Raw genomic sequence first — 270,368 nt, forward strand, 5'->3', positions numbered from 1 at the left:
CCTATGTCTGGGGACCTCTGTGGCACAAGCTCCATTCCCTTGACACTTTTATGAAACAGTCTTAATTTCACAAAAGTGTGTTTTATCAGCAAGATGGACTTCTTTTCAGTGGGAAATGTACCTTTGCTTGCTCTTAAGCTCAGACCAGGGGTGGACTGACCATTTGAAAACTCGGGCACTGCCCGAGGGTCCGGGGTCAGTAGGGGACCCCATGAGATGCCCCTGGTACCTTTTTCATAGGCTTTTTTGAGTTTGAGCAAGGATACAGGGGCCCCATGATCCCCTATTGCCCGGGGGCCACATGAGTTGTCAGTCCGACCCTGGCTCAGACACATATGCAATTTCACTGCTAGGTAAATACAAGTATAGGCAAAATGGCCATGAAAATCAGCATCCCTACTTGTTTAAACCATGAAAATACACTACCATAGGGATCTCCAAAACCTTCTAGACTTTTAAAAGGATTCAACCCGTCATCAACAATACTTCTAGCCCTGGCTTGTAGTCAATATACTGTGCCTCTTTCCTGTCTGCTTGGGTTTTAGTGGAAAGAGGACTGATTGATATACAGCACTGACTGTCACACTCAGGACGTATATTTACCAGGAGGGCTTTTTTTCTCACAAAAAAAGGTGCGGGAACTCCCCCTTTCTGAGTCACTTCTTGTCTCTGCCCCCATACTCACCTACCATTACCGTTCCTTTTAGAGAATACAGAGCTAAGTATCATTTTGTGGTGCTAAATAATTTGTATGGAATTTGCTAATGTTAACAAAACAAAATACCAACAAGAATTGACAACAGACCACTCCCTCAACAGTAGATCCCTTCCAGCAACAATTGACCCCCATCAACAAAAGATCCCCACCAGCAACAATAGGTTTCTCAAACACAGACCAGACACAGGCAACAGTCATAAAAAGTGCAACAAGAGGTATTTACTTTTAGAGCCCATCCTGATCCAGCCATCCATCAACAGCCAGAGAGGGGAGTTCCTTAATGCTGATATCTACACCCGTCCATCCCTTAAAGGGACCTCTGGTCTAGCTGGATCCTGTACTACCTCCGGAATTACTGACAGCACCACCATACCTAGAGGGAGGATTATTCTGTGGCAGGACCTGATCCATATTCTAAAGGAGACCTCTACACATATATATATAATGCATATTTATGTTACGCATCTGGTGAGCGCGTAATTCTACCATATCTTTTCGGAGCACCTGTGTTTACTACCCTGATCTGCACAGAGGAATATTTTAGATATGTTTTATACATTTGTGGACATTTATTATCAATACTTTCATAGCGCTGCACCTCTTATTAAGTGTTCTTGCATGGCAAGACCACTTACTGTTATCTCACATATATATTCTTATTATTATAGCCAAATTTACCACCCTAACTCCTTCCACAGTTTTTACACTACATAGACAGTAATATACCAAAACGTGCGGATTGTTCCCGATTGGTGTGCTATTACTTGTGGAACGTTTCGCCGAATGGTTCACGAAATATCGGCGTTTTTGTGGTGAAATTGGTCCCATAGGAATGAATGGCGGAATGTTCAAAACTAGAGTGGGAGCTGACAAAAGCTAGAGTGTGAGCTGAAAAATCAGGACATGATTTCTAAACTGCCGTCACTTCCTCATTTTCAAGCCCACCTACACAAATCTTATATCAAAACGTTCAGCTATCCCTGCTGCCACTAAAAATGTCCACGGCTAAGCCATAGTCCTGATAGTTTTCACAATATGACCATTTGTTTGCAACTCACGCCGCCCATTGACATTCATTGAAACTCCACTCTAGCCACCTCAAATTTGAAGGGCAATTTCTAAACTGCGACTGTGCCTTCATTTTTTATATTTCAGAGACATCACAATGTAGGTCTGGGTCTTGTGATTCTCACAATATAAAGCTCTTCGGTGTAGGATTTATAATTTTTAAACCACAACCGTTTGAAGATGGCAACCACCAGTGAAGTGAGCAAGTTGGAGCAGTTTGTTATTAACTGCTCTTCTCTGCCCTTGCTGTAGAGTGAGTTGCCATAGGAACCCAGGTGTGTGAGCAGGCAGCAGAGTGACAAGCCACTCCACCCAGTTACTCCGCCCACTCCAGTTGTAGACTACTGGTGGAGGCAAGAACATTTCACACAATTTCCCCAGAAATTGTAGCTTTTCTAGTTTATATTGTACTCTGAAAGTTTTTATTGGTTGCCTTGGTGTTACGGCTGCTGTTTTAAGAGCGCTCACTTTTTTCATTTTTAGTTTAGCAACAATAGACCATTACACAAAATTAGATCCCCTTCAGTGACAATTGATCCCCAAGCAGCCAGCACCAATAGATCCTCCAGTACACCCCAGCAGCCCTTGCCATTACATACATTCAGTGCTGGAGGTGCCGGAACTGCATTCCCCTGTGTTCTCGTTGAAAAAAGCCCATCGTAATGACGTCTTCAGGAGTTTGTGTATTTACAGATATAAAATATATTTTTTGTACATAATCCACTATAGGAGCACTGTATATTGTGAGTAATATTGGTATAAGCATATGGTTGTGTGAAATACAGCCGCTGGAGTGTGGGGAATGGGTTTTAGCACAGGTGTAAATGGTTGGAGGAAACACCCTATCCAAGTTTTCTGTTTCCTCTATCATCTTAGTCAGTCTATTTTTAGATATTCTATTAACTCTTTTTATGTGTTCTTCTTTTTGACCTTACCGCTACTCTGAGATGCTTAGGGATATGTAACATTTAATTGATCAAAATGTTAGTTATGATTTCTATTAAAAAATGTGAGTCTCTTTTTGACTCAGTAAACTCAGGGATATATCATTGTGGCAGACAACTTCTGAAAATAACTTTTTAATCATTCCTTGGTTGTGGCTTTTGACACAGGCCATGCTTAAGGCCAAACTGAGAACGTGTCAACAACCACCAAAACATAATCATAGGATTCACATTCTGGCAGTTGAAAATAATCTATCTGGGGTCGCAAAAGGGAAACTCAGGCCTTGGGGAGTGTCTCAAAGGGACAGTCACAGTTTTTTCTAAATTGTATTCAGCAGTGGTCAAGTAAGATGCTTAAAATTGGACAGCAAAGGTAGGAAACCCTGGGACTATCCATAGCTTACCTATGCAGTTAGCTATTGCCTCCATGGAACAATGCCCTGATCTATAGGCCAGTTGCGTTGCCTTGGAGAAAAGAGCTCTGGGGAGACATCCTCAGGTCACACAAGTTCACAGGCCTTTCTCCACAGTAACTTTTCCTTACCAGATGCCTGGGTCTGTAGACAGACTAAGGTGTTCTCACCCCACAATATCTACTGCTCTATTAACATCTGCCTTTATCTTACCTGTTGTGGTGTGTGTCAAAATGGCAACTGGAAGGGGCTTAAAAAAGTTTTAAACAACTCTTCTATTTTGGCTTGCATGCTTGACTAGCTCCCCGACACGTCAGGCAGCTCTTCTTGCCTTCCAGATAGGACCCAAAATTGTGTACAATCCCAAAAGCATATTTGCAGTCTGTACAAACATTTCCTTTTAACCATATACAGTACAGTACAAGCTGCTTCATGCTTCATGATTAAACATCCTATGCTGACAGTTGTGCTGATAAAAACTTACAGTTGCAAGAAAAAGTATGTGAACTCCGTGGGATTACGTGGAGTTTTGCATGAATTGGGCATAAAATGTGCTCTGAACGTCATCTAAGTCACAACAATAGAAGAACACAGTCTGCTGAACATACTACACAAACATTAGATGTTGCCATGGTTTAATTGCACATAACATGTAAACATTCACAGTGCAGGGAGGAAAAAGTATGTGAGGCCCTAGCTTAATGACTTCTCCCAGAGCTAATTGGAGCCAGGAGTGAACCAACCTTGACTCCAATCAGTGTGATGATGTTGGATGTGTTGCTGACAGCTGTCCTGCCCTTAAAAAACACACACATGTTTTGGGTTTACTGGTTTCAAGAAGCACTGTCTGATGTGAACCATGCCTCGCAGAAAAGAGCTCTCAGAAGACCTACGATCAAGAATTGTTGACTTGCATGAAGCTGGAAAGGGTTACAAAAGTATCTCCAAAAGCTTTGATGTTCATGTGTCTACGGTAAGACAGACTGTCTACAAATGGAGAAAGTTTAGCACTGTTGCTACTCTCCCTAGGCACGGTCATCCTGGAAAAATGACTGCAAGAGCACAGCGCAGAATGCTGCATGAGGTAAAGAAGAATCCCAGAGTGTCAGCTAAAGACCTACAGAAATCTCTGGCACATGCTAACATTTTTTTTGACACATCTACAATAAGGAAGACATTAAACAAGAATGGAGTACATGGGAGGACACCACGGAGGAAGCCATTGCTGTCCAAAAAGAATATTGCAGCACGTTTGAAGTTTGCAAAAGAGCACCTGGATGTTCCACAGCACTACTGGCAAAATATACTGTGGACAGATGAAACCAAGATTGAGTTGTTTGGGAAGAACACACAACACTATGTGTGGAGAAAAAAAGGCACAGCACACCAACATCAAAACCTCATCCCTACTGTAAAACATGGCGGAGGGAGCATCATGGTTTGGGCTGCTTTGCTGCCTCAGGGCCTGGACGGATTGTTGTCATTGATGGGAAAATGAATTCCAGAGTTTATCAAGACATTTTGCAGGAAAACGTACGACCATCTGTCCGCCAACTGAAGCTCCGCAGAGGATGGGTGATGCAACAGGACAATGACCCAAAGCATACAAGTAATTCAACAAAACAATGGCTGCAACAGCACAGAATACGCCTTCTAGAGTGGCCCAGTCAGATACCTGACCTCAACCCGATTGAAATGCTGTGGCATGACCTTAAGAGAGCGATTCACACCAGACATCCCAGGAATATTGCTACACTGAAACTGTTTTGTGAAGAGGAGTGGTCCAAAATTACTCCAGATCGTTGTGCAGGTCTGATCTGCAACTATAGGAAACGTTTGGTTGAGGTTATTGCTGCCAAAGGAGGGTCAACCAGTTATTAAGTCCAAAGGTTCACATACGTTTTCCTCCCTGCACTGTGAATGTTTACATGTTATGTGCAATTAAACCATGGCAACATCTAATGTTTGTGTAGTATTATGTTCAGCAGACTGTGTTCTTCTATTGTTGTGACTTAGATGACGTTCAGAGCACATTTTATGCTCAATTCATGCAAAACTCCACGTAATCCCACAGGGTTCACATACTTTTTCTTCCAACTGTAAGTATGTCTTTATCAAATGTTAACACAAGTTCAGCATGTGGAATCCCATCAGTAGCATAATATTGGGATCCATCATATTAAAAAGAGTGTATATACAGTATATTGCCTCTTTTGATATCTTAAACATCAGAGATCAGTTCCATGGTAAGCAGGCTCACAAGTGGTGCACAATGTTGTGTTGGATGAGGAATTCATAGATCTACAAGTTGAAGAACACTATCGACTTTTGATGCACACTAATTTTGGGAGATTAAAGGACTGGTCATTTGCATGATATTATCACTGTCCATTCAGTATTAAAATGATAAAAAGTGTGTTATTAATTTATATTAATGTAGCACTACCCTCTTAGGAGTTGCTGAATTATTTTCGGGTTCCCTATTGCTCTTGACCCCACTCTAAAAGCCCAACCCCTGCTGACACCACTGTACACTTCTAGCCAGAGTAAACCTTCTGAATATTACCAGAAAATAGACTCATGCACAGTTTAGAGTGAATTACTGTTTTGTTTATATTGGAAGTGAATGTAAGCATAGTAAGCAACATAGAGTAATAGGTGTGCAAATAAAAACAGTTATCACTCTTAGTAATTTTTAAGCAGCAGTCAATACAGACAGCAAAAATCTCAATCAGCTTTAGATGTCCTGCAATTCAGGATTTGACCCAAAAGACCTCAGTTCTAAGATGTCTCCTTCCCCAGTGAGAATAAAGAACTACCAAAGAGTAAGGCTAACTCACTTTGGGCCCCCAGAAGCTGGTGACCAGATTCAATTCTGAAAGAAAGAAAGAGCTCTTTAAAACAGGAAATTAATGTTCCTTTGACTGCAGTGTAGGGTCTTCTGCGCGCTTGTTGGGGCCCAGGTTGGTGCACTACAAGAATTCAGTTCTCCTTGAATGCAATAGGTGGAAGTTCCTTAAATGATTAATGCAAGAACAGGCACTACCCCTTGAAGCAATATTCATCATGGGCAGTACCCCTTTAATACACAACCTGAGCTGAAGATTTGAAATAAAAGGTTTGAGGAGTGGACAGAAGCACTTGTTGGTAAAGGTTGATCCCTCTCTAGGCCAAGGTTGCAAATGTCAACAATGGAAAGTGTCTCTTGATGAATATGGGCCAAATGCAAGAGAAGCAGTAGTGTGGCTTGGCCCGCAGTGTGTGGACACTGCAGTAGATTCTGATGACTGGATTATGCTGAAGATGTGTTTGCTAATAGGCCGGGTGAACTAGGTCTCAACATGTGTAACTTGTGAACAATGTCAGTAACTAGATAAAGAATAGCTGATTTATTAGAATGTCAGTGACAACTCAATTGACTGGAGAATGGGACTCTCTCATCCATCATTTGGGTCACTGGCGGTTTCTCTGTAGATGGGAGCTCCCAGCGGTCCTGCGCTTCCTCCTGTAGGGTTTGTTTGTAACAGCAGCACTCCAGGTCACCGGTCGACAGGGTAGTTCTCCAGACTCTTTGGCGATTTCAGAGATCAGCTATTCCTCCCTTTTCCTCCATTCACTCACTCTGTAGCCTGGGCTGGTCCTCTGGCATTCCGCAAAGTAAAACAAAAAGCGCACTAACCTTGCGCATTACCTGAATAAACTGTGATTTTATTAAAATGAGATATATACTCAAAAAGAAGTAAAACAAGCGTATAAGATCCTCAAGGGCCCATTGAAGTACAAAACCAGTGTGAGTCACATCAAGAGGGGAGACTCTCAAAGTTCAGCTGACAAGTTTTGAAGGAGGTCCCTTCTTCCTCAGAGTTTTGGTTAGCTCTGAGGAAGAAGGGACCCCCTTCAAAACATGTCAGCAGAACTTTGAGAGTCTCCGCTCTTGATGTGACTCGCACTGGTTTTGTACTTCAATGTTCCCTTGAGGATCTTATACACTTGTTTTACTTCTTTGTTTGTGAGTATATATCTCATTTTAATAAAATCACAGTTTATTGAGGCAATGCACAAGGTTGGTGCGCTCTCTTTTTGTTTTACTTTGCAGTACTGGTTGGGCTTCCCCAGCCTTGTTAAGAGCTGCACAACCTTTGATCCTTTGGTGGAAGTACTTCCACAAGTGTTTTTCCCACCCATCCACCCTTGATCTGGGTCCCTGGCTTTCCACACAAATTTCTCTCCCCAGCTTCCTTCCAATTCTCTCCCAGCTCACTTCCTGTTCCTGTTTTTACATATATATATGCAGCCAATCACATAACAGCAACTCAATGCATTTAGGCATCTAGACGTGGTGAAGACGACTTGCTGAAGTTCAAACCGAGCATCAGAATGGGGAAAAAAGGGGATTTAAGTGACTTTGAGCATGGCATGGCTGCTGGTGCCAGATGGACTGGTCTGAGTATTTCAAAAACTGCTGATCTACTGGGATTTTCATGCACAACCATCTCTAGGGTTTACAGAGAATGATCCGAAAAAGAGAAAATATCCAGTGAGCAGCAGTGTGGATGAAAATGCCTTGTTGATGTCAGAGGACAGAGGAGACTGGGCAGACTGGTTGCTGCGACATTCAGATGCTAGGGTCAGAATTTGGTGAAAGCAAGGATTCCTCCTGCCTTGTATCAATGGTTCAGGCTGGTGGTGGTGGTGGTGTAATAGTATAGGGTATATTGTCTTGGCACTAGCAAGCTCTACCTATTAAAGTGGTCTGTGAGTGTATTTGACTGTTCATGTGATTTCATTGTACCTCGAGCTTTAGTTTGCAAAAACTGTTCATTAATGTAAATGTTTCCTGGCTCTGCTTCATTAAATCATACTGATGAGTCAGCCCCATCCAGGAGAACCCAGGAGTAGATTACTAAATTATAAATTTCCTAGAGCCTGCTCAATAGAGCACTGTCAAAACAAGTATAAAAAAAACTCAGATTCATAATGAATGAACATGATCCAAGAAATAACTTCACATCAGAAGTCCCCCATCACATCAGAAATCCCCCATCACATTAGACGTCCTTCCCCTTCACATCAGAGCCTCCCTTTCACATCAGAGCCTCCCCTTCACATCAGAGATTACAAATGGTGAAAAAAAAATCTAACATAGACTATAACCCTCCCTTGCTCTATCCAAAATAATAAAAAAAAAATTTTGCCCATAGTTCTACATTAATGTGCAGTCCATGATGTGAAAGTAATAAACAAAATCACAGTAATTGAAATGCTTATAGTTATATCTAATAATAAGTTAGTGCAGCGCTAAAAAACATTGAATAAATAATAAAAATATTCTAATAAATAAATCATGCAATTATCACACACAACACAATAATTTGTGATAAGTTCAATAAAGATCTACTGTAAATGGTGTACACACTAACTAAAGTGCTCAAAAAAGTGCATACTGAGGTCATCTCTATGGCCTCTATAAAGTGCAATCAATAACACACAAATAAATAAGTGTAAATAAACCCCTCAACACCTCCTACTAACGTAGGTATATCAAGAATCCCCTAAAAATGGGGAAATAACACACAAAGTGACTTGTGCAAAATAAATAAATACCATACGGTGACCAAGGTAATAATTAAATATAAAAAAGCAATCATATATAAAAATGGTAAATAAATATATATGTAACAGATAAAGTCTCTAATAGTCCATAAATCTTCAAATCAATTGTGCTTCAAAAACAACCTTCCATGCAGAGTGAAAACTTTGTGAAATTTGTGATCATGTCAGCACACATATCCTCAGTGGCTAAATTGCCCCCTCACCTCCTTTGAGTGATCCACTGGGCCACCTCGCTTTCAGGATCACTCCAGGATCCTTATCTGGCAATAGCTGGTATTAGTAGAACTCCACCCTTGGTCCCCCTCTCTGGTGGTTAGCACGGTACTCCCGGCCTCTCACGATATGTACATCTGCTATATAACATACTCTCCCACATAAACCATGGTGAGAGACAAAAGATCCTCCATAGTGTAGTAGAGTAATAAAGCCTTTATTTTAAATAACAAATGCCCACTCACTTGTATAACATGACAAAATTGCATATAAACCTCATGCTTGGGTGTACTGCATGGGTTAGGAATATTGGGTGTCCTAAGATGGCATCCACGCCGGATGTGCGTCACCGCGTACCGGAAGCTGCGTCACCACGTACCAATACGTTGCGTCACTGAAATCATGTGACTTCCTCAGTGACCCATTGGCATACCCCTGAGGACGTGCTCTCACACAAAACACGTTGGGTGGAGCCACATTGCTGGTGTCACGCCGTCGACTCCTGGGCAAGGAGCGCCAGCCATTTTGATTCTTGTTTTATTTCTCCACGTGGAATACTGATTTTATGCTGATTTGTGTTACTTACCATGGATTACTAATAAATACTACACTATATGAGAAATCCCTTTGGCTCCTGTGGTTGAGCAAATCTTCCCCAGATTTAAAGAGGCACGCACCATTGGTTCTGAGAGGATGCTGGATTAACCCCCACTACCCCTGCTCCCAGATGTGACAGAATTTGTAACCAATGCCTGTATACATCAGAGTTCTGGTGAGTGTGCACCCATAAGAAGTGGTGGATATTCTTAAAGGCACATGCACTACTGCACTTTGACACAGGATTTATTGTTTCAAATGGACAATTCTTTCTGATATCCCTGTTTATTTGTTTATACTCTCCTTGGAGTATATATATTGATAACAAACTTTTTACCTTCACTTATGGCACTTTAAGAATTGAATGATATATGCTATATTAATTTTTATATGGATTGATTGATTGACAACATATGGAGATTGATGTTTTTCATTTATTTATTTGCTATTGATTAGATATTGCACAGTCTTTTGCACATATAGCAATTTATATTTATTGTGCACCATTTACATTTATGAATTGAAATAGCGCTGCACTTTATTATTATATGATTACTCATCCGCTTTACTGTCCTGAATCTTGGAGTGTTCCCACATCCTCTAGTAAATCCCTCTACAATCATCGAGCAGACATGTCCCCGGTTGATCTACGGGTGTTATTATGGGGCTAAAGTACTACCTATCACACCATGTCTTCAATTTCACCTTTGACATTAACCTCACTTCCACTTTGGTACCGTCGTCGGGACTCATACTCCCTATTAACTGACCCAAGCCCATTCACTCCTTTATTTGGCAATCCAGCCTTGCCAGAGAGCAGAGGAGTCTCAATCTATGGCTCTTATGACCGACTATCTTGGCCCATGGCACGTTCTTTTTTACACCCTACACTAGGATCCTTTCTGCTACCTGATGACAGAGTCTTTGGATTAATGGACTGGTTGACGACTCTATGCATATCTATGTATTGTAAAACTCTATATGACTCAAAATAGATACAAAGGCCTTTGACAGACTTTGAAAAACTCTGCCTTCGTACTGAGCCAATCCGTCACTCACTGTCACAGCTATATAAAATGATTCTAAACCACACTCACCAGGTTTTACCCACTTATGCTAGACTCTAGTCGAGGGATCTGGAGTTGAGATTTCCCCTGAAGACTGGCAAATGGTTTTCTTATTTACCCACAAATCTTCAGTTTCTGCATATGCTCAAGAGAAACACTTTAAATTGATCTCTAGGTGGTATCGGGATCCGGTATCCATTCAAAGAATCTTCCCCTCCTCTACCGAAATCTGCTGGTACTGTCACGGTAAGAGAGGGACATGGCTCCATATTTGGTAAGACTGTGATTGAATCAGCCCATTTTGGACTCAGGTATTTCAGGTTTATAATGAGATGTATAATGAGTTTCTACCCTTTTTCTCGCAAAATAGCTCTACTATCTATTCTACCAGGTGTCTATCAAATCTCAAAAGTCCTGCCTGCTGGGATTTCTTTTGTCAGCAGCAAGACAGCTTATCTAGAAATTATGGGAAACCATGAACGCCTGCCACTTTGGTATCAATGGGAGGAATAGTGTCCCATTGTCCGTGGCAGTGGCAGAAACTATACCCCATTGTTGATGACAGTGGAGGGAATAATGCCCCAAGGGCTGCATATAAGCAAGCAAAGGGCCACATCCAGCCCCCCGGGCCACAGTTTGGAGACCACTGGTTTATATGGTTACACTACTCTTCCTTGGAACAGCTCCACAATCGACTTCCCCACTCATAAGGCCTGAGCTGAATATCATAACATTATAAGTTACTCCCCAGGCCACCCCATTCTCACTTTTTCTAACTCGCAGATTTTTTTGTTCATTGGTATTACTACCCCTTACCCTTCTGACTGGGAGTCCTCGTGTCAACCTTTGTCACCCTTTTCTCTCCCCCCCACCTCCTTTTTTTCTTTCCCCCTCTTTTTTCTCCTTCAAGTATCTCAACATTTGAATTTCATGGTTGTATTCTCTGCCTCCACCCGTGGTGCAGAGGATATACTTATCTAATAGTTGAAAGGTATTTGCTGCAACCATTCTCTTGATTTTATATTGTTATTACTTATTCATGCTTATGTATAACAGCAGCTGCCTTGTACTTGATGAAAGATACTTCATGTTTTCTCATCTTCTGTTCCCCTCCCCCTTTTTATTTTTCTGTATCCAAATTCTTATGTCTCAATAAATATATTATTCAACCTGTTTTCTCATGCCCTACATTTTCCCAGAAATTTTTGGGATCCCCTTTGTCCAAATACAAGATTAAATCTATATGAAGACTTTTATGGCTTACTGTATGTAGCCTTGGACACAATATAATTATACCTCCCTTTTTTCTCTTCCTTATCTTTTGAAGGAATATATATCCTCTGTCTCCTATTTAAATTCACACATCATATAAGGTGTTTTTGACATTCATTCTGGATGGTGGTTGCAGTTTTTGCTCCTTTCTTGTTCAGACTGTGATTAAGAATCTATGACAGGTAACTATCAATGCTACCATTTGGATATATGTATAATTATGTGAATATATTTGCCTGCCTTTGTGTATACTTTGTTGGCATTGATTCTGCATTTTTTCTGATTTTGTACTTTGCTTATAATCTATAGAACTCTGTATTAACTCTCCCTGAAGAAGTGGGCTTTGCCCCTGCGAAATGCGTTGAAGTTATCTGCATGAATATGACTATTTGGCATCATGCCCACCTACAAAGTACCTACTACAATCATCACAGTCTTTGTGTGACATCAACGTTGTTTTAATGTGATGTTTTTAAATACCTTTTAAAGTTTTTTGTACAATAAACATGTATATGTTTTATTTTATATATCATTTTTGGTGTGGTTCCTTTAGAGTCCCAGTAGGTTTCTTTTGCTGGGGTTTTTTGGTTTATTTCAGTAGATCTACAGACTGTTTTAAGGTACATTGCCAAACAGGAAATCGGGATATACTGTAAGTGCAGGGATTTCTTATTATGTGGCAATGTATGCACAGAATCTGCCTAACTACTAATATTATAACCATTCACAGTAAATATACTCGTACCTGTATGTCGAGGCTTTCTTCCAAGTTTGGGTCACACATGTGCCTGCCCCCTGCCAATCCATGCTGTGATTGGACACAGCACAAGTTTGGCAGCAGATTTCAGCCAATGATTTAGGCTGAAATCAGCTGTGTCCAATCACACACAGAGTTCTGTGTTTAGAAACACACAGAACTCTCTGTGCAAAGGAACAGTGATCTGGCTGTTTCTTCTCTCTGGAAAGCAGGGAGAAGAAACAGCCAGACAGTAAAGTAAAAGCAGCACACATTCCACATGGTTAGGGCACAAAGTTAAAGCGGTTGTAAAGGCTCAAGGTTTTTTACCTTCATGAATTCTATGCATGAAGGCAAAAAACCTTCTGTGTGCAGCAGTGCCCCCCAGCCCCCGAATACTTACCTGAGCCCCATCAAGATCCAGCGATGTGCAGGACAGCTGTCTCACCCAATGAGGAGGCAGAGAAATGTGGCTGTTTCTTCTGTCTGAAAAGCAGGGAGAAAAAACAGCTATATAGTATTATTTATTATAGGTACTTACATAGTGCTGTCAATTTACACAGCACTTTACATATATATTGTACATTCACATCAGTCCCTAACCCTCAAGGGGTGTACAATCTAAAGTCCCTAACCTACATTCATACATACTAGGCTCAATTTAGACAGGATCCAATTAACCTACCAGCATATTTTTGGAGTGTGGGAGGAAACCGGAGTACCCGGAGGAAACCCACGCAGGGGCAGGGAGAACATGCAAACTCCAGGCAGGTGATGCCATGGTTGGGATTTGAACCAGCGACCCTAGTACTGCCAGGCGGAAGTGCTAACCATTTAGCCACTGTGCTGCCCATGTAAAGTAGTAAAAGATAGTAAAGTAAAAGCAGCACACATTGCACATGGTTAGGCACACAGTTAAAGCGGTTGTAAAGGCACAAGGGTTTTTACCATCTTGCATTCTATGCATGCATGACGGCAAAAAACCTTCTGTGTGCTTCAGTGCCCCCCAGCCCCCTCAATACGTACCTGAGCCCCATCAAGATCCAGCGATGTGCACGACCGTTTCGGCTGTCCTGAGTCTGTCTCCTCATTGGGTGAGACAGCAAGCTGTCAATCACAGCCAGTCAGCCAATGAGGAGAGAGAGGGGACGGGGCCAAGCTGTGGCTCTGTGTTGTGTGTGAATGGACACATGGAGCAGCGGGTGCCCCCACAGCAAGCTGCTTGCTGTGGGGGCACCCGGGCAGAAAAGAGGAGCCAGGAGAGCCTGTGAGGGACCTGAGAAGAGGAGGATCAAGGCTCCTCTGTGGAAAACCACTACACACAGAAGGTAAGTATAACATGTGTTATTTAATTAAAAAAAAAAGAAAAGAGCCCCTTGATTGCCCCTAGATGTTAACCCCTTCTCAGCCAGTGTCCTCAGTACAGTGTCAGTGTATAGTATTATCACTGTTTTAGTGTAACTAGCGATGTCAGTGTCAGTTAGTGACCCTTCCAGACAGTGCCTCTTTTGCCCGCCACCCTATCACAGTCCCACCATATGTTGTTGATCACTGCCATTATAGTATAGAGTCTATAGCTGTCTATATTCCAGTACATATATCATAGTTTGTAGATGTCATAACGTTCGTACAAACTAATTAACATACACGTATTGGGATTTTTTTTTTATCAAAGACATCCAGCAGAATACATTTTGGCCTAAATTTATGAAATTTTTATTTTTGAAAATTTTTTTAATTGGATATGTTTTATAAAAAATTTGCTAATATTTTTTTTTTTCAAATTGTTTGGTCTTTTGTCAATTACTTAACAAAAAAAACAAAACAAAAACCCAGTGGTGATCAAGCACCACATAAAAGCTCTATTTGTGTAAAAAAATGATTTACATTTCATTTTCGTACAGCGTTGCATGACCATGCAGTTGCCAATTAAAGTAGCACAGTGCTGAATAGCACAAAAAAAGCCCTGGTCATGAAGGGGGTAAAACCTTCTGGAGGTCAAGTGGTTAACTGTTAACCTAAAAAGAAATTAAACAGATTTCCTGTAAATAGTGTATATACAGCAACATTTTTGTTAAAACTGATACATTTCAATGACAGAGGGGGGCAATCATAGGGCTTCCGATTTAGAATGCCGGTCTTTTTTTAACCACGAGCTGATTTCCAATCAGGCACTTGCAGGGCAGCCCTGAATGGAGGGGCCATCTGCCCTCTCTTCCGTAGGTACTTCCTGAAGTGCTCAATCTAGCTTGTGCGCTACGACGTTAGCTATTTCATTCGAGTGACATGTGAACGAGCCAATGGAATTTCGTATAGGGCGGGACTTGACGGCGAACTTGCTCAACCATTGAGCGGGGCTGGGATGACGTAATGCGTAATGGTGTGAGGCTGAGCTGCACCGCGCTGCACGTCCATGCTCGGCATAGCCGGGACCAGCTCATAAAGGGTCAACAGCGGCCGAGACCCGGACAGCGTGACGTCACAGGTGAGACGGGGGCGTTGACGTCACGGAGTGGGGTCACAGGTGAGACGTGGGGGAGGGGGGTATGACCCAGACAGAAATCACTTGTATGTATATACCCACCTACACGTCCGTATCGCAAGGCTGCGGGTAGATTAGATCGGCACGGATGGGCTAATGTATCGTATAGGAGGGCGGATGGACATGAAAGGGGGGTGGAATGGGACTGGAGCGTCATTTTGTCACCGAACACCGGCGGAGCTCTTAGTCGCCATTCACACAGCGTCCTCTGTGTGTCCCAGTCGGGGATAGCACCCAGATCTCCGTGTGATCGCCGGCTCTGTACGGCTTTGTCTGGAATAGCAGAAGCTGTCATTTCTGTGCTTCTTGTGTGGGAGCTGTAGACATCAGGCAGCAGTGTTCCCCCTTACCCTGCTGTGTGTGCCTAATGTACTGCTAAATCATGGCTACATTGAAGCATCACTAAAACGATATATTTGTCAAATAACAAACATATTACTTTGTACAATACATACAACCTCCTCTCCTGGAATCCCCTGTCAGCGCTCTCCCCTCCTTTATTCCATCTTCTTCCATAGCAAGTGGCTCTCTATGGGGGCAGGTGCTGCGGGCTCACTCCCAAGTTGGGCTGTGTGTGTCTATAGACACACACAGCTTGGCTCAGCCCCGCCCACAAGCCCTCAATGGCTTTGATTGACAGGAACCAATAGCTCCCGCCACTGCCTCCGCTTCCAGTGATGGAGAGGGACACTGCTCTTGGGCACAACGCTGGATCGGGATTGGGCTAAGGTAAGTAATTGGGGGGTGGCAGCAACATTTGAAACCTTTTTGTACCTTTTAGGTGCCATGTACACTAGTTGTGTGTTTTTTTTTTTTTCTTTTCTCTTTATATCAGCCAAAAAAGGCTGAGAATAGCGTTTTGGTTCCTGCTCGTAGTGTTTTTAGGAACATTTGCGTTACAAAGTGGACTTTTCCTCTTTAAAAGTTGTACATACAGGTAAGCCTATAATAAGACTTACCTGCAGGTACAGGGAATATCTCCCAAACTTGCATCATTTAGGATGGCCTTTCACAACCAAGGGTGCCTTGAGGTTTCTGCAGGGGTGTCTTGGCAAAATGTCTAAAAATTGCCCAAAACTTGCATACAAGTGGGTGGAGCAAGCCTTCCCTATAGTTACACAAAGCCATGGGTTTTCATTACGACTTTCTAGCCGCTGGCATCCTGACAACCAATGACATCATCAGTTGATAAAGAGGATGTCAGCTGCCTGCATAAGTGATGTAGTGCTTCTATATAATAGCTACAAAAAAATGAAAAAGTGACAACTGAATAAAATGTTCATGGACTCATTATGGATGTTTTATTCATTTATGTCACTTTTTAATTTTTTGTAGCTATTTTATAGCAGCGCTACGTCACTTGATAAGGAGGATGTCAGCTGCCTGCATAAGTGACATAGCCAGGGGTGTATTTAAGTTTCGTGCTGCCCTAGGCAACACAACCCCCATGAAGAGACCCTGACACCAGCCAACACCCCCCCCTTCCCCACGAAGAGAGCCTGAAACTAACCAACAACAGTCCAGTCCCCAGCCCACCCCCACCTGAGAGAGCCTTACCCTACCACCGCCCCCCATACACTGGCAAACCCCCACCCTGGCAAGAGATAAGACACCCACCTTCATAGCTCCCTGGGAACAAGAGTCATGCTCTGCATACACCATCAAGCAGCCCGCAGCCTCTCTCAGATCCCACTTGGTCCCCGTGCTGCGCGCGTCAATTCTTCCTTTCCTTCTTTCAGGGGATGGCACTGCCCCCCTGAAAAATGCTGCTGCCCTCCTGAAAAATGCTGCTGCCCCCCTGAAAAATGCCACCCTAGGCAGCTGTCTTGTTTGCCTTGTGGTAAATACAGCCCTGGACGTAGCGCTGCTATATAATCGCTACAAAAATTTAAAAAAGTGACATAACTGAATAAAACGTCCATAATGAGTCAATGGACGTTTTACAGTATTCAGTTATGTCACTTTTTTATTTTTTTGTAGCTATTATATAGCCGCGCTACATCACTTATTTATTTTGAATTTGCTCTACTATTGTGGGAACACAATTTGTTGTTAGCAGTAGCCACAATCATCGCATCCTTTTTTTTTTTTTTTTTTTTTTTTTTTTTTTTTTCTGCTTGTGTGTTGTTTTTTTCTTTCTCCCTCTCTCATTATTGAGGTAGGGCAGGGGTTTCACTCCTATATTCAGTTGCCTGCACAGCATCCTAGTTTGACCCTCCCCTGCCCCTGTCTATCAGTGCTGGGATCACATTAGCTCAGTGATGGAGAAAAACTAAGGGAGGTGAGAAACATTGGCATACTAGTCAGTACCAGTGTGCAAAAGTGTATTTGCTTTGGAAGAATAAATCACCTCTAATGTTGGGTGTCCTATGTGTGTGGATGTTGCTGCGTTATGTAAAACTATTCGAATAGTTTTTCTCATGTTAGAATGGGTGCCTTGGGACTGTCCATAATTTTGAAAGGGTGCCTTGATGGGAAAAAAGGTTGAGAAACACTGGTTTAGGAGATATTCACACGGTGTGCAGCCAACTCTGTTACTGGCACATGAGCTCTGAAGGGACAGCACAGCATGCCGAAACATCTGAGCTCTGTGCCGCAACCAACAGTTTCTACGCGCATGCGTGGGAGTGACATAATTGCAGTTTCAGCCATTCATACTGCCAGAGTCCACGAACCCGGAAGGAAGACCAGGTGAAGATAGAAGCACTGGGGAGCTGTGACAGTGCGGTGCTGGAGGGCTCTGTGTACAGGCAAGTCTGTCATAATATACAGTGGATATAAAAAGTCTACACACCCCTGTTAAAATGTCAGGTTTCTGTGATGTAAAAAAATGTGGCAGATAAATAATTTCAGAACTTTTTCCACCTTTTAATGTAACCTATAAACTGTACAACTCAGTTGAACAACAAACTGAAATCTTTTAGGTGGAGGGAAGTAAAAATATAAAACTAAAATAATATGGTTGCATAAGTGAGCACACCCTTAAACTAATACTTTGTTGAAGCACCTTTTGATTTTATTACAGCACTCAGTACATTTGAGTCTATCAGCATGGCACATCTTGACTTGGCAATATTTGCCCACTCTTCCTTGCAAAAACACTCCAAATCTGTCAGATTGCGAGGACATCTCCTGTGCGCAGTCCTCTTCAGATCACCCCACAGATTTTCGATCAGATTCAGGTCTGGGTTCTGGTTGAGCTGTTCCAAAACTTTAATCTTCTTCTGGTGAAGCCATTCCTTTGTTGATTTGGATGTATGCTTTGCGTCGTTGTCATGCTGAAAGATGAAGTTCCTCTTCATGTTCAGCTTTCTAACAGAAGCCTGAAGGTTTTGTGCCAATATTGACTGGTATTTGGAACTGTTCATAATTCTCTCTACCTTGACTAAGTCCCCAGTTCCAGCTGAAGAAAAACAGCCCCAAAGCATGATGCTGTCACCACCATGCTTCACTGTGGGTGTGGTGCTCTTTTGGTGATGTGAAGTGTTGTTTTTGCACCAAAAATATCTTTTGGAATTATGGCCAAAAAGTTCAACCTTGGTTTTATCAGACCATAACACATTTTCCCACATGCTTCTGGGAGACTTCAGATGTGTTTTTGCAAAATGTAGCTGGGCTTGGATGTTTTTCTTCATAAGAAAAGGCTTCCGTCTTGCCACTCTACCCCATAACCCAGACATATGAAGAATACGGGAGATTGTTGTCACATGTACCATACAGCCAGTACTTGCCAGATATTCCTGCAGCTCCTTTAACTGCATTCCTGCCACTGTATAGCAGATATACTGCTATAGGGTGGCAGGGGTTCGCAAACTTGCGTGTGTATGTGGTTTTTGCATTTCCTCCATTTGCTGCTGTCAAATGGGAGGAAGGAGAACTGTTTGTAAACAAAACAGTTTTTCTACCTGTCCGCTCACACACACTGCTTTATATGGCTGTGCATAGCACAGCCATGCAAGACAGTGTGCTTCCAGAGAAGCACAAACACACAGCCCCTAGTAAAACAGCACATGGTTAACCCTTTGCTGGCCCCCCAATTTTAACCCCTTCCCGCCCAGTACTCCCGCCCTAAAAGATTTCAGTTTGTGTTTCAATTGAGTTGCACAGTTTATAGGTCACATTAAAGGTGGAAAAAGTTCTGAAATGATTTATCTTTGTCTCATTTTTTTACATCACAGAATCCTGACATTTTAACAGCGGTGTGTAGACTTTTTATATCCACTGTTACTAGTATGTGGTGCATACTAGTATATTATGACCTAAACCTGCAGGGGGCCCATTATTTAGTTTGTTTGGGTGGTTTACTACTGCTTTAACAGTAATGAAAGAAAAAACGCTAAAAAAAAGCCGTTAGTCTGTTAGCATTTTAGTCGCGTTTAGGAGTGTTCAGCGGTTTCTGCCAACAATTTTTTTTTTTTTTGTTCTGCTCCTAGACTCTGAAGCTTGAAACCGCTTCTAGCATAAAATAGTGTGCATGGAGACATGGGATGATAACACTGTTAGCTTCTCGGAGCAGAACAAAATGCTCATAAAGCTTCTAGGAGCTTAAAAAAAATGCCATTGTGTATGGAGCCTTATGCAGAGACTGTATTAAGGTATAAAAAAAAACCTAGACTTCAGAACCACTTTAAGGTCTCATTCACAGAGTTGTGGCAAAACATGAGGCTGAACCACAGTTTTATCACCCCATAAATTGATACTGAACACACTGTTTAAGTTACATGATCCCTTCTCTTGCTGTATATGGATGATGGCACTGTAATTTTTGTAATTAGAAAAAAATTATCTAAAGTACCTTTTTTCTAATTGATCTACAGCTGTCACATGACCCAGATCTTTCCAAGTCTGTCTGCAGGGAAACCGTGGCAGGAGCAGCTTCTAGTCCTTTGCTGCTGGTCACATGGTCAAAAAGGAACAAAAAAAACCGCAAACAATACAGATACAGAGTAAAAATAATAATTACCGATAAACGGTATTAAATTGCCATACATATATATATTTGAAATCAAATCTTTATTATTTCCACAAAATAATATAGTGTGGGTGGATTTCTGCCATTCACAGGCCACATCGCTCTAGCCTGTGTCTTAGAATAACAGGGAGGTGAAGCTTCCAGTCTATGGCTCCTGCTGCTGCCTCAGCCAAGCAGGAGTGAGAGTCCCTGGAGAACCAAGGCTCTCGTGGACATTGCTGGCTCGAGATGGGGCTCAGGTAAGCGTTAAGGGGTGTTGCTACACTCAGAAGGTTTTTTACCTTCATGCTTAGAATGTATGAAGGTAAAAAACCCTGAGCCTTTAGAACCACTTTAATACATTCCCTGCGTTAAGTACTCGGAGCAGCATTGTGCCTGTCTGTAGCAGATCTGTCTTCTCTCCCAGTTCTCGGTCTTTGCTGAAGTGGTGGTAGCCATTGGCTGCCACAGCTGTCAGTCGAATCCTGTTTCAAGGGGGCGGTGTAGAGCTGTGCTGTCTGTCCATGGATGCACACAGCCCAGCTCTGGATCAAGCCTGTATGAGTGTCCCCATAGCAATCAGTTTGCTATGGGGGCATTCCGAAGGGAGGAGGGACCAGGAGCTCCAGCGGGGGACCTGAGAAATAGGGACTGATCTGTTTAGTACTATTCCACAGAGCAGGTATGTAAAACATGTTTTTCATTAAAAAAAAACAAACAAAAAACTTTACAGTCACATTAACCAAACTCATCAGTCGTAAGGTATTCTAGGTCCAGATGCTGTGCGACCGCAGTAAGAATTACACCTGCTGATTCATTTGTTGGGCAGTACTGCCACCAAACGCAACCTGTTGTAGTGAATGGGGCCCCATTGCAACCGAGTGTAGTTCACATGGCTGCGGGGGTTAACAGGGTAAAAATAGTTGTTAAAGATGTGACATAATGCCGCAAAGCCTGGGGGCCTAAAGTTATCCTGTGACTACAGGGTGTAAAAAACAAATCGCAATACCTGCAGGAAGAAGAGCCTCGATACTTGCCTTTCCTGCGTCTAGAAAATCTTCCATAATACTGCTTTCCAGCTGCCACAAGTATTCTGCACTTACAGGTGCGTGAATTCCCGCCAACTCCACTGCATGCAACAGGAGGAATTCTGTTCATCCAATTAGTGGAACACTTGCGGCGGCTGGGGAGGAGCATCACAGAGGTGTTCCAAGATAAGACGCTGGAAAGAGAAGTGTATATATAGTCTTTTTCCCATGAGCATATTGGTGTGTGTTGTTTGACCTGGTAGTAATAGGGTCACTTTAAAGAAAATCTGTTACTATGTCCATTCAGGGGGCAAAGTGACAGGTTTACATGGCTGGCTACTTTCCCACCCACTGATACTCTCCTTTGCTGTGGTTACCTGCTGCTCTGTATCTGCAGGAGTACTGAGGAATACCCAGCATGTGTGAGTATGTGGGTGCATGTGACCATCTCCCTTTATATCCAGGGTGCAGTGCTGAGGGGTGACCTGTCAACAGGACTTTGCCCTGCATATCCATCATATGTACCACTGCTTGAGAATCTGTGCTGTAATGTTTGCTCAGTGTTGAGGTAGATAAGTTGTGAGGTTAAATTCTATTCTCTTCCTTAAAGTGGGACTCTGAGCTGACTCAAGTTAATAAATGCCCCCCTCCCTTTCCAAAATGTAATGCTCATTTTGTCTAGGGGGATCAAATATAAAGGACCACTTACCTTAAGGACAGATATAGAAGCAACACAAGGAGCCACTCTATTGTACTACGGTGCTTATGTGCTCACATTTGGTCACAAAGATAGGAGTGAGGAGCACTGTTGCAGTTTGCTGCTTCTCTCTTCACTGTCCATTCAGAGGCAGGGGCAGGATAAGACCCGTAATTGTTACTTAACAGCAGCAGAGAAAAATAAAGTCTCCTGCTCAGTCAGACAGAGCTCTGCTATGTAAATATCAGGTTTTGGATGGACAGAAAGACAAACTCTTGATCAGATAAAACTACTGTTATATATGTATTTTATATGTGTATTTTTAGTGTTTATCTGGAATTGGGTTTCATGTAGAGGGGGGGAAATTTAGAAACCCCATGAGCATTTTTTTTCTGTCTGTGTCCATGTTGGAGATTTTTACTTGTGGGACAACAGTCAGTGGTACGGGCAGTGAGGAGGGGGAATGAGGCCCAATTCCCAATGAGACCTCAGGTAAAAAAAACTGAGAGGTTCTTGCCTTTGCTAGATCTACACACAAGTTTTGTCTGACCCCAAAAAATTTTCTTGGTGTCTATTGATTTGTCAAATAATTAAAAGCATTGTGTTATGCAGGAAAATGTCCTGTCATAAATCCATTGAGCTATCTTTTTTTGCACTCACTGCATCACTGAAATCTCAGTGTTATCAGCCCTTCCAAGTTCACCTTCGTGGACTACAGAACATCTCCCCCTATGTTACGGAGATGAGGAGGAAGGAATGTAGTCTGTAGCTCTCCCACACTTCCTATCCTGGGTGACAATGGTGCCCCTCCATAGATCAGTACAGTGAGTGAGCCTTGTCAACCTCGGACCGAGAGATTGTTACCGGCAGGATCATCACATGTTGGTAATGCAGCTACCACATAGGCCTGGTAAGCTGGTAAACATTAGGATTCCCTATAACAGAGGTCCTCACCCAGTGGCATGTGCACTTAACAGGATCATTTCCACAAGGTTTTCAGCAAGGAAGTTTGTGTAACATGTTGATAAAGAAAAGCCATATCACACTAGCAGTGATTTGTAATGGTTACACATATCCCTCCTTTTTTTTTTTTTTTCCTCTGATGATTTGTAGCTAGTTACAGAGTTGCTTCTGTACCTGGATACAATGTTTGTCTATGTAGCTACAAATTGCTGGTTTGCCATGATCACAGTCAGCTGCACTGGATAAAATGTGTAGCTACTAAAGCTGGCCATTCCATCACTAGCTCCAAGTGCTAAGCCAATTGCACAAATCATGTGAAATTTCTGCAACCTAGACCTTTTAATTACTGAAATGTATTTATTTAAAAAAAAAAAAAAAAGGAAGGAGAGTGATTCTGTGGCTGCTATAAAATCTAGGTGCATGCACCCGGATTTTGTTGCCTTGGCATCCAACAGGTGGGTTACCAGTACACATCGCTTTCGTTATGTTCTGGCTGGGTTGTGGATGAAGAAGAGCAACCAGGGAATGTGTTTTTCTGGCAGTGCTTCTACCGCTGGAGAGCAGTCTAATTGTGGGCTGAACATTGAAAGCCAATGGCCAACTACACAGTGAACAGTGCATTCATTGTTCTCCTGAACCCCATGTCCAACCACCAAGACTCCATACATTCATCAGTCCTGACATTGGGGGCATTTGGAGGCTATCGGAAGCCCTTTCCAAGCACTCCTGTTTTAGAGCCCCTCAGAACAGGGCCTAGGTTTGCTCTACATTCCTTAGAGCTTAGAAAGTCTCATTGAAAACACATCGGTGTGTGTGTGTGTGTATGTATATGTATATGTGTGTGTGTGTGTGTGTGTGTGTATATATGTGTATATATATATATATATATATATATATATATATATATATATATATATATATATATATATATATATATATATATATTTTTTTTTTTATTTAAAGCATTCAACTGCTCTTTTAAACCCACCACCAGAATCCGATTGCCTAAAAAGGGGTTTCAAAAGTAGTGGTTAAAGAGGAACTAAAGTGAAAAAACAACCTTGTGACTAGGCAGGCCTTTTAATTAAAAAAAAAAAAACAAACCACAACATTGCCCTTAATATAACTTTTAAAGTCTACAGATCCTCACCTCTGCTCCAGAGATGATGAGATGACAGTGGGCTCCCTGACCAGTGCCATCTACTTCCAGGCTTCTTCCAAGTGAGGGATCTTTGGCAGTCTTGACTGGTCACCGTGGGATGACTTTACTCCCATACATGGGTACAGGAGTTAATTCATCCCAACCTCAAGGTGTGCTGAGAATGTACATTGAGCGGTGGGTGCAGAGCTCAGTGTAGAATTTTAAAGGTCATTTTTTTTATTAAAATGACCTGCCTGTTTACAATTTTTTTTTAGAATTCTACACTGTGCTGTGCACCCACCGCTCAATGTACATTCTCAGCACACCTTGAAGCTCCTTGCCTGCTCTGTGTTATGGTTTTATACAGAACAGCCCTGATCCTCCTCGCCGCTGCTCCTGACCCCTCCCTCCTACCGAGTGTCCCCAGAGCACGCAACATGCTATGGGGAAACTCCAACAGGCTCACTCCCAAGCCACTGCTCTGCATATCCATTCACACACACAGCGGCTGCTTGGCTCCACCCTCTCTATCTGTTCATTGGCTCACTGGCTGTGAGTGGCGGATGCCAATGGCTCCCGTTACTGTCTCAGCCAATGAGGAGGAAGAGTCCCCAGGGACCAACGGTTCCGGTGCACAAAGCTGGATTGCGATGGAGCTTAGGTGAGTATTGGGGGGACTGCTTCACACAAGGCTTTTTTTTACTTTCATACATAGAATGCATGAAGTTAAAAAACCTGGAGCCTTTACAAACACTTTAAAGGTACTTGAACATAGTGCTGATGTATGAACATCGAATTCCTGGAAGAAAATTCCTGAGGGGACGGACTGCATAGTAAATATACGTACATAAATTCTTTTATCTTTTCTGTGTCAATATTTTTATTAGGAAAGTTTTGTTTTTAATTCTTTTATCTGTTCATGGGGCGTGTCATACGTGTGTATTTGTGCATACGTGTGTAACATTATATATATATTTTTTTTTTTTACTGGTCTATACACAGCACAAGTATATGTGGCAATATGTACAGGCCCATTAAAACAATGGTCTGCCTTTTAGATCAGTAAAAAAAAAAAATTCCGAAAAATGTGGCTATTTTAGGCATATGTGTGCAAGACGCCTAATTCCCTTTTAAGAAAAATGGCTTATCTTAGTCCTGGCTTTCAACATTTCTTGAGGGTACAGGTGAACTCTGTGTGCCTCTTGAGAGATGGCTTTGGGCTCATATTTGTATGGGAATGTTCCTCAGTACACAGGGGCACATTTTTTGTGGTTTTCCAAGCACCCAGCTGTCTTAGGAGGCAGCAGTAAGGCACTGTGACATCAACTGCGCCACTCATAAGCTAGGCATGATGTCATTTTCTTTTTTTCTAAAAGGCCCTTGTAGGTGATTTGATTTTGAGGTGTGTGAGTTTTCCATAGAGCAAGCCTTTGATTTTCATGGAACATACGGCTGTGCACTAAAGTGCGTTGTGGTATGCTGCCAGGAAAGGTACATGTCTGTTTTCGGGTACGGTGAGGTGCCATGGCAGTATGACATGTACATTAACCCCTTGGTGCCAGTGCCTCCTGGCCCTTTAAGGGGTTTGTGATGCCAGGGGGCGGGTTTAGGATCATGTGACCAGTGTTACTAGCTGTCACATGATTGGAAAGGTCCCGATCACAAGTTGCAATAGGGACCTTTCCATGCCAGTAAATGTGCCAGGGGTGCACTCTCTCGACACGTGTTTTTTTTGGGGTACGTGAATATGTGGCCTCTCAGCGTCATGGACCATCTGCTGAGAGGCTGCATATTTGCATACGATCGGCGCCAACAGGTTAAAGTGTGTGTTCGCAAAGTGTGAACTTAGGCATTTCAAGTAACTTCCTGGTTCATCCAAGGGACAGGAATTGAAGAAAAATCTCCACAATTGGACATGGAAGCAAAAATAAAGTGGCAGGGGGTTTACCCCATCTCTACTCTATCCACAACTACTCTGTATAGAATTTAAAGGATACATTCACCTTTCTTAAAAAAAATTAATAAATGCACATCTTTTTACAGGTAAAAAAAAGTGCATTTTATTTATTTTTCACTTGGAGCCTAGAAAGCATTGCACCCACAATCGGCAGATCACAGGTGCCATGCAGGACTCCTGCAGACTTGTTAGTGTATTTGTCTGCTCATACCTCATATGGGCAGGAGAGACAACTGCCTAGAGTGCTCCACAGCGCCGTGGTAGCTCATTGAGAACTACAAGCCTACAGCTGCTAAGACTATCAGAACTTGTAGTTTTCCATTCACAGAACTCTGTAAATCAGGCATCAATAACTAAATGGCAGACCGCGGTCCGGATGTGGACCTAGCCACTGTTTATCCAGACCTGGTCACGCCATATAGGAGCCACTTCTCTCCAACCATCCTCTGCCACTGTTATAACAGCAGAGCGGATAGCAGGAGCCAGTGTGGAATAACAGCACAGTATTGAACAGATCGCGGGAGCTGTCCTGACATTTCTGGATCGGATGAGGAAGCACAGCATTGAATAGAGAGCGGGAGCTGCTGGGGTTAACTTTTTAAGTTAACCAACTGCTGATTGGAAGCAGGGCATCCTAGCTGCCAATCACCTGCTGGTTAATAGAACATTAACCCCCGCAGCTCCTGTGCTGTTTGGGAGAGATTTGTGGGGGGTGCAATGCTGTGGGGAGGGAGATGTAAAGGGGGGCAGTGTTATGGGGGGATGTGAAGGGGGAAGAGGACAGTACTATGGGGGAGACATGTGAAGGGGGCAGTGGACAGTAGTGTGGGGCGGGGGGGCTCATTTGAAGGGGGGTTGAGGACTGCTGAAAATAATGGGGGTGTACTGTAAAGGGGTCAGTGGGGTTGATGTGTAGGGGGGCTGAGCACACTACTGTGAAGGTTAATCTGATGTGAAGTGGGGGACTGAGAACACTGAAGTATAGGGATTGTGATCTACAGTAGGAGGGGGCTGGAAAAATAAAGGGTGGTTTGGACCTCTGTTGGAAGAAAATTTTTACAGGTCGGACCTCCATGAGTTTCAATACAGTACCCCTGCTGTAAATGAATGACCCTGCACAGCCATGGTTTTATTTATTTTAAAGACAGCTAGCGGGGGAGAAGATCTAGATGCAGTGGCTCTGGGAGTGGGAATATGTTACGTGTTCCACCCTAAAAGCAGAAGCATGTATCATGTTTCCGAAGGTGAACTTCTTGAAGAACCAACATTGGGGCCATTTTGGTAAAGTATTACTAAAGGCAAGACATTTTAGTTTTGGATAGAGTGAAGAGGGATTAGAACCTCTGTCAGTTTGTATTGCTGTGTCCCCATTAGGGAGATTCACCCTCTCTATTTGTCCTGGTTACCATTATTATATTACCATGAGCTCTTACTATTCCCCCCAGCCCGTGCCCCCTCCCCTGACGTCTCCATCCAGATCAATAACACAATCATCAGTCCCTCCCCTCATGCCAGGGTACTAAGTGTAATCCTAGACTCCCATCTGTCCTTTCAGTCCCAAATCCAATCACTGGCCGAATCTTGTAGACTTCACCTCCCCAACATCTCCAAGATACTCCCGTTCCTAACCACGGAAACCACTAAGCAACTTATTCACTCCCTTGTTATATCTCGCCTTGACTATTGTAACTCCCTCCTCATTGGCCTACCTCATCGCAGGCTATCCCCTCTTCCGTCTATCATGAATGCTGCTGCCAGACTCATCCACCTTACTAACCGTTCTGTATCTGCCACCCCTCTCTGCCAATCCCTCCACTGGCTTCTCATTGCCCAACGGATAAAATTCAAAACACTAATAATAACGTATAAAGCCATTTATAACTCTGCACCAAATTACATCACCGATCTTGTCTCTAAACATCACCCAAACCGTACTCTCCACTCCCCGCACGACCTCCTACTCTCTAGCTCCCTTGTCTCCTCCTCCCATGTTGGTCTCCAGGATTTCTCCAGAGCTTCCCCATCCTCTGGAACTCTCTACCCCAATTTATCAGACTATCGCCTACTCTGCTTACTTTTAGGCGATCTCTGAAAACCTATCTCTTCAGGGAAGCCTATCCTGCTCTCAGCTAATACTGGAATCTTCTACTCTTCCAACCAGTCCATTCCCCACAATTATTACCTTCTGTACCACTAGCCCCTCCCTTCTAGATTGTAAGCTCCAAGGAGCAGGGCCCTCCTTCCCTCTTGTATTGAACTGTATTGTTCCTGTATTGTCTCCCGTTATATTGTGAAGTGCTGAGCCAACTGTTGGCGCTATATAAAGCCTGTATTATAATAATAATTATCATTAAAAGTGAAAGCAAAAGAAAATCCCACATTTTGGGTTGTCCCCAGAAAAGTAATAGAGGGGAAATCTTCCAGTGGGGACACTAGTTCTGGGGGGGGGGGGGGGCCACAAGGATTTCCCTTTGCAGGGATTTCCTCTCACTTCCTGTTTTGGCTATGGGACAGGAAGTGAAGGGAAATCTCACACAGACAGAAAAAAAACCTCCTTTGTTCTATCTAAAATGGGCAAAAAAAGTTTTTCCTATAGTTGTCCTTTAATGGTGGCTTCTATGAAGAGCTCGGGGTACACCGTTCTGGTGGAAGGGAGCAGCCTAGGCTCAGCTTTTCTGTTTCTGGGGGTTCTGCCCAATTGTCCCCCAGTCCTCATGTATTCCATGCAATGTCGGTTGCTATGTATTTACTGTGTGCCAACACACTGGAGGTCACAGGCTATCACGGTCTCCGGTAACCCCTCAGTATTAGGCCCAGAGCCCCTGGTGCCTCGGTCAGCCGGATAATGCACAGCGGCGGTCCGGAGCCCAGCGCTCCAGGTTTTAAGATCCCGTCGCCTGTTTTTCTCCGGCTTTCATTCATTCTCCGGCGCCGGGGTCTGTGTAATCGAGGCTGGCTTTGCTCTTGCCTTGGAAACCGCTAGGCCTCACTGTGGTGGGCGGGGCGGTCCTCTCAACCTAGCTTTGTTCTTTGGGTGCCGGACGTGATTGACTATGCATCGAGCCATTGACTCGGAAAAGCGGCGGCACGAGCGGCGTGGGCGGAGCCTGGGCTGGGCTAGGTTGCACCGTGTGTATCTGTATGGGGAGGAGAGAGCTCAGTGTGCAGCAGCATGTGTGTGACCAGGGGACTGCTGCATGTGTATACTTGGGGAGTTTGTAAACATCACATCTGGAGGGCAAGTAAGTGCACGAGGGGCCGACGATTCCTATCACAGCGGGGGTGCATGTGTGCCTGTTCATACAGGGGCACTCATGGGAATATGTAGTGATCAGAGGCACTAATGCATGTCTATACTGAATGAGGGAAGGAGATTGAGCACAAACCGGTCCTTACTGGCTGATCAAGCAATAGTGTATATATATACATAGACTGGAATACATCACCCTACCTTCCACATATGATCATAACCACATATAGGGGAATAGACCTGCTTTACAGCATGATTAGGTACAAGGTAAGGTGCTGGCCACATGCGAGTGTCTATACTATAAAATGTATGTGTATAGATCACCTGGGTGTTACATCAGGAAGTGCTGCCGATATGGACATAGCCAATAATGTGATTGCTGGAGAGAGCATGGCACAGAACAATCAATTGAAACCACTTGTGTGGGGATCATGGGGGGACCTGGCTAGTGTCACCCAGGTGTAGAGGGTACCCACCACTTCTACAGAATAGCAGCTTCTAAATGGAGCTATCGGTAACATTCAGGTCATGTTTTGTCAGCTCTGTTTACTGTGATATTTGTTGTGCGTTCTGTTTTTACTCAGAGGTAGCAATCTTTATAAATATCCATTGTTGAAGGATACAGCTCTTGTGCAGCTATCTGGTCTGATGTCTTTAACCTTCTACACTTTGTAGTGTCTTTCATATAGAGCTATGGTAGCAAAATGTTTTTTTTGCTTTTTTTTTGTTTTTTTGTCTTGTGTTTTTTTTTTTTTTTTGTGCTAAAAATGTTTTTTACATTGAGGCTAGGTTCTCACTAATACGGTACGATACATCGCATGTAATTTGCACAGGAACCGCACAGCATTCCTGTGCAAATCACATGCGATTTGTGTGCGGTGTGATTGGAGCCATAGATTTTGTATGGCTCTAATCGGAACGCACCAAAAATGTGCAGGACCCTTTTTTGGGTCCGCACTAGAATCAGATTGCACGGGTATTCACACTTGTGCGATCCAATTCTGCACATCGTGGACCGATTTCAGAGTGTTGTTAACTTAACATACACACTCGCATCGGTTCACATGAACGGGGTGCGATTATGATGTGGTGCGGAATTTGCACAGAAAACGTGGCAAATTCTGCACCGCATCGTTGTGAACCCAGCCTAATGCATTCTCCGCAGTAAGGTTAAAAGAAAAACCCAAAACACTATGGGGTTTATTTACTAAAGCTGGAGATTCCAAAATCAGACTCCCTTCTGCATAGAAACCAGTCAGCTTCCAGGTTTCATTGTCAAAGCTTCATTGAACAAGCTGAGGTTAGAAGCTGATTGGTTTCTATGCAGAAGGGAGTCTGATTTTGGACTCTCCAGCTTTAGTAAATAAACCCCTATCTGTCCTAACTTCCCCTTCCCTGCCCTTTCCCAAAACGAAAACACTTACCTGTTACCAGCCAAGGAGGCACGTGGTGGGGACTTTTAGAAGAGGAGGTAAAGGACCTTTCTGTGCAGTAACATTGCACAGAGCAGGTAAGTATAACATTGTTTGTTTTTTTATTTTAACAAAAAAAAAAAATTCCTTTCCGATCACTTTAAGGCTACGTTCACACTAGCGTTGTGTGCAGGAGGCAGAGAGGCGTTTGGGAAGCATTTTTACCGCTTCCCAAACGCCTCTGCCAATTCTGCACATTACAGCACATGGTGCTGTTCTAACGGGAGCATTTGCGTCGCGGCAAAACGGACGCCTCTGGTCAAGTCAGGAGGCATTAAAGCCTCCTATTCTAGTCTATGGTGCCGCTCCGCAATCGCCCGGCCGGCATTTGCGGTGCCGTTGTGACGCGTTTGCGGAGCAGTAACACCATTCAAACTGCATTATAGGCGTTTGTGGGGCGTTTTTAATGCTCGGCAAACGCCTAGCAACCGCCGCTAAACCGCGCATGCGGCGTTTGCCGCATCGTTAAACGCTCCGCAAACGCCGGACCAACGCTTGCCAAACGCTATAGGGGCGTTTGGCAAGCGTTGGTAAACAGCCAAGTGTGAACGAGACCTAAAGGATGAGTTCACGTTTGGAACATGTTGCATTTTCCACCCGTTTTTAGGGTGAAACACTTACCTGCAAGGAGGCACCTGACAGACTTTAAGAATAGGAGATAAAGAACCTTTCTGTGCAGTAACATTGCACAGAGCAGGTAAGTATAGCCTCTTCTTTCCGTTTTTTTTTTTTTTTTAAACAAAACTTTCCTATCACTTTAAAGGCTAAGTTCACCTTTGCAACATGTTACATTTTTCACCTGTTTTTAGGTTGAAACATGTAACATGTTCCAGCATCTGTAGCCTCCCCCCACCCCATGACAACAGGCAGGGGACCCTTTCCAAGCACCCAATGTCACAATTTGAAAATCATTTCCCGTGAATGGATAAACTACAAGTGCCATCAGCCATTGCGGCTGATGGCTTGTAGTTCTCAATGAACTACAAGGGTGCTGGTGAGCTCTCTCATAATGTAAAACTGAATACTTACCTTTCCGTAATCTTCCTTTCCTGGTGCCTATGCATGGCAGAATTCATATGGTAGTTTCTGCAACCCTGGACAACCCACAAGATCAATGTAGCTCTATAAAACAAAAAAAAAAAGAAAAACGCTGCCCCATTCTCGTAATTAGACTCCACTAGCCACAAGGATAAGAATGAGGGATGGAAAAAATATGCTGCCATGGATAGGCACCAGGAAAGGAAAATTATGGAAAGGTAAGTATTCAGTTTGCCATTTCCTGGTGCCTTCAAGGCCGCATACATATGGTAAATAACTCACTGCTAGGGAGGGAAATGCTGTTTATATCAAAGAGTTTAATTGATTATTATGAAACAGAAAATTTTAAGGTCTTCCTCCCAAAATATCTGGAGATGAGACAAGCTGTAATAGGGCATAAACGTAGAGAACAAAAACTAGCTTGCTGCCCTGCAGATCATCTTCGGGGAAACCCTTGCCAGGACTGCCCATGACTATGACATCCCTCTTGTCAAGTGTGCATTCACTTCCTGAGGAACAGGATGCCTAGTAGGCTGTGCGAATGATCGGCACAATCCAGCTCGCTATTGTGCGGTTTGATGCTGCCTGCCTGATTTTAGAGCTCTTGCCACATCCAGATCATGCGACTTTGAATCATGCCGGCAGGACCCGTTCCTGGCTGAAGTGGTATTTAGATGGAACTTTAGGTATGAATTTATGGATAGGCTGAAGGGCTACTCTGTCTGGATAGAACACGACATAGGTTGCTCTAGGCTCTCGAGATCCCTTTCTCAACCTTTTCAACGTAGAGGAACCCTTGACATAACTTTCCAGTCTCCGGGAACCCCTGCTAAAAATGACTTTATCTACAATTTATGATACATTAGTATGATAGTCAGAGGTAAGAATGCTCCTTACACTTCTGGTCATTGGGAAGAATTACCCCTTTACAGATAGCTAAAAGATCAATGTCAGTGGGAACTTACCTGAGAGGCAAAAATTGCTCAAGGAACCCCTGGCAACCTCTGGAGGAACCCTAGGGTTTCACGGAACCGTGGTTGAGAAACCCTGGCCTAGAGCATGAGTTTCTGAGACTCAGCACCCCGAAGTAACGACCACTAAGAAGGCTGCATTCACTGTGAACTCCTCCAGAGAGCAGCAGCTTCCTGTTGGTGCGGAGGGGAGCCGCGAGAAAGTTTAGCACTAACAGCAAGTCCCATTTGGGGTACAAATTTCTTTTTTTTTTTTTTTTTTTTTTTTAATATATTCTGTTGTCTGGGGGCAGAGCAATTGCCACATGTAGGCTGCCATGAAGGCACCAGGGAAATGCATTAATTTTCCGGCTCTAAAGTAACTGCCTTGTCCGTACGAGGTACAGGCAGACTGCTGTCCTGAGAGTCTGCAGGAGCCTGAGATTGCACCCACAGGTGTAATACTCTGCACAGTCTAATAGAAGATGTGAACTACATGTAAAATGTGGAGCGAAATTGCACTGCACCTGGGCTACACCCAAACTGCTGTGCACCTGTGTGTAAAATAAGGTTGGGATAAAGTAAAGTATAGCACTGTATGTTCTATAACGTGTACGATCGCCTATATGATGTACCTCAAAATATGTGCAAACTTATCCCTTGTGCAAAAATGCTGAATAAATAAATCTAAGGACAAAAATTCATGCAAAATTTAAATAAAAAACATTCAATATTAAAGTGCAACTTCTTAAAGTTCATCCTGTGTATCAAAATTCATGGATAAAGTGAAATAAAATTTCACTTAAATTTTTTTTATTCGAACAGCCTACAGATGATTAGAAAACTGAAAGAAATTTTCCACTATGGTTATTCATTTTTGATCTTAAAATAGTAATCGACTGACGCAGTAACCACGCAAACTGTGCGAAAATAGAACTATCGGTCTAGCGACTCCTTGCTTTTGTTTGATTTCCTATCCATGTATGATCAGCTTGATCTGTTAAAAAATCTAACAGATTCCTGGATCCATGCGACAGAGCACAGATGAATGAATCTGTAATGCCGGCCAGCTATTTTATTATGACAGCCAGCATCAGTGATCAAGACTGCATCTGATTGGATGCAACCACTGTTCAGCCACCAATTTTTTTTTTTTTTTCAGTCTGACATCCTTTGATTAATTGAAGGATCCAAACAGGAGGGAGCTGACAGGGCCACCTACTATGCGGTTTATTTGGAACTAGCTGAAATTCAATGTCCAACTTTTCTTTTCTCAAGCCTATCCAGAACTTTAAATAAAAAAGTTTTGGCAGGAGTTGGGCTTTAGTTAAATATTTAATTTCAGACCAAAGAACACTGGGACTTAAAGCGGTAGTAAAGGAGAAGTAAGGCCAAAGCTCTTTTGGTTTTACTTCTGTGGATCACAGGAGTGCACTTAGTTCTGCACTCCTGTGACCCATTTTCAGCAAACAGCAGGCTGTTGGCTGACATCACTAAGCCAGTCCATGCTCTGGAGAGATCCTGACTTTAATGTCAGGATCCACCCAGATGCCTGAAGCCAGCCACTCCCTTCCCCTCCACATCCCGGCATTCCAGTCAGTCACTGACTCTCTGCTCACTGAAAACTGAGTGATCATTGATTCCTCAGTTCACGGTCTTAGAGCCGTCAGGGAACAGATGTAGCAGCGGACCGATGCTGCATCCACCTAGGTGAGTATGTCTGTCTGTTTTTTTTCTTTTCCAGTACTTCTCTTTTAAAACCAAAAGCAAGCATTTATTATATTGCAGCTTACCAGTTCTTGGATTTGATCGCTGCATTAAACAAACTCTCTTCCAAAAGTATAACTTACAGGGTGAGACAAACCATTCAATGCAGACGGGTGCCCACAACGATGAACTTTTCTTTATGTAACCCTTTTATCTCATAAGGAAAATAAACTGTTGCTGTAACTGCTTATAAAGCATTAGGCCCCTTTCACATTTGTGGACTGTTCATTTCATCAGTTCAGTCAGGTTCTTTTCAAAGAAAAAATGGATCAGTTTTTTCCATCCACTTAACCACTTGAGTCCCAGAGCCATTTTTTTTTTAGGCCTGAAGGATACTTAAAACCCCCAACATATTTTCTGAAAGCAGACACCCTAGAAAATAAATTTGTGGTAGCTCCAATTTTCTTTGTCCCATGATCCCAGCACAACGGTTTATAAAGTGCAAAATTTCGGTAAAAAATACATTCAAGTTAATTTTAGGGCACACAAACACAATTTACCCAATTTTTTTGTAAAATATAAAAGATAAAGTTGCACCGAGTAAATAGATACCCAACATATCAAGCTTTAAAATTGCGTGCACCCTTGAAACCGTGAAAAAATGTAAATAGCCCATATTCTCCTTAGGTTATGCTTTAAAGGCCCCTACAGGTTTAGTGTTATCCATGAGCTCTGGTGCTAAAATTATTGATCTCACCAGGGGTTTGGAAATTTTGTTTTTAAAAAAACTGCTTGTGCAGGAACTAAATCAGTGTCCCAATCTGCTTCTCCTGATCAAAAAAAAAAAAATCCATTTTAACCCAAACCATATTTAAATCTGAGGTGCTGTTAGGAATGTCTGGGACTTTTAAAATGAAAAGAGGCTTTATGGTGACTTAAACGTTTAATTTTTTGAACATTATCCGTTTTACCTCCTCACCTCCCTGCCTGTCTCCAGCACCGCACCCGGTAGCAAGCAGGGAGGAGAGAGACCTTGCAGTGTAATGAGCACTGATTGGGTGCTTGTCAGTAAAGGGGAGTGTCGGGCTTATCCTTGATCACTTTTGCTGCCAGAGCTATTTTTGCGTTTTTTTGCACACGTTTAAAAAATCATTTTAGGCTTGAATATTATACAAAATCCCCAAACATGATATATTTTCTGAAATCGGAGAACCTAGAGAATAAAATAGTGGTAGTTCCGATTTTTTTTTTTTATGTCGTTTGATATCGCAAAGGCTCAAAATTTCAGTAAAAAATACACAAAATTAACTTTAGGGCACAAAAAGCAATAAATTACCCATTTTTTTCGTAAAATATAAACTATGAGGTTCCACTGAGTAAATAGATATCCAACATGTCAAACCTTAAATTTGCGTGCGCTGGTGAAATGGCGACAAACTTCAGTACCATATATATATATATATATATATATATATATATATATATATATATATATATATATATATATATATATAATTTTAAAGACCTTTTTTATAGGTCATCCGTTTAGGGTTGCGGAGGAGATCTGGTGCTAGAATTATTGCTCTCATTCTGGCGTGCGCGTTGATGAGTATCGCAATCGACAGTTTCATGCATAGGTTCCCTGGCGTGTGCTTTTACTTTTGTACATGTGTATATGTGGGGGGGGGGGGGGGGCTCCAATTTTTTTTTTTTTTTTTTTTTTTTTTCCTTTTGAGGGGATGTTATGTGCTTGGGTGCACCTTTTGATTTTTTTTTTTTTTTTTTTTTTACTATTACTCAAAAAAAATTCTACTTAACTTTTTTGTCTTTTTTTATCACATAGAGGACAAAAAGTCCCCTATGTGATGATTTTTTTGGTGACAGATTCGCTTTAATGAGACATGCAGGGTCTTAGACCCTGCATGTCTCCCCTATGCTCCCCGTAATGTAATGCAGTATACATCACACTGCATTGCATTTTTTTCTGGGATTCTGTGAATGGGGACCTGGAGGTTTGACATCACTTGCGTGTCAGGACAAGAAGGGAAGGGGAATGGGCCTGTTTACTCTCCTCCCTCCCCTCTAGATGCCGGCGCACACTGAGCCAGTCCTGGGCCTGCAGATGGGCACAGATGGGCAAGCGGAGCCCAGGGGACTTGGCGAGCGGTGAAGGGGGGGGGGTGGCAGAGGCTGGCACTGTGGACTGTGTGAAAGCAATCGGTCGGCAGCACTGCCGCCTGAATGCTTCCACCTGACAGGTTTGCCCTGGGCTAAGGGTTGAAAAAAGCTACCTGCCCAACGCCCGAAATGACATGTCTTGGGCGTCGGGTGATAGAAATTCAGCATCCCTGTCTCACTCTCATGTGCGTGGTGATATGTAGCATGTGTAGCACAATTACCACCCAACAGTTGCATTTTTTAAGTATGCCTGAGTATGTAGGTATGGGGAGGCTCACTTTTTTTGAGGTTTTTTTTTTTAGTTTTGTGTCCTTATTAAAAAAAAAAATATTTTTTTTAAACTTCTGATTTTATTGTTATCACATAGGGGACCAATAGTCTCCTATGTGATCGCATATACAGTGGGGCAAAAAAGTATTTAGTCAGCCACCAATTGTTCAAGTTCTCCCACTTAAAAAGATGAGAGAGGCCTGTAATTGGCATCATAGGTAGACCTCAACTATGAGAGACAAAATGAGAAAACAAATCCAGACAATCACATTGGCTGATTTGGAAAGAATTTATTTGCAAATTATGGTGGAAAATAAGTATTTGATCAATATCAAAAGTTCATCTCAGTACTTTGTTATATATCCTTTGTTGGCAATGACAGAGGTCAAACGTTTCCTGTAAGTCTTCACAAGGTTGGCACACACTGTTGCTGGTATGTTGGCCCATTCCTCCATGCAGATCTCCTCTAGAGCAGTGATGTTTTGGGGCTGTCGCTGGGCAACGCGGACTTTCACCTCCCTCCAAAGGTTTTCTATGGGGTTGAGATCTGGAGACTGGCTAGGCCACTCCAGGACCTTGGAATGCTTCTTACGAAGCCACTCCTTCGTTGCCCGGGCGGTATGTTTGGGATCATTGTCATGTTGGAAGACCCAGTCACGTTTCATCTTCAATGCCCTTGCTGATGGAAGGAGGTTTGCACTCAAAATCTCATGATACATGGCCTCATTCATTCTGTCCTGTACATGGATCAGTGGTCCTGGTCCCTTTGTGGAGAAACAGCCCCAAAGCATGATGTTGCCACCCCCATGCTTCACAGTAGGTATGGTGTTCTTTGGATGCAACTCAGCATTCTCTCTCCTCCAACATGACGAGTTGTGTTTCTACCAAACAGTTCTATTTTGGTTTCATCTGACCATATGACATTCTCCCAATCCTCTTCTGGATCATCCAAATGCTCTCTAGCAAACTTCAGACGGGCCCAGACATGTACTGGCTTAAGCAGGGGGACACGTCTGGCACTGCAGGATCTGAGTCCCTGGCAGCGTAGTGTGTTACTGATGGTAGCCTTTGTTACGTTGGTCCCAGCTCTCTGCAGGTCATTCACTAGGTCCACCCCGTGTGGTCCTTGGATTTTTGCTCACCGTTCTTGTGATCATTTTAACCCCTGGGGGTGAGATCTTGCGTAGAACCCAGATCGAGGGAGATTATCAGTGGTCTTGTATGTCTTCCATTTTCTGATTATTGCTCCCACAGTTGATTTGTTCACACCAAGCTGCTTGCCTATTGCAGATTCAGTCTTCCCAGCCTGGTGCAGGTCTACAATTTTGTTTCTGGTGTCCTTCGACAGCTCTTTGGTCTTCACCATAGTGGAGTTTGGAGTGTGACTGTTTGAGGTTGTGGACAGGTGTCTTTTATACTGATAACAAGTTCAAACAGGTGCCATTGATACAGGTAATGAGTGCATGACAGAGGAGCCTCTTAAAGAAGAAGGTACAGGTCTGTGAGAGCCAGAAATCTTGCTTGTTTGTAGGTGACCAAATACTTATTTTCCACCATAATTTGCAAATAAATTCTTTCCAAATCAGCCAATGTGATTGTCTGGATTTTTTTTTTCTCATTTTGTCTCTCATAGTTGAGGTCTACCTATGATGCCAATTACAGGCCTCTCTCATCTTTTTAAGTGGGAGAGCTTGCACAATTGGTGGCTGACTAAATACTTTTTTGCCCCACTGTAAGTGACAGGTCCTCTTTGTGAGGGTGAGGAGGGGCTTAGTGTTTGCAGGAAGAGGAGAGGGACAATGTATACAGTGAGGAAGCCGAGAAGTCATTTGCCCTGCCACTAAAGTAAATAAAGGGGTGGGATCACCCAGCGACACCACCCCTCTGTTTACTTTAGTGGCGACTTCAGCGCTATAAAGTAAATGGGGAGGGGGGGGGAGCCAGAAATTACATTTAAAACCAGCATTGACAGTGCAAGTGAGGGAGTCTGTCTGTGTACACTGCTCCCTCACTGTATACACTGTTCCTCTCATTTCCTGCCTTTCTCTGCACCCCCCCCCCCACCTTGTCTGTAGTACACACAGCCTCCCCACCCTCGTTCAGTCTGTTTTCTTCTTTTTTTTTTTTTAGTAGAGATGAGTCACTGGTTGTTAGGACGCCAGTGGGTGCCAGCTCCTGACAACCTTTGCAAAAATAGACCGTTTGCGTGTTTACATCTGTTTTTCATCCTTTCCTTTTTTTTTTTTTTTTAAAGGAGCAAAAAGACTTTAATCAGTTAATTAAAAAAAAATAAATAAAAGGATGCTAGCAAAGTGGACATAAATGGATGTAAACGGATGGTCATCCGTTTTTACATAGGGATGCATTGATGTCTGGTTTTTTTTTTTTTTTTTTTTTTTTTCCATCCATTAATGGGTGGATGAAAAAAGACAAACGGTTTGCAAGTATGAAAAGGGCCTTAGTTGGAGTTTGGCTTCAATTTGTTAGGTGTACTAGCAGATTTAGATACACTAATCCCGCCAGACTGACAATGCTGCTGTCCAAAAGTGCCCCCTATGCTTCTTCCAGACTGAAGGCACTCTTTTATACATGAGGTGTGTTACTGGCCAGATCACCAGGTGGGAAAAAACAACTAATGCAGCCACCACATCTAATGATTGGTAAGCTGCAGTATATTACATTCTTGGTTTCGGGTTTAATACCACTTCTATTTAAAATAAATAAATAGCTGTTATTTAGAACAAAATATTAAATTGTCACATTTGGATAATTTTTTTCTCTCAAACAAATAAATTCAATCCCTTTTATAAATGCACTGGATCAACTATGTCTTGCACCAATTGTACACATAGCCGTATTTAAATAATTTAAATACTTTTATTTCTTCTGTGCTCTGTATCAAATGCTACGTTTGTAATGGGCCTCTCTTATAAGGAACTGTAGGTTGATACGTTTTAGCTGCTACACAGAAAGTATATGTGAAACAATAAAAAAAAAACTGGAGAAATGGAAAGTTTTTAGAGTAATGTTGTAGCAGAGTATTTAAATTGGTTAAGAGTCAATGTAAAGTGCTTGTAAACCCTTATGCATACCCAGTGAAGTGACCAACCTCTGTTGATACAAAAATGAAACCAATCCTCCTACATAAGTTGTAGCGGTCTATCTGCAGTTTTCTCTTCTCTGTCTGTTCAAAGTCCAAAATTTATAAAGCTTGTCTGAGAGTTCAGAAAAAAGGGGGTAGAGAGCTGAAGTTACACACTGCAGAGCTAAGTAAGGAGAGCTCTGAGAGCTGATTGGAGGGAAGACGCACACCCCCTCCACACATGGAAAGAGCTGAGGCTGTCATTCTGCTGGAGGTCCCTCCCCGTCATATTTATTTATTTATTTTTTGGTGTCATGAAAATTTGTCAGAAGTGATTCATGCTGATAGCAGAGGAACGAAGCAGCAGAGAGAAGTGACTTAGTGTTCTTAATTGAGCCAAGTGCACACTAAAGAGGGATATGGTTTGTTCCTATTCCATGTCTGAGGTGTACACCGACTTTGAAGTAGAAATGTTACTGCTGCCGTAGTCTTCCATGGCTGAATATTTTTGGAGAATTGGGATATCGCTTAGTGTCACTTTCAGGTGAGACTTTTGGTTTGCATATTACTTGGGAAGGTATGCTGTGGTATCTAGCACCAAGTCATCGGTGGCAGCTCCTTTCCAACAGTCCCTGGCCAGTGCTGATATCCTCTCCTCTGTACTGGTTTTCGGCCATCTTCATTGGTTGGGGAAGGATGACGACACTCTTGCGCATGTGCAGGAGCTAGTTATTCCCACACAAGGGGATTGGGCCGGCTGCTGTAAGCTGAACTGTGCATGCACAGCTCCATTTACGTTTCAGAGATCACTGAGCAGGCAGGTATGTGTAGTTTGTTGAGGGCGAGACGTTGCAAGTAAATGTGTGGGGATCTTCAGGAAGTATGTTTTACAAACCAAGATCATTGAGATTAATAGAAATTATTATTATTATAGGTACTTGTATAGCGCCGTCCATTTACGCAGCGCTTCACATATATATTGTACATTCACATCCGTCCCTAACCCTCAAGGGGCGTACCATCTAAGGTCCCTAACTCACATTCATACATACACATACTAGGGCCAATTTCAACAGGATCCAAATAACCTACCAGCATGTCTTTGGAGTGTGGGAGGAAACCGGAGTACCTGGAGGAAACCCACGCAGGCAGAGGGAGAACATGCAAACTCCAGGCAGGTGGTGCCGTGGCTGGGATTCGAACCAATGACCCTAGTACTGCCAGACAGAAGTGCTAACCACTTAGCCACTGTGCTGCCCAGAAATTGACAAGAACTAATTGAAATACAATATGCAATAAATATGATTTTAGTTTTTGAACATAGATGTACTTTAAATTCCTGTTGTAGGGAATGTCTCCAAAAAAAAAAAAAATTATGTATGTAAAACCTTTATCAAAAGTGTTAATATGTTTTCTTTTTCTTTTTTTAGACTGCTATCCTGGCTTTGTTCATTGTTTCATCGTCCCGTGACATTGAGTGACTAAGGTCCCTTCTTCTTTGCTCTGTGTCCCAAGGGGAAGGCTGTTAGCCTTCCCCGCCATCTTTTTGTTTTTTAAAGACGCCAAATATGGCTGACCCGATAATGGACCTGTTTGATGACCCTAACCTATTTGGGTTGGATTCTCTAACTAGTGACTCATTTACCAGAGATGGACCAGATACTATTGATGAAGCTCTTGGCTTAGGCAATGTCCTAGAGCCTCTAGAACAGCTTGCAACAGATAGAGGACCTGGGCATGCAATTTCAGTTGTAAATGAGCGAATACAGCCTCAGGTGCTGTCAGGAAATGTTGTTCCTATTCTCCCACCAGAACCGGTGCTTCCCTCTCAACCAATCATCAACCAGGAACCTCTGAACCAAGGAAACCCCTTTATGGGCACACCATTGACTGTAACTACAGCAGCACAACAGCCGCATACAACAGCCACACCTACAGCTCCAAAAATTATGATTCTAAAAGCCCCACCAGGAATGACTGTTAGTGGTGTCCCTGTGACACAAATTCAAACTCTTACTCCTGGACAGACAGCTAACGGAGGCAAAGTAACCATTGCTAAGGTGCTTACAGGAACCCAACTGAGACCTGGAGTATCCATTGTATCTGGGAATACAGTACTGGCCAAAGTTCCAAGTCCAGCAGGACAGCCTGGTACAGTGAGACCTGTTCGACAGTTATTGCTACAACCAGTGCGCACATCAGCAACTTCAGTTGGTAGTGATGGCAATGCAAGCGTCAAACCGGCAGTCACGTTGACGTCCACTCCTCAGCAGGTAGAATAAATGTTCATACACTTTACTATATATATCTCTGGTGTGTTTCCTATTTTAGGTGCCTCTGTTTGTTTTTCTTTTGGTGTCTTTACTTGTCGATCTGTCTGGATTTTTTTTTTTTTTTTTTTCTACATCCTTTAAGAAACCAAGATGTCCAGCAATAATGTCAATTAGAGGGTTGAGACAAACAAACCATTTAACACTGACAGAGGTGCTTACAATGTTCAGCTTTAAGTTATGTAAAACCTTTCTCCAAAAAAAAAAGGGGGGGGGGGGGGGGGAAACCCCTATTTCTGCTCAACACCTCCCGCCCAGGGGTGGACTGACCATTTGGAAACTCGGGCACTGCCCGAGGGCCCGGGGTCAGTAGGGGGCCCCATGAGATGCCCCTGGTACCTTTTTCATAGGCTTTTTTGAGTTTGGGCAAGGACACGGGCCCCATGTTCCCCTATTGCCCGGGGGCCCCATGAGTTGTCAGTCTGCCCCTGCTCCCGCCCGCCATATAGTAATATGATGTCCTCCCATTCTAACCGCACATGCGCGGCTCCCGGAGCGATCGGCGGTGCGCTGTGTCCCTCGGGCACAGCAGATCACCGATCCACGGAAAGAGCCAAAGATGTCGGCTCAGTCATATGATCAGCTGTGTCCAATCACAGCTGATCACATGTAAACAGGGAAATGCCAGTTATCGGCATTTCTCTCCTCTCGAGCTGTCATGCTGACAGCTCGAGAGGAGAGGCGGTAATCTGCATTCCGCAGAGGGGACATGTACACTGATCATCAGAGCACTGATGATCAGTGTAGCCCCAGCAGTGCCAGCTGTCAGTGCCACGTGCCAGTGCCCATCAATGCCACATATCAGTGCCTACCAGTGCACATCAATGCCACATATCAGTGCCCATCTGAGCTAGCTGCCTTTCAGTGCCACCTAACAGTGCCAGTCAGTGCTGCCTGTCAATGCCCATCAGTGCCACCTACCAGTGCCTCCTCATCAGTGTCCATCAGTGCAGCCTATCGGTGCCCATCACTGCAGCCTCATTAGCGCACATCAGTGAAGGAGAAAAATCACTTATTTACAAAATTTTGTAACAAAAACTAAGAAAAAAACGTTTGTTTTCAAAATTTTCAGTGGTTTTTGGTTTAAGAAAAAATAAACCCAGAGGTGATTAAATACCACCAAAATAAAGCTCTATCTGTCACAAAAAAAAAATAAACATTTCATATGGGTACAGTGTTGCATGACTGCGCAATTGTCATTCAAAGTGCAACAGCGATGAAAGCTGGAAATTGACCTGGGCAGGAAGGAGGTATAAGTGCCCGGTAGGCTTGTGGTTAAAGAATATGTAAACACAACATTTCATTATCCTGATGTGCTTGCGGTACAATATACTTGTATGGGAAAAAAAGTATCTTGTTCTGTTTGCATTGCTTCCTTTGTCTGAAATCACCGGTATTCCTTCCCTCTGCTTTCCTATTAAAAAGTGACCACACTAGGCATGAGAGCACAGAGTGATCAGTTCTCTAGCTGTACTAGAAGCTTGGCCTGCTCTCCTCCAGTGTTCAGACTTATACTGACATGCACCCCTCCCTCCCCTTCACAGCCATCCACTGGGAAGATCACTGTGCTGATGTTTCTCCACTCTCATCTCTATGCAGCTGAGGTTTCAGTTTTTAGCATTATCACATTTTGAGTGTCATTTACTCTGTCCTGCAACACTGCACCTATATGAAATTTTTTTTTTTATTTTTTTTTTTTTTAGACCGCTTTCTTTTGGTGGTATTTGATCACCACTGTTTGGTTTTTTTTTTTTTAGCTATAAATAAAAAATACTGAAAAGTTTAGAAAAAAAATGTTTTGCTCAGTTTGTTAAATTATTTATTTGCAAAATTTTATTTCTTCATAAATTTAGGCCAAAATGTATTCTGCTACATTTTTGGGGTAAAAAAACCAAAAAACAAAATTAGTGCATATTTCATTTGTGTGAAAACAATAGTCTACAAACTATGGGACATATATTTGAAAATTGATGAATTGAGACCCTAACATGCCGAACGCTGGTATGTGGCATGGCAGTGATCAGGACACTGGTATGGGGTATGACTGTCATCAGGTATAGTGGTGATCAGGACACTGGTATAGGAGTAATCAGGATGCTGATATCGGGGTGATCAGAACATTGATATGGGGCATGGTGGCGGTCAGGACACTGGTATGGGGGTATGGTGGCGGTCAGGATGCTGATATAGGGTATGGTGGCAGTAATCAGGACGCTGGTATGGCGGTAATTGGGATGCTGGTGTATGGGGTATGGCAGTGATCAGGGTGTGGGTATGGTGGTGATCAGGACATTGGTGTGATGTATGGGGATGATTTTTTGCTCACTGTGACAGGAGCTGGCTGCATTTATTTATTATAGATATTCTGGGGCAGTGATCAGGGGCCCTAAACTGACACTGGGGTGGCCGGCGCTGTGGTGTGTGTGTGTGTATACAAGCAGCCTGACAGGCTGCTGTACACTTGCAGGCTGCAGGATCACTTCTCTCTGCTCCTCAGTGACAGCAAAGAGAAGCGATCTTTACTTTCACTTTCCAGTGTTTACAATATGAGTGCTGTGATTGGTCACAGCAGTCACATGGTAAAACACCATGTGATTGCCCAGAAACAGCGGTAATGCTGTCTGCTTTGTCCAGGCGATATAGTGATTGCCGGGATCCCGGGTGCGCACTCTGTGAGCCGCGCAGGAGCAGCCTATGCGGGCTGATGTAAAGGTACATTGGCCCACATCGGCAAAGCTTCCTGTCCACTGTGTACAGGGGTGTTGAAATTTTTGTAAAAACTAATTGTCCAGGGACTAAATTGGAGTTCCAATCCACTTGTCCCTCATGACAATCTAGTTGTCCAGATAGAAAAAAAAAAACATGAACCAAAACCCTTGTTAACTGCCTCCCGCCTGCCATATAAGGTAATGACGGGCGCAAGGCAGTTCTCTCGTTCTGGGAGGACGTCATATGACATCCTCCCACTCTAACAGCACATGTGCTGCTCCGAGAGCGTGCTGCGTTGCGATCGGTGGTGCGCTGTGTCCCTCGGACACAGCGGATCACCGAGCAACAGAAAGACCCAAAGATGTCGGCTCGGTCATGTGATCAGCTGTGTCCAATCACAGCTGCTCACATGTAAATAGGGAAATGCCGGTTATCGGCATTTCTCTCTTCACGAGCTGTCATGCTAACAGCTCGAGAGGAGAGCTGGTGATTGGCATTCCTCGGAGGGGACATGTACACAGATCATCAGGGCACTGATGATCAGTTTGCCCTGATGATCAGTGTAGCTGTAGCCCCAGCAGTGCCAGCTGTCATTGTCCATCAATGCCACATATCAGTACCTACCAGTGCACATCAATGTCACATATTAGTGCCTACCAGTGCACATCAATGCTACATCAGTGCCCATCTGAGCTGCCTTTCAGTGCCGCCTGTCTGTGCCGCCTATCAGTGCCATATATATGAGTGCTGCCTTTCAGTGCCCATCAGTGATGCCTGTCAATGCCCGTCGGTGCCACCTACTAGTGCCTCCTCATCAGTACCCATCACTGCAGCCTCATTAGCGCACATCAGTGAAGGAAAAAAATCACTTATTTACAAAATTTTATACCAAAAACAAACGAAAAAAATTTTTTTTTCAAAATTTTCAGTTTTTGGTTTGTTTATCAAAAAATAAAAAACCCCGAGGTGATTAAATACCACCAAAAGAAAGCTCTCTGTGTAAAAAAAAAAAAATTATAAAAATTTCATATGGGTACAGTGTTGCATGACTGTGCAATTGTCATTCAAAGTGCGACAGCGCTGAAAATTGGCCTGGGCAGGAAGGGGGTATAAGTGCCCTGTAGGCAAGTGCTTAAATCTGAGGTGCTTTATGGAATGTCTGGGGCTTTTAAAAACAAAAGGGGCTTTATGACGACTTAAACGTTTAATATTTTAAACACTGCGCTGTTTATCTCCTCTTCCCTGCCTGTCTCCAGCACTGCACCCAAGGACTAGCAGGGAGGGGAGAGACCTTGCAGTGTGATGAGCACTGATTGGGTGCTTGTGAGGAAAGGGGAGTGTCAGGCTTATCCTTTTATCCCCTTCGCTGCCAGAACCGTTTTTGTGGTTTTTGCACACGTTTAAAAAATCATTTTAGGCCTGAAGAACACACAAAACTCCCAAACATTATATATTTTCTGAAAGCACATGCCCTAGAGAATAAAATAGTGGTAGTTAAAAATGTTTATGTTGCATGATATTACTGCAAAATTTCAGTAAAAAATGCACTTAATTTTAAAGCACAAAAAAGCAATAAATTACCCTTTTTTTTTTTTTTTTTGTAAAATAAAGATGATGTTTCAGCGAGTAAATAGATATCCAGTATGTCAAACTTTTAAACTGTTAAATTTGCGCAAGCTCGTGAAATGGCGACTAACTTCAGTACCCTATATTTTCTATATACATAAATAAAAAGTGCGGCGCTAGTAAATTAAAGATCTAAAAAACACATATCTCAGATGATCTGAGAAACACACTGTGATATGTAGCACAAAAAGAGGTGATGGCTGATACATCAGGTGATATTATATGTCCAGACAAGTTGTCGCAGGATCCTGCGTAAAAGCTTGATATGACCTTACTTTTGGGTCAGTTACACTTTGCATTTCATTCCATTGTTTTAAGTGTTTCTACACTGTTTTACCTGCATAATTTTATGACATCTATTTTTGAAATAAATTCCTTGATTTTACCTACTACACTCTGAGGCACTTTTTTGGCTCCTATTGGAGCTAATAACTTCCAGGATATCCTATTACCCACCATTGCCACCGGAGGGAGTTCTATATCCATAGGAAAAGTCTACCCAGTCTTAAGGGGATTTCTGGACCTGGAAGCTGCCTACCACATACCACTAAGAGGGAACATCAGGACCATCTGCTCCCAGATGGATACCTACCTTCCCCACTAGATGAGAGATTTCCAGTGGATATATATCAAATGCGCATATCTATAGCGCGTCCGGTGAGTGCGCATTTTTACTATTTGATCCTGGTATATCAAGCTTTTACGCAGGATCCTGCGACAATTTGTCTGGACATATAATATCACCTGATGTATCAGCCATCACCTTTTTGTGCTACATATCACAGTGTGTTTCTCAGATCATCTGAGATATGTGTTTTTTAGATCTTTAATTTACTAGCGCCGCACTTTTTATTTATGTATATTTTGGAAGGTCTTGCTGAGATTGCCTTCGGTGCATTGCCTGCTGACCGGAGAGCGCTCACTTTTTATTCTTTTCTTCCTTGTATATATTTTCTATAGGCGACACTTTTACAGCCCCTTTTATAAGTCTTCAGTATAGTGTTACAGAGGAGTTTTGGTACTAGAATTATCGCTCTCATTCTGGCGTGCGTGGCGAAATGTAATGTATTTCTCAATCTACGTTTTCATGCATAGGGCCCCAATGTGTGCTTTTGCATTTGTATGTGCGTATATGAGGGGGGTGCCTAAAATTTTATTTTATGAATTTTTTTTTTTTTTTTTATTATACAATTATAAAAAAAAAAGGACCTTTTTTTTTTTTTTTTTTTTTTTTTTTTTTTCCATCACGTAGGGGAAAAAAAGTCCCCTACGTGATGATTTTTCCTGACTCTTTGAGACATGTTCTGTTTGAGACATTACATTCTTTCCCGGCCATCAAGGAAATCTCTCAACGGGGACCCGGAAGTGACACAACGTCACTTCCTGGTCAGGACAAGAAGGGGAAGGGAGCAGATGAACTGGGCCTGCAGATGGGCAGGCTGAGCCCGGGAGACAGTGGGCAGGGGGAGGTTCACACAAGGGGAGGGGGAGCAGAGACCAGAACTGTGGGCTGTATGAAATAGAAAGTAATAACCTGACAGGTGAGCTCTGCTGCGGCCAAGGGTTGAAAAAAAAACTACCTGCCCGGTGCCCGGAACTACATGTCCTGGGCGTCAGGCGATATGAATTAAAAATTCCTGGCCTATGTGCAATGGGTGAATGGGAAGTGGTTAAAAAGTGAGGAAGCTGTTTATAATTTTGTATGTGTGTACAAATACAAAAATACAAAATACAAATCTTTTTGCCTTTTCATTTCTATTTTTACATCTGCTTAAAAATGTTTTAGCTGGAGTCTGGCTGTAAGGCTGAAGTTTAGTGACCCCCCCCCCCCCCCCCCAGCTCCCGCCCTTTTTTTTTTCCGTTTTTGACCAGGGACACTTCTTTACAGCATTGAAGTGTGTTCTATGTGTTTGGTGGCTGTCTTTTGTTGGTGGCTGTCTACAGTAGAAATTCTCATTCCTCTGTCCCTGATACCCCTTTGGCTGTGGGAATTGAAATCAATGGCTGCCCCAGTGACAGACACTTGTCAAAAGGGTCAACTACAGTGAAGAAAATAAGTATTTGATCCCCTGCTGATATTGAATGTTTGCCCACTCACAAAGAAATGATCAGTCTAAAAATCGAATGGTAGGTGTATTGTAACACTGAGACAGAATAGCAACAAAAAATTCAAAAGAAATGCATGTCTGTCAAATTATGCACTGATTTGCATGTTCATGAGGGAAATAAGTATTTGATCCCCTTCACAAAACATGACTTAGTACTTGGTGGCAAATCCCTTGTTTGCAATCACAGAGGTCAAGCGTTTCATGTAGTTGGCCACCAGGTTTGCACACATCTCAGGAGGGATTTTGGCCCACTCCTCTTGGCAGAGCCTCTCCAAGTCATTAAGGTTTGGCTACTTGAACTTTCAGCTCCCTCCACAGATTTTCAGTTGGATTAAGGTCTGGAGACTGGCTAGGCCACTCCAGGACCTCAGTGTGCTTCTTTGTTGCCTTGGCCGTGTGTTTTGGGTCATTGTCATGCTGGAACACCCATCCACGACCCATTTTCAATGCACTGGCTGAGGGAAGAAGGTTCTCGCCCAAGATTTGACAGTTGTCCTGTCCCCTTAGCAGAAAAACAACCCCAAAGCAGAATGTTTCCACCACCATGTTTGATAGTTGGGGATGGTGTTCTTGAGGTCATAGGCCGCATTCCTCCTCCTCCGAAAACAGCGAGTTGAGTTGATGCCAAAGAGCTCGATTGTTGTCTCATGTGACCACAACACTCAACCAGTCCTCTGCATCATTCACATGTTCAGTGGCAAACTTCAGACGGGCCTGAACATGTGCTTTCTTGAGCAGAGGGACCTTGCAGGCACTGCAGGATTTCAATCCTTGTTGGCGTAGTGTGTTACCAATTGTTTTCTTGGTGACTGTTCCCAGCTGCCTGGAGATCATTGACAAATCCTAACGTGTAGTTCTGGAATGATTCCTTACTATTCTTATGATCATTCTCACTCCACGAGGTGAGATCTTGCATGGTGCACCAGACCTAGGGAGACTGACAGTTGTTTTGTGTTTCTTCCATTTGCGAATGATTGCACCAACTGTTGTCACCTTCTCACCAAGCTGCTTGGTGATAGTTTGTAGACCTACACAAGGCTGAACTGGGCTACCAATCTTGTCCCTGATATCCTTGGGCAGCTCTTTGGTCTTTGCCATGGTGGAGAGTTTGGAATCTGATTGTTTGATTGCTCCTGTGGACAGGTGTCTTTTTTATACAGGTAACAAAATGAGATTAGCAGCACTCCCTTTTAAGAGACTGCTTCTAATCTCAGCTTGTTACCTGTATGAAAGACACCTGGTAGCCAGAAATCCTGCTGAATGATAGGGGATCAAATACTTATTTCCCTCATGAACATGCAAATCAGTGCATAATTTGTTAGACATGCATTTCTTTTGAATTTTTTGTTGCTATTCTGTCTCAGTGTTACAATACACCTACCATTCAATTTTTAGACTGATCATTGCTTTGCGAGTGGGCAAACATTCAAAATAAGCAGGGGATCAAATACTTCCTTCACCTGTAATTTTCTTCACCTGTATCTCACGTATAGAAAACACGAGGTACGGTAACACAAAATCCCAATTTCTCCCATCTTTGTCCACCACCTTTTTTAACATATATTCTTGAGCGTCTTGTTAAATCTCTCCACAAGACCATCGGTTTGGAGGTGGTACCGAGGTACAGAGATGGGAGATTTTGACCAACTTACACAATTCTTTTGTGACTCTGGACATAAATGGCGTGCCTTGATCCATTAATATCTCTTTTAGAATACCCACATGACCAAATACCTGGACAAGCTCTCTGGCAATAGTCTTAGCAGAGGTATTACACAAGGGAATGGCTTCAGGAGACCGTGTGGCATAATCCAGTATAACCAGTATGTGCTGATGGCCCCGGGCAGACTTTACTACTGGTCCCACCAGATCCATTCCCACTCTTTCAAAAGGCACTTCAGTTATTGGTCCTTCACTGTATTTCCACCTTTTGTGGTCCTGTACTCCATTCATAGCATCTGTGCTATAGGTTACCACAGTGCAAAGCATTCCGTGATTAGCGGACTGGAGCGAAAGGCTAGTCGGTTTTCTCCCGTCAAAAAAAGTTTGTACATATGTTTTACATGGCACACAGGGCGGAAAAGGTAGGCATAGTTGGAACTTTTGATGAATGCCTTTCACAGGCACAGCCACTGATAATAAAGTGTTACTAAACCCAGGACCCTGCATTCACTATATTTGGTCTCCCACAGTACCCAAAACATGGAAGTGCAATTATTTTAGTAAATATAAACTGCTAAATACCTTTTTCATCAGCAGTTAGAGCAGTCATGTGACTTTTATCAGTGTCAAGCCGAGCACATGTTAAAGCCTGTAGGAGTTGTCGTTTTGCATTAGGAGGATTCAGAACCCCGGACCTATGACTGGACAGTGCTGATTGGCCCTGTGCTGATCACATGCCCTCTCCCAAGAAAAAAAAAAATACCTCCTAGCAATACACACCAAACTGAGCATGTGCAGAGTGACTCCACATGATATGTCTTATCAGGAGATAAGAGGAGGACACTGGAAGAAAGGGAGGATCAGAGAAGTTAGGACCAAACTGTGGTTTTACACAGTGCGGAGGATTAACCCCTTAGGTTCCACAGTGAGTATAACAAGCATGCTTTACTGCATATAAAGACTGATTTTACTGTTGTGGGTTTAGTAACACTTTAACCACTGCACCACCAGAAGATCACCCTTGGTAGCCAGGGGCAGAGAACTGAGGATTGCTACGGTCAACAGACACCCCTAGCACGTGGGACACACTTCATTGCTGCTAAGTTACATCCCTGGTACTGTTTAACCCGTTACCGCCAACTGTACACAAATATTTACGGCCTTGCGGTAGTAGGTCTTTATCTGTGGCGCCGCATAAGTGCATACTTATTTTTGTGCTGGGGGCACACTGCACAGTGCCCTTCCAGCATGAAGCTTGAGCTGTAACTGAGAGCCTTGTACTATAAACCCCAAACCAGAAGACCTGATACCCAAGTTCCTGACTTCTGTGATAGCCTCTCTTTTGGCTATCACAGTGAGCAGTCACTGCCCTGCCCTCCCCTATTTTTTTTTTTTTTTCTCCTCCTCTTGAATGGAGAAAATTATACATTACATTTTTCTCTTCTAGCAAGAAGAGAGAAATGCAAACAAAGGTGTGTGTGTGTGTGTGTGTGTGTGTGTAAAAATACATAATTACAAATATATATATATATATATATATATATATATATATATATATATATATATATATATATATATATATATATATATATATATAAAAAGCTAAGTTAGGGTCAGAGGTCATGGTTTGTTGTTTTTTTTTCCCCTTGGCCCTACTACAGGTAGAAATAACAAATATACACATGTATGATCACTGCGATCATCAGGCCCATTTTTATTTTGGGTTGTTTTTTGCCAGGAATAGTAATATCTTTTTAGCCTACCTAAAATATGCTGGCCCTTATCATAAGACTAGGTTCACATATTGCAGAATTGCAGTGAGATTTTAAATTCCAATGCAATTTAATTCAGGTGTGATTCCAGTGCGAATTGTTAAAGCGTTTGAGATTGGAAATTGCACAGGACTCTTTTTCAAATCGTACTGCAGCCGGCCCACACATGTGAACGGGCTCCACAGAAAAGCCTTTTCGTTCACATGTCATGCGAATCAGTACAGTTCAAAACGTATCCGAATTCACATATATGTGAACCAAGGCTTAGTGTAAGTGTGATGTAGGTAGGACAAAAGAAAGAAAGATGTGCACTATTTTTCCTGGGCTTTACTACAGGTACAAACAACAAATATATACACATTTAGGATCGCTGCAATCAGGAGCAGTTTACATTTTTGGGTTGTGGGTTTTTTTTTTTTTTTTTTTTTGGCAGTAGGTTATGGTAATACTAAGGAATATACAGTTACATAAATTTTTTATTTTTACTTTTTTTTTTTTTGTGCCAGATTTCCTTTTGATGGCAATGATCATAACAATAGTAAAAAAAATTGTCCTGGAAAAAACAAGGTATAATTTACCTATACACACTAAGTAGTTGCGATGATATGCACCCTCCATATTTATTCATTTTCTTTTAGTAAACTTTAGCTTTAGTTTTGTTAGTCAAGTCCATTCAAATTTGGTAGTGCATCTGAGATCTGGCTCACACCTATGCGGTTTTTGGTGCTTTTTGCAGAAATGCCCTACAGTCTATTCAACATGGTTTTCTGTGGGACATGCCTTTTTCAGCCTCTGTATTTTTGGACTTTTTTTTTTATGCAAAATGGTGCATTTTTGGTTCAATAGACTTCAAAAGAGACACTGCAGAAATGGCATGTAGTGCATTTTTTATGCATTTTTAATCTGCTCAACAACAAATTGGCCAAAAAAAGCAGAAAAAAAACAAAGCAATACAGAAACCACTAAAAAGCAAAGTGCATAGGTGTGAATCGAGCCCCCCCCCCCCAAAAAAAAAAGAAACCAATGCATTCTGTATTTAAGGACTGATAAGCTGCATATGTTTATATATAATCTTTGGTCTTCATTCTACATTCCAGGACAGAGTTAATTCTTAGACCATTGGGTTATGCTACGCCTCCAGGTCATTGGACACTGGCAAATGGCGAAACTTGACCCAGCCCTGCATAACCTCTCCCACTTCTAACATTGCTTCATTTGTCAACTAGTGTCTAAAGTTGATAGGACCTCTCTCTCCGCTGAGAGAATTTTCTTCTGAAATGCATGGAAGAAGTGCTTATAAACCTCCTGCCTGGGACTGTACCCAAACCTCAATGGTAAGAACAAGGAAGGCATAGTGCTGCCTTACCTTTGCCTAGTTCCAAAACCTCTTCTCCCAAACCATAAACCTGACACCCTATTTGTTTTGCCTTGGGTCTTTCTGGATTGTGGGCTTTTTAGCATCAAACCTTTATTTCCCAGCTCTTTAAGGCTGCCACCTTCTGCACACTCATTTGCCATGTTTTTACAGGTGGGTGAACTCTGCCCTGGTTGGAAAGTCCTCCAAGCGGCCCTTTAACCACTTGCCCTCCAGAGGATTTACCCCCCCCCCCCCCTCCTTTCCAGGCCATTTTTTGCTGTTTGGCACTGCGTTTTTTCAACTGGTAATTGTGCGGTCGTGCAACACTGTACCCTAACTAAATTTATGTCCTTTTTTTCACACAAATAGAGCTTTCGTTTGGTGGTATTTGATCACCTCTGCGGTTTTTAATTTTTGCGCTATAAACAAAAAGACTGCAAATTTTGAAAAAAAATATATTTATCACTTTTTGGTTATAAAAAATATCCAATAAACCCAGCTATTCATAAATGTAGGCTAAAATATATTCTGCTACATGTCTTTGGTAACAAAAAATCTCTATACATGTATATTAATTGGTTTGTGTGAAAGTTATAGTGTCTACAAACTATGGTGTGGGTATGTATGTGTGTGTGTGTGTATGTATGTATATGTATGTGTGTATATGTATATGTATATATATATATATATATATATATATACACGTAGCTTTTACTTTCTGACTGCCTATCACATTTCTTGAGGTTCTAAAATGCTAGGACAGTACAACCCCCCCCCCCCCCCCACAAGTGACCCCTTTTGGAAAGTAGACACCCCAAGGATTTTGCAGAGAGGCATGTTGAGTCCATGGAACATTTTATTTTGTACCACAAATTTTTATATTTAGTACATATATTTTTTTTTCCACATAGTTGTCACTTTAATGATATATTGCTCATGCATGTATATGTGGAATAACACCCCAAAGCACATTCTTCTACTTCTTCCGAGTATGGGGATACCACATGAGAGACATTTTGGCAGCCTAGCTACATACAAGCCCCCAAAATCCAATGACCACTTTCAGGCTTTCAAAGGGCATATTTCCTCATATCACTTCCCCACCACCTATCATCGTTTCGGAGGCTCTAAAATGCCAGGATAGTACAAACTCCCCTTTTTTGGAAAGTAGACACCCCAAGGAATTTGATAAGAGGCATGGTGAGCATTTTACAGGTATAATTTTTGTCACAGGGTTTTGAAAAAGAATTAAAAGACATTTTTTGTTTTCTTTCTTCGTTTTTCATAAATGTGGCAACAAATGAGATCTGCAAAACACTCACCAGGCCACTTGGCAAATACCTTGGAGTGTTTTCCAAAAAGGGGTCATTTGGGGGGGGGGGTGCTTCTACTATCCTGGCTTTTCAGGGCCAACATTAGTAGCTTATGCCACACATCACCCACTCTTTTCTGACACTTTTTGTTAACATGAAAAAAGTTTTTTTTGCTAGAAAAATACACTTTTTAGAATTTGAATTCACAAAAACAAAATATATTGTCCAATTGTTTGATAAAAGATGATGTTACGCTGAGTAAATAGATACCAAACATGACATGCTTTAAAATTGCGCATGCCCATGCAATGGCAACAAAACACACACATTTTTATTATTGATAGGCGACGCTTTAAAAGCCTATTACAGGTCACAAATTTATATTTACACAGGAGGTCTAGTTGCTAGAATTATTGCCCTTGATCTGACATTCGCTGCTATACCTCACATGCATGGTGCAATCACTGTTTACATACCAGCATGGGGTCAACGTTTGTACGTGCAGGGAGGCAAGGGTGCTTTTAGTTTTGACTTTTTATTTTTGATATATCCTTACACTGTCCGTTTTTTTTCCTTTTATATATAACTTTTAATGCTATCGCAGAGAATGCAAATATCCCCTATAACTTCAATGGGCATTGTCATATCTTCTTTTTTTGAGAAATCTGGGGTCTATCATACTCTAGATATCTCCTCTGCCCTTACGTCTCACCAGAATCGGTGTGATCAGATGGTTTCCCAATTTAAAAACGGCACTGTTTTATATCTTGAGAAACCTGAAGAGATTAAATGCTTGTAGCTTCCGGTCTCCTAGACTATAGAGATGATTGGAGCCATTCTGGTCTTTGGGACAGGAGAGCCCAAGAAAACTGTGGAAGGCAGCAGGAGGGGGGGCGGGGGCGATGTCCCTTCCCGCTGCTCGTAAAAACAATTCAGCCGCTAATTGGCCACTAGGATTGCTTTTACATGACAACCAACCGCTAGCTGAAAAATAACTATGCCAGGATGATACCTGTAGCTGCAGGCATCCCGTATAGCTATCACATGATCACCGGGTCTCGTTCACCAGGATCTTCATTACGCAGTTGTGAGGGTGAGAGCGCTGCACCCCCTGTGTTAGTACAGCCAGAGTGACGTATGGGTACGTCTCTTTGCCTGTAGTTGCCACTGTACATTGCGGGTGGAAAGTGGTTAAGGGCCTTTTCGGTTACTCTTGTTAAGAGGGTTTTTTTTTTTTTTTTTTTTGGGTGACCTGTAAACCAATGTATGCTGTTGCGTGCCCCTCATGGGATTGCTTTTTGATGTCTCTATAGTGTAAGTATTAGCTGTCCTGTGATGTGCAATTAAGTCTAAACTCTCCTGAACTTGCCCAATCTTCAGTTCCTGCAGGCTCCTTTTGCGCTTCTAGATTGGTCCCTGCTGCCTCTTCTGCAGCATGATCTGGCAGTCTAAGTCCCCTGATGTCATTGGGACCAATGCAGAGTCCATAGCCTTGCACTGGATGTGAGGATGTCAAAAGGACAATCCATTGCCAAAGGACAGGGCAGCACTGTCTGCTGGGGGAGTGGAGGACAAGTTAAGAAAGTGGTTCTCACTGTTCCTAGACAGAAACAAGACATTAATCCTTGCAGTGAGTGCTCTGCCTGACTGCAAGGGAGGAGTTTTGAGTTTCATCAAGTTTTGGCTTTAAGAAAATGTTTTTTGAGTTTTGAATACTGCTTTAACCATTCCATATTCTATCCACAAGGGGAAAAGAGTTTTGGCTTTCACTGTATTTTATAGCCCAACTGATCCCTTGATTTAAATCAAGTTAATTACATTCTAGGTATATCTAAACAAAGGGTGTGCAAAATCATGTAGTCCATTATTTTTTTTTATTTTTTTTATTTTTTAAGAAAGCAGCTACAGCCTGAGTAGAAAAGCCTGTCTCCTGCCAGCATACAGTCAAGAAGGAACCTTGCTGTGTGTCTGAAAGCAGTGGTTTTTCTTTGCAGACATCCAGCACACCGTTTGCTATAGCTCTACAATCAGAAAAATCCCATGCTCCTTGCCTTTTTGGAGAGCTCTAGCTTTGACTTAGCAAGGGATGTGTTGGAACCCTGCAGAGACCACTGCTTTTATAGAGATGGAGAGGATCCCTTCATCATGATGCATGCACGCTTTTTAGCTTTTTTTTTTCCTTTCTTTTTTTTTCCCCGTACATGCGCAGGGTTTTTTTGCTCGAGCTGTGGCTTCCTTCCAAAGAATCGGCAATGCTATCTAAATATTGTATAAAGGCTGACACAGTGTATTATTGAAAATTGCTCACAATAAAGAAAACTTTTTTTTTTTCTTTATTCTTAAACCCTTGGGTTATACTGCCACGTACAAGAAGTGTACAAGAAAATTGGAGAGTGCAAATTAAATTGTAGGCAAGGTCAGGATAACCCCTTTTTCTAATTTCAGCATGCCTCAGATTTTTGGAGGTTGAAAGACTTTTCTTCGGTTCTGCTGTGTTTGAAGACTAACCGATTTTAGATAGCACATATTATTTATTTTTCTGTTAGTTTTTATTCTTCAGTCAAGAATATTCTCTATATCACTGCAGGAGCTTTGCCTCTTCCATTGCAGCTATCCAGCCTGGTCATCTTTTAGGAGTCCAGATACACTGGGTTCTGCATGGTGCTCCGTCTAGACTTTTATTCTAGTTAGTTGTTATCTGGGACTGCTTTCCAGGTCTAGAGTTGGGGGGGATGGACCATCTTGTCCTACTATACAGATGTCTTAAGCTCACCATCTTCTAACAAGCTGCTTGCTTGGATGGTTTGAGGTCTACAGCCTAGAGTTATATTGTCCTTTTGCTTTTAGAGTCTGTTCCTTCTCCTTTAGCTTTGTCATGTGTGGCTGGGGGAAGGATGTGCCTGCTTTCAATGACCCAACTTATAAGTGGTTGAAAGCCATTGCTAGAGCTCTGTACTCTCTCTGGTGTATCCTGGCTGTATCTTTGGTCAAAAGCGATCTAACCATTGCTGCAGTTGATTTCTTGCTCATTTACCACACAGGAGATTGCTGAAGCATTAAACCTCAGTTATAAAAGTTTGCAGGAAGCTTCTCATCTCCTTTCTCACATGTCTCATGTCCATAAATATACATAAAGAACTATGGCTAAAGTGCTGGACTGCATAATAATTTGTTGTGGGTGCACTCCAATCAATGCCACATCCCTATTTCATGAACAAAATAGACTAGTGATCCCCCAATGGGACTTATGTCCCATTGGGGGATCAGTAGTCTAAAGTGCTGGACTGCAGAACCTTTGTGCAAGAAGTGTTGCCACATGGGCTTCGTTGGACAACATCTTTTCTGAATGGCTCTTGAAAATATTATCAAGGATGTTTCTAGTGGAAGGAGCACCCATCCTCCTCAGTGGAAGAACACAAAGAAAAAAAACAAGAACTCTCCCCATTCTCTGCTCAGTGTTTCCTGTTAATCCACTCTCTTGACCTCCATGTTAAGACTCCCCGCCCCATTCTCCAGTCCACCTACATGTCCTGACACTCAGTCTATCAAATTTTTAGACCATCCTTCATCAGCATGATAGCACGCCTCCACTCTCCAGGGGGTGGGAAGGTTTGGTAACCTTTTATGGATGTTTGGACAACTTGCATTTGGTGCTGAAGTCTCGCTCCTTGCTCCCTTTTCAGTTTCCTACCTCTGACCTTCCTGTGCCACCACAGAGATTACCAGATCTCCGTGAAACCGTCTCATGTTTTCTGGATCAAGGTGTCATTGCCCCATTCTGGGGCAGTATGGTTTCAAGGATTTTACTCTGACCTGTTTATTGTTCCTAAAACCAAAGAGGGCATCTGCCCCGTCTTGGATCTCAAAGCTCCTAAAAGTGTTACTAAACCCAGGACCCTGCTTTCACAATATCTGGTCTCCCACAGAACATGGAAATGCAATTATTTTAGTAGATATAAACTGCTAAATACCCTTTTCACATCAGCAGTATATAGCAGTCTTGTAACTTCTATCAGTGTTCCGCCAAGCACTGGTTAATCTTGTGGGAGGAATTTTCATTCTCCTCTGGTTGTCCGAGGCTACATGACCCTTGACCCTATGTCCAGACAGTGCTGGGTCTCTAGCAATACACCCCAAACTGAGCATGTGCCGCCTAGGGCTCTGTACTATTTGCAGATGGATTGGGGAAGTAAAAGGGGAGCATTAGAGAAGACATGATCAAACAGCCTTTTTACACAATGCAGAGGATTAACCCCTTAGGTTCCACAGTGCGTATAACAAGTATGCTTTACTACATATACAAACTGATTTTACTGTTGTGGGTTTAGTAACACTTTAACCACTTGCATACTGGGCACTTTTACCCCCTTTGTGCCCAGGCCAATTTTCAGCTTTCAGTGCTATCGCACTTTGAATGACATTGTACCCATATGAATTTTTTATAATTTTTTTTTTCACACAAATAGCTTTCAGTTGGTGGTATTTAATCGCCACTGGAGGTTTTATTTTTGCTCTATAAAAAAAAAAACGAACAATTTTTTTTTTTCTATTATGAAATTTTGCAAACAGGTAATTTTTCTCCTTCACTGATGTGCGTTGAAGAGGCTGCACTGATAGGCGGCGCTGATGAGGTGACACTGGTGGGAATTGATGAGGAGGCGCTGATAATACTGCACTGATATGCAGTAATGATGGGTGGCACTGATCATCAGTGCCCTGATCACCAGTGCTGGTGTCGTTTGCCAGTTATTGGCAGTACTTTCCTCACGCTGTGACAGTGTGAGGAAAGTGCAGCTGATAACTGGCAATTGTATTTACTTGGTGATCTGCTGTGTGATTGACATAGCTGATCACGTGGTAAAAGGCGGTTGTGATTGGCGCTTTACTTCATCATGTGATCAGTCACGGAGAGTGCTGGGTGCGCGCCGCTGGGGGCCTGCAGGAGGATGCGCTCTGAGATGTCCTATGACTCCTTCCCAGAACTGGACAACCGCGCTGTAGCCGTCATTCGGCTATAGCGCGGTTGGCAAATGGTTAAAGTGTTAATAATCCCAGGACCCTACATTAACTCTTTCTGGTCTTCCACACTACACACAACATGGAAATGCAATTATTTTAGTAAATATAAACTGCTAAATACCTTTTTTTTCTCATCAGCAGTTAGAGCAGTCTAGTGATTTCTATCAGTGTCCAGCAGAGCACATTTTAAAATTTGTAGGAGGAGCTTTCTTTCTGCTTTTGGAGGATTCAAAACCCCTGACCTCTGTCTGGACAGTGCTGATTGGCCTTGTGCTGAACACTTTAAACTGAGCATGTGCAGAGTGTCTCTCACATGATGTCTTATCAGGAGATAAGAGTGAGACACTGGAAGAATGGAAGGATCAGAAAAGTAAGGATCAAACAGCATTTTTAAATAATGCAGAAGATTAACCCCTTAGGTTCTACAGCGAGTATAACCAGCCTGATATTACTGTTGTGGGTTTAGTAACACTTTATTATCTGCATTCAGGGCTAGGAGGAAGATGATAAACATCCTTGAAGCCAGACCAACAAATCTGCCACAAGGGAGACGTTCTGGAGACTTCTCAGGACGTGAAGCTGCCTGACTCTTATAACGCTATCAGTAGTGAGCTGAGTCGGCACTCCTACCCTTGCTTTGGAATTGCCATTGTCTCATCGCCTGTAGCAGTGTGTCTTTCTCCAACTCCACCCCCCCCCCCCCCCCCACGCACCTCTGGCAAATACCAATGGTCTGGGTGCGGAATTGGCTATGCTGCACTTTCATTAAATCTTTGTTGTGGGTCACTTATATGACCTTCTGTTGAGTCAGTGCAGACTCTGTTGGACAAAAAGTCTTTACTGTCCAGAACATTTAGCAATCCTTGCTGGAACCAACTCATGGTTTGGAGAATCTGGGTCTAGTCCTAGATGGTGTTTTTTTTCTTTTTTTTTCCAGACTGTGTGGCTGTTTGAATTTGAACTATCCAAGTCTTGGAGTCGCTTGACTCTCTGCTTTTTGCATGAAAGTCCAAGGCCTGACTCTAGCGAGCCAGTTCATTTGCCCAGCTTCTGCAACACAGCATTCAGTCATTGTAGGACAAGTCAATCCAGTCTATGGACAGACCATCATTTGTCACCAAGGACCAAGTTGTCCCTGGCTTGGTGGTGTCTCGGGGATCTGGATTGTCTTTGTATTTTGGCAAGCACTATTGATACTTTAAGGCCTAATGCATTTAGCCCTGGTGAATGGGACTCTGGCATTTTAGCTGCAGATGGATGGCATGGTTTCCCATCCAGCTGCACTGTCAGCAGACTATCAAACTCTGACAGGCTGACAACTGCTGCAGCTGGTCAGTACACTTAGCAGTACGTACGTTTTAGGGCTGTATGTGGTCAGGGTCAAAATGCCTGGAACGCAAGAAGTCTCTTGTTTTTAATGCACCTAAAATGTATTTAGCTGGTTTAAACTAAAAATTAACGTTGACTTTAAGGCCTTCTTCTCACTGCCCTCCTGCATTTAGCTTTTCTAAGTGTCAGAGAAGTGTTTTTGGAAGTAGAAAGAACGTTTGTGCTGAGATCACTTTTTCCAGTGTTTGGATGTTCCTGCCTGTTTGATGTTCAGGTTTTGCCATGTTTAGGTGCACTTAGATGCATTTACATACGTTTAGCTGCATTTAGAGTTTCTAATTGGATCATGGACGCCCAGAATTTAATTTTTTCTGAACTCCACTAAATTGACCACACCTAAACTCCAAGTTCAAATTATGAAATGCATTGGGAGCTTGCCTCCCACCTACAGAGATGTTTGTTTTGTATACTGCACAAAACTCAGGTTTAAAAACGTCTTTGGAGTGTGCTAGATCCACATTTTAGGAAGAAGGCAGTAGGTAACAGCACAGGTGCACATAGGTGCCCTTACAGATACACATACAGTAGTAAGTCTATAAACGTGCCCCTAGGCTCCATAAAAATGCCAGTTCTCTTGGCAGAAAGGAAAGCTGATGTAGAGCATTTTTGTACACCGTTTAGTAGGAGAGTTTAGCATTTTTTTTTTTATTTTTTTTTTCTGCCTGAAGGCTCCAATCAAAATGCAAACCAGAAGGGTTTTTTTCCCCCTTACCTCTAAACAATGAGCTTAAAGCGGTAGTAAACACCAGCTTAAAAAAAAAAAAAAAAAAAAAATCCCCTGCAAGGTAATGTACTAGTATCCATCGCATACTAGTACATTATGAAGGACTTGCTTTAAAACAAATCCCTCCAGCGGCGTGCTGTCACCACTGCAGAGGCTTCCATCTTCACCCGGTTTTCCTTCTGGGTTTGCAAACTCCAGCCATCTGACTGGTCGATCCACAATGATGTCACTCCTGCACATGCGCGGGAGTCCCAGGCCATGGGACAGGTATGCCGTTCCTTTAGAGTGCATGCGTCGGCTCTCAAAAAGCGCTAATATCTCCTAAACAGAGCACGTTTAGGAGATATTAATTTTATCTACAGGTAAGCATTGTTAATATTTCAACCTGTAGGTAAAAGTATTAAAAAAAAGTTTAATACCACTTTAAAAAATGCCTTCTAATGTGCATGGACACACAGCTGCTTCTACAGACAAAACACAAAACTCCTGTAGAAACAGCTGTTTAAGCTAGTGTGCATGGACCCTTCTAGCTGAGGAGTAAATGACGTGCCTGTTGTTAATCAGTGCATCTCAGGCTGTATGGAGATGTGGAAATGCATCTTTGTAGCCCATATCTCAAAAAAGGAAAGACTAATGCAGGCCATAAACGGTTCGTTTATCGGCCGAATTTTCGTCCGAAATAATAATCGGCCGACTTTCACACCGTTAGTGAGGCATTGTCATCGGCCGATTTTCGCTGTTCCTCCTCATTTCTTTTATCGGTCATGCAGGAAAATTTGCGAAAAACTGCCAATTTTTGAAATCATTGGTGGCAACAGAACGACCGATTTTTTTTTTTTTCGTTTTTCGGCCGAAAATCGGCTGATAAACGAACAGTCTATGGCCTGCATTAGGCACAATTGTCAGTTTTCAAGGACTTTCAAGTTCAAGGACTCGAAAACTCTGCTATTATGGACCTGTTCCTTGAGCCATTAAAGATGATTTAAACACAACATTTTATATTCCTGATATGTGCCTGCTGTACCATGTACTTGTATGAAAAAGTCCTGCTGTCTTTGTATTGCTTCCTTTTGTGTGAAATCCCAGGGGATCGTTCCTCTGGTTTCCTAATAAAAACTGATCACACTAGGCAGGAGAACACAGCATGGTCAGTTCTCTAGCTTTTCTGGAAGATAATCCAATGTTCAGGCTTTTGCGCCAACCCCCCCCCCCCCCCATCTACTTGTTCTTCATTACAATCTACTTGTCCAGGTAATAAAAAAAGTAATCAAAACCTTATTTGAATCGGTGGTGATTTTAGCAATGTCTGGGGCTTTTTAAAACAAAAGGGGCTTTATGGCAACTTAAACGTGTAATAATTTTAACATTGCACGGTTTATCTCCTACTCCCCTCCCTGCGTGTCTCCAGCACTGCACCCGGGGACTAGCAGGGAGGAGAGAGAGACCTTGCAGTGTAATGAGCACCGATTGGCTGCTCGTCAGGAAGGGGTGGGTCAAGGCTTATCCTTTATCCATTTTCGCTGTCAGAACTGTTTTTGCGGTTTTTTTGCACACGTTTAAATAAATCATTTTAGGCCTGAAGATTACATAAAACCCCCCAAACATTATATATTTTCTGAAAGCAGAGACCCTAGAGAATAAAACAGTGGTACAGTGGTACCTCGGCTTCCCCAGGATGCATTGCGCCTCGTTTATAGCGTCACCCCCGCGCATGCTGGAGTCTGTGGGTAGCACGTGGCGTTGAGTGTGGAGGTGTTGGAACGTTTTTTTTATCGAGTTTTGGAGCCATTCTGGAATTTTTTAATCATATCCCTGTACAGTATTTATGCCTTTTTAAAGAGCATTTTATAAAGACTTTTGAACAGATGAAAAAAAAAAACAAACTTTTTTTTTTCTTGCCTCTGGAACGGATTCATTGGTTTTCAATGCATTCCTATGAGAAACCGCGCTTTGGTTTACAAATTTCTCGCAATACAAAACGTCCCGGAAAATGCATTAAATTAGTAAACCGAGGTACCACTGTAGCTCCAATTTTTTATGTTGCATGATATTACCGCAAACTTCAGTAAAAAACACAAGTATGTTAATTTTAAGGCACAAAAAAGCAATAAATTGCCTTATTTTTTGTAAAATATAAAAGATGAGGTTGCCGAGAGTAAATAGATATCAACTTGTCAAACCTTTAAATTTTTGTGCGCTCGTAAAATGGCAACAAACTTCAGTACCCTATATTTGCTATAGGTCAACACTTTTTAAAGCTCCTTATAGGTCACCAGTTTAGCGTTACGGATAAGGTCTGGTGCTACAATTATTGCGGGGGTGGGGGGGCCTCTATTTTTTTTGGGGGGGGGGGGGATGGTATGTGCTTGGCTGTAACTTAAATGTTTATTTTTTTTTTTAATTAAAATAAATATATATTTAAAAAAAAGTGTGTGTCTGTGTGTATATTTTTTATATTTATATATATATATAATTTTACATCACATAGGGGACAAAGTCCCCTATATGATTTTTGGTGACAGGTTCTCTTTGAGACCCTGGATGTCTCCTCTTTGCTCCACTGGGGATTGCTCTTTCCCGGGGATTGCATTACAATCTCTCAATGGGAATCCGGAAATTACATCATCACGTCACTTCTGGGTCCGCACAAGAAGGGGTGGGGAACGGACTTGTCCGCTCTTCTCCCTCCCCTCTAGCCGACGGCGAGCTGGGCCTGCAGATGGGCAAGCAGAGCCCGAAAGACCTAAAGACCTCATGCCGGGGGCGCGGAGAGGCTGGCACTGTGTGGAAGCAATCGGCAGCAGGACTAAAGGTAGAAAGAAGCTATCTGCCCAGCGCCTGGATCTACATGTCCCGGGTGTTGGGCGATAGGACTCCAACCCTGTGTGTAATATAATAAGTGTGTTTGTGTCCACCTCTGACTCTTAAATGAGCACAGCAAGAAAGGCTACTGCTATGCGACTAAACAATTTGTATGGAAGGAAAACATGCACCACCTTTTTTTATTTTTTTTTTTGACAGTTGGGAATGGTTAAAATATCTGTCTGACTTTTTTTATTGTTGCCTTCTCATAAGGCAGGTTTATCTAGTGAAATGGCGGTAACACAAACTTTCCACCCAATTTTGACCGCAGGTTAAAAGACCTCTGTTACCTACCACGGCACACTTGGGCACTGAAATGGCTCTGTTTTCTCCCCAGCTGGCTCCCTTCTTCCCTCAGTTTAACTCCTCTCCCACCCCACTGCTCTCTACTCCTCATTTCCCCCTCCTCTTGCTGTCATTCCATCTTTACACTTTGATACTGTTACTCCAAATGAAAATCGCAAAGCCCTCAGTGCCTCACTTGTTTTACCACCCCTCCATTTACACTATTGACTACTACAGTTTCATATTTGTTCCTTTTGTCAACATATCGTGTACATGGAAGCCTGAGAACTGTATTTCACTTCTGCCATGTTCATCTTTTTTTAAACTTTTCTAAAAAGTTATTGAACAAGAAATGAGGGTAATTCCCACCTTTTGACAGTTGTCATCTTTTATCAACTATTTTAGATTTCAACATATTTCCTATTCCAATGACATTGGACATAAGGACCATTGGTGGGGGTAAATCTTCCCAAAAAGGGTATCTGAGAGTTTTAATGCTTTTCTACTCTAAACAAAACTCCCAAAAATTTGGTTGGTGTTCCAGTTTAAATAAACCTCAAAAAATGCTTACCTACTGCTTTATTATTTCTTATTTATGTATGTCTAGAAATATTAAAATAGAAGTCATATAAATATTTAAATATGTTCTACATTTTTCTTCAGGGGGATTCAAAACGCATCACGCTTGTGCTTCAACAGCCTAACCAGGCAGCCACAGGAACGCCACAAGGCCAGCGTCATGTGGTACTGGGTGGTTTGCCAGGGAAAATTGTTCTTCAAGGAAACCAACTGGCTGCTTTGACACAGGCCAAGACTCAACAGGGACAACCTAAGGTAGTGACTATACAGCTTCAGGTACAACAGCAGCCAGGGGCAGCAGCACACACTCCGCAGAAGTTTCAAATTGTACAGCAGACACCAGCTGGTCTGACTCTTGCTCCTGGCACACAGCAAACACATGTCATAGGTCACCAAGGAGGCCAGAGGCTTTCAGTACCTCTCAAAGTTGTCTTACAACCACAGGTGAGTACAGGAACAAAAAGACGTGTGTGTGTGTGTGTGTGTGTGTGTGTATATAAAGTTTATCATGTATTAAAGTGCATTTCTCTATGTACTATTGTGTACATAAGTAGTGTTTTTCTTATGGTATGCATATGTATTTTGTAATGTACAGTATCTCACAGAAGTGAGTACACCCCTCACATTTTTGTAAATATTTTATTCTATCTTTTCATGCGACAACACTGAAGAAATGACACTTTGCTACAATGTAAAGGTTTGAGTGTACAGCTTGTATAACAGTGTAAATTTGCTGTCCCCTCAAAATAACTCAATACACAGCCATTAGTGTCTAAACCGCTGGCAACTAAAGTGAGTACACCCCTAAGTGAAAATGTCCAAATTGGGCCCAAAGTGTCAATATTTTGTGTGGCCACCATTATTTTAGTACTGCCTTAACCCTCTTGGGCATGGAGTTCACCAGAGCTTCACAGGTTGCCACTGGAGTCCTCTTCCACTCCTCCATGATGACATCAAGAAGCTGGTGGATACTAGAGACCTTGCGCTTCGCGCTTCTCCACCTTCAATTTGAGGATGCCCCACAGATGCTCAATAGGGTTTAGGTCTGGAGACATGCTTGGCCAGTCCATCACCTTTATCCTCAGCTTCTTTAGCAAGGCAGTGGTCATCTTGGAGGTGTGTTTGGGGTTGTTATCATGGTGGAATACTGCCCTGCAGCCCAGTCTCCAAAGGGAGGGGAATCATGCTCTGCTTCAGTATGTCACATTAAATGTTGGCATTCATGGTTCCCTCAGTGAATTGTAGCTCCCCATTGCCGGCAGCACTCATGCAGCCCCAGACCATGACACTCCCACCACCATGCTTGACTGTAGGCAAGACACACTTGTCTTTGTACTCCTTACCTGGTTGCCGCCACACACGCTTCACACCACCTGAACCAATTATGTTTATCTTGGTCTCATCAGATCACAGGACATGGTTCCAGTAATCCATGTCCTTAGTCTGCTTGTCTTCAGCAAACGGTTTGCGGGTTTTCTTGTGCATCATCTTTAGAAGAAGCTTCCTTCTGGGACGACAGCCATGCAGACCAATTTGATGCAGTGTGTGGAGTATGGTCTGAGCACTGACAGGCTGACCCCCCACCCCTTCAACCTCTGCAACAATGCTGGCAGCACTCATACGTCTATTTCCCAAAGACAACCTTTTGGATATGACGCTGAGCACGTGCACTCAACTTTTTTGGTCGACTATGGCAAGGCCTGTTCTGAGTGTAACCTGTCCTGTTAAACCACTGTATGGTCTTGGCCACCGTGCTGCAGCTCAGTTTCAGTGTCTTGGCAATCGTCTTATAGCCTAGGCCATCTTTATGTAGAGCAACAATTCTTTTTTTCAGATCCTCAGAGAGTTCTTTGTCATGAGGTTCCATGTTGAACTTCCAGTGACCAGTATGAGAGAGTGAGAGTGATAACACCAAATTTAACACACCTGGTCCCTATTCACACCTGAGACCTTGTAACACTAACGGGTCACATGACATCAGGGAGGGAAAATGGCTAATTGGGCCCAATTTGGACATTTTCACTTAGGGGTGTACTTACTTTTGTTGCCAGCCGTTTAGACATTAATGTCTGTATGTTGAGTTATTTTGAGGGGTCAGCAAATTTACAGTTATACAAGCTGTATGCTCACTACTTTACATTTGTTGCAAAGTGTCATTTCTTCAGTGTTGTCACATGAAAAGATAGAATAAAATATTTACAAAAATGTGAGGTGTACTCACTTCTGGGAGATACTGTATGTAGCTCTGACGCATTTAAGTTTTACAGGCTGTGTCTGTCATTGACATCAGATCCTGCTAAGCAACGAACACTCTTATGCAGACACATACAGTTGGGCACATTTGGTCGGAACTGAATAATCTATTATGTTTTTGGATTGCGGAAGGAATTCTGAAAGAGTTGTTATATTCCTGTCTTACCATCTGTTCCATCTTTGGTGTCAGCTCTGCTTCAATGAAATTAACATGGATTTCCTGATGAGGTTGTGTACAGAGACAAGCGAGTAGTTTGGAGACATTCTTAATGCTGCTTGATGAATTGATGCTGTCCTACTTCTGGTATTAGCTGTGGCCAGAGTGGAGGAGTTTTCCACCAGAGGACTTGCTGGTGTTTTTAGCAGGGGTGTGTGTGTGTTTTGTAAGAAAATTGAAAGTGCTACAGCATTCAGTTTGATGTACACATACACTTGCTGCTGCTCAGTTCATTTGAAAATGAATCTAATAAAGCATATTAAATACGTTTATCCAATCCTAACCCTTTTCAACATATTACATAAACCATAAATCAACTCAAATAATCAAACCTTCAGATATAAAGTGCTACACAGTCCCATATGAAATGCAAGCACCATAAAAGTGCCAAAACGTGTGTTATAAATCTTCTTAAAGTGCAACAATCTGTGCCAGTATTCCTCAAAACCTCTTCACTTTGTGTATAGTGCCCCATGCCCTTCTGGGACTGAACTCTCCAAATGGTGTTGAACTACCTGAGCTTAAACCAAGGTACGTCAAGTGCTGGATCACAGCTGTGCTGCTGTGTGTGACAATTTTCCTAGGATTGGTATACATAATGTATCTAGTGCCTACACAGAAGAGGAATCGAGCAGAAAAAAATCTTCATGGTATAATACTGTTTTATTAAAACTATCATTTAAAGCAAAAAAGGATCTTACAATACTTAGTGCCCCACCTGGCAACCCGAAATCTTCTTCCAAAGCTCTATAGTTAATTGCCACCAATCTAATCAGCATGGGAGGCGGCGTGCATCCCACAAGGCAGGAGTGGCACGTGAACCGGAAGTTCCTACCCCTATGCGTTTCGCTACATCGGGGACGCATGTGTATGTGTTTATGTTTAATAAGGTACAGATTTTTGAATAAACTCTTTGCTTCTCTTGGGGAGCAGAGATTGTGACATCGTCCGCCTGCCTCCCCACATTAGTCAGCCTTGTTTTTATTCAGAAAATACAAAGCCTCCTGTGAATAGCTGAGCAATGCTCAGCCTGACTTTTTTTTTTTTTTTTTTTTTTCCCCCCCGGGCGTGCGACAGGAAATCCCCATTCCCCTGTAGGAACACAGTGCTGTATACTGTATGGAGCTGATGCTACATTTATACAGTGCTAACAGCAGGTGAATATGTTGGTGAAGGTAGTAGTTCATTTGGACCATCTTGGTCCAAACAAGCTATTTTAAAGTTACAGAAAGCTGAAAGTGTTCTGCAAAATTTCACTCAACTCTTTCAGCAGTCTCCCTGCGAACGCCTGGCTGCAGGACATGCCTGTTTCATAAATTGGGACTAGAGAGTTGTGTTATATACAAAATAAAATCCCCCCCCCCCCACCTCGTTGATTTCTGTACTAGTATCTCATGTATGGTTTTTTGTGGGCCATGGAAAAAGTAATTGGGGTTTTCGCTGTCAAAACAGAAGGACTTTGGGAGGTGAGACAGGTGGTTGTCTGTGAATCTTACAGTGAATGTTTTTTTTTTTTTTTTTGGTTTCAGATAGAGTAGCTTAAACCCTTTGTCAGGTTTTTATTGCAGTCTGCCCCATTCTAATTCACCCTCTCTGATTGTCCTGATGGACATTGTTACCAAGAGCAAATGTGATGGGAAATCCAAAATGTTGTAGTTACTAGAATAATGCAGGCCAAGACGGGTCGTTTATCGGCTGAATTTTCATCCGCATGAAAAATCGGCCGATAACACGCTGTTAGTGGGGCCAGCCCATCGGCTGTTTTTTGCAGATCTCCTCATTTATTTTTTATCGGTCATGCTGGGAAAATCCACGAAAAACAGCCATTTTTCGTAGACATTGGTGGCAGCATCGGCAACGGGGCCGACCGATTTTTCGTTTATCAGCCGGCAATTCGTCTCATCTATGGCCCGCCCAACAGGTTATGGAAAGTTTTCCAGTGATGACACCTGTTCTTCTGACTACTGTCTAAGAGGGCGTTTCACTCCCCCTGAAGATATGTCCTTTCATTCCCTGTTGTGTCTCCAGGACAGAAGTGAAGGGAAATCTAATGTCACCACTCCTCCTCTCCACTTCATCCAGTCAGAGAACGCCTTTATATTAATTTAAAAAAAAAAAATACAAGGCATTTTACGGATGGCTGCTGTGCCAACCAATGAAACCCCCCCCCCCCCCCCCCCCCATAGTGATCGGTGTGCAGAAGGAAAGACACTTGTAGAGGACCCAAAGGGTAGTTGGTATTACTGAACCAATACTGTACCACTGCTAATATTGTGACAGTACCGATCACTAGGGTGATTTTCAGCTTCCCCGGCTGCCCATCAAGTATGAGGTATGCATATTTATATTGTGCTAAGGCAGTGGTCGGCAAGCCGTGGCTCGCGAGCCACATGCGGCTCTTTACACACTTCAATGCGGCTCTTCTGTGTGCCGGGCGCCCGCTCCCCTCCCTCCTCTCGGGCGGTCGCCCCAAAAGTCAGGACTCTGCAGCTAGCCCAGCAATGGGCAAACTACGGCCCGGTGGACCTTTTAATCCGGCCCGCGGAGTGTGGCAAACATTGGCTGTCAGGGTAGGTGGGGCAGCGTGACGAACTCCTCTCCTCTCACAGTCCGCCCTGAAGACCGGAACGGCGCGGGAACACGGCGAGAGGAACACGCGGAGCAAAGGTAAGTGAATTGACACAATATGGGGAATGAATTACTATAGGGGGAATGAATTACTATATGGGGGATGAATTACTATAGGGGGAATGAATTACTATAGGGGGAATGAATTACTATAGGGGGAATGAATTACTATATGGGGGAGGTATTTTCAGTTTTAAAAATGTGGCTCTCAAAATAAATTTCAATCGTGGTTTTGGCGAGATTTGGCTCAGTTGAAAAAAAAAAGGTTGCCCACCACTGTGCTAAGGGGAACGAATGGTAATATGCTAGACAGCCAATTCCTTTGAAACGAAACTAAAGTCCGCAATACTTAACCTTTGCTTTAATGACTTGAAACGTGAGGTCACCTTCTCCATTCTTCTGAATGTCGATCTTTTGGCTGTCTTGATTTTCTGACACGAGGTAATGTAACTTCTGCGCATGTACAATGAGTTCAGCCATAGTGGCACAGCAGCACTGTAAAGCAATGTAAACTGAACTGCACCTGTGCAAGTACTGTAAATGATTTCTATTGTAGCACTGGGGTCTCTGGTTTGACATGATCCAAGGTACCATTTGTATGGAGCGCTTATATTTTCACTGTGTTTATATCTGTTTTCTTTTAGGTGCTTTATTCTGTGAATATGATAGACATTATTTTTTTGAAGTGGATAGTTCACTGTCAAAAGTAAAGAGTTGCAAAATGTATTGGTACAAATATTGATGCAAATGATTCTTTACTGAACTCTGTTACCTGTGTGTGTGATTTTCTGCCAGGCGGGCTCCTCACAAGGCACCACACAAAGTCTGTCAGTGGTAAAAGTGTTGAACGCCAGTGAAGTCGCGGGTCTCACAGCTAACCAAACTTTGGTGAAAGTTGGAGGTATGTTTTGTAAGGATTGTGGTTTTCGTTTAATATGGTATTTAAAAATTTAAATGAGTGATTTTTGTTAACTTTCGTAATCTACAACTAAGATTATTTAGTGCCTGCTCTCAGAATAAATTAAGCAGCATTGCAAGCCACTGATCGAACAAGGTTTTCCAGCAGTGCCCTTCTAATGAGGGTTACATATAGATTGAAATTCATCCAGTTCTGTTGAACTGCCCAAATTTTGATCTATGTGTACCCAGCTTGTTAACATGTCAATAAGGCAGCTTTTTTGCCATGTTCGTTGGCCAGATCAAGCAATAATTTAATATCTGCGGCACTGCAGGCACCAACAGGGCCTAGTGAGACAAAAGTAAGAAAACCCTATGTAGTAGTTGGGTGTTTGAGGTGGTGGTGTGTTTTATCAAAAAAAAAAAAAAATGTCAAGGGTTCTCTGCCTTGTTACTTCACCAACTTGCATACTAGGCCTAAAAATGAACACTCCACCTATGCAACTGTTTTTGTTCAGATATGCTTGAGTGCCTTTTGAGATCATGCTTGAATGTCCATCTGTCTTTTAAAGTCTGTTGTCAACTTGAGGCTGATGTCAGGTCAGTGATATGGCAGTTGGCACTTCTCTTAAGGCCTCGTTCACAAGATATGTGCAGATAGAAACTGATGCGCAGCTTTCACTTGCAGAGACACAAGCTTACATCAGTTTTCATGTGCACATCAGTGAGTTTTATAGAAGTTACAGATTCTTGAGCAGAAAAAAAATCTGCACATGATACTATTGTTGTGGTGTGAACAGGGCACATAGAGAACTATTGATTTCGTTATGCCCGTGCAGAAAAACTGACGGCTCTGCACTATGGTGTGAACAAGGCCTAAAGGAAACTTGAACTGAGTGAAATTGGGGGGCTGCCATTGCTAAACCTGCTTCAGAAAATACTGGTTACCTGACTGTCAGGATTCAGTACTTTTTTTTAAACCCTAATTTACAAAAAATATTGAAAAAACTGTTTATTTGCAACTTCTTTCAGGTCAGTGACTCAGAGTACAAAACCATTAGATCAGCATGCACCCGGGGAACTGGGGTTTTCATATGAGAAGAGGGACCACAATAACAGCCTTCACAGTTCTTGATGCGTGTTTTCTTTAAAGCAGTGCTGTTGCTATAGTAAAGTTCTTCTGGGAAAGCTTACCTGTGAAATAATTTTAAATGCTAACCTTTCTGACTGCCTGCGCCTCTGAATACCGATGTAGTAGAAATCATCCCCTGCAGGCCACTGTAGTGAGGTGAATGTGTAAGAGAGTCATCAGTTTTTAAAATGTGTTCTGCTGTCATTTTCTGCTTTTAAGCTACTAGACCCCATTTACGTTGCAGTGCAAAACTACAATACAATGGCACCAGGGCCTTCTTTAATCTGCTGTAAAGTTTTGTGTTTTTTTTTGTTTTTTTAGCTTTTATCTACTGACAAAGTGAAAGTTTTATGCACTGTGTTCTTCAAGACACATTTCATGCTTTGGGATGCAGGTAGCATTTTTATTTACCTAACCTCACTGCCTTCTATGCTTTCTAGCAGGGGAATCTCGTAAGCTGGATAGTCAAAAGAAACAGGAAAAGGCAAATCGAATTGTGGCTGAGGCCATTGCTAGGGCCAGAGCAAGAGGGGAGCAGAATATTCCCCGCGTTCTAAATGAGGATGAGCTTCCAAGTGTCAATGCTGAGGATGATGATGCAAGTAGGAAGAAGAAGAAGAAAAAGAAAGGTGATTCGGGTGATGGCTTAAGCACTGATAAGTCTAAAAAATCCAAAGGGAGTAGCAGTTCAAGATCTAAGAGCAAATCGAAGCCCAGGTGAGCAGAAGTGTGTGTTTGTACAGTATATTGTATTCTTAAAGTTTGGGGCAATGTCGTTTATGGTGATGTCATTTTACACCTGGTTCACATTTATGCGGGTGCAGGAATCGCAGGCTGTTTGATACGTGCAGCTGTTTGAAAATACATGGAGCTGTCATTTATTCTGCATCACATTTACAGGTACGGGAACTGCAGGGAAATCGCACGGTGCATAAGTATGGTGCGATTTCCCAGCTACTACATCTTTAGAATGATGCAGGAATCTTTTTTTTTTTTCTGCTGGAAACAGGCACATCAGCCCATTCAAATGAATGAACTGCCGTGTTCGTGCAAACACGGGCCACAGATCCGCATAGATGTGAACCAGGCCTTAGTCATTAAAGTGTTATTAAACTCTGGACCCTGCATTCACTATATCTGGTCTCCTACAGAACATAGAAGTGCAATTATTTTAGTGAATATAAACTACTAAATACCTTTTCTCATTCGCAATTAGAGCAGTCTTGTGACTTCTATCAGTATCCAGCAGAGCACTGGTTAAAACTTGGAGGAGTTTTAATTCTGCTCTAGGAGGATGCAGGACCCTTGACTCTGTCTGAACAGTGCTGATTTTCCCTGTGTTGATCACATGTACTCCCCAAAAAAAGAAAAAAAAAAGCTCTAGCAATACACACCAATTTGAGCATGTGCAGAGTAACTCCACATGATATGTCTTATCAGGAGATAGGAGGGGGGCACTGGAAGAAGGGGAGAATAAGAAGTCAGGATCAAACAGCCTTTTTACATAATGCAGAGGATTAACCCTTTAGGTTCCACAGTAAGTATAACAAGCATTCTTTAATTGCATATAAAAACTGATTTTACTGTTGTGGGTTTAGTAGCACTTTAAGAGGACTGAAAACATAATACACAATTAAAGGATCTGTTTACCTTTTTTGTAAAGTTAGCTTTTTTTTTTCTAATTGAGGCTCCATGTATTGCAAAATAGATTACATTATGGCTCACTTGAAATTGCAGAAACATTAATATGTTTAGTTTTGGAGGGAGAGAGGTATTGGAACACCTGTCAGGTTTTATTGGTGTCTGAACCCGTCAGTGAGATTCATTCTCTCAATTTGTCCTGTTTACTGTTATCAAAAGTTAAAGTAAAAGAAAATCCTTTTTTTGTCTTCCTATGGGAACACTAGCCCTGATGACCCTGGTGATAGCCAGGGACTCGTTCAATTTGGATAGATTTCCTCTCGCTTCCTGTTTTGACTATGGGACAGAAAGTAAAAAGAAATCTCCCAAATGGGACATAGATTTGGGGAGGGGGGGGGAGAAATAACCCAACAGGGGTTGTAACCCTCCTTTTTACTCTGTTCAAAATGGTAAAAAAAGGTTTGCTACTTTCCTACTTTAGTTCTATGAGATTCAGAAAAGTCCTACTACAGAGCTCCTAATCCCACGTGCTTGTTCTGGATTAAAGAATTCGATAATGGCCATGAGATCTGCAGAAAAGCCAAGTAAAAAGTATATTTAAAAGTCAGCTGTAGCTGGACAGGGTTTCTAGCCCATCATCACACAATGCAAACAAGCTTAAGGTTTGCCAAGAGTTCCAAATGAAACTGTGTTCTCTAGTCTTTAAATTATCATCATCTAACCAGGGATATCAGTTAAAAGCATATTGTTTGGCTGGCTATTTTAAGAACTATTTTATGAAGGATGATTGTGTTTTACTATTCCACAAATCAATTGCAACTTGGTTATCTTTCTTGTTTTTTAGTACCATTACTCCCATTGTTGGGAAGAAGAGAAAGCGGAACCCATCATCTGATAATTCTGATGCAGAAGTTTTACCCTCTCAGGCTTCTCCAGTAGAAGATGAAGATAGCGTTCAGGTACTTGAATTCCCATCTCACCCAGCCTGGAGAGCTTGCTTATTCATATCTTGGTCAGCCTGGAGGGTTTTCACATTTGTACTTTAGTCAAATTGAAGTGTTTTAGTATTAGTAATCGCAAAGTTTGTTTTGTGCTATCTCCTCTCATTATTTTGTTAAGTCAGTGTACACATCATTCTTCTTCTTTTTTTTTATTTTTTTTTTTTCTCTTTTCTTTAGAAGAGACGATCCAACCGACAAGTGAAACGTAAGAAGTACACTGAGGATCTAGACATTAAAATTACTGATGATGAAGATGATGAGGAAGTTGATGTTACTGGGCCAGTGAAGAGTGAACCAGTCCTGTTGCCTGAGCCTCTCCCAATGCCTGACGAGTTGGTTCCCTCCATGCAGTTCTTTGTGGTAAGAAAATCTTGTGTGATATAGCTTTTGTGGAAAGCAGTCTTGATGTGTATATCTTATGTTTATGTTCTTACAGCAAACCCTGCTTGGTAGGCCACCAGGTGGTGCCTTAATTTTTATTTTCCCCTTAGTTTGAGCATTGTTGGAACCTCAGGAAAACCCCCAATTTTGAGGTGTGTGTTTTTTTTTTTTGTTTTTATTTTTTGTTTTTTTGTTTTGTTTTGTCAGTAGGTTTGTGGCCTATGTTTATTGATGACTGCTATGTCTTATAGTGGAAAGGCATAGCCGTAATCACAAAACATTCCAGCTCAAACCTACTCACCAGATGGGAGACTCCTGCAAGCTGCTGAATGTAAAATGGGGCTTACCTGTGCGTTATGTGGCAGGAAGTTCAACATAAATATCTTGATCTTTCAAAACAGGACAGAGGCAGAGTATTCATAGACCATGGGTTACTGGATTGCATCTGCAGGTGATTGGATGCAGACAAGGTTTCGAAGATCTTCCCAAAAGGCTCCAATCCAATAATCCTACCCCACTCTGTGTCCTCCATGGGCAGGCTGTAATGTTGCTCCAAGCCCTGGATCCTGTATGGGCGCTCACCCTTGCACTTGGTGTAAGGAGTATAGTCAGCCCCAGGATGCTATACATGTCCAGGGCCGTAGGCCCTCTTTATGGTACCCAGTCTCTGAAGACCTTTTTGTGGCTACTGCCATGGAGAGGGGCAAGCTTGGACTTTATATTGTATACAGTCCAGCATCGTGGACAGGTAGGATATGGTCACCCTGTGTGCTTCTGATCATGACCATTAAATACCAGGGTGATATTTGAATTGTATTCACTACTGTGTTAACTTTTCAAACTTGGCACTAAAACTCACTCCGAGCTTAGTATCAGGTGGATGACCAGGTGTGACATTACACCAAAAATTGCACATTATACTGCCACTTCCTTCTAGAGCTACTGGGTATGCAGACACTTCTTCCTGCCCTTTCCCCATGAGGAAAGGGACCATCTACACCTGGGGTGTTTTATTCATCTTCTGGATACACTTACACTTTATTCTCCACTCCATAAGTCCCTCACAGCTAATACCTTCACACAGAGCTATGAGGTAAACAAGGCGAAAGGGAACCATTGCAGAACAGTAGGCAAACATTAGCTCTGCTAAAGGCCCATGCAACCCTCAGTTTCAAAGTGATGATGTGCCCCTTGCCCTGGAGCAGCAACCTGCTCTAACACCAGTCTCTGCATTCAGTTTTACTTCCATATTAGCATGGGGCAAGTGGCCTATTTTACAAAAGCAGAATTTTCTGCATCCATGTCACAATTCCTCGGATAATATAGTACAACCACCTTTGGCCAGGACTTAGAAATGCCATGCCTATTCTACTCCAGTTTTTTACCTGAGATGGATGCTGACATGCCTGCCTTAGACAAGACATACTCAGAAGGGAATGAAGAGGGCATTAAGGCCGTTTTGGAGCTGCAGAAGATTTTTCTTCCCCAGATTGCCACTATATTGAAAAGAGAGCTTCACGCAAAATCTTTTGAGACTTTCACTGTTCATGAACAGATAGAATGTGTAATTTGTGTTGATTTGGTTAACTCCAGGACAAATTTGAACTTTCCAAAAATCTTTGCTGAACTCTATCAAGTGGAAAAAAATGTATATTCATGTGATCCTGCTTTTTGAGTCTTAAACATCTCACTGTACCTTTTTTTTGTAAATGTTCCTTCTTTCAAATATTCTACAGATAGAAAGTTTTTAGATACTCTTGCAGGCCTGACCCTGCAACCAGCTCTCACTGCAATTTCATTATGTCAAACGCCAGCTAACAGCCATCTTGACCCTGTTTTCAGGATCATGCTTTTAAAGGAGCAATTACAGCAACTACCTTCTGCTCTGCTTTTTGTGTGGGTTCCCTAGAACGTCATGACACAAATTTCCAAAATGGTTGTAATTCCATTCACATGCGCAGACTCTTGAGGCTAAACGCATGGACCACTGAAGTGTCCCACGTATGGTTTTTCAAGGAAGACCTCTGTTTGTGAGGCACGTCAAAGATGACCCTGGAGGGAAGATTTTACTTTCATAGCGAAAGATCTCATAAACCCCACCCTCAGGAGCCTCTACCTCCTCAAAAGTAGTGCACCAAACCACTGTATCCAGATTTTAACTTATAAAACCTAAGTTTAGCCCCCTATTTGCACAGAAGACTTGGGCCTCAAAACTCAGCAATTTTTCCCAATGAAGGTTTGGCTTCACTACAAAGTGTGGGGGATGTCTTTTAGTTTGCCTCTCTCTGAATCATAGATGGTCATAGACCTGTGAGTTCAAAACTCTGCCCCCTCAACACTTTCCTCTCCCAAATCAACCAAAAACTGCCTAAGGACAGTCAGATTAGCAGAGGCCTTGAACCACAAAGTAGGTTCCAAGGAATTTATTCAAACTGTTGATGGTACCAAAGCCCAACGGGGTATCCTTCCTATTTTGGACTTAAAAATCCATCCCTCAGATCACAAAACTTTTGTACGGAATCCACAAAGTCAGTAAATGAAACTGAGACAAGAGACAGAATGCCTATTTGCACATTCCCATTTATCCCCCTTATCAGTGCTTTCTGCACTTCGCAGTGGGAACCAATCACTTTCAATTTGTTGCACTGCCCTTTGACCTATTTTTTGCTTCCAGAATATTCACAAATGTCCTAGCACCTCTTCTACCCTTCTCAGAACTCTGGAAATCCAGGTCACAATATGCCCAGATGACCTTCTCTTGAAGGACTCCTCTCCCTTTCAGCTGTCTGCAAATGTTTCAGGACAATTCATATGCTCCAGGCTTTCAGTTGGATGATCGATTTTAAAAAAACAAAACGAAAAAAAAAACTGCTCTCTTGATTTCTCTTCGCCTGGAATGCTTGAGTCTGGTCCTGAACACACCCTAGCCTCTAGATTCCACCATAAACTACCACTGTAGCCAGGAAATGTTGGCACAGTTCTCTTTCGCCTACTAGTTATTGCCCACCCTTCTCATTCATTGCTTGGGGATGTCCCAGGGTCTGTGAATACTTTGCCTGTGTCCTGTACTGTATGCTTTGAGATAAGCGGAAGACTTGCCTGTAAATTCCATATCTTGGAGTATTGGACACAGGCCACCTTCCTTTCCTTGGTTACTCTACATTGCTTGCTATGAAACGGAGGACTCTGTGGTGTAGGGTTATAGGTTCTCAAAGGCTTGCCAATGTCCATACCCCAAAGTTTATAAATATTTTGCCTGTATCCTGTACCTAGTTCCAAATTGAGGTATCAGAGAAACGTTTTAGAATTGCCGCCTTTAGTGTATTTAGGCTAGAAGTATGTGTCGACATTGTATCAAGTTTTATTTAAAAGGTCGCATACATCATAAACAAAACAGAACAAAAAATAATCCCTTGCATTCCAGGCAGTAACTAAACAGAGGAGATTCCTATCTCACAGGTGAAGGGCTTCTCCCTGTCACCAACAAAACAAAGCTGTGTGCAAACCTTTTCCTTTCTTGTACAAAGCAATCTTTCATCCACAGCTCTCAGGTGTGGCTCTCTGAGTCCCAGGCCAGGAGCAACTTCTTGCTGGAGTCCTGCTTTATTTATACCACCTGCTGGGGGTCGTTAGTGGACTGCAAAATCCAGTCCGGAACCAACTTTGCCAAAGTGTCCTGGAAAACCCAGACTGGACTCCACCTTAGTCTCCCAGATATGAATGTATGCGAGGTGGCACATTGGCGTCCATCAATCACCTCGCCTTTCATAATGTTACATATCCCCCCCTCTGCTTAAGCCACTGCAGCTGAGCAACTGTCCCAACCAAGCAATGGACATGGGAAAGGGCATCTATGTTATCCTGACGTTTCCCAGCTCTTTGCTCCACTGTGAATTTAAATGCTTGTAGTGCAAGAAACCACCTTGTCACTTGACTATTTTTCTCCTTGTTATCACACATCCAATTGAGAGGGCCATGATCAATAACCAATTTGAATTGTCACCACAACAGTTAATATTTCAGGGCCTCCAAAGCCCATTTGATAGCCAAACATTCTTTCTCAAAATTGCATAGTTTTATTGTTTAAGCCAGTGGTTCTTAACCTTGTTGGAGGTACTGAACCCCACCAGTTTCATATGCGCATTCACCGAACCCTTCTTAATTGGAAAAATAAAATATGATTTTTAAAATTCAAAACATAGGTATATATTTATACATAGGTGCACAAAATGAACAAAACCGTTAAGAACAAAGAACAAAACCATTAAAACATGATTTTCACACAAAAACAAAAACATAATAATGAATATTTACTGCACAAATCATATGAGTCGGGTGTGGGTCTTCACCTCCGCCGAACCCGCGAGACGGACTCGCCGAACCCCTGGGGTTCGATCGAACCCAGGTTAAGAACCACTGGTTTAAGCTTTGTGCTCAGGAAAACCACAGGGTGTTCCTCCCCATCTCTGATTTGGACAGTACAGCACCAAGTCCCACATCAGAAGCATCTACTGTACCACAAAGTCTTTTGTGAAATCTGGTGTCAGGAGCACAGGTTGGGCACAGAGAGCTTGTTTCAACATTTGAAATGCTGTCTTCTCCTCAGGATTCCACTTAATCGTAACCGACCCCCCCCCCCCCCCTACCTTTTGTCAGATCTGTCTGTGGGGCGGCAATGGTGGCAAATTGGGTATAAAACGCCTATAGTAGCCAGTGATATCAAGAAATGCCTGGATTTGCAATAATGTAGCCAAGGTATTTGGCCTCCTCCCAAGCCTATCACACACTTTTTGGGGTTGGCGGTAAGACCTGCTTTCCTAAGCGAATTTACTACTGACTGCATCCGGGGCAAATGAGACTCCCAATCTGGGCTGTGGATGACCACATCGTTCAAATGGGTAGCTGCGTTTTGGCGATATGGTCTTAACGTTCTATCCATCAGTCTCTGGAATGAGGCAGGAGCACCATGCAAACCAAACTGCATCCGCTTATATTGGAAGGACCCCTCGGGGGTAGAGAATGCTGTCTTTTTTCTTTTGCATATTCCTGTAGGGGTATCTGCCAATAGCCTCTAACATGTTCTTTATTTCGTTTGCCACTGCTTCCCGCCTGGCCTCGGGTATTCTATAGGGCTTTACATTTACACGGACACCCGGCTGTGAAACTGTCGTGCTGTATTATTGTGGTCAGTCCGGGTAGGTGAGAGTCTCCATTCTTTCTCACAAACTCCTTAACATGTTCTTTTGGGGGGTTGGTATTGCCAGTAAATTCTCTCTGTCCTTCCAAGGTTTAAAGAGATTAATGTGATAGATTTGTTCCTTTTTCCTTTTCCCTGGCTGGTAAACCTTTATAGTTTACTTCACCTACTTTCTCCATAATTTCAAAGGGACCTTGCCACTTTGCTAGGAATTTACTGTCCACTGTGGGCAATAGTACCAGCGCTCCTTCCCCAGGGTTGAAGGTACGGATCTTGGCACCCCGGTTATAAACCCTTCTCTGGGCCTCCTGGGCTTGCTCCATATGTTCCCATACAAGCGGCATGATGGCTGCAATTCTATCCTTCATCTGTGAGATATGCTTGTTGACGCTTCTATAGGGTGTGGTCTCTCCCTCCCATGTGTTGGTTTTTTTTTTTTTTTTTTTTTTTTTTGGGACATCTAGCAACCCCCTGGAATGTTTACCGTACAGTAGTTCAAAAGGCGAGTACCCTGTAGATGCCTGAGGTACAGTGAAGGAAATAAGTATTCGATCCCCTGCTGGTTTTGAATGTTTGCCCACTTTACAAAGAAATGATCAGTCTAAAAACTACAGAAACGTCTGACTTCTGTGATTGCCAACAAGGGATTTGCCACCAAGTACTAAGCCATGTTTTGTCAAGGGGATCAAATACTTATTTCCCTCATGAACATGCAAATCAGTGCATAATTTGTTAGACATGCGTTTCTTTTGAATTTTTTGTTGCTATTCTGTCTCTCAGTGTTACAATACACCTACCATTCGATTTTTAGACTGATCATTTCTTTGTGAGTGGGCAAACATTCAAAATCAGCAGGGGATCAAATACTTATTTCCTTCACTGTATCTCTCGTGCAGCAAACATGAGGTACGGTAACAAAAAAATCCCATTTTGTCCACTACCTTTTGTAACATATTCTTGAGCGTCTTAAGTCTCTCCACAAGACCACCGGTTTGGGAGTGGTACTGAGGTACGGAGATGGGAGATTTTGACCAAGTTACACAATTCTTTCCTGACACTGAACATAAATGGCGTGCCCTGATCCATTAATATCTCTTTTAGAATACCCACATGACAAAATACCCGGACAAGCTCTCAGGCAATAGTCTTAGCAGAGGTATTACACAAGGGAATTGCTTCAGAATACCGTGTGGCATAATCCAGTATAACCAGTATGTGCTAATGGCCCCGGGCAGACTTTACTACTGGTCCCACTAGATCCATGCCCACTCTTTCAAAAGGCACTTCAATTATTGGTAAAGGTACCAGTGGACTGCGAAAATGGGGCAAAGGTGCAGATTACTGACAGTCTGGGCATGACTCACAATACTCTTTGACATCTGCATGTAAACCAGGTCAATTGAAAATCTGGGTTATTCTCTCCTTTAGTTTTCTCTATACTTAGATGTCCACCCGTTTTTATGACCATGGGCTAAATCTAGTACCATCCGGCGATAGGGTTTTGGGACCACTAGCTGCTCCACCACCTCCTCCCCTTGCTTTTATTACTTGATACAGCAAGCTATTTTTAAGAGCCATGTAGGGAAAAGACACCCCCTACATCCGTTTCAACCAGTTCCCCATCAATCGTTTTAATGTTTTCTCAGGCTCTATTAAGTGTTGAGTCTTTCAGTTGTTCCCTACAAAAATCCTCTTTTCTGACCTCTAGGTCAGGCACCACATTCTGTCCACTCTCATTAGAGCTAGAGATAATCTCTTGTTCAATATCTGCAACCTCTGGGTTGGAATCCAGCTCCTCCTGCTCCCTAGCCATTAGAGAGAGAGGGAAAGGATCTACCCCTTCCTTGGACACACCAACAGTTTTTTTGCTTCAACTTTGCAGTCAAAGGAGTCAGGAGTGAGTTCAGGTGTTTCCCCAGCAGGGGGAGCTCGGTCCTCTTGACTCCTCCTTTTCCCACAACCTCCAGAAATCGGGAAAATCTCTCCCCACTATGGCTTCATGAAGTAGTGAGGGTACCACTCCCACTGAATGTGTCACAGGGCTCCAGGGAGTATCCATGTCAACCATAGCAGTCTGGTAGTTGCGTGTATCACTATGTATACAAATAACCCCAATAGTGCTAGGGTGTAACCTTGCAGGGTTTACAAAATCACCTTTGACTAAGGTCACAACACTACCAGAGTCTAGCAGAGCAGTTACTGGCTTTTCATTAATTGAAATCACACACATTTGCTTTTCCATGCGTTCCTGACATGCTGCTGTACATACCACCTGTGCAAAAAGAGACATGCGTATTTCTAAATAAACATTTTCACATTGCATTGGTTCATCATTTAGGGAACGAACAGTTTGCAGCAATATGACCAAATGCATGGCAACGATAACCTTTTAAACCTTTTATAGGTTCTGTACCCAGACCTCTAAACTGCCTCAGGGACCTTCCTGACCTCTTTGGCTAGTTTCCAGGTCCTGAGCCCACAGTCTCATTATCTAAAGTAACGGTCCTGTAATTTTTTCCCTGAGCCCTCGAACCCAGGAACAGTCTTACCGGATCCCCCTGGTGGTTTTTCATCCCTAGCAACATTGGGGTGGGGCATGGATAAGTGCAACAAGTCCTCAGCGGCCATATATCTCTCCACCAGGTCCACCAGCTGGTTTTCAGTCTTAGGGTCTCCATGGCCAACCCACTTCCTCAAAGTGGCAGGGAGCGCACGTAGATACCAGTTTTATGACCACACGCTCCACTACCTGAGGGCCTGACAAAGTCTCTGGCTGGAGCCACTTCTTGGTGAGATGTATTAAGTCAAACATCTGGGAGCAGGGTGGCTTGTCAGTACTGTACGACCACTGATGCATCCGTTGAGCCCGAACTGCAATGGTGACGCCCAGGTGTGCAAGGACCTCAACCTTCAGCTTCTCATAATCCTGGGCAGCATCTGGTTCCAGGTCATAATAGGCCTTTTTGGGATTCACCTGTCAGAAATGGTGCAAGCAGTCCCACCCATTGCTCTTTTGGCCTTCCTTCCTGAACAGCAACTCTCTCAAAAGTTGTGAGGTAGGCTTCCATATCATCTGCAGGTGTCATCTTTTGCAGGTGGCAGCAGACCTGTGGACTCCTTCTTTAATTCCACCAGGTGTTGGGTCACCTCCTTAAGGAGCTCTCGGTTGGCTTGTTGGGCCTCCGCAAACTGGTGATTCTCCTCCTGTTCTGCTGCAGTGGCTTCTGCCAACTGGCGATTGGTTTCCTGCTGGGTTGCCATGGCCTACAGCAAGGCTCTTATCAACTCCGTCTTCCCACTTGCTTAGGAAGTTAGTTGCCCGCATCCTCCACCATATGTGGGGATTAGCTCAGGTGGGGGGGGGGGGATCACCTTCCCTGGGAAAAAGGTAGCCCAGACGGCAGGTCTTTCTTAAAAATCTGACTTGTAGCCAGTTTTATTTAAAAGGTCGCATGCATCATTGACAAAACCGAAAATAAACCCTTGCCATCCAGGCAGTAACTAAACAGAGGAGATTCCTATTTCACAGGTGAAGGGTTTCTCCCTGTCACCAACAAAACAGAGCAATGTGTAAACCTTTTTCTTGTACAAAGCAGACTTTCATCCACAGCTCTCTCAGGTATGGCTCTGAGTTCTAGGTCTAGAGCAACTTCATGCTCCAGCCCTGCTTTATTTATACCACCTGCTGGTGGTCATTAGTGGACCGCAAAACCAACTCTGCTAAAGTGGCCTGGAAAACCCGGATGTGCGAGGGGAGATACTTAAATCTAAATATATATATATATATATATATATATATATATTTAGATTTAAGTATTGGGACGCCTACCTTTACACACACATGAACTTTAATGGCATCACAGTCTTAGTCCATAGGGTTCAATATTGAGTTGGCCCACCCGTTGCAGCCATAACAGCTTCAACTCTTCTGGGAAGGCTGTCCACAAGGTTTTGGAGTGTTGTCATGGGAATGTTGGACCATTCTGACTGAAGAGCATTTGTGAGGTCAGGCACTGATGTCGGATGAGAAGGCCTGGCTCGCAATCTCCGCTCTAATTCATACCAAAGGTTTTCTGTCGGTTTGAGGTAAGAACTCTGTGCAGGCCAGTCAAGTTCATACTCCCCAGATTTGCTCATCCATGTCTTTATGGACCTTGCTTTGCACAGTGGTGCGGAGTCATATTGGAACAGGAAGGGGCCATCCCCAAACTGTTCCCACAAAGTTGGGAGCATGAAATTGTCCAAAATGTCTTGGTATGCTGACGCCTTAAGAGTTAACTTCACTGCAACTAAGGGGCCAAGCCCAATCCCTGGAAAACAACCCCACACCGTAATCCCCCCCTCCACCAAACTTTACACTTGGCACAGTGCAGTCAGGTAAGTACCATTCTCATGGAAACCGCCAAACCCAGACATGTCCATTTGGATTGTCAGACACAGAAGCATGATTCGTCACTCCAGAGAACACGTATCCACTGCTCTAGAGTCCAGTGGCGGCGTGCTTTACACCACTGCATCCAACGCCTTTCATTGCACTTGGTGAAGTAAGGCTTGAATGCAGCTGCTCAGCCATGGAAACACATTCTTGAAGCTGTCTGCGCACTGTTGTGCTAATCCTGAAAGCCACACAAAGTTTGGAGCTCTTTAGCTGTTTACTCTGCAGACAGTTGGCGGCTTCTGCACACTGTGCATGCCCTGACCCTGCTCTATCATTTTACGTGGCCTACCACTTCATGGTTGAGTTGCTGTTGTTCCCGGTTGCTTCCATTTTGTTACAATACCACTATAACAGTTGACCGTGGAATATTTAGTAGCTAGGAAATTTCACGGATGGACTTATTGCACAGGTGACAACCTATCACGGTACCACACTTGAATTCACTGAGCTCCTGAGAGTAACCCATTCTTTCACAAATGTTTTGTAGAAGCAGTCTGCATGCTTAGGTGCTTGATTGTATACACCTGTGGCTATGGAGGTGATTGGAACACTGTAATCCAATGATTTGGAGGGGTGTCCCAATACTTTTGGTGTGTTTTTTTTTTTTTTTTATAATTTTTTTTTTTTCCTTTCTTTCTTTCTTGATTTATTTTTGCCCCAAGGGTTTACTGTGTCTCCCAGTGCACTTGATGAGGTTAAAGATTTAGGTGAGCAAGAAAAAAAGACTCCTAGCCTTTTCCCAGCAAGCCACATCTGCTATCTCAAGACCAATTGCATCAAAGTCCATGTACAGCAATTTGTTCCTTTCCACTAATTGGATCAGAATTTGAGTAATTTTATTTGTCAAATTTTGGTGCATACATATTTTAATTTGTTTTAGAAATTTTGTTTTCTCTGCTCGTTACTCTGTGAGCCTTGTTGGAGTATGTGTTTTTTTTACATGAACCTATGTATATAAGCATCACCAGGTATAAGTGAAAGCTTCATAGTCTGGTGTGACCAGCAGCTGTCACATGACGATCAAAGGAGACTTTTTTGACTTGCAGGTCGACTGACAATATTGCTTCTCCTTCTGTATGCTAAGTAAAATGGCAGCATCCAGTGGGTGAATAACTGGGTCTCCGTCGACAGACCCGAGTATTTGCTTACTTGTGTGTTTTTTGTTTTTTTTTTACCAGTGAATTTTTTTTTAATAAGCATAAAAGTTCATATTTGGCAGTGATTTCTGTAAGCATTGGCAAAGGAAAGGGATGATTTTTTTATCTTCTTCCCCCAAAGGAAAACCCAAGTGAAGAAGATGCTGCAATTGTGGATAAAATACTTTCTATGCGCACACTTAAGAAGGAGGTGAGGAAAATCTAGACTTAACTGACCCTCCAATATGCTCTTACTGGTGATCTATAACTGAGTTAACATTTCATCATTGATATACTCATGTTTTAGCTACCTTCAGGAGCTTATTTTGATGCAGAAGAATATTTTGTCAAGTATAAGAATTAGTAAGTATCTTTCCATTAAATGTTTGCCTCCAAACATGTGAGTCAATTACTGATCTATATACTGTGGTTCCAGCTCCTATCTGCACTGTGAATGGGCCACCATTCAACAGCTTGAGAGAGACAAGCGCATCCACCAGAAGCTCAAGAGGTTTAAGACGAAGATGGCTCAGATGCGTCATTTCCTACCAGAGGATGAGGAGTCCTTTAATCCAGACTATGTTGAAGTGGATCGAATCCTGGATGAATCTCATAGCATTGATAAGGACAATGGGGAAGTTAGTCTGATCTTTATTTTAAATACTTTTATTTCTTTGTGTGTTTGTGTCCATATAGTGCAAAGTAAACCTCTTTACAATGTAAAGAACCTATATGTGTTTAGTATACTATTAAGTAATTTAATCATAAATACAAATAAATAACAATGCAACCCAATTTAATATTAAGGATATAAAAGTAGGGGCTGTTCAGTTTTGTGGTGTGCGTTTTTTTTTTTTTTTGTTGCCTGTCTCTGGCCCCAGTACAGAGATTCATTTTCTAATTGCCCTGGTTACCTTTTATCATCGGGACAGAAGGGGAGGGGAAATCTAAATTTTAATTGTTTCTGTCTCTGAAACAGAAGGTATGGGGAACACTTCCAGTTGTGACACCTGTTCCAGTAACAACTAACTGAAGGGATTTGTTGTTGCTTTTGTTCTTGCTTTCAATTGCTATTGTGTTTCCTGGATAACAGGTGAGAGAAAATCTCTCCATTAGGACAGCACATCGGAAAAAAAAAAAAGGGGGAAAAAAAGGGGGGGGGGTAGTGTTCAGAGCAGTTGAAGTTGTGAACTGAACCTGCTGCTTCTCTTTTGCAGCCTGTGGTTTATTATCTTGTGAAGTGGTGCTCACTACCCTATGAAGACAGTACCTGGGAGCTTAAAGAAGATGTAGATGACAGAAAGATTGATGAGTTCAAAAGAACTGAGTCTCGTCAGCCAAATCTCAAGCGTGTGGTATGTGACAAGTTGTGAAATATTTTGGATCTTCAGTTGTACAAACATGGGTAACTAATTCTATTGAATCTGTTTCTCTCAAGGCACGGCCTGCAGCTACATCTTGGAAGAAGTTAGACCTCACTCGGGAATACAGAAACAATAACCAGTTAAGAGAATACCAGTTGGAGGGAGTCAATTGGCTGCTGTTTAATTGGTACAACAGGTGAGCAGAGGTAGCAGTTATGCCAGAAATGATGTTGTATAGGTGAACTGATGACCATGCAAAATCCAATGACCTTGGTATAAAATGAGGTTTAATTTTAGTGTAAAAAATACATGCATTATTGATTGTAGTAGTTTGCTCAAATGAAGAGCATTAGTCTCTCACATTGAAAGATTTAGGTTGTGTAATTGACAGTTGTCAGATATGCATGAATTGAGGAATGCATGAAGTCATATATTGTCGGTTTATATTGTCATCCACAGGAAATTTGGGCACTGGCAAACCAAAAAAATTATAGATTTCCCTGTGATAATCTAAAGTAAACAACCTGAGAATGATCAGAGCTGATGACAAACTATAATGGTAGCAATTCCAGCTTAAAGCGGAATTAAACCTCCACATAAAAAAAATAGAAAATGGCCCGCGGGAGCTTAATGCTTTCAGGTGTAATATGCAAAGCATATTACCACGTTATGGCAGATTTACCTGCCAAGCGGTCCTTTCCAGTATTGTGTTGTCAGTACTCTTAGTTGTCACAAGTGCTTTCATGTTCTGGTCTTCCTTCCGGGTTCGGACTCCTAGGTCGCTCGTCTGTCTGTCTGTGACGACATCACTTCCACACATACACATAGGAGTCAGATCATTATGGCACAGAGCAGTTTCTTAAATGTGTGTGCTAAGCTGCGTATGCGTTATTCAGTACATAAACTTTGACAGGCAAGGAAAAGTGATTATGACAGAAGAGACCAAGAGCATCTCTCCTGTCATAAAAATTGTACCGGTCAGTGTGTCCCCTTCTTCTTTTTTTTTTTTTTTTTTTTTTTTTTTTTGCTTAGATTTGCCAGCAGCAAACTATTTTAGCTCTTTGTCAATCCTGATTCTTTTAAGGATGAAAAAGCTTTCTGGTCCACCATTTCCCAGTGGCTGAGGCAGGACATCAAGCTTATGGTCTCAAGCATTGGATGCTACCCTTTTCTGTTAATCACTTGCCCTCCTGAGGATTTACCCCTCTTCATGACCAGGCCATTTTTTGCTGTTCGGCACTGTGCTATTTCAACTGGTAATTGTGCAATGCTGCACCCAAACAAAATTTTTGTCCTTTTTTTCACACAAATAGAGCTTTCTTTTGGTGGTATTTGATCACCTCTGCGGTTTTTATTTTTTTTGCACTATAAACAAAGAGACCGAAAATTTTGAAAACAAAACCCGGTATATTTCCCTTTTATGGTTATAAAATATATCCAATAAACTCAGTCTTAAATTTAGGCTAAAAATGTATTCTGCTACATTTTTAGTAAAAAAAAAAAAAAATCTCAATACGTGCATATTGGTTTGTGTGAAAGTTATAGCATCTACAAACTACAGTGTATATATAATGAAATGTACGTAGCTTTTACTTTCTGACTGCCTATCACATTTCTTGAGGCGATAAAATGCCAGAACAGTACAACCCCACCCCTCCCCCAAATGACCCCTGTTTGGAAAATAGACACCCCCAAGGATTTGCAGGGAGGCATGTTGTGTCCATGGAACATTTTATTTTTTGCCATAAATTTTTTTGAATAAGACTTTTTTTTTTTCTTTAACACAAAGTTGTAACTTTAATTATATATTGCTTATGCATGCCATGGGTATATGTGGAGTAACACCCCAAATCACATTCTTCCACTTCTGCTGAGTATGGAGATACCACATGTGAGAGATGTTTTGGCAGCCTAGCTACATACAAGCCCCCAAAACTAATGACTATCTCCAGGCTTTCAAAGGGCATATTTCCTGTGAAAAAGGAAGGGGGAGTAGGGGGTTGGTCCATTCCTGCTGCTCGTAAAAACAATTCAGCAGCTAATTGGCCTTGGCCACTAGGATTATTATATTTTTATTTTTAATCAAACTTTTTATTGAGAGGGACAGATCTGCAGTTGCATCACAAATTCAATGAAAACAAACAGGTCTGTTCGACAAGCGAATATTACAGTATACAGATAGTAAAGCCTTTGCCGCTGGCAAGGAAAGGAGGACCAGCATGATAACCGCCAACATAATAGTTTTACAGAGAGTAATCATTCCTCTTCCTCCTCGCCACATGTAAACGTAGAGTCATGTCTTTTATCCCAAACTTTGATATTTAGCATGGCATCCTCTATGTATATAAATGACCTTCTTATATGGTAAAGTACTATTTACCACAGCTACCCACTGTGAAAACGTAGGCAACAGTGCCTGCAACCACATATGAGCAAGCAATAATCTAGCTACAAACAGCATCTCTTGCAGAAAAAGAGTCTGAAATTTGTCGGTTTATGAGCTAGGAAAAAGACAGAGTAGGCACTGCTTAGGGTAAAGGGTAAGGGGAGAGCCCATTTTGTCATGAAGGAACTGGATCACTTGAGACCACCAACCCCGAATGAGGGGACAGGACCATAGTAAATGAAAGAAAGTATTGTCGGGGTCCCCAAATTTAGGGCAAAGTGGGCTATATTGTAGCCTGTATTTAGACAATTGAATTGGTGTTAAATAGGTTCTATGTGTAATAATATATAGCTGAGTGAGGTGGTCCGACAACTTCGGGGAAACCACCTTACTCGAGGAGAACACCTCCTCCCACATTTAACCATCCAACTCCCCTACATCCACCTCCCAGCGGGTTTTAAGGCGGTATGCCAAATATTATGCAGAAGGTGAAAGTAGAGCATTATAGAATGTGGATGCAAGTTTCTTGGATTCCATGCCCAAAATCACATCCAGAAGACAATTAGAGTTGGATTGTAAAACGGAGTCACCATACTGGGCACGCAGAGCATGGCGGGAGCTGGAGATAGCAACAAAAACATAAAATTGGAGAGATCATATTCCCTTTTGAGGTCTTGAAATGATTTGACACCTGCACTGGTGAACACCTGGAAGACAAATAAAATCCCCCTACTGATCCAGAATCTAAAATCAGGGAGTGTGCGCAATTCGGGGAGGTCCGGGTTATCCCACAAAGGGGTATGGGCGTGGATGTGTGGAAGCTGTAACCTACTAGAGGCCAGTGACCAAATTTTACAATGGTGACACAACAATTCCCTCCGGTCCCCCACAGTCACAAGGTCTCGCACACCTCGCAATAATAATTGAAATGGATGAACAACCCAAGAAAAAACTTGGGCACTCACCAATGCAAGGTATCTATTCCTATCCCCCTTATCTAAGTGAAAAAAATTAGACCATTGGGCTGCCAAATAATAAAGATTAATATCCAGGAGCTCAATACCACCCAGATGCGTGGGATTTTTAAGAGCACGCCATGACAATTTATGCTGAGTATTGCCCCATACAAAAGAATTAAGCATATAATCAAGGGATTTAAATACCCGCAACGGTAAATATACAGGTGCATGCCAAAGAATATAAAGAAGTTTAGGAAGGAGCACCATCTTACTCAAATTAACACGTCCCATAACCCCAAGAGGGAGACGAGACCAGGCTTGCAATTTGAACTTCAGCATAGGATAAAGGGGTTCTAAATTAAGTCAGAGATAGTCCTCAGCATCACGAGAAACCACAATCCCATGATGGGTAATTCTGCTGATTCTAACTAAAGAAAGATTGTCCTGTTCTTTAGTAGAGGCATCAAAAGGAAGAATCTGGGATTTCCCCCAATTTATTCGAAGCCCTGAAAAACATCTGAAATCCTCTATAAGAGCAAAAGCAGCCCCAAGCGAAGGGGTCTGTATCCTCCAGATACAAAAGCATGTCATCTGCATATAAACTCAACGTCTCGGTCAACAGGCCGGAGCGCAAAGCACGGATATCAGGATGTAATTGAATAGCTATGTCCAAGGGCTCTACTGCCAGAGCATACAACGGGAGATAAGGGGCGTACCTCTGGAAAGTGGGAAGAAATCCGACACCCGACCACCAACCAGGACCCTAGGCATAGGAGCGTGATAGAGTAGTCTAAGCCAGGGCTTAAAATTTCAAGTCATGAGCTACTAGGCAGGCCTTAGAGTTACTCGCCACCAACAGAGACACCTGTACCAGGGGCGGACTGACAACTCATGGGGCCCCTGTGTCCTTGGCCAAACTCAAAAAAGCCTACGAAAAAGGTACCAGGGGCATCTCATGGGGCCCCCTACTGACACCGGGCCCTTGGGCAGTGCCCGAGTTTTCAAATGGTCAGTCCGCCCCTGACCTGTACACACACGTACACACACACAGATGTACACACACGCACATGTATACACACACAGGCACGTACAGACACACAGATACATGTACATACACAGAAATACACGCGCACAGACACATGTATATACAGACACGTACGTACATACACACAAACACACACACGTACAGACACATGTACACACACACACACATGCGTGTACATACACGCAGACACCTGTACAGATACACACATGTACATACACAGAGACACATGTGCAATTGCACATGCATACACAGACACACATGTACACCCCCCCCCATAAAAAGTTGCAGTACTTCGTTGTTCACTGACAGATCCGGGTACTGCACTCTAGGGGGAGGCAGAGAGCACAGCACACACTCCTTGCTTTGCTTTCACTGCACTGAACTATTGAGCAGTCTGACGGCTCTCAGTGCCAATGACAGATCCGGCCTGAGCTCCGATCCTGCTCAGCAAGACAGCCCTGGGGGACACACTCACCCCCACCATAATTTCCACTCGCCATTGGCGAGCAGGTGAGTGGAAATTTCAAACCCTGGTCTAAGCCATTTAAGGAACTTGGGCCCGAAACCGAAGTTTCGTAAACATTCCCATAAATACCCCCACTCCACGGAGTCAAAAGCCTTAGCTGCATCTAGGGAAACCACGACTCTAGAACCCATATTATCATGGGTAGCTTGCAAATTCATGAAGAGCGTCCAAAGATTGAATGCTGTATTCTTTGCTGGCATGAACCCGACCTAATCTGGATGAATTAAATCTAGTATAACTTTATTTAGGCGCAAGGTCAGGGCCTTAGCCAAGATCTTAATATCCAATTGCAGGAGGGAGATGGGGCGATACGACTCGGGGAGTAAGGGATCCTTTTCCGGGTTTAGAGATGAGGACAATTAAAGCTTCGTGCATAGACTGGGGGAGGGAGGCGGATTCAAAGATATGTTGCTATAAGGAATGTAAACTGAGAATTAGCAATTCCTGAAAATAGGTGTAAAACTCCAGCGGGAGTCCATCCGAGCCTGGTGCTTTAGAGGGGGACAGGTGGGACATAGCCTCAGCAATATCGTCCGTGGAAGTGGGAGCCTCCAGAAGAGCAACTTGAGAAGGGGTGAGGGTAGCTCATCTGGAGAGTCATGAACTGTGGAGGAATAGAGACTAGAAAAAAATTACAAAACGCCTCCGCCACCAGGTCTGGGTCAGTGATACTGACACCTGAGGCACCCCTCAGGGAGATCACAATGGGGGGCCGAAGGTTTAAATGGGCCAAATACACTAGAAGACGACCAGCATGTTCCCTGTGCTCAAATATTCCCTGCATGGCAAAAATATGTTGCTTAACCTTCTCAAAGAGGAGATGATTAACCAGACGAGCCTGCAATTTGACCAATGAAGCGACTTCACCCGAAGGGTTAATTTGAAACTAATGTTCTAGGTCAAGTAAACGCTCCTGCGCCCGCCGAACAGCTAAGCTAGATGTAGATTTGTATCTGGAGATGCGGCACGCCAAAACACCACGAGCATGCAATTTTTAAAGGAGTCCCAAATGGAACCAAAATCAGCCGAGCCCTCATTAGTTGCAAAGAAACAGCCCCAGTCGGTCTGTACATCTTCTGGATTTGGAAGAACAGTCAGCCAGAAGGGATTCAACCTCCACATATAGATAGGGGAAGGAGAAGACTGGCTGAGTGTCATCCAGTAGGGAGCATGGTCTGACAATACCCGGGGCCAAAACCCAACTTGGATAGTAGAGATTTGGATATGAATATATAGTCTATGTGAGACATCATGGAGTAGGAGGCCAAAAAGGAGGAGTAAGCTTTGGTCATGGGGTGCAAGTGTCTCCAGGTGTCCACCAGCGCAAATTCCATCAAAATTTACCAAACCGAGTTACATGGGATGGACAAAGGGGTCATAATCCAATTTATCCAAACTAGGGTCTATAATCATATTAAAATCCCCCAACCACTCTGCAAGAATACCAGGATGACATGCAATGAACGTCAGGCCTTCAGTGAATACCGCAAACTGGAAGGGGGGAGGGATATAGTATGCCAAGATTCCTTGAGAACAGCATGTAAAAAAAAGAAATCTGCCGTGTGGATCCACCTGCAAAGTCAATAACTAACTGAAAAAGAAAAGCAGGTTTTTTTTAAGGGCCATCTGAAGCTGACCAGTGACGTGGGTTTCCACAAGAACCGCCACATCAGCCTTTAGAGATTCTAGGTGGGACATGATTGCAGTGCACTTAGGTCGAGCCCTCATACCACGGATGTTCCATGTCAAGAACGTAAGAAAGGCCATGACGCTATAAAAGATAAAGGGGTAGGCAGGCTAATCCACAGGAGCAAAACAGTATATAATAGGACCAAGGGGTAGTGCAAAATACAAGTATATACACTCATTTGGGACATAGTCAAAAGGGCCACTAGGATTGTTTTTTACATAAAAGCCGACCACCATTTGAAAAAAAACGATACCAGGATGATGCCTGTAGCTGCAGGCATCATCCCAGTATAACCACTCCAAGCCCAGCGACATACCAGTACATTTCTGGTCCATGTTGGGCATATATGTAACAGCAGAGAACACGGGCATATGATGAATTGGCTCTGTGGATCAACATGACCGCAATTCATTCTTTTTTGTAATGCCCATGTTGAAGATTAGGCCCAAAAGAGTTTTAAATTCAGAAACGGTGAGAGGTTTCTATGCAAATTGTCTGGCAAGAGCTGAATTTGGGTGGGCGGCCATGTATTGTGCGTATAAATTGCCTTGGCCCACAATCAATTGATACAAATCTTCAGTGAAAAACAGCAGAGGGGCTAAATGCTAGTGCTGGTAGCGAACAGGGCCGATCCTACTAACTCTGCATTTTTGTGAACACTATACAAAGGAGGCACTGGTATAGTTCTGTTCATGATCAATATGTTGATCCTTACAAAAACTAAAGTAGTAATGGTGGTGATCAGCGACCTATAGTGTGCGGGCAATGTAACGCTAGCTGACCCTGGCTGGGTGAGGCGCTTACTGACCCTGATGCTATCTGATGTCGCTAGTGGCAGGAATACAATGATCAGTGAAAAATTCTATATACTGACACTGTACTAATGGCACTGGCTGAGTGACGGGGCGATTAAAGGGTTAATAGAGGCAATCAAAGGGTTAAATGTGCTATTCTAACGCATGCATGTAAAATGTGGTGGTGCTTTTACTCGGTGCTGTGTTCTCTCCGGGAAGTGGTTAAGGCACACTTTACTAGATTTGATAGTGCCTCCTGGGTCCTTTGGCATCAGGCTACTGTGTTGCTGATATGTAAGATTGCCACCTGTTCTTCAGTTTCCACTTTTTCCATGTTTTACCAGATAGATGTACAGGCCTCATCTGAAGCCAATTTCAGATGTGAGGTCCTTCAGGCAACTCTTTGAGTCCCCAGTTTTGTTGTGTTTTTTTTTTTTTTTTGTGGACTTGTTAAGGTCTGCTGTTGCCCACCCTTAGACTGCTTTTGGACTTCCCGTGTCCCTCAATGGACAAGAAGGAAAATTGGGTCACTGTAAAATCCTTTTCTTGGGATCCTTGAGAAACACTGGTCCCACCTGTGTGTTTTTTTTTGTTTTTTTTTTTCTTGCGAGCATCCTGTCCTACTATAGGAGGCAATGTAATCTGTCAATATATGACTTGTGTCCCTCATGGCACTCCAAGAAAGATTTTACAGTGAGAAAAAAAAAAATAATTTTTTTGATGGGTTGCTGTTTTGTGATAGTATTTATTAAAAAATAAAAAGTTTATTTTTTACTACTCCATCCAATTTTTTTTCATTTTATGAAAAAAAAATTGGAGTAGAAAAATAACATTTCTCCTCCCCTTTTTTTTTTTTTTGATCGCGGTCTAAAATTGACTCCCCACATTTTCTGTCCCAAAAAGAGACTTTGTTCAATGAAATAAATCATTGTCTATCTGATAGCATGGCTCTGAAATCCATTTTGCTATGCTGTTCAGCCATACCTTATTTATGTAAGGTACATACAAACACTAACAGAATTATATTTAGTTTGCTTACAACACTGTATATCATTAACAGTTCCCATGCATTGTATAGCTTGGTGCTACTGATCTTCTACAGGCTCTTTGTAGCCACTTCCTGTAAACATGCATACACTTAATGTCTGCATTGTATTTCTTGGAGTGGGTTTCCTAAAGGGTGACAACAATGGATCATCCCTCCATGATGTGTATTTTAGTCTCCATCAGAAGTCTGTGAGACCGGGTGACAATGCAGGAGCCCAAATAGGCAACAAGGACAGAGCATTGTCACCTATAAGAGGAAATGCCTTTAGCAAAGACCCTCATTGTGGGATCATCAGGTGTTTAACGATTTAAATATACTGAAATTGACCTTTCAAAATGTGACTAATTCGGCTAATGACTTTAAAATACATTTTTGTTCCTGCAGGCAGAACTGTATTCTGGCTGATGAAATGGGTTTAGGCAAGACAATCCAGTCTATCACATTTCTGCAGGAAGTGCATAATGTTGGGGTGCAAGGCCCTTTCTTAGTGATTGCTCCTCTTTCCACTATTACCAACTGGGAAAGGGAGTTTGCAAGCTGGACTCAAATGAACACCATTGTTTACCATGGCAGCTTGGCCAGCCGACAAATGATCCAACAGTATGAGATGTACTGCAAAGATTCAAAGGTCAGTTTGTGTGCATTGTGTAGCTTAAGTATTTCCTCGTCTATTCACTGAAGGAATTCTCAATTTTCATTTCTTTAGGAGTTGCCTTGTTTCCAGCTATAATCTGTAGTACCTTGTGTCAAGTGTCACTATCATTTTCTTTGATAGCACTAACCTCTCTTACTTTTTAGGGTCGTCTCATTCCTGGAGCTTACAAGTTTGATGCTTTAATCACAACTTTTGAGATGGTGCTTTCTGATTGCCCTGAGCTACGTGAAATTGAATGGCGTTGCGTCATTATTGATGAAGCTCATCGTTTGAAAAACAGAAACTGTAAGCTTTTGGACAGCTTGAAGCACATGGATCTAGTGAGTTTATAATTTTATAGTAAATTTTGAGTTTTTTTTCCCCATTTTTCTAAAATTGTGAATACAAACTGTCAAATCACTTGGAATTTTCTAGGAGCACAAGGTCCTCTTGACTGGGACACCATTACAGAACACTGTGGAGGAGCTGTTTAGTCTATTACATTTCCTAGAGCCTAGTCAGTTTGCCTCTGAAGCAGAATTTCTGAAGGATTTTGGAGACCTTAAAACTGAGGAGCAGGTACATGGCATTAACATAGCCATCCACTGAAACTGAGATACAGTATGTACAGTAGATTTTCCTATTCCCGTCTACCTATGTGATGGACTGTTACTCTTTCCTTCACTTTGCTGCATGATATTGACATCTGTTATTGGACACGCCCAAGCTTTGCAGTGCTCAGACTGTATTATCAAAAAGTTAATCTTTTTTTGTGGTTGGTGATTTTTGATCCAAAACAAACCAGAGAACTCTTGGCTCTGGTTTTTTGTTAAACCACATTTTGGAAGTATGCAGAAAATAATAATGTTCTGTTGCATGTCTGTATTAGACATTTTCCCTGTCTTTCTCAGGTGCAAAAGCTGCAAGCCATCTTAAAGCCAATGATGCTAAGAAGGCTAAAGGAAGATGTGGAGAAGAATCTTGCACCCAAACAAGAGACTATCATTGAAGTGGAGTTAACGAACATTCAGAAGAAATACTATAGGGCCATCCTGGAAAAGAACTTTTCCTTTCTTACCAAAGGAGCTAGTCAGTCTAATACTCCCAACTTACTTAACACCATGATGGAGCTTCGCAAGTGCTGCAACCATCCCTATCTTATCACTGGTATGATAAAACTATATACATGACCCTAGTTCCCTCATTCCGTTCTTTCTTCTTCTTCTTCTTCTTCTTCTTTTTCTTCTTCTTTTTCTTTTTCTTTTTCTTCTTCTTTTTCTTCTTCTTTTTCTTCTTCTTTTTCTTCTTCTTTTTCTTCTTCTTTTTCTTCTTCTTTTTCTTCTTCTTCTTCTTTTTGAACATTCTTGTTTTGCAACTTTTTTTTCATTTATATTAAAATTCTTTTCTTTTCCTCGGTTTCACATACTCGCTAATGCTTGCCTAGTTTATATGTACATGCATGTATAACTTTTTTAAAAGGTATTAAATATTTTTGCATTTTTTTGGCCTGAAGTTCTACTTCATGTTAATCCTGTTGTTTTTGTTTTTGTTTTTTTTTTTTCTTAAATAACTAGGAGCGGAAGAAAAGATAATGTCTGACTTCCGAGAAGCGACACCAGTGATTCCTCTTGACTTCCACTTACAAGCAATGGTGCGCTCCTCTGGCAAATTAGTTCTAATAGACAAACTTCTACCCAAGCTTAAAGCTGGAGGGCATAAGGTTCTTATCTTTTCCCAAATGGTGCGGTGCCTGGATATTTTAGAGGATTATCTCATTCAGAGAAGGTAAAGAATTCAATACTCTACAACCTATACATGTAAATTTACAACAAACACAGGCTTTATCTGGTTCTCACTCTCTCTGCTTTGGAAAATTGTCAAAATATTTCTGAAGTTGTATGTGGGATGTTTTTCACCCATTTCTATTAACCTTTTACAATGCTCCTTTCACCTTAAAAACCCAAGCCAAGAGTTGTTCTTGTTTTGCATATATACATGCCTGCATACATGTTATGGGTTTTAAGTGAGTTTTCAGTTGGTAAAGCCTTAAAATAACTTTTCTGAATATGCAGTATATATTTTGCACTTTAAGTAGCGCATAATATTTTAAAGGTTTGGCTTTGAAATTTAATTCATAAGACTTAAATTTCAATTTGTGTTTTAAAACCTAGATATCTTTATGAACGAATTGACGGTAGAGTCCGTGGTAATATGCGCCAAGCAGCAATTGATCGATTCAGCCGCCCAGACTCTGATCGATTTGTATTCTTGCTATGTACTCGGGCTGGTGGGCTGGGGATCAACCTCACCGCTGCAGACACTTGTATCATCTTCGACTCTGACTGGAACCCGCAAAATGACCTTCAGGTATACGCAGATATCCCTGTCATTTATCTTTGTTACACTCCTTTTTCTCTTTCTTATATAGAACTGCAGTTAAGTACTTGAAATGACAATGAAAACAGTAACTAGCTTATATAAGACAACCAGCAATCACTGCATCCAGACTGGCCATGTAATGTAATCCTAAAACAATCCCTGTTTTTGTTTAGAGGCTCCTCATTCTCATTTTAGGAATTTTTGGGATGGGGATGTAAACTGTGTGGACCCTCCACTGAAGGTTATACATAGACCCAGAAAAAAAACTCCGCTCTTTCTCTGCTGAAGAATTACCTCTATTCTTTGTGACCTGCACTGTCAGCATGAAAAAGCGAGTTGGACATAACCCTTTTTTCTGGGTGTGAGATGCTGTACTGAATTTTATCTGCTTGTAGTAACTTGAGGTAATAAATGCTATGTTTCTTGATTTCGGCAAGTCCAGATAAAACCAGATTTGTTGCGGTCTGTCTGCATGATGTTAGTAACTTGCAGCTTTAAAATCTAGTGCACTTTCCAAGTTTCTCTGATTGTATTTAGTCATATTTGTCTCCAGGATTTCTCCAGGGTGTCACCCATCCTCTGGAACTCCCTGCCCCAACCCATCAGATTATCACCTACTCTCCTCTCCTTTAGGTGCACCCTGAAAACCCATCTCTTCAGGGAAGCCTACTCCACCCCCTGCTAACTTGCCGACCTCCTCCACTCTTCCTACCACTCCATCCTCCACAGCTATCTCTTCCTGTGCCACCATCCCCTCCCTCCTAGATTGTAAGCTCGAAAGAGCAGGGCCCTCAATCCCCTCATGTATTGTATTGGTATTGTTCTGTCACATGTTCTGTCCCCCTTTGAATTGTACAGCACTGAGTGAACTATTGGCGCTCTATAAATACTGTATTATAATAATAATATTTGTAAGCTAATAAGACTTTTCTTGTATTAAGGCACAAGCACGTTGTCACCGGATTGGTCAGAGCAAGGCTGTTAAGATTTACCGGCTGATCACCAGAAACTCCTATGAAAGAGAGATGTTTGACAAGGCTAGCTTGAAGTTAGGACTTGACAAAGCTGTACTCCAGTCTATGAGTGGACGGGACAACCACCTTAGCGGGGTGTGTATGATATTTGATAGAGATCAGCAGAAACAAAAACTATAGATTGTTTATTTATTTGAAATGCTAGAAACTAGATAAATATACTAAATGAATAAATGGCTATTTATGTTCATTTACAGCCCATCCAGCAGTTTACAAAGAAGGAGATTGAAGACTTACTTCGGAAAGGTGCTTATGCAGCCATCATGGATGAAGATGATGAAGGCTCTAAGTTTTGCGAGGAAGATATTGATCAAATTCTGTTGAGAAGAACTACCACCATAACAATAGAGTCTGAAGGCAAAGGTTCCACCTTCTCTAAGGTTGGTATCTGTTATAGCTATAGAATAACTGTATATAGTATATGTTTCATCAGTTGTGTTTTTTTGTTTTGTTTCTTTTTTTCTAATATAAAAAAATAGAAAATACATAAAAAATTTTGTGGATGCTATTACACAATTGATTTCAAAGTACTTGGGTGGTTTCCTCAGGTACGTTTTACTCACATGCTCATATAGAGCCTATGCTTAGAGGCGAACTAGAGGAATTTTCCTTATAGTGAATATTGAGAAATTTCATGTGTTTTTTGGTAACATTTTTTCTCTCTGTATCAGGCAAGTTTTGTAGCATCTGAAAACAGGACAGATATTTCGTTGGATGATCCTAACTTTTGGCAAAAGTGGGCTAAAAAAGCAGATTTAGATCTAGATCTGCTTAACAGTAAGGTGAGTTTAAATATGATTTGAAATTAAGAAAATAATTAAGTGACATTAACTGTTATACTTACGAAGGGGTCACTGAGTGCAGAAATATTCCTATTAATAATATGAATGTGCAGACATAGAGGTCCAAGAACAGATAAGGTTAGAATAGGAATAGTAGGTATTGCTCTTTAGTTTTGAAAGCCACTAGCCATAACACAGGTGCAAATGGCTGTCATTAATTAGAAAGTTGTTCCTTTATGTGAGGATGTACTGCTACAGGGCAGCAGGGGTGTGCAAAATCACGTGTATACATGATTTTGCATTTCCAGGTAGGGGGCAGGCACTCCCTATCCACGCCGCTATTGGCTCCTCAGCATGTCAATCACCTGGTCCTGGCCGCCAATTCTTGGCCGGGACTTGGTGATAGTCGGTGCAGCTAACAGGAGAGGTTTGTATGTAAACAATACAAATCTCTCCCCTGTCCACAGGAACAGGCTGCTTTCTATTGCTCTGCACAGCAGAGCAATAGAAAGCAGCTTGTCTACACAGTAAAACACAACACCGCACACAGTTAACCCTTTGATCACCCCAGGTGTTTACCCCTTCCTGGCCAGTGTCATTAGTACAGTGACTGCTTTTTATTAGCACTGATCACTGTATTAGTGTCACTGGGGATGTCAGTGACCGTCAGTTCCCACCCAGTGTCAGAATGCCTGCCGCAGTCCCGCAATAAGTCAGTGATCGCTGCCATTATTAGTAAAAATAAAAACTTTCACGGAAACCAATTAATTTACACGTATTGGGATTTTTTTTTTAGCAAAGACATGTAGCAGAATACATTTTGGCCTAAATTTTTATGAAGAAATTTTTATTTTTTAAAAAGTTTTATAGCAAAAAGTAAAAAAAAAATATTTTGTTTTTTTTTTCTTTTAAAAATTGTCAGTCCTCCTCCTTTTCAAATACCAAAAACCACCGAAAGAAAGCTCTATTCATGGGGGGAAAAAAAGGACATACATTTAATTTACGTACAATGTTGCATGACCGTGCAATTGCTGTATCGCCAAAAATGGTCTAATCAGGAAGGGGGGTAAATTCTCTAGTTTTGACTTTTTGCTATAAAACATATCCAGTACAAAAAAAAATTTTAAAAATCAAATTTCATCATAAATTTAAGCCAAAAGGTATTCTGCTACATGTCTTTGCTAAACAAAAATCCCAATACATGTAAATTAATTGGTGTATATGTGTGTGGTGATCAGCAACTTATAGCGGGATTGCGGAACTGTGGCGGGCATTCTGACACTGGGTGGGAACTGACTAACTGCCAATGACACTAATATAGTGATCAGTACTAATAAAAAGCACTGACACTGTACTAATGGCACTGGGCAGGAAGGGGTTAACATTAAAGGTTTAGCTGTGTGCTGTTTTACATAATGTGCTGTGTTTTACTTGGGAAACATGCTGCTGTGTATTTTTCTGCTCCCCTGTCAGTGTTACTCGGCGATTGCCATACACACTTTAGTACATCTCTGGAATACATGCACATTTTTCTACATTTTATCGCTTTAAAAATGCTGTATGCACAGGACAAAAACTGTTTGTGTACCAGAAATATTGTATGCCCCTACCTTCTTTTTTGACATGACAACATGGCTGAATTTTTAAGGATGTGTGTTACTCCTACTTTCTTCATTTATGATGACTTGCAAAGAACACAGACCTCTCATCTCCCCTCTTCCCCCTCCTTTTCTTGATTACTAGGACACAGGGTATCTTCATCTCCATTTATGTTAGGCTTATGCTGCTTCCTTCACTTGATTGGACACTGGTAAAAAGACATGAAATCACTTATTAGGCATAACCCCTCCTCTTTAGGCAAGGCGTTAGTATTTTTACTATTAGGTGATGGTAATGCCTGTGCAGTCGATGCACAAAAACAGTTTCTCAAAGGTTCCATCTGGTCTTAGCAGACTAGCTCTTTTTTTTCATCCATTTTTCTATGGTCAGAGGAATGGTACCTGGATCCCACTCTGGACATGCAAGGATGGACCTGAAAGGTTGACCCCATCTTCCCCAGGCAGGACAGGAAGCGTTGTTCTCTGTATGGTTTTATTTACTGTGTACAGTGCTTGGTGCATAACTGTATAGCCTTCAAGGGCTCCCTGAGAACAGTACATGCACAGTTCGAACGGGGATGTCATGGATGGGACAGATCTCTAGGGCTGTGGCCACCTTGGATCCCCACGTGAGATCAGCAGAGCATTCCTGGTAGGACTACAGGTTGCAGCAGTTCATTGTCCATGGGACGGCAGGTTGCACGAGACAAGACTTGGCTAGTCCAGTAGAAGGGGATGCAGAAGAAGACTCCTCTGCAGGTTGTACTCCTGAAGAGCCCTAGGGCAAAAGTTCATCTCCGACCTAAAAGGTGTTTGTGTGTTTTCTTGCAGAAGTTGTCCAGATTAATTTAAATTTACCGCTTTACTGAATCCTTTACTAAAAGGTTACAGGATTTGGATCATGGCATCCTCCACAATATTCTCAGTCTTTCTCTGTAGATCCTCATTTAAAGGATATGGTATGTGGCCTGGATTCACCCTGAGGGCTCGTTCACACTTTCTAACTCTTGCCAAATGCCTCTATAGCATTTCACAGGCATTCGACAGGTGCTTGGGAAGGGTTTTTAATGCCCTATGCGCGTTTTTGAGGCACCACAAACGCCTATAATGACGCTTAATGGTATTAACGCCCCGCAAACGCCTGCCAGGCGTTTGAGGAGCTTCACCATAGACTTGAATGGGAGGCTTCAACTCCTGACTCAACATGAGGTGTCAATTTTGCCGTAACGCTTCAGTGTCAACAACACTTTGTGCTGCCATCTGTAGAATTTTCATAGGCGCTGGAGGAGCGTTAAAAGCGCTTTCCACCCATGGATCATACTGTTATCTATGTTGTTGTTCTTTTGCCCATTCCATTGTCGATTATCCTTATTATTTTCTTGCTATGTACTGTTTAATTTGATACAAAATCTAATAAAGACAGAGTTGCCTTTAAAAGCGCTTCCCAAACGCCTGCTAACAAAGCTAGCGTGAACTTAGCCTGGCAAGGTGTTTCTTTCCAACAAAAGTTTGCTCAGTATACCCCATGGAGAGTGAGTTCACTAAAGCTGGCCATACATGGATCAAAATTCTGCAGTTTCAGCCGGGACCAGCCAAATTTCGATCCATATATGGCCACTGTGGTTGAACAGATTTCAGTGCACTGATTGACTTCTCTTTAACCACTCTGCAGCACTGATCAGTGGATTCTGACGGCAGGGAAGTCTACCTGCTGTCAGAATACAAAGACACAGCGGGGAAGTTTCCCCGCTGTCAGAATATATTCGCACAGCGGGAGGATTCCCACATTTTAAACATTTTGTTGGATGACCCTTGGACTCGTCCGGATTGACCCGATCGATTGTCTGGAGGTCTGATATTTTATCCACCTTTTTTTTTACGGTCACTGACTTTAACAGCATTGGTTGTAGAAGCCAGGGTCTTAAAATATAATTATAGGCAATTTTTTGTTTTCCATTTTGGACAGCGTAGAGGAGGGTTATAACCCCTGTCAGATTTTTTTTTTTCGCCTTCTGCGTCCCATTGCAGAGATTTACTGTCACTTCCTGTCACATAGCTAAACAGGAAGTGAGAGGAAATCCCTGCAAATTAAGGGTATTCCTTGGGGACCCCCTGGTCACCAGAACTAGTGTCTCTAATGGAAGATTTCCCCTCTATTACTTTTCTGGGGACAATCCAAAATGTGGGAATTTCTTTTACTTTCAGTGACAATGGTAAACAGGACAAATTGCTTTTTATTGCTTTTTATTGCTGTCTGTGCCCCTATTAAGGAGATTCACCCTCTCTGACAGGTGTTGTAATCCATCTCTACTCTGTCCAAAACTAAAAAGAAAAGTTTTGCCTTTAGTTATACTTTAAGGGACAGGGGAGTCACTGTGATTCAGTTATTCCTACACTGCTAAAAGCTAAGAAGGGAACTTCTAGGAAGATGTACATCAGGGCTTGGAAGTCTTATTTTGGCTGGTGTGAGGCATGAGTATTTCATCCTCGTAAGTATATGGTGTGGGCTGATTCCTGGTATTTCTCCAGTTTAGATTTGATCAGAGACTAGTCTTCAGTACGAACAAGGGTGAAATTTCAACCTTCGCAGACTTTTTTTCAGGGACCGATTGCTTTACATTTTATGCTGCATGCTTTTGTGCAAGGTGTGTATTGTTCCTCCGTTTTTTTAAAGTATTACTAAACCCACAATAGTAGAATCAGTCTGTATATGCAGTAAAGCATGCTTGTTATACTCAATGTGGAACCTAAGGGATTATTCCTCTACATTGTGTAAAAAGGCCATTAGATCCTGTTCTCTGCCCCTCCTTAAATTCAGACATCCACCTGATAAAACAGACTGAACCTGTAGCCATATGCTCAGTTTAGTGTGTATTGCTAGAGAGTTGTGTGTGTTGTTTTTTTTTTTTGGGGGAGAGTGCATGTGATCAGCACAGGGCCAATCAGCACTGTCCAGACAGAAGGTCCCAGGCTTTTGCATCCTAGAGCAGTAAGAAAATTCCTTCTACATGCATTAACCAGTGCTCTGCTGATGTCACAAAACTGCTGATGAGAAAAGGTATTTATCAGTTTATATTTACTAAAATAATTGCATTTCCAAGTTGTGTGGGAGACTAGATATAGTGAATGCAGGGTCCTGGGTTTAGTAATACTTTAAGCCTCCGTTGACTCTGTAGGACCTCCATTTGCTGTAATGCAGCAATCACATATTGAACCCATCAGACATATTCCATTAACATTTCTCATAAGGTCACTTTTTCTGCTTGCCATTACTTTGGTTTGAACAGTTTCAGAAATGTCCGCTCTTTACTGTCAGGAGCTTTTGCTGGTGCTGTCATCACACCTTCAATGTGTCTCATGGTATCTGGTATTAACTGAAGTCGACTGCTGCAATTTTTTGGTAACCGTTCATTCTGCCAGGAGTGGCAGTGCCTCCTGGGCTGTTTTGTCATTGGGCTTTGGTAGCTTTTGCAAATTTGTAAAGCTGCTACCTAGGCTTCGGTTCATACTTTTGCAAAGTTTTACAACATGCGTATTAAAGCTACTGAAGATGCTACCTTTGGTTGCCAAGTTTTCTAGGCTGCTGCATGAGGTTCTAACCTATCCTTGCTTAGTTTTTTTTTTTTAGACCTGTTAGCTTGTTACCGTATTTGCTTTCCCTCCTATTCTGTGCTTTGGGACATCCCCACCATAATGGAGGTGAAGATACCCTTTGTCCTGGGATGTGCGACAAACAATGGGATTTTTGGGTTACCTGTTAAATTCTTTTCTTGGAAGTTTATGGTTTGCTACAAAAACTGAAACCTTGCTTTGCCTGGGAGGGGGATTTCCGTGTGTGTGTATATGTGTGTTTCCGTGTGTCTTTGTCTGTGTCCATTCACCTGAAGGTTATAGAATTGAATATAACCCTGTGTTCTGTGATATACTGCAAGAAAAGGATTTTACACGTAAACCAAAAATGTCATGATCTTCATAAATCACTGTGCACAGGCAGAGTACAGGAAGTTATCAGCTCACAATATTTCTGGCAGAATAAACCGGTATTATTTACACTTATAGGACAAATAAAACCCTTTAATTAGTATTTTTAGCAGACTAAGAGGGAACAAAAAGGAAAAGTTCACTTTTGGGGTTTACTTACTTTAAAAAGGCATAAATGGGTTTTCTCATATTGTTTTGAACTGAAGAAATTAGAAACTTGTGAAAACCTTGAGTAATTCAGCTGTTCTTTCTTACAGAACACACTGGTGATAGACACACCCCGTATCAGGAAACAGACTCGGCACTTCAGTAATAAGGATGATGATATGGTAGAGTTTTCAGATCTAGAAAGCGATGACGATGACCGCCCACGAGCTCGACGGCAAGACCGCAAAAATGGTTATGGTCGTACAGACTGCTTTAGAGTAGAGAAGCACCTTCTTGTCTATGGGTGAGAAACTACTCTTGTCCCTCATCTTATGTACATCTTAGAAGGGTTGTGTAGGATTTCTGGAGAAGTGTTTGGAGTTTTTTTGTACAATGCTGTTGAATAATAATTTGCATTGTCCAATCTTTATTAGATGGGGTCGGTGGCGTGACATATTAAACCATGGTCGCTTCAAACGAGGTATGACAGAACGAGATGTGGAGAAAATCTGCCGAGCCATTTTAGTTTACTGTCTATTGCACTATCGTGGAGATGAGAACATTAAAAGCTTTATTTGGGATCTGATCAGTCCTGCAGAGAATGGCAAAACCAAGCAGCTGCAGAACCACTCAGGTAATTCTGATTCTGGCTGTCCAGTCATCTCACGATTTTACTGCTTGTTCCAAAACTATAAATAGACTAGTTAATGTACATGGTCGTTATGTTGATTTTCTGTGTTTTACACGCATAGGTCTTTCGATTCCTGTACCTCGCGGGCGCAAGGGAAAAAAAGTAAAGTCTCAGAGCAGCTTTGATATTCACAAAGCAGAATGGATTCGCAAATACAACCCTGACACACTGTTTCAAGATGAGGGTTACAAGAAGCATTTAAAGCACCAGTGCAACAAGTAAGGAGATGTTTTTAGCAGCTAAAACATTGATAATTGTCGTTACACAGATATCTTAGCATTCCAAACAATCAGGTCCTATGATCCATTTATCTAATCTGAACATTTAGTGTTTAACCTTTTCAATACTGGGCACTTTTACCCCCTTTCTGCCCAGGCCATTTTTCAGGTTTCAGCGCTCTCACAATTTGAATGACAATTGCACGGTCATACAACACTACCCAAACTAAAATTTTATCATTTTCTTCACACAACTAGAGATTTCTTTTGGTGGCATTTAATCACTACTGGGATTTTTATTTTTTGCTAAATTAACAAAAAAAAGACCGAAAAACACGTTTTTTGTTTCTGTTATAAAAGTTTGCAAATAAATAATTGTTCTTCATAAATTTAGGCTGAGATGTATTCTACTACATGTCTTTGGTGAAAATAACCCAAATTAGGATGTATTATTTAGTTTGTAGGAAAGTTATAGCGCTCACAAACTATGGGATAGATCTGAAAATTGATCAATCCTGAAGTACTGACAGCCAATCTAATTTCTGGAGGTCCAAGAATGTCAGAACAGTACAGATATCCCCAAATGACCCCTTTTTGCAGAGTTGACAGTCCGGCGTATTTCATAAGAGGCATGGCGGGTTTTTTGAAGTTGTATTTTTTTTGTCATTTTTCGGAAAATTAAAATTATTTTCCTTTTTTTTTTTTTTTTTTTTTTTTTTTGTTTTTTTTTTTTTTGCATACTGTCACCATTTTTTTTTTGAATTTTTTATTACTTTTTCTTAAGATTTTTTTTCATATTTCACTATGACCAAAGTAGTACAATGTTACTATAGTAACATTGTACTACTTTGGGGAAGTGATCAGTATTTTTTATTTTTTATTTTTTTACAAAATTTGCTTATAGCAAAGAATTATTTTGCTATAAGCAAGCATTTACCTGAATTGCGTCGATTTTTCATTCAGGGTTTTTTTTTTTTTTTTTTGTGCTTAGCTGTGATTTGGCCATGGCAAATAACATGACACAGCTGGGCTGTGATTGGCCCAGCTTGTGCATGTGATCATTGTGACCATTCACAGCTAGGCACACTAGTATACAATGGATGGCATGAATGAAGCCATCCATTGTATACAACTGTCATGTGACCTGCTGTGATTGTTCACAGCAGGTCACATGGTACCGGCAACGGGGCCGGTACTCAGATCTGTCAACGGCCATGTCTGAGGTACACGGCCGGTGACAGATTACATGGCTCTGCAGGCGCGTAAACTGCGCATGCCTGGGAGGACGCCATATGGCGTCCACCCGGAACGCTGAGGGATTTTGCCAGCCGCCAATGGCTGGGCGGCAAAAGGTTAAAGGCCAAGTTCACCTTTAAGAAAAAAATGTGCATTTTTTATTTTTCCCACTGGAGCCTACAAAGCTGCTTAGAGGGTGAGAGGTGGGTGCTGGAGGAGTGGAGGAGTGAGGAACATGTTCCTCGCCAAACCCCATAGCAGCACCCTGATCCTTGCCAAACCGCATAGCAGCACCCTGATCCTTGCCAAACCGCATGCCAGCACCCTGATCCTTGCCAAACCGCATACCAGCACCCTGATCCTTGCCAAACCGCATACCAGCACCCTGATCCTTGCCAAACCCCACGCCAGCGTCCCGATCACTGCCAAACCCCACGCCAGCGTCCCGATCACTGCCAAACCCCACGCCAGCGTCCCGATCACCGCCAAACCCCACGCCAGCGTCCCGATCACCGCCAAACCCCACGCCAGCGTCCCGATCACCGCCAAACCCCACGCCAGCGTCCCGATCACCGCCAAACCCCACGCCAGCGTCCCGATCACCGCCAAACCCCACGCCAGCGTCCCGATCACCGCCAAACCCCACGCCAGCGTCCCGATCACCGCCAAACCCCACGCCAGCGTCCCGATCACCGCCAAACCCCACGCCAGCGTCCCGATCACCGCCAAACCCCACGCCAGCGTCCCGATCACCGCCAAACCCCACGCCAGCGTCCCGATCACCGCCAAACCCCACGCCAGCGTCCCGATCACCGCCCAAACCCCACGCCAGCGTCCCGATCACCGCCAAACCCCACGCCAGCGTCCCGCTCACCCCCCAAACCCCACGCCAGCGTCCCGCTCACCGCCAAACCCCACGCCAGCGCCCCGCTCACCGCCAAACCCCACGCCAGCGCCCCGCTCACCGCCAAACCCCACGCCAGCGCCCCGCTCACCGCCAAACCCCACGCCAGCGTCCCGATCACTGCCATACCAACATTTTTGCATATGTATCCCATAGTTTGTAGACTCTATAGCTTTCACACAGACTAAATAATATACACTATTTTGGGTTATTTTTACCCCAGAAATGTAGCAGAATATATTTTGGCCTAAATGTATGAAAAAAATTATTTATTTGCACAATTCTATAACAAACCTAAGCAAAAAATATTTTTTAAAAAATGTTTTGGTATTTTTTCATTTATATAGCAAAAAATAAAAAAACCCAGTGGTAATTAAATACCACCAAAAGAAAGCTCTTTCTTAAAAAGGATGAACATTTCATATGGGTACAGAGTTGCATAACTAAGTAATTGTCACTCAAAGTGTGATAGCACTAAAAGCTGAAAATTGGACTGTACTTGGAAGGGGGTGAAAGTGTCCAGATTTGAAGTGTTTAAGAGATTGTTATGCAACTAACCCTGTCTGTGTATGACCAAGTTGAGTAAGTTGAACTAATTCTTGATACATGCTTAAATCTTTTAAAATTGTTTACTAGATTTTATCACCTATATGTTTGCATAGTTAAAATGTGTGAGATAAATTATTGATTTATAGCTTTCTTTTCATTTGTGCTTTTATAGGGTTTTGCTGCGTGTTCGAATGTTATATTATCTCCGTCAGGAAGTGATTGGAAGCCATGCAATAAAAGTGCTTGGTGGAGTTGATGCCAAGTACGTTTTACTCTTTTTTTTTTTTTTTTTTTTTTTTTTTTAAATCATAAAATTGTCTGTTGGAGATTTTCCTTCCATCCGTCTTAAACAATGTTTAACAGGTTGTAGGTGTTGGCAGAAGCATGGTAACAAATATCTACCTTCCTGCAATAAATGACCATCAGCATTTACCTATTTCTTACTGAACTAAAATTGTCGTCTTGAACTAAAATAATTTTTCGCTTTTATTACTGGGCTTTCATGCACACTTGAGCGCAAAAAACGCTGTTTTTACAAGCGTTTTTGAGTTTTTTTGTTTTTTTTTCCCCCCTCTGCTTCTAAACTCCCCTTCATGTTACCTGTGTGTTCATATACACTATAGGAGTTTACAGGAATTTTAGAGGCAGGAAAAAAATCAATTGTGCGTTCAAGAGAGGAACGTTTTGGCAGAAAACACACCTGATATGGTTAAATGCACATTTAACGCTAGACACGGTTAGCACTTGAGTGTTTTTACATTTCTGTGGCTTGATGTTCCTAAAGGCATTTGAAAAACTGCAGCTTAGGAACGTTTTTTCCGCTGCTTTTCTTCTGCCAGGAGAAAAGCATTCAGAAAAGCCCGGTGTTCATGAAGCCTTATAAGATAATTTTCTAAGAGGCTATTTATCCCTTTTTTATAGTTTTACTGGATTTTTTACTTAAAATGTTTATCTCCATTCCATATCCTGCTCTCCTAAAGGTCACTTTATATCTAGATCGGGGGTCAGCAACCAGTAGATTGCGATCTACCAGGAGATCGTGGCCAGGTGACTGGTAGATCGTGATCTGGGTTTGCTGACCCACCATCCCATAGCATTAAACAAGGTGCAACTTGTAAAGATGGAGCTGTAGTAGGGAACAAGAGCCTTATATGCCAGTGCCTCCTGTAGTTCTGGCTCCTGTCCAATGCAGAGTGATACTAACTGTACTCCACCTCTTATCCCGGCCAGCAGCAGAAAAGAAGAGATCTTCATGACAGCGTGAAGCAATACACTGGACATAATAGTATAGGGCTGATTTCACACTGATGTGCTGCCGTTTACCCAAACCATGGTAGCAGTGCAGTGTACCTGCAGCTTTCCTGTGGGTTTGCTGTGCTTAGCAATATACTTCTACTATATATTGTGCGGGTTTGGATGCATTTTCTGAAAGCGCACAGAAAACTCCCGGAGTTTTGGTGTGCCTTCAGAAAGCACACCACACCTGCAGGATATAATAGAAGTCTATGGCAAAGTGCAGCTAACCCAGGAAAGTTGCAGATGCGCTCTGCTGCACCCGCGGTGCAGTTAAATCACAGCACATCAGTGTGAAAGCAGTCTTATAGGGGTTTTACCACTTCCTGCCCCAACTGGCACCCCCTTTAGCTGCAGTGGCCAGGGGTGTACACATGTCACAGCTGCAGTGGGAGTTATACGCCCTGTCATGGTTGGTGGGTGTAGCACTTGCCAAGCATGAGCCATTCAAGTGAATAAGGCCACTCTGCACATGCCCTACAACCTTGTGCAGTGCAGCACAGAAGTTAAAGCAGGCAGCGTTGTGTTTCTTTCTCACCACCTGCTTTAACCCATTGGACCCTGTAGAAGCATGCAGTTGCAGGGCGCTTGCAGAGTGGCCACATTTACATTAATGGGTCGTGATTGGCAAGCAACAGGGCATTTAATTCCTGCTGCAGCTTGTCTACACCTTGGCTGCTGTTTCAGCAGCTACAGGGGGTAGGGATTAGGGGTTGTAAAACTGCGACTCACCGCCCTTCAACACACACCAAATTTACGCGTGAATGAGCCCTCAAGGGGCTGCTGCCGAATGCAACTAAGGGCTCATTCACAAGGTGGTGAGGAGGTCACCTGATTTAAAGCCATGATTGCGACACGGTAGTATGACAGGTTTAAATCAGGTGTGAGGAGGCGACACTGGGAGACATTGAGCACCGATGATCTTTGACTTCTCCCATGTTTTTCAGGTAGTTCTCCACTTCATTAAGGTTGCCTACCCCTGATCTAGACCATTTCATATTTACACATCATGCATTTATAACACATTTACGTGTGAAATAACCCAATGCAACCGATTAGAAAGTATCTTCTTGAAATTTGGAGAAGTACAGCCAAAGCTCTTTTGACTCTACTTCTGTGTAGATCACAGGAGTGCAGTTCGTTCTGCACGTCTGTGACCTGTTTTCAGCTAACAGCAGGCCGAAGTCACTCAGCCAGTCCTGGCTGAAGTCACTCAGCCGGTTGAGGCTGGGGAAAGATCCACTCTAGAGTCTGAAGTGGCATCTGGCTCAACCTGTCAGTGATCTGCTGAGAGCCTGAGCCAGCTGCTGGTCACAGTGGCTGTGAGAACTCAGCTGTCAGAGGTCATGTGATCGCTGAGTTCTCACACTTAGAGCCGGCAGGGGACAGGTGCAGCATCGGAGCGATGCTGCATCCACCTAAGTATGTATAATGTGGGGGGACCCAAACTTCTCTTTTAACCTACCAAAAGCTGCTTTGAATAGTTGTTAAAGGTAAGCTCACTGGTTAATTGTGTTTTCCCATCCATCAATAATATGAACAGTACAAAAATATATTCCCTATTATATAAAGCCCCAATACTTCATACTTTTTGTTATTTGGTAAGTGTTGAGGCATCCCTCACCATAACGTTTGTAAATTGTAGATTTGCTATGTACCTTTTTCTTTTGATACAACTTCATTTCTGTGTTAATTTTGTGTTCATTTATGAACTATTACAGAGAGATCGACTTATGGGTCCCCCAAATTGATCAAGCTGACTTACCAGCTCTTTGGTGGGACAGAGAGGCTGACAAGTCTTTACTTATTGGAGTCTTCAAACATGGTGAGTTTAAAGAAGTGTAGGAAATCAGAAAAACAAATTGCCTACTATATTTGGCAGCAGCAACAGTCCAATGCTGCAGTTGTCCCCCGCCATCTCTAAGCCTGAGAACTGAGCAATCACGTGACTGCTGACCGGTTAGTGCTGAGGTCCACTCTGTGCAAAGTACAGTGAATATCAGTAGGTGCTTTCTGCCCTGCCCCTCAATTGCTCACTGAAGCTCTGGGCAGGAGAGGCGTCACAAGCGGCTGGCTCAGGCTGTCAGCGGTGTGCTACAAGGCTGAACAAGCTGCCAGTCAGGCATCTGGGTAGATTCCAACATTGTTGGGATCCTCTCAGAGACTGGAGAAGCACTGATGTCAGCTGTTGGTGGACTTTAGTCCGCTGTCTTCTAATTCTGGGTCACAGAAGTGAAAAAGTGCACTCTGGTGACCCACTAGAAAAATATGGCAAGCTTTGGCCAGATTTCTCTTTTAAATAGTCATTACAATAACTGAATTTTTATAAACCTTCATGGGTGTGGAAATTTTTTAAAAAAACTACTTCTCCAGGGACTAAATCGGTGTCCAAATTTACTTGTCCCTCATGACAATCTACTTGTCCAGATAAGAAAAAAATGTTTGTGTTTTTTTAACCAAAACCGTATTTAAATCGGAAGTGATTTTAGGAAGGTATGGGGCTTTTGAAAACAGGAGGGGCTTTAAGGTGACTTAAACGTGTAATATTTTTAACATTGCGCTTTATATCCCCTCCTCCCCTTGCAGTGTAATTAGCGCCGATTGGGTGCTCCTTAGGAAAGGGGAGTATTGGGCTTATCCTTTATCCCTTTTGCTGACAGAGCCATTTTTGCGTTTTTTGCACAAGTTTAAAAAAAAGGCCTGAAGATTACATTGATATATTTTCTGAAAGCAGAGACCCCAGAGAATGAAGTAGTGGTAGTTCCCATTTTTTATGTCGCATGATATTACCATAAAATGTTTTAAATTTAAAAGATGAGGTTGCTCGAAGTAAATCTCCAACGTCAAACCTTAAATTTGCGTGTGCTCATGTAATGGCAACGAACTTCAGTACCCTATATTTTTCTATGAGCAACACTTTTTTAAAGCTCCCTTTTATAGGTCATCAGTTCAGCGTTACGGAGCAGGTCTGGTGCTGGAATTATTGCTCTCATTCTGGCGTGCGTGGCGTTACATAACATGTGTATCGCAATCGACGTTTTCATGCGTAGGCACCCCAGCGTGTGCTTTTACGTTTGTACATGCGTATATGTGAGGGTGGGGGGCTCATTTTTTTGGGGGGGATGGATGTTATGTGTAACTTTCATTTTTTACAATTTAAAAAAAAAAGCAAAACAATACAAAAAACTTTTTTTAATCACATAGGGGACATAGTCTCCTATGTAATGATTTTTGGTGAGAGATTCTCTTTATTGAGACATCCAGGATCTAAAAGACGCTGGATGTCTCTCCTGTGCTCCACTGAATGTAATGCAGTGCACATCACACAGGATTACATTCTTTCCGGGCCTCCATGGCCAGGAATCTTTCAACGGGGACCCGAAAGTGACATCATAACGTTACTTCTGGGTCAGAACAAGGAGAGGGGAGCGGACGTGTCCTCTGTCCTCCCTCCACTCTAGCCGACAGCTGTGAGCCAGTCTCGGGACCGCAGGTGGGAAAGCGGAGCCCGGGAGACCTCACGTGGCAGGAGGTTCACATGGGGAGTGGAGGGGGTGGGGGTAGAAAGGTTGGCACTGTGTGGAAGCAATTTGCACTGCTGCTGGAATGCTTCCACCTGACAGGTGAGCATTGCTGCTTACCCGCAGCAGGGCTAAAGGTTAAAAAAAAACCAAAAAAAAAAAACTACCTGCTCGGCATCCCGGGCGATACAAATTCAACATCCCTTCCTTCAGATTATAACAATTTAGGAAATGAGAGCCTTTAAAGTGTTTTGTAACCGTAAAAATAAAACTTAATAACTCTATCTCTTTAAGACCTTAAACTGTGTGTGTTTTTTATACCAATATGTAATTTTTTTTTATTGTATTTATGTAGTACCTGGCTGATCCTGCCAGTTCCCCATTTGTTGATTGTAAACTGACCATGCTAAGCACTGAAGCTGATCTGAGATGGCCAGTTTGTATCCCCTCTCATCCTCTGAGTCACAGGCATGCTGTTCAAGCGTACAGCCTGCCTGTATCCTCCGTGATCAATTTGTAGCTACGCCCCCACCATCCCTCCTATCTTGATTTAACAGTACCAGCCGGTGGATCCCCAGTCCCTCTCTCATATCCTGTTCACGATGAGGTGGTCACGCCCACCCGCATGTCCATGATGTGCTTTTTTTTGTTTTTTTTTTTGTTTTGTTTTTTTTTTTCTAGAACTGTGTATTATAGAAATATGTTTTATAGCTCAGAGAGTGTGTTAGTGTGTTTAAAATGTCTACTTTAAGACCATATTCTACTGTTAGAGACATTTTTGAAAGAGAATCTGAATGTCTTCCTGGGTTTTTTTTTTCTTTTCAGCATGATGGTGGTGACAGTCACCTTTTAACAAAAAGTATAATTTGTGATATATAATAGGTAAAGTTTCATGTGAACAGCAGTTATATTGGAGACATATTTTTCCAAAGAAAGGAATTGTAGATAACAAAGTTATTATCTTCTTTGTAAGGATATGTAGTAATCCCATTGCCTTTCCCTGCAGGTTATGAGAAGTACAATACTATGCGTGCAGATCCTTGTCTTTGTTTCCTAGAGAAGGTGGGGGGTCCTGATGAGCAGGCAATTGCTGCAGAGCATCATGCACAGGATTTTGTGGAGCTGCCAGAGGGGTGAGTGGCTTTTGGACAGCTGATGTGTTTGTAAAGAAATTTGGATATTCTACAGTCAGTGATGTGTTGCCATACTAACATGGACACAACAGCAAGCGTCAGCTAGGCACCGTGCTAAAGGGAACATGAATTTAACACACGTCTTACGCACTTAGTGCTCAAGCTAGCTATATCTATATTGGATGACATTAAAGCTAGATGGTTGGGGATTGTTACTGGGATTTTAAACGCTTATAACATACGTTTTTTAAATTCATTCAATTTTACAGTGGAGATTTTGATAGAGATGTGGAAGATCCTGAGTATAAGCCACTCCATGTACAGAAAGATGGTGAGGAGGAGGTGAGACTGACTGCTTAATTATCAAAGCATAATATTTAAGGCACACCAAATTTTTGTCCTGACATTTACAATGTAATGCAATACTGTTCTAGATGGACCCTCTTATGATGGATGAGGAAATATCTGTGGTGGATGGTGAAGAAGGTGAGTTGAGAATGCAGGGAGAAGTATGAATGGGTTTAGGTTTTCGCATACAAATATTTTTTAATTTTTCGCTACCAAAAACAATATAAGCCCTCATGCATATTTGACATTTTGATACCGCTGGTAATGTTAGCTGTGTAAAGTCACGTTAAAAACATGAGTTTTTCAGTTTTTTTTTTTTTTTATCATTTTTGGCACTGGCGTTTTGCTGCATTTTTTCCATGTTTTGCAATTTTTAGCTTTTTTTTTTAATAGCATTTTTACGTCATTTTACCGCGTTTTTCAGCATTGGATTGTTTTTACAGCTAAAAACCTCCTCTAGAAACCCACTAGTTCTGGGGGGTTTTTTCCATCCAAAAAAAAAAAAAAATGTTGATTACGGTCTATGTGTGCATGGACACATAGTAGACCCCCCAGCATGTTATCCTATCTATAGAAAAAAACGTCAAAAGCCGAAAACGGCAGCTGTAAAAATGTCAAGTGCGCATGAGGGCTAACAAAGACAACTTGTGCAATGACAAGTGTCTTTAACTGTCATCTTTAGTTTGAATGTGGAAAATAGACTGTAAAATAGTGGGAAATTAGACTGTAAAACATGCAGGGACTGTGTCATGGTATTGTGCAAGTTCTTTTTATATTATGGTCAGGGTTAATGATGTTGTTTCTCCCACTATTCAGTGAGGGATAAAACGGACTTCTGGCGCATATCACCAAGAGGCATAAAAATGTTGTGTACCACATATTTGTATTGCTGCATAGTGTTTTAGTTAGAAGAATCATTCAAGGGCCATTATTTGTTGCCTTTTAAATTGATGAGCTGTAAATTTTTTTGAAGTGGAACTACATGCAAATGCGAAAGTTTGCTGTGCTACAGGTAAAATTTAGAATTGTTATTGTGCATAGGTAATACCATTAAAAAAATCCTCTTTTTCCTGGAATTACTTCTGAAAAGTAGCAGTGTAATTCCTGGTATGAGAGCGTGCCTACTTACTCCTGTTTGCTACCTACCTATAGCTGTACAATATATTTGCAGTGTGAGATCTAAGGCACTGCTGCCGCTGACTGAAGTTTTTAATGTACTTTGGTGATATCACTACTTTGTGTTCTGTGGTTTTTGCTGGAGGCTCTGACATCGGGAAGTAAAGCCCTGCCTCTAACAATATAACTGTCTCCACGTGGACGCACCGTGAAGAACAAGGCATAGCAATTCCGTAATAGGTGAAAGATTAACTGCAGGGAGACCATGGTCATACTGGTCATTAGTCCTTAATCCTCTGCCTGCCTATATTTTGGCCACAGATTTAAGAGTTCCTGATTAAAGCATCGCCTATGTACAATTTTGGGTACAATAATTTTGCTGAATTCTGAATTGTAGGTGCCCACACTTTCCTAAATATATTTGGTGTCTATTTACTCTACACAATTTCATCTTTTATATTTTTGGGGGAAAAAATGAAGATGTTTGTGTGCATTAAAATTTAATTTTAGTGTATTTTTTTTTTTTTTTTTTACTGAAAATGTAGGGTGTTTTTTTTTTTTTTTTTTTTTTTTTTATTGTCCATTGAGCATGGGAAATCTTTAACCCCCAGGTTCTGGTGCCACCTACTGAAGAATTGGACACTGGCAAACTGGAAAAACTGCAGGCTGGCCCATGGATAACCTCTCCTAAAAGCATACTTTTAGTTTTTTGCTAGTGTTCTAGGAGGATAGATGGATATTTTCTTCTGCTCTTTCTACTGTAAAGACAAACCTATTATATTGGTTGCACTTATTTCTATTTTTATTTAATTCCCGCTCAATAAAGACCCTACCTTGCATTGCTGTTGGAAAGTTCCTCTCCTTCCACCAGTCTTCCAGCATAGCACAACCAACCCCCCCCCCCCTCCCCCTCCCCGGCCTGGTAGGCTGGTCATGCTGCTGAGCAAGGAGTGCTACCGCATTGTCATCAGTTGTTTGGCACCTTTTATTCAGTTTCCACTTACTTACTTTTGCCATGGAAGGGGTTATTGCTGATGCCGTCTGTGGGGTGGAGGGCCACATACATGCCCTCTACTCTATTGCCTACTATTCAGTGAGGAACATCTCTCTGCTGCTGCTCCAGTTACAAAGGGCCACATGGGACATCAATCTTAGAATAATTCTTGCCTGTCTATAGAGCTACTTTAGTCACCTCAGGGCATTCAACCCTCATCTTCACAAGCTGTCCAGGTATTGTGAGTACTTAAGACCTCATCTCCTAACCTGCTCCTATAAGCTGCTATACAGCACCATGACCACAACATGTTTTGATTCTTGACACAGAGGGGATGGGGAAATTGCATTCCTGCTGTACCAGGTGCCCCCAGTTCACTCTCTAATAATGGCTCTGGGGCTGCTTGCAACATGCCTACCTACTGATGGTGCTGATGTCTGGAGGCAGAAACCGTGCTGTTCTCCATCTGTTGTGGCTGAAACCTCTGCCATTTTCAGCGGAGGTCTTTACCATGGTCATGCATGGCTTTATGACCCAAATTACCTAGTCATCTTCTGGCTCAGATCACAGAGCCCATAAGCTCACTCCCATACCCTCTCCTGCGTGTTTTAATTTTGATTTGTCCATGGCCTAAGTAGCTTCTGAGTTGTTCAAATCCTTGACTGATGAGCTTACCCCTGAGTCTTCTGCTATTACTCATAAATTGAAGTAGACTCTTTCAACTCTTATTGATAGAGTGCACACCACTCTTAAAACTCCTAAGGCCACAAACGTTTGCATCCCCTTTTCCAACTTTTTCCAATGCAGAGAGGAAGTGCATGGTATCCATTCTGAGAGTTTGCCATTCATCAAAAATGCTCCATTCCCACAGTGCCTTGTCTTGTTTTAACAAAGGGCTTACTGCACAAATGGAGAATGCACCTGTCTTTAATGACACAACTGATACGTGTTTGGGAGACCTTTTACAGAGATCTGGTTTTACTGGTAGGTCCTGCTCTACACCTGATCCTGGCTGTGACTTTACTTTGTGTAGCTATTTCTGATTGGTCTAAATCCATTAAAAGAGATCTAGTCACTGTTGCGGTTCATCCCTTGCTTTTTGAAAGCATGGAGCAGATGGCTGCTAAATTTTAGCTGTGATGGTTTGCTGGAATTGTGTCTCATCTCTTGCATGTAGCGCATGTCATTGCATATGTTTGGGGCACTTTGGCTTAAGGTGGTATTAAAATAAAAAGCAAACCTTTATTTTATTGCAGTTTACCAATTCTTAGATGTGATAGCTGCATTCTTTTTTTCTTTTATTTTTATCTGGTGATCAGCCAGTAAGTCTGTTCTGTTCTTTTGCAAAAGAACAAGCTTGCCAGCCTGATCGGTTACAGAGAGTTGTGACAAACCAATTACCACTGATAGGGGTGATTACAGTGATCCACTTTTATTGATGTAAATACTTTATTCCAAAAGGAAAAAACGGTTTGTTGTAACTGCTTTTAAAATGTAAGCTGGAGTTTGGCTTCAAAAAGTGTATCTAAATCTGCTAGTATATGTAACACTCACCCTCCCCCAGACTATCAATGCTGCTGTCCAAAGGTGTCCCTTATGCTGCTTCATCCAGAGTGGGGGAATTCTACAGGAGGGAGGTGTTACTAGCCAGATCACCAGGTGAAAACAGAGGGGGAAAGCCTAAAAAAGGAAACTAATGCATCCACAGTCCTCATTTCCTGACTTCTGACCTTCCTGTGTTTCCTCACAAACTAGCAGATCTTCACTTGGCCCACTTAGGTAATGTGGATGAAGATGTCATTGCCCAGTTCCTGTTGCTTTACACTTCCAGGGATTTTATGCCAACCTGTTCACTATTCCCAAGTTGAAAGGGGGCATTTGCCGCATCTTGGGTCCTATGGCTTTGAATGTCTATATTTGAGACCAAAAATTCCAAATTGATTCTAACAGATCTCATAGCCTCCTTCCACCAGGTAGGCTTCCTTGACCCTATGGACATCAAAGATGATTACTTTCTAGTACATCAGCAGTTTATTTGCTTTGTCACAGGGCCTTTACGCTATCAATTTGTGACCCTGTTCTTCAGCATCTCCTCTCTGCATCGCTGATGTTCACCAAGATGCTGGTTTCAGTGTCAGCCCTGTTGCATTCTTGAGGCATGCCCATTGTGAGATACTTGGACAATGTCCTTTTTAAGGTAATAGTTAGCGAGGACTTTGTTGGCTTTAATTGTCCAGATGTAAAAAAAAAACAAAAAACCTTCAGATCTTCTGGTCTCAGATTCAAAGTTTTCAAGCCATCTGACTCTCACTTTGTCTGATTTTCACTCTAGACATCTGCAATTATGGAATAATTCAGTCCTGTCTCTTGACAGTCCAGTTTCAGTTGATGCCAAAGACCAGGGTATCTCTGGATTGGTGGCTCTGTAATTTGGATCTGGGGTTGGGGACATCCAAGGTTCTCATGATGGATGTCAGCCCGCCAGGCTGGGGAGGAGTCTTGGGCATCTTGAAAATGCAGAAGACTTAAAGGAGTCTCATCTCTCGGTGAGTGCTAAGAGTGATTTGACTGGTCCTGTCCAGTGGCTTACATCAACCATTGGGGAGCAAACAAAAGCAAGAGCGGTAGAGTGGATCCTATCCTGAGCAGAATTTCACATTCATCCTTATAAGACATGTATTTTCAGGCATAGACAGTTGGCAGATAGATTTTTCTCAAGTGGCAACACCTAAAACCGGGAGAGTGGTTCCTGCACCTTGAGTTGATACATGACTTATGATGCAGGTGAGGAATGCCAGTTGTAGCCATCCTAGCCCTCCTCTTCAACAACAGACTAAATAGGTTTGTAACTGGGTATAGTCATCCCTTAGTGGAATAAAGGGATGCTCTTGTGGCTCTGGGATTAGTACACCCTGATCTGTGGATTTCCTCTCCTGAAACCTCTTCCTCGTCTGCTCTGCAGAATTGAGGAGGACATTCTGGTGATCCCTATTGCTCTGGACTGTCCTGGGCAAGAGTAGTACCCTGACCTGGTAAGATGTCTGGCAGGCACTCATTTGGGCAGTACCAGATCATCAGGACCTTTTGTCCCAAGGGCCAGTTTGCCTGCCCTCCTGCTTCTTGGTAGCTGGTTAACGGCATGGCTGAGGAACCCTAAGTTTTTTTTTAAAGCACATGGAAATGTCACTCTGTGATTGCTGCAATGCTTAAAGCTAGGAAGTCTACTGCTAAAAGGTCGATCATCATATATGGAAACCATTCTTCACTTGTAAATCTTGAAGCTTCTACCCCAGGAGCTTCTTTGTAGGGGGAATTCTATCCTTCCTGCAGCTGGGTTTGCCTGTCAAAACTATCAAAGGTCTGGTGTCTGCTCTTTCCATTCTGTTTCAGAGACCGTTATCCCTATAACTTTTTGATAAAGACCTTTTTAAAGGTTTCCATGTACACCCGCCCCCCCCATCCCCAGTAGAAACCAGAAATTTCTCTCCCTACTCTCACCCATAATGTATTTTTAGCTTGTAGCCATTACCTCTCTAAGGCAGATGGCCTTATCTTGCAAAGAACCATGTAGGCCTTGCATAGGGAAAAAGGGTTGTTGAGGCCCAAGACTTCCTTGTCCATGCTAGTTTCTGCCTTTTGCTTTAACCAACACATTGCTTTGCCTTCCCTCTCTCCAGCTTTGGTTTATCAAAAGGAAATTGCCTGAATGTGGCGCAGGCTTTGTGAGTCAATCTCTCAGCCGCTGCGTCTTTCAATTAGATTGATTCCTTTTCCTTTTTTGCCATCCCTTATGGGCACTGGAATGGGGCTTCCAGGTTCTTGTTCCATAATTCCTAGGTAGCTGAGACAGATGATCATTCAAGTTTATGGTCGCAGGAATGGGTTCAATTCTTTCATGTTAATATGCACTCTACTAGATCTGTGAGTTTTTCTCAGGCTTTTCAGCCTCAAGCAGTTGTTCCACAAATTTGCAAGGTTGCTGCTTGGTCTTCTGTTCAGAAGTACTTTAAGGTTGATGTTTTGGCCTCATCTGTGTTCAGCTTTGGGCATAAAGTTCTTCAGGCAGCTGTTTGAACTGAAAGTCCTGTGTTCTCTGTTTTTTATTGGGCTTGTTAAAAATTTTTGTATGCACTGTAAAATTTTTTCATTGGGGTTCATTGAGGGCCATGGGTTTCTTCCCTCTTACCATGCTCTTGGTACTGTTTTTCCAGAAAACTGAGGCATGCTGGTAATAAGAGTGGACTGGCCTATGGTTTATTTTTTTGCCAGCTAATCCTACTGTAGATGGCAGTTTAACCCAAAGGTTTTTTTTTTTTCTTTTTTTTAAAACTATTTGAAAAATAGTTGTGCGAGTAGTGTGTGAAATTTTGAACTATGACATCTTTTTACGGGTTCACTGCTTTAAAACAAAATGTCAAGTTTTGTGGGTTTAAGGTAGATTTTGGGCCAATAATACACATTTTAACACGTGCGGGGAAAAGCTAAAATTACTCAGGCAGTGAATGGGTTAAACAGGACAAAGGATTTCCAGAGCACTATGGGTTAACAGACTGCACCACAGAGCTGCTTGCTTTGAGGTCCAAGTTGTCTAACTAAAACTGCAAACTCAGAAATTCATAAGGTATATGCACTCTTTTTTTTGTGAACACCCAGGGCACACTTCAACTGTGTGCCAGCACATTTACCACACACACACACACGGGTTTGTGTATGCGTATGCACATACACCGGTATAACATTTAATATATTAGTTCGGAACTAAAAATCTAAAATAAATTTGATCCAAAGCCGTTTTACTTTTGACATCAGTGACTTGTAGCAATGCAATAAGGTTTCTTCAAAATATGTAACTGGTTCTGCCATCTCCCAGAAGTGCAAGAGTCTCAAATATTTTAAGTCACCAGTCTATACTATATGTGGTAACTACACAGGGGTTAAGTCATTGACATACTACTGTTTACGCAGCAACACCTGTGCCTAGTGGCATGCTATGGCCACCTGGATCTGCACTCACTGCCCGCCTTCGCCGGCTTATTACTGCATACCAGCGCAGCTATAAGCGTGAACAGCTGAAGATTGAAGCTGCTGAACGAGGGGACAAGCGGAAAAAACGATGTGAGGCAGCTTTCAAACTGAAGGAAATTGCACTTCGGGAGAAACAACAGAGGTGAGACTTCAAAAGCAGATGACTTAGTCACATAAAAGTGTGTGTGTGTGTGTTTGTGTGTACACACTATATTGCCAAAAGTATTGGGACGCCTGCCTTTATACGCACATAAAAGTTAATGGCATCCAAGTCTTAGTCCCACCCTTTGCAGCTATAACAGCTTCAACTCTTCTGGGAAGGCTGTCCACAAGGTTTAGGAGTGTGTTTGGGAATGTTTGACCATTCTGCCAGAAGAGCATTTGTGAGGTTAGGCACTGATGTTGGACGAGAAGGCCTGGCTCGCAATCTCTGCTCTAATGCATCCCAAAGGTGTTTTATTGGGTTAAAGTCAGGACCCTGTGCAGGCCAGTCAAGTTCCTCCACCCCAAACTCGCTCATCAATGTCGTTATGGACCTTGACATGTGCACTGGTGTGCAGTCATGTTGGAACAGGAAGGGGCCATCCCCAAACTGTTCCCCCAAAGTTGGGAGCATAAAATTGTACAAAATGTCTTGGTATTCTGATGTCTTATGAGTTCCCTTCACTGGAAGTAAGGGGCCAAGCCCAACCCCACACCATAATCCCCTCTCCACCAAACTTTTCACTTGGCACAATACAGTCAGAAAAGTACCGTTCACCTGGCAACCGCCAAACCCAGACATGTACATCAAATTGCCAGACAGAAACATGATTAGTCACTCCAGAGAACACGTTTCCACTGCTCTAGAGTCCATTGGCGGCGTGCTTTACACCACTGCATCCTATGCTTTGCATTGCACTTGGTGATGTAAGGCTTGGATGCAGCTGCTCACCCATGGAAACACATTCCATGAAGCTCTCTATGCACTGGTGTGCTAATCTGAAGGCCACATGAAGTTTGGAGGTCTTTAGCTATTGACTCTGCAGACAGTTGGCAACTTCTGCACACTGCGCTTACCCTGCTTTCATTGTACATAGCCTACTACTTCATAGCTGAGTTGCCATTGTTCCCAATTGCTTCCACTTTGTTATAATACCACTAACAGTTGACCGTGGAATATTTAGTAGTAAGAAAATTTCATGGATGGACTTATTGCACAGGTGACAACCTATCACGGTACCACGCTTAAATTCACTGAGCTCCTGAGAGCGATCCATTCTTTCACAAATGTTTGTAGAAGCAGTCTGCATGCCTAGGTGCTTGATTGTATACACCTGTGGCCATGGAGGTGATCTGAACACCTGAATGCGATGATTAGGTAGGTGTGAAGAAATGCTTTAAAGTGGGAATTGAATGCTGTCAAAAACAATTATGTTAATCAAAGCTTTCACCAGCTAAAGGGTTCTTTAAATGTTGACCAGTCAACAACCAAAATGCGTCAAAAATGCTTAAACGCTGGTCTTAAAAACAGGGACTCCCTAGAAGTCTCTCCACACCCAGGGTGTACCTCAGATATGCTCTGGATCTACTTCTAGCGAGTTCCTGTTTAGCTGGTGGTAGCTGGGTTTCCTTTGTTTTAACAGCTTTGGCTCACTTCCCTTCACAAATGCATTGCATGCCCATCTCTCAGTGACTCTAGAGATTTTAATGTGCTCTCTAAACTCCTGAAGAAGCGGTGACAGACCATGAAACCTGTATAGACATGAAGCTTCGCTGTCCGTGCGTTATCCCTCCTCGTTTTCAGCATACTGACTGAACCTACTATCTTCATCTTGTGATCAGCAATCATACTGAGAAAGGCAACCTTTGGAAGCAGATATGCATATTTTGGGTGTTTTTAACTTATTTGAATTTTGTATCCATAAAGATATTTATGTATGAATTAACTATTGGATTATGTGTAATCTGATGGTACCAAAAAAATCCGCCAACTCTCCCTCCTCCTTTTTTACGTGCTTTGGAATTGATAGGATGAAGGTACCACTCTATTGTTCTGCACTCAACTTGGAATATTTTTGTATAACAATGTAGTTACATTGTTAGCATCCCCTTTTATTTTTTAAGTTTGTTGCATGTTATTTTTTGTCTAACAGGTGGACTCGTCGAGAGGCTTGTGATTTCTTCCGTGTTCTCTCTAGTTTTGGGGTTGAGTATGACCCTGACACGCAGCTTTATGACTGGCAGAGATTTCGTAGTTTGGCTAGGTTGGACAAGAAAACTGATGAGTCACTACTTAAATATTTTCATGGTTTTGTGGCAATGTGTCGGCAAGTTTGTCGTTTACCACCAGTCGCAGGAGATGGTGAGATATGCTTTTTAGTTGGGTGTCTTTTTTTTCTTTTTTTTTCCTTATTGTTGATTTAGTTATTTATGTTTACATGTTTTTTTTTTTTTTAACCACATACAGAGTCTCCAGATCCATCTCTGTTCATTGAACCTATTTCAGAAGAACGGGCATCAAGAGCTTTGTTTCGCCTTGACCTCCTGCGTAGGGTTCGCGAGCAAGTTCTGTGTCATCCTTTGCTTCCTGCACGATTGTCTTTGTGTCGGCCGGACCCTGAATTACCTGATTGGTGGGAGAGTGGCCGTCATGATAAAGAACTTCTTGAAGGGGCAGCTCGATATGGACTGAGCCGCACAGACCTTACACTAATGCCTGACCCTTCATTTTCTTTCCTAAGATGCCGACTTAGCTATCTCCAATCTAGAGGCATGTCAAATACCTCCCGCCCATCCACTCCCTCCACTGTCCACCCTCTGCCTACAACAGAACTTCAAGCCCCTCATATTATTTCGCTCTCTTCATCTGTCAGTTCCTCTCCAGCTCCACGACGATCTTCTTGTTCTTCAGCATCCTCTTCATCCAACTCAGATGATTCATCTGATGAAAGCAATGGAAGCAAAACGGCTAATGTGAATGGTGAGCATTTTGGAAGATTCATAATCTAGTATTTTCTTTTTCAGCAGGGGGAGGAAAGGCATTGGGTAATTTTCATCACCCCAAGGAGGCACGATAGTGGTGACAAGTTAAATCCTCATCTAACACCTCTGCTCTGTCATTTGCCTACATTTATTTTATTTACTCTTGCCATATACCGGATCATTTTTATATTGTAATTTTGTTTTTAGAAATTGTCTTGCAGATCTATTAATGGATTAAATCAAGATAAGAAAAATACTAGTATTGGCACGCCAGTGTATCTAATAAATTACTTTAAAAAGTTTTGGTTCTTTGTTGACACTTTTTTTTTTTTTTTTTTTTTATATTACAACATTAATTTTATGGACATCTTTGCTTATTATTTCTTAGCAGGTTTACCACACTCTCGGTTACTTGATGAGGAAAATCGATTATCCCTCACAGACTCTCCAGCAGACCTAAAATCGGAGGACAGTGCCCAAGCAGTTGTGGAGAATCCACATAGTGCAGATTGGCCAAAGGTAAGTCACAGACCACAAATAAGTTTTTTGAAAAGCACAAGCCTGTACCTGCAAATGAAGTTTAGAGATACTGTGATTACAAACTGCTAAATAAAGCTAAAATTTTATAGGATCGTGTTCTCCTCTGTCGAATCGAGCAAGTCTGTAATGCTGTGTTGACTGGCAAATGGGGTTCACCAAGGAGAATTTCAGACCCACCAAGCGACAGCCCTGACAGTATGTCCCCAACCCCTGAGGAACAGAGCCCTGCTACCTTTACACAGATACGGCCTGTCTCTGATCCAAAGGAATTTACAGTCCAAATCAAGAGTGTAAGTTGTATTATAGTATACTTTTTAGTTTCTTCTAAAGTCATAAATAATTTTTTTCATCAAGCTATAGGTGTGTTTCGACAGTTCACCTCACTTCATTCTTATTGATAATTGTGTGAGCCTGAATCATCTACCGCAGGCTCTCTTTTGATTCTTGCATACAGAAAGCCTGGTGGAGGGTTAGGGAGTCAGTTCAGTTCAAAGATGTTTTACACAGCCACTAATCGAATTCTAGTTTTCCTTGGAAGTTTGAATGTGGTTGGTGAAGCAAAGAGAAGAGTGTAAACAGGACTCTTATAACTTAATGAAATTAAAGTAGATTGCGTGAGTGTTCTGATTTCAGCACTGCTGCAGCATTTGCTGAATATTAGTTGCTTATATTTGTCACTTATTGCAGGAAATTTTGTCTTTTAATACATTTGGGGGTAAATTTACTAAAACTGGAGAGTGCAAAATCAGGAGGTGCTCTGCATGGCAGCCAATCTTTTTCTAACTTCAGATTGTTCAATTAAGCTTAGACAATAAAACCTTGAAGCTGACTGGTTTCTATGCACAGCTGCGTCAGATTTAATAACTCAGTTTTAGTTTTACAGTTTTAGTAAATCAACCCTTTTAGTATTATACTCAACAATGAGAATACTCCTGAATAACAGTGAGGGCTCCACGCCTGCAAATCTTATGGCCTCATCAAAGTGGTTGTAAAGGCAAGACATTTTTTACCTCAGCCACTTGCTGCCAGGCAGCATGGGCAGGCTGGATCACGTATATGTACATCATCAGCCTGTTCCACAGCGAGCCTCTCCTGCGATTTACTGTGTGCACCAGACCCAGCGGATTGCGGCTCCCTGTACCTTTTGAGCTGCCCGTGGATCATGTGATCACAATGTCATCAAACTTATGAATGAATGTCATTCATAACAGCTCTGCTTTCTATAGAGTAATGCTGTGATTGATCCACAGCTATCACATGGTTTATGGGCCAATCACAGCACCCTGTAGCATGTAATTAGCTGTAGCCAATCACAGATTACTAGTAATCTTTCTTGTAAGTAATCAAAGTGTAAAAAAAACACTCCTCCCCCTCCATGAGTAGCAGTGTTACTATAGTGAAACTGAACTACTCCGATGAAAGTATGTAAGAAAAAAAAAATAGCAAAAATAGAGGATAAAGTAAAATAAATAAGTGTAAAAATTATAAATAAAATAATTTTTTATGCATTTAACATACTGTCACCAGTCAGTGTCCCTGATCACCGCCACACCAGTCATATAATGACTCTGTACTGCACTGGTAACAGTATGGGGAAAAACCTTTCAATTCATTTTCAAAAAAGTGCCAATAAAATAAAAACTTCAAAACGTCACCATGCCTCTTATTATATACCTCAGCAGGGGTGCACAATTTATATCGCCCTTGCCCGAGATGTAAAGTTCTGGTCGCCAGGCAGGTGGATTTGTTTTTTTTGTTTAGTCTTGCTGCGGGCAAGCAGGTTTCTTTCCTTTTTTTTTGCCTCATTCGGGTCGGCGCCTCATTTACTCATTCAGCAAATGCGCTTCTGCTGAGCATTAAGAGAGCCCAACAAGCACCAAATCGGTGATCAGCACATTGCAAGGTCTCTCACCTCTCTGCTAGTCCCCAGGTGCGGTGATGGCATTGGGCAGGGAGGTGAGGAGGAGACAGTGCAATGTTAACATCCTTAAAAGTTTAAGTCGCCATGAAGTCCCTTTTTGTTTTTTAAAGCCCCAGACATTCCTCAGATTTAAATATGGCTTTGTTAGAATTTGTTTTTATTTTTTTTTTATCTATCAGGACAAGTAGATTGTCATGAGGGACAAGTAGATTGGGAGCCTGATTTAGTCCCTGGACAAGTAGTTTTAAAAAAAAAAACTTCCCACACCACTGCTCAGACTTTCTACAAAGGGGTCATTTGGAGGTGTATGTACTGTCCTGGTATTTTAACGGCCTCAAGAAATGCTGTAGGCTGTTAGGATCAGAACTGATCAATTTTCAAATATACATACTATAGTAGACTCTATAACGTTCACACAAACCAATTAATATACACTTATTGGGATTTTATTTTTACCAGACATGTAGCAGAATCCATTTTTGGCTGCCTTTTTTATTGATTTTTTTTATATCCAGTGGTGATAAAACCAAAATAAAGCTCTGTGTAATTTACTTTCAGTAACCACACAATTGCCAGTTAAAGTAGCGCAGTGCTCAATAGCAAAAAATTATCTAGTCCTGAACTGGGGGAAAACCTTCCGGAGGTCAAGTAGTTGAATAAGTTAAACCCAGCATTTCATATTCCTAATATGTGCCTGTTGTACCATGTGCTTGTATGAAAATGTATCCTGTTCTTTCTTGACTTCCTTTGTGTGAAATACCTAGAGTTTCTGCCAGTCACTCTGCTTTCCTAATAAAAACTGACCACCAGGCTGGAGAGCACAGTGTGGTTAGTTTTCGAACTGTGCTGGGATCTGAACTTGCTCTCCTCCAAAGATCAGCTTGTGCTGTCATGCCCCCACTGCACAGTCATTCACTGGGAAGACCAATGTTCTGCAGTTTTTCCTTCCCCAGCTCTCTAAGATCCTTTTGTGCAGCTGAGAACAAAGATTGTGATCACTTATAAAAAAGGGAAAAAGTTATTTTATAGTGTTGTGTTTTTTTTTTTTTGTTTTTTTTTTATATGTGTACATAAATGTTTTGCCTTTCTTTTCTGTTTTAAGCTGAATAGGTTGTTTTACAAGGTAAAGGTTTGCATATACCTTAATGCATTCCATGCATTAAACTAAAATATGTCCCAGTATTTGTATCACCCCAAATATTTTAGGTGTCAGCAACAGCCTATGGATCCTGCTGTTGTCGTCAAATTCTGTGGGGAGGGGGCGGGGCTGAGCCACACGGTGTTTGTCTATGGACATACACAACCTGGCTCAGAAGCAAGCATGCATTTGTGCCACCATAGGAAGCAGCTTGCTACAGTGGCACACACAGAAGAGGAGCAGCCAAGAGCATCCCAGCAGAGTGGATTCAGGGCTGCTCTGTGGAATATCATTGCACAGAGCAGGTAAGTATAACTTGTTTCTTATTCTAGCAAAAAATAAAAATACAATTTAGCCTTTACAACTGCAATATTTTGTTATGTGTCTTCTATGAATGAAATGTAATCTCTTATGAATGAAATGTAATTTCCTCTGTTTGTCGTAGGAGGAAGGGCTAAAGATAAAATTTCAGAAACACAAACTCCTAGGTAATGGAGCAGTAGAATCTGTACAGCATGTACATAGGAAGAAGAGTAAGAAGAAATTGGTCCAGGTGAGCTTGTTCAGTGCTGAGGATCATTTTTCTGATTGCATTTATAAAACTGCAATAAACAGCTAGCAAGATACAATTATATTTAAAAAGTTCAAGTTGAGGCATTCCTATGAGCACTAATGTGCTGTTTGCAGGAATGTTTCCTTTTTGTAGATCAGCATGTGTTTCCCGTGTATTGGATACGGTTCACTTCACTAAACCCAGATTTATGCATTATTGCTCAAGTGTTACCAGCTCTTCCTGTTATTTTGTTAAAGATTTAAAGTCACAACATATACTTTTATTTTATAACATCAGTATTGCATTAGTAATAAAAACCATAGTTAATTTTGACAGTCCAATGTAACTTTGAGAACAAAGGATGTCCGATCGGCTGCACTCCAAACAGTCCACTTTATTGAACCAAGATAAAACCAATACAGACAGTGGAAATGCAGTGGGGGACTTGGAAGGTAAACACATTTCATGCTAAAGACAGCGCTTATTCATTACCCAGTGGACCCATGTACAAAGTGTTGGTTTTAAGCACCAGCAACAGCTGTTCCTCCTAATCAACACTGGGTCCACCTCCTGCTACACCAAACCGATTTAAAGGTAAAGACCGTTCTGCAACTAACAATTTTAACATCCCCAAAGTGCAACGCATAAGATCCAATGCACCAGCCACAGGATATGTGCAAGAATTCCTGCGTCGCACAATGGAGATGGCAAAAATAAATATGAAAATAAAGTTGTAAACAATGTATGGGAAGAAGAAACAAAACAACATACCATGAAGAAAACACCACATCATGTATATTGGATCCATCCCAAATTAGATATACAAATTATAAAAATAGATATGCCTCAGATCTATAAAGTGTCTGTCCTATCTTCACCCTCCCAGATATGATAAAGACCAAAAAGGCCAATAAGGCGCTGGAACGGGCAGAGACAGAAAATAATTAAAAAAGATCAGCACCAAATAAACGCATGTAGTCAAACGTATATATTCAATAAGCTGGTAAAACATAACCAGATCAGAAAGGGATGGGGCCATGGCTGGGCAAGGAAGTCACTCATAAAAATGGGTAAGATCCCATTCAAAATTCAAACCATTAGGAATACGTGTATATACCGTATTTTTCGCTCCATAAGACGCACTTGACCATAAGACGCACCTAGGTTTTAGAAGTGAAAAACAAGAAAAAAAAAATATTATGAACCAATGGACTGCAGACACAGTACAGGGGATGACCAGAGACTGTGGACACAATACAGGAGATGATCAGAGACTGCAGACACAGTACAGGAGATGACCAGAGACTGCGGACACAGTACAGGAGATGACCAAAGACTGCGGACACAGTACAGGAGATGACCAGAGACTGCGGACACAGTACAGGAGATGACCAGAGACTGCGGACACAGTACAGGAGATGACCAGAGACTGCGGACACAGTACAGGAGATGACCAGAGACTGCGGACACAGTACAGGAGATGACCAGAGACTGCGGACACAGTACAGGAGATGACCAGAGACTGCGGACACAGTACAGGAGATGACCAGAGACTGCGGACACAGTACAGGAGATGACCAGAGACTGCGGACACAGTACAGGGAATGACCAGAGACTGCGGACACAGTACAGGGAATGACCAGAGACTGCGGACACAGTACAGGGAATGACCAGAGACTGCGGACACAGTACAGGGAATGACCAGAGACTGCGGACACAGTACAGGGAATGACCAGAGACTGCGGACACAGTACAGGGAATGACCAGAGACTGCGGACACAGTACAGGGAATGACCAGAGACTGCGGACACAGTACAGGGAATGACCAGAGACTGCGGACACAGTACAGGGAATGACCAGAGACTGCGGACACAGTACAGGGAATGACCAGAGACTGCGGACACAGTACAGGGAATGACCAGAGACTGCGGACAGTGCAGGGAATGACCAGAGACTGCTGACCTTTGGGGAGGGAGGGGGAGCGGGTACCTGAATCTGACAGGTATCCGCTCCCACTCCCGTGGAGTTGTCCTTCCCTCTTCTTCCCGGGCCGGCTTCTGTGACAGCCGGGTGCCCGCTGCGCATGTGCGAGAAGCGCTGCGCTTTGTGAATGGCCCGGCGCCTTCTGGGACCTGTCATGTGTCCCAGAAGACAACGGATCATTCACAAAGCGCAGCACATGCGCAGTGGGCACCCGGCTGTCACAGAAGCCAGCGCGGGAAGACTGTGCAACGCTGGAGCGAGGAACAGGTAAGGCTCTGCAGGAGACAACAGCTGAGCAGCCGGCCCGGTATTCTGACATGGTGGCCGCAAAAATACCGGACCGGCCGCTTTATATTCGCTCCATAAGACGCACTGACCTTTTCCCCCATTTTTTGGGGGGGAAAAAAGTGCGTCTTATGGAGCGAAAAATACGGTAAATAAAAATCCAAAAGACTTCACATTTGCACAGCAATCTAAAGCCATCTCCACCCCTAGGAGACCTGTCCACCCTCTAAATGCCCTGTATGCTCAAAGCACTAAGGTCACCTCCATGAGCACGGTTAAAATGATTAGAGACATTGGTAGAGTGATTCTTTTGTATGTCATAAACATGATCATGGAAGCGATCTTGTAGCCTCCTAGTCATCCTACCAACGGATTGTACTTGACAACTTCTACAGGTGATCAAATATATTAGATGCTTTGTATTACAGTTAATAAAGTTCTTGATCCTGTAAACCTTGCCACTAACTGTGGATCTAAATTCCTCCTCTTTCTTAATACAAGATCAACAGGGACAGCCATCTATACCACACCTATAGTTGTCCTTAAAACTCAGCCATGTTCTCTGAGTTTTTCTAGAGGAGAGCTAGAGACAGAATATCGCCCAAAGTTGGTGTACGTCAGGAAACCATTTTAGTACCGTGGGACAAGATTTGTGCAAATATGTCATCACAGAAGTATTTGAAGATGGCGCTCAATGATCCTTTTAATCCTCCCAAACTCTAGGCTGAAAGCCGTGGAGAAAACTGGTGGTCCCTGCCTTGAACTACACCTCTCCTCTCCTTTTGTTATTAATAAGTTGTTCATGTCAGTATTGTTAGCTATACCCACAGCACAATCTATCACGGGCACCGAATAACCTCTCTAAAAAGCAATCCCCCATGTGTGTCATCTCTCTGTTGAAATCTTCATCCTTATAAATCCTACGCAATCGTAGGAACTGTCCCACAGAAATCCCTCTAATTGTGTGTTTGTGATGTCCTGAGTCAGCTCTTAAAATTTTATTGCCTGATAAGGGTTTCCTATACAAACTGGTGACAATTGCACCCTCACAACCCCTCAATGTGACTTCCAAGAAATTAATGCTGTGATCGCTCATCTGTCTAGTGAAGCTGAGGTTAAGTTCATTGTCGTTGAGATACAATAAAAAAACTTCCAAATCCCCAAACTCTCCGGAACAAAAGAAGATCAAATCATCTATGTAGCACCTAAAAAATTGGATGTAGGGATGGGACGGAATGCGTTGTTAGGTCCAAATATCTTCACCCTCTCCCACCAACCCATGTAGAGGTTTGTGAGAGAGGGCGAAAACCTGGCATCCAACGCCTCCCCACATCGTTGGAGGTAAAAAATAACACTATCAAAAGAAAAGTAGTTGTGTGATAATAGGTATTCAAGACATTCCAAAATGAATTTCCTCTGCATGCGGGAATATAGTCCACTCAAACCTATAAAGAAGGAAACAGCCCTAAGTCCCAAAGTATGGGGTATGGATGAATATAGGTTCGCCACATCACATGTGACCCACTATCTCCATCCCTCCATTTAACCTCCCAACACAGGTTCAACAAATGGTTGGTATCACGAAGGTAGCTGTGGAGTCCCACCACTATAGGTTGTATTTGGAAATTCAACCTTTGTCCAACCCTTCAGGGACCCAATACCGACTACAATGGGTCTACCCGTTAAGGGGTCCAACCCCTTATGTGTCTTGGGTAGATGGTAAAATATCAGGACAACAGGAGACTCTGGAACCAGTGCTGCACTTTTCACATTAGGATAGAACACCCAATCGAACACCCTTCTGGATCAGTGAAGTGAGAACACATTTATACTCTTTGGTAGGATCCCTTCTCCGTTTAAGGTAAGTAGTCTCATCTGACAGCTGTCTAAGAGCCTCACGTCTTTGTGTCGGCGTCCTGGACAACAACCAAGCCCCTTTTATCTGAATTTTTAATAACGAGAATCATCCTCACTTAGTATCCTAAGAGAATGTTTCTCAATGGGGCTAAGATTGTCCATCGGGGCAGCAACACCAGATGTGGTATGCATGGCCAATCTGGTTAACTTTTGCTCAACCATTTTTTTTTTTTTAAAGCGATCCATTTCCTTGCCCCTAGCATGAATGGGATAAAAATCTGACCTATATCTTAGAGACAGGGACCAAAGATCCCTGTTCATCCTCCTCAAGACGAGATTCCATAGCTAAATCTGCCAAATCACAGATAATACATTGGTCCAAAAAGTTATTTGTTTAGACCTCTTGTACAAAATTCCTTTCAATGTTCTCTCCATTTATGCTCTCACCAAAAAAGTGTTTACGCAGGGTCAAAGAGCGGGCAAACCTATTCAAATCTAAAATAGTATCAAAAAAGATTGAATATGGGCAGCACAGTGGCTAAATGGTTAGCACTTCCGCCTGGCAGTACTAGGGTTGTTGGTTTGAATCCCTGCCACGGCACCACCTGCCTGGAGTTTGCATGTTCTCCATGTGCCTGTGTGGGTTTCCTCCGGGTACTCCAGTTTCCTCCCACACTCCAAAGACATGCTGGTAGGTTAATTGGCCCTAGTATATGTATGTATGAATGTAAGTTAGGGACCTTAGATTGTACGCCCCTTGGGGGCAGGGACTGATGTGAATGTACAATATATATGTAAAGCGCTGCGTAAATTGACAGCGCTATACAAGTACCTGAAATAAATAAATGACGTGTAGGGCAAAAATTGAGACCCTTAGACAGGAAAGATATATATCATCACAGAACAAAGTCCTTTTGGACAATTTCAAAATGTTACCTATTGTTTTGACGTCTGTTTCCTCAATGAGTAGCAGTCCAGACCTCCACTTTCTTTTTTTTTTCTTCGCCCCCCACCCCCCTTGGGTTTTCCTGCGTTTTTTTCTTTTTTTTTGTTCTTCTTTGTGCTTTTTCTTTTTGCTCACTTCCATATCATTTAAATGGCTAGAACCAGGTGTGGCACTTTCATCCACCTCTAAAGAGGAATCCACCCCCGACGCTGCTAAAGTTTTATCCAAATTATCATTCTCAGACTCGGAAAAATGAACTCTCCTGATCATACCAACAGCGTTTCCCTTCTTTTTATTATTGATTCTTGGATGTTGAGATCTCTTCCATACATACACCTCACAGGACTCATAATCAAACTTATCCTAAAGCAGTTTCTGCTTATTAGCGGTCACCTCCTTTTTTCCATTTTGTCCAACCTCTCAATTTATTATCCAGACTTTTAAACATCAGGTAACTCCTAAATGGTGTTATCTCCTTTTTGTATTACCACAATTTCATCGTTTTGCTCTATTGAGTTCCTATGTTTTAGATTCCACAATGATTTGCATCTACTCATGTAAGGCTGCAGACAGTGTGTCAGTCCATTTCTTTTTCAATTCATCTGTGGCCAGTTCAAAAGTAGGGAATTTTTTCTTATGTGGCGTCTGCGAGGAATCCGATCCACTGCTAAATATTCAATCAAGGTACTTTTATCCCAATAGTATTTCATCTCCTTAATCATGCATCGCTTTAGTTTATGAAACAAAAACTTTAGAGTCCCCATATTTTCATCAGCTGTAGACTGTAATACACATTCGGTACTAGATCTTAAAGGATCTGCCATTATAGCTCTGAGTGTATGGCTATATCTTTCCCCCACTGTAACATCACTGCTGTTGGTGGTCATCATAACATCAAATCGTGGAACCGGAGTATGTGCAATAAACACAGTTCATATACACTTGGTCACGGAAAAAAATCACTCACCGAGCCAGCGTACATGAATCCGGACATTCACAAATATATGTTTATCACTGCTCAAGGTAGAGAGACTCCCAATCTCCAAGCGCAACTCCTGTAGGTGCTAGCCCAGCTCATGTGCTGCATAGATGAGAACAAAGGCGGTCCAATTGGCTGCACTCCAAACAGTCCACTTTATTGAACCAAGATAAAACCAGTACAGACAGTGGAAATACAGTGGGGGACTTGCAGGTGAATGCGCTTTTCTCTAAAAACAAAAAAGAGATTAGAGTAGTAGAGTGTCAAAATCCAAGGACAGATTGAAAAAGAGTACGAAGTGGAGTAGTTTCTTTTTTTATGCACTAAATTATATATTCACTAATGGTTTTGTCTTTCTCAGATGGAATTGGATATGGACGCTCGAATTCCAGTTGTGAATCAGAGGGATGGCACTGTGCTACTTGGGGAGGAAGCCCCCAAGCGCTGCCAACTACATGAGTGGTTACACAGGCATCCTGACTTTATTGTGGATCCACGATTTATAGCGGTATGTGAAAATGAAAACTGTGCTTGTATCAAAATATACCAGAATGTATTGCAGTTCTGATGTGCAAGGACAAAGGGAACATGTTGCACGATTCACATGTTACATTGCCAGTATAGCATCTATAGCAGCATAGCTGTGGAAATTCCAGTATATATACCATAGTTTGCAGACGCTATAATGTTTGCACAAACCAGTTAACCACTTTCCCTCCTGTGGATTTACTCCCCTTCCTGACCAGGCCATTTTTTGTGTTAGGGCGCTGCGTTACTTTAATTGACAATTGCGCAGTCATGCAATGCTGCACCCAAATTAAATTTACGACCTTTTTTCCCCACTAATTCCGCTTTCTTTCGGTGGTATTTGATCGCCTGTGCAGTTTTAATTTTTTGTGCTATTAAAAATAGAAAAAAAAAAAACCTACAATTTTGAGGAAAAAAAACAGTATTTTTTAGCTTTTTGTTATTTAAACATGTCCGACCGGGACCCAGTGATTGACAGCCGCAAATGGCGGCACGGGTAGGGCATGTGCGCGGCTTGTGTGCCCCCAACCCGGAAATGCAAAATCGTGTGTATATGTGTATGTAATATACAGATGAAACTCGAAAAATTAGAATTTCATGCAAAAGTTTATTTCATTAATGCAACTTAAAAGGTGAAACTAATATGAGATAGACTCATTACATGGAAAGCAAGATAGTTCAAGCCGTGATTTGTCATAATTGTGATGATTATGGCTTACAGCTCATGAAAACCCCAAATCCACAATCTCAGAAAATTAGAAATATTACATACAATCAATAAAACAAGGATTGTACATAGAACAATATCGGACCTCTGAAAAGTATAAGCATGCATATGTACTCAGTACTTGGTTTGGGCCCCTTTTGCAGCTATTACTGCCTCAATGCAGCGTGTCATGGAAGCTATCAGCCTGTGGCACTGCTGAGGTGTTATGGAAGACCAGGATGCTTCAATAGCGGCCTTCAGCTCTTCTGCATTGTTCGGTCTCATATCTCTCATCTTTCTCTTGGCAATGCCCCATAGATTCTCTATGGGGTTCAGCTCAGGCGAGTTTGCTAGCCAATCAAGCACAGTAATCCCATGGTCATTGAACCAGGTTTTGGTGCTTTTGGCAGTGTGGGCAGGTGCCAAGTCCTGCTGGAAAATGAAGTCAGCATCCCCATAAAGCTTGTCTGCGGAAGGAAGCATGAAGTGCTCCAAAATCTCCTGGTAGACGGCACAGTGGACCAACACCAGCAGATGACATGGCTCCCCAAATCAACTCAGACTGTAGAAACTTCACACTGGACTTCAAGCATCTTGCAGTGTGTGCCTTTCCATTCTTCCTCCATACTCTGGGTCCTTGGTTTCCAAATGAGATGCAAAAGTTGCTCTCATCAGAAAAGAGGACTTTGGACCACTGAGCAACAAACCAGGTCTGTTTTTCTTTAGCCCAGGTAAGACGCTTCTGACTTTGTTGTTCAGGAGCGACTTGACAAGAGGAATAGGACATTTGAAGACCATGTCCAGGATCCGTGTGTGTGTGTGTGTGTGTGTGTGTGTGTGTGTGTGTGTTGGCTCTTGATGCACTGACTCCAGCCTCAGTCCACTCCTTGTGAAAGTCCCCAACACTTTTGAATGGCCTTTTTCTGACAATCTTCTCCAGGCTGCGGTCATCCCTGCTGCTTGTGCAACTTTTTTCTTCCACACTTTTCCCTTCCACATAACTTTCTATTAATGTGCTTTGATACAGCACTTTGGGAACATCCAACTTTGCAATTACCTTTTAAGGCTTTCCCTCCTTATGGAGGGTGTTCATGAGCTGTAAGCCATAATCATCACAATTATGACAAATCACAGCTTGAACTATCTTGCTTTGCATGTAATGAGTCTATCTCATATATTAGTTTCACCTTTTAAGTTGCATTACTGAAATAAATGAACTTTTGCACGATATTGTAATTTTTTGAGTTTCACCTGTATATGCAGTTAATATACACTTATTTGGTTTTTTTTTTTAGTTTTACCAAAGGCATGTAGCAGAATATATTGACCTAAATTTATGAAGAAATAGATTTTTTGATATTTTTTTTATTGGATATGTTTTATCAAAGAAAATAGAAATATATATATCTATATATCTATATATATATATATATATCTATATATATATATATATCTATATATATATATATATATATATCTATATATATATATCTATATATATATATATATATATATATATATATATATATATATATATATATATATATCTATATCTATATATATATATAGATATATAGATATATATATATATATATATTTCCAAATATTTAATTCACTTTTAATTTTTATAATAAAAAAAATAAAGAACCCAGTTGTGATCAAATAGCACCAAAAAGAAAGCTCTATTTGTACCCAAATGAAATTTATATCGTTTTCACACAGTGTTGCAGTGCATGGATAGCAAATAATGCTCTGGTTATGAAGGGAGTAAAACTTTTTGCAGCTCAAGTGGTTAAAGTGTACGTAGACTGTCCATTCATAACTCTTGTGAGCTGATAACGTCATGTACTTCCCACCTATGAACTTTTTATTAGCATTATTCCCTATGATCTCCATGGGCTTCAAAACACCTTCCACTGGCATAAATTGTGTGAGGTGTTATATAGTCCTAACAAACTCCCTGTCCTAGGGTCACAAAAACGCTGTTCAGTACAGTTGTCGAACTTGACAGGAACTGAATTATAGGCATGATTACCAGGTTAAGATAAAGAAAACGGTGGGTAGTCACCACATTTGAGGACAGGTAAGCTCCAATACTATCAAGTTTTCTCTTGGGTTTAGATATGCTTAAATTATGTTCTTTGTCTTTATTTTGTTTTAAAGAAAACACACAAGCCCTGCAGAAATCTGCATGACAAATGTGTTTGTAAAAGCCAAAACAAAAAAATTCACAATAAGAGCACAAAGAGGTTCCAAAGAAATTCTCAACAACCATCCTCCTTTGAGGGCTCATTCACACTGCCTGCACGCTAAGAATTCCCTTTCAGTGTGCAGCAGTTGTCCATTTTGGGTTGCAGAGTGGCACCTTAGGAGGTGATGTGCATTTTAGCTCACTGCAGTTTCCTTTTTTCTTTCTTTCTTTTTTGAAGTGTATAGTGTAACACTTCATTCATGTCTCTGCACATCAGTGCAGTCTATTGTACTCAACATGTCTGTATTTTATCGCAGCTCACTGCACCGCACCTTCAGGCTGCATTTCACTGCACATGGGCACATACATTATTACCCTTTATACACATAAATGTAGTATAGTCTATGCTAGAAGTGATATTAAAACAGTATTCTATAGCATCTCTATCGTGTAGCAATAGAACATATTATAACCCGTATTACCCTTCTAACTTAAATTGCTTATTCCTACAGTGAGGCGTAATTTACAAATAGTTTTGCCATAACCCAATGAAACACAGTTTAGTAACCCACATCGTACCATGCCCAAGAGTAAGGTGCCAAAATTATGCACACGTTATTTCGGGCCTCTCTACCAATATCTGTGTACTATAATTCTCATGTTTTAGTACCCACATATCTCCAAGCAGGGACCAAGAACAAAGAACGGCTAATATTGTAGAATACTCAAGGATACAAAAGCTATGGGGGTAAACCTGTAGTTTGAAGCCAAGGGTCCCAAAGCTTATTGAATTTAAAGGGATTCCCCCTGTCTCATTTGTTTCTCTTTCTACAAGGTAGAATTAACATTCATCCTCCACTCTTCAAATGTAGGGGGTGCAGATGCAAGCCTGGAACCCTAGTATACATGTCATTGGGTAATATCACATGAAAGAACCGGTTGATGGTACGAAGAACAATACTCCAGTATCGTACTAGTTTGAGGCATTTTCAAGACATATGTAGATGGTCAGCTGGGGTCCCTCTACGATGCCATTTAAACAACTTGTAAGGTGTTCTAGAAGCTCTATGTATAAGGAAGAGTTGTGGCAGTCGCTGCTTGGGAGAGAGATACTAGGGAAATCTGTTCTAAAATTGAATTCCAAAGCTTTCCATCTAATGTAGAAATATCTAAAGACCATCCATGTCTACCTGGCATCCGTAAGGTAACCTGGAGGCCACACAGATTAAATTGATATAATGAGGAGAGAAGGCCTTTTTTATTAGAAGTAGAAGCTATTTGATCAATGAGTGAGGTCTGAATCCGTGTAAGGACTGTCGCCTTGCCTTGAACAGTTAGCGCATGACGTATCTGAAGATATTGAAAAAACCTACAAGTGGGGATATTAAATTCCTCCGGTAAATCTTTATAGGATTTTAGCTGATTATCATTGTCTATCTGGTGTATATAACAAACACCTCTAGAGGACCATCCTGCAAATTCCTGCAGTTTGCCCAACTCATCCAATCTTCCTCCCTCCCAAATGGGGCGATATCTCGATATTCCATCATCTCATGAGATGCCTCATCTCATCCCAAACCTTAGCCATGAGTATCAGTGCAAATTATTGTGGACAGCTCCAAACACCCCATATTTTGATTGGAATACTTCTCATTATGAACGCCCCACCCAGAGACATTCTGCAGTTTTGCTGCTAAAAAGTACAGTTTTGCAGATGAGACTGACAATCCTCCGCCGACCTTAGGCAGCTGTAGTATGGATAAGCAGATTCAAGGTAGTTTTCCCTTCCAAATCAAGTTTCAGTAAAGAGAATCAATTTGTTTAAACCATTTTTGTGTCACCCACAATAGGGAAGTATGTAAAATACAGTAACTGAGGAGCCCAACCATTTTAATGATGTTCGTGCGACCCACAACAGATAGTGGGAGTTTACACCACACCTTGCTTTTAGATTTGAATTTCTCTAATAACGGTTGCAAGTTGTGTTGTGGATAAACTTGTACCCTAGGATGAAACCAGACTCCTAAATACTTAAATGCCGGTACAATTTTTATCTGTTGAGCACCTGGAGGGAGTGACGCCTGTTGGCCATCTATGGGGAGAAGTAATTACGAATCCCGAAAAGGAACCAAAGGTAGAAATAGTAGTCACAAGAGAAGAAAGGGACCCATCCGTATCCCCCAAAAAAGAGCAAAGCATCATCAGCATAGAGAACTAATTTATCTTCCATATTTCCCCTTCTAAAGTTGCCTATGATCTGTTGCCATATAGAAGCTGCCAGCGGCTCTATCGCCAGGGCAAATGGAAGGGGAGAGAGGGGGCAACCCTAACGAGTCCCCCTACAAAGGGGAAAGGAATCTGAGTGTGATCCATTAACCAACATGGCTTTCAGGGAAGAATACACTAATTGTACCCATCTAATAAAGCGGTGTCCTAGGCTAAAGCGCCCCATTACTTCACACAGATAGGGCCACTCAACATTATAGAATGCTTCCCATGTCCAGTGCTAGGATGGCCCTGTTACCCACATTATCAGAGGGTAACTGTTTGTTTAGGAATAGCCTGTGGATATTAATGGCTGTGGATCTGGTGGGTATTAAGTCCGACTGGTCAGTGTGAATCAAACGTTGCATAACCATACCTCAGGATTCGGAAGCACAATAATGCCAGCCATATTCACAGACTCCGGAAGATAGTGAAGGTTAGAGGCTGAACTTAGTACCTCTAGTATGTCTCCAAAATTTGTATATATTTCGGAAGGAAGGCTGTCCAAACCCGGGGCCTTATTATGAGTCTCCGCTACCGCTTTGCCAATTCTTCCAATGTTATGGGGGAATTTTAAGAGCTTCCTATCAGATGCAATTAGACAAGGGAGCTCAAGGGCGTCCAGAAAATCAGATAACACATGTGGTGCATATTGCACCTTGCTACAGTATAAATCTTTATAAAAGGAGTGAAATGCTCCTATAATTCCTCTTGGATCTTGTGTAAGTACCCAAGAGGCAGTAGTAATGGAGGTGATATAACTAGGCGGGGATTGAGACATAGCAATAACTGCCAGCAAGTGGCCAGAGTTTTCCTTGTCAGCAAAGTATTGACATTTCATATAAAATTACTTGTTCTCTGCCTTGGTATACAATTGTTGCTTGTAAACCATTTGAGCATCTTTCCAGGAGCGAATGGTTTGGGGAGTAGGAGTGGATAAGTAAGCTGCTTCTGTTCTATTTCTCATTCTGATGCTTGGTTTGAACTTCAGTAAATCGTATTCGCCATGTCTAGATGCCTAAATGCATTGAGTTGCTGCTATGCGATTGGCTGATTAGAAATTTGTGTTAAACAATTGAACAGGTGTACCTAATAAAGTGGCTGGTGAGTGTAGAAGACAGCAGTGACTGATACTCATCCAGCAGAGGAAAATGCTCGCTGCACTATGTGTGAACCAGCGCCTACTTGTCACTTTTGAATTCCATTGGTAGATGTGCAACATAGAGCCTGAGTGAAGTTTTTCATGATACAGGCTACCATACCTCCACTATAAAGTCCTCCTTCCAAGTTCACCATGGGTTACTTGGCAAGTGAAATCAAATTATCACCATGATTTAACAATTCTTTTGATTATAGATAGAACAGAGAAATCCTTTCTCTTCTCAATCAGATTACCTACAGTTGTGAGGACTGGGGATCTGTATGACAGGCCTTGCCCTTCCCCCTATTCTGGCTGTGAACTTAAGTTGCCAAACTGTGAAAGAATGGTCCAAATCTCTCAAAAGGGATATCGCCACCACAGCAGTCGATCCCTTCCTGTTTAAGTGCATGAAACATCTGTCTGAAGCTCTGCGCTTCAGCTGTGATGGCTTGCTGGAGTCATCTTGGCTTGTCTCTTGTTTGTGTCTGTTGTCTTTACAAATGCACAAAACCCTCTGGTTAAAAGTGCTAGGATGCGGATAAACACTGTGTCCAAGGACTGCTTAACCAGTTTGTTCTTAAAAGGAGGACTTCTCTTAAGAACTACCCCTGACATAAACATCAAGGATGTCACTGGAGGACAGAGTGTTCACCTGCCACAGTGTAAGAGGTCTAAAGAAGTGTCTAATTCTCTTTCCTCACTTTTACCCACTTCTTGAGTGGACACGACTGGGTCCCCTAACCCTGGTTCTTTGCCCACTCTCAAGGTTGAGAGTAAAAAAAAAACCTGTTCTTCTCTAAAGGAAACTTTTGGCATGATGGTGCTCCCTGACTTTTCTAAGTGGAGGGACTTTTTTAATCCTTGCAGGCTGTTGGGTCATTTGCCCTTTAGGCTTAAAGACTGATCACTTGTCAACAGAGCTTTCTTCAGCTCTCTACAATCTGACCAATCTGTGCGATGACACAGGAAGGCAAACTGACGTTGCTTTCTTGTGGGCCTATAGACCCTTGTTCTAGCTATTCTGTCAGTTCATTTTCAGGATCTGTATCCTAACCTGGCCACTGTCCTCTCCCCAAGAGAAATTTTGCTTGTTTTGTAATGTTGCAGTATGTGGCCTCACCCCTTCTCATTACATCCCTATTATATGACACTTAGGACACCCCCAGTGGAGAAAACAGTCACCATGGTCTCCAGTGGACATGGTCTTCTTGAGGTTTCAAATGTCTCCAAGTTTCAGCTGGATCTTGTTTCATTAGGAAACTGGAAATCATTCATCACCTCAATGCTTTTCTGGCGATTTTTTTCATGTTTTGTATTTACCCATATTCCTGAGGGTTACGCCACAAACTTTGATTTAGCATTGGGATTGGGAAGTCAGGAGCCTCTTTATTCTGGTACCCTGCTAAATTTGGGGGATGCAGGATATTTTCATTAATGTTTTCCTTAGGATTTGCCCCAGGAGATAGTTCTGGAAATACTTCTGGCCCAGGTTATTCTTGGTGTTCTTTCCTGGGTAGTTCTTGCTTGGTGAGAACCCTGGCAGCCCTTCCAAACAATACCCCCTTTTTCTCTTTTAGACCTATGGGATCAGGTGAGTTGAAGCTTAGTCTTCTCTAATCCAAGGCATATCTGGTTTCCCCCTTAGTAGGACATTGTTCTCAGTTTCCCCTGACAACACTTTAGGATGTGAGTTCTTCACTATTGGGAAATTGTTTTTTTTTGTTTTTTAATTCTACCCTACCTCGTTGGATCAGGTAGTCCAGTTTCCAGAAATCAGATGCCCTCTCATGGTTATATTGTTTCTCTTTTTAGTTGTGAGTATTTTCTTGTCCTCAAGCGTCATGCTTGAGTCTTAAACCAGTCCTAAAAGGTGGTAGGTTCAGTCTCATCTGGGACCAGCTTTGGGTGTTGTTCCTCAGGATGCTCTTGATCTGCTCACAGTTCCCTGTTTTTGTTAATGTTGTGCCTGTTAGAAGTTGTGTACTGTTGTCCACCCCCATATGGATTGCTTATAGACTTGTCACGACAGTATACCTCTACCTGTGTCCCTCAATGGAAGTGAAAGGAAAATAGGGTTTTTGTAATTGCCATGTTCTTGGTACTGCTGTGAACAAATGAAGCATGGTGGGATTAGGAGGAGTTATCCTGGGCTGGCTTTCAGAATTTGTTTGCAAGTGTCCAGTCCTCCTGTAGGTGGCAGCATAACCCGATCATATACTGTATGATATCCTTTATCCCTCAGCGGACTCCAAGAAAATGATTTTATGCCGAGTACAAAAATCTGGGTTCTTACGATTACTTTAATTATCTGAGAATTAGTCATTGTACTAGAAAATGTCTACTATCAAGAAATCTAAAAATACACATCTGTTGATCATACAGTCAATACGTTGATGTATGTATCAACAGCTAGACCTATTTGGGGTCCCTGTGTTCAGGGTAAACAGGAGAAAGTAATTTATTGAAAATATTTGGAATAAGAATAATTATACGCAATAATTTAAACCTTAAACAATCTAGAATAAATTTTTTTGTATTTTGTAAATTTCACTGTGTATAATACATTCAGGGTATTTTTAAAACACATTATTAAATAAAAGGCCTATATGTTCATAAAATGTGTGTGTATTTTTTGGGGGTGTATTTTTTTTTAATATAAAGTTAAATGAATACCAAAATGTCAAAATTTGGTTTGGTCAGAAATAATTTGATACCTGAACATAAAAACGTCAAACAGGGCAGAATGCTGCGAGATATATACTGTATTAGCAGATATTGGGTAATGTTGATTATTCTGGCTTTGTGTACTTTCTCATATTGACAAACTATCAGTATCAAATATTGTGAAAAATTTTTTGCTGTTAAAACCACATATGGCTTTTGATAGATTTGTCTTGATATACTAGAAGTGCAAATAGAACAATCTAAAACAGATGTTATCTCAAAAATAAGTTCTGCTTTTGTATTAACTATCCACAGTACATGGAAGACCGGAGGAAACGCAAGAAACATAAGAGTAAAAAATCCAAATCCTCTTCAGTAGCACTTGGTATTATGGGCACTATGCAGACATCGCACCATCACAATGGAAAAAAGGTAAGCAGTTTGGTTGGTATATAATAGTGGTACAATTTAGGCATTCACATTAAAGTGGAACTATACTCACCCTTCAATCTGGCGATGCCCTGTCCCGGAGCTCCCCGCCTGGCCACTGACATCTTTGGGCTTCCGGATCCCCAACACCAGCTGCTATCATTGGCTGGATGGGGATGATGTCACTGCATTGCTGAATTTGTACAGTGAACTGTGCCTGCGCGGCTCACAGTACAGGGTTGGACAGGCAGGTAGGTCATTAGGAAAAATAATGGTCGGACAGGCAGTATTTTTTAAAGTTCCAGTTTAAGAAATTTTAGAATATATGGCCCTTTTGATCATTTTATTTAGTAATCGTTCTGCTTTGTCTCTATCCTTTCAAAGAGTAAAGGCATGATTTTTACCTTCCTGATATTGGGGTTTTCTAAGTTATGTAAATGTTGTACATTTACAATGATATTTTATTAATGGGCCAGCACAGTGGCTAAATGGTTAGCACTTCCGTCTGGCAGTAGTAGGGTCGTTGGTTCGAATCCCAGCCACGGCACCACCTGCCTGGAGTTTGCATGTTCTCCCTGTGCCTGCGTAGGTTTCCTCTGGGTACTCCGGTTTCCTCCCACACTCCAAAGACATGCTGGTAGGTTAATTGGATCCTGTCTAAATTGGCCCTAATATGTGTATGTATGAATGTAAGTTAGGGACCTTAGATTGTACACCCCTTGAGGGTTAGGGACTGATGTGAATGTACAATATATATATGTGTAAAGCGCTGCGTAAATTGACTGCGCTATATAAGTACCTGAAATAAATAATAATTATACTTTTTTTTTTTTTTATCTTTTCAGTCTTCACTCACAGAGAACACATTTGATGCTCCACACCTGCCCACAGCAGCTAAGAAGAGAAAGAAACGTCCTCCCTCCAAGCTAATTTTGCCATCTGCACTGCATGGTGCTGGTGACACTTCTCATTCCTTCTCCCGGGACCCTAAGCCAGAGCCCAGTGCTAATCCTCTGCGGGCCATATATGGAGCAGCAGGAGAGGGAATGCTGCATCAGTCTGGACTTGCTGGCCTGGCAATACCTCGTTACCACCCTTTGCACGCAACTTCTGCAAGCAGAATTCAAGGACCTACTTTTGGTGATGATTTATCGGGTTATGAGCCCCAACAGCAACACTTCTCTCTGCTTGATGACCCTATGATGCCAGCAAACTCTTCCTCCAGTGGTGATGAATTGGACAGACCTTGATAGGACCCTCCCCTCAGTGGGAATCATGAACAACCCACAGAGATGCAGGGCCAAACCCTCTCTATAGAGACATTGTTCCGCCTTGTCACCAGTAGCCTGTTTTTTTTTTTTTTTTTTTTTTTTTTGTTTTGTTTTGTTTTGTTTTTTATTTTTTCTTTCCCACCCCATTTCTGGACTCCGTGGCTTATTCAGCTTCTATGTTCCAGGATCCATTGCGGCAGGATATACGCAGGATCAGACAGGACAAATAATTGAGGCTTTGACCCCCTCCCCTTTTTTTTTTTTTTTTTTTTTTTAAATTAATATTAACTATATTGCTGGAAGGGGCCTTGCACCACACTGTAGCGCAAAAAAGGTTCTGGGACGTTGCGAAAAGTCTTACAGTGCAATAAGGCACTTCAGGATCTGGGTGACAAGGTCCCTATTCCATTTTGGGTTCTCCACTATTCACTCATCCCTGATGTGCATCAATCCCATAGGTCACTGGTATAGAAATGACAGGACTTGGATACATTGCAGTAAGGTTACTGCACCCTGCTATTCTGCATAGGGCATATGGAAATCTTTGCAAAGCAGAGTAAATCATGTGCAAAATATGTATGAGGGAGGGAATGGGCACTTTGTGTGTACATGTGGGACCTAACACCGAGGAGCAGAATCTGTGTTTTCTAGGGCGCAGGGGTGTGAGGCTACCAGCCTTCACTTTCCCTCAGTCATATGTGAATTGATTAAACTCCTTGATTTAAAATACTGTGTCTTTTGCAATGCTGTGGAGATTGATTAGGTGGTGCTCCTTGTTTTTTTTTTTTTTTTTTTTTTTTTTTTTTTTTTTTAAATCCTGCTTTATTTGTAAGACCGCATTCAGATATTACGTTGAAATTTTGGAAAAAGCGGGGAATGTTTTTATTACTTTGTGTCCCAAATGGGAAGATTTTCTGTCCTGGTAAATATCATCTAAGAGTGATGGCGGTGATAGAGAAAAATGCTTTTATGTTTTAAGAGGATAGCCTAAAACAAGAAGTATAAGGCCTTGTTCACACCTGTGTACTTTTGCTGTGCTAAAATGCACCTTCCCAGCACATCAAAAGTGAATGGAAAAGTGTCCCCTTTAAATCCTATCTAACTGTTTACATCTGTGCACTGCTGTTTTTTACAGTGTAAAGTGCCTTTTGAAAAGTTCTGTTTGCAGCATCTTCAGTGCACGGTTTGAAAAATGTACCTTCCTTTATAGTCCATAGAAGCACACAAATCATACTGCACATTTTTAAGTGTCTTTTGAGTCGCATGTCTATTTTTCTCAGGTGGCCAGGGGAGAGAAAGTCATGCAAACCACATGACAAAAAAAACACATTAAGCTTTGTGTTTTTTGTATTTCAACACAAAGCATAAAAACATTTTATAACGCACAGATGTGTTTACTTAAATAGGATATTCCTCTGGGTGGGGTTGGAAAGACTGTTAAAACATAAAGTATAAGGCATAATGTTAAGTTTATTATTCATATGGCAAAGGCTAGAATACCTCTAATAAATTTTCTGTGCAAATTTTAGTGCAAATTTCCAACAGTTACCACAACAAGAGTGAAGCAATATTATAATTAAGTGTACGAAGATGTTGGGTATATTGCAAACCAGGATAACCTAATTTCTAAAAATGCAAACTATAAATTCCATTTTCTTAATTGTACTTTACAGGACGCAGGTCTTAGACCTTGGGTTATATGCTGCTGCCTTTAGATGGCTGGACACTGGCAAACAATGTTGTAAGCATAGCCCTAATATAACCCCTTCCACTCTGAGCAACCCTCCTTTTTTTGCTAGTGTTCTGAAATGCAAGAAGTTTTTTCTCTATTCTCTGCTCTAGAAGAAGCAAACCACTATTTCCTTTCTGACACTTCCATTAAGAATATTCTATGAAGATTTCTAGTTGTGTTTTCTTATGTGGACAGCTTTCCGGCTCGGTTGACACCTTTTAGATGATCCTTGGAGGGACCTACCGCTGGGAAGAAAATGCAGGTCCAGCCCATAATGTTGCTCTGGGCACTGAATCCTGCATTAGGCACTCACCTTGGCACAATGTACAGCATGCTGAGTTGGCTTGCTGAATGCTATACAGGTCCAGGGCTAGGTCACTACTGTCTAGCATGACCCGGTCCCTGAGGAGCCCACAAGAGGGTTTAGTTTGTCTCAACTGACAATTTTCAACTGGCTGGGATGAGGGCAAAGCAGCAGTAAATTGGTGATTTAGCCAAGTGTGGGTTTTTTTTTTTTACTCTAATCGCTTAGGGGCTAACTGAAAACCACCATCTGCCAATTCAGTTGCAGGTAGTGGCAGAAGATCATCTAGAACCTCTTGCATTTTAATTTTGGTGCTTTTTCTGCATTTTGATGTCTCTTGTGCAGCGTCCTTCCTACCTGGCTGTATGCACATGATATTTTCCCTTCCCCCATGTTCCACAGACTGAGTACTGAGCAGTATCGTATGCCTAGTTTTACCCAGTAGTGTTGCAACTCTACTTTCAGTCGGTTTTTTGCCAGGGATCCTCAGGCCATTGCAGTGGATAGTCCAGAACTCCAGATTCATCATGATCCTGTGATCGTCCACCACTGTTGTCTTTCATGGACGTCCATGCCTTGTTATGTTGCTGAGCTCACCAGTGCGTTCTTCTTTCTTCAGAATGTACCAAACTGTTGATTTGGCTACTCCTAATGTTGCTGCTATCTCTCTGATGGATTTGTTTTGTTTTTGAAGCCTTACATTGGCCTGTTTCACTTGCATAGACAGCTCCTTTGAACGCATGATGTAGGGTTCACAGCAATAGATCCCAAATGCAAATATCACACTTAGAATCAACTCCAGACCTTTTACCTGCTTAATTGATGAAGAAATAAAGGAGTAGCCCACACCTGGCCATGAAACAGCTTTTTATTCAATTGTCCAATTACTTTTGGTCCCTTGAAAAAGGGGGTGGCTACTCTTAAGAGCTGTAATTCCTAAACCATTCCTCCAATTTGGATGTACATACCCTCAAATTAAACCTGAGAGTGTGCACTTTCAACCCATATCCATTATATAACTATAGCTTGAATATGTTTTGGTAAATACCTGAAAAAAACAAATTATGCCTGTGCCCAAATATATATATGGACCTAACTGTATTTGTTGTTACATGGGCCTGTGCGTTTTGTTGCAGAGTTGCTCCACACGCAAGAGCAGGGATAACCAGCAATATCTGCCTATCAGCACTGGATAGTGCAGGCAACAACTCTCTGGTGTACTCAGTGATATCACTTGAACTCTACAGGTTCAGAGCAATGATCCCACTGGAGGAGAATCAAGTCCCTGAAGGTTCTTCAGGTGGGGGTGCCCACTATGATGGTTGAAGATTGGGCTTGCTAGTTCTGCAGCTATGGACTGGCGAGTGCCCCTGTGGTTTAGTGGAGTAATATGGTAGTTCCCCCATCAGTGTTCCTTGTGTAGTGGATCATTATCTAGGAAGCTTACACTGAGGGGATATACAGCAATGATGGCGTGACAAAGGGGCAGTCCAGCTCAGTGATATCATCGTGTGCATCTTCCATTTTTGCAATACATGTATCTTGCAGTACCTGAATCTTACAGTGCGGGAGATTCCTGACAGCACCGTACGATCAGCCTGCCGTGCTCAGCATCTTGGTATTGAGAATTGTCTATTGGGGATGACTGCCACTCAGGTGTACTGGCTTAGGCTGACAATCCTCTCAGCTGAGTGGCTACTACCTTTTTTTGGGTTCATAGGCCTCTTTGACCATCAGTATGCCATAGCCCCACACAGGTAGAGGCAGGTGAGGAAGGATAATGGGGTGGACTCTAGTACAGATGAACCCCTACATCGTTTGCCCTGCAATGGCTCCCCTAACCATCAGATTAGTTCTGAATATCAGTGCTTTTTGCTTCCATAGGACAGCTGTCATGTGTGGTCACCAGAAGGTCTGTCCACATGGCATGAATCCTGTGGCTCAAATGTTGGTTACAAAGCGTCTCTGCAAAAAGCAAATTGAGAAGCTGCTCTTTAACGCTGAGCCATCCTTGGATGCCAACATTCAGAAGGTGATGGTGTGAAAGCACTCTTACCACCACACCTTTTCAGCACTAAGAAAGCATGAAGAAGTCTTTCTTTCTCTTCCATTGAAGGACACAGGAAGTTTTAGCCTTTTGGGTTATACTGCAACCTTGAAGAGGATTGAACATTGGCAAATAAACAAAAAGTAGGCAAGTTCAGGATAACCTCCTGCATCAACATGTCTGGTTTTTTTTGCCACCTTTTTTCTTTCAACATTTTTTCTCTTTAATCAAGGTTGTTTTCTACATCTCTGGCTTTTGGAAAACCATATCTGGGCCCCACTGGCCTTGGAGCTTTCCAGGCCCCCTTCTGATATATATTATCTATGGAGAGCTTTTCAGTTTATTACTGGAGAATCAAGCTTCAACAGAGTAGTTAGGTGAACTGTGGTTGGTGGTTACTGATAAACTGCAGCCATACAGGTTGTGTTGCAGTTTCTGCAGCACATACAGGATTGCAAGGCACTCCTTCGTGATAATAGTGCATGGTACCTCCCTGGGGCATAGCTGACTGCTCTGGTAGAGGGTGGTGCCTTCCTTCCCTGCTGGATTCACTTGTGTCAGGACTGTGTCTAAGCCATAGACATAAGCATAGGTTTGAAACTGACAGGTGAAATCCAGAACTTATTTTACAGAAGCATTGACCAGTGTCTCTTTCAAGCTTGTCAGTCAAGGGTCTAATTGTCACATTAGCAGCTGATAGTTTGTCCAGGCCCTGTGACAGGTAGTGTTTGAACACTGCAATGTTCCCCAGGTAAGTCATTGCAAATTCTCATAGCCCTTCCAACATGTCATTTATGACCCTCTGAAAGGTGGGCCATAAATAACAAATGGAGTGGTGAAGGCTTTTTTTTTTTTTTTTTCTTCCTCTTTTTCCTGAACCTTACGTACTGGGGGAAATTGCCAATATCCTTTATTCAGGCCAATTATAGTTAGTGGGCAGCCACCAGGTTATCCAACCTCTCATTAACCTGGGGCATGGTGTAGCCATCGGCACTGGTGATGGCATTTAGCTTTCTGTAGTCCAGAATGTGGGCTGATAGAGAAGCATATGAAAATAGACAAAAGGAGGACAACCACATTTTCAGTGCTGCCAGACATCTTACCCACCCAACCATTTCTTGCCTTGTGATCAAACTGGCAGATATCATAGGACCAATGGTAATTGGCTTTGTTTCTATACATGTTATGCAAGATGCATCACTCATGCCTTGGCCTTGTGCTCCCCAAATGACCTGCCAGTGGAATATTGAGTGCCATCTTCAGTAAGTGTTCCCTAAATTTGTCAGGTACGATAAGCTGCCTTTTGACCATTTCTGCTTCACTGCCTTTTTAGTGGACAGTAGTTTGTCTTCCCTAGTGATTTGGAAGCTTGGCTTCTGAACTACTGCAGACATGGGTCAGTTTGCAGTGCTTGATCAAATTTGGCACCACAGATCCCAGCCACTTGTACCAATGTGAATGAGGAAAGCAGCTGAGGCTTGGCAGAAGCGGAGTTAACTGGGTCAGAGCAAGGAAGGGGGTTTTAGGTTCCATCCCCCTGTAATTTCAGACATAGAAGTGCTAATAGTTTATTTTTGTCAAATAACTAAATCAACAGAAGAAAAATCAAATCAATATTTGGTGTGACCACCCTTTGAATTTAAAATCACAAATTTTTCTAGGTACATCGTTTTTGTTTTTTTCTTCTTTCTTTTCTACCATAACACCTGTATTTATTAGTCAACTAGCTTTTCTAGGCTTTTTTTCTCTGAATATATTTCTGATGACAATTTTGTTTTCATACAATGGAGTAGTTGTACGTATAATGATTAATTTGGTGTGTTATATTGTATTTATACATATATCAAAAAGATGCAATTGCACCAATCAATTACACCCCCATTTAAGGGCTTTTATTGCACATAATTTCATCAAATATTTTTTTTTTGTTTTACCCATGTTTGCTGTGAATTGCCTCAGCAACCTTATAAAAATAGGTCTCTCACAGGCACTTATGTACAAAACCTAATGAAACCTAGGCTTGTGATCTCTCTCAGCAATTTGGTGAATCATAGCTCTCTTCTCACTGATGTTTAAGACAATATACCACAATGTGCTCTACCGGTCAATGCACTCCTAGTTTTAGAATAAAACAAAAAATGGAATGATGTTCGATATTATGACCGAAATGTCTTCTTTTTACGGTTCTTCGTTTTACATCGTTTTGGAAGGAAGTCTGGAGGTAGATTGTTCCAAACATCTTTGAAAACTAACCACAAATCTTCTATAGCTGTAGGCTGCCTCATATTCTTTGGTCTCTTCATGTAATCCCAGACAGACTTTATGTTGAGATTAAAGCTTTGTGGGGGCCAAAGCGTCATTTCCAGGACTCCTTGTTCTTTATGCTGAAGATAGTTCTTAATAACATTGGCTGTATGTTTGCGGTCATTGTCCTGCTGCAAATTAAATTTGGGGCCAATCACATGCCTCCCTCATAGCATGGAATGATAGATAAATACCTACCTGTATTTCTTAACATTGAGGATACCAGTGCTCCTGCCCAAATCTCCAACCCCAAACTCGCAAGAAACTTCTACCATGCTTCGCTGTCACCTGCACACACTTATTGCACAGTTCTCTAGCTCTTTGCTGAACAAACTGTTTCCTGCCACAGCTGAAAACTTGCCACAGCTGTACCCACCAAGTTGTATGACCTATGACAGAAACAGTCTTCTACAACCTCACCTTAGTGGCAGAGTCTAGCTGTTTTAAGTCTTACACAGCTGTTCCTGTTTCAGTTAATGACTGGGTTTCCTGCCACAGCTGAATATTTCAAATTCTGACTCAGCGGAGCACTTGCTGCCATTTTTCTGCACCCCAGTTCCTATGTTTTCATGCATAGTTGAGTTGCTTAACTTTGTTTCCACATCAGAGGTACGGCTTTTTGGTAGCAATTCTTACATGAAGACCACTTCTGACCACACAGCTCCAGACCGTAACTGGGTGTACCTGGGTCCCACTGGTTTCCGCCAGCTCTGCGCTGATAGCACTGCAGGGCTTCTTCTGATATCGAAAGGTAAGTAAGCATGTTGTGCCTTTCATCTGCTGCCTTAAATTTTTTTGGCCAACCACTGCGTATGCAGTCCTCAATGTTGCCTGATTCTTTCTACTTCTTCAAAAGAGCTTCAACAACACATCCTAAAACCCCAGTCTGCTTTGAAATCTTTGCCTGAAAGAGACCTTGCTGATGCAGTATAATTACTGTTCCTTGTGTCTTGTTGCTGTGCTCACCAAGTTGTATGACCTATGACATGAAACAGTCTTCCACAACCTCACCTTAGTGGCAGAGTTTAGCTGTTCCTCACCCAGTTTTAAGTCTTACACAGCTGTTCCTGTTGTGTTCGCTTCTCGGCCTTTTGGCTAAGATCAAGTGTAGTATCTGTTCTTATCAGTGTCCAGTGGGGGTGCTCCCGGCCATTCTAGCCTTGCGGGGATGGCTGTTGTATAGTACCCTCACTGGTATGATGGGGGTCTGGAAGGCTAGTACTGGGGGGACAGAAACCGGGGAGCGCCACAAGTTAAGCTGGGGCCCTGGGAGTAATTCCCCCAAGAAGACTGGAAGGACCCAGTACCTCCTGATTTGGACGGATCTACCTTGTCTGGCCAGGGACTGAGAAGGCAGAAAGTCCGCAAACTCAGTGCCCCCTGAGTAGATGCCCTCAGGGGTGCCACTAGTAACACCTGGGTGTGGGACCCCACTGTGTGAAGATGGCACAAGGTCACTGTTTTTACACTCTTTTTGCACAGCGCCCTAAGGACCAGGCCTTTTGGCTAAGTTCAGGGCAATTTTTGCTACAGGCCTCAGGGCCTGGTCTGTGCACAATTTGGCACGGTACCACTTTTTTATTTTCTATTTAATTTAACACCTCCCACGTTTGTCACTTTTTCTTTGCTTATGCGTGTGTTTTCACTGGATGGTAGGGTGTGGGTCCTCGGGCCTACCCTGAAGTCTAGGGGGAGGATGTGTGGCCTTTTGGTTCCTTCCTCCCCTGATCCCTAGGGGGTTTTCTCTTCGGGAGAGCCCCCTGACCAAGTACTGGATGTCCGGCTTCGGCTGGACATAAGGAACGGTGGTCCACCAGGCCTTTTGGCCAGGAGGACCAAATGGGAACCTTGTCCCTGGCAGGAGCTTCGTGCCCCAGGGGATCAGGGTAGTGGTTCAACCCCTTTGGGGGTAGGACTAAAGCACACCCCTAAGTGCACTTTTTCGTGTGGTGTTTGCACTTGCACTTTTTTGTGATCACTTATGGGTTTTTTCGTTCTAGTTTGCACGTTTGCGGACTTAAATTTAGAGGGAAAAAAACAGATGTTCCTGTTTCAGTTAATGACTGTGTTTCAATCTACATATCACATTGATGATTATTGGAACCTTCTTGGTACAATTGGTTAATTGTAAATACAATACAAAATAAAATACACCTGACTCTGTCCTACAAAATCACTGACAAATATACAGTGTGCAAGTGTAAGAATTGATTGAAGGTATGATCTATGGCAGATGCTCCATGGGCTCTTCCAGGTCATCAGGATCTTTTGTCTTAAAAACTGATTTACAATCCTGCTTTATAATAAGTGAAGGAAATAGTGCAGCGCTACTTCAGGCTGAATGAACAATACACATAAATAAATGAGTGAACAGTGACATAAATCCAAAAAAGTGAACAATCCACCTACAACCATATAACAAATGTGCAAATACTACCGCAAGGGTGAATGCCACAATAGGATAATACAGTGGCAATAAAGATGGTGAATGCAAGAAAACCTCAAGTGTGCAAATGCGATGACATAAAAAAACGCTGCATCAGCAATAATAACGCGACATATAACAAATATCACAAAAATTATATATAAAGAGAGAAACTTGACCAGAAAAAACAGCATCAAGGGTGCAGTGGATGAATAAATCAATGACCATATAAAAGTGGCATCAAAACGTGGCAACAAAAATGAAAGTGGCCAAATATTGATTTATTCATTTCACTGCACATTTGATAACAATATAAAAGTGGCATAAAAAAATGTGGCAACAAAGCTGAAACATGGCCAAATAGTGAAACATAAATGTGAAGTGGATAAATCATCAAAAAGGACAATGCAACCAATGACAAAAAAAAATAAATAATATGTCTCCAATAATGGATGAAAAAAGTCCAGAACCACAGCCCCCCCAAAAAAAACAAAGTCCCAAAATAGAAAAAAGTACAACAAAAAGGATGTGTGTATCGTCACAAAACGTGAACCAACAGTGACCACAAACAGAGGGACGATCCTTCGCCTAGCGTCTGCGCTCACCTTCGGATTGCGACAGATTGTGCCCCTCCCCGCGCACTGACGTCACCACGTACCCGACTCCTACGAACGGTGAGTACAGGCAGTGTGTGTCCACATGCCATCCAGGCTGGACACAATACACATACTAAAAGCGCTATATAGTTTTTATATCTAAGTGCAAAATTGGCACCAATAAATATATATTTTAACCAAGGATAAGGCACTATTCCTCTCTCTTTTTCCTCCTGGTAACACGTGGAGTAATAGGGAGAAAGCAGACACAATCTGTTGGAGGGAGGACCTTACCCTGGATCCATCCATAGCAGGATCAGCAGGAGCAAAGAGGAGAACCATTCAGCTTGTTTTCCATAGAGGAACACACCAAGTAACTCTTTGTTGTTTTGAGCATTTCTTCCTGTAGATTATCCGGGATTATGTGAACAGTAATTTGCAATAATCATAATCAGCCCCATCTTGATGGGATTTCATCCAAGGTTGGACTGTCATGTATATTGGACATTTTATCAGTTATATATTTTTATGGATATATTTATTTTGGATATATTTATTTTTGATATATACATATATATAACTTTTTTTTTTTCATGTGTATATCAATGAATTGTATATTTTATATTCGAGTAATTTAGATAATCCCTTTTATTTAAATATTATTTCAATTCATCCCTACAAGGGCTTAATATAAGGGCGTGGCACCATTTTTCATTTTGTTTGTTTTTCATTTACTGTACATGCAATGAGGATGTAGCTAGGAGCCTGTGAATTTATCTTCTTAACTCGCATCTCATACAAAAAATTTGAAGTGGCTCACAGGTTATTCCAATTTTATTTACACCACTACAATGCCACTGGATTGCACTCAGTGGCAGTATGATGTCATATTTGGGACCTGCACATTATTGGTAACCATTTGTTAATGATAAATAAAAGCATGTAACTATATTGTGTTTGACTAAATTGACATACTGCATACTCTATGGTGACTCCCATTCTGTGGAACATTAACTGCAGAATAACATGCAATAACATCTTTGTTTAGGCTAACATGGCAATGCTGGAAAGAAAAAAAAAATGAAAGATTATGTAACTGCTAAAAAAAAAAAGTGTTAGCAGGAGTTCAGCTTCAATTTGTTAGTCAAGTCCATCTAAATCTGCTAGCGCATCTAATACTACATTCTTCCCAGACTGGCAATGCTGCAAGGAAATACCAGAAGACAGGAAGTATATTACTGGCTGAAACACTAGGTGCAATAAAGAAAAAAAGGACAAAACAAAAAAAACATGCAGCCATCACATTTAAAGTCTAGTAATCTGCAATATATACAATTTTTTTAGGGAACAATGGAGGGGGAGTTGTGTTTTTTTTTAGTTAAAGTTAAAGGCAAATTTGTCCTTTTAGGTGAGTATATATATAGTTATTTTTTCATTTTGTTTTTTTTGTGGCTTCACTGTTTTCATGGCTTCCTGTCATGCACTCACACTGACAGGTCAGCAATCATCACATTTGGTTTTCCAGAGTATGGAAGTGACAGTGTGTGGGCAGAAATCCTGAATCATACATGGGAAGTCAGAAGTAGCAGGTCAGATCACAGGTTAATTAGTGCACTAATATGTGCATGCTTTTGTGATAATGTACATCTGGTAGTGACCCTATGCACAGAGAACTGTGTGCATGAGCCCACACTGGTCTTGTATTGAAACACACTGGACCTTCCTTACAGAATAGCTGTCAGGAATGGACTGGCCAGCAATAGTGGGACTCATCTGCCTTATGAGCTGCAGTACCAGGGCTGGCCAGCGGGTGCTCCCAGCAATCAGAGACTCAACCTTGCAGCCAGTCAAACACCTGGAACTAATTATACTGGTGTATTTAAGGGACATTCAGACCTGCAGACTCTGCCTTGGTGTTGTGTTGCTCTTGGGCCCTGTATCCTGTTCCTGTCTGATTCTCTGCTGACCCTGCTCTGATCCCTGGCTTGTCTGACCATTCTCCTGCTCCTGATCCCTGGCTTGTCTGACCATTCTCCTCTGCCTGACCCTCTGTACCACGCTGCCCGCTACCTGCTGAACCTGGCCTGTGACCCCGACCATTCTCCGCTTGCTCCCCCTGTACCTACCTGCCCGATTGATATTGACCCGGCCTGCCTGACCACGCTTGCATTGTATGTACTGTTATCTGTGGGTGGTTGGTTAGTTTGTTTGCACTGTGTTATGTTTTAGTATTGCACTGCGTTTATGTTTGTATGGTTAGTGTTAATAAATTACATTGTTTATAACATATCTGAAGTCTGCGTTTCCCTGCGTCAGTCACACACCTCTGGTCATACCCGGGAGCCCTGACAATAGCGTGGAAGGAGCAACAAGTTGCAGCAGGGAGAAGTGTCCTGCTGCACAGCTTAAAGGGCTGACAGCCAGGCTACTTTTTTAATTAATATAATAAATATTGAATTTGGAAAATATTACAAACATGCAAAATAAAAACTGCATCATAAAATGGTATGCATTAGAAATATGAAATGTGAATGTTGCAACAAATGTTGGGAGATTATAAACAGAATTTAAAAAGAAAGATGGCTGAAGAGTAAATGAGTAAGACTGTTCCCAAGAAAAAAAGGAATATAAAAATTGAAAGTAATGTACAAAAATGTCATCCGGTATTGAGAGATAATTGATTGGAGAAAGACAATAGTCTCACAGCCTGAAATGCATTAGTGTTGTAGAAAATGGAAAATTTAATCAGATATTTACCATAATTTCCCTTTCCTGGTGCCAATCCATGGCAGCCTACATGTAGTAGCCCTGCCTACTTCCACCCACTAGGCTAGTACATGGCTATAAGGATTTCATTCCCACACAAGAGCCTATTCCCTGTACATCACAAGGACTCAATTGGGGGTTCAGTATGCTGCCATGAATTGGCCTCAGGAAAGGAGAATTCCGCTAAGTATTTGATACAATTTTCTGTTTTCCTGGTGCCAACATGGCTGCATACATGTAGTAGACTAGGAGCTAGTTAGCAGGGTGGGAAGCTTAAGCAAAAGAAAGTGAGTAATCTGCTGCCTTTCTGTGAAAGTCAGCTGTAGTGTGGACTACTGAGCCCATCCGTAGTGCTGGAGGAACACACCATAAAAGTAGCTGTTTGGCTGTCCTGCTTATCATGTTGGTTGACATCTCTGTAAATTATCCATGATGGTCAGATGCTGCTGGTCGAATATGCAGCAAATCCTTTCGGTGGCTTCAGCCCAGTCATAGAGTGGCTCTTTAAATTAACTTTAGGAACTGCAAAGTGACTGCGCGCTGACACATTCTACCCTTGTTGGTTTCAAAGGAACTAGGTATAGCTGTTCTGGTTACCTAAACAATTGTTGTTTGGAAGTGTGTTCTCCCCAATCTAGCTCTATTGATGGTGTACTTAAAGTGATTCTTACATTTGTTTCTAAAAATAACAAACATGTCTATACTTATCTGCTTGTGCAGTGGTTTTGCACAGAGCAGCCCAGATCCTCCTCTTCTTGGGCCCCCCGCAGGCTCTCCTGGCCCCTCGCTCCTGTCGGGTGCCCCCCACCAGCAAGCAGCTTACTATGGGTGCACCTGCTGTTTCGTGTGTCCATTCACACACGGAGCTGCGGCTAGGCTCTGCCCCCTCTCTTCTCATTGGCTCACTGGCTGTAATTGACAGCTGCGGGAGCCAATGGCTCACACTTCTATCTCAGCCAATGAGGGGAGGGGAGTCCTGGGATAGCCGAGACTCCAGTGCACATCGCTGGATCAAGAGAGGGCTTAGGAGAGTAATGGGGGGGGGGGGCTGGGGGGCTCCTGCACAGAGTTTTTTTTTACCTTCATGCATAGAATGGATGAAGGTAAAAAACCTTGAGCCTTTACAACCACTTTAACCTAAGGCTAGTCAAAGCAATCCTACTGTGGGATAGGCAAACACCCACCAGACTCGTGATGCAACACCAGCAAAGCGGTGAACTGCTTGCAGCTAAAAGAGCCTTCCTGAACATTCTTATGCCAGAAGCTGGCTTCAGATGAGGCTGAATGTCCATCTGGTAGGAAAGCAACTGAGCACCATCCACAATACCCTCCCCATCAGCATCCAAATCAACAGAACAAGACCCCTTCCTTTAAGGGTGCAAACCTGGAAAGCATGTCCTGAAAACCAGCATGCCAGCACAAAATGCACTATGGGTAGCACCCAACTGCTCCTGTTACAAGTTCACTAATATGACTACAATCACCTCAAGCCCCTAGAACATTGGTCACTAAATGGCGGACTGCGGTCTGTGAACGGACCCAGCAGTGTTGCTGCTCGGACCGCCAGCCTGCAATGACAGATCCACCGCTGAGTGGGGCGGTAGTCATGGCAACATGACATCACGTGTGCACCCCGCCCCTTTCACCTCACTGTCATTCCGACTCCTGCTCCCTGCCTGTACACAAGCATCCAGCAACGATCCCGACGCAGCTCCTGTCTGCCCTCAAGGTAGGGTGTAGTCTTACCTGATGTGATGGGAATACATGATGTAAAGTTGCACTCTGATGGCGACACCTAATGTAAGGGGGCACACTGATTTTAGTGACCAGACCTCCTTGAATTTTAATTCATTATCCCTACAACATAGAGAAAGTGAGGATAGTAGGGGCAGCCTTACAGATCTGAAAAACAGTCAATGCTCAGGAAACGCTCATAAATTTACTAAAGTGCATCTTGTCAGGAAGGGATGGAACCTAAACCCTAGACCATGGGGTTGGATAATGGTCTGCTGAATCAACTCAACATAGTGGAATTAGAAATTGCAGCAACATTACAGGGACCATCTTGAGAAAAAAAAAAAGAAAAGGAAAATAGAGGCTGAGAAGAGACTCTCTATCCCGACCACATCCTACCAATAGACTTCCTTTGAGTCAGTGTTTCTCAATTCCAGTCCTCATGGACCCCCAACAGGTCATGTTTTCAGGATTTCCATTATTTTGCACAGGTGATTTGATCAGTTTCACTGCCTTAGTAATTACCACAGCTGTTTCATCTGAGGGAAATCCTGAAAACATGACCTGTTGGGGGTCCATGAGGACTGGAGTTGAGAAACACTGCTTTGAGTGAACTGGGGGCAGACTGAAGAACTGGATAAGGATGTTTCATAATACAGAAGAACTTGGTTTCAACAACTTTGTCTTCTGCAAAAACCTGGGAAGGGTTTCATGCCAGACAAGGCCACCAGTCCAAACACTTTCCTCTTTATGCGAAGGCCACAAGTGAACTACTTTTTATCCAAAAAAATCTCAAGGGCAGCAACATTGAGAGCCCTAATAGTGCTGAAATACCTTCAATAAAATGGAGTGTCAAGGGCAGCAACACTGACAGCCCTAATAATGCTAAGAGGCACACATCGACCTAGGCCCAGCTGAAGGAGAGGACTTGTCACACAAAGAAACTCCTGAGGAGGAAGTCCTGGAGCCTAAACTAAGAAAAGTACACATAATATTTCCAGCAATAGGATGAACAAAAAGTAAACCTCCCAGCTTAGCATCAAGGGATTCCTAAACTCCATGATGCCCGTCTCTTAGAACTTGGGCTTCAATCATCAAGCTGTTAAAGGCAGCTTGAAGCTGGATGGCAAAAAAAACATTCCTTGGGAACAAATGATCCTGATCCAGTAGATTCCTCTAAGCAACTCTCCAGCATCCCTTTAGGTTGGAGTACCACATCTGCCTTGGTCAGCTGGGAATAATGAGGAACACAAGAATGCCTTCTATCCTAAACATGCATGACAAGCGGGGGAAGAAATAGGTCAGGAAGTACTGATCCCATGGAGTCACTAGGGCATCCACTACATTTACCATAGGACCACTGCACCTGAGGTTAAACTATCTTGCCTTCAGTTTGACCTGATTGCCAGGTAGTCAACCTCTTAAGTTGGCTACCGGTGACACACTTCCAGGAATAATTTCAGGGATAGAAATCACTCTCTTGATTGAAATCACTCTCATGTGTTTAGGCGCTGCTGTCTGATGCAGCCTGCCTGCCACTGTGTATGTCTGGAATGGTCATGCCTGACATTTTGTCAAGGATACCAATGTGTCTACAGTCATAGTCAAAAATATTGGCACCCTGCATTTCTGTCAGATAATGCATCACTTCCTGAGAAAATTGCTGCAATTATAAATGTTTAGGCATTCTCATGTTTATTTCTTTTGTTTGTATTGGTATGACACTACAGAGTGGAGAATCAAAAAGCCAAATCTGACACATTCCACGCAAAAACCCAAAAATGAATGGACAAAATTATCCCTCAATTTAATATTTAGTAGCACAATCCTTAGAAAAAAATAACTGAAATTAATCACTTCCTGTCACCATCAATGAGTTTCTTATTCCTCTCTACTGGAATTTTGCACCACTCTTCTTTTGCTTGCTCCAGGTCTCTCAGATTGGAAGGGTTTCTTTTCCCAACTGTTGTTTTGAGATCTTATCACAGGTGCTCTATGGGATTGAGATCTGGACTCACTGCTGGCCACTTCAGTACTCTCCAGTGCTTTAAACCATTTCTGGGTGCTTTTTGACATGTGCTTTGGTTCGTTTTCCTCTCTTAAGACCCATGACCTCTGACAGAGACCCAGCTTTCTGACACTGGGCCCTACATTGAACCCAGAATTCTTTGGTAGTCTTCAGATTTCATTATGCCATGCACACGGTCAAGACATCTAGTGCCTGAAGCCGCAAAGCAACCCCAAAATATCAGTGAACCTCCACCATTTTTGACTGTAGGGACTGTACTACAATTCTTGGCAAAAAGTATGTAATCACCACTCTTGGAAAATGTTAATTAAATTGTTTAACCACTTGCCTACTGGGCACTTATAAACCCTTCCTTACCAGGCCAATTTTCAGCTTTCAGTGCTGTCGCACTTTGAATGACAATTGCGCGGTCATGCAAGATTGTACCCATGTGAAATTTTTATCATTTTTTTCTCATAAATAGAGCTTTCTTTTGGTGGTATTTAATCGCCGCTGGATGTTTTACTTTTTGCGCTATAAACAAAAAAAATGCAAAAATGTTGAAAAAAAAAAAAGTTTCTTTGTTTCTATTATAAAATTTTGCAAACAGGTAAATTTTCTCCTTCACTGATGTGCGTTGATGCAGCAGTGATGGGCACTGATAGGCGGCACTGATAGGCAGCACTGAAGGGCACTGATAGGCGCCACTAATGAGCTGGCACGGATATGCAGCACTGATGATGGGTACTGATAGTCAGCACTGATAGGCGGCACTAACTGGCAGCACTGCTGGGCATTGACTGGCGCCACTGCTGGGCATTGACTGGCGCAACTGCTGGGCACTAACTGGCAGCACTGCTGGGTTGCACTGATGGGTGGCACTGGTGGGCACAAGTGGGTGGCACTGCTGGGCACAGATGGGTGGCACTGGTGGGTGGTACAGGTGGGTGGCACTGCTGGGCACAGGTGGGTGGCACTGCTGGGCACAGGTGGGTGGCACTGCTGAGCACAGGTGGGCAGAGCTAGTGGGTGGCACTGCTGGGCACCGATCATCAGGGCACTGATCATCAGTGCCCTGATGATCAGTGCCGATCCCTACTCTGACAACTGCCGGTTCTCGGCAGTACTTTCCCCATGTTCTGACAGCGTGAGGAAAGTGCAGCCGAGAACCGGCAATTGCATTTCCCTCTGATCAGTGTGTCATTGGACATGGCTGATCACATGGTGAAAGGACGCTGTGATTGGCCTTTTTTTGGCCATATGACGCCCTCCCAGAACTGGCCGGCCGCAGTTCAGCCGTCATTCGGCTATCTGCGGTCAGCAACTGGTTAATTGTTTAGAAAAAAAAAACAATCACAGACATGCCTCAAACCTTTTTTTATTTAACCACTTGCCCTCCTGAGGATTTACCCCTCTTCCTGACCAGGCCATTTTTTGCATTTTGGTGCTGCATTACTTTAATTGACAATTGCACGGTCATGCAACGCTGCACCCAAATTAAATTTACATCCTTTTTTTCCCCACGAATTGAGCTGTGTGTTTTTTATTTTCTGCGCTATAAAAAAAAGATCGACAATTTTGAGGGAAAAAAAAACAATATTTTTGACTTTTTGTTATTAAACATGTCCAGTAAAAAGATTTTAAAAAAATCAAATTTCATCAGAAATTTAGTGTCAGAATGCCCGCTGCAGTCCCGCTATAAGTTGTTGTTCGCCGCCATTACTAGTATAAAAAAAATAAAAAATCTTAGTATATATACCGCCATTTGTAAAAGCTATAACTTTCACGTAAACCAATTAATTTACACATATTGGGATATTTTTTTAGCAAAGACATGTAGCAGAATACATTTTATTTGGTGTCAGTCCAATGAAATGTATAAAGACGACTGCCTGAAAAAAAAACATGCAAATTTCCACAAAACATTGATGATATGAGGTTGCATGTCAGGTAAAGGTACGGGGGAGATGACAGTCATTAAATCTTCAATAAATGCACAAGTTAATATTGAGATTTTGGACACTTTTCTTATTCCATCAGTTGAAAGGATGTTTGGTGAGGACATATTTTTTTAGGATGATAATGCATCTTACCATAGGGCCAAAGCCTTGAAAACTTTCCTTCAAGAAAGACATATGGTATAATGTCAATGGCATGGCCTGCAAATAGTCCAGACCTCAATCCAATTGAAAATCTATGGTGGAAATTAAAGAAAATGGTCCATGACAAGGCTCCAACCTGCAAAGCTGATCTGGCAACTGCAGTAAGAGAAAGCTGGAGCCGGATTGATGAAGAATACGGTTTGTCAATAATTAAATCCATGCATCAGAGAATTCAAGCTGTTATAAAAGCCAGAGGTGGTGCAACATAGTACTAGTGGTGTACTGGAGTGTTTTTTTCATAATTCCATACTTTTTTCCTCAGAATTGAGTGATTCTATATTCTTTTCCCCTGGTTGCTCTGCAAAAACAGTTTCAACTAACTACAGTTTTCTTACTTTTTTATTTTTTTTAAGTATTTCTTAAAGGTATAAGGTTGGAATGTTAAATGAAAATAGTTTTGAGGAATGTCTATGATTATTTTTTTTCTACACAATTAAACAATTGAATGAACATTTTCCAAGAGTGGTGATTCCATACTTTTTGCCAGGGGTTGTATGTTCATTAACCACTTCCAGTCCGGACACTTTTACCCCCTTCCTGTCCAGGGCAATTTTCAGCTTTTAGCGCTATCACACTTTGAATGACAATTGCGCGGTCATGCAACACTGTACCCAAATTAATTTTTTACCATTTTTTTTAGACGGATAAAGCTTTATTTTGGTGGTATTTATTCACCACTGGGATTTGTATTGTTTTTGCTATTTAAATGAAATGTCCAAAAATTTTGAAAAAAAGTGTTTTTTTAATAAAATTTTGCAAATAAATAATATTTCATCATAAATCTTAGCCAAAATTTATTCCGTTATCTTTTTAGTAAAAAAAAAAATCCAAATTAGTTTATAAGCAAAAATTATAATTTTTAAACATTTTTTTTTACATTTTTATTTTATTTTTTTATATTATTATTTTATTTTATTTTTTTTTACATACTGTCACCCTAGCAGTACAGTGTCACCATGGTGACACTGTACTACTTGTGGGGGGTGATGAAGATTTTTTTTTTTTTTTTTTACACTGATTGCTTTTACACCCATATAGGATGTAAAAGCAATCATTTCTCTTTCTCTCTGTGCATTCTTGCACTCATTGAGAAGAACTGAGTGAGCTGTGATTGGTCACAGCTTGTCACATGGTACAAGGCTTTTGTGAATAGCCTTGTACCATGTGACCTCTGTGATCATTCACAGCTTTCACACGTGACATCTTGCTTACTACTTTGCATGTGATCACTGATTGGCCAATCAGTGATCACATGATCGGGACCTCGTACAGAGGTCCCGTCCGATGATCGGTGTTTCACTGTGTCCGGAGGACACAGCGGGCACCGGATCGCGGTGCTGCGCGCTCCCAGGGAGCGCGCACAAGCAGGGTGCGGGGAGGCCGTTTATAGACAGCCACCCGACCCTGCAGTGCCACCGTCCGGCCGTTTATATACAACGGCCAGACGGGAGGTGGTTAATGGCCTTGTTGCTTTCCCTGACAATGGTAGAATAATGGGCTTTACCAAAAAGCTGTAATTTTGTTTCCTCGGTCCACAGATTTTGGCTTCTTCAGGTAATTTTTGGTAAACTCCAATATGGCTTTTTTTATGTTTCTGTGGCAGCAGTTCAGTCCTCCTTGGTCAACTACCATATCATTCCTTTTCATTCAGATGGTCACGTATAGTGCAAGCTGACACAGTTGTACTCTATGTCTGAAGGTCAGCTTGAATTTGTCTGGAAGCTGATCGAGCTTCTTTATCCACCATTCAAACAATCCTTCATTGAAATCTTTGATCAATTTTTCTCTTTCGTCCACATCCAGGGAGATTAGCTACAATGCCATGGGCTGTAAACTTCTTGACAATGTTGCGCACAGTGGACACAGGAACATAAAGATCTCTGGAGATGCACTTGTAACCTTGAGTTTGTCCATGCTTTTCCACAGTTTTTTTCTCAAATCCTCAGACAAAGCTTTGCTGCTCTTTCTCTTCTCCATGCTCAATGTGGCACACAGAGACACACAACAGATAGGTTGAGTAAATTATTGCCCATTTTAACTGGTTGCTGGTGTGTCTCCTATATTGTCAGCACCTGTTAATTGATACAAGTGAGTTTAATTACAAATAATAGGAGCATCACAAACTTGGAATGCAATTATTTCGTACAATTTTGAGAAGGTGCCAATAATGTTGTCCAGTCCATTTTTGGCTTTTTGTTTCTCCACTTTTTTGTGTCATACCAATACTAACAAAAGAAATAAACAAGAGAATGCCTAAACATTTGTAATTGCAACAATTTTGTGGGCGATGGATCCTATGACAAGGCACAGAAATTGCTGAAGGATGGAGGCATTAGTTCTGTTTGAAGCCTGCAAAAGCCAGAAAGTTTCCCAGGTGAAGGGAAGCAATGCAAACTTCTATGGAAAACTTGCATCTAAATCTAATTCTTTAGAGCTTCAAGATGCAGAACAGGTAATGCCAAGCATGAGCTAATGCTGTTGTCTTGGGCTGCCTCAAAGAGACACTCTCCCTGGAAGTCCATGCAGGCTCCTTCTTCTGAGTGAGGAAATGTTGTAGCAGGTTTCTTACCTAGAGCCTCCTCTGGTTTCTTACCTGGCTCCTCTGTTTTTTCTCCACTCATGGTAAACTTACTTAAAGAAAAATGGCCAGCAGGGGCAAAGCCTTAGGATAAACATAAAGTACCAGTTTATCCTTTCTGTTCTTCCTTGCTAGCAGAAGCTGGCCTGCTCTCTGCTGTGGGAGGCTATATGCAGTTGGTAGCAACGTACTTGAATGCAATAACTTGGCTAAACTACGGTAACTTCACCCAGGGCTCACAGAAATCCTTTGTGGCTATGAATAGTGGGCAGGGGAGTTTCTGTCTACCATTTTAGGGCAGTCTTGACACACTCTTTGTCTTATGGAGGCAGCTTCGCTTGGGGTTGCAGCAATTCTTTTCGGCTATGAACATAGGGCAGGAGAGCTTCTGTCTACATCTTTAAAGTGGTTGTAAAGGCTAAAGGTTATATACCTTCATGCATTCTATGCATGAAGGTAAAATAACTTCTGTGTGCAGCTCCCCCCCTACCACCTGAGCCCCATCATGATCCAGCAATGTGCATGCTGGATGATGCACAACCTTGACTGTCTGGGGACTCTCCCTCCTCATTGGCTGAGACAGCATTGGGAGCCATTGGCTCCTGCTGCTGTCAATCACAGCCAGTGAGGAGAGCGAGGGGGCCAAGCCGTGGATCTGTGTGTAAATGGACACGCAGAGCAGTGGCTTGGAAGGGAGCCTACTTGGGTACCCCCATAGCTAGCTGCTTGTTCTGGGGGCACTCAGAAGGGAGGAGGATCCAGGAGCGCTGGAAGGGGACCAAGAAAAGGATAATCAGGGCTGCTCTGTGCAAAACCAGTGCACAAAGCTGGTAAGAACATTTTTTTTAAAGGAAAATTGCCTGTAATATCACTTTAAGGCTGTCTTGACGCATTCTTTATCTTATAAAGGCAACTTCTCCCAGGGCCACAGCAGTTCTTTGCAGCTATGAATAGTGGACAGAAGGGCTTCTGTCTACCTTTTTAAAGCAATCTTAACCCATAATATACCTTGTAAAGGTGGCTTCACCCAGGATTCACAGCAGTTATTTGTAGCTAATCTTAATGGACAAGAGAGGTTCTGCCTGCCTCTTTAAGGCGGTCCTGACACACTCTTCAGGCCATAGTGCTGGAGTTTGCAGTATGGAAGAGGATTTTCTATACCTCAGACTGGATTTTTGGTGCTCCTCTCGTGTATTCCTGTCAGTGGAACCCTTAACTGAGGGAGAGGCCTGTTAGTGGAAACAGAAACAACGCCTCCTGCGCTCAGCGACTCCGATCAAGGGTGGATGGATGGAAAAAAACTTGTGGAAGTTCGTCCACCAGTGGATCCAAGGTTGTTCAGCTCTAAACAAGGCCGGGGAAGCCCGACCAGTACTGCAAAGTAAAACAGAACAAAAAGAAAGCGCACCAACCTTGCGCATTACCTCAGTAAACTGTGATTTTATTACAATTAGATATATACTCACAAACAAGGTAAAACATGTGAATAGGATCCTCAAAGGAACATTGTAAGTGTAAAACCAGTGCAAAGCAAGTCATATCATGAGGTGAGACTCTCAAGGTTCCGCTGACATGTTTCGAAGGGGGTTCCTTCTTCATCAGAGCGTCAGTGGAACCTTGAGAGTCTCCCCTCATGATGTGACTCGCACTGGTTTTACACTGTGATTTTATTAAAATGAGATATATACTCACAAACAAAGAAGTAAAACAAGTGAATAGGATCCTCAAAGGAACATTGGAAGTGTAAAACCAGTGCAAGTCACATCATGAGGGGAGACTCTCAAGGTCCTGCTAACGCTCTGATGAAGAAGGAACCCCCTTTGGAACACGTCAGTGGAACCTCGAGAGTCTCCCCTCATGATGTGACTTGCACTGGTTTTACACTTCCAATGTTCCTTTGAGGATCCTATACTCTTGTTTTACTTCTTTGTTTGTGAGTATATATCTCATTTTAATAAAATCACAGTTTACTGAGGTAATGCGCAAGATTGGTGCACTTTCTTTTTGTTCTGTTTTACTTTACAGAGGCCTGTTAGTGCCTGAATGCAGTATTTTAGTAGCAAAATACCTACATGGTCTGGTGATCCTTACCTATAGGAACTGTGTAGAGCTTTGTTATGTAGTGAGCTCATAGTGCAAGGCAGCTGCAATATGGACAATTAGTAAAGTAAAGTAATAAAGCAGCTTGGAGACATGAGCAAGGGCATACCGACAGTATCTGCTGGTTAGCATAAAATGGCCCTTGATGCATGGTTTGTAGCTATGGGTGTGCTGACATGCAATACTAGCCTGCAAAATATCTGTAAGCCACTAGGTCTCTAATCCTAAAGTTTCTCCATTCTCCTGCCTGCCTCCAACTCCTGGCAACCTGTTCACTTCACTCATTTTCAAGATGGCTTCAAGGCAGTCTTTCCCAACTCCAAGATGGCCACTGGTGGGTGGTGCTTGCCCAAACCAGAGATGTCCCCATGTGAGCTCTATCCACTTCACATGTTCTGCATTATGCATCATTCCCTTGATTGTAGACTTAGCTTCTCTTTCCACAATGGCTACTAGATTGTACACTGGACCACAGTGCAGCTGCAGCCCATCTAAAAAGAGATGTAACACACAACTTATAAAGACATTCACAGACTAATTCTAAAAAAATGAGAAAAAAATACTAGTCTTGGAAATGCGGTGTCACAGTTCCATGGATCCACTCACGTTTGGGAGGAGGGCTCCAGACAAGGAGAGTACTTCTGAGGAAAATAGCCCTGACTGCACTGTTGTATGTGGGGCTAGTTACAGTGGGGCTAGTTAGCACCCATTTTTTTCACAAGTGGTTCCTTGCCCTATCAGAGGCTTTGGAATCCCAAGGTCAGGGACGGCGCTACAGGAGTGGCTGTCATGTACTTGGTGGAGATCGAGCTGGAGAGGGGGTTTCTCATGCACCTCTTGCCCAACACCCCTGGTAGTGATGACAGGAGGTGTGAGGGCGCAGAGTGGTACGAGGACTGGTGTAAAGGGCAGTGCCAGCTGGTGTTTGCAGGAAGCAGATGACCGTAGACCACCAGGCATGAACTAGGAACTGGAACATAGTGACACTTGATCGTCAGACAGAAGCGAAGCCCATACACAAGCCAAAAGTTAATCAACAGCTGGGCAGCAAGGTACAGGCACCTCAGGCAGAGACAGGATATAAGCTGGGATCAGTATACAGCCAGGCAGCGAGGTACAAAAGCAGAGTCAGAATACAAGTCGAGGTCACAGCAGGCAGGCAGAAATCCTGAGGTCAGGGGCAAGCCAGGTCATACACGGGTAGGCAGGTATAGTGGGTATAGTAGGGCAAGGTGCAGGTAGGCAGGAACTAACTGAAGAACATTCAACAATCTGTTCATGTGATAACCAGCAGAAATAGGCCAATTGGTGCCAATGCCAATACCGGAGACACGTGCGCATGCACATATGCACATTCCGCTTTATGCGCACAAATTACAAGCATGTAATAGCCTTCTGGTTTCAATACGTACTGAGCTTCCCTTAGGTCATGTTCACACTTGAGCATTTGATTCTGCCCACAATCCCAAAATGCTCTGCACAAATAACAAACCGCACCACGCCTGTTCAGGCGCCATTCATTGTCAATGGCAGCAAAACGCGGTGCGGTTCTGCTGCAATTGTCATGCTGAAATAGTAGTAAACTGAATTGTGCAAAACTTGTCACCCAAAAGATACTCCTGCTCCTGTTTGAGCGACAAGATTTCCGCTATGTGGTTTGTCACAATTTCTGCATTATTTATCGTGTTGCACTGCATTTTGGTCCAAATGATAAGCACCCTAACAGGCATCGTGCAATTTGTCATTTGTGCAGAGCCTTGTGAGATTGCTGTGATTCTGCCTGAGATCGCAAATACTCCACTCTTCCTCTGGTCCTCCTCCAGACCCTACACTTTCTGCTTTCCAGCTCTGTTCCCAAAAAGGGGTGCACGGTGATGTTAGGGAGGGTGTGGGATTCTTGACATCTGATGTAATGGGGGTTGGGGTGCTCTATACATCTAGTCTTACATATACAACAGGCCCTTTGACAGCAACCAGAGTGCTGATACGGCCCGCGATAAAATGCAGTTTGACACCCCTGCTTTAGATAATCAAGTGGTTGTTTGAAGGGGTGGACGTCTCTGCACAAGGAGCTCGTGACCTCAGCCATCCAAATCAGCAGGTAAGCTTAGGCTCCATTCACACTTATGCAACATGTCATGCAACTTTGGGGTCCAAAGTCACATGACAAGTTGCCCTCCATGTTTCCCAATGTGTACCATTCATATCTGTGCAACTTCAAAGCAGTTCCTGCACTACTTTTGTCCAACTTTCATGCGACTTGAGGGCCATAGACTTCATGTAAACCCTCCAAAGTCGAATGAAAGTTGCACCTGAATGTTGTACATATGACTTGTGTGCAATTTTGTACAGCAGAAACAATTACCCTTGGTCAAAGCCAAGGTTTCACTCATCAAAAGTCGCATTAAAGTCACACTGTAAAGTAGCAATGAAAATTGCACGATTTTGAAGTTGCACAAGTGTGAATGGAGCCTATACATATGCTGGGAGGTGTGAGGAAGTGAATGCCAGCCTCAGCCCCCATCTTGGTTCTGGGGGGTAGCACACATAGTATTGACTGTGCAGAAAGAGGCCTGTGTTTGGTACATGTTCTGCTAGTCAGTGGGTCACAGGACTACCCCACAGAGGTCTCCATCAGAAGTAGCAGAGCTTGAATCATACAGCAATAACCAAGCTCCTACCTGGAACCCTATGCAGCACAGCAATATTCCCTGAACAGTCCCTCCCCACACTGCAGGACACCCAGGGCACCCTGCAGGCTGCTAAATATCATTTACAGCCCTGCATAAGGTCATGCGGAGATTATGGAGTCAATTCACTAATGGTTATAACATGGTCAGGTGACTCATTTACATAAATTATTACATGATATAATAAAAGAGTCTATTCATCAAAGTAAAATATTGAATGTGAGGTAAATACCATACATACCTTAGATTGTACGCCCCTTGATGGTTAGGGATTGAAGTGAATGTACAATATATATGTGTAAAGCGCTGCGTAAATTGATGGCGCTATATAAGTACCTGAAATATATAAATAAATAATATGTTAAAATAGTGAGATAAATACTGCAAAAAAAATCACAAATCATTAAAAAATCACACACACATTCGCTATTTATCACCTGGTGTTTGATTGCAGTATTTTAGAAATGTACAAAATAACAATTAGAGGAACTCTGCACTGGCCAGAAAGTAAAAAGTATACAATGTATCAGTGTAAAAATGTTTTCCTCTGAGCTCAGGAATGAAAATAAATTGTAACATTTCATCAGAGGGAGATCATTTTGTGAATGAAAGCACACTATAATGTTTTTATAAATTCACAGTATTGCTGTGTGCATTCTGGTGCAGTGTTAGCCTGCAAAAAAAACATTGTGAAAAAACAACACTAAAAATAATGCAAAATTTAAGTGCTAAATTATTATTATTATACAGGATTTATATAGCACCAACAGTTTGCTCAGCACTTTACAATATAAAGGGAGACAATACAGTAACAATACAGTTCAATACAAGAGGGATAGGAGGGCCCTGTTCCTTGGAGCTTACAATCTAGGAGGGAGGGGTTAGTGGTACAAAAGGTAATAACTGTGGGGGATGGACTGGTTGGAAGAGTAGAAGATTCCATTATTAGCTGAGGGCAGGATAGGCTTCCCTGAAGAGATAGGTTTTCAGAGATCGCTTAAAAGTGAGCACAGTAGGCGATAGTCTGATAAATTGGGGTAGAGAGTTCCATAGGATGGGGGAAAGTTCTGGAGAAGTCCTGGAGATGAGCATGGGAGGAGGAGACAAGGGAGCTAGAGAGCAGGAGGTCTTGCGAGGAGCGGAGAGTACGGTTTGGGTGATATTTGGAGACAAAATTGCTGATGTAATTTGGGGCAGAGTTATAAATAGTTTTATACGTTATTGTTAATGTTTTGAATTTTATCCGTTGGGCAATGGGAAGCCAGTGGAGGGATTGGCAGAGAGGGGTGGCAGATACAGAACGGTTAGTAAGGTGGATGAGTCTGGCAGCAGCATTCATGATAGACTGAAGAGGGGATAGCCTGCGATGAGGTAGGCCAATGAGGAGGGAGTTACAATAGTCAAGACGAGATATAACAAGGGAGTGAATAAGTTGCTTAGTGGTTTCCGAGGTTAATAACGGCCATATCTTGGAGATGTTGCGGAGGTGAAGTCTAAATAAATGAATATATATATATATATATATATTATATTTATTTAGTAAAGGGATGACATGGCGATCGTTGCACTTTTTTATGTCACATGGTATTTTAGCAGTGGTTTTTCAAATGCAATTTTGTGGGGGAAAAAATACACTTTAGTGAAAGAAAAACAAAACACAAGAGTTACCCCCATTTGTTTTTAATATGAAAGAGGACGTTATGGCCAGTAAATAGATACCTAACATGTCATACTTTAAAATTGTGCATGCTTGTGGAATGGCTACAAACTGTGGTACCTAAAAATCTCCATAAGCTACGTTTTAAAATTTACAGAATACCTGTTTAGGGTTACAGAGGAGGTCAAGTGCTGGAATTATTGCTCTCACATTAACATTTCTGGTGATGTCTCACATGTGCGCGTGATTTCCGTATGCATTTTCTTGTGCACGCAAGCACAGTGATATGGGGGGTACACTTTCCCTTTATTTTATTTTTTTTATCGCTTTTATTCCTATTACAAGGAATGTAAACATCCCTTGTAATAGAAATATGCATGACAGGTCCTCTTTAAGTCCCCAAACCTCTTTACATGTAAAAGCAAAAGGTCAAAATAATAATTTTTTTGTAACTTTTTCGTTAAAAAAGAAAAAAATGTGTTTACGTCCACTGATGAACAGATGCGATGTCATGACATCTCTCCGGTCTTCCATCATGATAAAGGCAATCTAAGACCACAGCGTCTTTTATCCCCACCATCTTGAGGAGGCCACACCGCCAGATTGTTTCTTGGGCTTACCATTAAGCCCGTGAACTCCGGTGTGATTTCTTCAGCCATAACCCTGGTAAACCACTTGAAAATTGCAGCCATTCCATTCTGATCGCCCATTATAAGATGTCAATGCATGGACTTCACTAGACCTCTGAAGGTATTTTTGTAATATCTGGCACCAAGTAGCAGTTCCTTTAAGTCCTGTAAGTTGCAAGGTGGTGCCTCTGTGGATCGGACTTGTTTTTACAGCACATCTACAGTTGCTCAGTGGATTAAGAGCTGGAGAATATGGAGGCCAGGTCAACACTTCAAACTGTGTTCCTAAAACCATTCTTGGCTTTGTCAGATCTGGTCACCTTCTTCCATTAATATATAAATTTGGTATCCACAAATAAAGAAAAAATATTATTATAATACACTTCAAACTGTGTAAATCCAACAAAGTCCTGCAAAAATCCAAAAAAGTCACACTTTCAGCCCTGAAATTTAATTTAACTACCTGCCGACCGCAGATAGCCGAATGACGGCTTCACTGCGGCCGGCCAGTTCTGGGTGGACGTCATATGACGTCCCCCCAGAATGCGCTCTCCTGCGCGCCCCAGGGGGCGCGCACCCGGCTATCTCCGTGATCGCGTGATCGCTGTGTCCTACGGACACAGCTGATCACGTGATGTGGTAAAAGGCCAATCACAGCGGCCTTTTACCACCTGATCAGCGGTGTCCAATGACACGCTGATCAGAGGGAAATGCAAGTGCCGGTTCTCGGATGCACTTTCCTCACGCTGTCAGATCGTGAGGAAAGTACTGCCGAGAACCGGCAGTTGTCAGAGCGGGGATTGGCACCGATCATCAGGGCACTGATGATCAGTGCCCTGATGATCGGTGCCCAGCAGTGCCACCCGCAAGTTCCGCCCACCTGTGCCCAGCAGTGCGCCCACTAGCTCCCCGCCCACCTGTGCCCAGCAGATCACCCACCTGTGCCCAGCAGTGCACCCACCTGTGCCACTCTGCAGTGCCACCTACCTGTGCCCAGAAGTGCCACCTACATGTGCCCAGCAGTGCCACCCACCTGTGCCACCCACCAGTGCAGCCCAGCAGTGCTGCCAGTCAGTGCCACCAGTCAGTGCCCAGGGGTTGTGCCAGTCAGTGCCGCCAGTCAGTGCCCAGCAGTGATGCCAGTCAGTGCCGTCTATCAGTACCCATCATCAGTGTCACCTATCAGTGCTGCATATTAGTGCCGTCTATCCGTGACACCTCATTAGTGCTGCCTATCAGTGCCGCCTATCCGCGCCACCTCATTAGTACTACCTATCAGTGCCCTTTAGTGCTGCCTATCAGTGCCCATCAGTGCCGCCTATCCGTGGCACCTCATCAGTGCTGTCTATCAGTGCCGCCTATCCATGCCACCTCATTAGTACTGCCTATCAGTGCCCTTTAGTGCTGCCTATCAGTGCCCATCAGTGCCGCCTATCAGTGCCCATCAGTGCTGCCTCAGCAACGCACATCAGTGAAGGAGAAAAAATGCCTGTTTGAAAAAGTTTATAATAGAAACAAAGAAACTTTTTTTTTTTTTTCAAATTTTTTGCACTTTTTTATTTATAGCGCAAAAAGTAAAGCGCCCAGTGGCGGTTAAATACCACCAAAAGAAAGCTCTATTTGTGAGAAAAAAATGATCAAAATTTCATATGGGTACAATGTTGCATGATTGCGCAATTGTCAATCAAAGTGCAGCAGCGCTGAAAGCTGAAAATTGGCCTGGTAAGGAAGGGGGTATAAGTGCCTCGTAGGCAAGTGGTTAATTAAATCAAAAAAACCTTTTTTGTGCCAGTCAATGTTTGTAATTCAAAATAAAGTCCACAAAAATTACTCTTCCGTGTCCAACTTGCACCTCCACATAAATCCTGATAAAGTGTGTACCTCAAACAAATGAAAAAACTACATAGTGCATTACCTTCAATAACAGCTGGTATATACTTCACCAAACAATAAGTATATACTTAACACAAATATGTGCAAAAATTGAAACAAGATTCAAATCGTGAGCAACACGTGAATCGTGAAATCACTCTGTGTACACCATAAATAAATAAATGTGAACAATCAGTGTACACTAACAAATAAATAAAAATACAATAAACAAACAAAGGAAAATAATAAATAAATTAATAAATAAATAAATGAAAATAAATAGTGCACTCTCCTTGAACACTTCTATAGTTGGACACGGAAGAGTAATTTTTGTGGACTTTATTTTGAATTACAAACATTGACTGGCACAAAAAAGTTTTTTTGATTTAATCATCTTCTTCCATTGCTCCATGGTCCAGCTCTTGTGGTCATTGTAGGCACTTTTGGCTGTGGACACGGGTCCTTCCATTGCTCCATGGTCCAGGTCTTATGCTCATTGTAGGCACTTTTGGCTGTGGACACGGGTCCTTCCATTGCTCCATGGTCCAGGTCTTATGCTCATTGTAAGCACTTTTGGCTGTGGACACGGGTCCTTCCATTGCTCCATGTCTTTTGCTCATTGTAAGCACTTTTGGCTGTGGACACGGGTCCTTCCATTGCTCCATGTCTTTTGCTCATTGTAAGCACTTTTGGCTGTGGACACGGGTCCTTCCATTGCTCCATGTCTTTTGCTCATTGTAAGCACTTTTGGCTGTGGACACGGGTCCTTCCATTGCTCCATGGTTCAGGTCTTATGCTCATTGTAGGCACTTTTGTCTGTGGACACGGGTCCTTCCATTGCTCAATGGTCCAGATCTTATGCTCATTGTAGGCACTTTTGGCTGTGGACACGGGTCCTTCCATTGCTCCATGGTCCAGGTCTTATGCTCATTGTAGGCACTTTTGCCTGTGGACACGGGTCCTTCCATTGCTCCATTGTCCAGGTCTTATGCTCATTGTAGGCACTTTTGGCTGTGGACACGGGTCATCATGGACACCCTGACCAGTATGCTGCCTCATACACAACACACTGAGATGCTCTGTCTTTTCTAACACCTTTCTATCGGAACAAGCATTAACTTTTTTCAGCAGTTTGAGCTCCAGCAGCTCTTCTATTGGATAGGACAACACAGGTCCATCTAGTCTTCCCACGTACATTAGTGAGCCTTGACCGGCCATGACCCTGTTGCAGGTTTACTGGTTTTCTTTCCTTGGACCACTTTTGGTGGATCCTGACCACTGCACACGAGGAACATCCCACAGGATCTGCAGTTTTGGAGTTGCTTCGATCCAGTTGTCTGAACATTACTATTTGGCCCTTGTCAAAGTCACTCAAATCCTTATGATTGCCCATTTTTATTCTTTTAACACCAACTTCAGGGACAACATGTTCACTTGCTGCCTAATATATCCAACCTACTTTCATGTGCTATTGTAATGTAATCATTAATGTTGTTCGCGTTACCTGTCATTGGTCATAGGGTTATGGCTGATCAGTGTATGTTGCAGGGTTTCAGGTCTCCAAGGAATTCCCTTTAATTCGCAGGGATTTCCTCTCACTTCCTGTTTTGCAATGGGACACATGGTGAAAACAAACCTGACAGGGTTATAACCCTCCCTTCCTCTGTCCAAAATGAAAAAAACAAGTTTTCCCCTATAGTTCTACTTTAACCCCTTGCCTACCGGGCACTTTTACCCTCTTTGTGCCGAGGCCAATTTTCAGCTTTCAGTGCTATTGCACTTTGAATGACAATTGCGTGGTCATGCAACACTGTACCCAAACAAAATTGTTGTTGTTTTGAGACAGACAGAGCTTTCATTTGGTGGTATTTAATCACCACTGAGTTTTTATTTTTTTGCTAAACAAACTAAAAAAGAACATTTTGAACAAAAAAGTTTTTTTTTAGTTTCTGTTATAAAATTTTGTAAATAAGTATTTTTTTTCTCCTTCACTGATGTGCGCTAATGAGGCTGCAGTGATAGGCACTGATAGGTGGCACTGATGAGGAGGCACTGGTGGGCATTGACAGGCATCACTGATGGACACTGATAGGCAGCACTGACTGGCACTGATAGTTTGCACTGAAAGGCAGCTCTGATGAGCACAGATATGCGGCATTGATGTGCACTGATGGGCACTGGTATGTGGCATTGATGGGATGGCACTAATGGAGCTACACTGACCATCAGGGCACTGATGATCAGTGTAGATGTCCCCAGGGGCGGACTGACAACTCATGGGGCCCCTGTGTCCTTGCCAAAACTCAAAAAAGCCTATGAAAAAGGTACCAGGGGCATCTCATGGGGCCCTCTACTGACCTCGGGCAGTGCCCAAGTTTCCAAATGGTCAGTCTGCCCCTGGATGTCCCCTCTAAAGAATGCTGCTTACCGTCTCACCTCTCCTCATGTGCTGTCAGTGTGAGGAGAGGACTGCCAATAACTAGAATTTCACATTTACATGTGATCAGCTGTGATTGGACACAGTTGATCACATGATAGAGCCGACGTCATCAGCTCTTTACTACGATCGGTGATCCGTTGTGTCCCAGGGACACAGTGCACCACCGATCAGCGCATGCACAGCTAGAGTGGGAAGACGTCATGTGACGTCCTCCCAGAATGAGAGAGCCACCGCCTGTCCGTCATTTCCTTATATGGCGGGCAGGAGGCAGTTAAAGTAGTATAGGCAATTTTTTTTTCATGTTGGACTCAGTAAGGGGGGGTGATAACCCCTGTTATTTTTTCACCATCTGTTTCCCATTGCAGAGATTTCTCTTCACTTCCTGTCCCATAGCCAAACAGGAAGTGAGAGGAAATCCCTGCAAATTAAAGGAAATTCCTTGGGACCCCCAGGTCACCAGAACTAGTGTCCATATTGGAAGATTTCCCCTCTATTACTTTTCTGGGGACAACCCACAATTTTGGGATTTTCTTTTACTTTCACTTTCGATAACAGTAAGCAGACCTTTTAGTTCTATTTTAAAGCAGAACTCTGGTTAAAAATGGTATTTTCCTATGCAGTGGGGCTGTGCCCACACTGCATGGGTTAAGTGCTCATTTTGTCCAGGGGCTCAGGGAAAAGCTGTACTTACACATTTCTCCAGATAACCGTGCTCCCCCACGTTCAGCGGTGGATTGGTCTTGCCGTCCTTAGGGCTGGAGCTGGTCTATGGACATGATGATGTCAGGAACAGCCCATTCACAAGACTGTTAGCGGATGGGGGGAGATTGGCGGATTAGGTAAGTATACCTTTACTTTCTCAGCCCCTAGACAAAAATGAGCATTTAACCCATACACTGCTAGCACAGCCCCACTGCATGGGTAAATAAAACATTTGCCCGGACTTCTCCTTTAAGGTTTCATTTCTGTTAGCAGCGATGAAGTACTAAGGGAAAATGATCTGCCCCCAGTACATAGACGCCATTGTTTATGTGTGAGAACGTAACAAGGTGCCTGCTTCATTGTAAGCTCGCGGAAGAGAAGGGGGAGGGAGACTTCTAACATCACTCTCGCACTGGCCAGGGTGGGAAATGCCACAAAATGGCGTCACGTGACCGCGGCAAACCTCGCGCATCATCCACAGGTTCGACGCATGGCCCTGTGAAGTGCCTATACCCGGCATTAGGAGGCGCTGTGGGGCGTGCGCTTTCTCCGCCTCTCACGGTCCTTTCTCTCCGCCCCCGGTTCTCTCTGTCTCTCTGAGGTCGGCCTTTCCCGCTCTCCTTGCTGTAGGTGCTGCTTGACGTGTTGCGTTCGCTCGCATTGGAGGTCGGCCTTCAGCCCGCGGCTTTTTCCTAGGTCGGCTCACACCCCAGCGAGCGCCAGGGGTCGGCGTGTGGAGTAGAGTAAGAAAGGCACGCGGGAAGCCCGGCCTGCTCCGGAGGGAGGAGAGGAGCCCCGGCCCGGGTGGAGGATGGCGGTCAGCCTGGATAAAGAGGCCTATTACCGGCGTATCAAGCGACTGTACAGCAACTGGAAGGTAATGTCGGCCATGTTTCTGGATGGGAGATGAGTGGGCGCAGAGCTGACTAGGGGGGAAGCCTTCATGTCATGGCATGTGATGTCTGCTGAATGTGTGGGAGATCGAGGCCTGGTGTTGTAGGGGAGAAAGGATCGCTCCTCTGTAGTGGATGATCCCATAGTGGATACATGTAATCCACTCTTACTGCAGCCTACACTCTGCTCTGTGAGGCTGGTTTACAAAACAAACACGTGAGACTTCCTTGTTTTGTAAATAAATGTTACATTGTGTCATTGGGCACTGTTGTTGTTTGTGGTGGTGTTAGTGATGCCTGGCTCCCCAAGCTGGCCTTTCCTGTGATGATTTGCCATGCTAATACTGACGCAGCAGCCAGGAGCCATTTAGGTTCTGCGCTGGCCGCGACTGAGTGTAGCCAGCTTACTGAGGACGCCAGCATGGAGAGAGCCTAACATCCCATCACCTCCATCATAAACTTACTTTTCATTGGTTACTTCTGTTCATTGACTTTACAGAATGTTTTGTTTTTTTTCAACAGAAAGGCGAAGAGGAGTTCTCCAACATTGATGCCATTGTGGTTTCAGTGGGAGTGGATGAGGAAATTGTGTACGCCAAGTCTACTGCCCTACAGGTGAGAACGATCAGTAGGACGATTGACTCCTAAAGGTAATAGTGCAAACGAGTAACCACTTCCTGGCTGCTGTACATACATATACTTCCTCGGATGGGAAGGCTAACATTTTGGTATTTGCTGAAACTGCAGAAGTGATAGATCAGTTTTTAGCTCCAGCGGTTCTGTACATAGTTAAAGTAATCCAAGCAGCTATATAGTTGCTGGATCACTTTTATAGGCAGTGGAAGGGGGTCTCCCCCTTTTTTCGTCACCTTTACTGGGCTATAAACGGTGTAGTGAGCAATTGGAAATGAAAAAAAGCTGCTAGCACTAAAAGATGACCAACCCAAATAAAAAAAAAACAAAATAGCACTAAAAATGCTACATGTGAAATGTTTATAACAATTTTCAATCACAAAATACAAGTGAATTGCATAATGTTATGAACCGTGAGGTATACAATGTTAGTAGTAGTAACATACATCAATAAGCACCAAAAAGTGCACAGGGACTAATAAATAATAAAGTCCATTGACTGTTGAACATGAAAATCAGTGACCGCAATCCAGTGGTGAAACTTCTTTTGTGGGACCTTCACCCCTATGCACTCACCAGAAATCTGACAAAACATATGCCCAAAATGATATTAAGATCTGCGATAGCCTCTGTCCTCATAGCGGACTCCCACAGAAGTGACCAAGATGCACCTTAATAAAAAAAAAAAAGGCTTTAAACAGCTGTGATCTGTCTCTCGTGCTGTTTGTAGAAAACTTTTTGGTGCTTATTGATGTATGTTACTACTACGAACGTATAAAAAGAGAAAATAGGTGCAGCGCTATAATCAGAATACAGTAAAAAATTCTCTATAAAGTATATATGCATCTAAATGCCAATGATCAAAAAGATAAAATCAATGCAAGATGTGATACAATGGTAAACAGTGCGCTAATCCGTGAGAAATGTTAAAGCACACGTAAAGTCCTCATCCCAGATCAGTGGTGATAAGAGAGGTGAAAAATCCTAGGAGCAGATAGAGTGCGCACTCACCAGAGGTGCGTTTAAATAACGCATGTAGAGAAGTATAATCTGCAAAATCTCTCCAGCATCAAGGCTCTGGTCAGACCGCACTCCGTACTATCCTCTGTTTCACCGCGAAGAGCAATAACCAGGATTCATCAAACCGTGTAGGCGTCAAAGGTACTCCTTAGTCCAGATAGGCACTGTGGGAGGTGGTGCTCTCAAAGAGAGCCCAATAAAGGACGCCACATAGTGTGATGCTGTTTGACTTGGGTTTATTAGTCAAAAGGGTGAAACAACAAAACGTTACTGACCATACAATGTTGGCCACATATAGTGGCTAGATGTCCATAAGCTGTAGCCCCTCTGACGCGTTTCTTGCGATGCATGTCTTCAGAGGATCAGGGCTGATCCTCTGAGGACGTGCATCGCACGAAATGCGTTTGATGAATCCTGGTTATTGCTCTTCGCGGTGAAACAGAGGATAGTATGGAGTGCGGTCTGACCAGAGCCTTGATGCTGGAGAGTTTTTGCAGATTATACTTCTCTACATGCGTTATTTAAACGCACCTCTGGTGAGTGCGCACTCTATCTGCTCCTAGGATTTTTCACCTCTCTTATCACCACTGATCTGGGATGAGGACTTTACGTGTGCTTTAACATTTCTCACGGATTAGCGCACTGTTTACCATTGTATCACATCTTGCATTGATTTTATCTTTTTGATCATTGGCATTTAGATGCATATATACTTTATAGAGAATTTTTTACTGTATTCTGATTATAGCGCTGCACCTATTTTCTCTTTTTATTGATCAATGTAAGGTTGGTTGGTTGCCTTTTTTGGTGTTCTAGCTGCTTACACATTTCTGTTTGTAGCGCTTGCTATACCATTTCCACACTTTTTACTACGAACATATACCTCACATAACATCGTTATGTGATTTACTTGTATTTTGTGATTGAGAATTGCTATATACAATGTATATGTAGCATTTTTAGCGCTGCACATTTGTTGTTTAAACCTTTACTGGGCTGTCCTGAGCAAATGGGGAGCCTGGTACTGCCACCACTTGTTGTGCTGGGGGGACGTGGGAGTTAGATCTGTTCCCTCCTCCCCTCTGTGACGTAAAAAAAAAAACAAACAGAAGCTGCGACAAGTTTGTCACTTCGGTTTACAAACCATTACCAGATCTAAAGTCAAAAATGTTTTATTTATTTTTTTTTACCTAAAAGCGGAGCTCCACCCAAAAGGGAAGTTCCACTTTAAGCCTTTATCCCCCACGCCCCATTAAATATTGGCATCTTTGGGGAACAGAGGAGGAGGGGTACCCGAATTTGACAGGTACCCGCTCCCACTTTTGCTGCGATCACCTAGGCAATTGGAAGCGGAAGACTTCCTAACCCCCCTGCCTCCCTGTAGTCTTCTAGGACATATGACAGGTCGCATGCGCAGTGGGCACCGCAAGCTGTCACCACCATGGCCAATCAAAGGATACCTTGTGTCCATTGCTGTGCTTTAGAAGCTGCAGAAAATCAGAGCTCCTCTAATTTCCTGGCTGGAGGACATCCAGTATCGTCTAGCCCCCTTTCCTAACCAACCCTATTGTCCTTGGCCTACCTATTTAATTGGATTTCAATTCTTTAAAAACATTGAGGTTCAGTATCACATGTGAACATTACCTGGGGCAATTTGCATGCAAATTGAGCCTGACTCGGAAAGCCCACTCCTCCAGGCTAACATCCACCTATCAAGTTTTTTATTATTGCATAATTCCTCCCAAGAGCCAGACCACTGCTTGCAACAGGGTCAAGGTCTCTTGAGAGAAATCCTGAGGCAACTGAGACCTGCACAGCCACAAGTGCAGAAGTCTCCAAGCCCATTCATACATGTACAGAAGAATCTTCATTTGTTCCAGTGAAACTGTCTATTGTGTCCCAGCTGTAGATGGCATTTCCAAGAAATTAATGGAAATTTTTTTTTTTTGTATATGCCTGTTGGGAGACCTCTTTTTTTTAAAATTTACTTGTCTTCACCTGCACAGCTGCGTCATTCATTCAGAGATCTGTGAATGAGCAAAACTACAAGTCCTGTCTGCCATCGTGGTAGAGGGACTTGCAATTAATGGAATACAAGTGCAGTGATCATTGTGTGCCCTAAAATAATTTTTTTACTGAACATTTGCACTTGATAAGCCATTATATTACATACTATCATTTTATACGACAGGGTCTCTGCTTTCAGAAAATGTTTGTAAATTTTAACTAATCTTTATTTTCATAACCTTCTAGCATTGATTCAGTTTTGCAGAAGAAAATAGATTGAGTACAAGTGGCCTCTTACTATGCCAACATCCTTTTTGTTTTAACTTTTTTTTTTTTTGTTTGTTTTTTAGACATGGCTTTTTGGATATGAGTTAACAGACACTATAATGGTATTTTGTGAGGATAAGATTATTTTTATGGCCAGCAAGAAGAAAGTTGAATTCCTGAAGCAGATTGCAAACACAAAGGGCAATGAGAATGCAAATGGAACTCCAGCTATCACACTGCTTGTTCGAGAGAAGGTAATTGCTTGACTCATGCACATAGCTTATTAAAGGGATAGTTGTTGGGTTTGTTTTCACATTTGTTGTTTCAGTAGGATTAGGAGAACAAGAGTTAATGAGGTTAATCTAACCACTTTCCTTTCAGACCGTAAACATGAATGTTTACCTCTTATATAACTACTTCTGCAGCTCCAAATTTCCAAATACTGGAAACTTACTTACTGTCCTTGTGTGTTGCAATGTGTGGGTGTACATGACCCCATATACCGTATTTTTCGCTCCATAAGACGCACCTGACCATAAGACGCACCTAGGTTTTAGAGGAGAAAAACAAGAAAAAAAAATATTCTGAACCAATGGACTGCAGACACAGTACAGGGGATGACCAGAGACTGCAGACACAGTACAGGGGATGACCAGAGACTGCAGACACAGTACAGGGGATGACCAGAGACTGCAGAACACAGTACAGGGGATGACCAGAGACTGCGTTCCTTTGGGGAGGGAGGGGGAGTGGGTACCTGAATTTGACAGGTAATCGCTCCCACTTCCGCGGAGTTGTCCTTCCTTCTTCTTCCCACGGCGGCTTCTGTGACAGCCGGGTGCCCACTGCGCATGCGCTTTGTGAATGGCCCGGAGCCTTCTGGGACCTGTCATGTGTCCCAGAAGACACCGGACCATTCACAAAGCGCTGCGCTTCTCGCGCATGCGCAGTGGGCACCTGGCTGTCACAGAAGCCGCCGCGGGAAGACTGTGCAGCGCTGGAGCGAGGAATAGGTAAGGTCCTGCAGGAGAGAAGAGCTTAGCGGTCGGCCCAGTATTCTGACATGGTGGCGGCAGAAATACCGGACCGGCCACTTTACATTCGCTCCATAAGACGTACTGACATTTTCCCCCCTTTTTGGGGGGGAAAAAAAGTGCGTCTTATGGAACGAAAAATACGGTAGTTTATTTTCCACAGTAAGCTGCACTGCACAGATGTGAAGCATTCTCTTAGAGCAAAACATTAGTTTTCTTCTTGACATGTCTTCTAGCAGCAAAATCCATGTGTTTTTCCATACCAAAATAAACACGTGTGAATAAGCCCTAAAGCTGAACTCAAATTATATAGTACACTCCCTTTATGCAAAATTCAAATCACATATAGTTAAAGCATTATCTTGCCTGCAGTGGTATTTCTGTTCTGAATAAGGAAAATATAGCCTAGAAACTGACTTGCTTTCCTCCTGTCAGCTGGTGGAGCTCCATTCACACTCTGCCCTCCTCCCTTTTTTTTTTTTTTTTTTTTTTTTTTTTGGCTGTGCTTGGGAGCACTGCATGGCCACATTTCCTGTGTCATGACTGCATAGAGATGAGTGCTTTTAACTTCCGGCCTGTACAACCCTTGCTACCTCTGCCCAGTAATTGTATAGTGGCTGGAAATATATAGGAGGGAACACAGGAGCTCAGTGCAAGAGGATCATATGGCTTTGAAAAGCTGTTTAACAAGCTTATGTTTATATGCTTTTATTATACTGTTTTGGATAATTAGAATATTTCTAAAATGCAGGGTTTTGTATTTTTTTTTCTGTACACCAAATATTTTTCTTAGAATTGTTTACTTTTTGTCATTTTGAGAGTTTGTTTTGTTGTGCCACCGGTGTACTGAGAATTTTCTTGTCCTTTCTCCAGCAAAATGAAAGCAACAAGGCTAGCTTTGATAAGATGATAGAGGCAATTAATGGCAGCAAGAAAGGAAAGCGCATTGGTGTTTTTAGCAAAGACAAATTCCCAGGGGATTTCATGAAAAGTTGGTATGACTGCCTGAATAAAGAGGGATATGAAAAGGTAAGAGTGGTCTGCCCAATTGCCTGTTGCATGTATGTTTGTTGGTAACTGTGGATTAGGGCTAAAAGTTAAGTTGGTAGTTTTTGGTTTTTTTTTGTTTAGTACCAAATTCTTCTTTATGTAATCATTTTTGACTCTCTGGGGTCTAGTTAAATTTTTTTGTTTACGAATATGTGAAATATGGCTCCCCTTTTGTTTGTCGCATTCATACATAATTTTTTGTTGTAAATAGACCTCTGTATCACATCTTTATAATTGTTGTCAGTAAATATTAGGCCTCATTTACATGGCTGTATTGTTTTCAAGGGAGACATTCACACAGGTGCCTAAACATCAAAATCCAAATGTCTGCAGACATGTACACACATAAGCCATATGCATGTACTGGGGAGAAAAAAAAGGACAATTTTTATGAAAGTATTTACTGATCATGATGTAGGAACTTCTTTGCTAGAAAAACATGTAAAAGGATCATAAAATTTTACATCCATGTGAATGTAGCCTTAGACATTTGTAAAATGTTGCAATTTGTTTCATGTGTTAAACCCCTAAAATGTTTTAGTTTAATTTTTTCGTTTTTAGCTGGATATTAGTGCTGCTGTGGCTTACACAATTGCTGTGAAGGAAGATGGGGAATTAAACCTAATGAAGAAGGCATCTTTAATTACTTCTGATGTCTTTAATAAGTTCTTTAAAGAACGGGTCATGGAAATTGTGGATGCTGATGAGGTGAGGAATTTTGATTATTAACTACCGTCTACAATTCTGTCTATCATGACCACAATTCTGTTTCTGCAGTTTTGACTTGCATAATTGGCTTACGACAGATTAGAGTAAGGGGTTCAATAACTCGAAGTCTTCTGTGAAATTGCGTTAAACAAGCTGTTGACAGTTACCCCGCCCCTTCTTCCTATTTCTTTGGAAAAAGTTGTTTCATAGGGTACACTGCATGAAACAAGGTCTCTGAATGGGGGAGACTCTGGTGAGCTACAAGATTTTCTCACCCATTCAAAGATCGTGTTGCAAGCACTATACTCTATGAAACCGCTTTTGCCACTGGAGGAGGTGGCATGTCCTCGTCAGGAGCCTGTTCACTGCAGCTTCAAAGAAAACTGAGCTTTTAACCATTGCAGTGCCAGAAGCTTAGCAGGAGCAGCAATGGTCATCCCTGCAGAGGATTTCTATGGGATCCAACTGCCTGCACAATGGGGCATACTCTATTTACAGGTAAGTTAGATCACTAAAGCTATAGAGATTAATATTTTAGTAATTTTTTTTTTTTTTAGGCCATACACTGTTACCCGTTTCTAGTCAGTTTTGTACATTTTGTAAAGAAAATCCATATAGGACAGTTTGCATTTAAAATGGCAGCATAACACGTCTTGGACTTATTTCAGTAGAATGTTGTGTTAACGGTCTAACAGCCCAGATCCTCAGCATTTTCTGATAGGAAGCATCCCCTATCCATAGGCTGCACTCATTGCACATAGATGTTTTCTGACTCATTGGGGCAGTATTTGTGTAGTGCATTCCAGTCCTTCACTTTTACAAGCATCAAAGAAAGCACTAGCAATTGTTAGATAAGTTGCTTAGAATATCGCTGTTTCCTGGTAGGTTGGAAAAAGATATCTGATCACCTGTTGTATTTGGAAGTAAGTGGGGTGGGGTCTCCCGACACTACTTTTGTGGAGTTCTTCCTGGTCTAAAACCTCACTAGGAATACTTTAAAGCTGACCTCCAGGCACAAAATGTGAATTTAGAAATATTCCTTAATATCTACAAAGCATATAAACCTGCCTTGTAAGTATAAAATACCTTTGCAAACCCAGTTATCTTGTGAAAGCAACAGTGACCTCATTGCTCTGCTGTAGAGGGACCCAGCAGGGTAACTAGAAGAGAGCAGCAGATACAAGACTAGGCACTTTGCACAAGGGGAGAGAGCATCATTTACTGTTCTTTTACAGGAAGCTCAGAAGCAAAGTTTCAGGCTGGATTATTGCACTTCTAAACAGCATATTTCATACAATGCACTCATTTCTTTTTTACACTATTGATTTTTTTTTTTTTTTTTGCAACTCAGACATGAGTTTTGTTTTGACAGAATCACGGTGATGTAAATTTTAAGAAACTGCTTTCTGCTCTGTTTTGCTTGAGCTAGTGACATTCATTCTTATAGGTGGACAGATAGGTTCATACATAATCAGAAATTTTCATGATTGACAACCACTTTATTGGAATTTTGTTACATAGGTTAGAAATTATTAAAAATGATAAGAGAAAGCCAAGCCTCTTCAAAATGCGTGAAATAAGAAGGGGTGCAAGTAGTGACCTATGCTTAAATTAATTTGTGTTCTTAGCTTCTAAGACACCAGAAATTATCATTAAGGATTTTTCAAGTGTGTTGGGTTTAGGAATACAACACAAATAATCACATGTAAGCGCTTCAGTGAATTTTCTCAGTCAGCATAGCAAACATTGTGTTGGTAAGACTAAAGTGCTGTTTGTTACACTTGCTACCCAAGTTTATTACTTTTCACACTTTCTTTAATTGGTCTTGATTGCAGATGTTTCTCACATTAAGAAAAGTCGGTCATGCACAGAACAGTGGTGCGTTGAGAAATATTTTCTGGAAAATATGGTGTTGTTAACTGCTGTCTGAGCTAAAAATCTTGTATTAAAAAAACTGAGACCACATTAAATGATCTAAATGTATAAATGGTTTTGAGTTTCATCCTGTTTTTTGTGCATCTTTTTATTACAGAAAGTACGACACAGCAAGCTGGCAGAGTCTGTGGAGAAAGCCATAGAAGATAAAAAGTATTTGGGTGGTACTGATCCTTCTACTATTGAAATGTGCTACCCTCCTATAATCCAGAGCGGTGGAAATTATAATCTCAAATTTAGTGTGGTCAGGTAGGTCTCTACACTTTTTTGCAATAGTGTATTTGTTTTCCCTCCCAGATGGTTTTAGAGTAAACCTTGTTGCTCATCTATGCAGGGCAGCAGCACATGGTTAACTGTCTTTCTCTGCTTTATTTGGTCATGAGGAACAAATAGAATACTTGGGGTATGGGGCAGGCAGTGTGTCCTCAGCCCTGTGTAAGCTCATAAAAATAGACTTGAAACTTATGCGGGTTATTGTCAGAGTTTAGGAAAATTAAGTATATGCTGCTGGAGATGAAGGCATTACAATAGCCCCATTGCTTTTCCCTGTATGGGCAAAGCACTGGTTAACTTTAAAATGTATTTCCACTTTTGTAGCCAATTTGAAATATCACCTACTTTATTTTTGTTTAGATCTTCCCATTCGTATAGTATAACTTAAAGTTGCTGTTTGCAAGTGGATCTACTCAGAAGCCGCCACTATTTATATGTTTATATCATGGGCCCAAAAACTCTTTGATATCTGCATCTTTCATTCAAACCTTGCCTACAGATGTCCATGATTTGATAGTGCAATGTTTTTAATATACCCAACGGTATCAAACCAGGTTGTTAACAAATTTCCCTCCAATTGATACCATACCCTCAACCTAAACCAAAAAATATTCTTTTACTTGCTGAGCACCCCCTCCTTTTCCTCCAGCTGCTAGTGGTTGGACTATCTATCTATCTATCTATCTCTATCGTTCATCCTTAGACCCAGCACTGCTACTTTGTTCATAAAAAAATAAAAAATTATTTTCTGATATGCTGTGTGAATGTAAACACAATACATACAGTAAGCTTTTATGAAAATGTACTGCAAAGCTTTAAGAATCTGTATGATTCTTTTATTTTCTTTAGTGACAAAAATCACATGCACTTTGGAGCAATCACATGTGCCATGGGTGTTCGCTACAAATCCTACTGTTCCAATCTAGTGCGCACACTTGTAGTGGATCCCACACAGGAGATGCAGGACAACTACAATTTCTTGTTACAACTGCAGGAGGAGCTGTGCAAGGAACTCAAGCATGGTAAGTAGTACAGGAAATTTAAGTATGGTGGTTTTTTTTTTTTTTCCTGTCTTTGAGGAATGCAGGAGGATTGGACACGGGAGAACAAGAAAACTGTTGGCTGGACCAGGATATCTCCTTTTACTATCAGTATGCATACTTCAGCTTTGCTGGGAAAGGTCTGATCTATTTTTTTTCCTACCATTATTTTTTTTGTTGTTGCAGCTATCCCATGTGGTCCGTCCTAAGCTTGGCTTTTAAAGTTTTTTTTTTTTTTTCTGTTTGCCACTGGACAGCACTGAACTTGTCTGGGAGTGATTCCCTTGAGCTCTGGGTTCTGTGTGAGATGCTTTCCAGACCTCGTTCAAACTTGAGCTTTCTAGGTCCAGAGCTGTTGACGTTGCTTCAGTGCTTATTTTTTTTCTGGCTACTCACTCTGAGTAGGCTGACCAGGCAGAGCACAGGAGGTGCCTCTTTGTTTGACTTGCTGGGTGCTTTTGAAATTTCCATTTTCTACTGGTTAAATGATGGAAGGTGGTAATGCTGATGGACGGAGTGCAGACATCATCCGCTGTGTAGAGTGTTGTGTTGCACACACTCTCCATTCAGTCCAATCCAAGAAGGCATCTCCCCACTACTTCTCCTTCACTGAAAAGAGCCAATTTAAACTCCAGTTATCTGCTGCTTGCCTGTTAAGACTGTGGCCTGTTCTAGCATTCAACCCTCACTTTCTACCCGTTGTTGAGTTATGTGAGTACCTGAGGTCTTGCCTCCTACACTAAACTTATGTTGCCTTACTTTCATGTGGTTGAAACATGTCTGGTTCTTGAAATGGTGGGGGACAGTCGTGCTTAACTCTGTGGTTCCCCCAGCCCACACCTTAACGGCATCTGTGCTTCTTGCAGTGTGCCCACTGACGTAGCCTGCATCTGCAACCTGGAATCATGCATCTGATCCTAGCATTTCTCATCTTTGGTGTCTTCCCTAACGCCATCGGGTGTGGCTGCCACCTTGGTTCTTTCCAAGGAAGTCTTCACTACAGTCATGCATGAGTTTATTGTTCAAATCACTTTCAGTAAAAGTGCAACTCTGCTAATTTGTGAGTGTGTATAATATAAACCAGTAAGTTTAGACGTTAATTGGTGTGTAATAAAATGGAATGCACAGGGAAAAAGTATTGAACACGTGAAGAAAGGGAGGTGCAAAAAGGCATGGAAAGCCAAGACACAAGCTGAAATCTATCAGTAATTACAAAGCAATCCTGCCCTTTGTCATTGCATAAACGGGCCACGACCAGGTGATCCTCGCAAGATTTCTGACAGAGGAGTGATAATAATCGGAAGAGTTGTCCAAGAGGACCAATTGTGGAGAGCTTCAGAAAGACCTGGCATTAGGTACAATTGTTTCAAACAAAACAAGTAATGCACTCAACCACCCTGGCTGGTATGCATGCTCACCATGCAAGATTCCATTGCTGAAGAAAAAGCATGTTGAAGCTTGTTCAAAGTTTGCTGCACAACATTTAGACAAGCTTGTGAATTACTGGGAGAATATAGTCTTCTCAGATGAGACCACAATTGAACTCTTTGGATGCCATAATACACGCCATGTTTGGGGGTCAAATGGCACTGCACATCGCTCCAAAAACACCATACCAACAGTGAAGTTTGTAGGTGGGAACATCATGTTGATTAAATACTACCAAAAGAAAGCTCTTATCTGTCTGAAAAAAAAAAATAGATAAAAATGTCATATGGGGGCAGTGTTACATGACTGCACAATTGTCACTCAATGTGCAAAAGTGCTGAAAATTGGCCAGGGCAGGAAAGGGGGTAAAAGTGCCCAGAACTGAAGTGATTAAAGATAGTCCAGATCATCTCTCTAAAGGAACAAATTATTCTCCTGCTTCACAGTTGCAGGCTTTTAGGCATATTTAAATCTTTTATTCCCTTTAGTGCTTAAAGCTAGGTGGTCTACGTCTTGCAAGGTTAATCATCGTATGTGAGGCTCAGGACTTCCAACCTAGTAAATACTTCACGGGACAAATCCTTACTTTTTTTACAGCTGGGTCAAGACCAGCATTTGGCTCTCTGCACCATTAAGGGTCAGGTCTGTGCTCTGGCTGTGTTGCTTCAGGACAGTTGGCTTTTCACTTTTTGATTAGGACCTTTGTGCAATCTTTCTCCCATGTGGCTCCCCATGCTTATTGCCCTTTGACTCCATGGCATTCGTATCTGGTTTTCTTGGAGCTTCAATAACGTTTATTTGAACCCATCAGACACATTCTCCTTTCCACAAGGTGATATTGCTTATAGCTATAACTACTGCGACTAGCTGGTGGCCTTCTTCTGTAAAGAGCTCCTTCTGGTCTTGCAAAAGTGGTGTTATGGCCTAGAACTTGCTTCCTACGTAAGGTAGCTTTTGACCTTTCCCCTTAACCATGAGGACATTGTTCTTCCATCTCTCTCTCTAGCTCCAGTTAGTTGAAAGGATATTTTTCATCCTTTCTGGGATATGGTTCAAGATGTGAGAATGGATCTCTATAATTGCTGTCATTGGTGTTTTACTGGGCTGACCTACAGTTTTGTTTGCCAGTGTCTAATTCTCATTTAGCTGACAATGTAACTATAAGAGCAGGATTTTCCGATGAGCGCAAAAATCCTATTTCCTTTTAGTAATTTTAGTTTTGCTTTGCACAATTTGATTTTTTTTTTTTTTTTTTTTTTTTGTTTCCTCCCCCCAACTACAGGTGCAAAAATCTGCGAAGTCTATCAGGCAGTTATGGATCAGGTTAAGAAGCAGAAACCAGAGCTGATGAGCAAGATCACCAAAAACCTGGGGTATGTGCTATAACAGTGCTGCAGATCTTATTTTTGTAATGTTGTCATTGTACCTCCATGTTAATACCAAGGGGCCTGCCCTTTAACCCTTTCACTACCAGAACCATTTTTTGCACACCTGTTAAAATATCATTTTAGTCCTGAATGTTACATAAAACCCCCAAAACATTTTTCTGAAAGCTGTCACCCTATAGAGTTAAATGGTGGTCGTTCCAAATTTTGTCACACGATATTCGCACAACAGTTCATGAAATAAAATTTAAGTAAAAATATACACTAAAGTGAATTTTCAGGCACATAAACCCAATATATTACCCAATGTCTTGGTAAAATATAAAGGATGTGGTTGCTCCAAATGTATACCTAACATGTCGAACCTTAAAACTGGGTGCATTGGTAAAAGTTCTCAAACTTTGGTAGCCTATATTTTCCAATAGGCAGTGCTTTCAAAGTCCTTACAGGTCATCAGTTTAGGTTTAACTAAATAATAGCTCTAAAATTATTGCTCTTACTCAGGCATGCATAGTGATATGTACCTTGTAGCACAATTAATGTTTTTGGGTGTAGGTGCCTCTGACTCATGCATTTACATTCGTACATGCATGGGAGGATCTATTAGCAGGGTGTGTAGCAGCAATCTGGTGGCTGCTGCCTCCCGGAGTGTGCGTAGAACCCTTATCTATGTTGGTGGGTTAAAGGAACAGAAACATGGATCAGTCTACAACTCCTTTTCTTTCATGGTATCTTAGCCGCTTCCCGTCCGCCCTATAGCAGAAATACTGCTACAGGGTGTTCAAAATCATATGTATATATGTGATTTTGCATTTCCGGGTAAGGGGCATGCACGCCCTACCTGCGCCTCCATTTGTGGCTGTCAATCACGGGGTCCTGGCTGGTGATTACCCGCTGGCGCCCGGTGATTTCCGACAATCACCGACGGGGAGGAGGGTTGCTTTGTTTACTAACAGTCATCCTCCCTGTCGGCTTAGGCCCACTGCTCTGGATGGCTGTGCATAGCACCCAGCACACAGTTAACCCTTTGATCACCCTAATGTTAACCCCTTCCTGCCCAGTGCCAATAGTACAGTGTCTTTTTGTTTATTTTTTTTAGCATTGATCATTGTATTGGTGTCACTGGGGATGTCAGTGACATCAAGTCAGTAAATATCTTTGATTAGATCAGCACTATGCGAGCGTTCACATTAGGCTAGTGTTCCCAAAAACGCAGCGTTATTGGGATCAGCCCCGGCACCTGTGTTTAGCCCCTATGCTTACCCCCCCCTTCCTTTCTCCCCCAGCAAGTGCAGTATCAGTAGGTCACTGTTACTTGATACATTACACGCACAACCGCATTGTTCACAGAATCAGGCCCGATCTCTGTTAGCACTTGCCAGTAAATTTTTCTTGTAGCGGTTCAAGCAGTCTCTTATATCCAGGTGCTCTTTTTCCCATGAGTCACACTAGGTATGTATAAATTTAGTGGCCAAAATGTCATTGGAAAGGTACTCTAGTGAAGAGGCCTACAGGATTCTGAGCATGTCAGATGAGAGCAAAGGGGAAGACTCCCTGACACAATCGGCCTCAGAATACAAACCTGTAGACAGCAGCGGCACCCTGACAGATGGCTCAGACGATGGAGAAGAGGTCCCTGCTAAGAGCAGGCGTACCCGACCCCGTTCCCAGGTTGCTGAGATGTTACAATCACGTGATGAGTCTCATATACAGCAGACTGCCAGTACTAGTGCCGCTCTACCTTTTTGGTTAACTGGCGAGCACCAGCGGCCTAGTACATCCTGTTATTTCACATACCAGCTCTGCAATATCACTTGGTGACGTGGCAAGTCCCTTAAGTGCAGTACAAGCTGGTGTGGTGGGGAGCACAAGTAGTGTCCCACAGACTCCAAGAATTTGCACACAGGCCCTTAGAGCCCCCTAATATCCTTCTGGATGTGCTTGCAAATCCCGATTTGGTAGCCCACATTTCTGCAGCATCCATACTCCCCCAGTCACTGCTCAACCCGGAATTCAGGTGGAAACAGCAAATTTTAAATACTCCCCTTTTATTTTATTTTATCGTATTTTTTTTGGAGCTGTTTTTCAATGATCTGTATGCATTGATTGTGGATCAAAGCAATTTATATACACAACAGTTTATCGTCGCCAACCCAAATTCAAACCTTGCCAGACCATTTGCATGGAAACCAATTAGTTTTCGAATTTTCACTTTTTTTTTTTTTTTTTCTTTTGGCCCTAACCCTCAACATGGGCATTACTAAAAAAAATGAATTGCGGTTGTATTGGTCCACAGACCCGATTCATCATATGCCCGTGTTCTCTGCTGCCATGGCCCGGCATAGATATGAGAGTATAATGTGTTTTTATACATTTCAATGACAAGGGAAAGGATCGTCCACCGTTAGAAATGGGTGGATGCGGGGTGGTATATTCTAATGGTGGGCATACCACACACTTTTTTTTTTTCTGGCAGTGATTTCTTCTCTATAGTCTAAGAAATCGGAGCTATGAGGATTTCATCTCTTCAGTTTTGCAGGATATAAACAGTGCCATTTGTAAACTGGGAAAACATCTGATCACACCAATCTTGGTGAGATTAGATAATGTAAGGGCAGAGGAGATATCTAGAGTCTGACAGACCCCAGATTTCTCAAAAAAGAATATTTGGCAATGCCCTTTGAAGTTGTAGGGGATATTTCCATTCCCTGTGATAGCATTAAAAGTAATAACAAAAAAAAATGAAAGGGGACACTGTAAAAATTTAAAAAATCAAAATAACTTTGATTGCTGCTGCTCCCAAAATGTCTCACGTGGTATCCCCATACTCTGTGAAATTACACACCAAAATACATTGTGCTACATCTACCTATACCCATGGCTTGTGTGAGCAATATATCATTTAAGTGACAACTTTGTGTTGACAAAAACATTTTTTTTTTTAATTTTCCTAAAACTTGTGGAAAAAAATAAATCTTTCATGGACTCAATATGCCTCTCAGTAGATAGCTTATGGTGTCATTTTGGGGTGTTTGTACTGTCCTGGTATTTTAGCATCTCAAGAAATGAGATGGGCAGTCAGAAAGTAAAAGCTGTGTAAATTCCATTATCTATACCATAGTTTGTAGACGCTATAACTTTCACACAAAGCAATCAGTATACACTTATTGGGATTTTTTTTATACCAAAAACATGTAGCAGTATACATTTTGGCCTAAATTTATGAGGACATTTGATTTTTTTATGACAAATGAGAAAATATAGGTTTTTTTTTTTTCCCTTCAAAATTTTCGATCCTTTTTGTTTTATAGCGCGAAGAATAAAAAGTGTACAGGTGATCAAATACCACCGAATGAAAGTGCTATTTGTGGGGGAAAAAAGGAAATAAATTTAGTTTGGTTACAGCATTGCATGACCGCACAATTACCAGTTGAAATAGTGCAGTGCCGAATCGCAAAAAAGACTGATCAGGAAGGAGGGTAAATCCTTAGGAGGGCAAGTGCTTTAATCTGGTCTTTTCTACTTCCTTCTTTTGAACTTGAGGATGCTTCCTGCTTTTTGCTCTTGTGAAAAGTGGTATTCAGAATTTCAGGAGTTTCAAAGGTTTAAGACAACATGCTTTAACTACAAATGCCATTCTGTCAGACTGCCGCAAACATCCAATAATCCTGAACTTGTGGTCAGAATAGATCAGTAATTGCTCTTCCAATTACTGAGAGGTTAATGGTTTTGGAAAGTTTAGCACCTGTAGCTGTAGGTGAAATAACGCGAGTTTCAAATAGAATGACCAGCACATGTAAACATTTTAAACAAGCAGGACCAGCTTCAAGCACCTGCACAATTGGACCCAAAGGTAAAAGTCAGCATTTCTGAATGGAAACAAGTAGATGCTAAAAATCTTTAGAAAAGAAAAATACTCTACCTTGGATCAATTTGTTTTACTTCTGTTGATAAGGAAATGTTTGTCTTTTTTTTTTTTTTTTTCTCTCCATCAGAATCCTAGTTCTCAGTTTGTTTTGTTACATGTGTGGAGATGCCTCCTTTCATTCTTGAAGGTTGACACTCCTAAATGTAGGGATTTTTTATTGATTGCTACATATGTGACAGATTCAAATTGGACTCAAAATTCTAGGTTACAGTTGTGAAGGAAATAGGGCAAAAAAGGTAGCATGCAATTCCTTGGCATCTACCGTATTTTCCGGCGTATAAGACGACCCCCTACTTTTCCTGTTAAAATATAGGGTTTGGGCTATACTCGCCGTATAAGACTACCCCTCTTCCAACACACACCAAATAAAAATTAAAAAACATCAGATTTGATTTCAATATGGTATGGTATTCCAATGATGGGGCACGATTCCTCGCTGTGACACAAATGATGGGGCACGATTCCTCCCACTGACACCAATGATGAGGCACTATTCTTCCCATTGACACCAATGATGGTGCCCCATCATTAGTGTCAGTGTGTGAGGAATAGTGTCCCATCATTGGTGTCAGTGGGAGGAATAGCGCCCCATCATTGGTGTCAGTGGGAAGAATCGTGCCCCATCATTGGTGTCAGTGGGAGGAATAGCGCCCCATCATTGGTGTCAGTGGGAGGAATAGCGCCCCATCATTGGTGTCAGTGGGAGGAATAGCGCCCCATCATTGGTGTCAGTGGGAGAAATAGCGCCCCAACATTGGTGTCAGTGGGAGAAATAGCGCCCCAACATTGGTGTCAGTGGGAGGAATAGCGCCCCAACATTGGTGTCAGTGGGAGGAATAGCGCCCCAACATTGGTGTCAGTGGGAGGAATAGTACCCCGTCAGTGGGGAGAGGAATAGTGCCCCATCGTTGGTGTCAGTGGGAGGAATGATGGGGCACTATTCCTCCCACTGACACCAATGACACTTGCTGACCCCTGTTCCAGTATGGTGCTGCTGCAGTCAGCATGTGTGTTTGCAGCAGCACCTCTGCACTGCACACTTACCGGCTCCCTCACTCAATTTTCGTGGGTCCGCTCGGCTCCACCTCCTCGCCCGTGGTTGGCCGCCTGTGTGCCTTTCCTGAGCTACAGTTCTGGCGGCCAATCACCGGTGAGGAGGCGGAGTCGAGCGGCAGGAGTGAGGGAGTGGCCGTAGTGACGGAAGGAGCAGTGCTTCCTGGACTGGATCGTCGTGAGAGCCAGGTAAGAGACAGCAGCCCTCTGCCCACCCCTGTACTTAGTGTCCCTTCCGTCGGAAGGGGGGGACGGCGGTGGCGGCACCGCGCCGCCCCCCTAAAAAGTGCCGCCCTGGCATATAAGACGACCCCCGACTTTTGAGAAGATTTTCAAGGGTCAAAAAGTCGCCTTATACGCCGGAAAATACGGTATTTTAAGATGTTTTGTTCTTGGTCTAGCAATCCGATCCCATCTGTCCCTATTTATTTTGACTGCAAAATAAAGATTTTACCTTTTTGCATAGTCTTTTGGTGTTAATTTGGAGGTGCTTTTCAGCTTCTTCTTTCTGTCTTCTTTTAGGCAGACCTCTTGGTAGTGCTATTAGTGGGCCTATTCCAAAAAAAGTTGCAAAATTGTGAAAAATGTAAAATAAAAGCTTGAATGCATTGATTTGCAAATCTCATAAACCCATATTTTATTCACAATAGAAAATAGAGAACCTACCCAATGTTTAAGCTGAGAAAATGTACCATTTTAAGAAAAAGGTAACTTTGAAATTGAGGGCAGCAACATGTCTCATAGTTGGGACAGGACCACATTTACCATGATGTAGCATCCCTTCTTTTAACACTGTAAAAATCTGAGAAACTGAGGAGACTTGTTGCTGGGGATTGGGGAGAAGACTGTTGTCCCATTATTTTTATATATATATATATATATATATATATATATATATATATATATTTATATATTTATATATATATTTATTATTTTTTTTTTTATTAACATACGTTATTTCACATTATACAACAATATTTTTCCATATCAAACATTTTTACACTAAAACAAGAAAAAACCTCACACACCACCCTCCCCTCCCTGATTGTTTGGTCAGAGACATTCACACCAGTGGCCTGTTGGGGGTCATTTTTTAGGGTTCTGGCAGTGCTCATCCTGTTCCTCCTTGCACAGAGGAGCAGATACCGGTCCCGCTGATGGGTTAAGGACCTTCTACAACCCTGTCCAGCTCTCCTAAAGTAACTGTCTGTCTCCTGGAATCTTCTCCATGCTCTTGAGACACTGCTGGGAGATGCAGCAAACCTTCTGGCAATGGCACGTATTGATGTGCCATCCTGGAGGAGTTGGATTGCCTGTGCAACTTCTGTAGGGTCCAGGTATCGCCTCATGCTACCAGTAGTGACACTGACTCTAACCAAATGCAAAACTAGTGAAAAACAGTCAGAAAAGATGAGTAGGGAAAAAGTCAGTGGCCTCTACCTGAAAAACCATTCCTGTTTTTGGGGGTCATCTCATTGTTGCCTTAACTGATCGATATCCCTGGAGATTAATTGCCTTGATGCTATACTCTGATTAAAAAGTGTTTTTTAATTTTTTTGAGCAGTGTATATTTCAGCATTGATGGTGCCTTTCCAGATTTGCGAGCTGCCCATTCCATACGCACTAATGCACCTCCATACTATCAGAGATGCAGGCTTTTGAACTGATTACAAGCCAGAAGGCCTCTCTCCTTTTTAGATCAGAGGATGCAGCACCCATGCTTGCCAAAAATGTCAAATTTCGATTACCGTATTTTGTGCTCCATAGACGCATTTGACAATAAGACGCACCTAGATTTTAGAGGAGGAATATAAGAAAAAATACTCCTGAACCAATGGACTGCGGACATAGTGCAGGAACTAACCAGAGACTGCGAACCTTTGAGGGGGCGGGTACCTGAATTTGACAGGTACCTGCTCCCACTTCTGTGGAGTTGTCCTCCCCGTTGTCTTGTGGGGCATGTGACAGGTCCTAAAAGACTACAGGTGGCCATTCACAAAGTGCAGCGCTTCTTGTGCATGCACAGTGGGCACCCACCCGGCTGTGAAGCCGCAAGCTGTCACAGCTGGATGCTCACACTGAAGATGCCGGGGAGAGAAGATGGCCGATAAAAGCAGGACACTGCTGGACCGAGGAACAGGTAGGACTGAGGAGCAGGTTCTTCTGCACAGTAGAGCTGAGGGGCCAGCCCGGTATTCTAACACGGTGGAGGGAATACCGGGTCGGCCGCTCCATATTCTCTCCATAAGACAGACATTTTCCCCCATTTTTTTTGGGGAAAAAAGTGCATCTTATGAAGCGAAAAATACGGTAGTTTGACCACAGAAAAGTTTTTCTTTTGCAGCAGCCCATTTTAAATGAGCTTTGGCCCAGAGAAGATGATGGCCTTTCTGGATCATGTTCAAATATGTCTTCTTTGCAGTTTGCACGGTAGAGCTTTACCTTGCATTTTTGGATGACACGGCAAAGGTGTTCATTGATTTGTGGAAGCATTCCTGAGCCCATGCTGTGATATCCATCACAGTACCATGCCTGTTTTTAATGCAGTGGCATCTGAGGGCCTGAAAATCACGGGCACCCAAAATTGTGTTTTGGCCTTTGTGCCTAGTTTTCTTCAGATTCTCTGAATATTATGTACAGTAAATTATATATTTAAAGTGTTTGCAACTTTACATTGAACAATATTCTGAAATTTTTTGACAATTTTTAAACTTTTTTTCACAGATTGGTGAACCTCTGCTCTTCTTTACTTCTGAGATACTCAGACTCTGAGATACTCTTTTTATACTCAGTCATGAGACTGGCTTGTTTCCAGTTAATCTAATTAGTTGCAAAGTGTTCTTCTGTTTCTTATTTGTTAGTACCACTTGGCCAAACTTTGTTGCTTTATCCTAACTTTTTTGAGATGTGTTGCTGCCATCAATTTCAAAAGTACCTTATTTTTGTTCTGAAATTGTACCTTTTCTCAGTTTAAACATTTGATATGTTTTATGTTTTCTATTTTCTACATTGAATTAATGGGTTTATGAGATTTGCAAATCTTTGCATTCTGTTTTTTTGTAGATTTTAGACCGCATCCCAAACCTTTTTGAAATTGGGGTTGTAAATAGACCTTTTTGATTTAAGTTTTGACAGCTTTTTCTTTTGTCTTTGTACAGCTTTGCCATGGGAATAGAGTTTCGGGAAGGTTCTCTTGTGATCAACAGTAAAAATCAATACAAATTAAAGAAAGGTGGGTCTCTAACAAACACAAAGCACAAAATCATCTGTGTTGGCATGCGGTCAAGTCAGTTTGTAACATAAAATGAGAATTCTAGTGGAAATAATGGATACATTGTAGGTCAGTCTACTTGATCTGTTTTCACCTTTTTATTAGAAGTTTTCATTCCTAGAAACCATATATAGGTTTCAATGCAAGACTAATTAAGATACATTTGTATTACGTTTATTAACAGAAAATGTACACTTGTATTTCTATGTGCTTTTCTTTTTGTATGTAAAATGTTTATATAGCCGTTAGGCACTTATCTTGTGTTGCCAGTGATGAGTTGCCATGCTAATACCGACACAGCAGCCAGGAACCTATTTCTGAGCTGGTAGTGACTGAGTGTAGCCAACTTACTGAGGCTTCCAAAATGCATAACATCAAAAGAAATTCTTCTGTGGGATAGAAAGTCATATACAGTTACATCAGTTTTTAATGCATTCTATGACTAAAAGGCTGGCCATAATGTACTTTTCTGCAATGTACAACAATATTTCTGGCTGCTTTGTCCTTACAGACATTGCAAAAGTGCGTCACTTTATGTAAATTCTCTGTAGTTCTTCTACCTGATTTTGTTTGAAGAAATATTAACCTTTTAAAATGTAATTTTAACTGAATCTGTGCTTTCTCCATGCTGCAAAAAGCATCAAATTCAATTTAATATCATCCCCAATAACAGCACTTGCCTCTAATTGGAGCTTACTCAGCAAAGATTACTCTTTCCCCTTTGCTACCATGTTACAGGTCTGTTGCCTGACCAGCTATTTACTGCTGCTGTTATGTAATGCCTAGTACACATGATGAAAAAATCAGACAGAACAAACTGTTTCAGAGAGATCATCTGATAATTTGGTTATTAGTACACAACTTCCGGGAGCCGATCACGGTGGTTCATGTAAAAATATCTGAAGGGACAAGAATGAAAATGTTTCTTATAAGATAACAGAACAATTGATTTTCTTGTAATTCGTATAGTATTTGTGCAAAAAGAAAACTAGGAATGTCACTCAAAGTTGTATTTATATGAAATTAGCATGCAAAAAAAGGACAGTCATTCATCCCATATTCTCACTAGTGAGAAAATTCTGCCACTAGTGAGAAAAATCACTAGTAGTAGGATTGCTGAAAGGGCTGCCTGCCTGGGTGTTCCAATGGAATCTCTTCCTCCTGTAGCAACATGTAGCAAGATGTCGCTGACCTGAATGCTGCTGAATCTTGATCACTAGTGCCATCTTGCTACTTCAGCTACTGAGGGAGCAATACCACAGGGTCAAAACTGGCAGCCTCGTAGTGACCTTGTTGCTTTTGTCAAATTATCAGTGATAGGACTGTTATCAGCAGAGTTGTCCATGTGTCATCGGCCTATGACTAACTTTGTAGCAAGTCACAGGGTGAAATGCAGAATCAAGTGGCTGAAGAGAGTTGAACACCTGCTTTTGTGTAAGAAGCCTCTCTAAGGTCTCAGCACAAGTGACTCAAAGATACACTATATTGCCAAAAGTATTGGGACACCTGCCATTCCACACACATGAACTTTAATGGCATCACAGTCTTTGTAGGGTTCAATATTGAGTTGGCCCACCCTTTACAGCTATAACGGCTTCAACTCTTCTGGGAAGGCTGTCCACAAGGTTTAGGAGTGTGTCTGTGGGAATGTTTGACCATTCTTCCAGGAGCGCATTTGTGAGGTCAGGCACTGATGTCGGATGAGAAGGCCTGGCTCTCAGTCTCTGCTCTGATTCATCCCAAAGGTGTTCTATTGGGTTGAGGTCAGGATTCTGTGCAGGAGGCCAGTCAAGTTCCTCCACCCCAAACTCTCTCATCTTGCCTTGCTTTGTGCACTGGTGTGCAGTCATGTTGGAACAGGAAGGGGTCATCCCCAAACTTCCCACAAAGTTAGGAGCATGAAATTGTCCAAAATGTCTTGGTATGCTGACACATTAAGGGTTCCCTTCACTGGAACTAAGGGGCCAAGTCTTACCTTTTGAAAAACAACCCCACACCATAATCCCTCCTCCACCAAACTTTACATTTGGCACAATGCAGTCAGGCAAGTAGCGGACAAACCCAGACATGTCCATTGGATTGCCAGACAGAAGTGTGGTTGGTCACTCCAGAGAACGTCTCCTCTGCTGTAGAGTTCCGTAGCGGTGTGCTTTATACCACCGTATCCGACGCTTTGCATTGCACTTGGTGATGTAAGGCTTTGATGCAGGTGCTCCACCATGTCAACCCATTCCGTGAAGCTCTCTGCACACTGTTGTGCATGCACTTATCCCGTTCTGTCATTTTACGTGGCCTACCACTTCATGACTGAGTTGCTGTTGTTTGCAGTTGCTTCTTATAGTACCACTAACAGTTGACCATGGAATATTTAGTAACAAGGAAATGTCATGGATGGACTTATTGCACAGGTGGCAACCTATCACGGTACCACACTTGAATTCATTAAGCTCCTGAGCACGACCCATTCTTTCACAAATGTTTGTAGAAGCAGTCTGCATGCCTAGGTGCTTGACTTTATACACCTGTGGCCATGGTGGTGATTGGAATACCTGAATCCAATGATTTGGAGGGGTGTCCCAATACTTTTGGCAATATAGTGTATATATTTTCAGCAGGCTTCCTATTAGGATTCGCTCCAGGGATGCCTCTTCAGTACAGGTGAATGTGCCCATCTCTTTTTCATCTGTCAGGGTTGTAACCCATCTCACCAGTGTGGTTGGCTTCTAACATCCTCTTCTACCTACCTTTTTTTTAGGGGTGTCTGCCATGCGCCTTACCCCTTCATTCATTCTGACTTTTTGAAATCGTATCTTCGGTTCATCTTCGCACCCTCAACAGTTCTAGTCAATTTCAGGGATACTTTCATGGAATGATTTTCTGTTTTGACAATATCTTGAGTTGCAGAGCTCATTTCTTGACCTTTCGGTGGTCATGTGTGGAGGCTTAGGACCTTTTTATGAGGCTGACTGGTTTTGCCTTTTTATAAGGATTTTTTTCCCAGGTCCCTTGTCTGGTACCTCTTTTTGCAGGGGCTTTGTCCCTTTCTTTGATTACCATGTGTAGTTGTTGGGTTTATCTCTTCTCCAAGGTAATTTATTATTCAGCCTCTTGGTTGTTCATACTATCCAGCTTTCTTCTTTCCCTATGGTTTTGTGCTGTTCATGCGGAGACATTCCCTTCTGGGTGGCGAACGTATTTCTACTAGTCTTGGTCATTGGGCTGATTCTGTGTCCTCCGGCATCATGCTCTCTTATTAGGCAGGAGATTGAGTCTCAAGTATCTGTTTTGGGTACTATACCATCAGGCAATTGTCCAATTTCATGAGTCCAAAATTTCTATTGTTGCCATCCCCAATGGTCCATGTAAGGGTGCACTGCACGCTTCAAACTTGTTGTTCTGTTCCTCAAACCATTGTTGAACCATTTTTGCAGTGTGGCAGAATGCATTATCCTTCTGAGAGCACTGCCATCAGAAAACCCCTTTTTTTTTTTTTTTTTTTTCTTTTTTTTCTTCAATGAAGGGTGTACGTGGTATGCAGCAATGCATAAGTAGGTGGTACATGTCACATCCTACATGAATGGCAGGACCAAAGTTTCCCAGCAGAACATTGTCCAAAGCTTCACACTGCCTCCTTTTCATACTGCTTCCTGGTGCCATTTCATCCTCCGTTAAGAGATTCACGTGGCCATCTACATGATGTAAAAAAAAAAAACACATGATTCATCAGACCAGGCTACCTTCTTACATTGCTCTGTGGTGCAGTTCTGACACACACACTCACACACACACACTCTCTCTCTCTGTAGGTGATGTCGACTGTTAACGTGTTATGCAGCTCCATACACAACAGTCTGCGATGTCCATTTTTTCTGCTTTAAACCAGTTGCCTACTGGGCGCTTTCACCCCATTACAGGCCAGTTTCCAGATATCAGCACTGTTGCACTTTGGGTACAGTGTTGCATGATCGCGCAATTGTCATTTCAAAGAAAAGTTTTATCATTTTTTTTGGACCGATAGAGCTCTCTTGTGGGGCTATTTAATCACCCGAATATGTACCATAATTTTATCAAGTCTGATATTTATACAAATATATAAATCTGCCATAATCAAGGTTTTGATACATTGTGGGTGGATAAGCAGATGAGAACTCACAAATGTTGTAGAGGTAAACAGGATATGTACCATAATTCTATTATGTTTGTAATAAAATTGGATACATATGTCTGCAGCTAAAGAACTATACACCATACAGGTTTTGTTTTTTTTAATTGAAACATTCCATATTAAGGTTGAAATTAAAACCAAATGGTACATCCCCTTTTGTATCATGCACATACACCCTGTGTATTGAATGACCTTTTCCCGATCTCCCTATTTTTCTATAATAAAAATTTTATATTTTTATATATATAATTTATTACTTATTCTATCTATCTATATATATATATATATATATATATATATATATATATATATATATATATATATATATATATATATATATATATATATATATATATATATATATTTTTTTTTTTTTTTTTTTTTTATTTTTTTTTTTTTTTATTTTTTTACTTTTTGTGCTGACTAAATGTCTAAGTTTTTGTACACTTTATTGGTGATTTTAAGCTTGTTGGCAGTACATTGACTTCCACATGTTTGTGGCAATCTGTTCTTTATATGTAGGTATGGTGTTCAGCATTCACCTGGGACTTTCTGATCTTGCCAAGAAAGAAGGGAAGAAGCAAGAGGAGAAGACGTATGCCTTGTTTGTTGGGGACACAGTGCTTGTGAATGAGGTACAGTAAATGTAATCTTCAATGAAATGTATTTAATCAGCTGTCAGATATTTGTGTGGAAATGAAATTTTATATGGAAGATTTCTTTAGCAGAGCTGTTGTTCAATCTGAGATGTGTGGGTATGTGTGTGTGTGTATAACTTTTGTAGACTGAGACAGTTTTCTCTTTTTTTTTTTTTTTTAGGAGGGACCAGCAACTGTTCTTACCAGTGTTAAGAAGAAAGTGAAGAATGTGGGCATCTTCCTAAAGGTGTGTGTAACATAAGCAAAGGTCTTCTGTAGCCCAAACACTTCAACCCTTTTCTCTGTTTGGTATATTGATACATTTCTAAAATGCTAAAATATTAAAAATAAATAGTGCTGTGCTACAAAAAACTACTAAACTGTACATGAAAGGCATGAATAAATGGTAATTAAATATAGCCAGCTCAAACCATGAACACAACCTTCTAAAAGGAACAAAAAAATATTTAGTATATTACCACCTAAAGTAATAGTGGTACAACCCAATTAATGTGAATTAGAATCCAACTAGCCCTCTAGCATGGGGTATAAAACCACTAAACCGTGATAAATAATATTAAATGCACTAAAATAAGAGATATTATAAGTACATAATAGATCATTTAATTATTGTGAGACTGAATGCAGAGTGACAGTCCATAATAAAGTGAATAGCAAGGTGTAATTACAATTAACCGTTAAGAGGGTTTCACTGAGGTTTTGGAAGCAAGAACACCGCTTATTTGCATGCTATCCGCTTTATTCATTCTATGAAACCAAATAGAATTGGAGACTAATTTTGTACAGAGAGGTGTGTAGAGCGCCTTCATTTCGGCTTGTGTACAAATTATCGTTTGACTGCTTTTTTACATATCCCTGTTATTGTATAAATGTTTATCTAAATTGTTCTTTGAAGTTTTATAGGTATGTTGTGTAGATTGATCCAGTGTCATCTTAGCGGTAAATGGGAAATCTTGTCTTTCAACAGAATGAAGATGAAGAGGAAGAGGAGGAAGAGAAAGATGAAGCAGAGGACCTCTTGGGCCGAGGAGCCAGATCTGCTGCATTGCTCACTGATAGGACCAGAGTATGTTCGCGATAAGGGAATGTGTTGAGTAGTGGATTTTTCACCCCTATACTTTTGGTCTCATCGTTCTTTGTTTTGTTGATGCCATCGCTCATCTTGCATATATATATTTTGTAGAATGAAATGACAGCAGAGGAGAAACGACGCACCCATCAAAAAGAACTTGCAGCCCAGTTAAATGAGGAAGCAAGAAGGAGGTTAACAGAGCAGAAGGGAGAACAGCAGACCATGAAGTAGGTATTTTGGTTTTTTTAAATAAGTTTCAGTTGCCAGTATTCAGTTTCGTCTGTTGAGGGTACACAGGAACTGTTTATACGGTTGCCTCCAGGAGGTTTAGGCACTGGTATAACAAATTAGTATAAATTAGGCACCGTATGTCCCTGCTATCCAGCATGCCTACATTTTCTGCTAGTGTTCTAGGAGGTCAGCCACCTTTTCTTTATCCCTGCAAAAAAAACACATTTTTTGCTGTCTGCCTTTTCATTGTGGGATTTCTTTCTTTAGTGATTTTAATCAAGATTCCTTGCTGACACCTCTGCTTAATCCCTGTAGCAGTTGTGTAGAAGCTATCCAACATTTCCACAGAACTAGCTTTGGGGGCCATACCCAGATGCTGCCAAGTTAGATGTGCGGGACTAACCTGGAATATGATTGCGACGTTTAGTCACTGAGGCACTTTACAAACCTGAGTGTACTGTTAGCCACGGATTGCTTTGCAGGTCCATAGGCACTAAAGACTTGTTTAGTGAGTAAGGATGGTCACCAAGAGCTACCTCCCTATTTACACCATTGAGCTTCTCTTCAGATTTCATGCCGCCTTTGGTTTTACCATGGAAAGAGTTAGGTTCGCTGATCACAGTGGAGATGTCACCTCAAGATCTCTGGTTGGATTTCACTGCTGAAGTTATCCACTGTAGGGTTTAGGGTAGTAAATTTGAAAGCCTTAGTGGGACTAGGTCAACTCTTCCCTTGTTCAGTCAGGCCGACTTCATAGTTTGTATCCTTGAGTTCTTCACCACTTTCAGGGGTCACTTAGCTATTGTTATTGGAGATTGCACTGTGCTGATCTCGCTTTTGTTGAGTTTGTTTGTGAAATTGGTTGCCTGGCCAAGCTATCTTTTTTTTTTTTTTTATAACTTTTTGACATGGAATGTTCCTTCTCTGAATTCTAAGATAGGTGTGAGAGTGTAAGACATGTAATCTTGTTGGTCTTCTTTTGTGGTTCTGTTTTTATCTTGCCCCGGTGGGTGTGTGTGTGTTCCACCTGTTTTGGTGATTTTTTTTTTTTTTTTTCCTTTTCCTGGTCTTGAGCAGCAGGTTGATCTCTTTGGGGCTTTCTCTTGGATGTTTGGCAACTTCCCCAGGGGGAATCTAGTTCACTTTCTTTGGGTGTTGGTCCTTTTAGGTAGTTCTAGGTTACCAACAGTTCCCAGTCCCTTCTTATGGGCCTGAGAGTAACTATTGCCCATCCCTCAGTTGGATGACTTTTGGATGTCCAGACTGAATTTCTATGTCTCTCAATGGATGAGAAAAAAAATAGGATTTTAGCCTCTTCTTTTTTTTTTTTTTTTTTTTTTTAAGTCCATTTCTTGGAGTCCATTGAGGGACATGGGTCCAGTGGTACTGCTTTTACACAAATCTGAGGCATTCTGGATAAAGATGTGGTTTACAGTGGCTGGCTTATTTGTGTGTGCAAACCTCCTGTAAGCGGCAGTGTAACCCGCTGTATCTAACATCCTGTGTCCTTTAATGGGCTAGATATAGATTTTATGGTAAGCACATATTTTTCTTTTTTTTTTTTTTAATTAACTCAAAATTACTTTTAAAATTAAAAATACTTTTTTCCTGTTTTGCTAGAGCACGCAAGTCTAATGTCTCTTACAAAAATACATCTCAAATGCCAAAGGAATCAGAGATCCGGGAGATGAAAATCTGTATAGACAAGAAATATGAGACTGTAATTATGCCTGTTTTTGGCATTGCTACACCGTTCCATATTGCCACCATAAAGGTAAGATTTTTGCCCAACTGTTTTAACCATTTCACCTCTCACACCTGTATACCCCATATGGACCAGAGCATTTCTTACATTTCTGCTATGAACCTATTTATTTGACAGTAACTTTATCATTACTGAAGATAAAGTAATACATTTCTTTTTTTGACCAGTGTTTAAAAATAAAACATTGTTAATGGTATATAAAGTAAAATGTCATATTTGTCCTGTATAAAATGACACAGAAACTATGATTCTGGTACAAATCATTGCAACGTTATTTTACAAATTAGTTTTTTTTTCCAATTCTGTACTTTAAAAAAAAAAAAGTGTACTACTGCAACATTTTATATTTCTGATATGTGTCTGTTACCATGTAGTAATTATTCTGTTATCTTTACATTGCATCCTTTTGAAATACCTGGTGATCCACAGTCTCCTTGCTTTCCTATTTGAAACTGAAAATGTATTCTACTTGGGAGCACAGCCTGCCTGTATTCCAATGTTCAGACTTCTGCTGACATGCCCCTCCCCCACCTGCACAGCTCTTCACTTTGAAGATCAGTGTACTGCTTTTTCTCTGCCTTCTGCTGACACATCAACAGCTAAATCCGGGGAAATGGGCCCTTCACCCAGAGGTGTTTTGTAGATATCTGCCTGTGGTGGGGACATTAGATGTTATGGTTTTCAGATTCAACAACAAACTGGACAGGTTTGTGTCTTGAAAAAGTAATTAAGCATTTGCAGTGGAGGTCCTGATGACTCCGTGGGATCAATTTTCTCTGAATAGTCCAGTTTTACAGTCATGCCTTATGGCATGGCTTTGAAGCCCATGTCCTGATGAGGGATAGGGATGTTTGTAATTCCTACCCTACCCTTCTCAAGGCAAGAAAGTTAACCTCCAGGAAAGGTATGCCATTCCACATGGAAGGCTTATTAGGCTTGGTGTGAGGTTTGCAAGTTTCACCCACAACAGTATGTCATGGCATGTATTTTGGCTTTTCTTCCATGCGAGATGTTTCTGGCTTTAAGTACCATTGACTGTCAGATCGCTGCCTTGGCTGTTGTTTTTCAAAGACCTATTTATACCTCATTTCTTGGTGAAAAGCCTTTGTGCAAGGCTTCATATGGCTTTTTCAGCTTATGCTGTGGTCCTTATCTCCATGAGGCCTTATTTGGTCTTGTCTGTTTTGCAGACCTCTCTGCCTTTTTGAGCCACTCATGAGAGATTTCTTTCCCGCTCCTTACATACAAAGCTGTCTTTTGCCATTACTGCAGCTTGCTGAGCAGAGGGTTTAGCTGCTTTTTCCTGCAAGAAACCTTTCTTGGTTCTTCATCAGGATAAGGTGGTGTTGAGGTCATGGTCCTCTTGTACCTAAGGTGGTTTCTTCATTCTACCTGAATCAGAACACTGTTTCCATTTTTGTTTTTTGTTCTAATCCTCAACATCGTAATGTGCTTCACACTTTGGATGTTTGAGCTGTTCAAATTTACCTGACTTCTACAGGTTCGTTTTGACAGTCCTCTGTTTTGCTTGAGTCCTTGCAAGGGTCAGACTGCCTCTCGATCCATTATTTCTAGTTGAATTTATCAGTTTTTCTCTAGGCTTTTAAAGAGCAACGTTCCCCCTTTGCTGGTCAAGGCCGTTCCACCAGTAGTGTTAGTGCTTCCTGGGCAACTTGGCATCGAGCTTCTGCTGTTCCAAGTTTTTAAGGACTAGGTGATTGTATGGCTATCCTGAAATGTGACTGTTGGCATTTGGTGCCTTCCAGACATTTGTGTTTTTGTTAGCTACAGAACTTTTTCTGGGTCCAGGACCATGGCACAGTCTCAGGTGTGACCCTGGCTCTGAAGGATCAGTTGGCAAGTAAGGCTGGTCAGGCTGAAGCATCGGAAGCTACTACCTTTAGGAACCTTTTCTATTTCTTACCACTGCTGGTTCCACTGTGGTAAAGTTTTTAAAGCTGACGAACTGAGCACTGACACCATTCGTTATGTGAAGTGCTCAGCGTGGTCTTTACAACTTATTCAGGCTAGAGGAACACTACCTTGGATCATCTTGCCTCTGATCTTGTTTCACTGCCTGTCCACATTGACTTTTACCTTATGCTGTTTTAAACCCTCTTCCCCATCAACTACCTAGGTTTGTGAGCTCCTCCAGGCATTGCCTCACATTGGGCCTAGTTGCTTTCCTCTATGCAGTGCCTAATGTCTTCTCCAAGATGCATAGAGTTTCTCTGCAATGCTTGACCTCGGCAGTCACCTCCTCTAGTGGTTTTAGGGGCATCCATCTTGTATCCTGGAAAAAAACACACCTGTAATCTAGAATTGGGGTCCTCTTTTATAGTGTCATCCTCATCAGGGTCTTGTTCATCTCTGCCATGTGTTGCTGAGGTCTTCACAAGGACCTCCATGTCCATTTTGGACTTGACCATTTACTGGAGCACTGCTCAGAGTCTGTAAACCTGCTCCGGTAGAGTGCATTTCTGACCCTTTTGGGCCCCTAACTTAGAATGTCCCCAAGACCCCTGTTATCTCTGTTTCAGAGTCCCAACAGCCTGCCTCAGAAGAGGCTGAGCAGATGATTCCGATTTGCATGGGGTTATTATTAAATTGATGCAATTTGATTGCAATCTCTTCTGCTTCTAGAAAATCAGCCTACAGTCCCAGAACTTCTTGCTGCACCCACTGTTTAATTCATGCTTGTACAAGGACTGAAAACATCCTAAAGGATTCTAGGTCCCCTAGAGCATGTTTTGAAGGTTTTCCCTTAGAAAGGGTATTGTTTGGTGGTCTCGCCCCAATGTAGATGGGATCTAGGTTAAGGACAAACAGGTTGATGGTGTTCTCACCTTTCAGGATTTCAGACAGTTCAATTCTCTGCTTAGATCCCTGTTCTGTGTTGCCTAGGTTTTAAATCCCCTAGAGAATCTTTTCATCATTTGGGTAGGCTTTTGTTTCAAAGAGCGTTTGATGTAAATGACTGCAGCTTTGTGTGTTGTAGTTGATTTGTCAGTTCACATACATAGGGCACTTTGTTTACATGCCTGGAACACCAATGATACAGTCAAAGAACATCTGACTTTGTTAGGCTCCAATCACACTTGTGCAACTTGTCATGTGACTTTGTGGTCCAAAGTCGCATGACAAGTGGCCCCCCATGTTTCCCAATGGGTACTATTCATATCTGAGCAACTTCAAGTCACAGCGACTTCAAAGTAGTTCCTGAGCTACTTAGGTCCAACTTTCATGCGACTTGAGGGCCATAGACTTCAAAGTCGCACCTGAATGTTGTACATGCGACTTGTGTGCAACTTTGTACATCAGGAACAATTTTCCTTGGTGAAAGCCAAAGTTGCATCAAGTCGCACTGTAGAGTCGCAATGAAAAACTCACGATTTTGAAGTCGCACAAGTGTGAATAGAGCCTTACCCTCCGAAGGTTGTTAACTTTGGACCTGCTTTTGACACGGTCTTTAGACACGCCACTGATGGTCGAATCCTGACCATAGGAGGCTTGTAGAGCAGGTGCAGGAACTGCTGTAGATGTAGTATCAAATTTCCATGCAGAGTCTACCTTCCACTCAGACTGTAGGGCTCAACTAGAAGTTGGCTTACTTACTCTTATTAGCCTTCTGCATGAAGCTGCACCGCCACTTCCAACAGTGAATGGGGCTGGCAGATTGTTGCTGTCTCCTTGGGTACTTCCTCGGTATGCAGGTCACCATCCTGTAGTCTTCAGCCTAGACCATTGAATCTGACATCTCCTTTCAGCTTCCTCTCTTCACCCTACACATATTACTGGACTTTGTGTATCTTCCTAGCTTTTTCTGGGTTTGCCGAACCCTGGAACTAGGGATGCACCGATATATCGGCAGCCAAAACATGTCAGCCGAAAATAGCATTATCGGCATTCTGCCGATAGCAAAAAAAGGTTGCTGCTATTGGTGCCGATAAATGCAAAATCGCATCCCATAGAATTTCATGCAAAATTGCGTTTCCATTGACTTCAATGCAAAATGCCCCTTTGTGACATCAGTGCAAAATCGCCAGCCACATTAAATACATTTTACAAAAAAATGTAAAACTGTCTGTTTCAGTTTTCGGCCAAGCGCATCCTGAATTTTTGGTTTCAGCACCAGAATTTTCATTTTGGTCCACCACTACCTGGAACCTCTGAATTCTTTTGTTAGGAGCTTATTCTTGGAGTCTGAGATTCCATTCAGACCTGCACTCCCCTCTGCAGAGGAGTTCTTTAATCTCAGGTGTTTCTCTTCATGACACTAATACTCCTCAGCTCTACTGCTCTACTGAAGTACCTTTTGACCTACAATGTCCTCAAGGACCATTCCCTACTGCTATCCCTGATACAGTCGGGATCTGTTCGGGTCCCCCAGTAACAGGTCTTGCAGTCCGAGAACTTTGCGGGGTCTTTTGTTTGCAGACCCATTCTGAATGCAGCTCACAATGCTCCCCCTACTCCATTTGGGGTTTTTTTTGGGATGCCTTTCTAGTCGTCTCCTTCCATGTTTGTTTCTCTCCTTCAGGAGTGTTTGGTTGAGAAGCACCCTGCTTATGCCTCTGATTTTGATGTACTTGAGCATTAGTCTGGATCATGGTATACCTCATCCATGACTGTTCTTTGTGCGGGTGCCACTCTCACTCTTCCCACTTCAGGTTTGGTACTGTTTGGTTTTCTGCTAGTCTTGGGGTCATTTTGTCTGTTCATGGAGATATTCTACTGTAAAGGCTCGCACAGAATTTGCTATCTTTGAGAAAATCGTTGACTGGGCAACTTCTTTCTTATCATGGATCCTCTTTTCTTGATTGCCAATGGTTAGTGATGCAAGGCTTGCCCGTTTTGCTGTTGTCCAGCTAGTCTTCTTGGGACCTGTTTTTGTTCAAACGTCCACTTAAGAACCTTTTTTATTGCTTGGGCCCAGGGTATTAATTTTTCTGCTCCTCTCATTTTTGGTCCTGTTTCCTCTTGTGTGGGTAGTTGCGTGGTGTTTTTTTTTTTTTTTCTCTTTTCTTCCCCTTCAACTCTTTTCCGGTGGATTTTTGGTTGGTCCTTCAGTCTGCTGGTTGGGTTAGGGCCTTTTGATGGTCTTTGTTTTGACCACCATGTTGATCCTCACTGCTCTCTACTTGGTCGCCCCAGTTTCCCTGCCCTGCAAAGGCTTCTCTTCATTCAGCCTTTACTCGGGCGTTGGTCCTTAAGATATCACCTCTCTGTGTGATTTGTTTCCAAACTCATTTGGCACAGTCAGTGGCTGCGCCCACTCCTCAGCTGGACTGCTTTAGCATCTATTTCTGAGTTCTTGTGTACCTCAGTGGACGATGACAAAAATAAGACTTTTGTGCTTACTGTAAAATCTATTGCTTCCAGCCTATGAAAGGATGGAGGTCCTGCCTCCCTTGTTTAGCCCAGTGTACTGTTTGCTCACAAAAATGAGGCATGCTGGGCAGAGGTTGAGTTCTACAGGGACTGGCGTACAACTCTCTTTGCCAGCCTTGTAACCTCCTTTAGACGTCAGTATATCCTGACTGTTTCAGAATTCCTGAGTCCCTTAATGGATTTGGAATAACAATATATGATAGGGAAATTCTTATTATTTTGACCAGTCTTCATTTTTTTGTTAATAAATACACAACTTTGAGAGAAATGTTTATGTATGTTTGATGCATTGTGTTTTTGATTTTTCACAGAATATCAGTATGTCAGTTGAAGGTGATTATACTTACCTCCGAATCAACTTCTACTGCCCAGGCAGTGCCCTAGGGCGTAATGAAGGAAACATATTTCCCAATCCTGATGCCACGTTTGTAAAGGAAATGTAAGTGAATTTCTGTTTGTTCTAACATCACTTTCTGTAGTCTTCTATTTCTTATGAACTGTTTAATTCAGAACTTATCGAGCCTCGAATATGAAGACCCCTGGTGAATCATCTGTGCCATCACTGAACCTGCAGAATGCTTTCCGCATTATAAAAGAAGTGCAGAAACGGTACAAGACTCGGGAGGCAGAAGAAAAAGAGAAGGAGGTGAGAGGATAAATGAATAGCCTGATTTTTTTTTTTTTTTTTTTAAATATCTTTGGCTTATGTCTGTTCTCTTAAATTCTGTCCTTTGACTCCCTTGTCCCTTACAGGGCATAGTCAAGCAAGATTCCCTCATAATCAACCTCAATCGTAGCAACCCTAAACTGAAAGACCTTTATATTAGGCCCAACATTGCCCAGAAGAGAATGCAGGGCTCTCTTGAAGCCCATGTAAATGGTGGGTATGCCTTGTCAGAAGTATCCTTTTATAAAATCTCAGCAGCCAGCTGAAAGCTAAGAATTACAGATGCCATTTCACATAGGAGGTAAAGTTCACTATGTTATAGTCCAGCTAAAGATTAACGTTTTGGTGGGATGTCACTGGACCATGTAAGCTAAACTCCTTTGCAAAATGTAGTGATGTAAAAATACTGCTATTTCCTCTGTGGGTATACTGCCTGCACATTACTTGAATTACAGTGAAAATATATGGGGATTTCTTGTATTCTACCAGCAGAGTGCAGTGAGGCACTTTTTGCACGAATGGAATGATCATGTCTGCCTGTCAGTTTTTCAGCCAGATCCAATCAGACCCTTCATTCTCCTATTTTGTGTGGCTGGTGTAAACAGACATGTGACAAACGGACATACAATCTGATAAAAACACAGATGGGGATCCATTCCCCTTAAGTCTCTCGGATCAGATGGCAGTCGGGTGTAAACAGACAGTACAATGAGGAGAGCTTAGTGCTTAAATGAAAAATTAAAAAAAAAAAAACAGCTGAGGATGACTTTCTCCATGATTTGGTGGGGATGGAGCTACTGGTTGAAAATGTCTATCTTCTGTTACTTTAAATGTTAAGAGTGAATATTAGTGTCGCTACTATGTCTAATCCAGTTTGTTTATTTAGGTTTTCGCTTCACATCTGTTAGAGGAGACAAAGTGGATATTTTATATAATAACATCAAACATGCAATTTTCCAGCCTTGTGATGGGGAGATGATTATTGTACTTCATTTTCATCTTAAGGTAACAAATATGCTAGTCGCTTTCTTGATGTAACAAGTTTGGTTACATATACTAATATACTGGTTTTAACTATGAAACAGAATGCCATAATGTTTGGAAAGAAAAGGCACACAGATGTCCAGTTCTATACAGAAGTTGGAGAGATCACTACAGATCTTGGAAAACACCAGCACATGCATGACCGCGATGATCTTTATGCTGAACAGGTGAGCTTAGAACAGGGGTCCTCAAAATTTTTAAACAGGGACAGTTCACTGTCCCTCAGATTGTTGGGGGCCAAACTAGTTTGAAAAAAATATGAACGAATTCCTATGCACACCCACATATCTTAATTGTAGTGCAAAAATACAGAAAAGAACAATACAATATTTAAAATGAAGAACAATTGTAAACATTGTTAAATAAGATAAAGCATGATGTTTTAGAATGAAACATAAGTGTCAAAATGCTTTGTGAAACATTTGGCTTGTCCAACCAACATACGGTCAGTATACTGCGGACAGGATACAGGAGAAGGTCAGGAACTGTGGATATACTACAAAAGATGGTCCGTATACTGCAGACAGGAGACGGTCAGCATACTGTGGATTTAATGAAGGAGCGAAAAAAATATAGGTGTTTTCCGAGTGTTAAAACTACACCACAAACTCCTATAATGAAGTTAATGGTTTTAACACCTCGCAAACACCTGCCAGGCTTAGGAGGAGAGTCACCATAGACTTGAATGGGAGGTGTGAAAGGCTTCAACTCCTCCTGACTCCCACATGAGGCGTCAATTTTGTTGCGACGTTAACGCTTCAGTGTCAACAGCAATGTGTGCTGCCATCCTTTGAGGAGCTTTAAAAGCGCCTGCCTATAAAGCCAATGTGAACTTGGCCTTAGTTTGGTTTGTGAGCCAGGTTTGTGAAGTAAATGGGAAAACCTCTGATTTCACTGCGGACCCGTGCAGCCGAGATAAAACTGCCGCCCCCGCCTGAGTTGAGCTCTCCCATGTGTGATACAGTCCACCCCTGGCAGGGGACAGTTGACCCCCTATAGCGGCGCCCCCTTGGAAAATGCAACCCTGTGCAAACACCTAGTTTGCTTCTTGGCAGATACGCCCATGCTCCTTGTTTCAGCTCTCAATGACAGGCAGGCCAGGTACATGACTTTGGTGGGTTGTATCTGGCTGCAGTTTTGAGGACCCCTGGCTTAGAAGAAGATTCATTACGAAGATGTAATGTTATTTGCTGACTGTTGTACATAGTATGTCAGGCAGACACATATCCCAGACTATGCACATGAGTAGTGGTCAACCTAGTAAATATAGTGCATCCCCAGGTTTGTCCAGAGGGGCGAACAGTAGCTTTAGTATTACAAAAAGTTTTTCCCTTTACTCGCAGTAAAAGCATGTTTTACCATGGGTTATCACAATGCATGGTAACTCACAACTGTGTGTGCATTGTGATGTTATTAATTCTGAATGACACTTCAATGCACTGTTATTGTACTGGCCAATGCACCTGCACTGCAGAACACCAGTATGTTGCAGTAAAAGATGGTAAATTTTTAATGTGTGAGGATGCCCTATTAACTTATTCAGAATAAAACTGCTGCCATCATGCAATGTTTATTTGATAATGCACCACAAAGATATGATGTGGCCTTATGCACATTTTGATGGAAACTCACATTTGCTCTGATTCTATAATAGCCCAAATGGTAAGCGTAGGGTGGGTCCCACATTTTTTTTCAAACCACTTGAAACTGCATCAAACCCTTGTTGATATATATGTAAGAGGGTATCTATTAACATGTGTGGAAATATATCATACTATTTAGACCAGATGACAGGAGTCTGGTCTGGTCTGTTCTAGCAGAGAGCAACGTAGTATAATACTTGGAAATCAATTCAGTGTTATGCGGGGACCGTGAGAGTTTAAAGGGGTTTGTTGAATGACCACTGTATCAGCATTGAAATTACGAAGAACTGTGTGTATTAAAACTGGTAATAGTATAGGATTTTTGATATGAAGGATTGCATACTTATAACTGCATTGTCTTAAAACTTTTAAACATTCATTCCATTAAAAATCCTGATGCACAAATTTAAGACCCAAAAAGACCAGAATCCTGTATAGGGATTTGAGAGCAACTTGGGTAAACAAGAGTTGCCCCAAACTGTGATGTTATGGGAGGTGGACTAGGAATCTTTACAGGTGGTTGTAGTAGCATAATGGAGGAGTTTGTGTAGTTTTTAACGAAAGTACTGTTTGACGATTGTCAACTTTTTGACAGCATTCAGAATTGTGTAGACTTAATGGCACAGGGTAAGTTGGCCGAAATACAGAAATGTTTAGGGAAGAAATGCATTTATATCAGATTCACCTGATCCATAAAGTCCAGTGGGAGACAGTACATTACTGTGTTTTTGGTGCAGGTTGTGTCTAAAAGCAGGAGACGTTTGTTGGGTATGTGATGGGAGACTGGATTCTGCATATCTCGACCAAGGTATAAAAATGTGTGCAGCAACTTAGTTTGAGACCTAGGGTGAATATTTTGGACGGCTTCCGGGTCTAACAGGAACAGCAGAGACTTCTCCCAATTGACCTTAAAACCTGAGAATCCTTCAAACTCAGTATAGCCAATAGATGGAACAGAGGTTGATTGGGATCCTTCAGATAAATCTGGGTATCATCCGCATATAAAGAAACATATTGTAATTTGTAGGTCCTTAAAGTGGAACTTTAACCACTTGCCCTCCAGAGGATTTACCCCCATTCTTGAGCAGGCCATTTTTTGCGATACGGCTCTGCGTTATTTTGACAATTGCTCAGTCATGCAACACTACCCCCATATGAAATTTATGGAGGGGGGTTTTCCCCCCACAAATGGAGCTTTCTTTTGGTGGTATTTGGTCACCTCTGCGTTTTTTAGTTTTTGCGCTATAAACAAAAAAAACGACAATTTTGAAAAAAAAAATTGCTATAAAACACATCCAGTAAAAAATCAAATTGTCATAAATGTAGGCCAAAATGTATTCTGCTATGTCTTTGCTAAAAATAAAATCCCAATCCGTGTAAATTAATTGGTTTACGTGAACGTTATAGCGCTTACAAATGGCGGTATAGATACTGGAATTTGTTGTTTTTCTTTTTTAAACTAGTATTGGCGGCAATCATCAACTTATAGCAGGACCGCGGCGGGCATTCTGACACTGGGTGGGGGAACTAACAGCCACTGACACTAATACAGTGATCAGTGCTAATAAATTGCTCTAACACTGTACTAATGACACTGGTTAACAAGAGGTTAACATCTGGGGCGATCAAAGGGTTAACTGTGCTGTGTGTGCGCTTCACTGTAAGCACACTGCTTTGTATGGCTCTGCTAAGCAGCCATACAAAGCAGCATGCTGGTGCTGACAGGGGAAAGATCTGTATTGTTTACATACAGACCTCACCCCTGTCAGTGTTCCTCAGCGATGAATCTCTGGCCAGGACCCGGTGATCGACAGTTCTAGTTACTAATGGCGTGTGTGTGTGTGTGTATATATATATATATATATATATATATATATATATATATATATATATATATACACACATATGTGTGTGATTTTGCGCAGCCCTGTAGCATTAGTTATGCTATAGGATGGGCAGAAGTGGTTAAGCAGAAAAAAAAACATTTGTCAAACTGGCAGGATCTAATGCAGAAAAGACATACTATGCCTCTCCTGCATTTAATGTTCCATTACTTGCCAGTATGCCCTTCTAAACTGAATCATGCACACAGCGCTCTGTGTACAAATTTTGGCAATATCGACATGAATCGAGTAAATGACCCATGAGTATTTAAGTGAACGGATCTATTAGACAAAGCCAGCTTGATCTGAACAGACCAGCTTATGTACATATTTTGTAAGTCTGATAAGATTTTAGCCAGAGCCTTATGTGTTTTTAAGAAAAATAGGGTTGTAGGACTTGCATTGAAAAGTCTTTCTCTGGTTTCAAGTACCATTAGCAAAATTCTGAACTTAATCATATAGTACAGAACACAGGCAACATATTCAAATACCATGGGTTATAGGCGCATTACTTGGACACTGGCAAGCTTTTAAGGACATGCTATCTGGGGGCGCTTTCCCTGTAACCCTACCCCATTCAGTGCTAGTTTTTGAAGGTGATAGACCTCTTCTCCTTTGCGAACAAAATCATCTTCACTAGTTTATTTTCTAACATGTCACTGTCTGATGCCTACACAGAAGCAATGTTTCCAGATCGGTGCAACCTCGGTAATACCTTGAGAGTCATATTCCGAAAGGTGTTTTGGGCACTGTATCCTGCATGGGCACTCACTTTGGCACGTAGTGCGATGCAGTTTCAGGGCACTGTACAGGTTCATAGCCATGGACCAACACTATGAAGACCCCTTCATGGGTAAGTCCACTGTGATGGACGAACCCTGGACTTTAAAAAAAAAAAAAAAAAAAAATATATATATATATTATTCTAGTCCAGTGTCGCAAACAGGTAAAACGTGGCCACCTTGTATCTCTGACCTTTACTCTAAAAATGGGGCCATGTTTGGATGTATTCACTTGACAGTGCTAACTTCAAAATTGGCGCTAAAATTTTAACCCCCTCAGTCTTCGGTGGATAGCCAGGTGATACATCACACCACTAGTTGCACACTTAAATGCTACTTTTGCCTACAGCCCTTATAGGTACGTACACTTTACCAGTAAGATATGTTACAGGGCGGTCTACACCTGGGTTACCGCATACGAATTCCGGACATGCTTACCCTATTTCTGCACTCTTCTCCATGGGTACCCTCCATTGGAGTACCCTCGCTTTTAGCTATGCTGGAGAACAGGTGAAAGTGAGCCAATTTAAAGTTTCAGGCGAACATTTGCTCTGCTGAAGGCCTACATAACTGAGGTGTCCCTTGCATCAGAGCAGGACCTGATTCTAACACTGATGTTGGTTTCCTATTCTAGCTGTATTTCAGGTACACAACTTGCAACTTACCTGACAAAAGCAGACTTTTCTGCATCTGTGTCACAATTCCTTGGACAGATTATGGCCTTACTACAGTAATCTTTGTCCAGGGCTCAGAAATGCCCTGCTTCTACTCCTGTTTGTCAACTACTCCCATTTCTCAGCCTCAGTCAAATCCCAATATGCTAGTACTTGAAGAAGCAGACACAGAAGGGAATGAAGAGCATACTAAGGTACTATTGGAGGAAGCTGTGGAAGATTTTTTTTTTTTCTCCAGACTACCATTACTGTATATTGAAGAGGGAGCATCACACAACCTGCTTTCTAACTTAAGAAGCTAATTTCTTCTGTCCTCCGGAGCCCTGGCATTGTGCAGCCTGACAGTCATCCATCTTGCCATGCACTTTTGGGTACATAGAAACAATCAACATTTTCCCTGTTCCCAAACAGAATTCCATTCAAGCTTCGACAAAACATTTTGTTGGCATGGGGAAAAAGCAGGTGCTTTCCCTGAACTTACCCATGCCTCCAGCCAAGCAAGAACTTCCTTATTTTTGGATTCACCACACCATCCCTACCACTGGAAAGCCCTTAAAGTTTACCAGGCAGGGGAGGAGGGTTCTAATCTTTGACAGTTCAGGGCACAAAGTCAAGAGAAGAAGACCAAGCTTCCTATCAGCATCCTGGAGCTCAGAATAGTGAGGTTGTCCCTGCAGCACTAGAACCCCCTTCTGAAGCGAAACCTAATTTGGGTGCAGTCATGTTTGCATGTGTCAACCATTAAGTGGGCAGAAGGAGCCTGGCTGCCTTGTAGGAAGCAAACCAGATTCTCTTGTGGTAAATCAACGTGAGCTGTGCATCAATCTCTCTACGTACAGAGCCCACTAAGCCCTAAAGCATAGCTTTTATTCTTAAACGGCTAAAAATAATGTATGTTGGCAAACATTTAAGTCATGAATCTGCAGGTGGATGCAGAGGGTAAAAATCTGACCAGAGGATGGAAAAGACCAGATTGTTCCCTCCTGGGTGGGGATCTTGCAAGGGGCTCCCTGCTTCAAAATCTACCATTGAACAATGGATAAGGAGTGCAAGAGTGTACACTCCGAAGCAAAATCACCTGCAGTGTTAGCAGTGTCTTCCTCCTGATCAGTGGGAATTTCCTTGGCAGTTCGGCACTAAGCCTCTGTAGCCTGTTTTGGGCCACCCCCTTGGGTGTTTTGACCCCAGTTTTTTTTACTGGTTGGCACAGTTCTAGTTGTTGCCCACCCTTCATATTCATTGCTTGGGGACAGCCCATGGTGTATGAATGTTACCTCTGTCCTGTACTTGCTACATAACTGAGGATTTAGAGTGGGGTAGGATTATAAATTCAAACATTTTTCGACTGGAGTACAATAATGCAATATTTTCACGTCAAGCATTTTGTTTTGTGGATTTAGCAAGAGCAGCTTGGCACCCATCAAATGGGTTTCTTGCATACAGATAAAGAGGTTTATGTTGTCTGAGGAAATTGAAAACTTGGGACCACTTGAAAGCAGAATTCAGGCTAGTTTTCTAGAAGACCACTTTTGAGGAGGAAACCAAAGTAAACCATATTACACCAGAATAACACAGCCCTCCCCTTTTCATAACTGTTTTTTGTTATGGGATTTCAGGCTTGTTCATGTTGAGGAAAATACCATACCAGCTTGAACAAAGCAAGGGGAGCATGGTGTTGGGTAGCATGGAGTTATCGAACCATATCTCATATAAGAGTAGAATAGAGGATCACTCCTTGGAGAGAGATATTGTAAGGAATGATCTACGTATGTACAGTTGTGCTCAAGTTTGCATACCCTGGCCGAAATCTTGATATTTTACCATTTTACTTTTGTCTATAAGATAGTGATCATATGAAGCCATTTTTTTTCACTTAGTTGTTTGGCTCTTTTTTTAAATCATAACAGAAATTGCCCAGATCAAAAGTTTACATACCTTGAAATGTTTGGCTTTGGTACAGCCACACACAGATTAAAATGGCAATTCAAGAATAATTTCCCACATCTGTGGCTTTTTAAATTGCAATTAATGTCTGTTTATAAATAGTTTGCTAGCTCTCACGTGGATGCACTGAACAAGCTAGATACTGAGCCATGGGGAGCAGAAAAGAACTGTCAAAAGACCTGCGTAATGGACCTTTACAAAATGAAAAAGGATTTTAAAAAATATCCAAAGCCTTAAATATGCCAGTCAATACAGTTCAATCTCTTAAGAAGTGGAAAATTCAGGATCTCTTGATACCAAACCGAGGTCAGGTAGACCAAGAAAGATGGCAGCTACAACTACCTAACAAAAAATGTTCAGGATAAAAAGAAAAACTCACAGGTAACGTCAGGAGAAATACAGGCTGCTCCTGATAAAGACTGTGTGGTTGTTTCAAGGAGTACAATACGACGATACTTGAACAATGAGCTGCATGGTAGAGTTGCTTGAAAGAAGCCTTTACTGCGCCAATGCCACAAAAAAGCCCTGTTACAATCTGCCCGACAACACCTTAACACGCCTCACAGATTTTGACACACTGTAATCAGGAGTGACAAAACCAAAATAGAGCTTTATGGGCACAACCATAAGTGCTATGTTTTTAGAGGGTCAACAGCAACAAGAATACCATCCCCACTGTGAAGCATGGTAGTGGCTCACTCATGTCTTCGGCGTGTGTGAGCTCATAGGCACAGGGAATCTTGTGAAAATTGATGGCAAGGTGAATGCAGCATGTGATCAGAAAATACTGGCCGACAATTTGCATTCTTCTGCATGAAAACTGCGCATAGGGTGCTCTTGGACTTTCCAGTACGACAATGACCGTAAGCACGAGGGCAAGCTGACCCCCCCCCCCCCCAGTGGTTACAACAGAAAAAAGGTGAAGGTTCTGCAGTGGCCATCAGTCTTCTGACCCTAATATCATCGAGCCACTCTGGGGAGACAAGACAACTAAAAACTTTGCATGACCTGGAGGCATTTTGCCAAGACAAATGGGCAGCTATACCACCTACAAGAATTAGGAGCCTCAAAGACAACTATTCCAAAAGCCTGCATGCTGTCAATGATGCTAAAGGGGACAATTCACAGTATTAAGAACTTATGATATGCAGACTTTTTTTGAACAGGGATTGAATTTGTTTATTGGTTGTCATGTTTTTTATGATTGTTCCATTCTGTTATGACTTAGAATTGAATGTGAATCCCATAGGAAATAAAGTAATTGTGTTTTGCCATGTTTACCTTAAAAATAGTACCTATTTTCCAAGGGTATGCAAACCTTTGAGCACAACTGTATACAAAGTAACAACACATATCAGAACAGCATCTTGGAACAGCCACCACGGGACATTGGCATAGAGTAGAAAAGGTAGACTGCTTGGTGGTGAATAAAATTCTCACGTGCGATATGTTTGATCAATAGTGAATGATGGAAAACATGCAAAGGAGAGCAAAGTGTCTTGTAACAAGTTTTCCAGGAAATTTCAAGAGAGGAGCCTTCAGCTCTGTCAAGGAACCATAAAAAAATCGCAAATTGTCTGCTAAGATTCTCCAGATCACCAAGCTTTTGCTGACAGGCTTGCAGTTCTCTCTGTAGTACCTTGGTATCCGTGATGAAAGGGGAGAGCTGTACTAAGCTATTCTGTGTTAGATTTGAGTTATTATTTTAATTAAAGATTGATTCTGACACGCTTTCTATTCGGGAATCAAAGTCTTAGTCACAGATCATTTCCATAATCTGAGCCAACGTGGGCTTAGTATTGTATGCTCTGGAGCTGCATCTGCGGTTGGAACTGTAATAGCAGAGGACAGTATCTTGTCCATGTTGAGGCAGGCTTTGTCAACCGTACCTACAGGAGTATGTGGAGCTTGGGACAAGTGCGAGAATGCAGAGTTGGATTTCCCAGGAGTGTGTGAAGAGGAGAAAGCAGTATAGCTGTCGACGCTACTTTGTGAGCACTGGAACTAGGCCAAATTCTTGTCCACTGTTGGTTGTGTTCCCTACATGATCTTTACCATTGTTAGTCTGCAGCAGGAGGAGGAAAGTATGGGCTACACTGGGGAAGGAAAAGTATATTTTATTAGAGATGAGACATACCTGTGGATGTTGTCTGTCAGTACACTTATCAGGAGTCCTAGTCATAGGTGTGCCTGGGAGACTTTAATGCTGCACGCTATCTATAACAGGCTCCTCCAGCATATTCAGTTACGTTTCATTTCCAGAGCACGCTAAGAACCTTAAGACCTGAGGTGTACTGTTCTGCTGGTTCCAGCTACAACCTAGTTGGTGGTCTTCTGGCCACCATTCTCACTGGTAAATTGTACGGGTCACAAGTGGCAAAAACCTTAAACCCCAGTTTGCTCTCATTAGGAGCACAGACTTGGATATATTAATTTCAGGAGTTGTGGTCAGCAGAATTATTAAGCCTTAGTGAGGAGCTTAGTTTGAATTCATTATGTCAATGAGTCTGCCTCCTGGCATGAACTCATGATCAAGCATGGGAACAGGAAACCAAGAAGCATACTTTCATGAGTGACAGTTTGTTGCTACTTTGATGCTGCAGGAGTAAATTTTGATTTTAAATACTAAAATCAAAAATTACTTTAGTAAAGAGTGGATGCAGTGTATAATAAATCCTTCTTTTTTTTTTTTTTCTTTTCTTTTTTTTTAAACAGTTGGAGCGTGAAATGAGACACAAGTTGAAAACTGCATTCAAGAACTTTATTGAAAAGGTTGAATCTCTCACTAAAGAGGACCTTGAGTTTGAGGTTCCTTTCAGAGACCTAGGGTAATATTTGTGTTTCTTTCTGATCCGTTCTTTGTCTAGTTCACATTCATTTTGAAAGTGAAAACGGTTTGGACTTTTTATACTAAATATTATTTTAGAGCAAATGTATGAAACCTTTTTTCTGTGCTTCAGGTTTAATGGAGCTCCCTACAGAAGTACCTGCCTCTTGCAACCCACCAGCAGTGCACTAGTCAATACTACTGAGTGGGTGAGTATGAAGAATTCCTCCATTTTGTGACCACAGATGCAAGGACTGGAATACATGTACTTATTGATTTAAGTGTCCTGTTTCAGCAGTTTTGTTTTTTTATCTGCAGCCTCCATTTGTTGTAACATTAGATGAAGTGGAACTTGTGCACTTTGAGAGAGTCCAGTTTCACCTGAAGAATTTTGATATGGTCATAGCCTACAAGGATTACAGTAAAAAGGTTACAATGATCAATGCCATTCCTGTGGCGTCACTTGATCCAATCAAGGAGTGGTTAAAGTAAGTAAGCCAACAAGTAGGATTTTGAGATTACTTGTACTGTTTAAAATGACAATTTATTTTAGTAAGTATGCATTTAAAGCAGAAACAAACACACTGAATTTTATGGAACTGAAGGTAGCAAATACCTTTCATCCAATGGTCCCATCCCATGCCGCCATCTTCATTGGGATGGTGTCACTCCTGTGCATGGGCAGGAGGCTGTCCTTTCAGCACACAGGGATCAGGCCGAGCGCTGTAAGCTGAGCTGTGTATGCGCAGCTCAATTTGCATGTGGAGGAATTGCTGAGAGCAGATAGGTAAATTTTATTGCAGACGAGACACTGCATTTCTCTTTGCAAAAAAAACCTGCCTGCTCCAATGATGGACAGCAGAACATTAATTCCGCTTCAGCAGTTTCCCAAAACCGTTATATTCACAGCATACCTTAAATGATAACTTGTACAATTACTGGTGTGTTTAGGTTAGCTTTTAACTGAACTGTCAAGCCATTAAATGGCCGGTGTCATAACTAATCAAGTGCTGCACCATGGCAACCTGCAGATCAAGCAGAGGCCAAGATTGCAGCTTCCTTCACTGTGAAGGATGTGAGTTTAGGTTTGCTTTTAAGGCTTGGCTTTCTTTGTGTGGTTACATTGTAGCAGAACACTTAGGTAATAATTGCCAAAAGTGATGAAGAATACTCATTTTTGTTCAGTGTCAGGTGTATTTTGAAAAACTGGGGAGAAGAAATGGAATGTTAATGCTTCCTTTGTGTTCTTTTATGCAGCTCTTGTGATATCAAATACACAGAAGGTGTTCAGTCACTGAACTGGACAAAAATTATGAAGACTATTGTGGATGATCCTGAGGGGTTCTTTGAACAGGGTGGTTGGTCCTTCCTTGAACCAGAGGGCGAGGTGAGCCAAAGATATGTACACAGCTTGTTAGCATTTGCAGAGGCTCATTCACTTTTTTTTTTTTTTTTTCCTCATTATGGTGGTTTTCCTTTCTTTCTTAGGGAAGTGATAGAGATGCTAATGGTTCAGAGTCTGAAGTGGAAGATGAGACCTTCAACCCGTCTGAAGAAGAATATGAGGATGAGGAGGAGGATAGTGATGAGGATTATTCTGATGAGACAGAAGAATCTGGTAAGTATAGTTAATGATGACCAATATGTATTTCCATGGCCGTGGTGTAATTAGAAATATTTGAAGAGATAGTGAAATCTTTGTAGGAATGGGCAATATCTGATCTTCTGACTGTACATTTATTGCTCCTCTTTTATCAGTTTACAGTGAAGACTCCTTGGGTAGTGATGAAGAGAGTGGGAAGGACTGGGATGAACTAGAAGAGGAAGCCAGGAAAGGTAAGTGGTGATATATAATTGGAATCAGATAATGGAATTTCTGTTAAATGGATAACAATAAAATATTCCGATTTTGCTGATGTGATCAGGCAGCCTGTTTGCTGATCAATGTTAATACCAGATTCTTTGTATATTATAAGGTGCATTCCCCAAAATCTGCTAGTTCCTTTGCGGAAACCTCATGTATGTAAATGATTTTTCCCAAAGGAATGAAGCTCATCCTTGTTTGATGCAGTATGTTTAAAGAATGCCTTTTCAGAGAATTAGAAATACTAGGGATAGATGTCTTTTAAGTGATCTTTCAACAAAATAAAGCATGGAGACATTGATAGATGGGTTAGTTTTTCTTTAAAATATTAAAAATGAATAAAAGAGCTTTTTCAGGTTGTGGAGCTCAAATATAGCTTAGTTCAGCTTTAAGTGCTGTCATCCTCATTTCTCATGGCTTGTCACCATGATGGGCAACCTGACTTGACCAATAGTAGTGATATGTATTTAAGCTGAGAAGGGAAGTCATTAGTGCAAAAAATAACAATTCCTAAAAGCTTCCAGGCAGCTTGTGGATTGACAGAGCTATTTTCAGACATCACAAAGGTGCTGCACTTATTGAGGACAATGTCAGGTCTTTTATGACTTGACAAATGTGTACAAAGGTTACAATTTCTGGCCTCTTTTTGAAATTCCTAGATTCCTTGCTGTATCTGGATTTAGGTTTTACCTGAAACAAGTATTATGTGGATGTATGTCAGAAAAGTGAATTCTCTACCTATACATATTCTGTAATGCTACTTACATTACAGTATATAGCCAAAGCATCAGCATGCCAGCTGGGGACCAAATGGAAATGTCAGCAATGATGGCATACATTCTCTTGTGATAGATTCCCTTTAAGCCTTGCTCCGTAAAATGTGTTTTTGTTGAAATTTGCTAAAGTTTAAGTATTGCCCATCCTAATTAATTGTGGATGTCTTCTTTCAGCTGACCGTGAGAGTCGGTATGAGGAGGAGGAAGAGCAGCAGCAGCAGCAGCAGCAAAGTAGAAATAAGAAGAGGAAGGGTCATGGACATGCTCCCACCCCATCAAAAAGGAGGAAGAAGTAACATTTCCAGCTCTTCTATGCCATCCACTCACATTTTTTAATTTACTTTGGAGAAAATCCCCATTTCTACTCATTCCTCCCTCTTTTTCTCATCTTTTCTGAAGTTCTTACCTTTCCCACACCTTATCCTGCGAGTCTGAGGTGCATCGGTTTTGCTTAGCTGCTACAGACTGCTGGGATGCTTATGTGATGGTTTAATGGACCAATACGGCATTGTTTTATTACCAATTGTCCTCTTACCTTGTTGAAACTGGACTGATCACTTAGTAGAAACCATAATGAATTTCCTTGTCACACAAGAGATGGCCCACCAGTCTCCAGAAGGATTTGTCATTGTATCTATACACCCTTCCCACTTCTCCATGGACTATGATGCTGTGTGGCAGTTATGTGGGTGAAAGTTGCACTGCCAGCCTGTGCGCTTGGTGGTGTGCCAGTTTAGCCTCTGTGCATTTGACCAATCTCTTTGCCTCATCTAATAGCTTGCCCATTCTCATTTCCTTTGTTGCTCTGTTAGGATTTCCTGTACGTTACATTTTATTTGCAAAATATTTTTGTTTAAAGTATGCAGTCTGTTGTCATTCTCCTCGCTGCTTTTCCTTTTACTGTGACTTTTGGCTCTTTTTCACTGCCAAGGTGTGACTTTTTTTCCCCTGAATTTCCTTTTTTCAATTTTAGCTTTCTCCTTTTTTTGGCTCTCTATAGCAGTGAGGTGTAAATGATGTTTTTCAGACTTTGGAGACGTGTAAACAAATAAAAAATGTTTTTGTACCTTTTTTTCCCCCGTTTGCAATTTTTTGAGATTTCTGTGGTAGATACAGAGCATTTTTACTAAACACTTGGATTGTGTTGAGCAGCACTTGTAAATGACACCTGGATTGTTCAGTCCTGTTCTAAGACAATAAAATAAGATTCCTCAGGGATACTACACCACTTTTCACGTGTGGTTTTCTGTGTTGATTAATTACATTAAGTAAGCAAAAGGGTCAGTTCACCACCTCTTGCTTTGGACACTCCTGGTCATTGAAGAATGTGGAGTGCATCATTGTCAGTCAGTCCTGTCTGCTTGTTACAACTTCACACATGATAATCAGCACATCCAATGATGCAGATAAAGGTTCACATTCATTTCAATACAGTTAAAAACAAATTAGCGAAGGCTTAGGAAGCAATACGTGACATGTTTGACTCTAAAGGGTCTTGTTCCACACTGTGGTAGTAGATAATGAAATAGATCTGTAGCAAGACACAAATTAACCATTTCCTCAACGGACACTGTTAGTACCAGTATGTTAATATAAATAAGGGCCCCCCGTTCCCACCAGAATGTGATATGAGGAACCTGCTTCCTGTGTGCGTTAGCCACACCATGTTTAAAATGCACTGGGTGTGTGATGTGCTGTGGATGTCAATGCAATCCTAACGGCACTCCAAACACAGATCCCAAAAGCAGTTTATTTTCCTGTGCCGCAGTACCATGCAATCTGGTTTACAGAGTTTTTTTTTAGTATTGGTGCAATCCAGTGCGATTTTAGCTTCTTCAAATGAATAGGCTGAAAATTGAATTGCACAGGAACTTGGAGTGTGTTCCTGTGCAAATCCGGTGTGAACTGGCACCAAAACATAATCATAAGAGGTTCTGTATACATATAAAACTGTTAACATTCTCCAGATAAAGTTAGTCATACCCACTAAAGATGGCTAACTAGCCAATCCTGTATATAAATCCATAGCCCAGCGAGAGTTTGTACTTAGGGATATTCTGGTGGCTAAATATGTGCCTCTTCCGAGAAAGGCTCAATTATCACCCCATCTTACTACTGGAGAGTGAGTTTAGTTGATTATGAAAAACATAGCCTCATTTAAGATGAAAAAGAGGCTAATAATTCATCAAATAAAAATACCGAAATCGCCATATACCAGGTGGATAAAGGTAGCAGTGTTGTAGGTCTTGGTACACATAATAGACAAAAGCTGAAAAACAGGTAGGAAATGTGGCTACATATGAGGCACTAAGCACAGATCCACAAAATTAGTCTCAGAAACCAGAAAATTGTTTACTTGCCTGAGAATTTTCCTTTCCTGACACGAGCATGGGACTCTTGGATTTCTCCACTCTGCATTTCCCTATAGTAAAATATAAAAATATGCACCGCTAAAATGTTAAGTGCAAAAATGAAATGAAACTAAAATTCCTCAACCCAATGAATAAATAGTGTGTGTGTATATAATATATAAAAAATATGCACACTCTATTACAAAAGTATTGGGACACCCTTCCAAATCATTGGATTCAGGTGTTCCGATCACCTCCATGACCACAGGTGTATAAAAGCAAAGCTTCGGATGCCAGTGGTGTTAAGCGCGCTGCCACTGGACTCTAGAGCAGTGGAGATGTGTTCTCTGGAGTGATGAATCACACTTCTGTCTGGCAGTCTAATGTAGGTGTCTGAGTTTGGCGGTTGCCAGGAGAACGGTACTTGCCTGACTCCATTGTGCCAAGTGTAACGTTTTGTTGGAGGGAGGATTATGGGGTGGGGTAATTTTTTTAAGGATTGGGATTGACCAGAGTTAAAAGCAAAATCTGCTTTGAGAGTTAAAGCCTAACTCCCATGTTTACTGTGATTTTTAAATCGTTAAACATCAGCTACTTACAGTATACAGGGCTTTGTCTAGGCAGTGGGATGGGGCCTTGTCATCCCAATCTCAGAGCAAAATCAAGTCAGGATGAGCACAAAGTTTCTGCTCGCTGCCTCAATCTCTGCCTCAGCCAATCAGAGAAAGCTTTGTACTCATTCATAAAATAGCTTCCTGTGAGTGGCTGAGCAGTTCTAAGCCTAACTTTTTTTTTTTTTCCACCTCATTTTATAAAGTTCGATTTCAGCTATACAATAGCATCTACAGTAATTGAAAACAAGGGACTAGGGTCTGTTTAATGGCATTCTAAACGTTCAGTACTTTCATCCAATAAAAAAACTGTTGCACCTGAAAAATTGTCCTTTCTTGAAGAATAATTGTTCTCAGGTTTTCTAAGACAATGACATTGCTGTCTTAGAAACCTGTGTGGAAGAATTTGATATACTAGTGTGCCAAATGTATTGCTGTAATAGTTGTAGACAATGTGCCTGTCATCTTCAAACACTGAAAAGTCAATAGCTGCAATTTTCAGCAGTTACCCATCACCCAAGATCTGATCGCCTGGATCTTTTCTTAAAGCATCTCTACCCAGTTTTTGACAGTGTTGAATAGTGAAAAAAATAAATCGGCATCGTTTAAAATTTTTCTTGCTGACTTTTTGAATTTGACAGTCAACTATAGATCTGATAGGGCTGTAGAAGCAATTTCTAATGTTGGTAAGTATCTGTCAAAAGGAAATTGTCAGAATAATGAAAGATTTGAAGTCCCTGCTGAAACAGGAAAGTTATCAACAGTAGGAGTAGATTAAAGAAATGTGATAGGTACTGTAGATAGTCTGAATGGTAGGGACACAGTCTGTCAATTCTCAATGAAGCAGCTGAGAAACTGGTAAAATGTTGGGTGACTTGGGTACATGAAGTACACATCAGATAACTCTACCAACAACAGTTGTCTACATGGACCACCTGAATGGTTGACTGGAGTGACTCCAGTAAAAAGGTAAATAAGATCTTTCATTCTTGAAATGCTAATTAGATCGACTTTTGTCACTGAAAGACATGCGAAGACCAGTTTTAAAGGTTCTGAGGTATCACTCATGACATTCCACCAGTAACTTTTAATGTTATGAAATCCAGTTTGCGTGAGAACAATTCTGAGGCATCATACGAAGTCTTACACCAATTAATTTCACTATGGTATTATAGAGTGGATATAGAAAAGAATCACCCCCCTTTAAAATAAACATTTTGGAAAGTAGATACCCCAAGGTATTTAGTAAGCGGTATAATGAGTGTAAGTTTTCATTTTTAATGAAGTCATTAAATAGGATTTTTTTTTCTTAATACACATCCTATCACCACAGCATCATATGAGGGGTGTGGTGGCGATGAGGGACACAGTGGTGGCAGTATGTTAAACATGTTATTACATACTGTGACCAGAGCAGTACAGTGTCGCCCTACTGCTCTACAGCTCTGGGGTGGTGATCATTATTATTATTTTTTTTTTTTTACTATGCTTATTAAAATGATCTATAACTCTTGTGATAGTAGTAATTTGCCACAGCTGTCACATGGTACAGGTCTGCTGTGATTAGCCCCTTTGCCACGTGTGCTCATTGTGAGCAGTCTCAGAAATCACAATAGTACACAAGGAATGGCTGTGAATGAAAGCCATTGTGTATAACTGACGTGATTGCTGTAAATGGTCATAGAGATTACATGGTACCAGGGCTGGCTCAGTACAACGATCTGTCTTCTGATGTGGCTGGAGCTGCAAACGGTGACAAATCGCCCTGCTGCGTGCCTTCCAGGGAGGATGTCATATGATGTTCTCCCGGGATAATGGTGCTCCTACCTGGCCATTTTCTAGTAGGTTGGGCGGGAGGCAGGTATTAACAGTCCAGCGTTGTGAACAGGTAAGACAGGTCACCATATAAATCTGATCATTACTGGCTGTAAACCAAAGCTGTATTTACAGTGTAACTTTTCAAACTGGATGCTAAAATTTTTATCCACTCTCCGGTGGATGACCAAATGTCACATCACACCACTGCTTGTGCACTGTAACACTTCCAGGTTAGGCTCTTATAAGGTACTCTGTTACTTTCTCCAGTCTTTTCATTACAAGGGTTCTTTGCAGGATGGTCTAAACTTGAGTTGGCACATACTTATATCAAACACACCTACGCTATCTCCCACTGTACTATGTGAGTTCCCAGCAGGGAAATTCCCTCATTTGTAGTTATGGTGGAGACTAAGCGAAAAGGAGCAAACTCTAAACAGCAAGCAAACATTTGATCTGCTGAAGGCCTGACTATATTTATCGCTTGCACTAGAGCAAGAACCGGTCTTAACCACTTCCCGACTGGCCGTTGCATATAAACGGCCGGACGGTGGCAGTGCAGGGTCGGGTGGCCATTTATAAACGGCCTCCCCGCACCCTGCTTGTGCGCGCTCCCTCAGATCCGGTGCCCGCTGTGTCCTCCGGACACAGTGAAACACCGATCGTCGGATGGGACCTCTGTACGAGGTCCCGATCATGTGATCACTGATTGGCAAATCAGTGATCACATGCAAAGTAGTAAGCAAAATGTCACTTCTGACATCATTGCTTACTACGTGTGAAATCTGTGAATGATCACAGAGGTCACATGGTACAAGGCTATTCACAACAGCCTTGTACCATGTGACAAGCTGTGACCAATCACAGCTCACTCAGTACTTCTCAATGAGTGCAAGAATGCACACAGAGAGAAAGAGAAATGATTGCTTTTACATCCTATATGGATGTAAAAGCAATCAGTGTAAAAAAAAAAAAATCTTCATCACTTCCCCACAAGTAGTACAGTGTCACCATGGTGACACTGTACTGCTAGGGTGACAGTATGTAAAAAAAAATGTAAAAAAAAAGTTTAAAAATTATAATTTTTGGTTATAAACTAATTTGGATTTTTTTTTAACTAAAAAGATAACTGAATAAATTTTGGCAAAGATTTATGATGAAATATTATTTATTTGCAAAATTTTATAAAAAAAACACTTTTTTTTCAAAATTTTTGGACTTTTTCAATTACATAGCAAAAAAAATAAAAATCCCAGCGGTGAATAAATACCACCAAAATAAAGCTTTATCTGTCTCAAAAAAATGGTAAAAAATTAATTTGGGTACAGTGTTGCATGACTGTGCAATTGTCATTCAAAGTGTGATAAGGGGGTAAAAGTGTCCGGTCTGGAAGTGGTTAACATTAGTTTCAGCATATGCTTCTACCTCTATCAGGCATGCAACAAGCAGCCCATTTGACAAAAGGAGAATTTTCTGAATTTGCCACAATTTTGCTGACAGATTATGGCCTTAATTCAGGAATCTTTATCCAGAGCTAAAAAAAACCCCCAAAAAAACAAAATACTTTCCTCTTCTACATTTCTCAACCAGGACTGGACCTAGGTGCCGCTGAATCACAGGGAAATGAAGAGGACACAGAAGCAATGTTGGAGGAGGCTGTGGATTTCTCTCCCGCACGTTGTCACTACATTGGAGAGTAAATTTCCTACAATATGCTTATTATTGTGAAAAGCGCATTACCTCTGTACACAAAAACCTTGACATTGTACAAGTAGACTCTGCTCTATGTTGCCATATCCCTTTGGGCACAAAAAACCTATTAAATCTTGGAAAACATTCCCTGTTCACAAACACAATGTGTAGCCTATGGCAACTGTATCTTTTCTAGAATCTATCCTGTTGAGTTTACCAAAAAAATGGGCTATTCCTGTGGTTGACCTTGCTGTTTCTGTCCTAAACAATCATCTCATTGTGTCCACTAAAGGTGTTTCATCTACTTGAATGGCATTTTATACATATATAAATGTCATACAACTAAGAATGCTGTAGAATTCTCATGTATTTAGATGGCTGGATTTAAACTGGCTGTGAGTTGTTATACTCCTGCACAATTTGATATATTACTAAAACAATCCAGTGAATTTACTGTTTAATGTGTCCTCATAAGCTCTGTAACACATGGAGCGTGTTACTCATATGTGGCAAAGAATGTACCTGTAAATGTGTGTGGCAAATAAAAGCCTTAAAAAAAAAAGTTCCATTTTTAAAGCTCCTTTCACATGGGCGATCGGGTCCGCCTGTTTATTTTTCAAGCGGACTCAATCGGACACTCCCATTGCTCTCTGTGGACATGTGTCCATTTACAACCACCTGTGCATAAGTGGAGCGGACAAGGACCTGTCATCCACTTGCTCTAAGATAGCTGTCTTTACCCTGACAGGTCCAGCTCTGCAACCAGTTCTTGCTCTTTCTGTATGTCAAACCACATCTAACTGAACCAGGAATATGAACAACCAACATAACCTTGTCTTTAAAGCGGAGTTCCAGCAGCAAAAACTGTAGCTGCTGACTTTTAAAATACAGCCACTTACCTGTCACTCGGTCCAGCGGTGTCCTCACCACTGCTGGTTTCAGTGACCATTTTCTCACCCTAGCACCAGCATCTTCAGTGTGGGCACCTGGTTGTGATAGCTTGCAGCTTCATAGCCAGGTGCTCACTGCGCATGCGCGAGAAGCACTGTGTTTTATGAATGGGATCTGTCACGTGTGCCAGAAGAATACGGTGAGAGGGAAGGGAGAGGACAGCTTCCGATCGCCTAGGTGATCGCAGCGGAAGTGAGAGTGGGTACCTGCTAAATTCGGGTACTCGCTCCCCAAAGGTGCCAATCCTTAATGGGGAGCGGGGGACAAAGGCTTAAAGCGGAATTTCCCCTTTTGGGTGGAGCTCTGCTTTAAGGATTGTGCAGTTGCAACAACTTCCAGCTGCTCTTCTTTTCCGAGAGTGTGAAGAGTGGAATGGATGTCTGTTGGAGTTTGCATTTCTCTAGATCACAGACATCCCAGATCTGTGGGTTCAGTCAATGGTCTCTGAAGCCTACAAGATAGTTAAAAAATACTGCCTCCTTACCACTTTTGTCTGTCAAATCAATAAAAAACTGTTCAAGGACAATTAAATTAGAAGGCCCTGAACCACTTCTTGTCCCAGGGGATTGTATCAGTACCACATCAGGACAGGTTCAAGGGGTTCTACTCGAAACTGTTCATGATACAAAAACCCAAATGAGGTATCTGTCCTATCCCAGACTTAAAACCCCTCGACAAATGTCTTTACATTACACAATTTTTAATTAAATTAGTAAGGTTAGTAACTGCCTCTCTGAGACAAAGGGAACACATGGCATTCATGGACATCCAAGATGCCTATTGGCATGTTTCCATTTATTCATCTCATTAGTGATTTCTACCCTTGGCAGTGGCAGATGACCGCTTCTAGTTTGTTGTACTGTCTTTTGGCCTGTCCTCTGCATCTAGGTGTTCACAAGGATCTTAGCACTTTTGCTTGCCTTTCTCAGAACTCAGATCATCCATGTGACAGGCTATCCAGACAACCTTCTCCTAAAGGATGCATCCCCTCACAACTCTCAGTGAATGTCCAAGAAAGATAATTCTTCTGCTTCAGGTATTTGACTGGGTGATCAGCTTAAAGAAATGTGCCTTCCAGCACCTAGAGTATCTGGATCTAATTTTGAATATGTCTCAGGCAAAAGTCTTTCTTCCAGAAAACAAAGTTCTCTTTCCAGGAGATCATGCTGGACAGCTAAAACCCCACAGTGAGATTCACCATGAGTATTCTAAGCATAATGGTTGCATCCTTTGAGGTAGTACCTTTTGCCCTTTTGCCCAAGAACTCTGCAAGTAAACATTCTATTAGCATGGAAAAAGCAGACTCCTTCCCTGGATCTACCCATGCTTCTATACACCCAAACAAGAAATTCCTTTTCCTGGTAGATCACCACTTTAGCTCTGACAGTCCTCTCTTACGATTGGAAGGTTTTTACAACAGATGCAAGTCTGTCAAGCTAGGGAGGAGGCCAAACTCCCCATCAACATCTTGGAGCTCAGAGCTATCAGGTTGTCCCTTCAGCACTGGACCCCCCTTCTAAAAGGACACCCAATTCCGGTGCAGTCAGACAATGCTAAAGCAGTGGCATATATCAACCAAGAGGGGAACGTGAAGATCCTGTCTGCCTTGAAGGAAGCAAACTTACTGTACAGGACTTCTGCAATCCACATCCCAGGAGTGGACAACTGGCATGCGGATTATCTCAGCTGCAACCTCCTGGACCAGATGTGTTCAATGTGATATGCCAAAAATGGGGGACACTTGATGTGGACATCCTAGCCTCTGGATACAAAAGAATGAGAGATTCTCTGTCTATGGTCTCGAATGCTCTAGTTATCCTCTAGTCTCAATTCAGGCTAGTGTATGCATCTCTCCACTGAGCATTCTACCTGGCCTACTCCACAAAATCGAGAGAGGACGAAAGTGATCCTTCTGGCACCAAAGTGTCCCAGAAGAACCTGGTACACAGACATATTCAGACTTCCTGAAAAAGACCCCTAGTCTCTTCCCAACAGGCTGGATTTGCTCTCTCAAGGCCCTACTTCATGGTCTCTGGCTTACATGGCATGGCTGTTGAAACCCACGTCTTAAAAGATAGAGGGGTCTCTGAGTCTGCAATTTCTACAGTGCCTTGAAAAAGTATTCATACCCCTTGAAATTTACCACATTGTGTCATGTTACAACCAAAAATGTAAATGTATGTTATTGAGATTTTATGTGATAGACCAACACAAAGTGGCACGTAATTGTGAAGTGGAAGGAAAATGATAAATGTTTTTCAACATTTTTTACAAATATCTGAAATGTGTGGCTTGCATTTGTATTCAGCCCCCTTTACTCTGATACCCCTAACTAAAATCTAGTGGAACCAATTGCCTTCAGAAGTCACATATAAAGTATAAATACAGCTGATCTGTGAAGCCCTCAGATGTTTGTTAGAGAACATTAGTGAACAAACAGCATCATGAAGGCCAAGGAACACACCAGACAGTTCAGGGATAAAGTTGTGGAGAAGTTTAAAGCAGGGTTAGGTTTTAAAAAAAATATCCCAAGCATTGAACGTCACATTGAGCACTGTTCAATCCATCATCCGAAAATGGAAAGAGTATGGCACAACTGCAAACCTACCAAGACATGGCTGTCCACCTAAATTGACAGGCCAGGCAAGAAGAGCAATAATCAGAGAAGCAGCCAAAAGGCCCATGGTAACTCTGGAGGAGCTGCAGAGATCCACAGCTCAGGTGTATCTTGCTGAAGGCAAGAAAAGACACATCCTGGAAGATTAATTATTCTACCTGGAAATTTTACTTTGCTTGGTGCGAAAACAGTCAATTCCATCCCAGACATTACTCTGTACCTCACGTTCTGGCCCTCCTACAAACAGGTCTTGACCAGAATTTAGCTCTCAACACCCTAAAATGGCAAGTTTCAGCCTTATCCATTGTTTTCTAAAGGCCTCTGCTTTGCATATGCTAATCAAAACCTTTATTCAAAGTTTTTTCTCTTGTAGCCCTCTTTGCAGCACAATGTGCAACTCTGGTCTTTTAGATGTATCTCAGAAATAGTGTCTCTTTCCTGCAAAGTACCCTTCTTTATACTTCACAACAACAAGGTGGTGTCATGCCCCAGGCCATGTTTCCTTCCAAAGGTGGTTTCAGTGTTTCATCTCAAGGAGGACATTGTTCATCCATCCTTGCACTCTGCTCCTAAGCATCCAAAGGAACTTTCTGCATTGCTTGGACATTGCCAGAGCCATTAGAGTGTACCTAAAAGCTGTTGCTTCCATTAGGCAAACAGATTCCCTGTGTCTTCTTCTTGGATCCTTGCAAGGTACACCAGTTTCAAAGTCCACCACTGTTAGGTGTTTCAGAAATTTAAACACCTTCTCCTGCACTGTTACACACACACTCCATCAGATTTGTTAGAACATCTTGGGCCTGTTCACTCTTCTGCTGTTGCAACTTTGGCCTGCAAGAGTTTAGCAGCGGTACTCTGAACCTGTGGTTTTTACCCCTGTTGTTTTTGGGCACAGTTCTTTTGCGTAGTTATTCACCTTTGTATTAATTGCTTTGTGATGCCCCATAGTGTATTAATAGGTTTGCATGTGTCCTGTACTGTATGATCAAGATGAGAGGAAATTTGATTTACCTGTAAATTCCATTTCTTGAAGTACAGTACAAGAAATAGGCCACCTTCCTCAAACTCTTTGTGTTGCTCTGCATTGCTAGCTTGGCTGAGGACTCACAAAGTGGGGTAAGGGTTATAGGGGAGACTCCCAGAGGGGAGTGTCCTCAGAAGCTTGCCAGTGCCCAGTTACCCATACATACAAAGCTATATCCCATGGTGTACAAATAAGTTGCCTGTGTCCTGTACTGTGCTCCAAGATATGGAATTTACAGTTAAGTCAAAATTCTGCTTTTCTTTTTTTTTTTTTGCATGTGTCTTGTTGATGGATCTCTTCACGCTTATGGAGACATGTCTATGCTTAACTAGTTCTTATTTACCTCAAATTCTTTGATAAACTCATCAACACCTCACTGCCTTCTGCTATAACAAGGAAGCAGTGCATCCAGATCAATACAACCTTAACCACCTTAAAGCTGCCCCATAGCAGATGTATTGCTACAGGGCATCCGCACTGTGCAAAATCACGTAAATATACGTGATTTTGGGTTTCCGGGTAGGGGGCACACGCTTCACCCTACCCACGCTACCACTGACTCCCAAGGATGTCAATCACCGGGTCCCGTCCGGCGATTCTGGCCGGAACTCTGTGATCACCAGCCGGAACTCAGTGATTGTTGGAGAAGCTGAGAGGGAAGAGATCTGTGTGTAAACAGAGATAGAAAGCAGCAGGTCTCCCTAGAAAAACAAAACACAGTAAAACACAAACAGCACACTGTTAACCCTTTGATCACCCCATATGTTAACCCCTTCCTGCCCAATGTCATTAGCAGTTTGGCCTAAATATATGAAGAAATTGTATTTTTTCTATTTTGTTATTGGATTTGTTTTATAGCAAAAAGTAAAAAATATTGTTTTGGGTTTTTTTTTAATTGTCAGCGCAAAGAATACAAAACACAGAGATGATTAAATACCAGAAAAAGAAAGCTCTATTTGTGGGAAAAATTTGGCATACGTTTCATTTATGTACAGCGTTGCATGACTCGCAATTGTCAGTTAAAGTAACACAGCGCCGTATTGCAAAAAAATGGCCTGGTCATGAAGGGGGTAAATCTTCCAGCGCTGAAGTGGTCAAAATTGCCTTGGAAACTGTACCCAAACCCCATACAGTGGGAATGGCCTGTAATGTGGCTTCGGACACTGGATCTTGATTGAGTGCTCACCCCAACACTTACTGCAACACATGTAGTTTGCCACAGGATGCTTTTCAGGTCCAGGCCATGGTCCATTCCTATGGTTCTCAGACGCTGAGGACCCTTTGCAGGTATGACCACGGTGACTGGAGAAGCCTGGAACCACACAGGGTCCAGCAATGTGAAAGGTAAGACAGGTTCATCCTGTTACTATAGCTTTATAGCAAGCATCAGACTTAAAGGATAAGTTCACTTTTTTTAAAAAAAGTCATAAATTCACATTTTCTTGCAGGTAAAAAAGTGCATTCATTATTTTTTTTCTTAGGAGCCTGCAGAGCATTGCACCTGCCATCAACAGATCAGGGGTCCAATGTCAGGCTCCTGCATATTTTCTGTACAGCTGTCTGCCTGTACCTCCTGTATGGGAGTTATAGAAATCCAGGAAGATCAATGAACGTCGAGAGTCCTCGCAGTTCATTGAGATCTCTGAATAAATGATGTGGTTGTGTTGGCAGAGCTCCACATGGCTGCGCTGGTTTGAATTGCGAAAGCGGGTGTGGGGAAAGGATCCCTTGCCCGCTGTCACAATGAGATATCTAGTTGGGGTGCAGGCAGGTGCTTTAGTAACATGTTACTAAAAGGTAACTTATCCTTTAAGACACAGGTGTCAAACTGGTGGTCCTCCAGCTGTTGCCAAACTACAAGTCCCATGAGGCATTGCAAGATTGACAGTTACAAGCATGGCTCCCAAAGGCATAAGCATGATAGGACTTGTAGTTTCACAACAGCTGGAGGGCTGCCAGTTTGACACACCTGCTTTAAGGCATCTGCTACTTGCAAGACACCAAGGCCCTGATTTACTAAGACTTGAGTCTACCAGCAGACTCTGAACATTCAGGCAGACTCAGTTAAATCAATCAAGACCTGTCAGTCTTCTGAGCGGCGTCTAGCAATCTAATTGACGAACGTCTAATTTGCTATTAGTAAATGTGAAATCGCATCTGGCACATTTTTAGGTGCAATACCGAATATGTTCGCTAGATGGCGCACAAGCGCGGGCTTTGTAGCCTTGGCATTTTTCTGTTAGCAAAAGAGAATACTTAGAATGTAACATAATTAGTACACCTATATTATTGTTATTATTTTTTTTTTTTTTGCTGTTTCTCCAAAATGATCAGACAACTAATGCATTTACTATTTTCAAATGTTAAACATTTTCACACTTATATCTCAAATATGTCTAGTTCTAATTTCCCAATATAATGATATATCTTCATTCTCTTTAATCATGTAACTATTCTATGTTAAAGTCAAGTGCAGCGCTATAAATGCATGTGATCAATAATGAACACATGTAAAAACCAAAAAGTGCAAATAATTGCAATAATGATGTAAAATGGAAAATGGTGCTAAAATAAGTTCATATAATCATTCCTGAGTAATGGAATGTCCTTCGTGTGAGAGTACCAACTCAGAGAGTGCCTATGAACGGCACGTGTGGTTTCTCTGTGACGGAGAGTAGTGCATGAACTCGTGAAAGATAAACCACCCTTGGGACTGGTCTACACTCACCAGAACAAAAGTATTAATGCGCATGGGTTATACACATCACACATCTGGGGGTGCAGCGGTATGCTGGCAGCTATGGGTTAGTCATCCTGCCATCCATCCATCCATCAGGGTGGGTGCCCAAATGGTCCTGGGGAGGAATTAGCTCAGCCACAGGAGCCAGAAAGGTGCTTAATAGTGTAGTACACTGTCACAAGGGTGGATGACCTTTCACGAGTTCATGCACTACTGTTCATGGTTATATTTATCTTGTGTATTACCATTTTAGTAGTCTATATAATTTGACCAGCGCTCGCTTTATCATTTTTAAACAATGTAACTATTCTACATTGTATATATAAACTATAATTCCTGCGCCAACAGATTCCCACAGATTCTATACTGCTGCTGTGCACTGTGCAAAAAACACAAACCACAATAAATAATGAATAAACCAGCGCAAACATAGACCTCTACACACCATCAATACATAAAGTGCATCATAATAATAAAAAAATTAGTAATAAAAATTAACAATAAAAATAAAAATAAATAGTGAAAGTCCACAGAAAACACCAAAAAGATTTGTCCGTGAAATATATATATATATATATCAAGTGAAAATTTTTTTTTAATCAAGTGAATTTCTTCTTTCCCAAAGACTTTTCAAATACACCAAAAGAACTTCCACCTTCCACCCGTGAAACCAACCACAGTGGTTTAGTGGTTAGAGCTCAGAACTTACAGCACTTGGGTCATAGGTTCTAATTCCAGTCATGGCTGCATCCCAGTTTGCATGCTTTCCCTGTATGGATGTGTTTCTGCCAACACTCAAAAGACATGCTGTTAGGTTCATTGGACCTAGTTACATGGCTGAGTTTCTGCCCTTAGACTATAAGCTCCTTGACATTTATGAACGTTAAAAAAATGGAGATCAATTTTCTGGGTTGTGTCAGTGCCAGGAATATTGATCAATCAATTATGATTTTGCCTATTTTTTTTTTTAATTTAAATTTTTATTTATTTTCAATATATAATACATATTTCATCATTATTCTCATACAAAAAAAACATTTCCATATCATTAATAACATTTCTGACTATCTTTATTCCCATTTACCTCCCCCCCTTTATCTAATTTCCCCCCCTCCCTAAATAAAACCTCCCTCCCCCCATGTAAACCCACCCACTCTGCATTGTTCTATTACCTCTTTTCCAAACGAGAATATAGGGTATGTAAATCCTTTCATCTTTCTCACATTGCTACTTCATATATTTCACCATAAATTCTTCCCATTTTCTCCACCTCTTGGAGAACAACCCCATCCTGTCTTCCTGCATATAACACAATCTCTCCATATTCTAGGTTTTTTATTTTTCCATATGTATTTTGTTAACATCCTTTTTATTACTTTAAAAAAGACCTCCGGAATTTTGACTGGAATCATCTGGAATTTATAGAGGATTTTTGGTACAATTATCATTTTTATCAAGTTTATACGGCCTATCCAAGACGGATTACCTCCTTCCAATCTCCTTAGTTCCTCCTTGATCTCATTTAAGAGTGGGATATAGTTTAATTTATATAGGTTCGTACATGAAGCAGAAAGTTTAACCCCCAAATACTTTATCTCTCTATTTTTCCATATAAAGGGGAATTCTTTTTGTATTTTTTCTTTTTCACTATTTGGAAGGTTTACATTTAAGATCTCAGTTTTTGTTGGATTGATTTTCAAGTTTGATAGCTCCCCATAATCCTTTAAGCTCTTCATTAGATTTGGGAGTGTTATCCTAGGATTTCCCACATAAAACAATAGGTCATCCGCAAAGGCAGCTACTTTATGTTCAACCTCCCCTATCTGCACTCCTTTTATATCTATATTTTTCCTAATAGTTGCCAATAAAGGTTCCAATGCCAATACATACAACAATGGGGATAATGGACATCCCTGTCTAGTTCCATTTGACATTCCAATAGGTTCTGACCTCTCTCCATTAACCATAACAACCGCTGAGGGCTCTCTATACAACTTTCCTATCCACTCTCTCATTCTTACTCCTATTCCTAGAGTTTCCAGGGTATCCATCATAAAGCTCCAATCTACTCTATCGAATGCCTTTTCAGCATCGATCGAAAGCACTATTACCGGGGTTTTCCCCTTCCTAGCTTTTTGGATAAGCAACAGAGTTCTCAGCCCATTATCTCTACCCTCCCTCCCTGGGATAAATCCTACCTGGTCCCCCTGGATCCATTCTGGCATAAGATCTTTTAGTCTATTTGCTAGAACCTTTGCATATAGCTTGGTGTCTATGTTCAAAAGTGATATCGGTCTATAGCTAGAGCACTGAGAGGCATCCTTCCCTTCCTTTTGTATCAGCACCACATGGGCCTGTAAAGATTCCCATCTCACCTCCATCTCTCCTCCCAGGGCATTCATATATTTCTTCAATTTGGGTATTAGCAGGTCACTATATTTTTTATAGTATCTCACTGTATAACCATCTGGGCCCGGGCTTTTCCCGTCATAGTACTCTTTAATGCTCTTATTATTTCTTCCTGTGTAATTTCCAAATCAAGGGAATTCAGTTGGTCATAACTTAGCTTCGGTAGTCCTGCATTTTTTAGATATTCCCTTCTTTTCTTTCTTCTCTCATTTCTGTTTATATTTACTGGGTCTTGGGAGGCAATATTATACAGCTTACTATAGTATTCTTTAAACACCTTAATGATCTCTTTAGTAGAATAAACCATTTCCCCCTTGGGGTTTTTTATTTTCTCTATATAATTCCTATTTTTTTTTTTCTCAAGGCTCTCATTAAATATTTTCCTGGCTTATCTCCCCATCTATACCTCTCACTTGCAACTTTGTTAAAGACTCTTCTCTTCTCCTCCTCCATCAATAGCTCTAGCTCTTCTTTCTTTTTTATTACCTTCTGTCTTATCTCTTCTGATCTTTTACTTTTATGTATCTGCTCCAAGTCAGCTATTTCTTTTAGCAGCCCAGTAAGTTTTTCTCTTCTTTCCCTTTTCTTTTTTGCCCCGAACGCAATCAGTATACCTCTTATATAGGCCTTATGGGATTCCCACACTGTAGCCACCGACACCTCCCCTGTCTCATTCTCTTGAGAAAATCTTTCAATCTCTTCTCTGATTTTCTGATCCACCTCCTGATCCTGGAGAAGAGCCTCGTTCAACTTCCAACCTATCCCACCTATCAATCGTCTTCTCCACCTCACTTTCAGTGTAATAGGGGCATGATCTGAAAGGGACATCACCTCTATCTCTACTTTATCCACAAATTCTATAAGTTGATGATCTATTAATATATAATCCAATCTGGAGTACATCTCGTGTGCTTTGGAGAAGAAGGTATAATCTCTCTCTTTTCCATGAATCACTCTCCAAATATCCACCAGTTGACACTCATGTATCACCCTTTTCAGGATTCTCAGAGCTCTACCTCCCTCTCGTTGCACAGAAGAGGTCGTATCCATTTGTGGGTCCATACAAAAATTCAAATCCCCTGCCACTATCAAGCGTCCCTTCTTAAAGGCCATCAGTTTTCTTAAGACTCCCTTCAGATAAACTTCTGGTCTTTTATTTGGGCAGTAGATATTTACAATTGTACATTCCTGCTCTTGTAATCTACCCTTCAAGAACAAAAATCTCCCCTCAGGATCTACCTCTCTCTCTTCTATCTCCAACATTACATTTTTTTCAAACCCTATTGCTACTCCCTTAGCTCTCTTAATTGGGGAACCCGCATAAAATCATGTTAGGTAATTTCTTGAGTACAACTTTATACTTGACTTGATCTCTAGGTGTGTCTCCTGCAAAAATACCACCGAAGCCTCTCTATGCTGTAGCTCCTTGAATAATTTAAATCTCTTCCCAGGACAGTTCAATCCCTTTACGTTATATGTTATAAATAGGAGATCTTCCATCTGTCTTATCTCTCTGTTTTCCTTTTTTTTTTTTTTTTTTCCTCTTCCATCATGCAGAGTGCTGTCCCTAAAGCCCCTCCCTCCCTAACCCTCCCCCCCGACACCCCCCCCACCCTCCCACCTCCCTACCCCCCCAGGCCTCCTATGCCTTCGGATCATATTCCACCTCTGATCCCTCTATAGGGGTTCAACTCTGCCCATGACCGCTCACCTTCCCCCCCTCCTCCCCGGTGTCCCCTTATCTATTGATTCTCTATTTCCTCTTTTAACCAGCTGCCACTTTCCTGACCCACAGATGTCCAGCTCTCCCTCCTCCACTTCCCAACCAGGTATCACTTGTCTCTGCAGTCCAAGTTTATCACAGAAATCTTCCATATCTTCCGGAAATCTTAAGATAGCTGTAATTCCATCCCTCCACCCAATTAAGCTTGTGGCACGACCCCATCTGTATTTCACATTATGTTTTTTCATCGCTTCCAGTAGGGGTTTCAGTGATCTCTTCCTTCTCAGAGTCTCTGCTGTCAAATCTGCAAAAATTTGGATACTTTTCCATCCAAATGTAATATTTGTTCTTCCTTTAATTTTTTTCCATATCTCTTCTCTATCTCCGTAGTTATGGAATTTAACAATTATATCTCTTGGTTTTTCTACCCCTTTTTCTTGTTGATACTTCCCAATCCTGTATACTCCATCCAATTTAAACATCTCCTCATCCGATTTATCCATTATGGAGTTCAAAATTTTGCCAGTTAGCTCTTTTAAATCTTCCCCCTGTGTCAGTTCCGGTACTCCTCTTACTCTGAGATTATTTCTCCTTTCTCTATTTTCTTGTTCTTCCATCATATAAAGCAATCTCTTTTGTTCTTTTCTATCTTCTATTATCCATTTCTTTAATTTTGGGATGGTTTGGGTATGAGTATGAACTTTTTCCTCCATTTCCTCCACCCTAGTTAACAATTGTCCCAGTTCTTCCCGGATCATCCCCATCTCTTGCTTTATTGATTTTTCCAAGCTTTTAAACATCTCCGCCATTTCTTTTTTATTAGGTATTTGCATATCTCTTTCAAGATCTCTTGGTTCAATGCCTTCCATTTGACTATTATATACTGGGCCCAGGGAAAGTCTCGGGCTGTTATCGAAACTTATTTCCAATTCACTTTTTTCACTTATTCCCTGAGTTCTTTCTGGGGTAACATTTCCTTGTGACACATACAGTTGTGACCAAAATTATTCAACCCCCAATGCTGTAAAGGGGTTTAGGGACTATAGTGTACATTTGGAATTGTATTCAGAATCAAATCCTACAAGGACGTTGTAACTACCCAAATGCAACTAAAATGACATCAATTGTTTATGTAATACAGTAGTAAATGGTTCTTATGTGGTTTCTTCATTGCCACAATTATTCAACCCCTTAAAGACTACCACTCTGAAGAACAGAGGTTCATACAGGTGCTTTCCATCAGGTATTGAAAACACCTGTGGATGTCACCGAGCAGCAATCAAGCATAATAAGCACCAATTAGGCAGCTTTAAAATGACTGTGATACTCAGCTCCTTCTAGACATTTACTGGTGTGGTTACAAACATGGTGAAGGCAAGAGAATGGTCCAGGAAGACAAGAGAAGAGGTGATTTCTCTTCACAGGAAGGGCAATGGCTATAAGAAGATTGCAAAGATGTTAAACATACCAAGAGACACCTTAGGAAGCATCATTCGCAAATTCAAGGCAAAGGGCACTGTTGAAACGCTACCTGGTCGTGGCAGAAAGAAGATGCTGACTTCGACTGCTGTGCGCTACCTGAAGCGTAGAGTGGAGAGAAGTCCCCGTGTGACTGCTGAGGAACTGAGAAAAGATTTGTCAGATGTGGGTACAGAAGTTTCAGCCCAGACAATAAGACGCACACTGCGTAATGAAGGCCTCCGTGCCAGAACTCCCAGGCGTACCCCCTTGCTGTCTCCAAAGAATAAGAAGAGTCGACTGCAGTATGCCAAAAGCCATGTGGACAAACCACAAAAGTTGTGGGATAGTGTTCTGTGGACTGATGAAACAAAATTAGAACTGTTTGGGCCCATGGATCAACGCTATGTTTGGAGGAGGAAGAACAAGGCCTATGATGAAAAGAACACCTTGCCTACTGTGAAGCATGGTGGAGGGTCAATCATGCTTTGGGGCTGTTTTGCTTCTGCAGGTACAGGGAAGCTTCAGCGTGTGCAAGGTACCATGAATTCTCTTCAGTACCAGGAGATATTGGATGGAAACGTGATGCAGTCCGTCACACACCTGAGGCTTGGGAGACGTTGGACCTTTCAACAGGACAATGATCCCAAGCATACCTCCAAGTCCACTAGAGCATGGTTGCAGAGGAAAGGCTGGAACATTTTGGAGTGGCCATCGCAGTCACCAGACTTAAATCCGATTGAGAACCTCTGGTGGGACTTAAAGAAAGCAGTTGCAGTGCGCAAGCCTAAGAATGTGACTGAACTGGAGGCCTTTGCCCATGAAGAATGGGCGAAGATACCCGTAGATCGCTGCAAGACACTTGTGTCAAGCTATGCTTCACGTTTAAAAGCTGTTATAACTGTAAAAGGATGCTGTACTAAGTACTAAGATTGAATGTCACTTGGGGGTTGAATAAAACTGATAATGCTGTGAGCACAGAAAAGACATTTGTGGTTATTTCATTATAACTGTTATGTTATATTTGTCTGACCTACAAGTGCCTCTTTAATGTAAATGTAAGCAAGATGACTGAATGATCAAAAGCAATGTCAAACTGGCCAAAACACTCAATTTCAGTGGGGGTTGAATAATTTTGGTCACAACTGTACTTCTTAATCGTACCAGTTTGGGTGTTCTTAGGCCCACTCCCTTTGATATTTTTACCTTTCATGTTGTTTTTGAAACTTTTACTCTTATTTCAAGAACTCCGGTTCTCTTACTCCTCCCGATCTTCAGACCCGCCCTAGGAATCCCCTATTTCTTTTATTTTCAGATTTAATTTTTAATGCAATGTCTTACTATAGGCACCTGGAGATCTAATACGAGAACTCGATGCATATAAAACTCCAATATACAAATCCAATGTTTAAAGAGTGTAAAAGAGGACCTGCAGGAAAACCCATGGTCATCACTCACCCTCCACGTTGGGACCTCACTCCAGAAGCAGTCCTCCTCTGTAGTTGTATCCTCTTGTATCCTCTTGAGGGGATTCCTGGGGGTCACATATAGCTTATGTAGATTGTCTTCCCATCAAATACCTCCTTAGATTGGAGGTGGTATACTGGTAAATAGTAGAATAGAGATTAGGAGTAGTGTGGAGGTTGGGGGGTTAGCCGTATTGTGGAAGTGGTGGTGTAAGGCTGTAAAGCTTTAAGGATGGTATGATATGGAGATGGTATGGAGGTAGGGTGGTTAGAGGAACCAGGGAGATGGTATGAAGATGGTATATTGTGGGGGCAGTATGTCGGTTACTCTCCACCACAGGCGCCGGGCAATCTCTCCCACACCCGGAGCTCCCGGATTTCCTCCGCGGCTGCCCACGTGTCGGCGCACTCCATTGCCTCGTCCGTCTCACTGGCGTTTCCCTGGCAACCCCACTCCTCCTCCGAAGCCACCGCAAGACGCCAGAAGAAACCACAAGGCGTCCTTCTCCCGGCTCTCTCCTGGCTCCAGGCGGACCGACCGGACTCCGAAAACCCTCTGCAGCTGGGTGAGTCCCCGCACACCCTCCGGTACAGCTGGTCTCTCTAATGGGGCCTCATGGGGAGGATAGACGAGGGGAGGCTAACAGAGAGTGCTTACCACACACTCTCCCGTGACACCATATTCAGGCTCCACCCCCCCAAAGATGATTTTGCCTAATGAAAGTGGATGAATGTTACCTGCGTCCTGTTCTTCTGCCAATTAGGAAATGTGCAAGTTTCATGCTGTGTATATTTCATTGTAACTTTTTTCTCTTCTTTTAAATCTGTCTCCTTATACAACTTGACCCCCTCCCCCACCCCATCATCACCTGTCCAATATGCAAATCTATGGATCACCGCCCCACTCTTTTTAACTATTTACTGATCAAGTGAATGTGTCTCATTTTCTATCAGCTACAGCTCAGATTTCACATTACTATACGATTGCTGATTGTATATCACCACTAGTCTGATTGAATTCACAATCCCTGGTCAGTCCCGTTCCCTTACCTCTAATAATCTTTAGGGCCAGTTCACACTACATGTGTTTCACTTGCTTTTTCGGCATCACAAACGCACAGAAAGAAGGTTATATGGTTGTCAATGTCATAGTTCACATCAGCGCTTGCATTTTCAGTGCATTGCAGGTGCTGTAAACAAAGTTGACTATGCTGCATTGTTTCTGCACAGAAGTGTACTGGAACACATTGAAACGTCCTTGAATGTACTAAAACACACATGTCCCTAATTAAATTGAATAAAAAGAAAGTAGAAAAAACTAACTGGAAGGGATACAAAAATACAATGCAACGTGTCCAAAACGCATCCAAAAGGTACTGGAACACACTAAACATGCATGCCAAAAGGGCATGCAAAAACGCATCAGGAACACATCTAGACTGTTTCTATAGTGTGAACTGGCCCTTAGTACTTGTTCACACCATTGGTGGTGCAGAAACACATGCAAGAACACACATTTTCCAGCACAGCAAAGAAATGCAATGCCCTTTGCAGATGTGCGCGGTTAGGTGCAACACACTTTTAAAATAATATGCCTGCAGTATTTTTGCATGTTCTCACGCATTAGGCAGCCCATTGAAATTAACTAGCTGAGGAAAAAAAAAAGGAAAAAATGCCCCATTCACACAGGTCCTCTGGCCTATACAGCATGAATGAGTGGGTTGTTTATGTGGCTACAGCCACCTGTTACACTATGGGGACACAGCAGCTGTATGAACACAGGGAAGTGGCCCTGAATGCTCACTGTCTGTGTTCAGGGCTGTACACCTGCATCCATATGCTTGTCAAATTATGGCCTGCAGCAATTCCATAGTGTAACATAGGTTGCCTGCAAACGGCTATAGCCACAAAAACAAACCACTGATTCCCACTCTATAGGCCACAGCATTCATGAGCCCCAAAACCTCAATTACACCTCAATTACACACACAGCTTTATTTATGAACTCAGTACAGTTTTATCATTTAGATTTCACAGGAATATGGTTGGGATTATGTCCATTAAAAATGGTTTTAGTGTATTTTTACCATAAATATAATTTGGATATTTTCTCTGGCGGTGGGGGGCTGTCAGGTATGCTGTACGGGGCCCCATGATATCTAACAGTGGCCCTGGGTGTATGCTTGTGTCTGTGCCACCTGTATAGTTAGGAAGAACCTTGAACCTCTGCTATGTACCTCAATGGATCTAGGAATTGGACATGTTTTTAACTGAAAATACAACAATTATTAGTAATGTTTCCCCGGCAAATGAGGATCAGCTCCTCGGTGGAGAACAGCGATCTCGCCATGTCCAGATGTGGTTTGGAATTCCACAAAAGAACAATTCACAAAACTAAAAAATAGACTTGCAAATTACCACTAAACTCTCCTAACCACACTCCCATCCACTCACACTCCCCACTTCCACTTCCGGGTGTGTGCAAACATCCTTCCGCCAACATCATGATGTATTTCCGGTATGACAGCTGCTCTAGCGCCTCCTCCAACAGCCGTCTTGGCGTTTATTTGTGCACCATAGCAATTTTACATGCGGCTCCATTGTGTACAGTTGCAAGAAAAAGTATGTGAACCCCTTGGGATTACGTGGAGTTTTGCATGAATTGGGCATAAAATGTGCTCTGAACGTCATCTAAGTCACAACAATAGAAGAACACAGTCTGCTGAACATAATACTACACAAACATTAGATGTTGCCATGGTTTAATTGCACATAACATGTAAACATTCACAGTGCAGGGAGGAAAAAGTATGTGAACCTTTGGACTTAATAACTGGTTGACCCTCCTTTGGCAGCAATAACCTCAACCAAACGTTTCCTGTAGTTGCAGATCAGACCTGCACAACGATCTGGAGTCATTTTGGACCACTCCTCTTCACAAAACTGTTTCAGTGTAGCAATATTCTTGGGATGTCTGGTGTGAATCGCTCTCTTAAGGTCATGCCACAGCATTTCAATGGGGTTGAGGTCAGGACTCTGACTGGGCCACTCCAGAAGGCGTATTCTGTGCTGTTGCAGCCATTGTTTTGTTGAATTACTTGTATGCTTTGGGTCATTGTCCTGTTGCATCACCCATCCTCTGCGGAGCTTCAGTTGGCGGACAGATGGTCGTACGTTTTCCTGCAAAATGTCTTGATAAACTCTGGAATTCATTTTCCCATCAATGACAACAATCCGTCCAGGCCCTGAGGCAGCAAAGCAGCCCCAAACCATGATGCTCCCTCCGCCATGTTTTACAGTGGGGATGAGGTTTTGATGTTGGTGTGCTGTGCCTTTTTTTCTCCACACATAGTGTTGTGTGTTCTTCCCAAACAACTCAATCTTGGTTTCATCTGTCCACAGTGTATTTTGCCAGTAGTGCTGTGGAACATCCAGGTGCTCTTTTGCAAACTTCAAACGTGCTGCAATATTCTTTTTGGACAGCAATGGCTTCCTCCGTGGTGTCCTCCCATGTACTCCATTCTTGTTTAATGTTTTCCTTATTGTAGATGTGTCAACAAAAATGTTAGCATGTGCCAGAGATTTCTGTAGGTCTTTAGCTGACACTCTGGGATTCTTCTTTACCTCATGCAGCATTCTGCGCTGTGTTCTTGCAGTCATTTTTACAGGACGACCACGCCTAGGGAGAGTAGCAACAGTGCTAAACTTTCTCCATTTGTAGACAGTCTGTCTTATCGTGGACACATGAACATCAAGGCTTTTGGAGATACTTTTGTAACCCTTTCCAGCTTCATGCAAGTCAACAATTCTTGATCGTAGGTCTTCTGAGAGCTCTTTTCTGCGAGGCATGGTTCACATCAGACAGTGCTTCTTGAAACCAGTAAACCCAAAACAGGTGTGTGTTTTTTAAGGGAAGGACAGCTGTCAGCAACACATCCAGTATCATCACACTGATTGGAGTCAAGGTTGGCTCACTCCTGGCTCCAATTAGCTCTGGGAGAAGACATTAAGCTAGGGCCTCACATACTTTTTCCTCCCTACACTATGAATGTTTACATGTTATGTGCAATTAAACCATGGCAACATCTAATGTTTGTGTAGTATTATGTTCAGCAGACTGTGTTCTTCTATTGTTGTGACTTAGATGATGTTCAGAGCACATTTTAGGCCCAATTCATGCAAAACTCCACGTAATCCCAAGGGGTTCACATACTTTTTCTTGCAACTGTATATGTCATTCGCAAATATTTGTTTGCAGCTCTATTGTAGATTTGGCATTGGTGAATGTATGCTTGCAGCTATACTGTGTATATGACATTGGCGAATATATATTTGCCAGTAAAGGCCCAAAGTCAATATAAATTGGGGGCCCAATTTATTACTGTTAAGAGGATTGTAGAAAAAGAATAGCTAGCTGCACATTGAACATGACCTAGTCATTGGTACATAGCATGGTCTGGTGGTGCTATAGGTGGATTTTTGTTTGTTATTTTGGACATACTTGCACATGTGCACTCTAACAAGGAAGGTTTGGGCATATTATATAGCTAGCAAAAATAAGTGTTAGGGGTGCTAGAACATTTCAGATACTTATATAGCGCTGTCAATTTACGCAGCACTTTACATATAGATGTGGTAAATTCACATCAGTCCCTAACCCTCAAGGGGCGTACTAAGAGCCCTAACTTACATTCATACATATACTAGGGCCAATTTTGACAGGATCCAATTAACCTACCAGCATGTCTTTAGAGTGTGGGAGGAAACCAGAGTACCCAGAGGAAACACAGGCACAGGGAGAACATGCAAACTCCAGGCAGGAGGTGCCATGGCTGGGATTTGAACCAACAACCCTAGTACTGTCAGGTGGAAGTGCTAACCATTTAGCCACTGTGCAACATTCAACTAGAACATGAAATAATCCCCTCAAAAAATACATAGTACAAATGTTTATTGATCAAATACACATTCCACATTTATTTGGACAGCAACAAAAAGTTACATTCAATATCTTGGTGTGAAAAAAACCAAAAAAAAACAAACAGGATTGATGTTGCTAAAATAGAACGGTCCTGCTCATAAGAGCTTACAATCTAAAAGATTATACTTATAATGAACTGTGCTTTCACAGGTCACAGCAGGAAACAAACGGTTAATATGAATCACTTGGGCTTATTCACAAAACAAGCTGCAGATCAAAATATCAATATAAAAATACATACGTGCCAAAATAAAAACATCTCCCACCTCCCCAAATCCCCCACACATACATTTCTCACCATGTTTGTCTGAAAACTGCATTTCATTCTAAATAAAGCAAACTTGGAAGAGCAGAGCAATGGACATGTGTTAGGATTACAATGCAAAGATAATAAACACAATCATTGTACAATAACACACAAACACACCTTAGAAGGAAGAACATGCAAAACATTTACAGCCCACATCAAAACACAGTGTGAGTGTGGCATGGGGCAATTCACCACAATATCTCTTCCTCCCCAAACCACCACAGACAAGGACATGCAGAAATAATGTGCCTGTACAAGGCAAAAAATCAGCAACTACTGCGTCTCTTTATATAAGGTAGGCCACACCCACCACTGTCATTCATTTGGTCAGAGAAAGTGTTTGCACCTGATTAATTCTCTTCCCACCTGTGTTAACCCTTGGTATACAGGCCCCACAAATCAGAGTCAGAAAGAAAGCCACAATGAAGTGTACCTGTGCAGCATACAACAGAACATTGAACAGGGATATAAAAGGGAACCCTATTTGCAATATTTCTTGGCCCCATGGGCACAATTCACTCCAGATTATCACATGAGTTAAGGCAGTCACATGACCACATCTCGCATGCAATACTGAAAATGTCAATTCACTTTTGCTAGTATGCGGCATTTTCCATAAATCGGAAAAACACTCAGGAAATCAAACATAAAAAGGTCTTACACCTCGGTCACATGAAAGCCGATTTAATAATTGTGTGACGTACAGTGAAGATGCTGATTTCCTTACGATTTACAAGACATCTGACACAGATATCTATGCAAATCGTCCCAAAAGTAGTATATGTACTACTTTAGAAATCAGTGTCGGAAACGCACCCATGTGACTGCTCTAATAGCAGACAACAGGGTGCGACTTGGCATACGATTTGCAAGTCGCATGCCATGCAAATCGCATGCCAAGTCGCATCCAGGGTGCACGATTTCAGGTGCGATTTGGGAATTGAAATTGTACCTGATATCCGATCTAATGAATGTGAGTGTCATAACGTAAGCAATTTGCTGCAGCACAATTTCAAAAGTAGTTTTCGTCTAACTTTTTCAGCATTTTGTAGCGATTTCACATATAGACTACAATAGGAATCGCAATGCAAAACACAATTGAAAACGCAATAACTCATTGGTAAATCTACAGAAAACACGGTGAAATTGTCAACAAAAAGCACAATTTTAAATGACATCTAGTGTGAACCAAGCAGGCAATTCAACAAAGGAAAGAAATCTTTGAAGGCATGCGGTATCTGCATGCTCAGATAAGGGTCTGTTATGGATTGGGGAGGGGGAGACGGGACTCCATGCCCTTATTACTATTTTTTTTTTTTTTAATCCTTTTCTTTCTCTCGTTCACTCTTCTCATGGTTTGACAAACTTTCCCAACCAGTATTGTCCAATCAATCATTAGTCCAGGCCCTTATCTCATCCCATCGTTTGACATTCACATAAGGTGCTACTTTAAAGGTGTTTGAACAGACAAGGCCTCATTCTAATTCACATTCTAGGGATCATTTAAACAGAAAGCAAAGATGCTGCCACCAGCACATATATATTAGAGTAGTCTCCCGGAGATCATGCAAATTCATTGCCGTGGTTGGGATTCAAACCAACAACCCTATCGTTGTGAGGCAGTAGTGCTAACCACTAATCCACGGAGCTGTTGAATATCCTGTCTGTATCTTGCCTGTATCCTGCCTGTATTTCTGTGGTGTGAATCAACCCTAAGTCCCTGGGCAAGGTCAGTGTAACTAGCCAGATATCTCAAATGTGACACAAATGTTGTGCTATGTTGCCAATTCAGATGTATGTTGGTTCTATGTATCCCAATACAAAGGATTGCAGTACTAATACAGGCGTACATCGGTGTAGCAACGCCTCGGTTAACGTAAGTTTCGGTTTACGAATGAAAATCCATTGAAAATAATGCCTCGGTTTACACAATTATTAATACATTTTTTCGCAATACAAAGTGTATGTCGGCGCTGATTTTCAAATGCAAATGCCAGCCTTTTTTTTTCTCCACTATAGTTCACAAGCTTAGAAGTCACTTTCCCCAAAGTTACAGAAAACTTTGTATCTTTTAATAAACGCAAAGTAAACATTGTTTCCTTTAGGGATATAAATTCCAAGAAAACTTTCTCTTTTAGCTGGGGGAAGTGACAGGTGAATTTCTGAGCTATAGTGAAGAAAAAAAAGGGAGAATTACATTTAAAAACCAGCACCATAATAAATAAAAAACAGCATGGGGTCCCCCCTCCCATCCACATCAAGCCCTTCGGGTCTGGTATGGATATTAAGGGGTAACTCCACGCCGAAATTAAGTAAAAAACAGCTTGGGGATCCCCCAAAATCCTTACCAGACCCTTATCCGAGCATGCGGCCCGGCAGGTCAGGAAAGGGGGGAGGGGACGAGCGAGCGCCCCCCCCCCTCCTGAACCATACCAGGCCACATGCCCTCAACATGGGGGGGTGCTTTGGGGCAGGGGGGGCTCCCCCCCAAAGCACCTTGTCCCCATGTTAATGGGGACAAGGGCCTCTTCCGTTAGTGGGATAATTGGTTGGCCATTTTTCGGGATTTTGGCACATTTTGTTTATCAGTAAAGTTGGAAATTTTTTTTCCAAATTTACTGATAAAAAAAAATGTGCCAAAATCCCGAAAATGGCCGACCAATTAACCCACTAACAGCCCGAAAATCGTTCGATTTTTTTTTCGGCAGAAAAATCGGCCGATTTTAGACCCATCTATGGCCTGCTTTAGATGGGTCTAAAATCGGCCCAAAAAAAAATTGTCTGATTTTCGGGCCGTTAGTGGGTTAATTGGTCAGCCATTTTTTGGGATTTTGCCACTTTTTTTAATTTGTAAATTTGGATAAAAATCGGCCAATTTTGCAGATCGGCCGATTTTAGCGACGATGATCGGCAAATTGGCTGATCTTTTTACAGATAAAAAATCTGCGTATGAGCCATGACCTGCAAGAAAAAGAAGAACAAGAAGAAGAAAATGAAAAAGAAGAATAAAAAAAAAAGAAGAAAAAGAAGAAAAAGAAAAATGCAGGCCATAGATGGGGCGAAAACTGGCCGTTTAAAAAAAAAACCCCAAAAAACCCCCGAAAAATCGGTTGTTCAATGGGCCGACGTTACCACCAACAGTAAAAAAAATTGTCCAATTTTCGCCCCGTCTACGGCCGGCAAATATAATAGCGAAGTAATTACTTCTGTCCCTGCAGAGAGCTGCGCTATTATATTTGACATTAAAAAAGTATAAAGGTTGCAACATTGCATCTATATGTATCCGAATAGAAACATCTATATCCGAAATGGATACAAATAGATACAATGTTGCAGTCTCTATACTTTTTAATGTCAAATATAATAGCGGAGCTCTCTGCAGGGACAGAAGGAATGTTTCAGCTGTCATCGGGGTTTCCCACTGTGAATTAAATAAATTATAAAAAAAACAGCGTGGGGTCCCCCCTCCCATCCATACCAAGCCCTTCGGGTCTGGTATGGATGTTAAGGGGTAACTCCATGCTGAAAATTAAAAAAAAAAACAGCGTGGAGTACCCCCCAATATCCATACCAGACCCTTATCCGAGCATGCAGCCCGGCAGCTCAGGAAAGGGGAGGGACGAGCGAGCACCCCCCCTCCTGAACTATACCAGGCCACATGCCCTCAACATGGGGGGGTGCTTTGGGGCAGGGGGGGCCCCCTCCCCAAAGCACCTTGTCCCCATGTTGATGGGGACAAGGGCCTCTTCCCCACAACCCTGGCCGGTGGTTGTGGGGGTCTGCGGGCGGGGGGCTTATCAGAATCTGGAAGCCCCCTTTAACAAGGGGGCCCCCAGATCCCAGCCCCCTCCTACGTGAATGAGTCTGCGGTACATGGTCCCGCTACTCATTCACAAAAAAAACAAAGTGTTGTGTAAAAAAAACACAGTACAGGGTCTTTGACAAGTCCTTTATTAAAACAATGTCCCCCCGAAGTAGATCCAACGTCAATCACGGTGGCGGCACTCCACCATTCCGTACTCGACGAGGCTTACTAGCCTTATGCGGTGAGTCGCTCGCTGACAGCTCTTAACCATTAGCCGCCCGGCCAACGGCCGTTTGGTGGCTTCAAATGTGTCTCTGCACTCCGGGTGCACGCCATTTGGCGTGCTCCCGCACATGCGCAGTTTGCGCTAATGCAGAGCGGCGCAGCAGTGCGATCTGTCACCAGCCGTGCACCTCGGACACGGCCGATGACAGATCCGAGTACCGGCTCCCGTTGCTGGTACCATGTGACCTGCTGTGACCAATCAATACAATGGATGGCTTCATTCATGATGCCATCCATTGTATACTAGTGCCTAGCTGTGAATGGTCACAGCTAATCACATGCACATGTCATGTGATTAGCTGTGACCAAATCACAGCTAAGCACAAAAAAAAAAAAAAAAAGCTGAATGAATCGATTTCATTCAGGTAAATGCTTGCTTATAGCAAAGTAATTCTTTGCTATAAGCAAATTGTGTAAAAAAAAAAAAAAATACTGATCACTTCCCCAAAGTAGTACAATGTTACTATGGTAACATTGTACTACTTTGGTCATAGTAAAATATGAAAAAAAAATCTTAAAAAAAATTAAAAAAATGTAATAAAAAATTAAATATAATACAAAAATTAAAAAAAAAAATAAAAAAAAAATATATATTTTTTTTTTCATACTGTCACCAGTCAGTGTCCCTGATCACCGCCATGCCAGTTATATGAAGACGCTGTACTGCACTGGTGACAGTATGTAAAAAAAAAAATAGTGAAAATAATTTTTTAATTTTTTCATTTTCCGAAAAATTATGACAAAAAAATACAACTTCAAAAAACTCGCCATGCCTCTTATGAAGTACGTCAGACTGTCTACTCTGCAAAAAGGGGTCATTTGGGGGATATCTGTACTGTTCTGACATTCTTGGACCTCAAGAAATTAGATTGGCTGTCAGTACTTCAGGATTGATCAATATTCAGATCTATACCATAGTTTGTGAACTCTATAACTTTTCTACAAACTAAAAAATACATCCTAATTTGGGTTATTTTCACCAAAGACATGTAGCAGAATACATCTCGGCCTAAATTTATGAAGAACAATTATTTATTTGTAAACTTTTATAACAGAAACAAAGAAAAATGTGTTTTTTTTTCAAAATTTTTGGTCTTTTTTTGTTAATTTAGCAAAAAATAAAAACACCAGCGGTGATTAAATACCACCAAAAGAAAGCTCTAGTTGTGTGAAGAAAATGATAAAATTTTAGTTTGGGTACAGTGTTGTATGACCGCGCAATTGTCATTCAAAGTGTGAGAGCGCTGAAACCTGAAAAATGGCCTGGGCAGGAAGGTGTAAAATTGCACGGTATTGAAACGGTTAAATAGGTAAGGGGCGGGGCCAGCCGTGGACATCATCTGAGAAACCCCGCCCCATGTGACATCAATGATGTCACATGGGGCGGGGTCACTTGGATGATGTCCCCGGCTGGCCCCGCCCCTAACCTATTTAAGAGCTGTCAGCGAGACTTTTTTTCATAAGGCTGGAAGCCTCCGACGGGACCTGAACTTTTTTTTTTTTCGGATTGCCGCCGCCACCGTGGTTGACGTTGGATCTACTTCGGGGGACATTGTTTTAATAAAGGACTTGTCAAAGACGCTGTACTGTGTTTTTTTTACACAACACTTTGTTTATTTGTGAATGAGTAGCGGGACAATGTACCGCAGACTCATTCACGTAGGGGGGGATCTGGGGGCTTGTTAAAGGGGGCTTCCAGATTCTGATAAGCCCCCCGCCTGCAGACCCCCACAACCACCGGCCAGGGTTGTGGGGAAGAGGCCATTGTCCCCATCAACATGGGGACAAGGTGCTTTGGGGGAGGTAGCCCCCCTGCCCCAAAGCACCCCCCCATGTTGAGGGCATGTGGCCTGGTATGGTTCAGGAGGGGGGGGGGCGCTCGCTCGTCCCCCCCTTTCCTGACCTGCCGGGCTGCATGCTCGGATAAGGGTCTGGTATGGATATTGGGGGGTACTCCACGCTGTTTTTTTTTTTAAACTTCGGCGTGTAGTTCTCTCTTAATATCCATACCAGACCTGAAGGGCTTGGTATGGATGAGAGGGGGGACCCACGCTGTTTTTTTTTTTTTTATTGCGGACCTTTATTCTTACATTAAGATGTCAAAATAAATATTATCTAGACCTTCGAAATAAGTAAAATCATTACAGAAATAATTATAAAAGATAAGAAACAAAAATAGAATCACCAGAACTAAGGAAATCTCGTTAGATTACATGAAGATATGCCGAGTGCTGTTTGTTAAACACAGTAGACGTGACCGAGTGTCGGCTGTCAGAGGAATCCACACTGAGATTTACTATTGAGCAGTGGCTAAAAAGCAAGAGCTACAGAGGAAGGCTAAAAGGTGTTCTGCACATGCGCATTTGTATCAGCCAAATAAGCTGCACGAGCGTCTAGTTTTTCACTGTGTCGATTTGCTTAAAAAAAAACCTTTTTAACACATTTCAATTTTTTTTTCAAATGGCAGATATTGTTTAAAGTGAAGTCCTGATATTTGGCAAAGCAAATTTCAAAGTGAACATGTCTCTGCAGTGATTTTTCATGGTGTTAGACATGCCTCTTAGCAAGTCTGCTTTGTGAGTCTGATTCCTGGCGTGTGTCTCGTTAGTAAATTCGAATGGGCGTCTACTTGTTGACGCTGCTCAATAATAAATCTCTTAGCGGGGTAAAGTAGATGGTCGCTCATAAAAATTAGACGTTCGCCCACGGATATGCGCCCAGGCACAATAGTAAATCAGGGTCCAATTGTCTCCCAATTCGTATTCCTTTTTATTGTTACATCTATCAGAAAATCAGGGATTTTGTTTGACTTTATTCACTTGTTCAGTGTTTCAAATTTGGCAGTAAAATTTCTACCATTCATAGTTTAGTGTCATGTGATTGATTAGGTGTTACACCACACACCTTCTGCCCAGAGCTCTCAACTTCCCCATGCTTCTCTCCTCACTGGTGAGAAGTGTATCAATCTCTCAATGGATCAGGGAACCTGGTCTCGCAGGGAAGCAAAGCTCCCCATCAACATCTTGGAGTTCAGAGCAATAAAATTGGCTCTGCCCCACTGAACTCACATTCTTCAGGGACACCCTAACAGGGTTCAAATAGACAATGCCATGGCAGTGGCTTACAGCAATCAGGAGGAAACCAGCAGCTTTGAAGGAAATAACAATGATCATCTTCTGAGCAGCAAAACACTGTCCAGTACATCCTGGGAGTATATAGTTGAAAAGGGGATTTCCTCGATTGTTTCCAACTAGAACAAGGGGAATGGTGCCTTCCTCCCAACATCTTGAACCTCCTATGTCAGAAAAGGGGGACTCCAAATATGGACATGCTGACATCCAGGTTGAACAACAATTTACCTGTTTGTGTCTAGGACCATATATCCTCTGCATTGGCATCAGATGCTCTGATATTTCTGTTTCAATATATTTTTATTAAGAGTTTTACACAAAGTATAGGCAAATCAAGATGTCAGACAGTAATAAAGGCCCACAACACAGGTAAAGCGCATCAAAACATCAATGACAATAATAATGAGATCCAAATGGTATACCACATAGTCTTCTAAAAGCAGATGCTCTGATATTTCCATGTATCTGTTCAGGGTAGTATGTGCCTTCCCTCCAGTGCGAATTCTTCCTCAACTGCTCCACAAACTGCTTCAGAAGAACCTGATACACAGGCATACTCAGATAACCCTAGAAACTACTCAAAACCCCATATTCTGGTATTCCTGTATTCAGGAGTTGACCAAAGATTGTCCCTAAGTAACCTTAGTGACAGGTTTAGGCCTTGTCCATTATATTCCAAAAACCTTTGACTTTACTTTCATTTGTAAAGACGTTTATCCAAGGTCTCTCATCAAACCCCATTACAGCTCCCTGTGCTTCCTTGCAGAAACCACCCTTTGAACCCATAAGGGACCTTTCTTTTGGTGATCTCCCCTGCAAAGTGGCCATCTTGGTGGCTATCACATCTGTCAGACATGTTTCAGAGTTAGTGGCCCTCTTGTATAAAGCCCTTCCTATTTCTTCATAAGGATAAAGAGATCTTACTTCCAAGAGACTTCCTTCTCTCTAACATGGTGGCAGACTTTCAAATTTCTAAAGACATTGTCCTTCCTTTCTTGGGTGTTGCTCCTAAGCATCCCCAGGAAATTGTCCTCCATTGTTTGGATGTAGTCAGAGCTGTCAGCGTTTACCTGAAAGTCACAGCCACTATCCAAAAAATGACTTGCCATGCCAAAAGGGTCTCAAAAAAGGCACACTGCTTCCAAGTCCACTATTGCTAGATGGATTGGACAATTAATTTTAAAAGCTTACGCTCTAAAGAATAAGGTGCCTCTAACACCCTTACGTGCCCACCAGATCAGTGGGGGTTTCCTTGGCATTCTGACATCAAGCGTTTGTAGCCTAATTTTGTAAAGCCTTCACTTGGTTTTCATTTCATATATTTTCCAAGTTTTGGGAGGTACAGTATCTCACAGAAGTGAGTTCTCCCCTCACATTTTTGTAAATATTTTATTATATCTTTTCATGTGACAACACTGAAGAAATGACACTTTGCTACAATGTAAAGTAGTGAATTTAAAGCTTGTTTAAGAGTGTAAATTTGCTGTCCCCTCAAGATGTCCAAATTGGGCCCAAAGTGTCAATATTTTGTATGGTCACCATTATTTTCCAGCACTGCCTTAACCCTCTTGGGCATGGAGTTCACCAGAGCTTCACAGGTTGCCACTGGAGTCTTCTTCCACTCCTCCATGATGACATCACGGAGCTGGTGGATGTTAGAGACGTTGCACTTCTCCACCTTTCATTTGAGGATGCCCCACAGATGCTCAATAGGGTTTAGGTCTGGAGATATGCTTGGCCAGTCCATTACCTTTACCCTCAGCTTCTTTAATAAGGCAGTGGTCATCTTGGAGCTGTGTTTGGGGTCATTATCATGTTGGAATAATGCCTTTCGGCCCAGTTTCAGTATGTCACAGTACATGTTGGCATTCATGGTTCCTTCAATGAACTGTAGCTCTCCAGTGCCAGCAGTCCCAGACCATGACTCTCCCACCACCATGCTTGACTGTAGGTGTGACACACTTGTCTTTGTACTCCTCACTTGGGTGCCGCCACACACGGTTGACACCATCTGAACCAAATAAGTTTATCTTGGTCTCATCAGATCACAGGACATGGTTCCAGTAATCCATGTCCTTAGTTTGCTTGTCTTCAGCAAACTGTTTGCAGGCTTTCTTGTGCATCATCTTTAGAAGAGGCTTCCTTCTGGGACAACAGACATGCAGACGAATTTGATACAGTGTGTGGTGTATGGTCTGAGCACTGACAACCTCTGGATATGATGCTGAGCGTGTGCACTCAACTCCTTTGGTCGACCATGGCGATGCCTGTTCTGAGTGGAACCTGTCTTGTTAAACCGCTGTATGGTCTTGGTCACCATGCTGGAGCTCAGTTTTCAGGGTTTGGCAATCTTCTTTTAGCCTAGGCCATCTTTATGTAGAGCAACTCAGACAGTTCTTTGTCATGAGGTGCCATGTTGAACTTCCAGTGACCAGTATGAGAGAGTGAGAGCGATAACACCAAATGTACCACACCTCTTCCCATTCACAGCTCAGAGTTATTTTGAGGGGATCACAAATTTACACTGTTATACAAGCTGTACATTCACTACTTTACATTGTAGCAAAGTGTAATTTCTTCAGTGTTGTCACATGAAAAGATATAATAAATATTTAGAAAAATGTGAGGGATGTACTCACTTCTGTGAGATTCTGTATATGCCTCTGCAGATGCAGCTTTCATCCTCAAGGTTTTTTCAGCGGCATCGTGAATTGGGACACTTATTTGTTTTGTTGGGCCTGCTGGCATGGTTCTGTTTGCCTTATTTGTTGCCCACCCTTCTGATTTATTGCCTGTAGACATCCCAGAGTCTATAAATATCCAGCCTGTGTTCTCTACTGTGTCCTCCCCTGTGATCCTATATTACTCTGTATTGCTAACAAATGTCTTGGAATGTGATAGGGTTGTAGGGGTATTCACAACAATAAAACACACAAACAGGCCACCCAAAATGACACGTATAGCTGGTGTCATTAACTTATCTCCGACTCACTTGTATAAGTGTGGATCCATAAACCCAAAAGGTACATACTAAGCAAAATGGTAGTGTGACAAGAACACCCCTACCTGGAAAAAGAAGGTTACTAGGTGATCCACGCGGAGTAATATAGATTCAAAAATATTCCAAACAATACTTTATTTGATCACATAGATCATAAGGAGGTTAAACATGAGCACGGTGTACATATGAAAAAATAAATAAAATCATGTTAAAAAGCACTAGGCGTCTTCAGTTTCGGGTCATCTTAGCAAATAGAGTACCATAAGGCAGAGTTATATAGTGGTGATGTAGTTATCCTGGGTTTCCATAGGTTTTCATCTAGTATTCAAATGAACCATGTATTCAACAGATGTGTTCCCAATATATGTCAGGTATCTCCTGGTATGAAACAGCTGGAACACAGAAATACATAGTATATATATAAAAGTACGAAAACCAGAAAACCAAAACACATCCAAAGTTCACCAGACCTCCCTCTACAGTAGTCAATGGATACTACTATTACCTTCTCAATAGTGAAATTAACAGGCCAACTTCTCAAATGTAGGGACTTCCTGGATAGCCACCCCAAATGAAACAGGGTCCACAGTACCAAATGATTCTGAGGATATATATAGAAGAAAAATAATGATGCATATAAAAATCGTGGGCATCAGGTTACCCTGAAAACAGGACACACATAAAGTAGGTATATTACCATAAATGAAGATCAAGAAGACTTCTGTCGACTTGAAATAAGATCAGGTCCTTGATGCTTTTCCAAGATACATGTGGGGGTGGGAAGCCAGGTAGTCACAATACATGGATTCCAAACACATAAACTGTGTATATAGCGTATAGCAGGCTATGCAGGCCTGAGTTTTTAGACCCAATAAAGGGTTTCCAAAAATTACTCAAAATGAGAAGATTATTGCTCCATATACTATGTATATAGCATGTAACAGGCTATACAGGCCTGAGTATTTATACCCAATAAAGGGTTTCCAAAAATTACTCAAAATGAGAGGGTTATTGCGGTTTCATGAGGATATGGCTATGTCACAGCACAAACCCTGGATAGGATAGCGTATATATATATATATATATATATGTAGATCGTCCTCAAAAGACCCTTGACCCTCTGAAAACTACCATAAGGCTACTATTGCAGCGGTTCGCAAACGGCAATCTTTCAGGGAAATTTATCTTCCACCGGTGGCAAGTTATTTCAGCTTACGGCTGTTGAGATCTATAGAGCATTTATGGTATTAAAAGGGCATGCTATATGGGCCTAAATTACCCTGTGTACTCGGGGAATTTTTTGTAAATCCTCTTTTGAGGACGATCTACATATATATATATATACGCTATCCTATCCAGGGTTTGTGATGTGACATAGCCATATCCTCATGAAACCGCAATAACCCTCTCATTTTGAGTAATTTTTGGAAACCCTTTATTGGGTATAAATACTCAGGCCTGTATAGCCTGTTACATGCTATATACATAGTATATGGAGCAATAATCTTCTCATTTTGAGTAATTTTTGGAAACCCTTTATTGGGTCTAAAAACTCAGGCCTGCATAGCCTGCTATACGCTATATACACAGTTTATGTGTTTGGAATCCATGTATTGTGACTACCTGGCTTCCCACCCCCACATGTATCTTGGAAAAGCATCAAGGACCTGATCTTATTTCAAGTCGACAGAAGTCTTCTTGATCTTCATTTATGGTAATATACCTACTTTATGTGTGTCCTGTTTTCAGGGTAACCTGATGCCCACGATTTTTATATGCATCATTATTTTTCTTCTATATATATCCTCAGAATCATTTGGTACTGTGGACCCTGTTTCATTTGGGGTGGCTATCCAGGAAGTCCCTACATTTGAGAAGTTGGCCTGTTAATTTCACTATTGAGAAGGTAATAGTAGTATCCATTGACTACTGTAGAGGGAGGTCTGGTGAACTTTGGATGTGTTTTGGTTTTCTGGTTTTCGTACTTTTATATATATACTATGTATTTCTGTGTTCCAGCTGTTTCATACCAGGAGATACCTGACATATATTGGGAACACATCTGTTGAATACATGGTTCATTTGAATACTAGATGAAAACCTATGGAAACCCAGGATAACTACATCACCACTATATAACTCTGCCTTATGGTACTCTATTTGCTAAGATGACCCGAAACTGAAGACGCCTAGTGCTTTTTAACATGATTTTATTTATTTTTTCATATGTACACCATGCTCATGTTTAACCTCCTTATGATCTATGTGATCAAATAAAGTATTGTTTGGAATATTTTTGAATCTATATTACTCCGCGTGGATCACCTAGTAACCTTCTTTTTCCAGGTAGGGTTGTAGGGGTATTCCCAGGAAGGCTTGTCCAAAATCTTTGCCAGTGTCCAATCCCATGCAGGTAGCAGCCTATAACCTATGGTCCATGGATATCCAGCCTGTGTCCTCTAATGTATTGTACTCCTAGATATGGAATTTACAGGTAAATAAAAAAATAATATATTTTTTTCCAGTAAATATAAAAGGAGAGTGGATATTATTTAAATAAGGATAGTATTATTTGGCCCGAGAGGGAAATTACTTCAGTTTATCTTACTTTACGGACTTCCTAAAAGCAGTAATAAACATCTGTGCTTAAGCAAATTTGAATCCTACTGCCAATAAATATTTATCTTGGAATCCTGTGGTCTAGCATATTATAGACATGACTTCCATGTTGTCCAGATCTCATTCTCTGAAAATATCTAAAAAAAAAAAAAAAAAAGCAGTTGCAACAAACCAACTTATAAGTAAGATTTGGGTTACCATACGCCCAGCATTATCTTTCAGCAGCACAATCATGACATTGCAAACAAAGAGAACATCTCAGCTTGATTGGGAGCTATATCTGATGAAATCCTAAATGACAACCAAAAAGAAATCCTCTATGTAAACAACATGCAGAAGCTGTCTCTGCTTCCAAAAGATCAAAGTGGTGGTAGGGAGTTGTTACATCAAGCTAGCGTTACTACTATTCACCATGTCTTTTTGGCATAACTTTAATATTTACCCACCATTACTTTAGAATATTTGGTGGATCCACGCTAGTAGCATCCATAACAAAGTTTTTTGGCAAACCCTTGATGCAACATTACTTTATTTGTTATCCTACTTTGGCTCTTACAGTTATTCAGTTTTGTCTAGATAGACAGCAATTACACAGGGGAGGGTAAGTTGTAGTCTGTTCACAATCACAGAATATCTGCTTACACAAACATTTTACATTTAATGGGTTTCATGATCTCCAAAAACGTGGAGCTTTCAAGGGAGTCGGTTTTCTCCTTTTCTAGCCAACCTCTTCATTGGAAGGTCTGGAAAACACCACATTTGGCTATATGAACTCTGCAGGTGAGAAAGCTACTGGTTTGGCTTATACAGTGGATATAAAAAGTCTACACACCCCTGTTAAAATGTCAGGTTTCTGTGATGTAAAAAAATTAAACAAAGATAAATAATTTCAGAACTTTTTTCACCTTTAATATAACCTATAAACTGTACAACACAACCAAAATCTTTTAGGGGGAGAACGTAAACATAAAAAACTAAAATAATGTGGTTGCATAACTGAGCTCACCCTCCTTTAACTGGGGATGTAGCTGTGTTCAGACTT

At 41.9% G+C, this 270,368-nt stretch overlaps 2 protein-coding genes, 2 non-coding genes and 1 pseudogene across 7 annotated transcripts; all 5 read left to right on the forward strand.

The window, feature by feature from the left end:
- The first annotated feature begins 15,022 nt into the window (after nucleotides 1-15,022).
- Nucleotides 15,023-149,006, forward strand: CHD8 (chromodomain helicase DNA binding protein 8). 4 transcript variants are annotated; one of them, XM_089687042.1, is made up of 38 exons: nucleotides 15,023-15,126; nucleotides 41,298-42,140; nucleotides 65,687-66,046; nucleotides 71,496-71,601; nucleotides 73,170-73,446; nucleotides 75,215-75,329; nucleotides 75,549-75,731; nucleotides 86,666-86,734; nucleotides 86,831-86,886; nucleotides 86,960-87,161; nucleotides 87,741-87,878; nucleotides 87,962-88,083; nucleotides 96,720-96,963; nucleotides 97,134-97,310; nucleotides 97,405-97,548; nucleotides 97,881-98,136; nucleotides 98,544-98,754; nucleotides 99,141-99,336; nucleotides 100,290-100,457; nucleotides 100,580-100,762; nucleotides 101,054-101,164; nucleotides 107,001-107,194; nucleotides 107,325-107,524; nucleotides 107,643-107,799; nucleotides 110,661-110,750; nucleotides 113,503-113,606; nucleotides 116,309-116,435; nucleotides 116,705-116,777; nucleotides 116,870-116,921; nucleotides 123,859-124,060; nucleotides 126,054-126,262; nucleotides 126,368-126,880; nucleotides 127,271-127,401; nucleotides 127,512-127,712; nucleotides 130,927-131,034; nucleotides 137,446-137,592; nucleotides 146,895-147,011; nucleotides 147,854-149,006. In XM_089687042.1, exons 2-38 carry the CDS (start codon nucleotides 41,436-41,438, stop codon nucleotides 148,256-148,258), a joined length of 7,053 nt encoding a protein of 2,350 aa, XP_089543168.1. In that variant the 5' UTR covers nucleotides 15,023-15,126; nucleotides 41,298-41,435; the 3' UTR covers nucleotides 148,259-149,006. The 4 variants fall into 4 exon arrangements, with proteins under 4 accessions (XP_089543168.1, XP_089543172.1, XP_089543170.1 ...); XM_089687046.1 differs by having other exon boundaries at nucleotides 127,274-127,401; XM_089687044.1 differs by having other exon boundaries at nucleotides 73,173-73,446.
- A 6,735-nt stretch (nucleotides 149,007-155,741) lies between these two features.
- LOC149454868 (U2 spliceosomal RNA) lies at nucleotides 155,742-155,857 on the forward strand (annotated as a pseudogene).
- A 25,617-nt stretch (nucleotides 155,858-181,474) lies between these two features.
- Nucleotides 181,475-231,565, forward strand: SUPT16H (SPT16 homolog, facilitates chromatin remodeling subunit). Its single transcript, XM_089687047.1, has 26 exons — nucleotides 181,475-181,902; nucleotides 182,441-182,533; nucleotides 185,929-186,099; nucleotides 187,753-187,908; nucleotides 188,491-188,637; nucleotides 190,670-190,821; nucleotides 191,695-191,867; nucleotides 194,596-194,686; nucleotides 202,838-202,911; nucleotides 207,638-207,750; nucleotides 207,935-208,000; nucleotides 208,742-208,840; nucleotides 208,958-209,073; nucleotides 210,698-210,851; nucleotides 216,545-216,672; nucleotides 216,744-216,879; nucleotides 216,987-217,113; nucleotides 217,787-217,905; nucleotides 217,986-218,111; nucleotides 227,586-227,698; nucleotides 227,831-227,906; nucleotides 228,016-228,185; nucleotides 228,955-229,084; nucleotides 229,186-229,315; nucleotides 229,456-229,533; nucleotides 230,512-231,565. Exons 1-26 carry the CDS (start codon nucleotides 181,837-181,839, stop codon nucleotides 230,631-230,633), a joined length of 3,126 nt encoding a protein of 1,041 aa, XP_089543173.1. The 5' UTR covers nucleotides 181,475-181,836; the 3' UTR covers nucleotides 230,634-231,565.
- Nucleotides 182,236-182,334, forward strand: LOC149454870 (small nucleolar RNA U6-53/MBII-28). The gene has a single exon (XR_016314170.1). It is a non-coding gene; the product is annotated as a small nucleolar RNA U6-53/MBII-28 (small nucleolar RNA).
- Nucleotides 203,215-203,309, forward strand: LOC149454871 (small nucleolar RNA U6-53/MBII-28). The gene has a single exon (XR_016314169.1). It is a non-coding gene; the product is annotated as a small nucleolar RNA U6-53/MBII-28 (small nucleolar RNA).
- Nucleotides 231,566-270,368: the final 38,803 nt, after the last annotated feature.

Source organism: Staurois parvus, unplaced genomic scaffold, assembly GCF_062004578.1.
Source record: "Staurois parvus isolate SC_StPar_1 unplaced genomic scaffold, SC_StPar_1.0 ptg000415l, whole genome shotgun sequence".
NCBI classification, from domain to species: domain Eukaryota; kingdom Metazoa; phylum Chordata; class Amphibia; order Anura; family Ranidae; genus Staurois; species Staurois parvus.

What these genes read in the sequence shown, in the direction of transcription:
- CHD8 (XM_089687042.1), top strand. Translation starts at nt 41,436, where the DNA reads ATGGCTGACCCGATAATGGACCTGTTTGATGACCCTAACCTATTTGGG. An exon ending in AAGGTTCCACCTTCTCTAAG is followed by an intron (nt 100,763 to 101,053) that starts GTTGGTATCTGT and finishes TCTCTGTATCAG; the next exon opens with GCAAGTTTTGTAGCATCTGA. An exon ending in AGAAAGATGGTGAGGAGGAG is followed by an intron (nt 116,778 to 116,869) that starts GTGAGACTGACT and finishes ATACTGTTCTAG; the next exon opens with ATGGACCCTCTTATGATGGA.
- SUPT16H (XM_089687047.1), top strand. Translation starts at nt 181,837, where the DNA reads ATGGCGGTCAGCCTGGATAAAGAGGCCTATTACCGGCGTATCAAGCGA. An exon ending in ATAAAGAGGGATATGAAAAG is followed by an intron (nt 187,909 to 188,490) that starts GTAAGAGTGGTC and finishes TTTCGTTTTTAG; the next exon opens with CTGGATATTAGTGCTGCTGT. An exon ending in AAATTGTGGATGCTGATGAG is followed by an intron (nt 188,638 to 190,669) that starts GTGAGGAATTTT and finishes TTTTTATTACAG; the next exon opens with AAAGTACGACACAGCAAGCT.